The 277,070-nt window shown below is 44.3% G+C and overlaps 7 protein-coding genes across 18 annotated transcripts; 5 read left to right on the plus strand and 2 right to left on the minus strand.

Annotated features, from left to right (window-relative positions):
- The first annotated feature begins 7,345 nt into the window (after positions 1–7,345).
- LOC119435964 (protein YIPF5) lies at positions 7,346–8,298 on the plus strand. Its single transcript, XM_037702675.2, has one exon. It carries the CDS (start codon positions 7,414–7,416, stop codon positions 8,194–8,196), a length of 783 nt encoding a protein of 260 aa, XP_037558603.1. The 5' UTR covers positions 7,346–7,413; the 3' UTR covers positions 8,197–8,298.
- A 2,764-nt stretch (positions 8,299–11,062) lies between these two features.
- LOC119435963 (DNA-dependent metalloprotease SPRTN-like) lies at positions 11,063–45,426 on the minus strand. The gene is made up of 7 exons (XM_037702674.2): positions 45,130–45,426; positions 40,843–41,003; positions 31,679–31,787; positions 26,850–26,894; positions 17,149–17,223; positions 15,516–15,765; positions 11,063–12,695 (listed from the first exon to the last, which is right to left on the minus strand). The coding sequence occupies exons 1-7, from the start codon at positions 45,265–45,267 to the stop codon at positions 11,836–11,838; spliced, it is 1,638 nt and encodes a 545-aa protein (XP_037558602.1). The 5' UTR covers positions 45,268–45,426; the 3' UTR covers positions 11,063–11,835.
- Positions 45,427–45,628: 202 nt separating this feature from the next.
- Positions 45,629–76,598, plus strand: LOC119435965 (leucine-rich repeat protein 1). 4 transcript variants are annotated; one of them, XM_049673050.1, is made up of 9 exons: positions 45,629–45,968; positions 48,087–48,185; positions 54,465–54,656; positions 59,564–59,785; positions 64,470–64,613; positions 65,024–65,182; positions 70,140–70,396; positions 70,604–70,718; positions 76,270–76,598. In XM_049673050.1, the coding sequence occupies exons 1-6, from the start codon at positions 45,777–45,779 to the stop codon at positions 65,117–65,119; spliced, it is 945 nt and encodes a 314-aa protein (XP_049529007.1). In that variant the 5' UTR covers positions 45,629–45,776; the 3' UTR covers positions 65,120–65,182; positions 70,140–70,396; positions 70,604–70,718; positions 76,270–76,598. The 4 variants fall into 4 exon arrangements, with proteins under 4 accessions (XP_049529007.1, XP_049528998.1, XP_049529002.1 ...); XM_049673041.1 differs by lacking the exon at positions 70,604–70,718 and having other exon boundaries at positions 76,270–76,540; XM_049673045.1 differs by lacking the exon at positions 76,270–76,598 and having other exon boundaries at positions 70,604–71,489.
- A 15,330-nt stretch (positions 76,599–91,928) lies between these two features.
- Positions 91,929–146,766, minus strand: LOC119435966 (alanine--glyoxylate aminotransferase 2, mitochondrial-like). 2 transcript variants are annotated; one of them, XM_049673056.1, is made up of 13 exons: positions 146,393–146,766; positions 141,826–141,902; positions 138,800–138,990; positions 134,212–134,335; positions 132,905–132,999; positions 131,448–131,541; positions 129,138–129,332; positions 125,402–125,494; positions 115,241–115,313; positions 111,446–111,594; positions 107,420–107,569; positions 97,597–97,695; positions 91,929–93,901 (listed from the first exon to the last, which is right to left on the minus strand). In XM_049673056.1, exons 1-13 carry the CDS (start codon positions 146,436–146,438, stop codon positions 93,803–93,805), a joined length of 1,485 nt encoding a protein of 494 aa, XP_049529013.1. In that variant the 5' UTR covers positions 146,439–146,766; the 3' UTR covers positions 91,929–93,802. The 2 variants fall into 2 exon arrangements, 1 of the variants encoding a protein (XP_049529013.1); XR_007468477.1 differs by lacking the exon at positions 91,929–93,901 and adding an exon at positions 99,086–99,168.
- A 97-nt stretch (positions 146,767–146,863) lies between these two features.
- Positions 146,864–196,070, plus strand: LOC119435967 (uncharacterized). 8 transcript variants are annotated; one of them, XM_049673090.1, is made up of 10 exons: positions 147,225–147,362; positions 148,436–148,472; positions 152,184–152,374; positions 156,066–156,154; positions 170,249–170,360; positions 178,572–178,634; positions 183,012–183,121; positions 187,072–187,199; positions 190,876–190,948; positions 192,245–196,070. In XM_049673090.1, coding segments are annotated over exons 2-8 (651 nt in total). In that variant the 5' UTR covers positions 147,225–147,362; positions 148,436–148,471; the 3' UTR covers positions 187,157–187,199; positions 190,876–190,948; positions 192,245–196,070. The 8 variants fall into 8 exon arrangements, with proteins under 8 accessions (XP_049529022.1, XP_049529028.1, XP_049529033.1 ...); XM_049673084.1 differs by having other exon boundaries at positions 147,283–147,422; XM_049673065.1 differs by lacking the exon at positions 148,436–148,472 and having other exon boundaries at positions 146,864–147,422.
- Positions 196,071–201,070: 5,000 nt separating this feature from the next.
- LOC119435968 (protein phosphatase 1 regulatory subunit 3C) lies at positions 201,071–224,912 on the plus strand. The gene is made up of 3 exons (XM_037702685.2): positions 201,071–201,651; positions 215,182–215,459; positions 219,871–224,912. Exons 1-3 carry the CDS (start codon positions 201,411–201,413, stop codon positions 220,249–220,251), a joined length of 900 nt encoding a protein of 299 aa, XP_037558613.1. The 5' UTR covers positions 201,071–201,410; the 3' UTR covers positions 220,252–224,912.
- LOC119456042 (uncharacterized) lies at positions 222,904–223,698 on the plus strand. The gene has a single exon (XM_037717671.1). It carries the CDS (start codon positions 222,904–222,906, stop codon positions 223,696–223,698), a length of 795 nt encoding a protein of 264 aa, XP_037573599.1.
- Positions 224,913–277,070: the final 52,158 nt, after the last annotated feature.

Here is a 277,070-nt window from a genome sequence, read left to right on the forward strand (position 1 = left end):
AGACGCATTATAGTGAGCAAGAGAGAGAATAAACTTTTATTATCGAGGTTAAGTGGAGTTTTCTTTCCCAGCGGAATGGGCTAGCGTGGCGTATGTTTCAGTGCGCGTTTATCTTTGTGTTTTCCTTGTGCGAAGGATTTCCTGCGGTCCGCGCGACCGCAGCTAGAAACGCGGCAGGCGTCGCCGTAAAGATGAGTTGAGAACGGACACCATCAGTACGTTCGGTTCACAATCACGGCGACAGATTTCGCGTTTAGCCTTAACAGTGCAGTACTAAGCCGATTTTGGGTTCGTATTTGATTGTCTGGCCCCATGCCTGAAACTTACATTTGACCCATTCGGTGCAGTACGGCCGTTGACGGCCGCATGCTATCTACGCGGATACGCCGCTTCAGGAGGTTATAGGAAGAACATGGCGGCCGACGGAGGCAGATGTCGCTACTCAAAAAAGAGCAGGAAATCTAGGGACCTTATTCCTCCCTTCTGCGAGCTGGCGCGGTGCTGCTCGGATATGTTGTCACCTGAATATAGTGTAAAACGATTTGGAGATGCTTAAATTAGCTTGTTCTGCGAAATGGTTGCTGACGTGCTGTCAGCTCATACAAGATAGCCGGGGAAACACTGTAGTCGTTGGGCTCAACGAAATGTCGCAGTTTTGCCCGAAAGGCGAAGCATTGATAGCGCGATAGCAAAGTGTTGCACTACACGAATTAATTAGTTTCCTAGTTTTATCGGCCGTATAAATTCCAGTGAACATTCGCTTACTAATTATATTAGCAATCACTGTGCCACGCGCGCATAGGCAAACATGAACAGCTCTCAATCGATGTCTGCGAACACTCGCAACGCTGGTGATAGCGCAGAGGGGAGCGTCACACATCTGCTACATCTCCCTTCAACGCGACTCCGAAACTTGAGGTTACGCCACCTCCAGGCACTAGAAGAGCACGCAAAAGACAGCGCACATGCAGCCGCCAGCCGTCTCGATCGGCTCGCTCAATTTTCGCACACGCTGGAGATTACCTCCAAGATAGGGTTCGGGCGGCGCACGGCCGGGCTAGAGAAGGAGACGCCCGCTCACCTGCCCCCCCCCCCCCCCTCCCCACCTGCTCCCTAGCTCGCGCTTGATCACGGTACCGCGCGAACAAGACTAATAGAAAAAAGGGTTTTAATCGCCTTGTGGCTTGTACGGTAAATTGTTATTACTAAGCAACACTATTTTATTCGTGTGCGAAAACCGCGTCTAACTAACAAGGTGGTCGCTTATAGTATATCTAAAAATATACAAGTCCGGAAGTAAATGACTCGTAGCCCTAGCAAATAATAAAGGTTGCGGAAGTCAGTGCATTATGCACGAGCAAGTCCTCTGTGTGGAAATACATGGGCATGTATGTCCTGTGTTCTGGAACCTAGCTGTTAGTTCAGCTGTTAGTGTTATCAGTTCGCGTGGGCTGAATCACTGCCAGTTCCGTGAATCTCTGAAGGACAGAATCTAAGTTCGCGGACCTGGGGCGCTATAACGTAAAATGATTCCAAACTGTTTTGATTCCAATTTCTGCAATCAGCCTCCACGATTGGTGAAAACATTTTCGGGCCATTCCCAACTTCGCCTGTCTGTCACGCGACGTCACGAAAACCGCGATAGCTCCCCATCTGATATAACGTGTACACACTGATTATGCATGATTAAACCGCACAAAAGAAAAATAATAATTCCTAATTCGACCCCTTTTCACCATTAGCCCTCTGCTATTGGTCCAATGTTTTCTGGCTACGCCCACTTCGCCTGTCTGTCACGCGACCTCACAATACCACGAAAACTCACCACGTCAAAGTGACGTGTACGTGAAAAAAAATGCATTAATATGCCGAACAAAACTGAAAATTTTTCTGAATAGCCACAGACTGCCCCGTTCCGAAATGAATAGAAGATGGCTGCCCGCCGATCGCTCAGGCCCTCGCTACTCGCACCTGCCGGTGAGTACGTATTTATTTGCGAGTGATAAACCTTTTTTGCGTGGCAGTAAAACGTTATCGAGCCATTTCCGCACGTATACGACATCGTTCTGCCAACTCTTCCTTGCTGAGGATCCGTTTTAGCGGCATTCTTATCCTTCAGTTGCACGCCGCCGCGATTTTCGACCAGCCACCGCAAGCTAAGTAAGGCGAAGCGGACCAATCGGAGAAGCCGGCACCACCCTCTTCATGCGGTTATCTATCTTCACTGTGCTGGCTCGGCCCCATCGAAACCCTCTCCACTAGAGCGTGCTCCTCGCCTCTTGTCAGTCAATTAGATAAGAATAACCGCTGAGTGTAGATAATGTGCAGACAAAATCGCTTCATTCTATGCAAAAGGTTGTACGTCTCATGACTGGGATATACATTTTCAGTAGATTAGTAATCAATAGGCACCATTCTCAAAATCAATAGGCTCTCAGATAGGTAATAAGGTTCTCTCAAAGATTTGCCGCTGTGCGACCCGCGTCGGTCATGTGTACGCTTGCACCGCCCTCCTTTTGTCGTCGATCCAAGCTCTTGCATGCCTGGTTTCCTTCCGCTCTCCCGGCGTGGCGGTCCCGTCGGGCGTGTCTAGATTTCTCCGGCTCAGCGAGGTGGCGGTAGTCTTCCACGTGAATAATAAAAGTTAGCAACCAAGTACAGGATAATTCAAGCTGTAAATAGACAACGAGGAGTCATCAGAAAGAAAGTGAGAAAAATAGAGACAGTGAATTGGATGCAAAGAATGGAAACAAATAGGACCATGGATATTTACAAGAATGAGAAGAAAGAAATTAGAAGGGAAAATAACACAAAGGGCAGTGCCTTGCTATTTGAGGCTCGAGCCGGTTGCCTAAGGACCAAAACATACCGGAGCAAATATTCGGAACTTATAGATGAGGCATGTGTATGCTGCAGCAAATAACCGGAGACCACTAAACACGTCCTAATGGAATGTGAAGGGGTTCACCCAGTGCGAACAGTATAGGTAACGTACACCTTCCAGAAACGCTTGGGTTTAAAGTGGACGGAAGCATCAAACGCTCAGCAGCCGAGATAAGCAAGAGACGTTTAGAGTATTGGTGAAAAAAAAAAGCGGGGAAGAGTTTAATACGACCTTAGTTGATCTCTTACAGTCATAGGTAGCGGTATGAGGTAGAAATTGAGGGGGAAAAAAGGAATAATGAAATATATACAAAAATGTTAGATAAAAAAAACATGCATAGCATAAGTTAAATCAAGCAGGCTAGGTGACATTTGTCACCGCCCCGTTTCAAAGGGGGTGCATTAGATCATCATCATCAATGAACGCCGCCGATCAAGACCGCCGATCAAAATAAAGGTGCGCGTGCCTTTCTTCGGGATAACCGGCGTCGCCGCTCCGCTCAAGAGTGAGTGAGTGAGTGAGTGAGTGAGTGAGTGAGTGAGTGAGTGAGTGAGTGAGTGAGTGAGTGAGTGAGTGAGTGAGTGAGTGAGTGAACTTTATTGGGTCCACAATAGACGCGAGTAAACTCGACGTCACCTGGCTAGGCCCACTCGGGGACCATCAGGTCAAACCTGATGGCCCTCTCGCGGGCCCTCTGGACTGCCAGGATTTGAGAGGTCTGATCCTGGGCCTTAATAAGCATCATCATTTCCTCTTGGGTGAAAGGGGGACCGGCAGATGCGCCAAGAGAAATAAAATTTGCGCATTCCTTTGATCTAAATTCTGTGTCACCTCTATGTCGTGTGCTAAACTGCTGCGCTAGTACTTAATCTACCTTCACAGCAGTGGAATATTGGCGCGTGCTTTTTTTCTTCTATCCTAATTTTTTTTGCTGAGAATTCTGCTTCACATTTATTTATTGCTGTGATTATGACCTTTTTTATTTTTGTTAATGCAATTTCGTTCATTTTATTTCTGCCTTAATATGTTACAATTTGTATCTGCTCCGATTAGTGCCAGTCTGATAGTACAGTGTACTTTCTAGTACAGTATACTGATAGTACAGTGGTGTCCAGTAGCGCACCCAGGATCTCTGCCAGGAGTGGGGGGGGGGGGGGGAGGTTGTGGTCGGGGGGGGGGGGAGCAAGCACTTTGCATAGTATGCAATCCAACAGCAAATGAAATGCCTATATAATAATTATAACAATAATATGACATCAAGGATTATGACAATGTTTATTTCTTCAGCGTTTTACTCAAGTAATTGAGTAAAAATCGAGTGTGAAAGAAACATGCGAATACACGCAAAGTGCCTGAAGCGGCGAGTTGCGTGGCAATTTTGCGTGTATTCGCGGGCTTCTTTCACGCTTGGAAAAACACTTTTATGTAACATGTATTGAGCAACAGAAAGCTGTATCGGGAGTTTTTCATGTTGCTCTACAATTTTCTCGTTGACACTTTTAATCTATAATATTTGAGAAGTTCATTAATTAATTAGGACTAAATATGTAATTAGGCGGAATGCAAAAAAAATTATCTAGCTGAGTATCTCCAAGCGATGGCAAACAATATTACCTTGGTTCTGTCCAGCTACGTGGTGTTTGCATATTTTTAAATCTTGGTGCATGATAGTTGGGACACCCTATACTAGGCATGATGTGTGTACTACGTTGTAGTCGCGGTGAAGGTAATTTATAGAAAGGCGAATTTCGCCCAGCTAGCGTGAGATTTTCGCGACGCTTGTTTTGAGGCTAAATAATGTGAGACTGCGTTTGCTTGTGCGATGCGTATTTAGGGTTTGTCATGAAAAATCAGGGTTGTGTCAGAACTTGTTCATAATTAAGTACAATGCTTAAAGAGTTATTGAAAGGCCACGAAGCATCTCGTCAAATATCATAGTTATACATGTCCCATTTCTGAAACTTACGTAGTACATGTCTGTACTTCAGATACTAGAGCGGGACTATAGCAGAATCAGTCAAGTGACCTGGCGGAACAGTTCTCGGATAAATGGGCATACGCAATTCAAGGAAGGACATTTTCAAGTATCCATACAAGAGTGCCATTGATTAATTCCCATTTTATGTTTGTCCCAACCACTAACCTACTATTACAGCATTTCACAACAAAGTATTCCAGTTTCTGTTGTGTTTGTATCTAAATAGTTCAATAAAAGTCGAAAAAATCAGGTGTAGTGATAATTTCTCTACAAAGCGCTCGCCTTCTTTATATAGCGCGCTTAAGGACACAAACGTGTGCATGAATTAAATAGTGAATTATACAGGGTGTCCTTTCTTATGTCAAACTATATATATTTTTTAAATTCTTGTTGCAGATACCGGCAATCCGTTTATTCATCTGGGTTGCATTTAACAGGTGGACATTACTTTCTAAATGAGCAGTATAGTGCATAAGTTGCTAATTGACAAAACCGTGCCAATTATTTTATTAATTATTAACTTTAGTGCACATGTTGCAATGGTGAAAATGAGCCCGTTAACATACAGGGCCCATTCAGTTGGAACCAATGTTGTAATTAGTACCATGCAGTTTCAAGGTATACGTCAAAATATGGGGCAAAAATGCCTTGGTGTCATCTGTATTTTCTTGCGGCACTGCGAATATATGCAATGTTCGAGGGTAGTATTCAAGACACCAACTCATTTTACTGACTTAATTTGACTTTGTATGTCTTGAAATTGGTGCTAGTTAAAAAATTGGTTCCCATTGAATATGTCCTGCGCGCTTACGGCATCTAATTTCACCATTACGACATGTACCCTAAAGCGATTAATTAAAAATATAATTAGCGCGACTCTTTCAATTAAATGCTGCTGCACTAGCTTACAAGTTATCCAGAATGTAATGTCTGCAGTTAAGGTAACTCTGCTGAACAAGCGGAATATTTGGTATCTGCAGCAGGGGCCTTAAAAAATCGACATAAGAAAGAAAAAGAAACACTCAGTGCATGTGAGCAAAAAAGGAAAGCCTACACATAAATGCCGGCAATAGCTAGAATGCTGGCCGTGGACAAGCCACGTTGTGACCGTCGTGCGGAAGTCGTCGCCCCATACGGCGGCCAACCATGGCCACAATGAAGTAACTGGCGGCCATGACGTCGGCCTGATGCCGACTGTGGTCGGCAAACAGCTAGATTGGCCACGTGCAACAACCAAGCCCGGCCCGGCTCAGAAGGCCGAGATCGGGCCTTCGGGCGCACGATTTCCTGCCGAGCTCATTTTTTTTTGCTTGGGAACTTGTAACCACTTGCCTCGGTTAGTTCCGCTTTAAAACCTGTGGGGAAAGGCGTACCTTTTAGGGCTTGACGATTTAAACCTATCGAGTAAATTATTAGTAGCTCAGTCGAGGCTGACTTTTTGAACGAAGTTATTCGGCTCAACTGCGCAAGAAAAAAAAAAAAAAAAAAAAAAAACTGTGCCCTCCTGAAATGATTGTGCACACCTGAAGACACATATATATGGCAGTGTTACATTGTTCACAAATAGTTTATACCGCAAAATATAGCGCAATTAAGGCTGCGTGGCTCACATCACAGAGAACAGAAAGAAAACTGACGGTTTTTCAAACGCATAGTCGCGTAGCATTTCTAAGTCTCATTTTAGTAAAATAAGCTTATGTCGAACTTACGCGAGTCGTATTTTTTGGCAAATCCTGAAACGTGAACATTTTGAAGAATAAAATACCGCTATATACGCAGGACAGAGCGCAAGGCTGAAAAAACATAAGTGATCTCTGTCCTGTGTATTGCGCTATTTTATTCTTGACAATGCTGCACCAACTGGCCTACGCTTCAATATTGCAACGTAAACACTATGCAAAAAAAAAAAAAAAAAAAAAAAAAAAAAGTCAACACGAATTCGTGAAAATACCGGAGTTGCGGCATCGAAACACCAGCAAAGGAAAGGGCCCTTTGTAAAGAATGTTGACGCTTACCAGACCACCTCAACGTCCTGTATATATCTGCTCAGTGTAGATGTGACTGTAAATAAGAAAAAAAAAAATAATAATAAATAAAATAAAATAAAAATAGCGTGCTACCTGTAAATATGAACAAGCTTGTTCGCCACAACGGATGTTTAATATTTTAAATTCATACACCCACGGACACTTAGCGACGAAAGCAAAATTTGAATCATTAAAATACATATTTTGTTTCTTCTCAGGAGTTATGCTAGAAGGTGAACGCGAAGCGCGCCAAGTACGCCAAGTGAAACCGAAACTGGCTCGTAAGAACAAGTATAATTATTATCTAGAGTGCTCTGACGGTTGCCATTATTTTTTTACAATGTTTATACCTTAATTCAATGCAAAAAAAAAACATATACGCGCAAGTCGCAATGTCATGCCAGTACTAATTTAACAACACACACGGGACACACGGGTTTGGAGGGTAGTCATTGTGCGCTTCCGGTTCCGGAGTGTGACGCTGTCAACGCTGTCCGCTAGTCAATGTACGCACAGCGGGCATCATGTCAAATTATGGTCAAAACCAGGATTATTATTATGACTGGAATAACCCACCGCCAGTTCAGCAAGGCTACGTTTACGACACAGGTTCCCAACATGACTTCGGAGCTCAGCAGCAGTTTGCGACCTTCGATTACACAGCACCCGGCGGGGGAGTGAACGCAGGCTACGGCGACCCATCGAGCTACGTGGGATCAGGGTCGCCATACACCGGTAGTATCTTGACGCCAGATTCCAGCTTGGGCCCCTACGGAACAGATGACGACTTCGAAAACGAACCGCCGCTGCTAGAAGAGCTGGGCATTAACTTTGACCACATACTGCAGAAGACAGTAGCAGTGCTGAACCCCATGAAGGACCCAGACGCGGCCATACTGCAAGAGTCTGATCTCGCAGGACCTTTAGTCTTTTGCCTGGCGTTTGGAGGATTCCTGCTGCTCACGGGCAAGGTGCACTTTGGCTACATCTATGGAATAGGTGTGCTCGGATGCTTGGCCATGTACTCGCTGCTGAACTTGATGAGTGCATCCGGCATTTCGGTCGGCTGCACGGTTAGTGTGCTAGGCTACTGCTTGCTCCCCATGGTTCTACTGTCGGGCTTGTCTATCCTGTTCTCGCTGAAAGGCAGCCTGGGTACCGCCATCGCGCTCGCAGTCGTCGTTTGGTGCGCGCTGTCTGCGTCCAAGCTGTTCGTTACAGCGCTGAGCATGGTGCATCAGCAACCGCTCGTCCTCTACCCCTGCGCCCTTGTATACGGAGTATTTGCACTGCTCACCATATTCTAGCACGTCTCTCACCCGGTCTCGCGCGTGTCTTTGAGTGAATAAAACGCCTGCGCGCTCCCATCACGGGCCTTAACCTGACTTTTACCAACTGCCAGTGACGTTTGTTGCGTTGAGTGGCATTTGTTTTGAATAGCATCACACAGAACATGCTCTGCCATGCTCACCGTGCCCGATGTTTGTCAGTGTTGCTTGGAATAATATTTCAAGGAACTCTGGCGATGAGGAGCTGTTTTATGTGTAAATATCTGCCAACTAGAGCGAAACAATATCGAAGCTGAAATGTTGAGATGACCATCGAGTGGTCACTGTTCAGCATGTACTTTTTGTCTTCTGGCATGTCTAATGGATTTTTATTTGACCTTTGCTGTGGCGATTGCAAAAATTTAGGAAACTTTTCTGTATGCTCCAGAGCTGTAGCTGGAGTTACTGTATATGCTACCAAAGGTAGCATATACAGTAACTCGAGCTAGAGATGAGCAGCAGCACCCAAAAGCAGTTATTAGTTACACAGTGGCCTTGAAGCTTTTAGCAAAGACACCTGTCCAATGTGAGCATAACTTCTTGCCTAGTCTTAATACTTGACAACGCAAAGAACTGCATACTTCAGACTGCTGGATACTGTCTTGTAGAGAAAATGCTTGAAACAACTACTTGCAACAATTATCGTTATTGGCAGTGCCACGATAAAACACAATATTGTTGTGATCCTTTGCGATTTTCTTAGGCCTAATATGATTTCATTAAACCCTTGGGGGCCGCAACATTTTGATGTGGTTTGTCACTTCATGCATTTAATGTCTGTGCACTTGCAGAAGGAAGTAACTACAATAATTGCCCTTACTGGCCATGCCTACTATATTTAGCAAAAAAAGTAGTCTTGTAATCCCTGGTACAGTTTGTGTTAAATTTAAGCTAGGAAGACCTACTGTTTAAAGTGGAATGCTTTTTGTCAACATTAATATCCAGCTGTGCATTGCCCATTCACTTAATCCTCTTGCTACTGAGCACAATGTGGGGTCATCGATGGAACTGAGCCAAACTTGTCAACAACTCTTGCATCTACATAATACCGAAAAGCATGCCCCATCATATTAGTCCACATCTTTACCAAGAACATCAAACTACTGACTAGCACTAATTTTCTCCCAAATGATGAAACAACTCAATGTTTCCCTTTGATATTCATTAAAACCAACTTTTGCCCACATTAAATATTGTTTTTTTGCAAGTTATGAAATACACTGTTTTTGTGGCTTATTTTTTTTTCTTCACAGACAGATGAAAGAATCTACTTTTTTGCATTATTCCTTAGAAAAACGCCCTAAAGAATGAGTTCAAGCTAGTGGCTACCACTTAATGTTTACACACCAAGAACTTACACAAGCCGTTCCAGTTCTCGCCACTAGGTTGTTAGTACATGTGCTCCTGCATTTTTGTTGTCAAAAAGTGACCACTGTGATTAAAACTCTAACCACTGTGTGCTCAGCAGTGAAGTGGCATAGCTGCTGACCCACAGCAAGTGGCAAGATTCCAACATCCAAACAAGACATTCACAGGATGGAGTGATAAACAGTGGTTGAACAAGGGATCTCACTGGAGCCAAAGTTGGCTCCAAAGACTTCTCTTATTCAAAAACTGTTGAACTTTCCAACATGTAGGTGTAGCCCCTTCACGTGCCTCCATCCAGACTAGCCACCAGAAACGACTAGACAATGACAGCTCATAAACTCGCAGCTGTGAGTGAAAAGGTGATGGCAGGATATCATGGCAATGCAGCAAGGGCTTTTTCAACCGATCACACTGAGCAGCTATTTCACTTTTGTGTCGCCTAACATCTGCCATGATGCCTTGCTATAGTGAGGAATCTGCTGGTCTTTGCATTAGTGCCCTCAAAAACTAAAGCATGAACAAAGCATGCCAGCATAAAAAGTGTTTGCCACAATCACTTATGCTGGCTCAGGCAATTAAATTGAGTAGAAAAATTTCCCCAAAATAGTAGCTAGAGAACACAGCCCCACAACAAGGTGACCCAAGCCAGTTTATTATGTGTAGGGTACTTCGTTTTTGGGTAAAACCTAATAATTCTAGATTTTTGCACCCCAAACAAGTTTGATCGAACTCTGGTTAAACCCGATCTCTCTGTGAAGTTCCGCCCTTTCATAAAACATAATACTAAATGCAGGTGTTACAGAACATAATCCCTACTTGTATGAGCAAGTAGTTAAGATGTATTAAAATTACTAATTATAAATGAGATACGCTTCCTTTTCACTTAAACAAAGAAATGACGAACTTAAGCAGTGAATTCAGCACCTGCCAGCCTTGAGCTAACGAATGCTTGTTGCCCCTTTGTCATGTTTAAGGCCCCCCACCACCTCCAGATTTCACTATGCACCTTATAACGATCCCTTACAATGAAGAAATATACAGCACTCTGAAACTGATGTCAAACAATGCATTAAAAATGACAACTGTTGTGTGTATTAATTTGGTAACATGTGGACTCTACCATCTGTAACTTCTTTTCAAATAGTAAACAACTAATTCCTCCTTGAATTAAAACATGAATAGTAGAGGTAAAAGACTTAACTAATCTTTTCCATCTAATCAATTTGTGACAACTAACAAGCTCACTTCAAGAAGGTTTATATAAGAAGCCACAGTTTCATTCACAGCCAGCTCTCTTGCACAAGACTCATCATAGCCATGCCTGTGGGTAACTGCCAGACTGGTGGTCCCATAGACACAAGTGGAAGATTTTCCATTTTTGTACAAAACGGTACGTGAACTATGGACTCATATTCAGGGCGGCTTACTTCACCACACATAAAAATCTACATCACTCGGCTATGAATAAAAAAGACACTCGCATGGACATGATGTTTTAATTTGCTCTTTGACACAGAACTTGCCAACAGCAGCGGCCAATCAGTCTAACCTGAAGACAACTACTTTGCACAAAATACACATCATGCAGCAATACTAAAATGCTCTATTGCTTTCTATGTGCACACAAGTCAATCACGATATTAAATAAGGCACATATATAGATGACAACTCTTAGCCAGTTCTTCCATGAAGCTCTCAAAGACAACCAGTCAGAATTTATAAAATGCACAATTTAAAATCCAGCAGGCTTAGCTACTCTACATAAAAATATAAACTGAAATAGCAATATACAAATATCTCTTCCATGGAGCTCTTGCCAACAAAACAACCAGTTTATATGACTGCTACTGATACTTGTGTCCACTGGAAGGTGTGTGCTCCGACACATAAATATACAACATTTGTGACCACTCTGACATTCGTATGTACGCTGCACGTACGAATAGAATTTATTAAATGCACAATTTCAAATCCAGCAGGCTAATCTGCATAAAAATATAAAATGAGATAGCACTATACAAAAAACTCTTCCATGGAGCCTCTTGCCGACAAAGCAACCAGTTTACGACTGCCACTGATATTGTGTCCACTGGAATGTGTGCTCTTTGACACATAACTTAAGAGCAGGGGACAATCTAAGATCCATCTGGTTCATCTACTCTGCATAAACATGTAAAGTGAGACAGCACTATGCAATCTGGTTGCAAAACTACAACCCTCCAACTTTCCTCAAAAATGCATGTAAATTAATTAGTGATCTTGAATGAGGCACATATCTAAATGGCGATTGATGTGTTGCTCCTCCATGAAGCTGCCACAGGCAGGGCATTCAACTAATCTCGACTCACTAGGAGTGCTCACATTCGTGGTGGCGCTTGTGTTCAGTGGAGTGTGTAATGGTGATGTGGATATGCTCCGTTCAGTCATCTTTCCAGAGTCTGTTTCTTGCCCTCTCAAAGTATTGTCCGCATTGATTATCGTGCATTCATCGTCAGATTCACTGTCAGAGCTGAGTAGTTCTCTTATGAATTTCATCTTGGCAGCACTGATTCTTCTATTGGTTCGTTTTGTAGGGGATGTTTTTTTACCTAAAAGCTCTTTCAGTGTTGGCTGAATTGAATGAGACAGCTTTGGTGTTCTCATCTTGACTTCTATATCAGCGCCATCTCTGTTCCCTAAATGGCTAGGACTTGACTTTGTAGAACCATCAGCTATTGGTTTATCTACCTGGAAATTTTGTGTCTCCCTGATGGGTGTTCCCAAGACACAGCTGGAAACTGGTAATAAACTTTTATCTTTTGAGGAGAAATTGCCTCTCTCTGCAATCTGAGATATAGAGGAATGACTACCCAGCATGTGGCCTCTGCCACTGAAGGCAACCAGCTGGTTTGATTGGGACTTGACCACTGGTTGAGACAGCGTGTGCACATTGCTAGGTAGCCTTTTCATGATGCCAGGAAAGCTGGAGAGGCGCGGTTCCGACATCTTGGGACGTGCACCTTGGTGAACATGTGTAGCAGGCACAGAAGTTGCAGTTGCCTTGATGCTGTGCTGTGGAACGAATAGAGTCCTGATGTCTGTGCCATCTGCCTTCTTCGATTTCTTTGCCGCTGCACAAAGGAAGCAAAGATATGTTCAAGAGGCCTGTGTAAACAAAGTAAGACTATTTACTTAAGGAGTACTCACATAAATTTTTTATTTATTTTGTTTGACTCATTAGGTAGCTTCCAACTTCACAATGATGGTACAAGGCCTGAGTGATGCTGCAGGTTTGTTGACCAAAACTCCAACACGTCACGAAACTAGGGGGTTTGGTCATGTGATATCAATGACGCATGGGTTGTTGCAGTGGTTGAAAGCTGCAGTAGTGGTCTTGCCAAAAGCTTTATATGGTGGGGTTATCGAAGAGACAAGGTGAGAAGGGTGCTGTGTGTTCTCGAGAGAAGTGACAGCTAGGACCTATGTCAAATGCAGACTAATGCAGAATAAAAGAGGAATGAATAGCTGATGTAGTGCACTCAACTCTTGGCAGCTCAGCTATCGTGTGGCTTGCGATCACTGCACTTGACCCATTAGACTGACTGACTTGAGCATCCGAGGTTTGTGACACCTCCAACCTTTGTGACATAAAAAGCATGCTCATCTATACACCTTATGCCAACAAGCACTGCTTTTGGCACATGTTCTTGACTGGTCACATTAAAGAGGATATAATTAATGACTTGCTGCATGTACGAAGAATTCTGGCAGCATAGTATCACCATACGGAATCAGCAGCTATCTAATCAAGTAAAAAAGCTATACAAAATGTTTGTGTCAGTACCCCTTTAAGAAATGACACTTGGATTTATCAACAATCATTAATGGGTGACTATACCCTGTTTCAGTAGTTCCTCTCAGTATTGTGGAAGTGTGATGACTTGGTTTTCCTAAGTCAACGAGGGGTTGTTTACCCAGGATTGTATTTACACTTGCATGGTTCGAATTATTGTGGCCACCACTGTGACTAATTCGCAGTGGGGAAAAGAAACAACGAAGCCGATTGTTAACAAGACATGAACATATAATTACCCCCACATACTGTCACACACACAAACCAGCTAACCAAGATACTAAGACTAATAGAAATGTTCATGCACTTTCAAATGTTCTCACACAATAAAGAATTATATATAACAGTAAGGTTCGTGACCGGTCACAATTACTTGGCATGTGTCGGTGCAGCTGCACGAGGCGGCGTTGCGACGGCCAGTCAGATGCAGGGCGTCAGTCGCGTGAGGATAAGATGATAAGACGCTACTTGCTTCTTGAGGATCGTCCACAGCTCGGCCAAGGAGTCGCAGGAGGGGAGTAGGAAGGGCTTGCCTTCAGCACCAGGTCACCAGGATCCCCGAACACCAAAGGCAGGACAGAGGCCGGATCGTCGCTGCAGTCATGAAACTCGGGCCTGCAGCCCGACAGCTTCGCTTCTCTGCCCGGCGCTCAAGTCTTGAGACTCAGACCCACAGTCCGACAGCCTCGCTTCTCCGCCCGGTGCTCTTGAAGTCTTGAGACTCGGTCCCACAGTCCAACAGCCTCGCTTCTCCGCCCGGTGCTCTTGAAGTCTTGAGGTTCGGACCCGGAGCCCGACAACCTTGCTTCCACTACTCCGCACACTGGCCTTCCTTCTCTTCGAACCCTGCCTTCCTTCTTCTCTTCTTTTGCTCCCTCTTCCAGCACCCGTGTGTCATCGTGATTGGCTGTTGGTCGAGGTGCCGCGTCAGGCGCGCTCGCGCAGAATACCACCATTCTTTTTTTCTTTTATAGTCACTGGCCGTCCGCCGCACCAGACACGCGCACATAAGTCTTTGTACATGACAGGAAGCTACGAGCGTACTGTGCAACTGCACAGCGAGATCGGCCGTTGAGACAGCAGCGGCTGAAAATTTGCTTCGACACCGAAAATATGTGCGTCATTGAGATACTTTGAGATACAGAGGAGACTGAGGAAGTGGAGGATTCAGAAGGATCCCTCGGCCAGCATATAACATTGCATGAGATGGTGGCCCCACCTCTCAATCCTTTTTGTTACATCCACTTGTACAGGATGCGCTCGCTGACATTTGCAAGTGCAAGTCGTTCTCTTGATTACAGAGTTTGTGCTTCCACCTTTACCGCACTCCTTCTGCACTAACCCAAGCATGTTCAACACCAGCTACTTCATTTCTTTCACGTACAAGAGCAGCTTGGAATGATACAGGACAGGCAAGTCTATGGACACCATTTACGCAAAGGACAGAGAACTACTCAGGAGGGAGCCCTCCGTGGTGCTGTGGCTGTGTCAACTACACATATGAAATTAGCCAGAGTCAAAGCAATTAATTTTGTGTACTTTTTATGAAAATTAATGTCTATAGGACAGTGTTGCATTGATTTCTTTTCTTCTTTGCGCATTATCACTCGAATAAGTGTAGAGCTCTATCTATTTTCAGTATCATAGAGCCTCAACAAATATTTAATTAAAAAGCAAAGCAATATCATGCAAAACATCGCAGCTGCGACCTGCAGAGAAGCTTCCAAGTAAACACCTGCCAACAAGACCACTTGTGAACGGGTTCAAGTATGGCACCACATCTCGCTGCGCAAGAATTTGCACTTGCAGGCATCATAGCTTTAGCTCTGCTGTGAGGGACTACTGAAACAGAGTATAGGCATGAAGGAACAGTTCAGTAACTATTGCACAATGTATTTTAAGTCATAAAGCTAAAACAAGGGCCATGAGCCATCATGCCATAATGTCGGACAGCCTACATGCATCTTCTTTTTGCCACCATCCAAATCCACTGCAACCATGGGCCAAGCAAATGATCTGACACTCAGCAGTGGGACACCATGTCACTGAGGGGTCCAACCATCCACCAATATGCAAATAAAATGTATGACTTGCTAACCATTTCTGTCAGGTAAAACACCATCTTTCCTCTTCCCCTTTGGAGCTTTCGGCTCAGGCTCGCGTATCTTTATAAAGGTGCCACCGCAGGTGCGCTGGTGGTCAGCCCACCATAGGTCCTTGTCAGATGGTGGCCGGTTCATGGTCCGCTTGACGATACCAAAGTAGGGCCTTCGATGCTGGCAGGGGCCATCACAGCGCCACCAGTGAGTACGATAGCTCGCCACCTCCCCATGAAAGTTGTGGTACACCTGGTCAGAAAGGTGCAAACTCAAAATAGGTGAATACATTTTGGCAGCATTTCTGCTGCAAAAAGGTTTTTTATTTATAGATACTGCGATCTAGCAGGGTGGGTATACATAGAAATATGCAGGCATTTTTCAAACACTGGTGAAGAATACATAAAAACATACAAGCGAATATACAAGCAAATAACGCACACAAATTCATAACATTTGCAAGCATTTTTCAAACATTGATAAGGCTGGGTAACAATCACAGAATTAAGATTATTCCAGTCTGTTATTGTCCTAGGAAAAAAAGAATACTTGAAACAGTTATTTCGTGCGTTCAAGGGGGTTATTGATAAAGCGTGCCTTCGTCTCGTGTTATAGCCTGATGAGTAAGTAAAAACTTGGAAGTGTTAACGTTATAATGGCCGTTTACAAGTTGAAAGAGGACCTTTAATCGGCAGATACGGTTGCGCACAGTCACCGGGGGTAATCCACTGCGTCTTACGAGCTCACCAACAGACGCACGGCCGTATGAATTGAAAATAAACCTAACTACCTTATGCTGTACACGTTCCAGTTTTTTAATATTGGTTGAAGTGAATGGGTCCCAAATGATTACGGCATATTCCAACAATGGACGAATGTAGGAATTGTACGCCAATAAACGAACACTAGACGTAGATGATTTTAGTGAACGCCTCAAGAAAAAGTTTACACAAAGAATTTGCAATAACAGTATCTATGTGCTTCGTCCAGGAAAGCTCATTGGCTATCTATAGGCCCAAATAGTTGTACTCTGTTACCTCTAATAGAGATATGTTGTCAACACTATATGCAAATTGAAGAGGTTTTTTTCTTACGTGTGATTCTCATAAAAACAGTTTTTTTCAAAATTAATAGACATTTGCCATTGTTCGCACCAAGCAATGACCTTTGCCAGGTCATTATTTAGACGCACCAGATCATCAACAGAAGGTATCTTTTCATAGAAAATACAGTCATCTGCATAAAGTTTCACGGAAACTGAAAGTTCTGCGACAATGTCATTAATAAATAATAGAAAAAAAGGTTGTTGCAAACACCAGCCTTTTAGACTATATTGTGTCTCTTTCTACAGTCTTTGTTAACTCCTCTGATTCTGGACTGACATTATTGTATCAGAAGAGACTGTAATAAGATAATGCAAGTGACTTGAAGTGTGGACTGTATTTTCATTACAAAATTGGGCCATCCTTAAAATAGGAATATGTGATATTCCTTGAGAGTATCTGCAAAATGTTACTCTATACAGCTAGTGCCAGATCAAAGTGGAGGTGAAAAAGCTGTTACGATGCATTAGGAAATGGTATCTTATTGCTAAGAGTGAGACATTCTTAATTAAAGGTTTACAAACTGGCTCACCGTTATATGTGCTCCACTTGCTTTGTTAATACGTTCCATGTGCTTATGAAATTCAGGTCCGTGAGCATCATGATCCTGCACAAACACAGTGAATAAAAAATGCTCTTACATTCGTTGTTACAAACACAAAAGTGTTACTCAAATTTGTTGCATCAATGCATAATAAACTGTTAGTAAAAGATTAACAAACTTGAGGAACTACAGAGTGATTGGTCCACGCCACTTTAAACGTACCTTAAAGACAGACTGGAGCACACACAAGTTGTGTACTCATGGAAATGCAAGCTTTACACAAACTACAGTAGCATAACATTGTAGGTCGACAATGATTATGCATTTGGATAGAATTTATAATCTTGCATCCAATACACAAATCAACAAAGTTTTCAAGCAGCAGACGGGCACAATGCCATACAGCAATGTGACCCTGCAAGACAGTGCACTTAAATATTTGAACTCATATAGAAGGATACTTTATTTGTAACATTATGCGGGTACAGCGATCCAACGAATAATGTGGTTTTTATTATGTGTCGAAATAAAAACTGCCATATCTAGGCCCCTGCCATTTTTTTGCAGAGAGGTTACGTGGCTAAGTGGACATAACAGGAAAAAAAATTTCAATGATTGTTTCACTAATTAACAAAAAAATGTGCCAAGTAACATTTTAATGACTAACTTCAGGGCACATGTTGCAATTGCAAAATTGAAGCAGAGCAATATGTCATAATGTCACCAGCAAAACATGTACGAAAGAGTGACTATGAATATGTGAAGAAGACAACGATGCCGGTCGGCGAAACGATATGGGAGTGGACACGTGATGTGCGAAGCACGAGAGAAGTTGAAGAAAAAGGAGGCGAAGGCAGATGAGCTGGCATTGTTGACGTGGACGAGGAGCAGGGCAAATGCATCTCCAGCTGTGCTCTAGAGACTGGAAGCGGCAGCTTTGAGAACCATGGACCGGAGAGGGGACGTCCGAGAGTTGGCCGGCGACAGCTCCAGCTCCTGATCCCTGACTACGTCGCCGTGGCTGTGCTCTGCGACCCTGGTCCTGCCTCACGCTGCCGTAACCGGCCACTGTCCATTGCCACAGAGGCAATCGTCTTGCCACTTTAGCGGCACAATGCCCGACTGGCCCAGACAGCGTTCTGTGCCACGGGGGTCTTGGAAAAGGACCGCAACCCCGCTGCTCATAATGAAGGTCAACATCATACGTCACACTGGGTCATACGCCTCACAGAGCACCTGAACCGGACCATCACCGACATTCTTTCGAAGTACGTTACGGCCGACCACCACAACTGGGATCTTCATTTACCTTATGTGACGTTCCATATAATTCATCGCGTCAAGACACTGCTGGCTATTCACCATTCTATTACCTATACGGCCGAGAATCCGCATTGCCCTTGGACACCTTGCTGCAATCTCCCGCACATTCAGCCACTGAATAAGCCCACGACACGATCGCACGCGCCGACCACACGCAGCAGCTCGGCCGCACCCATCTAGAGGCCTCACAGGAGCATCAGAGACGCCTCTATGATTGCCATTATCATGATGTGCACTTTTCTCCGGGTTCTCTGGTGCTTTTCTGGTCACTCATCCGCCGTGTGGGCCTTTTCGAAAAGCTGCTGTCTCGTTACACTGGACCACATCGTGTAGTGCGTCAAGTGACCGATGTCACGTATGAAATCATTCTCGCCGACCCCTCAGCAGCATCGTCAGCTGCAAGTGATGTCGTTCATGTAGCAAGACTAAAGCCACATCATACACCTTTCACCGCGGATGTGTAGCTTAGCACCGGGATGGTGCTTCTACTGCTGGCGGTGATGATACGGAACAGCCGCTACAGTGTGGCTGCACTGAAGAGGAGAAAGACGATGTTCCTGCTTGATATAGCGTCGCCATCTTGGCCTCCGTTGGCTTCCGTGTAAATAAATTGTAAATAGCCTTGGGCATCAGCTACACGGAACAATATCCAGGTGCACTTCTGCCATCGTGGTCGCCGCGACGTTCCGTGTGAAGTCCAAGGGCGATAACATCGACCCCGCGCACCGTATGCTGCATGTGCGAGTGAAAGCGTGCAACGGTGAGCCGCATTGTGCACAAGGGAGGAAAGCAGGAAGACAGCATGGGAGGGAGGGGTGGTGGCTTGTACACTGGTAGCAACTGCGTAGCTTGCGCAGCGGTGTGCGCCCTATCTTGAAAGCAATCTGCAGATGCGATGACTTCAGGGTCGGTTAACTCGCGGTTGGCCTGCTGCTGCTTGCGTTGCTGCTACGTCCTTCTCGCACGGCACTCGGCAACTCAATCACGAGGACCCGCTACCTCCCGCACAACTCGTAGCAACTGCCAGAGGAGATCAACCCAGCGCACTTCGCGTGGCCATAGTAATTAATCCAATTTTGACGACAGTTGTGCCAGAAAAAAAAAAAAAAAAAAACGTATATAAGTCGCACCATTCTATAAGACGCATCGACGAAAAATTCAGAAAACAAATGAACGTGACTTGTGAGAATTTCTCTTGTGTGCATAGGATTTATTCTGTGTAAGTTTACTTACTGTTTATTTGTTTTGGATTTAGAATTGTTTCTTGAGATAACTGTCTTTTAATATCTTTGCATCGTGTCTTTATTCCATTTCTGGAACGCTGAAATCCGTGACAATTTGAAAGCCTGAAGCAGAGCAATAGTGAAGTCATGTCTGCTTAGCAGGAGTCCTAAGACTAGCAGCACTTTTGAGATATACAACCATAAAATATGCTACATAACACATAGTGGGGATGCTTTAGGCCCCTGTCTCTGGTTATATGCCATTTGCTCCATTTGCCTTGGTGAAGTGCCATTGTGGTCTTATTTGGGCTAGCGTATACAGTAGAACCTCGTTCACACATTTTGGAGAAAAAAAAAAAAAAAAACACGCACAAAACAAAACGTACAAACCGAAGCAAAAAAAAAAAAAAAAGGCGCCCGCGGACTCTAACATAGTTGACAGGTATGTCATGCAAAGCGTTGTGCATGCAAAGTACGAGACACCCGTGCACTGAACTGATGTGCACAGAGGCCTGTAACATGCATTGTTGTTTTGACGGCTTCAGCAAGCTCAGGTTTACACTCCTCGAGTTGGGCCTGGTCAGCAGCTTCTTGAGGCAAGGCATTTTTACAGGAAGTCTTGAGGTGCCCACTCAGCGAGAATCCTTGCGGCACGAGACACCGGCGTGTCGAGCGATGCGCTTTGTCGTTTTTATATTGTGTAGTGTTTTAAGATGGCTACAAGAAACCAAAACAAAATAAAGCTGGTGAGGGACGCTAGAATACGATGCCGCCAGAACTAAACATTACACTCACTTCGCTCCCCCTGTAGCAGGGAGCAGCGGTGCATTTGGGTTATCGCTAATTAAATGCGTGCAGTATGCTTCCAACGGCACTATGCCGCTTGCCCTATGATTAAAAAAAAATATGGGGTTTTACGTGACAAAACCATGATCTGATTATGAGGCACGCCGTAGTGAGGGACTCCGGAAATTTGGACCACATCGGGTTCTTTAACGTGCCCCTAAATCTAAGTACAAGGGTGTTTTCGCATTTCGCCCCCATCGAAATGCAGGCGCCATGGCCGGGATACGATCCCGCGACCTGTGGTGTTGAGCTTAGCAGCTCAACACCATAGCCACTGAGCAACCACGGCGGGTTTGCCCTGTAATAGATGAAGATGTTTATTGCAATAGGGTTGGTAGAGATAGCTGTAAAGGTAACACGTGAAGACCTGCAAGATTTGCTGGAACCGGAAGAGGAAACTGAGTGCGTGCTAGCATTTTTATGTGAGATGGGTGGGCAAGTGCTGTGGAGAAGCTGTCATGGCGGGCACCTACTGCTCTCGATTGCGCACTCGCTCCTTTGCTTGTTCACATCGGATCTAGCGGCCGGAAAACGTTTCATACGATCGCAGCTTGGTGATGTACAAACGTTGGTGCCGAAAGATTGCGTTTTCCGGAAACGTATTAACCAGTGAAAATGAAGCGTAAATGTATTGGATAATTTTTTTGTTCTCAATCACGAACATTGCCGCCGCGAAATTGTACAAAACGGGATTTTATGAAGGTTCTCCTGTAGAATACCCCTCGGCCAGCGGCACTGGCACGAAATGGAGCCTACTGCCCATGCATGCGGCTCACATTATGCTGTACGCCACCTGCACAAGAACAGTGATGCTACTGGCCCATGCCATCTCGGAGCAGCTTTTGGAGCAGCCAAAAATGCATTTTTGAGCAGTAAAATTGACTTTTGAAGCAGGTTTATGGAAGCAATTGCAAATTAAATTATATAGAGCTGTTACAGTGGTCAAGCCATGTGAACGCATTAAGTGGTCGCTGGGTCATAAACTCAATCCAAACACTGAAAATGCTCCCCCCCCCCCCCCCTTCCTTCATCACAGCACTTACTATGGACTGCAACGAGACGGTGGTGTCCCAAAATGTGCTTAAAAAGCACTTCAGTGGCTTATAAAAGCACGAAAGCACTTGGATGTGCCATGTGCAGACTTCGGAGGAATTTTGAAAATCTTCAGCATGATCTTGCTGCTATAAATATATCCTTTAAGACTGAGCACTCTGTGAATAAAACGGTATGGTGATAATACAGCAGAGCCTAATGTAATAGGCGCACTCTCCATCTTTACCTCCCTTTACGGAATTGGCAATTCTTAATGGTTTTCAGTGTGGTTTTGTTCTCGCAACATCGTTATCTCCAGATTACAGAAGTCCTCTAAAGTTAATAAGGTATTGGTAATTTTCATAAAACTAATGCTATCTATGCAAATACTAACTGCTTGCATAGGTAGTTTATCTGCTTTGGCAGACAGTTTTTGCAAACAAGTAAAGCCTGCAAATAACAATGATTTCTTTTATTTCACGATTTATGGTATATATGTTTATATTTTATATTAAAAACTTTAATGATAAATTCAGAGACAACTTCATTTTGTTTGCATCTTGAAAACTTTTTAAGCACAATGACAGACAGCAAACAATAGAAACAACAGGACAAGGTGCTTTCTCTCAACTGAAATATTTATAAATAAACCTAATAATTCTTTATATAAATAGATATAATAAATCTTTCAGTTATGAGAGTAAGCTCCTTGTCCTGTTGTTTCTACCATGTACTGTCTACCGTAGCACTTAAAAAGTTTTCAAAATGCAAACCAACCAACTAGCTCGATTGACAATGTAGTGTTGTTTTGTTTGATTCTTCTAGAACGCTTCCGTTCAAAGATAATCATAATCAAATTTGACACTCGGTAGGATAAATTTCCATGCCCCCCCCCCCATTGACGCAGCTTATTGCGGAGAAATATCAGCCGAGAGAGGGCAGTAACACAGCTGCTATAAGGTCAGCCAGGCTGGTGTGCTACACAATCACCTACGTCACATGGTGGGTTCGTCTTTTTTGGTGCCGGGACTTTTGCCTCTGAATGTGAAATTAGCACACCGAGTGTCAAAACTGATGAAAACAGTCGCCAATCAATTTTTAGAATTTCTCGCAAAAACGTCTGAGTAATCGTGCAGGCAGTCCAAAATCACAAACTTTAGCAGTAAAATTAATTTATTGCTTTTTACAACGCTAGTGATATGAAAAATTTACTTAATTTTGCCCTGTGCTGTGCTTCACTACTATACCATCTACTTGAAATACCGTGATGGTCGACACCGCGAGGGTGGTTCGCTTTCGCTCGTCGCGCAGCTTGATGTGTGCATCGCGAAGTGCACATATATGCGCGCGACCTTTGACTTAGCAATGCTGTCAGATTAGGCTGTTATGCACAAATTCAGTTTGGAGCTTTCTGCCTACACGCGAGCTTTCGTCATTCTGTCCAGTGAGCACAAAAACAAACTTTGTGAAAGGGTTCGCGGTAGTTGCCGACAGGTCGCCCATGGACCCAAATCGATGCTTCCAGCCACCAGTTTAGTCCGAGATTTCACGCCCAATCACCAAGGCAGCCTAATGGTCCGAACATATTAGAGGTGACCTCGCCGCGGTGACCTACTGGCTGCCAAATCGACTGGTAGCCTATTTTTGTTATCGCCATACGATGCAGCTAGGCCCAACCAGCGGCGCTTTGTCCTTATCCAATGGCAAAAGTTCTCATTTGGTGCAGAGTCAACTAAATTCTTAGTAGTGGTCGTATGTCATTCTTAAAGCCATGAAATTGTCTCGCCAACAAAAGTGGGAGATAGGCAAAAAATTGAACAGCAGAAAAATTGTTGATGGCCACCCCGTGTGCAACATTGTGCGCGATATGTCCGAAAAATCGAGCAAGACACCATACAGTGTCCGAAATGTTGGTCACTGCTTTACATTGGTCATAGAGGAGTGCAGGGTCTGGCTTGGTGCCAGTGCGATCGCTCGCTGTTGCCTGAAAAGCGACACTGTCTCGTTACCCAAGCAAGCCGCACATGGAAGGTATTGAAAATGGACAACAGCTCATAGAAGAAACAGCAGTACGATGCAGGCTTAATTAGGAGAGAGGCTTACTCGGTCCACTGCGGAGCTAACGCATCCGCTGGTCCACACCATGCCACTTTTGATCGATTGTGCAGAGAAATGGCACTTGAGGACTTGGCTCCATTTTCAACAGCCCGAGCAACCCTTCTGTCGCAGGGTGGGCACAGATTTCTCATATTTCGCTGAAATGCAGCAGGATGTAGCAGCGCTTGCCTCTTGGCGCAGTTTGGCATAATTGGCACCGCAGTAGCATCACTGCAAGTAGTGTCCAAGGAGCAGGCCAATTGCCATGGCATCTCTCCTGTGGCATCCGAGGAGTGTGGGTGCTTTCACCCATCAGATTTACCTTTGGCACTGTAGGCTATCAGACGTTGAGACCCACCTGGTTCTATGCGCACCTAAAAAAGTACCCCCTTTTTAGCAAACCTAGTTTGCCATAGCCTTATGTGTCTGAGCAGACTTCCCGGAAGCTTTCACCCGTGGAGCGCAATTGCCACCCCTGTGTAGTCCTTCACTGTGCCTGTTTTCCCTAAATATCAGGGAATAAACCCCATTGTTGATTCAAGTGCTGGAGTCATCTCTAAACCTTGACAGTGAGCCAATGAACCTGTCATAGTGCCCGTCTGTGTGTGCGTCGCAAAGTGTAGATGAGCTTTGTGTCTAACTCAAAACTTTAACCCTTTAACTGGCGAAGTAAGAATGGCTTAGCCTAGAATTTTTGTCTTGCTTCATTTTTTCTAATGATGCATAAATATATACTAAATAATATAAAAAACCATTTCTACAAAAACCAAGGAGATACCGTTGGTCCATTCTTCAAGCGAAGACAGTGACAACACTTTAGACAACAGTGAGTCCGAAGACGAAGAAAGTGGTGATGAAACAGTCGCCAACTCCCGTGAATGGTGTCGCATAGACGTTACCAATGTGCTGGCGAGACCTCCACGTTTCGAATTCAAAGGCTCACCGGGACTGACTTTCGCGGTGAGCTCTCCCCCACAGCCGCTATAGCTTTTTCAGGCTTACTTCACTGATCAACTCATTGTTGATATTGTAGCTGAGACAAACCGTTGCACATTTCAGTTTTAGAGTGCAGCTCTTAGGCACCCGTTCCTGCAGCAGGTGTCGGCGTCGGTGGCGTAACCGAGCAAACGAGCACAGCGAAAGATGAGAAAGCGAATGTGGAGCGCAGCGGGGGAGGTTGCAGCAGAACCATGAGGCGGAAAGTGGAGGAGGGTATGGCAAAAGGGTGAGAAGAAAAGCATAGTGTGGCGACGATGGCTATGAAATGGCAGCAGAGTAGCGCGTGTCGTCTGGGAGGTCTGTCGGCAGCGGCTGCTGTGAATTGCGCCCACGCATCACCCACACGCTAGCTCTCGCAATCTCCAGATTAGCAAGGCAGTCGCGCCACACTTCGCTCCGTTTGCAAGGTGCCACCCGAGACAGATTGTCCGCGCCTGCCAATATGTAGCGAAATGAAAACCCGTACAGAGCTGCGCTCAAATTACGCATTAGGGAGTGTCGTAATCGTTGGTGAATTTTCTTTGATGTCAGGGAAGCTGGGCAAGCATTCCCACTTCAGAAAAATGGTTTCCAGTTATGCATGAAGAATTGCGTGTCTGTTTTGGACTCTTGATATTGTAGGGCACTGTAGGGAAGCCAAACGAAAGGCTGTACTGGTCGAAAAACCGCCTGATTGAAACTCCAGTACGTACAGTGGAATCTCGTTGATACAATCTTCACGGGAACCGTAAAATAAAGCATATCATCCGAAAATTGTATTGTCCAATGTATTATCCAACCAAATCGTATTATCAGGAAAAGAAAAAAAAAAGTATTATTCCGAAAAACGTATTATGAACAATCGTATCAACGAGATTTCATGGTATTTGGTGAAACAATGCCTGAGAAACAGTTCCAGTTCGTTATGAGAATGATGCACTTTGTTGACAACAGCAGCATCCAGAACTTGGAAGGACACCCTCAACCTCGGCTCCAGACAATCTGGCCACTGTACCAGTAGCCCGTGAAAAATACTGCACGCTGTGTGAGCCTGAGCACGACATGAGTGCCGATGAGAGCTTGTTGCTTTTTAAAGAATGGCTCAATTGGAAGCAGTTCATGAAGCTAAAGAGAACAAGATTTGATATCAAATCTTTCTTGCTCTATGAGTCGCAAAGTGGCTATATTTGGAACTCACTAACATATACAGGAAAAGGCACCGACCTGGAGGCCTCATCATTTCCAACGGAAGGTTGTGGTATAGTAACGAAACTTGTAGTGAAGTTTGCAGAGCCTCTTCTGGACAAAAGCTACTGTATCACTACAGACAACATTTAAACATCCCCAGAACTTATTGACTTCCTGCTCAAGAGATCCACAGATATCTATGGAATGGCAAGAGTAATGCGTAAGGACCTTCCTCCTGGTTTTGCCAAGAACAAGCTGAAGAGAGGCAAAATTCTTGCCTTCTGAAGAGGCAAATGTTTGGCAATACAATGAAGAGACAAAAAGCTGGTTACTGTTTTGTTGATGGTACACAATGCCAAAATAGTGCCATTCTTCGACAAAACGGGGAAACAAACAATTAAGCCTTATGCAATCATGGACACAACCATACGATGGAAGAAGTCGACAGGGCATACCGAATGTTGTCCAGCTACTCGGCCCCGCAAACGAAGAAAAAAAAAAAAAAAAAAAAAAATTTAATACAAGACAATCTTTTACCACTTGTTGGATAAGGTGACATATAATTAGTTTGTCTTGTACCAAAAAGCAGGAAGTAGAGTATCACACTCGAAATACCGCCTGCAACTATGTGACGAAATGTGGCCCAAGCAGGAAAGGCAAGGTGCACTGGTAAATATGCATAAAGAAGGCTAGAACGCTAATATAACATAGCAAGGGGGGGGGGGGGGGGCACCCTTAAGAAAAACAGCACAAATCATGAACTGACTATGGCTTTGACATGGGAAATAGTGACATGCATGGTGCACATAAAACCTGAAGTATGGTACATACAGAGACACAGCAGCATGCATTGATTGAACCCTTTGCAGTAGGAGGCCATGTGCATATGAAGGCAATCAAGCACTGAACAGACAAAAGCAAGTTGTTTAGCAGTGTCTAAATTTTTCAACGCATATCACTAATGTACAAAATAATGAAGGGAAAATGGAAGTGAGAACAGACCTTATTGTTGTGGGTCACAAAGAGGTAGGCATGAATCATTTCATGCTAGAACAGAAAGAAAATGCACATCATTATATGTAACATATCAATATATATAAACTGGTATAAAGTCACTGGCAGATCACATCCATTGACTTGCAAATCCGTTAATCTTACTGCGAAGGGCCTTCGTATGTTAGAAAACACTCCTAACAAGTCCCCTGATGTCACAGACTTTGACAGCATATTAAAGCTAGCTAATTACGTTTTGTAAAGACAGCACTCCATTGCATTAAAAAATATACAAAAACTCAATCTGGTAACTTTTTGAAACATTTTCTTGACAAAAATAAATGACTTAAATTGCAACAATGCTGTGAAATTCACAACGCCAAATTACGTAATCAACATTATGATTTAAGTGCAAAATTCAGACAGGTAAGCTTGGCTTTCTTTTTCGACTGAACAAATGCTAAAAATGGTTCGAAGAGTCTAGCCTACCAGTACAGCATGATTTAGCATATAATTATAATGATGCTCAGTGCAACATCTTGCCCCAAAGAGTGCAATCTATTCACAGCTCGCATGAGCAATATACAGCCTCAGGTTGGACTGCACTATCTAGGACACACCCCATATCACACATAAGCAGTGTGGCATCATTGAACCTTTTGAAAAGGAAAACTTTCCCTGTAAGTCTGTTCATGAGTATAGTTAGTGCAGGACAATATAGTACTACCACCATGAATGCTGCAACAGAAACCTGTTTGTTGTACTGTCACTAGTACTATGGCCGTTTGAAATAGTAATCTTAAAGGGACACTAAAGGCAAATATTAAGTCAAGCTAAAGTGATTGATTAATGCTCAAGAATCTCTAAGGCATAAATATTATGGCAAACAAAGCCTTAGTAATCGAGAAATTGAGGTAATTGCAGGACACGATTAGAGACTCCCTCGGGGCATTCAAGTACTTGCCCGATGACGAAAGCACTCCTCCTTTAAATTCTGTCACTAATACTAAACCACTCGTTATAAAAAACATCATTGTATCGCATTAAAAGACAAAAGAAAACGCTACGTGTCCAGTTCTATTTCATTTTTAGAAAAAGAACTCACTGACATTACCCTTGACAACAACGCGGGCGGTCGAAAGGTTTCGTTTTCGTTCGACTCTGCGCCGCCCGCGCTTTAGCATTTCAGTAGTTTCATTATCATGTAGTGCTGCGCTGGTTTTGCTGGCTTGCGAAACTCGCACAAACTGCAAGTAGCAGAGAATTTTACTTCCATGTGATGTCGCGGCATGCCCGAATGGTCCATGCCACTTCACCAAAAGCAGCTGCAGCGGCGAATTCACCACTGTGTCTTGGCTCGGTTTCTCCATGGCCGCACGTTTGCGTATTTGTCCAACAAACTGTACCGCCGTCTGTCGGGCGCCATTTTACTCACCGACGGCAGCAAACGGTGGTGATGGCGTATGCAATGTCACCACTCCCTAGTTGGGTAGCGGGAGACTTGGAATTGCGATAAAGCCATTAGGACCCTTTAAATGCAATTTTCTTGTAAACTAAGTTTTTCTTGGCACGAAATAGGCGTTGCAAGGTTTCCGGAATGGTATTTAAACAGCCCACGTCAAATTAATATTTGCCTTTAGTGTCCCTTTAAAGGTTAGCTGCAAAGGCAGAAACACAAATAAGCAGCTCACAAAGAAAATTTTCATTATCAGAATACAGAAATAAACAGAAATCAAGTAGCCTACAATGCACTGGAAACACACCTCTAACAATGACACTTCTTACGGCAGCTGCTTATCTCTAACAACATCACCAAGCAAACAAACATATCAAATAAAACTTTTTGCAGCAAACAAAAGAGCAACAGTCAATGAATGAAAAGGGAGAGCAAAGCAAATCTTGAAGCGTCCCTGAAATGCTTCTTAAACTTGGTGAACAAACAAATCCCATGGGTACAGCATGAGCTGTAGACATCCCTTGTGTAGTTCTACACGTTGCACGAAGCCCATTAGCAGAACATGAATTTATATTCCCCCTTTTCAACCTGAAGTCTTCTCCTTATTCATTTTGGAGCTGCCAGTCGGCTGTCTCCTGATGTCAGCTGGCAGCAGACACCAGCCAGTGGATGACTGTTTAGATTACACAGGCATAGAATTTGCTTGACTGTACAGAAAGTCTTTATGAAATGTGCTTCTTCATACTATTATCACTTATATTTCATTGAATAGCGAAGATCACTGATCTGTTTGTCCTGACTGATGCCACGAGCAGCATAATACGGCAATTTGTGCCAGCTGCTAGCTCCTGTCTTCGACTATATTCCCCAGGAGATTTGTAGCGTAGCAGGATTCCCTTTTTGCTGCCACAATCAAAAATGGTGTCCAGCAACAGCTTCAAGGACAGGTCTTGCCTGACACACAAGTTGAAGTGGAAAGGTCAACGGCAACTGCAACAGCTTACTCAGAAGTCATCTGATTTCCAACAAAAACTTTGTTTTTTTTTCTTCTATACTTTCACTTCAACTACCCTTTGCACTTAGACCAAGAATGCTAACATTAAATTGTGTTTTACTTGACTTCACACATCTGCGCATTAATGCTGTCATCCAAACCTGGGTAATCAAAGATGTGTGTCATTAGGAGGGCCAGTCTGTGAGCACCAATGCATGGAAGGGTGCATGCTATAACTCATGGAATGAAGTCAATGGTTCAAAGAAATACTGATACAAAACTTTTAATTATTTGTTAATCATGGTATGAAGCCTCAATTCCTTAAGGTGCAACAAAAACTAATTACAACACATTCTATTGCCATAAATTCAAAATCTGCTTAGAACTGGGCATAATTATAACAGAGCTGAAAACCAAGACAAAAGAAAAAGACTCGCACTAGTCTCTGTCTTTTGTCTTGGTTTTTGGCGCATGTTAAGTGCAGCAAGTCATCAAGACCAAAACAGGCTTCCTAGTTACATCGAACAATCAGTGGTGGAGGACACATGGCGTCACAAACCACTGACAAGAGTCAGCCAGCCCAGTGCAGTGCTTGCAGGCCACACCGTGACTGCGTTGAGAACCTGACAGGATAATAGAGGAGAGAAAGCGATAGGCCACTTGGCATTCCCAGAGAAGCTAAAGCAGAAGACTAGGCATATCCCATGTTGAATGCAAAGAAGCCATGGGTTAAAAAGGAAAAAATTGTTTTGGCAGCACATGCCCAGCTTTCAATGACACCAGTATAATGTGGCCTGTGGACACTGCATTGGGCTGACTAAGGCATGTGTCAGTAGTTGCGATGCCATATGACCACTGCCCCCTATTTCTGTACTGTAACCAGTGGGCCTGTCTGAAGCTTGAAGCCATGCAAAAGATGATACTTGAGGAATTAAGGCCTGATACTAGAATACCTGAATTATGGAGTTCACAGCTATCTAATAAAACGAAAAGCGAGACAAGTTTTTTTGTGTTGATGCTCCTTTACAGTGGTGCCTACGTACACGTTCCGAGAACAAGTCAATTTGGTGTTTATCTTTGTCAAAATTTGTTATTAAATGTTGCGCTTTATAAACAACAAGTCACTCTTGATATTGCAAAGCTTTCTTATGTTTAAGAGAAAGACTCGCTTACAGCTAAAAAATTGAATGCTTAGATAGCACCATATCACCAAACAGCTCAGTAAGTTGAAATATTGTTGTGCCAACCAGTGGCTTTGATTTTTCTTCCTATGCACAGCCATGAACCCAAAGCATGAAACATTACATGGCATTTGATTTCCTTTCATTCCAGTACGCAAATAACTTGACTTGTTTAGCTGTTACCTAGAAGGCAATCAGAACTCATTGCCGATAAAGTGCCTAGCAACTTTTACTTTATACTTTTTATCAATCAGAAAAGTTTTTAAAACTATTACCGTATTTTCCGGTCTATAACTCACACCTTTGTACAAGGAAAAAAAAAAAAAAAACCCTATGTAAGTCGCACCGGTGTATAAGACGCACCTGTTCATTCAGTAAGCGATTTAAAAGAATTACAGTGACGTTTCACTCCATGAACACGGGTTACGTGCAAGTGTATGGGTGCGATATAATTGCAACAGCAATGATACGGACACTCCAGGCGCATTTCAGCCGTCATGGTTGCCGCGATGTTCCTTATGAAGTCCAAGGGCGATAACATCGTCCCCACGCGCCGCATACTGTATGAGCAAGTGAAAGCGTGCGATGGTGAACCGAATCGCGCACAAGGGAGGAAAGCGGAAAGGCAGTGCGGGAGGGAGGAGGGGCAGCTTGTACTCTGGTAGCAACTGCGTAGTTTGCGCAGCGGTGCACACTGTATTTGACAGTGATCTGCAGATGCGACGACTTCGGGGTCGGTTGACTCAAGGTCGGCCTGCCGCCGCTTACGTTGTTGCTCTGTCCTCGCACGGTGCTCGGGAACTCGATCACGAGAAGAACCTGGCACCTCGATAGCGCGCACAGAACCCATAGCAATTAAATCAACCAGTGCGCTTCGCGTGGCCATAACATTGAATCCGATTTTGACGGCAGTTTTTCCGGAAAGGAAAAACTGCCGTCTATAAGACCGCAGTTGAACCCTGCGTCTATAAGATGCAGGGTTCTATAAGACGCACCGACGAAAAATTCAGAAAAAAAAAATGCGTCTTATACACCAGAAAATACGGTATACATTTTTTGTGTGTGCAAAAGCAACTGAGGAAAAATTTTGCACAAAAACCTCGTTTGTATACACTGCTGCCTGTACAAACAAAATATGAAGAAAACTTTTCACAGCAAGCATGTCCTGCTTTAGAAATAAAAAGAAGTTGCAGCAAAAGATACTTACAAGCAGGGTTTCGATGAGGTCCTTCCTTGGCCGCAACTTCAAAAGTGGTTCACTGAGGCGTACAGAACATAGGCCACCTTTTCCCTCGTAGCAGCACAGACCAGCACATCTGAGTCATATATAGAATTCACCTGTCAGTCCATCAGTCAAAATGTAGGAGTTGGTACAAATATATGCGCTGTTCCTACAAGCAATGTGCACTGCAATGAACTTATGTCCCTGCAGCACTGTACACTTGGGAGCTGGACAAGTATTGTGCAAAACCCAGTATCGGTGATTTTTGCAAGGTTTATGCACCCGACATGGACTCTGAGAGTGGTGGCATCTGTGCATGCATTTCAGAGTCCATAGCAGGGAAATATAGTGGACGAGGATCACATTATGTGCATCACACAGAGGAAGTAGTTCTTCATATGGAGATGTCAGCTATGAGTTTGCTGTTGGCGCAGTAGATGAGTTCACTGCTGCAGATATCACTGCAGTCTGCCGATCGTTACAGTACAGATGAAGTATACATTATATGTGAAATTTCTAGTTTCTATCTTCTGGTCTGCTGCAGACTTGAAGATAAGGATTTACAACTGCTGTTTCTTTTATTTTAAATACATAAATGCACTTGCAAGAGGAATGCAAAATCCTGCAAGTCGCACCATAGTTGCTTGCATTGATAATGCATCATGTAGCTGCAGTACACATTTGTCACTACAGCTCTTTCTTGTAGCAGCATGCATATATCAGAAGTATACAATACGTTTACAATGAAAGCTTCCGCACTTAAGATTGAGGCACTAATAACTATGCCACCAGAGTCATTTCAAGTGACATTACAGCCTTAACATCCAAAAGGGTGCTGCTACACAGGCAATTTTAATGGCATTTGAATTAGTCTACTAAGTCGACAGAGTAGCATGGAACTTTGTCAAAACCTTGAAGACGTTCAAGGCAGAACGAAGGCAGAACGATCTTTGTCCGCAATGTGTTGATGCTTATTTACCATAAAGAAGAAACAAAATAAGAGATAATTGTAAATAATTCCCTGCCTTAAGAACAATTAATTCTGTAAAATCAAGAAAGAGCACCACATCCATGCTAGGACAAAAATGCCACATCCTACAACCTCAATGTTGCGAAAAAGTTTCAGGAATCAGTTCCTAGCCCACGAAAAATGCAAATACAAATGCAACAGGTGTAAAATGTTAACATTTCCATGAACATTAAAACTGATGCCACAGTAAAAATAAATGCATTTTTTTTATTCCTTAGGCTATTAATTATTATTGTTATATGGTACAATACTATTAGTGGCAACAGTGGCAACACATATGCTTGGTGGCAAATTATCAAAACATCTCAACGAGTGGTTATTGCCAGCAACAATGACACAATTCTGAAAGTCCAAGAGTGTTTACATGACCATGAATTCAATAGCCATGTACTAAAAGTACCTGTGTGTGACAAATATAGGATGCATAGAGGGCAAGCTATAAATAGTATACTATAAACAAAAGCATTCAATGTATTATTAATGTAGTAAATGCTTTATGACTATCCTTTACAGAAGTGTGTCCTTTTAGTCTCTTTCTTTACCCTGTTTAGTCCCTGTTCTGTCCTGTCCTATCATGTCCTGCCCAGAAATGATACAGATATGACAAATTACCTTCTTGGGGAATCACCTCGTTAGAGAAAAACGTGGACATAGGGACATCAACGTGGGAGAGGGGAAATTATTAAACAGTAAGCTAATATATTTTGAGGTGCCCACAGGATCTGATGCAGAGGATTGTGGATATAAATACAATACAATATTCAATACATGTTTATTTCTCTTTGTGGTACAGTTTAAATACAAAGATCGGACGCCGAGCAATCAAACCACAACCCTCTGCACTATCCGTTACATTCCAGTGTCCTGACCACTTAACCATGCTACCAACACAGTCACTTTTGACAGTCACTTTAGGATACGCTAAAGAGGATGCAGGCGATAGCCTGCACCCTCATGAGACATTCATTAACTTAGTTGACATTCTCATTCGAATGCGTTGTTACATCCTATTATTTCTCCCACCAAAGGTCATGGGTTCGAGTGTCTTAATTACTTCTGCCCTAATTAGCACCAAAGCTCGTGGGTTCGACTCCCACAAAAGAATGTGGGTCCTTAATTAATCATCTCCTAATTAACTGTCTTAAATAATGTTACCTTAATTAACACCAAAGGTCGCGGGTTCGACTTTCACTAAAGGTCATGGGTTCAAATGCCTTAATTAACTGTGGCATAATTAACTTCGCCTTAATTAACACCAACAGTCGTGGGTTCAACTCCCACCAAATGTCAAGGGTTCGAGTGGCTCAATGAACTTCACCTTAACACCAAAGGTTGTGGGTTCGAGTGCCTTAATTAACTCTATCTTAATTAAGGTAGAGTTAATTAAGATGCTCGAACCTACGACCTTTGTTGGTGGCACCATGACTTTTGGTGCCATAACGCCGTATGTGGGATTTTTCACCCCATTAGCCATCTAAGGCTTTCATCTTAATAACCATCTACCATTTCAGCTAACCAGGCGGCTAGCAGATTGCAGGGCAAGGCCGAATTGATTAACTCAAAGCATAGGGACACTGAATTGCAGCTTTGTACTACAGTCCAGGCGGCTACCAATTACTCGCTTTCATGAAACTTCCTCCACCTGGCAGGCTTCTGCAGAACTGATTTTCCATAACACATGTGGTCATTAGAAATATAGGAACACTTGATAACAAATTTCACCCAGTAGGTGCAAGTGGGTTAAAATTCCACTTAACATCATTCCAAAAATTGAAAGAAAAACATTTCGCTTTGAGTTAGTTGTTTTTAACAGAACAATAAACTTCCCTTAATTTGACTGTGGCTATTTCGATTTCTAGGTTAATTCGATCCCGATTCAAGGTCCCGGCCAGCACCCATGCATTTTTATGGGCCTGAACTTTCGTTATTCCGATCCTAAAATTGACCTTCGCCGGACAATTCGAACTTGATAAGGCAGCATGCATGCACATGCCTGACCCTTATGGTGACCCCAATAGCAACCCCTTTACTGGCACAGGGGTGGGACTGCCAAAAGTAATTTTGGAGCAATTTTTGGAGCAAGTAAAATTGTGTTTTGGAGCAGTTTGGAGCAGAGAAAGCATTTTGGAGCAGCTTGGAGCAGAGTAAAATTCATTTTGGAGCAGGCCAATCTGAATTTGGTGAAATAATGGAATATGGATCAAAAAGAGAATAAACCAACACAAAGCGCATAGTAGAATCACACTTTGTAGCTATAGCATACTAGAATATGGAAGAGTGGGTCGAGCACAGGCACGGCGCATGTTTTCCTGTGAAGCCGAAAACATCAGTGGAACTACAACCGAGCAATACATTCCCGCGCCGACTCTCATGATGATCGCGGGAAATGTTCTCAAATTATGCGGTCCAATCAACGCGCTAACATAATTTCTGGGTTACCATATGTCACCGCAGACACAGAGAGCCGCAATCAACCCTGAACCCTGAGCTGGAATAACGTAAATCTAGTACCCCGCCCCGCTGAACCCGCTGCAGCGCGCGCCTCCCTAGTATTTAGTTCTAGTAGTTCTAGTTTGCTTGCGGTGCCTTCAGCCTGCTTTTCGACGGTTTGCGCCTCAGCTAGGGAGCTGAGGCCCACTCAACCGTATTCTAGGACACTCTAAATACAGCCGCCCTGGCCGTTCCGACAGCAGTGACAACAGCCAGGAGTGGCCGCGCGTGCGCCGGCCACTTGCCAGAAGCGCCGAAACGCCCAGTGTTATAAGCGCGAAAATCACGAGAAACTGTGTGCCGGGAGGTGCTGTCGCGTGGTCTGCGGAATGTGGACGGCTGCACTCATTTTAGGAGAACGAATCCGCTCGCTGTTCGCGGGCACTGCCGGAGCACACATGGCGAAGACGTCATGGCACAGCGTGGCGCCATTTCGGTCAATTTTCTGTGTTTGGCGTAGTTTGGCGCAGGAGTCCCACCCCTGCTGGCAGCATATATGTCTTGGCAGAGCGTAGGGGTCAGTGAATGCTTTAACACGAGTCAAAAAAAAATGTCCTGCCGAAAAAGCTATTTTCGGCCTGCCCTAGGAAGATTTTGACACAATAACGGTAGCTCACAATGTCCGATTGCAGGTATTTAACCGATTTTAAAGTGCGCCCCCTTTTTTTTCCCACTGAGCCGGATACTGCATTCGTGGTGTTTGTATGTATTGCCGCATAACATAGCTGCATTGCGGCGAAGCTGTTTTTAGAAAACCGGCCACCACTGTGCAACACATATTACAGCCTCGCCCATTGGTGCGTTTTAGATTTCTACTTTGTTTAGGAGCTTGAATGCTATCTCTTCGTTAGTTTTCCACTTAGGATGTATCGTCAGTGACTACAGCAGACATTCCAGCGTGACTAGAATTAAACAATAGCTATCACTTCCTTCTTTAGACTCGCGCAGAAACATTTCGCTTGTCTGTCTGCTGCACAAAATCATCAACACCAAACATGCCTCTTCATTGCTGCTTCTTAGATATTATCGCTGTTCCCGCCGTTTGCACAACAACCTCAGTTTTCAGCATCTCTACGGTCACACTAACGCATTTAGCACATCTGCCTTGCAACATGCCATTGTATTATGAAATAATCTTCTAGATAATATAGCCAACACTCAAGGTGCTGAAAGCTTTAGGAAACTGCTGGAGGCGCTGTTTCTTCAGCACTATAAATGTATTCTTGGCTAGAACAGCTGTTTATACAGATCCATAACCTTACGAGTCGTCATTAAAAATTGTATAATGTTTGATTTCCATGTACATTTTGTATTTCTTATAACGAAGAGTTGGTCATTCTCAGATGCATAAACTTATGATTCACCCTTAACATTGTAAAAAATTTTTATTTCCGTTTACATTTTGTATCTCTCAGATACAAGAGTTTGTCATTCCTTTTTTCTATTCTATATTGTCTCGATCGCTCTTTGTGGAATCAAAAATATGTACTCCCCCTCCTCACATAATGTTCCCATGTGGAACCTGTGAGATACTTGTATAAATAAATAGAAAGCGAGAGCGCATTTCATTCGGGGGCGTGTAAGAATCAGGCAAACAATGCCAAATGAATCACCAGTGTGTTTTGACTTTTTTTCTGAATCTTGGTCAATTCGACCCGCCAGATAATTTAATCAATTTCGTTGGTCTTGTCGGGGTCAACTTAAGAGAAGTCGACTGTACTAGCTGCCTCATAGGGGTTTTCATCTACAAGTAGATTAAGGCCTGAAATAATTAAAATTCAAGAGCTTTGCATGGGAAGGCTAAATACTAATAGTAACTGAACGAAAAAAAAAAAAAATCAGAACCTATCTGAGCAGCAAGGCACATTTCTTGAAATACGGCAGACAAGTAAAACGACAACAATGCACAAAATGTTAAAGATATTACCCAAAAACCTTATGTGATCCAGCTCTAGCTGTTAAAATAAATAGAAGCTCAGGTAGATGGCAGAAACCGCACAGATAACTATTCATTATAAAGCCTAAGACACTGCACTAAAAGATCATGACCATTTAGCTATGTTAAATATCGAGGCAGGAACACGAGGCTTTAAATAAATGTTTGCCCTTGCATAATATATGGTCAGAATCCAAGTGCGCCTCTTTCCCTATTCTGCAAACAGCGTACTACTAGCATTCAGTGTGCTGTCTCAAAAGGTCAGTCAATGTACAGGCTCGTCCACTCTTAGGATGAACATACAAGCACATGGCTGTGCTTTGCAGAGTGCCTATGCAACCAGTGCACCCATGCATTGAAGAAACGCAGCGCAGGTGTAAAGACGCCTGAAGGCGTGGCTCCATTTTATTCGCGCCAAACCTGCATTGCCTTGAATAGAACTTCAACTTTCAATAGCATACCACTATTGTAGAGAAGCCACGTTTGCGTTTGTGTACCGTACACAAAAGGCCAGAGGTTTCACCACCTTCAGCTTAAAGGGATACGGACACAAAAGTTGGCGGGTGGTTTTTTTGCGTCAGAACAAAAGTTTAACAGTTGAAAATGACGAAAACAACAAGCTGCTTTGAAAAAAAGAACGAGGAACATCTTTTTTTGCAATTTTCTGTTGCACCTTGCCTCCAAGCGGCTGAAATTTGACGTCATAACACCCACCCGCGCGCGCGGCCAAGGTCGGCCGCAGCCATCGCAGTGTTTTCCGGGGGTGTCTTTCCCTTGCAGCGTTTGTTTCACCCCTTTCGGCGAGAAGGTGCGTCAACATTGGATAGGTGCGTAAACTTTGGATACCTGCCTGTCAGCCATCACGCCCAGCCTGGAGACCTCTAAAATATGACTTGACTTGTGCGGACCACATTCGTCGACGATGATTATGTGATCAGCCCGGCTGTGCTGAAAAGCCTCGGCATGCCGCTCAAAAGGCAACACGTAAACCCTGACGCTGGGCCATCGGTCTTCTCATGAAAACGCAAGGCAGAAATGATCAGCGGCGCGTTTGAAAAGAGGAGGCGAAAAGACGTTGCTACTGTTTTCGTTCACTTGCAGCCTTCTTGAGCAGTGTGAGGGCGAGGCTGGGGCGAGATGCCCGAGGCTGGGCACGAAGGCAGTAATGTCTTTAAAAATGTTGGCAAAGCATAGTAAAAGAATACAAGGCTAGTGCGCGCGAGGGTGACTCACGAGATCAGTTCTACATGGCAGCGGGGCAGACACACACACAGCTCTGCTTCTCCACACAGCTGCGGGAAAAACTGGGGATAACGCCAGACAGGTGCTGCCATCTGTTGGGCGGCTGCGAAGTGGACGTGAGAGTCTCGGGGGTACTGATACCTCACAGCAGTTGCTCACGCCGACGGCATATACTACTATTCAGTCATCCACGCAGTGCTGAAGTACCCCGCAGCTTCCTCGCCTGCGCGCGCTCTTGAAACAGCAAGTTTACAGAGGAAATGACAAATAATTCCTGCACAAGTGTCTGATGCAGAGCGATATCTTCGCGCTACGGTTCGCAAAAACCTGACCGGCACTTCCACGGCCGCCTGCTCTTCGTCGCTTGACGTGAGGCTCGTAACCGTAAGCGGTAATGTTCCTTGCCAAGTTGGAATGGTCCTCGTCTTCAGACTTGTACTAATTGCTGGTAGATGCACCAGAACTCGAATCCATGCTCGCGATGGCGGTGTCGGCGTGCTTCGAATGACCGCGGCCGGCCAGCTGGCTATCCGACGAGGGTGTTGTGACGCCACGCCTTCCAACTCCCGCGGGTCGGGCGGCGAGGCGCGCGCTCACAAAAATGCCAAAAATAAGGCCATCGGTTAAAAAATGAGCTAAGTGACTATGTCTTTTCGGTGTAATCACACACTGAGGATTCATTTTCAGCATTTTCGTAAAATTTTCAGATTTTGTGTCCGTATCCCTTTAAGTAACTGCATCGATGCCAGTAACCATTTAGGTCAGGTAGAAACAGTGTGGCCCTTTTCATTATCACAAGCAGTTAGCAAAAGAAGCCAAATCGTTCTCCATTAACAGAGAACATGTTCCTGGTGTCGATGCAGTTCATTCGGCACAGGGTGGGGAATCTGCCGGCTGCCTCCATGTGATGCCTGGCTTTGCTGACAGGGTGACATGCTCATGCAAGCAAAGTTCGCCTAAATGAAATGCAGGCCTGGCACACCTGAACAGTGTAGAAGACGACACGAAGCCATGCCTCTAGGAGTCGCTGCACCACCAAGTGCAACCACACATTCGCTTGTTCACCCTAAGAATGGACCAGTTGGTACAGTTGCCATCATACTTAGCGTGAACGCGCCTTAAGCAGCTTTTTACTTCTCCTGTGGAAGGTGCTGGAGATTTCTGGTTGAGGATTCTTGAATATGTTTTTGCTCCTTACAGCTGGCATTTGTTAAAGTTAGGTCTTTACAGAGGTGTCCTCATTGTTCATGTTAAGTAAAAGAAGGAAGATGAACTTTTTTTAATACAATTAGAATTCTTAGGATACTTCGCATATTTTCAAGTGCGTTTGTGTGTGTCTGTCTCTCTCTTTTCCTACCAACTTGGTTCGCTGGGTAGTTCATGGTCTAATGGTTAGAGCATTGGCCTGCTGTGCTGAGAGAACCAGTTTCAAAACCAACTATCAAACCAACTTGTGATACTGTGTAAGTGCCAATCTTCAAAAAAAAAAAAAAAAAAAGAATCTCTCCATACATATTTAGACAATCTTGTCTGAATATATACGGTTTCCCAGCTAATGTTAGGCAAGCTGTTCAACAAAAATATTGAAATACCACAGTGCAACATACGATTTTAAGACCTACATTGTTCGGTTGTCAGAACACTGACAACCAAACACCATAGGTCCTATAATTGTATCTTGCTCCGTGTTTATTTATTATATATATATATTTTTTTTTTTCGTTGAATGGCTTGGCAAACGTTAGCTGGGACACACGGTATATTCATAGACGCGCGGACTTCACGGTGCCGCCGCTAAATGGCGCAGCGTGTCCAGAGAAAAGTGAGAGAGAGGAGCCCGCCTGCGTACACACCTCATGCATGACGCGTTTCTCCGGTGGCCAATACTGCGATTCGCTACATTGTTTCAATGCTAATAGCAATAACATTCATCTTGAGATCGATTCTGCCATTGGGGTGTTTCGCTAGCCTTCTTTAAATCTGCCATTGTAACACAGTAGTAAGGCTTATCTGTACAGAGAAACAAAGCTGACTACAAACAAGCGAGAAAAGTTTTTTGTGAGCCCAAATGAACACAGTTGGCTGTTGCCCTGCAGCATGCACCTTTTGGATACTTATGCCAGGGTTACCCTGCTTACGCAACAGATAAGAAGCATGTAAACTAGCGTCTGGGCTGCACAGCAATTTCAGCATGTTGTCAACACCGCCTGGCAATATTTTAGAGTAATTTTCTTACGTTTTTAAAATAATTTTTAGCTCAATTGCATTATTTTTGAAAACTAATACTGCCATGGATACTAACAGCTAGGGAACAAAGAGTTCACTTACAATAATTGCATTGTGAGATGCATGCTGCTCTACAGTGTTTTGTAACACGTCAGTCATGTATCTGGTATTATAAAAACATTATAAAGATTAAAAATGCATCTGCATATAAAAATATATGCTCACAAGGTCATGCGTGGACTCCAGCGCACTTCAACGCCATTCAGCTTTCCAAAGAAGAAGGCCTTATTAAATTCAACGAAGAGGCTGTACACATCTGGGTTGGGATCATTGAGTTCCCAAAAGGGATCCACCACTGAGAGGTCACTCCGTGACGAGTAAGACACCTGCAGACACAGAGCAGGCAAGTCAATCTGAGCCCAATACTTCTAATCATGTAACCACAGCACTGGCAGTGTTGCGATGACTACACCACAAGAAGCTAGAGCACGTATGTGCTTTCTGTACTTGAAAAAAAAAGAGAGAGAGAGAGAGAGAGAACATAATAAATTGGGCCTATAAAAAAAAATGTTTTGCCAAGTATGTCCATACACACAAGCAAGTAAAACACATGAACATAAACCAAGACATCTCTTAATTTTGAGATTCTACAGACCCAAAAGGACAATTGCAACCTTCAAGAATAGCATGCTACCATGATGAGCTGCAGTTACACGAGTGTGCCTGCAATGGGCTCCTTGGGACAGCCCATTATTGCATGTATGGACACAGCTATAAAAATTAAATTCTGGGGTTTTACATGACAAAACCACGATATGATTGAGGCACACCATAGACTACAAAGGGTTCTTTAACATGCACCCAATGCATGGCACATGGGTGTTCTTGCATTTCACCTCCATCCAAATGCGGCCGCGGTAGCCGGAAACTGATCCTGCGAGCTCAGGCTTAGCAGCGCAATGCCAAAGCCACGTCACCACGACAGGTGACACAGCTATAGTCTCAGACTAGACAACATTTTCTTGTAAGTAAAACAAGGTTAAGATCTCAGCCTTTAAAACGAATATTCATATTAACCTAACACACAACACCACATGATAGTATCAATAGTTCTATCTTAGTAGCACAGTGATGACAGCACACAAAGGTGCCCTTGTCAAGAGACATAGGTCAGAAAATTTATCCCCAAATTATATTTTTACTGAGAGCTCACTTGAATTCAGCCTAAGAGGAAGCTTTAGCTCGGGGGCTCCTATCTAAATACATGTGAATGAAGAAATAGCTTTTTTCGGCAACCACTGTACCGAGTTTGATGAGGTTGGTTACATTAAAACGAAAAAGCTAAAATCTAGCGATTAGGAAGCAAATTTTTCATTTAGGCCATTAATTTTTTAATAAAAATTGCTGAGAAATGTAAAATTTTAAGTTACTAAACTACAAAGTTTTCAACTCCAACTCAGCAATAAAAATCAATTTGATAATTCTGTAAACTACACCTAATAATATATCTAAAGTGGACAAACTTTATATATTATACACCCTTCTGAAAAATCACACTAATAATTTGTGAGTAGGACTTGCAAAAGCCTTGTAAACATTGTAACAATTTCGCGCAAACTGTAAATGTATATATCAAATTTGTCCACTTTAAATGCAGCTTACAGAACTGCAATATCTGTTCTTGGAGCCGAGTTATGGACTTGTAACTTCGTTCTTCAATTAATTTTTTAACTGATTGATTTTCGGTAATTCTTGTGAAAAATTCCATGCCTTATATCAAAATTTTGTTTCCTACTTAACTTTCTCAAATGCAATAATTTTCAATCAAATTGGCTCAGTGAATGTCTCATAAAAGCATTTCCGCATTTTACATGGATTTCGATAGGGAAATCAGAGTTGGCCCCAAGCTAAAGGTTTCTCTTAACTCATGGACTTTGCTCATGCCCACTCAGCCACGCTTGGGACTTTCACACCCAGAATCGCACCTTTTTGAATTCACTTAACCTCACACCCACATGAGCTCACTAGTACTTGCTCAGACTCATATGTGTCTAAGTTCAAGTAAGTAGACTAAGGAGTCTGCTGACCTATGACAACAGCAAATGAACCATTGGAACCATTCCCTTTCACTGTTTCTTTTATTTCATCATTTACAAAGAAGTTTCCCAGGTCCAGTGCAGTATGCAATACTTGACCAGTCAAGGGCAACCACTTATATATATTAAATATGTTTTTTTTTTCTTGTAGGTTAATCAGCCTGTTAGAAGTTATATTAATTCAGCCCTAGCACACCCACTAAATTGATAGAGACAGGGCAGTGAGCAGTACTAGAAGAGCTACGAAGGCACGCGTGGTGGGTGCAAGTGGCCATAAGTAGACAGAAGTTTGAATAAATATCACTCCTGTGTGCATTACGTCAGTGGAGTAGCTAACAAGCCAGTGATTGTGCTCTGTGCAATGATTCAAACAACCCCACCAATAGTGGCTTCCATATACGATGATGGTTGATGCACATGGTGATGTCATAAGGAGGATGAGATATCTGACACAGAAAAAGGTGAAGAGCGATGCTGCAGCACCCCTTTCATTCAGGTACAGTCACAACACACGGTACATCTAAAGAAGCACATAGACTGAAAATGCTAAGCTACTTGAAAGTTTGTTCAATGCCCTAAAGAAAACAGATGAAGCTTGGGCTTAATTTTTAAAAACACAAATCATGGGCATGCTCACACAAAGAAATTGATTTCAGTATGCTGACAGGCTTGAATAACCCTAGAGTATGGAAAAACTTGAAAATGATGATCATTTAGAACAAACTAGTAACTAGTGGCCATCTCCAGAGACAACAGATTTTTCTCCAGCAGGGCATGGAGACATTGAAACATTCCATCAACCACAGCATGAGGAATAGCACATTAACCAATGCAGTGAAAAGCAGTCAAGTAACTCGGGTTCTCAGTAGCAACGTACAAATTATGATGAAACTAAGTTTCCTCCGTAATGATATATGTGCACAAGGTATAGAAACCAAAGCAACAACGAGCAGGCTGTGTGTAAGACATAACATTTGTACAAATGCCCTTGCATTTTCCAAGAATCCAGCAACGATCCACTCGCTATGGGTGAAACACCTGACAGTTTATTGTCAGGTGTTTATTGACAACTCAACGGCCTTTCAAATGTGCTGTGTAGCAGCGCGACAACTCCTTTGAGTCGCTAGAGTTGTGGCGTTTTGAAGGCTGTCGACTGGAAGGCCTTCCAAACGTGCCCGTGTGACACGGGTATAATTCAGATACCATTCCTAGGGTGCACTCCACTTAAAACTGAAACACTTTCAGAGACTAAAATGCATCATGAATATGGGCATTTGTTCACAAAAAACATAAGCTCTACAACATTCAATAAAACACGCCAAAACCACGATTTGATTATGAGGCACGCTGTAGTGAGGGACTCCGGGTAAATTTTGACCACCTGGGGTTCTTTAACATGCACCCAATGCACAGGCGTTTTTGCATTTCACCCCCATCATGATGCAGCAGCCACGGCCGGGATTCGATCCCGCGCCCTGGGGCTTGTAGCGCAACGCCATAGCCACTACACCACCACGGTGGGTACAACATTCAATAAATTGACTCAGCATGGGGCTTGAGACCTTTACCTGCAAGGACGTGGAATGCAACCAAAACACACATAGGTATTGTGAAGAGCCCTAAATTAAAGTGAAAACAGGACGCCAGACTATACACAAGCTAATGTCACGCTGTTACCAGATAACAGCAAAGTGAACCTGATGAAGGGAATCGAACAGTGCAGAAGAGAGCCTGTCGGCTACACTACGTCCCGTCTTCTGCACTGCTCAATTCCCTTCAGCATGCACCAACCCGGCTCCTCCTGCAACTGACTCCCCTGCACTTGCTGCATTAGGTCTTTCATAGGAAGGCGGATGCACTATATTTTAAGTGTTCTAGGAATAACTAAGATTCGGCTCCACTTCACCACATTTCATCGGACACGGTTTTCATTATGTAAACGGCTACGCGAGAATGAGCAGGCAGGCATACATGTTCTGTCCACGATTTACACCTAACATATAAAACGCCTGTGCTTGACTGTTTGTGTTTTACATGCTAAATATGTTACAAAAACTTTTCCAAGTTCTTATCTGGCACATTTTCGCTTAACACTCAGATCTGACATCCAGCATGCTCTTGGATAACAGATGCGAATAGCCGCTTGTGCATTTTAAATTACTCCATTGCCTGTGACATATGTGCTTCGGAACAAATGAAACATTAGCAAAAGTTATTTTCTGCCAAGCTGTGCGATAGCCAACAACGAAATAAAGTATTATTTTCAAGTTCAGAGTGACTGACATTTGGCGCGCTTCCGACATGGCAAGCAAACCAAACCGTAACCAAGCCTACATGAGCTACATCGATTTTTCAAGCGCTACTTAAGCATATTTATCTTCACATGCTAGACTGTTAGTGATAATATTACTCGTACCACAGATCTTTCCACTGGTTCCTTTGTACTCGGGTGATCCCATTTTTGTAAACTCTCACGATACTCATTGTCTTCATTAATCTGTAGCTGAAGCTCCAAAGCCATACGAAAATCTTCGTCTTCGTCGGCGATGGCCATTGCAGCGTTTGTAGTCAACGTTTGCCGAATATGACGAGAAGGTTTCACGGGCAGTTACATGCTCGCAGCTCGTTCCAACACGTCCCCATTCATTGAGCACCCATCCACAGATAGCACATCGCGCAGCTGACCGCTGACCCAAGATTGGCAACAACCACCAGCGACTGCGAAGTTCGCGCAAACAGTTACTTAAGCCGCAGTGTAGTGCAAGTCAAACGTTTGTAAACAGCTTTTAAGAACAAATGCATTCAATTGATAACAAAAACTAAATTACTCATACATTTTTAAACTATAATTGGTATATTTGAGGACTTAGTTAAACCTACGGTTAAACTACGGCTTATGCGAAACTTGCGCTACGTTGCGCAAAAAAAGGCGCGAGCCTTGCTGCATGTGTGCGCTCTCAGTTGATGCATGGTTCTTCAAGGAGCTCGTGTGCTTAGCAGTGGACAAAAAGTGGTGACTTATTTATCTTACAAAGTTCACTATCCACGCATATTTTGCTAAAGATGAGGTTAGAATGCGAGACAGAAATCTGCTATCGGCTGCTAGAGTACCAGCGTTCTGGAGCAAGATCCAAAAAGAAAGCTGCCTTCACAATTATCACATTGTGTCGCAAGCCAGGAGAAACAAAACAACAGAAACAGAGCATATATTTGCTACTGTGCACTGCAAAAAATCCAGCAGGAACAAAGTATAAGGTAAAGTTGCGCTCAATAATTGTTCATATGTCGTTTTCAGAACGTAGGGCTTCGGAGCACTGCTTTCGTATCATTTTTGTTCATAAAACGAACAAAGTGGGTAGCACAATCGCAGAGAAGACGTACAGAACTGGCACACTATTTTGTTCATTTCTTTGTGGTGATAGTCGCGCGATAGTTTCCCTCACAGGATACGCTGTTTTCCTTCTTAAGTTAGTGTCACTGCTGGCAGTGTCAAAAGTACCTCCGCTTGAACATTTCACGAATAAGGTTACACTTCATTCAGGTAGCGTCGTATTTCTGTAAAGAAAGGTAGGGTGTGCATTGACGTACTATCTTGGACTATCCAGCAGTGTACTTAAGTTCTTTATGAACAACCTATTTGTTTCTTTTTCGATAAAGCATTCATTTAGCGCCATAATATATTGCAGATTAGGGCCGGTATTTTGTAGCGATTCCTTTCTGGTAATAATGCCTTATCGCGCTTTGTCAGTGGTCGAAGCGACGGTCCGCTCGCGTTATCAACGGGATCAGCCGGCTGTGAGCGGTGGATGATAAGACTAGACTAGAATAAGTCATAATGCCTCGCTACAAAATCGCGGCCTAGCTGAACGTTCATGCAAACTCGCTAGAATAAACCTAGCTTTACAACCTTTGATGGTTTCCATATAGTACGTTCATGTGAAATTCTGTTGTGAGAACGTCGTCGTGAAATTGCTAAAATCGTAATGCTTTTGGCACAAAAGTCCTTGCATTGTATGTTCTCTTGCAACAATGTAATATTTGTTCTATTCATCAGTAGTTTAGTGCACAAATCACAGTGGTCACTCTGTCTGCAAAATAAGTGAAAAGTGCATCTTATTGCGAGTATAACTTGCATTAAAATCTACGAAAATGCACAGTATTTCATTTCCTTGTGCTATCTTAAGACACTTCAGAGATGAGGATGGATTACAGAATAAATATGATGAGGCACAATGTTCTGCACTTTAAAGGGTCCATTTGCTCATTCATAATGTTCCATCAATAAATTTCATTAATGTTGCACAAAGAAAAATTAATGTCGCATCCATTCCATTATTTTTCATAAGTTGTATTAAAACACAGCTCATAAAGAAGAAAAATGCACTAACTAGCGCCTTTTGTCACTTCGCTCAAAGCACATTTTACAGTTGAATCCAACTGTAAAGGATTTGTATTTAAAGTTAGTGCTTGAAATTATGAATCAAGAATCTTTTGTTATTTATTTCAATATGGTAGCACTTTGGAAAGTGAGGGTAAGCTGGGATAAAATTCACCTATTATAAATGGAGCTAAATCTATCAAATTTTCTTAGTGATATGCTCATCTGTGAAATCCTCAAGGGTTTGTAAATTTATTGTGAGAACCTAGACTGTTCAAAATCGCTGCTTTGTCTTAAATTGCAGAATTTGCACAGTTCTGGCATGGCGAAGTACATTACTGCCATTTGCTCAACCAGCCTAATAGGTATGGTGGGATGAGTTAACTGTGGCAAATTGAACAGATTATATTGTAGTCTGTGAGAGTCACTGGCCTGATATGCCTGATTAAGAGCAAAGACACAACCAATATGTCACTATTTCGCACAACCATCTTACGCTAACTGCCATCACCACCACCTGATTCATTCACATGTCTTTCCCTTTCTTTCATTGGTAACTCTTGTACAAATGCTCCATTTGTACATGGGTTCTTGCGTTAAAGTCGGCCAGTTATTTTGTATGTTTTCTCTGCAAGTGGAATCGGCAGCAACTCTAGTGGCTTGAGTTATACGTTTTGTTTCAGCCCTGCTGAATGACTGAGAAATGCCAGCTTTATACATTTTGTTGTAGCCCTGTTGAAGAGGTGTGAAATGCCAACTTAGGCTATTATTTGACATAGAGAGACAATTCACTTGCCCTTCATATGAGACCCAGCGTGAAATTTTTCTGTTGGAGCATTTGCAAATTTTTAAGAAGGTGCAGCGTTAACGAATATAGCCTGGCTAATGGTGTATACCTATCATGATTTTATAGTTTGTTGCTTTATCAAGTATTTCTCACGGATTAATTTATAAATTATTTGCTTTATCAACGTATTTTTTTTCTTCACTTGCAGATCTATGGCAATGTTGAGAGGCTCTTCACAAAGTGCGTTACTCAAGGGAAGGCTACTATTCAACTACGAGAACCAAAACACAACTTGATCATTAGTAAGGTAGGTAGAAAGTATAATGACGATTGTTACTTGCATTTCTTGCTCTTTGTATTGCTCCACCAAAATATAAGGGAAGCAAACAACTGTGTACAGCAGTGGCGGCAGCATTTTCACAAAACCGGTCTAGGTTCCAGAACTGTGAGCTCCGCTCCTAGCAGAGGGATGGCAATGTGGCTGCAGCACATGGAATTTGTTTTTACTACAATCAGTTTAATATTCACCTCTTAACTTATGTGCAGAAGCTTTTTTGTTGGGATGTTCAAATAGCAAAATTTTCTAATTGAATTTAATATGAATATTCGAAGATCGTGACCTGTTAATAGAGAATCGAATACTAAATATTTCCAATTTCTTAACAAAGTGAGAGATTGCATGGAGTCCATTGGGAAAAAAAAAAAGAATTATGTTTTTTGATACAGGTAAAGCCGTTTACAACTGGATGTCAGGTCAACTGAGAAGTTTGTACAGGAAAAGCAATTGAAGGGTAATGGTCATACATGGTGCACCAATGGTGTAATGAACTTAAGGAGCAGTACATCACCATATGTGCCTTGTAGACTTGTTTTGAAGAGCTAGATATAATGCTACAACACCACACATTGTTTTAAAGATGCAAACATGGTGGATTGTCCAAATAATAAATTGTGTTGCCTAAATTGAGACAGTAAATTCATAGGCTGCCTAAGGCAAGGCATTCTTATTTAGCAACTGGAAACTATATTGCAGAAGTGTTCGGCTCCATGCATTCAGGAACTGGTGCCTCTGTACAACAACGACTCTCCTGAAGCAAAATCATTCTGAACAGGCCTCACTTGCATTGGTCTCTTTCCTTTGAGACTCCAATAAGCATCATTCCACACCTAGTGTGCCAAACGTGTTTCTCAACTGTCTAAGATTTTCTTTTTAAAAATAATAGCTATATGCTACTCTGCTCACAGTCAATTCCTGATATAGTTTTTCTGAAAATAGTTTTCATGTCACGTGACGTGCTTTCAAAATTTGCTGAAGTAGTGAAACATGGTTCTGCAAGAAAATTAATATAAATGTTATTTTAGTGTGTAATGTTCCACAACTTCGCTTGCTTCACCTACAAATATTCGTCTTCAATATGTAGTGGTGATTATTGGTAACTTCATTCGCAAGAAGTTTCTAAGAGTCCCAAAATTTTACAAAAATTGTTAAGTTGGCCATTTCTTCCTGGCAAAACTACTAACAATTTGTATGTTGTAATTATTTACTTAACTGTCCTAGAGCTGCACTTTACATTAAAAAATTTCTTGCATAAACACATTGAAAGTATTTTCAGAAAGAACAGGACATACTGACAAAATGACAGTTTTGGTACACTTTCAGCCCTGATTTGGGCACAGTGAGGTGGTCCATGTAAAAATATGACACAAAGTGCGTTAGATAGACCTTTTTGTTCACATTCCATTTCTGTCATGTAATTTTGATTTCTGTTTTAAGTGAAAGTAATTTTTTAATTTGGCCCCTGCATCACGCTCGGCATAATTTCATACCAGCTCTGGCTGGTCCGGAGGGCAGAAAGGATGGCGTGGGCCAGCGGTGCCTTGGAATAGGGGCCCGACCATGCGACTTGCCCAATTTTATGGGCAACAAAGTCGTGTGTGAATAAAGTTTTGTTCTTCTTCACCATACAGCACAACAGTTGTGCTTCAGACAGTCAATGCACACACCCTGGGATCACAATGCCATTTCTTCAGCAAGTGAAGGCTCAACTGTGTTGCCTAGTCCCAAGAACCAGTATAAAATTTGTCCACGGTGTAACATATATACTCTTTAGGTGGGGACACTTCTCGACTTGCTTGCTAGACGCGATTGACCAGATAAAGTAGCAAGGTCGCGCGTCTATCGGGGTGGTGACGGCAGCGGATACCTATCGGCGGAACGACGCAACTTCAGTTAGAACGCAGGCGAGAGCGTGCGCCGACAAGGAACGCGCGCATGCCCTCTCCCCGGTGACCTACTTTCGTGCATCACTCAATCATTTCGGATTTCCCGCGAACCGCCGGCTGCTATAACAACGGGAGATTAAACCAATCAAAAGCTTTCCGTGTTGAAGTTGCGTCGTACTGCCGATAGGTATCCGCTGCCGTCACCGGGCCGATCGGCGCGCGCCTTTGCTACTTTATCTGGTTGATCGAGTCTGGCGAGTGTACTCACCTAAAGAGTATATATCATGCACCGTGAATTTTTGTCTTTGCCTTGTGTTCCTTTCGGACCCCTCAGGGCGTGACAGAAGCCTGGAGGCTGGCCGAGAGCTCCCAGAGTTTCCTTTTTTTATCACATCTCATTCTTTTTCTTAAATTCTGATTCACAAGGGGGGCCTGTCTGAGAAACTTCAAAGCTCATACCTGAGTGCCCATGCCCAAAATATCTAGTGCACATGGAGTGTTTATCTTGGATAAAGGAGTAGGGAAGAGGGGAAGCAGTACTGGTGTGATGAAAAGCAGATGGGAAGGTGCTGTGTATGAGAAGGCATGTATAATTTACCTCACAACTGGTGTCTGCCTGTGGTGAGGTAAATTAACTGAAATGTCGAGTTCAAGCCAGCTTTAGAATCATTGTCGAATTCGTCATCATTCTTTGCGTGTAAAATGTGCCCTGCAAGGAGAAGGTCTCTTCCAATGTTTTGAATGAATGAACACAATATAGGGCCATGGATTTTGTAATTTTATTCAAGGAGTTCCAGACTTGAAAAGTCAAATTTTTTCTGTATATAGGGTTTTGGCAGAGTGACTTCTTTACTTTATATTCTTACTTCACTGAGTACGATGTCAATCCAACGAGGACAGTGCACATTAAGCTCAGCTCGGTATGGTGAAGTTTTCCAGTTTCCTTAATAGGAAGGGCTGCACTAAACATGCGTGAAGAAAACGTTTTTTCTTATAGGGGTTTGTGGCTTTTCTTAAAGGGTTAAATTTGCGGCTTGCGCGTTCTTTGTTTCAAAGGTTTCTTATTGCTGCAGGAAGCATGATACACGCTTGAAGATTCATATATTCTCGGTAAATATGGCATTATTTATGTGAACGAATTTTGGTTTGGGTTTCTGGGCGCAGAGTTCGACAGTGACGTCACTGTCTAGGAAGCTTGGTCACGTGTGGCCACAAAGCTGTGACACATGCACTGCTGCATCGTCTGCTCGCACACACGTTCTGTACCAGCGCAGGCAAACAAAACCACGTCGACAGCTGTCATGGCTAGCTGCGGCAGCTCCGCTTCCGACTCTATGTCGGCGTCCGATGCGGCTTACTGCACTCTAGAGTCTAGACTCTCTAGGCTTGCCTGGTGCTGTGGGTCACCGCTCATCGTACGTCACTGTAATGTGGTATGACGTCACTAAAACTTTCGTTACGCTTCCAACACAGTGACGTCGGTGTCAATAGAGTGCCCAAATACTCGGAGAACGAGTATTTAGGCACTCTTTGGAAGCGAATTAAATTATATTTTAAACGTTTGCTGTGTCCAGCACTTCAAGTTAGTGTCCTTGCATACATAGGAAGCCTACAGCAGGCTTTTTATATAATCAATATTTGGTGCCTCAACCCCTTTAACTGTGATGTTCGGCAGCCACAGCACTGTGATGCCTTTGGGAGGTATGACAGAAAGACAAAGCAAAGAAAATATAATGGTTCTTGGGTCAGGGCAACACAGCTGAGCCTCCATGTGCTAAGGAAATTTACCTTACAGTCCCATGCTTTGTGCACCTACTGTCTTAGCCTGACAGTCATGCTGTGTGGTTTAGTGGTAGTACGGAACTATGAATTCTAAAATTCATATCTTGCCTAGAGCAAAAATATAAAATAAGATAAATTTGGAAATGGAATGCTAACAAAGAGGCTTATCTAATGCACTTTGTGTCATATTTTTACGTGGATGACCTCGCTGCACCCGCCACAGTAGCTCAGTGGCTATAGCATTAGGCTGCTGAGAACAAGGTCGCAAGTTTGATTTTGGCCATGGTGGTCGCTTTCTGATGGAGGTGTAATGCAAAAACGCTCATGTACCATGAATCCCAGGTGGTCAAAAATTAATCTGGAGGCCACTAAGGCACGGCCGCTGGATAAAAAAAAGGTGCGGCCTGCCGCGTGCATCGAAAACGGTGTGAGCCACCGCGGCACCACACGTCGGGGGCTGTTGTCTGGCATCGGCATAGCAAATGCGTCAGGAACGCACTTGGAACGCCGTCGCGTGTGCAAGCCGACGGCGCGTTCCATCGCCGATGACTAGCGCCGTTCGGCCCAGCCAAGCGGCCGACAATGCAACTACGGCCGTCACGTTCGCTCTCATTGCAGAGCGCCCGACGCGGCAGGCCGCACCTTTTTCTTTATCCAGCGGCCATGACTAAGGCAGGCCTCATAATCAGATAGTGATTTTGTCACGTAAAACCGCACTGTGAAAATCAAGGCTGAGAGTGGACCAAAACTAATACTATTCCAATATGATTTTTTGTTCTTTTAGAAAATATTTTAATGTACCGGCGCAAGAAAAGTTGATAAATTTATTCGCCTGCTGATGGGTTCTGAAATCAATCGCAGCTTCATTCACAATACTGTGCCTGCTTTGAAGGTGCCCTCAAACGTTGCCGATCTGTCATAGAGGCTGCTGTGAACATGTGAGCCAAATATTACTGCACTGCATGCAGCTGGGAATTTACAATCTGTCAAACACAGCGAAAAGTCCCTTGCTCTCGCTTCCGCAATGTCTTCATGCAGCGTCATCGAAAGCAGCTGGCCCACCAATGCTATTGGCTGATTTCATGATCACAAGAGCATTCTGAGTAATACATAATTGCTAATTTTACGTTAAATAAATGCGAAAATATACATGTCCATGCCTGCCAACTCTCCCGAATTGTCCGGGAGCCTCCCGAATTTTTCTCACATCTCCCGATTGTAGGGACGTGACCTCAAATCTTCCGAAAACTGGCCGCCACATTTTTTTTTTTTTTTTTGGCCTGTAATATAACCATGCGAAAAAGCGGCGCGGGAGCAGTTCGTCACCAGCATGCACCGTGAATCGTGGTAGCGACCGCCGGCACCACCACGAACGCGAGCAGCCGACTAGCGCTGTCATACTGGATTTTCCGGATTGGCTCGTCTCAGGCTGGGTCGAGCGTTTTTAGCAATCATATGACTCTGAGTGGGATAGGCTTCAGTTGACTTTGTCAGGTTGTCGAGTTAATTGCGAATGCCGAACTACTCTTTGTTTCCCTGAGTTCAGTTGGAACGATCGATGGCACTTTCGAAAGCCAAGAATAAGTACACTTGCAAGTATTTATGAGATCATACACAACTGAGTTTTTGTGCTGTGTCACTTCGTGGAATCATGACAAGTATGGACTCTGTACCACGTGCGCCGTTTCGCACGGCGGCAACATTTTGGGGGGGGGAGGGGGTGAACACTTTATTGACCCCCCACCTCCCCTCGCGTGGCGGTCTCCCGAATTTTCATGTTGCGAGGTTGGCAGGTATGCATGTCTGCGATCTCAGAAAGACGGGAAGGTAATTTCATTTTTGCACTGCACGTAGCTGCATCAGCTGCACGTGGCCTCCCAGGTGGCATTTGCGTGCTGCGTAGCATAATCTACCGCGGCCACCACGGGGTGCCTCGACAAGCCCTTTCGTCGCCACAACACTTAACTGATGGCTGGGGCTTTGCCTTTTTGGCTTCTCCGCTGTGTAGCTTCCAGTGCTCGAACGAAGACAAAAAGAGAGAGAAAGCCGGGTATCCAGTGTGATAACTCCACTTATTGTTGAAGGATTCGAAATATTTTTGTGGCATGTGATTTGTGAGGTAATGTCCTTTAATAGCGAGACCATTCTTTGATTAGTTAACTGTGAGGCCATTCTATGATTAGTTAGAAAAGAGCTTTAGGACCCCTTTAAGGTTGGTCTGATGTAATATAATAGTTGTATGAAGCACATATGCTTGGATTAAGAATAAAAAAGAAATGCAAGAACTTGCTAAACATTGCAAACATTTGCGAGAAATCTAATATGCTCTATATCTTGCTTTTCTCAAATATGGCTTTCCATTACCATTAGATACACACCAACAGCACACTTTTCTTTGACTGGTGGCTTTCTGTGTGAAACTGTGTGTGTCAGTTGTTATTAAATTTAGACATAGTGGCACATGTGAACTACCAGAAGTACCACTTCATTTACACAACTTGATGCACTCATATAACGTGCTTTTAAATTATGAGTAGAACAGGACATTTACTTTTTTTTTTTTCTGCCTTTATTGACACAGGCTGATGTTTCAGAGCTGCGCCGGTTCTTGGAGTTAATAAATCTTGCGCACCATGGTAAGGACCTTGATCAATCTGTGTTTTCTGGACCTCCATCAAAAGTCACTCCCACCAAAGAAACCTTAGTTGTACGTCACCGGAGAAACTACCCGTCTGGTGGATTTCCAAAAACACTAAAGACGTTGACAGTAGAGGTAGGTAGGTTGGGATCGATTGTGACTTTTTTTTTTTTGAATAAATATTCATGTAGTAATGACAAGACTGTAGAAGATGTCCCCCATTCCACCCAACTCCCCATTTTTTTCTTTCCTAAAAAGCTGCTTTGACCGTGTCATGAAAAATAAAACTTCAGTAGATCAACTTCCATGAAGTTTGGCCAGCAGTGACCTGTCATGATTATAGTGGACACTGTTTGCAATGTATGGCAAGGAAACCGCTTGATGATGTTAACAAGTATGTTGATTGCACTCGCGCAGTAGTGTATAAGTTTCCCTTGTCGTGTAACAGTGTCTACATTGGGCAGACCGGTAGGTGTATTAACGATCGCTTGCGCGAGCATAATTACAATGCTAACAACAAAATTTCATCAAGCGGTTTCCTTGCCATACATTGCAAATCTTGCGGCTGCAAACCACTACTTGATAGATGCATCATTATAGGACGTAGCCACAATCAAGTGACGCGTGAGATTATTGAGGCTGATGCCATTTTGAAATGTGAAAAGCTGTGCGTAAGCACACCCTCTTTAGCTTTATCAAGCAAGGAACGTGAATTTCTAAGATTATCAACACTGGTTCAATGAACTGCAATCGCATGCTTATATTTAATTTTTTTTTTTTTTTTTTTTTTTTTTTTTTTTTGTGTGTGTGTGTGCTATGTCACGGGTGCTTTGAGCGGGCTATATAATGTGCAATAGGGTCATTGTCATGATTATAGTGGACACTTGACACTCACGGGTGCCACATTTGTTTGTGTGTGTGCCACAAGTAAAGCTTGTTGCTTTAGCAACATATAACACTCTCCTATATCATTTGTTGCATGGGTAGTTTTAAATAACTTGTGCCAAGTCATACAGAAAGCATGTGCATGCTACATGAATGCAAACTTTCTCATTGAGAAATAGTATTTCTTGCAATGAGCCTATGAATGTAAAAAAATAAACTTTCTCATAACTTTCTCAAGGAAGAGCTTTCACAGAGAACCTGTAGAGCATGTTGAGAAATATCCACTTGATTTGTTTCCAAGAAGCTGAAAGTTGTTTAGTTTTTCCAGGCTTTAAGGAAACCACGTGGTGTTGTAAAAAAGTACCGCATGACTAGGTGCTTGCATATAGCGACACTTGATATAGTTTTTGGTTTTTGGATGAACAATCTGTGCTACACACAGGCCAACAAGTATGTACAGGTTATAAGCGAAAATGATAGTTACCATGAAGACAGCCACTAATTTAATCTTGGCTGCATTGCCATCCTCTACCCTCAGCCTCCTCACCCTTTACACAGTCTATCAATAGCAAAAATGCTGACACATACCCAAGTGTTTGCTATACACTTTTCTTGTACCATCACTTCAGCAGGGAAGTCATTTTGGCCCAAACTAGAGGGCCAAGATCACCAATATAAATCATTCACCAGAACTCACAGCCTATTCAGATATCCTATCTGCATGCGGCAGTGATGTTGTTGAAACATGTTTGAGGGCATTGACATCACTATATGCAAGCACTTCTAATAAAGTCCTTTATTTGGTTGGAGTCACTCACTAAGTCATGACTTAGTCATATAGTACTTAGTATTTAGATTTCACACACATACGATCGAAATAAATTAAATGCACACTAGGTTTCTTCATGGAAAGAGATTGTTGGTATGTTGCTCAACACGCTAAAATTTGCAGTAAAGATTCTGCATTTGAATCAATAGTTAGAAAGATAGCAAATTAATCCTTGCTAAATAGCATATTAGGCTCATTTCAAAACATAGCCCGAGTTGCTCATGAACACAATACTATGTGGATTGCATTCACCTAGCATGCACTTGCCTTTTTTTATTTTTTAATATATATATATATATATATATATATATGAGACTTGACACAAGTTGGCAGAAATACAGTAGTGATGTAGGGTACGTCTCGAAATGCCTTCACTACAAATTGCAGTCATTACAGCACAGCCTTCCCAGCATTTTGAACCAATGTCAGTGTTTAAGTAAGTTCTCGCCAAAGCAGCTTTGCATGCATTTTGCACGCATGTGAGTGTGTGACCAGACTGATTATACGTATATAATTTGGCTTAGTTTTATGACATGCCTGGTGACTGTTATATACAACTCCGAATTTCCGAAAATATCAGTTGTGCACATTTTTTACGTGATTTTCTGAGTGGCTTTCCACATGTCTTTCTTCTCCAGTAGAAATTGGAATGAGTTTTTTATTCTTTTGTTTCATAGGTGAATGAAAACTGCTGATTAATGTACTGGGTGTTTCTTCTTTATGCTGCTAAAAATGGTGTTGAAACTTGTATTTTGTATGTATTTTACTTTATTCAAAGTGTTTTCAACGTGCCTTTTAGGGGTCCTCGGCCTTGTCAAGCTGGTTGGAACAGTTTTTAGCTGATGGTGCCTCCAAAAATGTCTTGGTCATCTTTGGAAATAAAGTTCAGTTTAGTTTGGTTAGCTGAATCACTCTGTAGATGCCACTTGTTTAAGTTCTAGCAATGAAAGTAAAAAAAATAACTTGCTGCTGATGGAAGGGAATGCTGCATGACACATTCGGTGTTCTACCAAGCTGTGGTAGTGGCTGTCCTCCAATTTCTTGGTTATTTTTGTGCATGTACTATCGACCAAAAAAGTTTACGGACCAAGGGATCTGACAAAAAGCTGAATATCTCCGCAGCCTCAAAACGCAGCCTGGTATTCTCATTTCCAGCCTCTACTGGTATATGCGAACAGCATTGTGATTTACGGTTTTACAGGCTACTTTTAAAGACTGCTCGGGTATTTAGCGTTTTCTGAGATCCTGTGGTCCGTAAACTTTTTTGGTCGATAGTACATGTGTGTGTAGCCTAGCCTTGTGAATGAACACATTAAAGGCTAAAGTACCAGTATACTTACCTTGGCTACAGGTCTGTTGTCTTTACGTGGTGATTACAGTAGAAATTTAGAGCCTTACAGTTCCCCTACCGTAAAATACCGATTATAGGCCCATGTCACAATAAGCACCCACCCCATACGTTTAACCATTTCAAAAAACAAGCAAAGGACACATCAAGTGCCCACCCACCTATTTTAGGCAAATTAAAAAAAAAATATGCAGACACAGCAAGTGCCCAGTTGTCGGGAGCGGTCGTTGCTTCCTTGAACTTGAAGTGACTGATGCTAGTTATGATGAAGGCTAGGGTGTAATATTGGTTTTTTCTTTTTTCCGCAGTAAACTTCATGTAAATGCTTCCGCAAGGTCTTTCTGTTTTTATGCGTTGGAACGTTAGGCCATGCTTGCAGACGACGGCCATTTGCTAAGTGCACCAAATGGCTGCCATATTGAATTCGCTGATCAGATCAAGCAATCGCCCATCCACCTGTGTACCTGTGTGCCCCTTCTGCATTTTTGCTCTCAGACTTAGCAAGCTTTCTTCCCCACTTTTTCAGCGATAGTTTCATCGGTATTTTGCGGTAATTCATCTTGTCTGGCATTAGTTTCCTGTTTGAGTAATACATTTTTCATTCCGGCAGAGTATTGAATGCAGTTATCTTTGTTAACTGGCAGTGCTTCTAGTATGATTACGAAATCTCCAGGCATGAATTGCCAGCAAAGATAGACAAGAAGGAGGCTGTTTTTCACAGCACCATTGGACGCATATTCAATGCAAAACACATTATTTTGCCTTTTGTTGGTGATATGCACATAAATCAGCACTACTGACTAATCAGTCAATTGATCAAATAAAGGATAATTACTAATTATGTTCCATAATCAGTGCACAAACCTAGTTGCAGCAGTGTTTTGTGACACAGGATCAGTCCTGCAAGGGTTTGAAATATTTTTATCTAAAAATAAAATACTAATTTTTTACTGTTCTGTTAGCTGAACTGACAAATGAAGCTTAATGATGTATATATACCAAGAGAGGTTATAGGAATTGACGAATGGAAAATCTAATGAAAGCTTTGCACATAAGGGATATTAGTACATCCAAACTTCTTCTATGTGCTTTCTCTAGCTTCATTAGGTATCAAAGGGTATTTGTGAATGCTACTATATTGCAGTTTTTACTGATTCTTCGTGTTAATGTAATGCCAAACTGTTAGGTTGATTGAAATGTACTTTCAGCTCTTTCGTGTTTGGTAGATTCACCCTGATATTTACTGATGCATCTTGTTTTGAAGCTCTTCCTTGATTCTGTTGTGGGTTTGATGCCTTCTCGTAGGCATTAAAAGGTAAGTGCCTGTTTACAATATTTGTCTCGGGAGTCAGCAAGGAGCATTCTTGAACGGCAGTGACTGGTTCAGTCAAAGGGAAGTCCTGTCGGTCACATAAGCAGTGCCGAGAAAGAGCTTCAAGTTGAGGTGCATTTATAGATACAGGGGTTAGGTCAGCACATGGTTGAAGTCGTCAAGTGAACCATTCATGCTGAAGCACAATAAAAGTGCAAATTGTGATCTCTATTTATTACTACTCTTGCCTTTCCAATGCCATTTCCATTACACATTCAAATTGTGCCTTCTTTCATCATTTACTCCACTTTCTTTAAACAAAACTTATAAGATTAGTCGCTATATTACTCGCTATATTTACTACGATAGATGACGTCAGCACCAATAAGTTTATAAATTAAGTGAATAATTATCATAAAAGCTTCTCACAAGTGAGTAGAATCATGTCATGATTTTTTTATTTTATTATTTTTTTTTAATGTGCAACATGCACTCTTTAAAATGGGGAAATTGATACTCTGTAGTTGGTATATTTGAGTCCTCTCCTCATGAAAGTTGTGCCTACATTCACGTCTTGGATACTATGAAGCTTTTACTGGCTTTGGGTCATTGTTACTGTATTAGCCTGATCATGCCTATGTAAACACCACCCTGTCTTTCTTCTGCAGGGCTGCCCTTTGGCTCGGCTGGGTCATGATATACTTGCACTGGGCAACCTTTGTAACCTCACATTAGTTGGCAACAGCCTGAAGACACTGCCTCTCCAAATGAGCAATCTGCCCTTGCAAAAGTTGGTTGTTTCACAGAACAACATTGAAAGGTTGCCTCCTGAGCTTTTTGAAGGCCAGCTTCTCAACTCCCTTCGGTACCTTGACATTTCTGAAAACAAGGCAAGGCTATTTGTGAATAATTTTTTTGTGTATTGTTTGACTAACATGAATGACATGTGACCTGTTTCGTTAGAAAGAAAATAAGTGTGTGTCATCTCTTTTACTTGATAGTCAGCACGCTTGTCTAGAGTGCTTGAATGGCTTGTTTTGGGCTGCACAGGTGATGTTTACTGAGATCGCTAGATTTTAGAATAGCTTGCACCTGAAAATGTTACACTGCACTGATGGGACTAGCTTCAATTTTTGTGCTTTGCCTGTTGCTGTGGCTTCCACAGCTGTGATCAGCTTCAATTGCCAATGAAGACGCTACAGAGTTGTAGAACAAAAGCAGAGAAAACACTCCTCAGCATGAGGTACTTTTTGCATCTTACACACATTCTGTGTGCACATTTCTAAACATGAAATTCATCGCAATGATCACATTCATCGTATCCCTGAAACTTTTCACCTTATTTGATTGTGTCAATTCACAACACACTGGACGACAACACTTAAGATCTAGCCATCAGTGACGGTGACAAATGATCAAGCTTTGTGCCAAGAGCAAGCGTGCAGTGCATGCAGAACCGTAGGTTGTCAGAATGGTAATGAAAATGAATGCTCCATGTCAAAGTAGCTTGTGCATAAATTTTTGCGCAGCGCATGCCAAGAGGTGTTATCTCTCAGGGTGTTCAAATATCAGTTTTCTAATTGAATCATATATGAATAGCTGAGAAAAATTTGCTTCGAATATTGAATCGAATATCAAATATTTACGATTTCTAAATAAAGTGAAATATAAAGGTTCTGTGGAGTCTCTATGGCAGCAAAATGCTTATTTACTATGGTGCATTTGATACTGTTAATACACAACTGTGTGTCACGTGAACTGAAAAGCTTGTAAATGAGAAACAGGAAACGCGATCGTATATGGTGCACCATGACAGTGACCCTAATGAAACAAAGGAACAGCACGTCACCAGGTGCATGTAGCAGAGTGTAGTGCTCATTGAAGGGAGCTAAGTGCTATACTACAGCACCACACACTGTTCTTCAGGCAAGGAATCTATACCTGATGAGATGAAAGTAATAAATTGCTTTGGCTAAATCTAGTCAGCAAATTTGTAGGCTGTGTGTAAGGTACGACGTGCTTATTCAGCGACTGCTCATTTAACGATTGTTTAGAGGTGATCTCCTCCATGCGTTTGCTGCGGAACTTGTTCATCAGTGCAACTACCGTGTTTTCTCCTGCAGCTGAATCATTCGGAGGAGCCTCCACTAGCATCTGTCTTTTTTGCTGTAGACTGCAACAACTATTGTCCCTTACAGTATTTCAGCATAACAAATATTCAAAAACCTAAGATAGTGAATTCTCACCCACCGTGGTTGCTTAGTGGCTAAAGCGTTGCGCTGCTAAGCACGAGGTCACGGCATCAAATCCCAGTCGCGACGGCCGCATTTCAATAGGGGAAAATGCAAAAATGCCCGTTTACTGTGCATTGGGTGCACGTTAAGAACCCCAGGTAGTCGAAATTAATCCCGAGTCCCCCACTATGGCGTGCCTGATAATCAGATCGGGGTTTTGTCATGTAAAACCCCACAACTTAATTTAATTGTAGTATTAAATTCTAGAATCAAATACTGTTCATATTCAAAATTTCAACTACGTATTTACGTACCTCTAGTTATCTGCGCTTTTGTTCCCCAACCCCACTATGCCTTCACTGGCTCTTGCAGGCAGCTGCAGCAGCAGAAGCCATAGTGACTGGTTGTGCAAAAAGTTGAAGGCAGTCGCATCAAAGTGGCAGCGTATGCTCAGATGCAAACAGGATGTTATTAGCAGATGTTGAATGTGCAGCCTAAGACGTGCTGTTTCCACGCTCTAAATAAGCATGCTGACAACTGTACTGCAATGTGTACGTGCACAAAAAAATTGCTGGAGCACATGCAATTGTTGGAGCGAGCTATAGTGTGAACTTGACTGTGTTTGAATGCAACGTTTAAACTTTTTGATATTGGCCAAGCTTTGACTCGTAAAAATTACTTGCACAGGTTTGGCTTTATTTGCATTGTGCAATAAATTTCTTTTAAATTAGCAAAAAGTGTTAACAGTTAAGTGCACTTTCCAGCACAACACTTTTGTATTAAAATTTATTTTATTTATTTGCCCTCAAGGCCAAATGGCATGACAAGCACACACACATACACATACTACCAGAACAAATATACATATTGACACAAGACAAAAACCGTCTTTAAATAACGCGCGCAGGTTCGTGCACCCTCGAAGAGGACAGCGGCGTATTAGAAGAACAAAGACGAAGACGTAATGGCACGTGCATTCGCCGCACGCACTGGGAGATATGTGACCGTCGCCAAAAGAGGAGGAAGTGAAGCGTCGCTCGAGGAAAAGAAGGCTTCTTGATCTCCTGCTTGGAACGCTGCAGCTATTTAATTTATTTACTTGCCGGGCACAAGTTCGCCCCAATAAATAGTTATCTCAGAAGACCTTGTATCATTCGTTACAATTCTGGTGGAGGTGCTGGGTATGATTTCCAGCCCCATTCGAGTTGAAGAAAGCAGCCCGGAGCCACGCCAACTCGGACCCAACGAGCTCACGCCTGTCCACCAGCGCACGAGCCGTCGCCTACGTGGTGAGCGACCCGAGTTTTCTCTTTTACCGGAGCCAACTAGAATAGCAGCAGCAGCCAATACCGAAATGACATCCCAGACCGCCTCAACACACGTCGTCGTTGATCAGCCGATGACGCCTAAGCCTTTCCACGGCGACACTTTTGAAGACGCCGAGGACTGGTTAGAAGGCTTTGAGCGTGTGGCGGACTACAATGGATGGAACGAAGACCGGAAGCGCCGCAACGTTTATTTCGCGTTGCAAGACTCTGCACGAACGTGGTTTGAAAACCATGAAGCTGCCCTCCGGTCGTGGGATGACTTCCGACGGGAGCTGTTGGCTACGTATTCGAGCACAGACCGCCGAGAAAGAGCTGAAGCCGCTTTGCAAGCAAGAAGCCTTCTTTTCCTCGAGCGACGCTTCACTTCCTCCTCTTTTGGCGACGGTCACATATCTCCCAGTGCGTGCGGCGAATGCACGTGCCATTACGTCTTCGTCTTTGTTCTTCTAATACGCCGCTGTCCTCTTCGAGGGTGCACGAACCTGCGCGCGTTATTTAAAGACGGTTTTTGTCTTGTGTCAATATGTTAGACTAGTATGTCTATGGTGATTTCATTTCAACTAAAATAAATTATAGAGGAATTGATTTAGTATAGCTGCATAATTGTTTTTTGCCCAGAAGAATGAACTTCAGTATTGCACTTTAAGAGGAAGCTTTAGCTCAGGCCCAACTCTGTTTCCGCCTATTCAAAGACATGTAAAACGCAGAAATGCCTTTCTGAGATAACCCCTGGACCGATTTTAATGAAATTTATTGAACTTGAGCGAGAAAGTTATATTCTAGTGGCTGCTGGAAGCGGAATTTCGATTTTGAGCTTGACTTTTTTTAATGGGATTTTCAAAAATTGGTATGATTGAGAAAAATAGAAGCATGAAGTTTGCAATTTTTGCCAATTTGTGATTTGCTATTTTTGCCAACTTTTATTTGAAAAATTGACAAATAAAACAAACATTCACAACCAACACTCACAAGATTTTAACTTTTTCTTTTGAATGCAACAAACATCATCAGATTTGGTGCAGTGGTTGCAGAAAAAAACAATTTCTCCTTCACCATGTATTTAGATAGGCACCCCCAAGGTAAAGCTTCCTCTTAATTCAGCTTGGTTGAATCCATAATAATTACCATAAGGTTGCTTCAGGTGAGCCAGAGGTCATCTCAAGATTGTCATATGCATAAACAAACTGGCTGGTGAGAGCAACCATGAAGCGGCATGCGTGCTCCTCATCAGTAGCAGCACCTGGAATTGTCCAGTGATGTTACTAGCTGCTCTATACTAACTTAATATACACTAAAAGCAGCCTTCAAAAGCAGCCTTCAAGAGGCCCGTAATGAAGCAATATGCTTTAACATATGAGCCCTATCAGTGTTTACTGTAAAATGCCACAGTGTCACATCCTGCTCAGGAATGATGTGTTTATCTTGCATACTTGTACATTAAGTAATTGTGCAAGAAAGTACATATTAAAATAAAGTTGGAGCTCAATATAACAAATACAGGTCTAACAAATTATCAGGTACCAGGAAGTAAATTTATAAATCAACAAGCCTTGACAGTTTGTTCTTGTTAAATTTGAAATTTTGCTGGCCATGGTTCATATCAATTGGTTTCCTGCTGCATCTATTGCAAAACCAAAAATGCAAGATCTGATGCAATATTGGTTACAGCAATATGAATATTGACTGAGCGGAGCATGACTGCGTGTCTACTTGGCCTCTTCGACGTTTTGCAGCCGAGTTGATAGTGTGTCGCTCACGTCTCGGCAAGACGCGCCTATCAAATGCGAAATCTACGCAGTTCCCTGCAGTATCTCAGAGCTTAAAATCTGAGCGGAGCGTAAGCAGCGCTCTGCTAAAACTGTCTAATGGTGACACGCTTATGAGTGCAGCTGTCTGTATTTGTTTAGTGGTGTTTTCACATGTTAACTAGTACACTCTGCACCATTCTTCAAGCATATAGTTACGTCACACTGAGACATTAAAAGTTCTAACTGGTCTCTTTCTCTCTGCAGCTTACTGTTCTACCAGACACAGTGTGTTGTGCACGAAAGCTAATGACTCTGGTAGTAAAAAGCAATCGTCTCCAAAAGCTCCCACATGGTCTAGGTTTTATGTCCTGCCTCACCGTCCTCGACGTGACAAGTAATGCACTCAGAGTAAGTGCTTTACATGATGCAGTCTTTCTTTGTGCTCCAAACAGCGTACCTTTGAGGAAAGCATTTGGCAATTACGTGCAGCCAAGCAGCTAACCAACTTAGTGGGCATCGAGTCTCAGGGTCATCGGGCAGTGCCATTTTGTGCTATGCTGTCTTGACACTGCTTGCTCAGAACCATGTTTCCCTTGTTTATTTCATCTCAGCATGGAACACTCTACTACTAGTGGGTCATGTTATTATGTGTTAACATGACCCTTGGTGCCACGGTTACCTGTATTTCACTGCTGAAATTTTCACTCGATGAAAAATATCCAGAACATTTAAAATCATGCTGCAATTACCACTGTTTAAAGTAAAAATGCTGGTTCAGCTTGAATGTGAAAATATGGTGCCGTAATGAATGACTGCAGTTGCTGCCATCCAGTCTGCTGATGGGGAGATTGAATTATATCTCAATTTGTGGCAACCCTTTGGACTGGTGCCATGCCCCCAGAGGCTGCTACTAGCCAAGGACCACTACATCTGCTTCAATTGGCAGCTCAAGCTACTGCTGCCTGCGGATACGGGAGGTGGGTTTTTTTTTTTATTTACTTTCCTTCTTTTTCTCTCAATTTTATTTTCCCCAGCTCATGGTTGTACAGCATGGCATGTCTGCCCAACTTATGAAATAACTCTGCACAAATATACCTTGGCACATCGCATGTCAGACTTGTAAAGCGAATAGGCGTGTAGAGTGGAAATTATAATGTGAAGCAGTGGTGCTTGAAGTGTATCAGGAGAAGTTCCATGACAATGGTGTAGTAAGTAGTGCATACAGTTCATGATAGGTCATAATATTGACAAGGCCTTGTAGCATTCCACTGACAGGTTCATAACACTTGCAAATAATTTTCTGCTGCTATTGAAGCTGTGTGTTCCAGTTCTAAATTTTGAATGCTGGTCATGGGTTTCATTGATAAATAAATTGAGACCACTTGTGAAGTAAAGATTGCTCCCTGAAGTAGTCCATGTTGTTTTATGGAAAATGGTTGACTCAGCAAATATTGCACATGGTGCCTTTTTTTAATTGGAAATTTCTCTTCCCTTTCTCACTTGCTGTACACAGTAAACAAACCACAGTAACAGGAATCCTGGCCATAGATGTGTACTTGTCAATGACTAGGAGGAAAGTTTGCATCTTTGGAACTCGTTGCCGTTTCTTGTTTAATTTGGTAATATCAAGGTGTACTATCAAGTTGTAAGGCACAGTGGCCTGGAAAGCTAAAACATGGCGTCTATTGGCTGCTTAAACTTTATTTTGTTCATTTTGCAGACACCGCATGAACAAACATACTGGCTCGTTTCTTTTTTCATTCCTGGCCTCGGAAAAACGAGCTTGTTATATGTACGCCAAAATCTATCATGTCCCCCAAGCTCTAGACTGTCATGGTACAAACTGAGCACTTTTGAAACAAGTGCCAATGGTAAACATCGGGACAGGATTCATCTTGAGGACAAGCACATACTTCAAATTTTAATGCTTATTTTTGGCTGTGCATCTGTTTTGCCTTTTAAACATATGAGCACAAATTAGGAGAATAAGCAATCCAGCAATGCTTTGGTTACACCAATAAAGGCTTATTTTGGGCATCGTTGCTTGAAAATTTCTGTTTTGTTTCAGGCATTGGTGCTTAATAATGTCAAAATCTGACTTATCACGCGTTTTATTTTAGCATGCATTCTGCTTTCGACTTGCATTCCATGCAGCATTGATTGTTCTTACCATTGACAAGCTTGTGGGTGCACAGTCTTCACCACTGATTTTTTGGTTGTCTGGAAGTTGTGTTTGTCCTCCCATTAGTTTCACAGTGTTTGCAATAATTTCTTGATAAACAATGTTTTCCATTTATTGTTGCCCTAAAACATATCGGTACAGGCTGGTACAAATGCTTTGTTGTTTTAGCAGCTAGCCTGCCATACTGAATGGTAAAGTGCCTCTGTGCTTTTATATTCTGTCTGTTCTGAAATTTCATAGTCACAAACAGCTGTCATAGGTGGTCTACCATCCCTGCTCATTTTTCGCAATGTTCCTATGACAATATGCTCTTTCATAGCATGCCAGAGTACTGTCAATGTTAAATCACCCATGTTAGACGATTATTATCTTGTGTAAAATTGGCTCAATATACTAAGTTGCACATTGCATTGTTTTTTCTGCCTATTTCACTACCATTAGGATTGTATGCCGGCTGTCAATTCGTCTGTAAATTGCAGTAAGCCAGACCTACGCTTTTTAGGTACCAGTCACACTGTGAAGACATGCAACAATTACATTTGTTGAACTTTTAGGGCACAAAGACCCACAGAGTCTCTGCCAATATGAGGTCTCCCAAGGGAAACCAACAAAATGTCTACCATGAAAAGCGAGATGACCCTTCTACCTAAAAATACTTTGATGTACGACTAATATTTTCAAGTGACTGACCGCGAAGAGAAAATGTGCCTCATTTGTGTACAAAATAAAATTCCACTCACATTGAGCTACATTTGAATGAAATTCTAGAATTCTAAGCCAAGCACTGCGAAATGCACAACTAAAACGAATACCAAACATTTTTAATCCATAATTTATTGCAGTAAGTAAGAAGACTAATTTGGTGTGTGTAGTTCATGTCTACAAATTGTGAAACCATTTAAGGAATTTAACTAAGTTTATTATTTAGTAATCCCTAAATAGGCTAATAGCAAAAATTATACAGCAGTGTGATGCCCAGCTTCTTGCTTGGATGGAGTGCCGCGAGATTAAGTTTAAATTTTGGTTTAAGTTGTGTTTATTATATTGCAGTTCCTTTACTTGTCTCAAGCTTTCTTGCAGTGCTTGACTCAGTCAGCCTCAGCCTGCTATTACACTCACCTTCATGATTTAGCTAGTGCTTATATGTTGTGGACAAAACTATGAGTTCTTCTCGACGTTTTTCTTTTTGTGAATAAATCACTGTCTTTTGAGGCATATAGTGCTTTCATATTTAATAAAGTGTGTTTTATTCTGCTAATACAAAGTTCTAACTTCGATAAACAATTTACAACTCTCTTAGTTTGATATTCGATTGCTGCTGCATATACGTATTGAACATGGCCTGACTGATCATGTACCACTTAAAACTTTGTGCTGTAAACATTTGGTTAGGTGAAATACATCAATGAACTGTACTGTGATACTCCATGTTCCCAAAAATGTGTAGCATAGCTTTTGAATAGCTGTGTATTATACAGGGTTCTGTGTTGATTTCACGACACAAATCATTGTTCTGTGTTGTTTTGTCCTTCCACCTCTATTTTTCTCTCTCTCTCTTTCTCTTCAGATATTTGTCATGCACATTATTACCTGAAATTAACTGCATTTCTCCAACAAAATTTACAGTGCCTACTTTTGCTTCAACACCTAAACCTATTTTAAAGAGTCACTAAAGTCAAATATTAAGTCAAGCTAAAATGATAGATTAGTGCTTGAGAACATCTGAGGCATCAATATTATCGCAAACAGGAGCTTTAGTAATCAAGAAATTGAGGTAAATGCAGGACTCAATTAGAGACTTCGTCCAATGACAAAGGCACACCTCATTAAAATTCTGTCACTAGTACTCAACCACTCGCAATAAAAAGATTATTGCATAGCATTAAAAGATGAGAGAAAAGGCTACTTGTCCAGTTCTATTTAATTTTTACAAAAAGAACTCATTGACATCAACCTTGACAACAACGTGAGCGGTCGATAGATTTCGTTTTTTCCACTCTGTGCCGCCCGCGCTTTCGCGTTTCAGTAGTTTCGTTATCGTGTAGGGCTGCGCTGGTTTTGCTGGCTCGCGAAAGTCACACACAAACTGCAAGTAGCAGAGAATGCCATGTCCATGTGATGTCGCGGGATTCTTGGACGCTCCATGCCACTTGATCAAGAGCAGCTGCATGAGCAGCTGATCTTTTCTTGGTACCACTTTGGCCGCGCGACTGCGTTTTGCGCAGAAAACCGTAGCGTCATCTGCCGGGCACCGTATTACTCACCGACCGCAGTAAAAGCCGGCCCATGGCGTAAGCTCTGTCACCGCTCCCCGGCTCAGGGGCGGCCAATTTAAATTACATTAAAGGTATGCGGACCCTTCAGACGCAATTTTCTCTTAAACTAAGTCTTTTCTTGGCACGGAACAAGCACTGCGAGGTTTCTGGAATGGTATTTTAACAGTCCACACCGACTTGGTATTTGCCTTTAGTGCCCTTTTAAGCAGCTAGTTTTGGCATTCAAGACACATTGTTTAGTGCCTACAAGATTGTGTTTCTAGTTGCAACTATTGATGAGCTTGTCTACAAATATTGTAGCAACACTTTATTTTGGAACTGGTATGCTAGCATTCTTACCACAGCATGTTGAATGGCTGCAGGGAACATTTAATGAATGGGAATGAAAATTGTGATAGTGATCATTCAACTATGAGCTGGCTATCGTCTTTACCTTTTGCTACTGTAAAGTTTATTATTGGTATATACAGAGCCTCAAATTGTGCGTGCTCTGCTGCAGGTAATATGTTGAGACTTCAGTTTTTGTGCATACTGAACTGCTATAAATCATAACACACAGCTTGCCCGTGGCGTGTCCCACATTTCTAACAATGTTGGTATGTTGAGTGCACATGAGAATAGCTTTTTTGCAGTCGTCAATACTTTTGTTTTCAAAACATTTAAATGATGCCATGTGCACTGCATACACTTTGCAAGATGAATGGCAGATTGACATGACTGTGACAACTTGTACAGCACGCTAGCAGCACCCAACATGAGCAGTGCATTGTGGGCTTAGTGCAGCATGGGCAGCTGCCATTAAATTCTTTCTCATTTTTCGTGGGCAGTGGGAACCAGAAGCTCAAAGCATGCTGCTGGCCCAGCTATGGGAGGCTTGGCACTTTGCCAGGCTACATGTAATACCCCTGTCAGGCGGGCAAATCTAGTGTCTCTTCCAGTGAGGGCACTTCACCATTAACAGACTGCATCATCCTTGGGCTGTCACACTGAAAGGTTTAGTGACACTGGCTGTATGTTTTGTGAACTCTCTTCATTGCATCAAAGTATGTAGTCTCTATTGCAGTGCTTCAAAAATACATTAATTAATATTCATTTGAGAGTCGGAGCTAATTTTAAACCCCTTTTCGTGATTTCAAATGTTATAAGCGTCCCTGTGTTATCTGTTCAGCAGACAGGCTGGTGACGGTTTTGCTTTGGGAGAGGATTTCTGCTTCATTTAAAGGAGATATTAAATGCATGAGATCTTGTGAGGCCTTCAAGGGGTGACATTGTTTTGTTTTGGTACATTTATTATGAACTGTTCTACCCCATCCTATGAAATTGTGCTTAGCTCAACCTGTAGTAAAGCTGAACTGCATAGATATTTGTTCCTTGACCATCAGTGGCTCAGAAAATGGAAGGCAGTGTTATACATTCACAATAATAATATACTATTATGTGCCGGCATGATGTGGCTGTTTGTGGCTGCTTTTACAGGAAAGTGGAGTTGACAGCTGAGGATGTTCCACGATCTCTACTGGAGCTGCTGTGCACTGTTACCCCCTGTTACAGCTGCAAACAATTTGTGATCCCAGCTGCAGCACATAGTGTGATCCTCAAGGTGAAGCTCTCCCGAATGGTTTTACCTTGTGGTGCATTTGTGCGAAGAACTACAACAGACATTGTGGTGCCTGTGGAGGCAATTGTCTGCTCAACCAGGTGCCTCCCCTCAACCAGGTGCCTCCATCAATGAGGTCAGCAGCACATAATGTTCTTTGTCTGGAAACATGAACTGCAGGATCTGCAAAAAAAAAAGAAAATAAATCTAAATATACACATTTTACTAGTTGTATTGTGCGTAAAGTAATTTGTGTTGATTGAAAGGGTTCATACTATGTTTTCAAAGGAGATTCATGGAATGCACATTAAGCAGTATGTTTTCTTTTCTGAACTGTCTACAGAAGACCATGCAAGGAGGCCAAAATGTCCTTGCTCTCACTTTCACATGGATGTGGAGAAGACCTATTATAATGGAACATTAAACAATGCAGAGAGAGCAGAAAGAACACCACAATGGTGATGTTCTTTGTTGTCTAGGTTTGAATGACTGCTTGTTTGTATTTAGTGATCAAAACACCTGTAAAAATATATACAGGATGACAAAAACTGTTGTACCTTTATCATGCATCTGTGCTTAAAAAATGACTTCCACCATAAGCCACATCCCACTTCTGCTTGCAACTCTGCATTGTTATAACTTCAGTATGCAGCTGCAGTGCTTAAAAATGTCAAGAAACCATAGACTCCATTGCCAGTGCTCTATCTAAGCAAAGGAGTCCATAAATTTCGGTATGCTGAGTAAAAGCAGCCAAATGTTCAAGTAGAAAAGTAGTAAGGCACAAGAAATATCTTTGGTCAAAAATGACCGCGTTACTATATTGTTTCATTCATTATGTCGAAAAGAGATTGCTTTTCCATAGAAGGGCGAGACAGTTACAGTGCCTGCCTTCAATTTTCTATTCCTTCTTCCCCTTTTGTATTCTTCAGTGATAAGTTACTAGTAATATTTTGATTTTGTTAATAACAGCAGTTGAAACAACAAAAAAATGTTTGATGTTTTATGTATTAGAAACACATGTTAAAGTCAATGTAATTTTTGGGAGTGTTAAGACATTTGAAACTACAAATAGAAACGGGGTGCTTGCATTTCAACTCAATGCATTTGATTTAAAAATGTGACATTTGACCATTTTGAATATTTGGCTATGATGAAATAAATGAAAGTAGTACTGTTAGAGAAATCCTGTCTGTAAATATGACCATGCACGTGGTGGCATTTTGCAGCTGACTACTTCAAATGGCCACTGTTAAGTTAGCTATAAATTGATGTCTCAGCAATTTCTCTTACGAATGAAAGGTTACCTGCTGTAGGAGTCATTACTGCACTACGGGAGTTTTTACTAAACGAGCTTGTGACCTCTTTCTATGTTTTTTCATAATACTAACCACAAGTGACATAACCAGGGATATTTAATTACCTTGAAATCTAAGGTTTAACGAAAGTTCGTCTGGTTGCGGGTGATCATGACACAGTTCTGTAAACACGCAGACACCAACCACAAAAAAAAAAAAAATGAAGTTTAAAAGAAAAAACATCTTGGCTAGAGTTGAAGCCTTTTTTTTTCTTCAGACTCGAGATTTCATACAACTTCATCGGGTGTATGGCCAACAATTCATCACCACGATTCGTCAGTATACATATTCTTTACATGCCGGGTGGCTTCTTTCAAAAGCCACCTACAGTTTAACTTATCCTGCAAGTGTGAAAACCTTGTCCCTCAGCCGTCCCCTGCCAAGAAGCATTAGACGTAGTGTTGTTGCAAGGGTGGAACGCCAGCTTCTGCAGGAAGAAATTGAGGATTGCAAGGACATGATAAAGGCATTCTAAATGCCCGTCACCGCCTCAAGAGTCCGAGTGTCCAGAGTAATTTGCAAGTGTCTGGCTGCACACAAACTACAAGGCTGCTGTACAGTCCCGCAGATGCTATTTATCGCACATGAACAAGTTTGAAAGACTACATCACAATCGCACTGGTGCGGCCAGAGTCAGGCTTGCCAATACTGTGCACAACCTCTCTTTGCATGATCCAAGCATTGCCGAGCTTGCAGTTCTTGCCCTCGTAACTTCAACTCTAGTCCAACGCAAAATGCAAGGAAGCTTGTTTGCACAGGGGAAAACAGTCAGCCAGATTGACCCTTCATATTACAATGAAGCTAGTGCTCGAGTCATTGGTCTGCTGTCAGTATTTCATCTGATGCAGTTCTCATCTCCACTTTCTGCATACAAACACCAGGCCATTAGAAGCCTCTGCAAGAATCGAAACTTAGTGATCCTTCCGGCTGACAAAGGCAATGCTACTGTGCTACTTGACCATGATGACTATGTGAACAGGACGGAATCCTTGCTGGACGACGCCAACAACAGAAAGAAGATTCTTGCTGAGGTTTTTATATGCTTCCTTCTTGAGCACAAATTCCTCTATTTCTTGCTCTTATGTCACAATGGTGTAGCCCCAGCACTCTAAGGACTCTTAACGATACATAAGCCTGACGTTCTTATGCGCCCTGTTGTTCATTATAGCCTTTCACCTCTGCAGATGCTCTCCAGCTACCTTCACCGAATAGTTGCCTTCTGTAGGCTGCTGTTCGACACATGTAAGCAACTCGTGTAATTTTATTTAAAAAGTAGGTGATGCTTCTCTTGATGACGACATTATAATGTCATTTGAAGTGAAATCACTTTTCACCAGCATCCCAATTGATTTTGCAATGCAAGCGGGTGCCAATGCTCTTGAATGTGATGATTCACTGCTGCAGAGGAGTGCCACTGAAGCAGAAGACCTTCGCAAGCTTTTCAAGTTTTGTCTCGAGAACACCTACTTCGTTTTCATCAGTGCTTTCTAAAGCAACTCCACGGAACCGCAGTGGGAGCCTCGGTGTTTTTTACTACAGCTAACTTGACCATGGAGCATTTGGAGTGGCGTGCACTTGCTACATTCTCTCCTGGGTCAAAATGTTTTCTCCTGTATATCAATGACTGCTTTTGACTAATCTAACGCTCTAATATTTTTCGGTGCATTTAAATTTTATGGAGGAAGCCATCAGTTTCACAACTGTGGAAGAGGAAAACAGACGATTGCCTTTTCTTGATGTCTTAGTAACGCGCAAAGCTGTCTTTTTAGTTATCAGAAGGCTACTCACACAGGCTGCTACCTAAACTGCAGGTCTGTCGATTCTTAGTTTTGCAAGGGCTCCTTTGTTTCTATGCTGATTCATCAAGTGCAAAGGCTTTTGCACGTCGTCAAGCAACCTCGCAGCCTGGTAGACCTGAAGGACCTACTACCAAAGAATAAATTTCCAGGTGTGGTGTACCGAATTCTTTGGGCTGACTACATGAAAGAGACTGGTGACTGCAAGAAGGTTGAAGCAACATTGCTATGATGTCAAAAAGGAAAGGGAAATTCATGAACAAATGCTATCACTGAATTCACTTGCCAGTGAACATGGCCATAATGCTGGGATAATGCACCCATCACCAGCATTGAGCGCAGTCAGATGGCACGCCTTCATGTGGAATCATTACACATTCAAACGACTACGCAGATACTGAATCGCAATGATGGCATCCTGCAAACTGCATTGGTATACTGTCTGCGCCACCTTTTAGTCTTATATTGGCTGTAAAAAAAATTGTGATCAAGGCTCTGATATGAGACAAACTGTTTTTTGTTCTTTTAAACTTCTATTTTTGTGGTCGGTGTCTGTGTTTTTACTCAACTGTGCAATTTAATTACCTTGATTGAGGCCTAGTTTTTTCACTTGCTCACCACATTTCCATCACTAACATTTTGTGTAATGCTGTAGTTATTTTAAAGGAAAGGAACAATTACATTAAATATTTCCTTTGTGTACAAACACTCCAATGTTCTACAGCCATCTAGTCACAGCGACACACATGCACACACACTATATGCATTAAAGGACAATAATCAGATTTAACCCTTTTTCCTCTCCAACGTTTAAAAACACGGAAAGAATACTATGCTATTTAGCACTTCAATATTTGAATCAATCACCATACACACACTCTTAATATTTGTATTAAGCCAGCACCCTCTGCAGTGGCTTAATAGCTGTAGTGTTCTGCTGCGCAGCATGACAAATTCATGAGCTTTATTCCTGGCTATGTCTTGCCTTATTCTCATGGCTCATGGGGACGGAATGCAAAAAGGCTTATGTGCTTAATTCAGAGCCTTCAAGGACAGTGTCCCTCATAGCCCACAGTGCTGCTTTGAGACAAAACTCCGTAAGTTACTAATAGGCCATGCCATAGTTATAATGCTGTTTTTTATTGTGTATGTTTGTTTGACACTTGAAACTAAGCCTTTTTGTAAGCCAGCTAGAAGAGAATTTCATTTTTGCTTCTAGCTGTTGTTTACACAGTAAAACAATAAAACAAGTGCACTTTTTTTTTATGGTTACTATTGAGTTTAAATGGTGCTCATTTTCATAACACTGGTGTTATATGCCATATAACATCGAGGGCTTTGTTGTTTATTGAAATTGTTTATAAGCTTGTTGAAAATTCCTCATGGACCTGCTGTGGTGTCGTAGTGGCTATAGCATTGCGCTGCTAAGTCCGAGGGCACAAGATCAAATCCTGGCCGCCGCAGCCGCATTTCCTAGGGGGTCAAAATTAACCCAGAGTCCCCAACTACGGCATTCCTCATTATGATATCGTGGTTTTGGCATGTAAAACCACAGAATTTAATTATAATATTCCTAATGGAAATGGTTTGGTAAATAGTTCAGTGTACAGTATGGTGAAAACTGACTACTGAGAGTCACTACAAAAGCATTCATTTGCCCACCTTGAAGTATTTGATAGGCACTGGTTTGGGGGGGGGGTCTTCAAGGAGCAGATGATAAATGCACTAAATTTTTTATTTACTCTGTTAATTATCAACACACTTTGCATCAGTCATCCTGCAGAGAATTAGGTCTCTACACCAAAATTTTTCAATTGCTTGTATATTCTGTATAATTAACAGCACTCACATTAGACAAGCTGGACTTTTTTAAATAGACTGTTTATACCACTTCTTTCATAAAGAAGAAAATGCATTTGTTATTTCTGGTTCTTATATAACATGGCCTGTCCTATTACTGCCAAAGTTCAAGCTTTAATTCCACGTAACATTAAACAAAAATGGTTGGTTTAAAAAAAAAAAAGAACAGGTGAAAGTAAAATGATTAATGTGAATTTAGCATCCCAGAGCTGGACTTAGGCTGTGAGGGACACTGTAGTAGTAAGGCCTAGATTATTTTGACCACCTGAGGTGCTTTGTAATGTGCTCGAAAATCATGTTACACAAGCATTTTTGCATTCTGCGCACATCAGAATGTGGCTGTGGTGATCTGGCATCAAACCTGTAGCCTTGTGCTTAAAAGTACACCGCAACTGCCGAGTCACCACAGCCGGTAAGAAAACAAGGTAGCTGCAAGTCTTCTGCAAATAAACAAAAAGAGGTATTAAAGGGTTGTCAACTTGCCGCATAAAGTAATCATCTAGAGCTACTCAGATAGTAAGCTTGTTAATGCTTGTAGAGGCACACTTGAGTCGGTATTGTTCTGTGAAAAGGTAAGGAAAATATTTTACTATGGTATAGTTTGTCTATACCATCTGAGTGGTCTTTCTGTTTTTCTCGCTAGTTTTCCTTGCCTTGTTAAGCTGCATACAGGTGTAAAACGTTTCTTGGTGCGTGCCTGCAATGTTTAACATCACACCTAGGCAGTGCACTTCCATTAAGATTGGCTAGGTTAATTCCCGTGCTTGTTAACAGCTGTGTGCCTGTAATAAGTGTGGTGAATTGGACAGTACAGATGATCAGAAACAGAGCCTGCATTCCGCTGTTGGTTTTGTTTAAATCAAGATGTGCCAAAATTGTACAGAACATGTATCCAAAATTAGCATGTTTCCAGTTGAAGCTTTAAGGTGTGTCTCCTTAAGCTGTTGAATTTATGTAGCGAAATTCACATTGTATTTTCTTTTTCTTTTTTATTTCAGTTTTGCTGCAACAAAGCCTTCATAAATGCTCTAGGTGTTCTACCAGTCTTTGCAAGAACCAAAGCAAGGAAAACAAAAACTGAAAGAAGTTTCATCAGTCATACACACATGTTACAGCCAAAAAATGATAAAATACATAAATGGGATGTAAACTTATCTGTCTCTGTCTCGGTTGTAATCTATTCATGCACACAAGAACACTTCAGGATATGGTAGTGGGAAGTTATGCGAATTTCTTTTAGCGTATAAGGATGGCCATTCTCACTCACCTGCAGTTACAAAAGCCATCTGATGAACATCAGGTGGCTTTTGTAACCAATGTAATGCTGATCACTGCCTAATGGCGGTGTGGTAAAAGAGATGAGTATTAAGCTGGTTTACAAATGGGGCAGGGGGGGGGGGGTAGCTTTGCACACAATTTGTACATTTCATCACAGTGAAATCATGAAGGATGGAATTTGTTTCACAAAGTTGACAGATTCTGTGACAGCCCACACTTTAGTGGGAACTGCTCTCATGACTGTATAATGTCACATTCTGAAAAGCCCCATCTTATTGGGAAATGTGCATATAAATATTTCTTAACGTGACTTCCTGAGGTATGTATTTTAATGCAAGTCATTAGAGTTGCTTGCAGTGAATCACTGCTGTGCTATTCCCCTTGTTTTATCAAGCTAACAAAATTATATGGTTTGTGTGTTCTTCATAAAAAATGTTTACTTGAAACTGACTAATTCACAATTAGTCACTACTTTGTATTGAATGAAGCAGTAAATGAATGGAAGATTTTACAACCAAATACAGCTTGCAATATTTGTACAGGATGTGTAATGAAATTGGCTTTTAGCATTTGAGGTGCTTTCAGGGCCATCAATCAGTGGCAGTTCTAGCATGACATAGTAACTTGTGGCTCAGCTCATATCTGTTGTTGCCGGGCAAGAAGGAAGCTGCTGCATGTTTCGTGGTGGACAAGTTAAATTGATAAGACAGCGTCTTGCTTGGAAGTATGGGCACTTGCCTGCGGTGTGTCAGATGTGACATCACCACGCTTGTTACATTTATTGGCTATGACAACATCTGTTACGGCAGCATGCTTGTGTCATGTCAGAACTACTGACTTATACAAAAAATTTTACCATTTGTATGTGCATCCTTTCTCAAATGTATGTACACATGAACGCCTAAATTCCATGCAACCAAAGTCCCCTCGGGACATCTGCGTCAGCAGGCATTTGGTGTGTTGTGACGCCATGAACCCGAACACATGGGGGTTGGACTCTCCCGCGTCTAGCCGTGCGTGACTTAGCCGTGTCCGGGGAAAAGGGGATCCTGGTGGTTGAGCTGATGCTGGGTGTTTGGACGTTTGTTTCCCTACCATGGGGAAAGTAGGTGTTTTTTGTATGTTACGACAGATGTTTTTTTCTGAACGAACTACTGCGCTCAATATTATAGTAAGTATTATAGTATATAGTAAGGCCAACTCTGGAATATGCAAATATAATTTGGGATCCAAATCAGAAATATCTCATTGACAAGCTTGAGCGTGTTCAGAGAATGGCAGTGAGGTTTGTATTTTCCTGTTACCGAAGAATGCAGTCCGTAACAGAACTTCTTGCACGTGCAGAGCTACCAACTTTGGCTGTTTGCAGAAAAATTGCTAGGCTCAAGTATCTTTACCAGCTCTATCACAATGCATTCAATTTGGATTCTGGCTTATACTTGTGGCCGGCCGGTAGACGGTCATCACGTACTAACCATCCCTTTGCAGTTATGTCCTACGTGCCAAGAGTTGACGTCTATAAATATTCGTTTCTGCCTAAAACAATTATAGAATGGAATAACCTTGACTGACACGTATTTGATAATACTTGTTCATCAGAAACTTTTGAAAAAGAGCTGGAACTGTGCTGTTTTGATTGAATGTACCCTTCCCACCCTGTAACAGCCCGGAAGGGCTAACAGTATTCGAAAATAAATAAAATACATAAACAGAAAGCAAAATGAATGCACTTTTCATGCAATAAAGTTTTATTAACAAGATATATGTCATAAAAAAGATATAAATTGTTAAAATCAAGATTGTGCGATAAAATTGAACAAAGTTTGTAAAGACACGCTTGTATCTACTAAGAAAAAAATGTTACTAAAATTTATTTAGTTATAAGATATACAAAATGAGATTATGATTGTGAGATATACTTTATGAGATATACAAAATGTATTGCTGTCTATTAGGCACTATCTCCGAAAAAATCAAAATTTTTCCTTGAACAGGTATTTCGCTACAAAAATTTAACTGCTAGCACTACAGTTGGGCGTGCCGGGCTGCGGCTGGCAATGTTCCGGGCTGGTTTGCATCGTCGTCGCTTTCAAACTCAAAATCCGACGAAAAGTCAGCGTCCTCTGACTCGCTGCTATTCGATGTATTGATAAGATCAGCCACAGAAGCAGCAGAATTGCGATATCTGCGATCTCGCGAAGCGCGCGCGCTGTTTCCGGAGCCAGACATTTTTGCGTTCTGCTTTGACGATCACCAAACTTCAGAGCGCTGTTAAAAATCACTGCTTGGCGGGAAAAAAACGAACTGCTTAGAAAACAAAAATATAGTTTCTCCTGTTTCACGTCCGATGGCGCAGTATGTCCGTGAGCGGTGCAGAAGGTCTCGAAAGCGGCGTTTGAAACCATCAATAGCGGGCAGCCATTTTTTCATCCTCCTTTGACGATCATGAAATTTCGGAGCACGTTTAATATCACCGCCTCACGGGAAAAAGCGAACTGCTTAGAAAACTAAAATATAGTTCTCCTCCTTCAAGTCCGATAGCGCAGTATGTCTGTGAGCGGTGCAGAAGGTCTCGAAAGCGGTGTTTGAAACCATCGATAGAGGGCTAACCATGCCCAATGGGTGCGGTACGGAAAGAGTTAAGGCCCCTTGGCAGAGGCAACACACCCCTTTGACCTCCGCTTCACGTAGACGATACCTCTGGACTGACCCATCCGAGGGAAATGTAGTTGCCTTCTCTTCTCTTTTATTTACTTCCGTTTTTCCAGACAGCAAGGGTAACCCTGTATGGAACAACCAACCTTGGTTGTGCATATTTGGTTGTAGCAGAACGTACAGTTGGCGTTCGCAGGATCTGTTTCTTACAATTCTTGCGGCGTCCCCTTGTTGGGCTCTATGGTGGGTGGCTGGCGTTACTGCTGAAAACTGCACATATACTTATGGCTAGTTCCTTCCCACCACTCCCTGATCGCCCTCAAAAAAGAGGGTGCACCGAAGAAGTATTTCAGTTTATAGACCCCAAAAAGAGAACTTTCCCTGATATCATTTCCCCTGAAGCTATAGGCCCAGGCTATAAAGCCACAAAGCTGGCCAGTGGTGACTTGCTCCTGGAACTCCGAGACAAGAAACAGTGGGAAAAGCTACAGAATATAGTGTCATTTGGTGCCGTTCCTGTTAGTGTGACCCCGCACCGCACCATGAACACCATCCGCGGTGTCATCTCAGATGATAATTTGATGGAACTGACCGAGGAAGAGCTTTTGGAAGGATGTAAAGAAGAGAATGTGGTTAACGTAAAATGAATTAAAATGAGGCACGATGGAAAAGAGATTCGGACGAAACATAATTGTTACCTATGGCTCAAGTGTGCTACCCAAGACCATTGAGGCTGGGTATGTCAAGATCTGTGTCAGGCCATACGTGCCTAACTCGCTCCAATGTTTCAGGTGCCAAAGATTCGGCCACAGTTGCCAAAACTGTCGAGGCCGACTGACTTGTGCTTAGTGCCCACGAACACACATCTGAGACGTGAAAACAGTGCACACTGTGTGAACTGTGATGGGGAGCACGCTGCATACTCGCTGTCCTGCCCATCATGACAATCAAAGTCAAAGAAAATATATCATTCAAGGAGGCACGGAGGCGGGTATCATACCTGCCAAAGAACACCTTTGCCGAAGTGGCGCGTCGGAGGCAGTGCCACAACGGCTCCGACGCGCCACTTCGGCTTGCAGCAGCTGTCACGCCCACACGCAGTGAGCTGGCGGCAACGCCATCTGCCTCCTTGGCGGCTGCAGCCAGCACTGCTCTGCCATCCCAGGAGAAGGGGCCATCGACCACCGGGCTGGTGGCTTCAACGGTCTCGTCCCTCGAGACGAGGCCTTCCACGCAGTAAACCCGCTCTCAAGAGCGGGTGTCCAGCGCCCCTCAAGAGGAAATGGACACAACTCCCACCCAAATGGCGCAGCCAGCACCTGAAGAGTGGCAAAAATCTCAACTACTCCAAAAAAGAGAAACCCTGCATCATAGAGCCCGAAAAGGGCCCTGTCAGATAACTCTATTTTCTTGAACACACAGCAAAAAATCACTGCCCAAGCACTCTGTACAGATGGTTAACCAGCGAAGCTGAATCGTGCGGCCCCGGTGTTTATCACTGGGTTGATTCCGACGGTTCATTGAAGTATTTCTCAATTATTGGTTACGTCTGTGTTTCTTAATGAGGTTACACACACATTCAGCTGCGACGGAGAGAACAACGTCATTGACGGTATGCCCCTGTCCACCGTTGTCACTTACGTTCGATGTCTCAAGTTTGCGCGGTGGCGTGGTTAGCAGCATTCGCCCGCCATTGCCGCTTGCAATTCTTCGAAATTAAATTGCTTCAAAATTAAATCTATCCATTACGTAAGACAATGAATGGCTCATAAACCCTTAGGCAATGGCTCATACACCCGTAAATGCTGCCTCCCAATTACGACGACAGAAGAGAAGTGAAGTTCTACGCTGGAATGCTGAGCAGCAATGCAGCCAGCTGTGGAAGAAGACGACGATGAATGCGGGAGCAATGGCACGAGTGCGTGCCGAGCACAAGCGCAACCCGAGGGGTGCCAACTTGCCTGCTGCAGATGAAGACGATGCTCGAGCCAATGCTGATGATCATAGTTTTCTGTGGCATGTCAACTAACAGACGCTTTTTTGTTTTGCCTAGCCTTCACTTTAAAAACACTTTTCTTTTTTAATATGGGCACTCAAATAGTTTAATGTAATGTTAGAGGGCTTCTTCACAATCTTGATGACATTAAAGAACTCCTTCGCAGATTTAGTCCCTGGTTGCTGTGTGTTCAAGAAACACACCTCAAGCATACACAAACAAATTTTCTCCGACAATATGCTATTTTTTGTAAACACTGCAATGACACTTGCATCATCCGGCAGTGTGGCTATTACAGTTGATAGAGAAGAAGAAGAAAGAAATCTTTATTCCAGCACAGTGTAATACAATATAGTTGACAGTATCATCTGGATGCTTGGCTACTTTTAGATCCATAGCAGGTGTTGCCTGTCGGGAATGAAAACCCTGTATGCTCCTAGAAGCAGTTGCTGTCCGAAATTGCATCCCTGCACAGAACATACTTTCTTTGGAGGCCGATGAACACTTTGGACGTAGAGTGCTCGTCCTTTCGTCGGACGCCAAGACCGTCGGCGAGCGCCGTCGCACGAAAACAACTGAAGTAAACAATTATCTGGCCGTCGCAACTCACTACTTTTGACCAAACAGGTTAAGAAACAATGAAACTACCCGCGTCACCAAATTCAGACAAACATCGACAAGCAAAACAACACATGTGAGGGGGTCATATTGTAACAGGTGAACTTTACGAGCGCGCCATAGAGGCTTGGGCTAGTCGGTACATACTCGATAGGGGAACAGCGCAAAAAAAACACGACTGACAAGAAGGGAGACACACCAGCGCTGACTGACGACTGAATTCTTTATTCAGAAAGAAACAGAAATATATACCTGAAGAAAAAAAAAAGGAACACTGCGCATGGCCAAAAAAAGAGTGAGACACCGATTAGATTTCCCCCGAATTACTGCGGTTGTTAAGATATATTAGTTCTGCCTCAGACAAGGCCAAAGATGGTGTTCTGGGTAGTTCGCCTGCGAAGAGGCTCGGGAAAACAGTCCACGCGCGCAAAGGAGTCAGAGGCCATCGTCATACCTAGCATCGTGGCGCCGGGTTTACGCCGTCCGTTTGCTGTAACCGATCGGCAGGGCTCAAAGACGTTCGTTGTACGTGCAATTTTGTGCCATTGAAATAATGTATATTTTGACGGTCGGCACGAGTTTCGTTCGTTTTAACCGAAAGTTCGTCTTAAGTGGGGCCGTTATATGTGGGCTCGACTTATATGCTGTCTCAAAATACGAATTTTCGTCTCTCTCGCCTTAGAACTTCTGCAAAGCTATTACTCTGATTCACAATTAGTGTCCTTATTAATAGACTTACGTGAAAGATGTTTAGAATTATCAGCACAGGTTATATATTTTACCTCTCGATCCTGGGAAGAGGCAGCTGACGGACAACTCAAATACGATACTTTCGCCATTCAAATACCTGACATGCATTGATAAAATTCCTAACTGCCTCTGATGTCACCTAAAGACAGCTTCCAGTTTATACGCATAAGTGTACCGAAGTTCCACTGCAAAACGGTCGCAGCAGCAGACGACGCGCGCCGCCTGCGACAAACCTCCGACCACAGTGCCAATTTTGTCGTCATAATGCGGAGAAGCGCTGAACTACTCTTCGTGCCCGGCAGACGGCACGCCTACCCATCTAGCCACCGTAACTACGGCGTGCCTCAGAATGGATCATGGTTTTGGCACGTGATCAGATCATGGTTTTGGCACGTAAAACCCCAAAATATAATTTTTAAAGAAAAAAACACTTTCGTTTACCATACCGTCAGCAAATTCCACTTTGTCCAACAATGTGTTCCTTGGCAATGACCCGCATTTTGATAGCATATCAGTTAACTTTTTTTAATGATGTTTGTTTACTGCATGTTATACACACAACTGATACATAGCACAACCTCTTATCGGAGGCTACTGCTGCAATTGTGGCATTTAGAACACGTGCTTCTCTGCCCTTGCGTACAAGCACCTGGGTGAGGTATTAGTGCTATCTGAATATTCTTACATTTTAATCTTACAATCACTTTGTAACATATATATTTTATGTTTATAGCTCACCTCATATGTCATAGTTTAATCCATATACAGTATATTTTACGCATCTTGCAGCGAATATTTTACTATACATCATTGTACAACCAAGTCACCTCTATACCATTTGTCATTGAATGCACCCCTGAATACATCATGCCATTTCCTGGCGCTCTTTGGCCATTATTTTCCCTTACGCCATTAAAGCGCCATACATCATCAGTTTGCAACCAAAGCAGTAGCGCACCCAGGATCTCTGCCAGGGGGGGTTGACAGTTTGCCAATACCATCTAAACGGCACTAATTTCAATTTCCTCACGGGAAATTGTCAAAAAAATTCACTTTTTGCGAGTGTGCAGACGACTGCGCATCTTCCATCTTTGTTGCAGTATTCAAATGCGCAAAGAAAGAAAAGGGGTTTAACAAAAGTCGGCCTCAGGGGGGGGGGGGGGGTTACAACCCCCGGAACCCCCCCCCCCCCCCGTTGGTGCGCCACTGAACCAAAGATATTCAAAGCTTACTCTAAGCTGTGTTGTGAGCCTTCTATTGCATTCCAGCGGTCAAAAAACCTGGAGGGTGAACAGTTCTCACTCTACACCGCTGGAGTCCCAGAGATATAATGAGATGCATAGTGCACAGCCCAGAGTCAACTTAAGAGGAAGCTTTAGCTTGGGGAGTTTTCTATCTAAATATACGGGAATACAATTTTGATAAGATTTGTTAATGAGATTTGTTACATTTAAAAGAATAAGTTAAAATCTACTAACTGTAGGAAGCAGATTTTTTATTTAGGCCGTCAATTTTTTAATTTAATAGAAACTGTCGAAAATCACAAAATTTCAGAAAATGAAACTATGAAGTTTAGAACTCTGTAACTTAGCAATGAAAAATGATATCAGAATTCTGTATGCTCCATCTACATCTAATACATCTAATAATTTAATAATAATAATACATCTAATACATCTAATACAATTTTGTTCGCTTTAGATGTAATAATACATCTAAAGCGAACAAAAGTTGTATTATTCACCACTGTGAAATATAACACTATTATGTAAGCAGAGCTTCCGAAAAACCTTCATAAACATTGTAACAATTTCACGTCAGCTGTAAATTCATATATCACATTTGCCCAGTTCAGATGCTCTAACAGATGCAGCTTACAGAACTGCGATATCTGTTTTTGGTGCACAGTTACAGATTTGTAAGCTTCGTGCTTCAACTTTATTTATTTTTGAACTTGCCGATTTTTGGCAATTTGTGAAGAAAATTCTAGGCCCTAAATCAAAATTCTGCTTTCTACACTCACTAGACTTAAAATTTCTCCCTGAAATGCAACAAACTTCATTCAAATTGGTCAGTGGGGTTGTCTCATAAAAGCATCTGCGTTTTACACATATTTGAATAGGCGGCATCGGAGTTGGCCTCAAGCTGATTCCTCTTAACTGCATGCCAATTGGGCTCTAGACTTTTGACAAAGGGCACGCATTTATTGCATGCATTGCACAGCTCACATTAAAGGAACGCTAAAGTGAAATTCTATTTTTCATATGTATTGTAGACAATGTAATATAGGTCACTGCATCACAGTTTTTCCATGTAGTTATAGAAAGCAAAAATAAAGCAGGAACACATGGTGACCTGACCACTTCATCACTGCTCACGTGAACTGTTGCACACCACAAGTTAGAAACGTGCATGCAATAAGTTGACACTCTCATTTTTATTGCTACTGCCAAACGTTTTTGCACCCTGGTCCTTAAATGGTGCCATGAATTCACCTGCCAGGATGAGAATTTGAAACCAGGTAATGATAGCCTGGGGACCATAACACAGAGGAATGGGAATGTGCACATTAGTCTGCTTTCATGTGCATTAGAACAAAGTCATTTGTGAGCTGGTGACCTGGTGTCCTTAACAGATCTGCAAAGCCTATCTGCTACCTGGATGAGGTAGCCGCCGCCAGTGCTTCTAATACGCTTGTCTTCCTATTATTAGGATTTGCAGAAATAAAGCGAAAGTATATATGAATAAAAGGCATGCAAGTTCGACAGCAAACCTGTAGACACGTGAAAAGTGCTGTGAACTTGCCTGGCTATAGCATATACTAGGCATTGCCATGCTGCCCAAGCCAAGGTCAGTGTGCAAGATTAAAATGGCCTGCATTCATGACTAAATGACCCCTCACATGATACACTCCTCTCCTACATCTGGGAAACTAGTTCCTATAGCTTCCTCGTTAGCAGGTGCACGTGTGACAATATTTTTACCCTACCCCTTCCAAGTCTTTAAGCCATTCCCTAAATAATAGACATTTTTACTGTTGCTACTACTAATGCAAGTTTAGTTATTATTATTTGCCACCTTGGAGAATGTGCCTCATGTTAGTATATGAAGAAGCATGCTTCAGATAGAGCATTATATTTCTTTTATGCTGGATTTGCTGATGCTGCTCTTGCATTTCTTCAACTTGTCCATGATGACATGTTGGGGTGATGTTTGCAAAAAATGTGGTACGTTGTCCTCGTGCATTTTTGTTCTTGAAACATAGATTTCAACAGCTGTCTACGGTTTATTTAAACACAAGCACAGCTCTGGAGCTATTGAACAAAATGTGCCTTCTTGAAGGTGGTGGCAGGGTGTAGGATATGGGAGGATAGACACTTATCCAATATAACACTAGCTTTATTGTAATAGCATCACAATGCTTTTCAGTCAACATTTAGCACAATGAGTCAATTTTAGACACTTGTGGTAGTAATACATTATAAATGTCTGCACAATTCGATACACAAATGCTTCACAAACATATAGGCAACTTTTACAGGTCAAAAATACAGTTGCCAACAATGCAGCTGCAAGATCACATGGTCAGATTGTCTTCATTACAAAAAAAAGTCCAACCGAGAAGCAATCGTTTTCGGAGCACTGATTCCGACCGCGCTCGACAGCGAATTTTTCCGCGCGGTGTACTTTTACGCGTCGCTACTAGATGGCGAGAGGAGGCGATCGCTGATAAAGCCCCAGGGGCTTTAATCGCGGATTTAATCGTGGGGGTTTACGGCGGATTTCAGATTCGTAGTCGGAAAAACTAGATAAAATATCCCGGTCCCATGTAAGGCTTGTCAAAATCGATCGCGACAAAAAAGTGCAGCCCTTGCACGACATCTATACTTTAGTTATATCGCCCATATGAATTGTAGTAACATTTACTTACTAATTAAAATAACAAGCATCGTGTAATCCATGGACCATGTAAACCTGTAAATATCACACTGGATGACCACGAGCAGTCGCTGTCGCAACGCCGGCAGTGGGGGGCGAACGGTTCGTACAGCCGTGCGACTAACCGCGACTTCGAAAATTAGATTCATCATCATCATCTGCCTGTTTTAGAGCGCTCTACTACTCCAGGTACAAACCCAGAAAACACCTGGTTCCGTAAATCTGACCTTAAAGTACAGCCAAGGTCAAACTGGGAACTAGCCTGCCACTACCGGCGGCTGCTGCGTACGCCGCGTGGTCGCCCTTATCTTGAAAGCGATCTGCGATGTGGACAAAGTGCACGGTCGCGCGGACCTAATCTTCAAAGCGATCTGCGATGTGCACAAAGTGCGTCGAGTGCTGGTAGCTTCGTATATGCGCTGTGCTTTCGATGCTTAGTTCGCGTTGAAGCGAGACGCAGCATGAAGGTAAATTCGCTAGCTGCTGCTGCCGCATCGAGCAGCATCTGTGTGTTTCGTAATGCAGTTGTAGATGCGGTATTTGCTAGCTGACGGCGCCGAGCAGCGTCTGTCCTTTCCCAATGCAAGCAAAACCGTGCTATCGCTCGTCAAACTTGGTCAAACTTGGCTGCTGTGCGCGCTCGTTCCCTTCGTGCATGCTTGGGGTATTGGTGGCTCGAGCCGTACTTATTGAAGGATATGTCGGCTTTTTTTTACTGTCATGCCTGAACGGCAGTTTCTTCTTCAAAACCACGAGTCGTGACAATTTGCGGCGTGGATACCGCAAGCTATGTAGCATTGAAAGGGTCTACTGGTTTTGCAATGCGTATATGTGCAGTGTCTGTCCATAAACTTTGCGCAAAAAGAATGTCTGCAATTGCAACATACAAAGTTGTGTATGATGCTCCGCAAAACACTTAACATTCCCTTAGTGCTTAGCTATGAGAGACATTGCATTTTACAAGGAAGAAAAATCTTGGTATTTTATGTCAATGTTATAAATGAGTGTTAGAAGGAAACTAACTGCACAGCGAATCTTTTATGATGATTCTTATTACTATGGTGAGTTGTTCTAGTCAAATATGGCCACTTTATTAATGCTGTAAAAGGAAGAGTTACGCGCGCATTTTGCATGAACACGTTTGCTAATACTTTCACCATTCTCTGAAACAGGCACCCAGAAAACGCATTGCTCATGGCTGTTAACACGACGACGCATCACGTATAGTATGTATATACTTCATGAATACCATAACAGCAATCACCTGAAAGAAGAGATTCGTGGTTAAGGTCGAGAGCCTATCAATTGCAAGCGAGAAAATGTTTCATAGTGATTCTCAGTTGCATTTATCGACATCATGGCACAGCCCTTACGCAACCAAACCTACCGACTGCCGTTATGGCACGGCACGCATTATTCGCGAAACCCCCCACCCCCATCAGTTCGCTACAACTTCAAATTGAAACCACGAAGTAGTTCTTTAAGCGCCAATTGCAATGACTAAGGTATACTCGAGGCTATACAGCGCAGCTTAGGCTGCGCTGAAGAGGAAAATTCAAACGCCTTCTGCCTCACCATGTCTCAATACTGCGTTGTTTAACTACACAAACTGAGAAATATTCGCTTCGTGAGTGCATAAAAGAGAACCTCACATACCCGCCTCATAGAAAAAACACCACAAGCCTCAAAAGAATTCACTTCATTTTTGACCTCCACCGGGGAATAATGATATCTTCAATAAGCACCATACTGCTAATGAATGAGGCTTCAGCTTCTTTCTAGCTGCAGCCATACGGTCCAAAAGGCATATTTCACTAAAAAATTTGGGCCGAGCAGCCTGTGTCAGTTCGCTAAACAGATTCGTGATGTCCGTTCCCCAAGAGGCAAGCAACAGTAAATTGCACAAGTGAGTTGAACGTGTAGCACACACAGTGAATAAATATTGGTACATGCCTTTGTGTATTCTGCAAATAGTTGTAAGCCGCAATTAGCTTTACTTCAAATTACCTCCACTTGAAATTAACCGGTGAAGAACGGCCTAATTTTGAGAAGCGGTTAAAGGATTAAGTGGTACTGGTTGAATCTAAACTGCACTGTCAGGTCCTCATGTTACTGCCGAGTGTTTCTGTGAAGAAATGAAAAATTAGATATTATACCATGAGCTACTCGTCATAATCAAACACGTTCTAATGGGTTAAAATCAAGGTAAATGTAGCAGTCATATGTAGCAGACATAGTGACATGCTCATTGCACCACAGCAGGTATGGTATCCTAACTGGATTCTTATGTGCTATGTTTATGTGTTTATGCTTTTATTAGTCACATGCTATTTATGCCTTTTTATTAGTCCCTCAATCTACAAAGTCTAGATTCGCGCATGAAAAACATGCAATGGGCTGGTCTGAGCTCCTTCGGCTGGCATTGCAGCGTTGCTCTTGAGAAATAAATAGTCGTCTAGGAAATAAGCTCTTTGAATAAGTTTGCGCGAATGAAGACGTCGTAAAAATGTATTTGAGATGACTGTCATAAGTATACAAGCACAGGGAACAACAGCGAACAAACGGAAACACTGCAGAAGGCGCCCGGACAGTGCCCGAACGGCAGCAGACGACAGGCGCAAGTCCGGGCCCTGACGTCACGCGAAGGGCGCTCGCAGCGCCCCTGTAGGTCGTTCTCGGGGCTAATAGAGGCGCAGAAAGGCAGCCCGAGAAGGAAAACAGCGCGCATGAAGTTAGCAGCCATCCCTGCTCGGCCTTTATTGTTGCACCCACCAATGATTACCAACAATTAGATACGGCACGCGGCACGCACACCGTCATGACTGTGCACGTGCCGCGTGCCGTATCTAATTAGAGACTAGAGGAGGAGAGGCACGCTCTCCTCCCCATGCACAGTTGACCACGTAACCTCCAATTAATTAAAAACCCAAATATTGAGCGCGTGGGAAGATAATGCCTGTCAAGCCGCAATCCTTTTCGGCTCGCTGTTGTGTGCTTTTTCTCACACCCACAGTGTATGGGTCGCTCATTCATATGACTTTTGGACTTAATATCACGGCGACAACGAAAGCGAAAATTTGCCTTGAGTGTCGATACAATTGCTATCGCAACAAAACAAGAAATAGCAAACATGCGTTGAGCTCGCTTCTACCGCAACTGCGTACGGCGCAATGTGCACCGGCTACAAAGACAGCATGAGCACCAACGACAAAGCCAACAGTGGGCACGTCGCTTATAGGTACTTCGCCAGAACCCGTCCGACACTAAAAAGGAAGCGTATTTTCCACCGTGTAAGCACCAGCGAAAACATAACACTAGGCGCGCAGGGAGACAGCGAAGGGTCCAGGCACGCGAAGGGTCCAGTCATCTCGAATTGTCCAAGCTTGAACCCGGAGCAGATTACCTTCAAAACAAAGAGCGTGACCCGCATATGTATGGCAAAGGAAGGAAAAGTAGGAGTTGAGGACCTGTGTGTTCTAGCTGCTAGGTGAAAGAACACTCCACGGCGCTATGAAGAAGGTTCTTCAGCTCACGTGTTCCCATCAGCGAGTGACATGTACCGCCAGAGGTTCTATGAAGTGCTTGACACTGTGCTGTCTTCGTTAAGCAACAGGTATCTTCCGAGATGTGGCAGCATATATCACACATAGAGCAGTTACCCCACGTGTTGGGTAGTAAACTGGACTAAGTCTGGTTAACCTCCCTGCCTTTCTGTCTTCCCTGCCTTTCTGTCTTCCCTTCTCTCTCTCTTGCCATATGGAAGGAAAACGAAGCATATGTAACGAAGTTCTACGGTGACGACCTTGAACCAGGACGCCTGATTTTGCACAGCGATATGCTGATTGACATTGTAGGCCAGCAAAAGCCGGCACCATTGCACACATCTAAGGACCTCATGCACATGTTTACGGACAAGGGCGAACACCCGTGAAACGTTTTGCCAGAAATGGCCAAGCTAAAAAGAAATTACATTGACCATACCAGTCTCGTCGAGAACATCCGAGAGTCCTTTTCTTGTCTTCGGCGACTGAAAATGTGTTTGCGGTCGACGGACTGGACAAGCCCATTTGAACTATCTGGCAATTTTGCACAACCACAAAAAACTCTCCCGCAAAATCAATTTGAATAAGATTGCCAACGACTTCATTTGCAGATCAAATGCTCGAATGAACACTTTTTCACTGATGGTGAAACAATTGCATCAGACAACAAACTGATGTCTTTAATAGGAAAGAGAAATGCGCCAACTTACAAGTCAAAGCAAACCACCTGGCTTAGAAAACAACGCAAAAAGGAACGAAAATGGGGCAGATAACAGCGCAAGCAGGGTGATTGGGTACGCAAAGACGCTTGGTTGTTCTATTTGTAAAGCTCCCTAATCTATGCTGTGCATTTTCCTTAATTTTTATTCGTCATATGCTGTATTAGCTGCTCAACAACGCAATCAATGCTCTTCGTACTTGCTCTCGTGTCCTTTCGCGTTTTTGAGATATTGCTGTCTTATTTATTTATTTATTTATTTATCTGTTAATATGGTTGTTTATTTGTGCACCTGATAATTTATTACTCTATAATCCTATATGAAATCCAGAGACAAAAGTTATAATGCCATGCGTCATGCAAAAGGCACCATTCATCCAAAACTGCCTTGCACACCCTCTAAATAAGTAATTTCTTTGCTTGTATGTGGATTTCTTTCTTTCTTTCTTTCTTCATATATATTTAGATGTAAGCGCTTTTTGCATAAAAGTTCAGTTGAAGTTAGCACTTCTGCTTCGTATTTCTGTGTCCCCATTAACTTTGCGCTACCTGTCACCATAGATTCGTACCAACTAGCTCGATCAAGTTGCCCTTCAAAGGAGATTGAACAATTCAACCTGATTAAATTGTTAATGCTACTTCAGCTAAAGAACTGCTTTGTTTTACCTAGGTGTCACATAAATATTTGCAGTATCAAATTAACACTTTTCATCTCTCTCAACAAAACGCATTCATGATCTTAGAGCTGAAGTCTTACATCATTTTACAGCAGCAGCCAACTTTACAATACAGTAGAGTGGGAGGAACTTTAGACAATTTTTTAAGGGACCAAGAAAGCAATTTTTATTCAATTAAAAAATATAACATGTACACAGGTCTAAAAGAGTGCAAAAATTTCATTCTAAAGTACTGTACAGACAGCTACAATTACAGCGTTCTGTTTTGCCATTTTCAAGGCTCGTGGCTTGCCAAAAATTCAGAGTAACACCATCTCAGTTTTTTTTTTTTTTCTTCGTCAATGATGCCTAATGAGTGCTCACAGATGCAACCATAATACCTGTAACTCATTCGAACTCAATTTTCTCCCCAATGATCGCAGTGTCTGCTTTTTTTTTTTTTTTTTTCTTTGAAGGACATCAATTTAAGAACAGAGCTATATAGTACCATGAGCAAGACAGAACAATGACATTGCAGGGTGTGTGCAGTTGGAGTTCAAGAGACGAAGGGGCATCCTTTATTTATACACATGGGCATATCTTAAAATTAATTTCATAATAAACAAGCTGTATGTAAACTCAAATGAAAGCACACCAAAAAAAAAAAAAAAAACAGTAATCTCTGCAAATTTTGGCCTTCTAAGCTGAGTATAATGCATAACTGTGTAAATACAACAGAAATACAATGTCAGCAATGAAAAAAGTAATGGAGGGAGTGGGGGTACAGAGAGTGTGTAATCGGCCTGAATATCAGCTTTACATATAGTATGTACTGTGCTTGACAGATAACTTTAAACATACTGTGAGTAACTGTTCAAATTTTATTGCAATTCTATTCCGATGTGAAATTTCTAAATAATTCATGGACGCAAAATTTCATGGGATGGCTAGGGTACTACTGGGCATGCTACTGTAAAAACTGTTTGTGCCAGCATTTTGCAGAGGCAATTTTTCATTGACTGTAGGTCCTTTGTGAAGACTATGAAAGCTAGCCTCTGGCAAAAAATAAGTTACCATTATGTTATGTGCCACTTAGCAAAGTGGCTGTCTTTAGATTTTATTAAAATGCAAAAGCAAAACTTGACATTTCTTTTGCTGTATACTATCGCAAAGAAAAATGCCCAGGACATGCTAGCAGTATCTGAACTGCATTGTTGTGCCATCTGCTGGGTTTAAGACTACTCAAGAGCACACGCTTCTCATACTGTGCTTGAGGCCTGCACTTCTGTTGTTCAGCAATGTGGCTCTCGACTTTGAACACAGTGCAAGGTACCACTGAGCAGCAACATGATGACGGGTGCATGCTAGGAAGCCAAGGTATGTCACATTAACTAAAAATTACATTTTGGCATTGTATGTGCCAAAACCACAATCTGATTAGGAGGCATGCTGTAGTGGGGGATTCCGGATTAATTTTGACCACCTGGGTTTCTTTAATATGCACCCAATGCATAGTACACAAGCATTTTTGCATTCCACCGCCATCAGGATGCCGCGGCCAGGAACCAAACTTGTGCTCAGCAGCGCAACGCCATAGCCAGTGGGCCACCTCGACGGGTTGTATGTCACTTTAGTAAAACTGATTCCAAACTTAGCCAAGCCATTAAAATCATTTTGCAGTGAAAGGAATGCTGTAGGCATGCTTCCCTTTACCATGACACTTGAAGTGTCTGTTTGGCAGCACACATGGCTACTCTACCAATGGCCAGCATCTTGACTGTAGCTGGTTGGCATACCAGTGACCATAACATAGTCGTTAGTCACAAGCATCATGTTGCAGTACAGCATGAAAACACAGATATCCACAAAAGAATGCGCACTGTTTCCACTTGCACTTTGGTCATTTCTGGCCCTTGCGCCAAAAAACAATATCCATCAATCAATCCACTTGCACATCCTGGGTATACTCATGTTCACAATTGTGTCATCCCCATAAATTTAAATATGAACTGGAAAAAAAAAATCATCAGAATGCACATTACACTTAATTACACGGGAGCCAGTTTCTAAGCACATCCCCCTTTTTTTATTTCCATTTTGCAAAGTGGCCATAGGTGTTATGGTCTGAAATCTTTCAGTATGAACCGACTAGCCTAGCAACACGTACTACTAAGCATGGTGTAGTCCAAAACATACATTTTGGAGCCTGAGTTAATCCACTGAAGATGCATAGAACCTGGAAATGCAGCAACACATTCTAGTCGCTTTTTGCTTGTTCATGTTTGGATTTGCGCTGACAGTACATGTAAGGTAATGGGTTTTGACACAATACAACCGCCAGCTGTAGAGCAAAAGCACAGATATGAATGACAAAGCATGTCACTGCTCTTGAACACGAGCAATGGCTGTCTTGAGCACTGCTGCCGTGAAGCAAACGTCAGCCTCAGTGATGCACATTGGTGGCTTGATCCTCAACACCTGCATGAAAATCGGAGATCATTACATGTGCATGGGTCACTGCTTATAGCTCTGTAATGCTGCAGAATTCTGCACTGTCAATACACAATCAGTTCATGTTAATTAAAACTTCTCAAGATCACATCTCTGTTTAATTATTGGATGTAAGTGATAGTTGATTTACACACAAAACATATTCTTGTGCTTCCTTCTGTGCAGCTCCAAATAATATCAGGTACATATAAACAAGGGCACTGTGATATATAGCACGTACTCATCATATGCATGGTGGTAATGTGCTTGCACAGAAGAGCTTCTTTATATCAAACCCAGCTAGGCATTTTGAATTATTGCCTATATTTAACAGCAGAAATATTTCCTTGAATATCACAGATCTCATATAAAAGCATATAGCAACATCATGGCCATATACTGAACATCAGCTGACAGGTACAGTATATTTCAAACTATGCAGTGCCATGTCTCCATAAAGTGCTCTTTCTCTCAGCATGCACACCATGCTTATGCTGCCCCCAGTGAACACAGTCAGTTTTAATTCCATGACACTTGTTTCAATGGTGCTCTGCACACATTCAATGGTCTGTCAGATATTTAGGCCTAGTGTTTTGGCCTAAATACGCATGTGTCGCATGTGCATGCTCAGTGTTCTAAAAGCTGTTGTTGAAAATTCTGAGGCCCTTTCGCTTTGAATAATAACTACAGCTGTGTCAGACCTATAACAATAGTCACCGAGTTGCTTCCAGGGTGAGCAACAATTAAACTGTTTGGTCTCGGTTGCTTTCCATTTCCACGAACGAGCTTGAAAAGTTCAGTGGTGATAGCTTCCAGGGGCGATAGAGGGTGGACGTGGGATATATGAGTAGTACTTTCACACCCACACACAGCCGCACTACTCAAAACTGTTGTTTATTGGCCTTCGAGGCAATGATCTGGTAGCTGAATTTTACTGCAATGGCAGCAAATTATCATAGACAGGTGGAGGTTTCAACTGGATGTCATATTAGCATATACTTATGCATCAAATTATCATTACGTGTATCAACTTATTTTGCAATTATTTTTTCATTTGCCACGAGCTCAATCGTAATATGTAGTTGTCACTAGTAGAATGCCATGTCAATAGACAGTTTTAGTTTAGCGTGGTTACCGGAATAGCTGGATCGAAATGCGCATGCGCAGAACGCTAAACGACCCATACTGTTTACCGTACGCACGCTATTTCTCAGAGTTAACGTTACCGTGTTAGCGTGTTTGCGTAGTTCACGTAAAACATGGCGGCAGTCCCGGTCGCCCGCTTCGAACTGAATTTGGCGTTGTTTTTGTAGAATTCACTTCGTTCGTAGCAAATGACTGCATAAACGGCTTTTGCTTAGTCTCATGCCACTTCGACGAGAGAGCGTTATGGCTAATCTTGAGGAATTTTCGAGATCTCTTCTCGTTTCGAACGCGCCTAAGCCTAACGAGAGAAATTTTCTCCGAGATGCGAGCGCCGCCTGTCGGTAAAGTCGGGAGATAGGCGTGGCGACGGCGTATGGCCTCTGAGATCGGAACATTTCGGAGGCTATGGTAGACAGCTTGTACTGCTTGTCTGTTTCGCTGCAGATCGGCGGACATGGCAAGTAAAAATACAACGCGCTCCTGGCTTCCATTGCGCTGCCTCTCACACTTTCCGGACGCACACACACATATCTTAGGTGCCCTATGTATGCGAAATTCAAAGCATAATGGAATAGCGTCCCGCACGTAAACTACGCTATCATGCTATATTAAAACTCTCTTTCTGCAAAGTTCGTTAGCAGAACGGTAATGCTATTTCCCTTAACCCCGCTATTACGCTAACGTTAAACTAAAACTGCCTAATAACATACAAGATTTTAAGGTAAATTTTGAATGCAAGTCATTTATTTATTTATTTTTATTTGGTTGACAATACAATTAAGCTGTGGTATAACCTCGGTACATCCCTGCTGTTGCATTATCCTGGATGGTACATCGTACTTCCCAGTCCTGATGCGAAGGCTATAGACTCCCGACTTTCTGACTTTTAAGCTTTCCTGGCTCTTGCAATTTTGAAATTAACTTTTTGTTTTTCTGTCCCACAGAAAAAAAAAAAAATTGTATCAACGAGGTTCTACTATACCTTGACTATGCAGTGCAGTGTGAATATCTCCTCTTACGGACATTCGGCTGCTGTCATGTTACTTTGGCGCTGGTCTGCCTTGAAACTCAAAGATTAAATTAACCCAGAGCCATGTTAACTGGCTTCAAAATGTATTGAGAGCATAGTGAGTCAATCAAATTATTGACATTTACTTGAATTAACCCAATTTTTTTTAATTATCACAAGTTGACTGTATTGACTTTGCTTTCAATGAGCTTCGCATTCTTGCTTTCGTTTGACGAGACCTAAGTACAGTCTGCAGAAATTTTTAATGTACTCATTCCAGAGACAAACTAAGACTTAAACGAATTCAGCACACCTTTGCTGTTCTTGTCAGCAATAGAGTACATTTGGCTATGCTCCCCCTTAGTCTAAATTCTGACTCTTCACATGTTCATGGATTAGTATTTCGACAAATGTAGCAAGTAATGCGGGCACAAAGCCACCTCACAATACACCTGACAACTAACATGCATGTTTTCAGTGCACATAGTCAATGGACAAAACCTAATGTGTCTGTTTTAGCAGCTTTATTAGTGGAGTTGTTTTAAGAAAGAAATGTTTGGAGGTCGCATGAACCTTTCTTCAAATAGCCTCGTCACCTCACTGGCCTTGAACAGTGTTGTAGACCTCATTATGCCTCGCCGGACTTGCTGATTTTTTACCAACCTCGTGAAGTCCTGGCAAGCACCATTTAGCACTGATCATCAAGCAACAGGTAAAAGCAAAGGAAAGCATAAAGAAAAATTTCTGCACCACCTCTAAAGCTTGGAATTAAATGAACCTGCACATTTCCAGGTATATGTTCTACCTACTAGGCTACATGGTCCTCAAAGCCAGCACAAGTTTCAGTTAATTACTGCCTGCTAGCACTTGCAGCTTTTTGGGGAAAAAATAATTATTGAAAGATACTAGGACAATGTCCAGATGTCATTTGCACTGAGATACATGTAGAGAAAAGTGAAGAACAAGATAACAATGGCAATATCCAGTGGGAACTGGGCCAGCTTAGTAGATGCAAATAATTCACTTGTGGTGTGCACATTGAACCTAACAGTGTAAATTGCACAATGACATCTGACGTTGTGAAGGAGAAACATTAATAACACTGTGCTTCGATGACACCCAAGGAGGCAGGCTTGCATGTAGCATCAGAAAGTAAAAGGCACATAGCTTACAGTGCAAGCACATAGGCAAGAATTGCCTCATGGGAAGCAGCCAAAGGGCCTCACCTTTGAGGACAAAGGAGGAGGAAGCTGAGACACAAAGGGGCCAAGCAGTGCAAAAATGAAAAGACAGCAGCTGTACATGCAATGCCTGACGAGAGCTATGGACGAGGATGCTACAACACAGAACTTGACAACATCACAGAGCTGTATGCATGCTTGAAGAAATGGCATGCTTTATTCTATTTTTATTCTATATTGTTATGGCGGTGGTTCTGTTAAATGTACTATGGTGAGGGGTGTGCAAAAAGGTGCTAAAAGTGGCCATACAATGGACACTATGCAAGTTGTCCCTGTTCCCTACTTACATGCCCATGCTGACCACCCTTGCCAATAAGAAGGCCCATTTCACGGCAGTCCTCAAGGATGGCATTCACTTTGACTGCTGCAAGGGGCACTTTTGTTTCCTGCAAAGCACAGAGAATATTCATTTTTGCCCATATTTTCTGAATCACTAGAAACCTGCACGGAGCACTGAGACATGTCAACAAGAAGACCTCATCACAAATGCACCCAATTCATACATATTTATAAATTATATATACTATCTTCCTGTTACTGCATCAACAGTTGAAGGAGCAACTTCCACTGCACAAAGCAATGCATTAAATATTGTATACGACCTGCTCAAACACAATCACTAGCAAATTAATGTTTTTTTTATAGAATTGTTACCCTACCCCCCCCCCCCCCCAAAAAAAAAAATTAAAAAAATGACACAGGTGCTTATAATGACAAAAAAGACAATGCAGATAAAGCAGTAGTGTGCAAGTGGATTATGTCTCTAAATGATGACTACATGCTACATGACTACATGATCACTGCACAGTAAGTGCAGTGAAAAGGCACTGTTTTGCTTAAAAATCATGTGGCCTAGGTAGCATTTTTACTAAGATACAAAAATACTTTTTAGTGCATTTCTAAATCAAATATATTATAACACACATGGTGATGGTGAAATTACTGCATTTAGTATGCACATTCATCTCAAAAGTCACAGATATTAAAAAAAAAATTTTTAATAAAAGCTTGCACACAGATAGCAATTTTTATTTTTTACACAACTGCCACTAGTTGCTGGAAAAAGCTCAGTGACACTCAACACAACTATTAAAACCACGCAAAGTGCCACATCAGAAACACATGATGTGTAACAGCATCTTTTCCTACTTTCTTGACTCCTAGCCGCTTGTCATAGCCACTGTCTTTCAAAAGTGTCATTTCACTAATTATAACTGCATATTATCCCTATAATCAGTGAAGGTCAAGAATGGAGTAGCAAGTGCCCTTGAAAGGGTACATGTTTACGTGCACCAATGCATCACCTCGCCCTGGTCTCCCTCTCCTCCCTTCTCTGTATCCGTGTCCTTGCTATCAGTTTGGTCAGGCACTTTCTTGCCTTGAAACTCCTCGCCCTGCAGAGGCAGGAGCTTTTTGGTGCTGGGTGAGAAATAGCCATGTCTGTCAAGGGATCGACCAGGTAATTCGGCCTTTCAGGGTACATCTTGTTGATGTCACGCACGCACACAGTGGTTAGATGTGTCGAAAAAGAGCCAATTTCAGGAGGTCAGTAAAATCCCTCTCCTAAACCCCTATTCAAATGTGTGTAATTGCTGTCAGCTGTCTTATTTGTTCAAACACTCGGAGATTTTGGCTGTTTGTGCATGTGGTGCACGACTGCATGCTCATTGTTTTCCTGAACAACTGGGGCATCTCCTCTTTAATTATGCCAGTGGCACCTGTAAGGGAACTATCTCTTGAACCATAGAGATATGAAGGGCAAGGACATCACACCACTTTTTGGGGAGCATCTTCTCTTGCATTCTTGTCTTGTCTACTGACTATAGCACTGGCTATTCAAATAGACCAAAAGCTGATGCCTAAAAATCACACATTTTGCACTGTAAGTATGGTACCCGAAAACAATGACTTCAATGAATTACACTAAAATGCAATACACATACAATAAAATCTTCCTTTACAATACTGGTGAAAGCCCTTCATATGTCAATGACTTATCATTGACATATGCTACCAGGAGTGCACACTGGCACTGATGACAAGGGAAGGCAAAATTCTAGGCTGGCCATCACATTAATTTCACGATCCTCTAATTCAGCATCTTCAAATTATTCTAAAATTTCAGCATAAGTCAAACTTCATCAAATCAAGTTCGCAAATGAAGTCAAATTAAGCTCGCAAAAGAATGAAGCCTAAAGTAATTTATTTATAACTTGTCTTTTAAAGCATTAATAATAGTAAACACTGCCATACGCAGCAAAATAGTTTACGGAATGTATGCATGTACAAGTACATATGTGCATATTGCCACCTGTAGGTAGTGGGTCGAGGGCAAGAGTGGGTCGAGCCCAAGAGAAGAAAGAAGACCGCGCACCCCCTTCTCTGCTCGAGCCAGCCCCGACGGTCGCGTCTTCCGAGAGCCAGCTGCTCTACGGGTTATTAAACCTTCAAGTCCACTTCTAGAGGCTCGTGACAAACTGGTGGAGGTGCGGGGTAAGCGTCCTCACGGATGTTGCAGACCCCTCCAAGGATCCGCGCTACGAATCCAGTGCCTGTCGACACTCCCGTGCATCGGGCCAGCCGCAGGATCAGGGGACTGTCCCCAGAAGTCGTCGACGCTACGGTTCCCACCACATCGACCGGTATGACCAGCGCCTCCCTTCAAACCGCCCCAACCGGTACGGGAAGCACGATGTCGAACCGTTACACACTTGAGAGCCCACGGATCCCAAAGACGTTTCATGGCACAGTGTTCGAAGACGTCGAAGACTGGATGGTCGAATACGAGCGCGTGGCCTCCGTGAACGAATGGAACGACACGGAAAAACTCAGACACGTCTACTTCTACCTGGAGGATGGCGCGCGTACGTGGTTTCAGAACCGCGACGGGCAACTGCCGTCGTGGCGCGAGTTTTGTCGTCAGCTCCTGGAGACCTACACCAGTTCTGATCGCCACGAACGAGCGGAACGAGCGATTCAGGCCCGTGTCCAGTTGCCAAACGAAACTGTGACCACGTACGTCGAAGACATGACGCGCCTCTTCCGACGAGCGGATCCAAGAATGACGGAGAAGAAGTTACGTCATCTGATGCGCGGGGTCAAGGAGCAACTCTTCGCTGGCCTCATACGGAGCCCTCCGAAGACGGTCGCGGAGTTCTTGTCCGAGGCCGTAACCATGGAAAAGATGCTTCTGCATCGCTCGAACTTGTATGAGCGGCAAGCGAACAGCATGTCTGCTGCTGACATTTTCACGGCCATAGGAAGCAACGGCGACTCACTGCGAGAACTCATCCGCTCTGTAGTGCATGAAGAGTTGCAAAAGGCCGCTGTAACACCGCAACCTACGGTAAGCTCCATAGCGAGCATTATCAAGGACGAACTGCACCAGGCGCTTCGTGATACCTTGCCTCCTGCTAACGCTGCGGCAGTACCTCCTGAATACCCCCGTGCGACCTACGCGGAAGCCCTGAAGCGCCCTGCTTCCTCTCCGCCGCTATTCGTTCGTGCTCCTCCTACGGTGTCAGTTCAGTCGGTGCAGCCGATACCGTACTACGACGCTGGGTACACGCCGCCGCCCGTTGTTCATGCCGCTCCATTTGTCCATCGTACGGAGCAAGCGGTTCACTACGTCGACGATAGACGCCCGCCCCCTCGGAAGTCGGATGTTTGGCGCACACCCGATTATCGGCCTCTGTGCTTCCACTGCGGTGAAGCGGACCACTTGTACCGCCAGTGCCCATACCGGCACCTTGGGATTCGCGGCTTTTCCGCATACTCGCCGCCGCCCCGATACGGCCAACGACCCCGGGACATTCAGGAATACCTGTCCCAGCAGCGCTTGCCACCGCCTGCCAGGCGGCAGTCGCGTTCGCCGTCTCCGAGGCGATTTTCACCTCCGCCCCAGCGGTATTCTCCCGAGCGGTCGACCAGTCCCCGCCGGGAAAACTAACTGAGGCGATCTTTGGGGGCGAGGTCGCTGACGGTCGAAGCGCTGAAGACCTCCGACGGACGCAGTTACGGAAAGATACTGACCTGACACCACCTGCAACTGAACGGGACGACCGGCTTTCGCTAGATATACCAGTTACTGTTGACGGTTATGCCGTTAGTGCTTTAGTGGACACCGGCGCAGACTACACGATACTAAGCGGCAAAATAGCAACGCAGCTGAAGAAAGTGATCACGCCCTGGCATAACTCGCAGATTCGGACGGCTGGCGGCCACATCGTTACTCCGCTGGGCGCCTGCACGACTAGAGTTGAGATTCAAGGATCTACATTCGTAGCAAGCTGCCTTGTCTTACGCGAATGCTCCCGCGACGTTATTCTTGGGGTTGACTTCCTGCAGGAGTACGGCGCGATTATCAATCTGCAAGAGCGTCGTATCACTTTCTCTGCCGATCGAGCAATCGACGTGCAAGACGGCCGAAAGCGCGACGACGTACTTCGTGTTTCTGCTGACAGTATAACGCTTCCTCCACGTGCCAGTGTCCTCGTCGACGTCACATGCTGTGGCTTACGCGATGGCGAAGCGGTGGCCGAAAGTAACTTGGAACACCTACTGAAACAAGGTGTTTGTGTGGCTCGCAGTGTTATACAGATTCGTGCTGGTCATTCGCAATTGCTTGTTACCAACTTTAGCTACGAGCACCGACACCTGTTCCGCGGCACTTCGTTAGCGTTTGCAGACGCAATAGCAGACGTTAACAACTGTTTCACGTCAGAAGTAGTGGAGACAGCAGACACGTCTCTGGGCCATCTTGACATCAATTCTGAACTGTCCACCGATAGCCAGACAGCACTGCGCAAGCTCTTGCTTGAATTCAGGACCTGCTTCGCACATTCTTCCAAGGTACGCCAGACTTCCATCACTAAGCACAGGATCATCACATACGAAGACGCACGCCCGATACACCAGCAGCCTTACCGCGTGTCGGCAAGAGAACGCCAAGCCATACGTACGCAAGTCCCGGAGATGCTTGACGATGGCGTCATCGAACCTTCCAACAGCCTGTGGTCATCTCCGGTCGTTCTTGTCAAAAAGAAAGACGGAACGCTGCGCTTCTGTGTCGACTACCGCAAGCTCAACAACGTGACTAAAAAGGACGTGTACCCGCTGCCGCGTATCGACGACTCGTTAGATCGACTACGGCGCGCCCAGTACTTTTCTTCTCTCGATTTAAAAAGCGGGTACTGGCAAATCGAGGTAGACGAACGCGACCGCGAGAAAACAGCCTTTGTGACTCCAGATGGGCTCTATGAATTTCGAGTGCTTCCTTTTGGCTTGTGTTCAGCCCCGGCTACTTTCCAGCGAATGATGGACACTGTCCTTACTGGACTGAAGTGGCAGGCCTGTCTTGTGTACTTGGATGATGTGGTCATCTTCTCTGAAACGTTCGAGCAGCATCTTCACCGCCTACGGAGTGTGCTAGAAGCCATCCGATCGGCAGACCTCAAACTTAAGCCCGAAAAGTGCCACTTTGGTTACGAAGAGCTCAAGTTCCTCGGTCATGTAGTAAGCGCCAAAGGGGTCCGACCCGATCCAGACAAGCTTGCCGCTGTGGCCGCGTTTCCAGCTCCTGCCGATAAGAAGGCCATCCGGCGCTTCCTGGGTTTGTGCGCCTACTATCGCCGGTTTATTAAAGGCTTTTCGAAGATAGCGGAACCCCTGACACGCCTTACAAGAGACGATACGCCATTTGTGTGGCATAATGAGCAACAGGCGGCTTTTGCTGAATTACGACAGCGCCTTCAGTCAGCACCCGTTCTTGCACATTTTGACGATGATGCTGATACTGAGGTGCATACCGACGCCAGTAGCCTTGGCCCAGTGCTCGTCCAGCTTCAAGATGGAGTGGAAAGAGTTATAGCGTATGCCAGCCGCTCCCTGTCCCGTGCCGAGGCGAATTATTCGACTACGGAGAAGGAGTGCCTCGCGGTCGTGTGGGCGATCATCAAGTTTCGCCCCTATCTGTATGGTCGTCCCTTCAAGGTAGTGACGGACCACCATGCCCTCTGTTGGTTGGCAAGCATGCGCGGCCCTTCAGGACGACTGGCACGGTGGAGCTTGCGGCTACAGGAATTTGACATCACCATCGTTTATAAGTCTGGCCGTAAGCATGAAGACGCTGACACGCTGTCCCGCGCACCCATTGATCCTGCCAGTCAGGAAACAGAGGATGATGACGGCTTCCTGGGCGCCATTAGTTCGTCGGACTTGAGCAGACGGCAGCGTGACGACGCTGAGATTCGACCGATCATCGATCATTTAGAGGGTCGCGACACAACCATACCACGCCATCTGTCCCGCTCGCTGACGTCCTTCTGTCTGCGAGATAACGTGCTGTATAAGAAGAATGCTCGTTCGACCAGCCGTGCTTACCTCCTGGTGGTTCCAAGGGACATGCGCGACGACGTCCTCTTCGCTTGCCATGATGAACCGACATCTGGTCATTTAGGCTTTTCACGAACACTCGCTAGAGTAAGCGAAATGTACTATTGGCCCGGGCTTTCGGCAAGCGTCAAACAGTACGTTAAAGGCTGTCGTGAATGCCAGCGCCACAAGACACCATCCGTTAAACCGGCTGGCTTACTTCAGCCAATTGAAGCACCTCACACGCCTTTCGACCAAGTCGGCATGGACATTCTCGGACCGTTTCCTCTTTCTGCCGACGGCAACAAATGGGTGATCGTCGCGACTGATTATTTAACACGCTATGCTGAGACGCAGGCGATCCCACGAGCCACAGCCTCAGAGGTAGCGCACTTCTTCATGCGCCACATCATCTTGCGTCACGGTGCTCCCTCCACTGTAATAACTGACAGAGGGACAGCATTCACAGCGCAGCTTATGGACGAGGTTTTTGAATTGAGCAACACCAGGCATCGCAAGACGACCGCGTACCATCCGCAGACCAACGGACTTACCGAGCGACTGAATAAGACGGTCACAGACATGCTCGCAATGTACATCGACGTTCAACACAAAACATGGGATCGGATCTTGCCTTACGTGACCTTCGCGTATAACACCGCCGTGCAAGAGACGACGCGCTTCACGCCCTTTCGCCTTCTCTACGGTCACGAAGTCCAGACGATGCTGGACGCTATGCTGCCGTGTCAAGACGCTGACCTATTGACAACTGACGCCGAGGAATTTGCAGAGCGTGCTGAGGAAGCCCGGCAGCTCGCGCGGCTGCATATCGGCCAGCAGCAGCAGGCAGACGCACGACACTACAACATCCGCCACAGGGACGTGTCCTACAACCCCGGGGACCAAGTTTGGGTGTGGACCCCCGTTCGCCGTCGTGGTCTCTGTGAAAAACTGCTGAGCCGGTATTTCGGTCCGTATAAAGTGCTCCGCCGCGTCAGTGACGTAAACTACGAAGTTGTTCCGGACACATCATCGCAGACACGGAGTAGGACACAAAGACAACCGAGCTCAGACATTGTTCATGTTGTGCGCATGAAGCCGTACATTGCGCGTCCGCAACTTTTTTTGTTTTCGTTTTTTTGTTCTCTCATTCCCTTCTTTGTTTCTCCTTTTCATTTATCGTTGGGAGATTGCTTCTTCGTTCATTGACTGTGCCGGCGTGACGGCTACTTTTTTTTGTGTACTTTCGCTTTGCCTGCCTTCTTCTTCGTTGTCTTCTACGCCTATTTTTTTAGCATCGAGGCGATGCTTTTGTTTGGAAGGGGGGATATTGCCACCTGTAGGTAGTGGGTCGAGGGCAAGAGTGGGTCGAGCCCAAGAGAAGAAAGAAGACCGCGCGCCCCCTTCTCTGCTCGAGCCAGCCCCAACGGTCGCGTCTTCCGAGAGCCAGCTGCTCTACGGGTTATTAAACCTTCAAGTCCACTTCTAGAGGCTCGTGACAATATATAAGAAAAAAAAAAGAACTGAACACAAGTCTGTCAAGTGATTCCTTATAGAGTTGAAACTCGATTTAATAAAGTGATGACAACGCTCGAATTATTTAGTTAAATCGGGAAGTTCGTAAAATCGAGAAAGGGATTTTCGGTACTTTGAAATCTACCCAAAAGCTACCGCAGCAGTGTATTTGCCGCTAACCCACGCGCAAGCGTGAGTTAGCGTAGGTTAGTGCATAGGTTAGCGCGTACGTGGGTTCGCGCGTAGGATCGCTCGAATTGCTTGTGTGATGTGTGATGCAGGCCAGGTAGATGGTCACGTGAAGCTATGACAGGCTACCAATATGCAAAGACGTGGGTGCAAAGATTGTAACTAGGGCACCGAGATGTTTTAACACGATAGCGTTAGAGCGCACGCTTGAAGAAAAACCCGCCTGTGTCAAAACTAGAAAGAAATGACCGCTTTCTTTACTGAATTATTTCAGGAAAAACTTTGCTAAATTGGGTTTAGTGGCCATTAGTTTCGTTAATTCAACAATGACAATGATGACAACATTGAACCCTATGGGTACCTGCGGGGGAATGGAAATTTCTTTTTTTAAATCAGGAACTTCGTAAAAATGGGTTTCGTTAGATCAAGTTTTAAATGTACTTTAAATGTATTGTCTGGAAATTGTAAGTTATGAAAAATACTGACTTTTTATGAAAGGTGGTTTTCACACAAACTAGAATAAAAAGCTTGAGCAAGGAATGGCACCAACATTAAAGGAGTACTGACACAATATTTCTAGCTTGAGACGTTTGTGTTCTTCAAGTCTTATGTTACAAGGATATGTCCAAGATATGTAACAAGTCTTATGTTATAACGATATATATCGACATGGCATGTTCTGCAGCTCCATGTGGCTTTGTGACAGTTTGCAAGGACTGTTATGTCAACGATTGTTCTCTGCCAGGCTCTGGTTCTTTTTCCTCACTTGTTTGTGATGCTCCTTGAGACTGCCTCCTCATGAGCACCATCATGAAGAGAGGCATTGGATCTGTATTACTGTTACCATGCCAGCCATCTGCCAGCTAGCTATGCACGTTAGCTACGCCATTCTGCTGCTGCCAGATGCATTCGTCATGCGGATTAGCCAGCATGTGCACGACTGGCAGTTGGCCAGAGCAATAACGACAGACAGCCAAAAGCACATTACTACTAGTAGGTTTGTGTGTGATGTGCTTCCAAAACACAACACTTATGTTAAAACATCCACATAAGGAGCCAATGAAAGCATAGAAGAAATAAAGTTTTTTATGAAACTGTATAATTAATTAAAGAAGAAGGCAAATTTACGATCAAGAAAAGGAAAATGAAAGTGGAATGAAAGAAAATTGCCCTTTCATCATTGTACCTGTATTCTGCAGATGTGCCTCGTGCCTTGGCTCGACCTCCTTTCTTTCCTTCAATTTTTTTTCCTTTTACACTTCTCTGTCTTCCTTTCCTGCTCAATTTTCTGTACCTTCCTCTTTCAGACAAGCAGACATTGTGTCCCTTCTAGAGGCAGTTGCCGGCCTGTCTTCAAATCTTTTGTTAATGGGTACATATAGTAATAACAAATAATCTTTGTGGCACTATTTGCCTTGTGGGAGTGCAAGAAGGAAAAACAAGTGATCATTGTATACATTCCTACATGCAGGACTGAAGGGCCTCCTCATCATGCTAAGTGAAATTTTCCATTAAAAGTGTGGAGTTTAATGTCCCGAAACTGCACAGTGGATATTGAGAGACACCGTAGTGGAGGGCTACAGATTAATTTTGACCACCTGGGGTTTTTTAAAGAATGCTGGCTTAAAGCTAAGTACGCGAGCATTTTTGCACTTCATCCTCATCGAAATGTAGGTGCCGCAGCTGTGAATCGAACCTGCATATAACCTTGTGCTCAGCAGCAAAATGCAATAGCCACCGAGACACTGTAGCAGGTTGAAGTTTTCCATCACTGCACTCCTTAAGTTCCGTTCAAAATACATGCACTGCATTAGGACAATGAAAAGATTTTAATAAACAAACTTCATTTTACATTGAGTGTTCACCATACTTGTGTTTTATGACTTCACCTCTACGTGTGATATCTTCCCTTATTCTGACAAAGTATATCTAAGTATATCTTTTCAGTCTGCTACTCTAGCCGAAAGTAATGCTCAGCTGTACAGCACTGACACATGCATAATGTTTTGAATTGTTAAAAGCAGCTGTACTAACCTTGCTCTCCACAAGTTCCACGCCAATCATGAGCCCTTTGCCTCGGACGTCACCGACCACAGTGTATTCTTTCCTTAGTGATTCTAAGGTATGCAGTAGTCGAGTTCCAGTCATACGGCTCTTTTCCATACAGCCATCTTCATCCAAAACCTGTAAGTCAAAGGCAAACTCAAGTGGCTTACAGGCAGCTGTGGAGAGAAAAGTATTTCAGAGTAACATAAAGCACAGGGCTTGCACGTAGCAGCTGTACATCATGTTTATAATTACAGAGAGGTCAAATGTGAAAAAACAAAAGCAGAAAGTATGGCCACAAGTGTGAAGACAGCTGACTTCAAATACAGCTCCCTAAACTTGCTAGCTAGACTACTGGTGAAAGCCCTTCAAGCAAGCTTCACAAATACTTGCTGCATGCAGAGGAAATGGGCAAATGAAGCCAGTCAGTGTCAATCAGTTAATGAAGAATACGAGCCAAGTTCATGCACACACACTAATAGCAATCTGCCCGTTGATGTCTTCTGTGTGAAGTGCACCTTCTCCGTCTATGACACGAATTTTAATGGAAACGTCACCAAAAGATATTGTTGATAATGTCTAGCACATTCCTTTATCATTATCCTCATTACATGGACAACATGAAGACGTGGTGCAAATTTTTATGCAGCGTTATTCCACCTGGTGGTTAAGAGGGTGGCCGAAATTCTGTCATTGGCTGTGTTTGTACTGGTTTTCAATGTGCAGTCCCCTAATGCTTGACTAGGGTGCAGGAATGCTGTATTCAACTCTGCGTCGATCAGCACATTCTACTGGAGGCAATGCTGGTGTGAGACAGCTGTGTTTCTGAGCATGAGCTTCCAAATTGGCAAGCCATGAATACTTGGACATATCACCATGCAGCAATGACAACTGCAGACAAAAGTGATTGGGCATGTACGATCCTTCGTTTTGCTGTCTAGCAACTGCCAAGGCTTCCTTGGCATTGCAAGAGGTCGTAAATAAGCAGGATCTATGTGAAGTAATAAAGAGCAAGACAAGCGAGTAGCGATGTTCTGCCTGTTTAAGAGCACATGCTCAGCAGCGACGAAAACACTCTCTCTTAAACCACTAGCACCTCTTGTAGATACATATTGGACTGCATTGCTTCCATGTCCAGAGAGCTGTGACGGGGTTTACAAAGCAAAGCATCTGTGTCCCCTGCTATATATGGATGAAATATTCCTGGCAGCAAAGCAGTGAAGCATGTCATGCATATGCAATCTTTAGTGCAGGCCCAACTTAAATTTCCTCATTTAAATAATGTGGAGTGAAATGCTCTCATGAGGCAACCCTATTCCAGTAAAATTTGTAGGATTTCAAATAAAATGTCAGATTATATTAACTGAATGTTGTAGAAGCTTAATTTAGGCTTTAAAATATGTTATGAAAAATGAAAAAGAAAAATTATAACACTTTATAACATGCAATGCGACATTTACTGATATAACTCCATAAGAAAGACATTGTCACAATTTCTTAAAATTAATCTCATAAACAGTTGACAGTGGATAAAATAAATGTGCTACATTGCGAGTTACATGAACTTGTTATGCTGTTTAAAAGACAGTAATTGTGAAAATTACTGGTTAGCTAAAGCTTAGTGCTATGCATCAAATTTTTCTGCTTTAACTGCTCTTATCAGATGCAGTTCACAGAACTGACTTGTCCATCTGTCTGTCTGTCCACCTGTTCTTCCCCGATTCGTCCTGTTTTATTTATTATTATTTTCTCACTCATTTTTCTCTGGTGAGTTATGAGCTTGTGAACTTGATGTTTGTATTGAACCTTCTTTTTTTTTTTTCACTTTCCATAAAATAGTTGATGGCTTAAATACAGATTCTGTAACTAGTAATCGAAATTACTCTATGCAACAAACTTCATTCAATTGCATTTCTGTAGGTGCCTCATGAAAGCATTTCTTCATTTCACATATGTATGAAATAGTAAAATTAAAGTTGGGCCCAAGCAAAATTCTTTCTCTAAGCAAATTGTCAGAGGTTAGGTCCTTCTGATCATTACGTGACATATTTAAGTGCTCCCCGTAAAGCATGTAAATTATTATATGGTTTTAAAAATGTGCATCGCTACCGATCGCAATGGCGTCACTCCCCTGAGTTTTCAGCCGCCCCATCACCATCTGCGTAGCAAGTGCGTGACATCAGTAAAGTGAGCTAACCGATTGGCTGCCCATGTTGCGTCATCGATAATTTTTCCAACTTTATGGCGAACAAATGTTGTTCATAATAGTTGAAATGTTAGCTAAGTTGTTTCTATATAAAAAAAAGTTACAGGAAGAGAATACACGACAATTTATCACTACACTCAAGTGCTTCCGGCACACAACAAGTGTTGTCTGCATGTGTTACAACGTGCTCCGCATTGACGCGAGCTGCACAGTTAGTGTTGGTCTCGAGGTTTCTTTTTGCGAGGACCATGAATCGCCCTTATTGCGTTGTGGGCTGCAAATCTAGCAATGGAGACATCTCAAGCTGCAGCATCGTGTCTTTCTGCAAGGCAGCAGGCGAACGGAGTGGCTGCAGTGCATCGGGCTATCATTATCCGATCGGCACCAGGAACTATGCATTTGCAGCCGTCACTTCACACTGGAGGATACTACCACAATAGAGAGCTTTAGCGTGTCCGGCATTCCGGTAAATGCAGGCAGACTAGGCTGGGCGGGGGCACAAACATGACTTAGAGTGGCCTGCGTGCAGGATGCAGCCATCTGGTGGCGCCGAGCTCAACCAGATAAACAAGCTAATATAGCAGTAACTAAGTGTATTCTACTTTGCTGCTTGTTTTCAGCAGCAGTGTAATTGAACACGTTTTTTTAAATGTTTAAAATTTTTACACTTGGTTACAGCAATATTAGCACGGTGTTTGGCTGGCTTAGCTCTGCACCACCAGGTGATCACACCGTGCAGGCCACTCTGGTTTACGCCTCCACCCATCTGTCAAAACATCCAGCTCGCCGGCATTTATCGGAATACTGGACACGCTCAGCCCTGCGACAGAACACTCGCAATGCACGCCGCTGCTTAGATAGCTCTCGCTGGGGATCGACGGCCAGGCAGCTAGCAGAGAGGTTGGACAGGTTTCGCGCGCTGGCTCCAAGACACCGGAAGTAGACGACACGACGTCACATCATGACGCAGAGCCAATGAAGGCAGAGCTTAGCCTCAATTGCTCGGTGAAGGAGTTGAGGAGGAAAAAGCGTGGCTAGGGAGCAAAGTAACTTGTAATTGTCCGTAGCTCTCTTAATACGAGACGCTTCACTTAAATTATGGTGCGATTGTTTAACTGTAGCTGTACCCTATGCGTCTATAAAACTTGTCCGAAACACTTCAGGGATCCTTTAACAACAACTTTTTTCCCCTGTCACTTTAATGCTTGAGCTGTTTTCCAGGAATATCCCACACTTCTCCTACTTGCATTGACAAGCAAGTTACTGGCATTTCTTTCTGTGCCTGAAAACGCAGCATTCACAGCCCCTGTGCTTGCGTTGTAGTGCACATTAAAGAACCCCAGGTGGTCAAAATTAGTCCGGAGCCCTCCACTACGGCGTGCTTCATAATCAGAACTGGTTTTGGCACGTAAAACCCCACAAAGAAAAAGAAGACCTGTTTCACAGAGGCCAATAATTGCATCTCCAGTTCACGAACAAACTGCATGGCACTTAATTCCACCGCCTGTGAAAGTTACAGAGAGTAGCAGCCAGCACCTATGAACCTCAGAATTTGTGTGTTTGGCTCAAACAAAAGATTGATGCTGCATCTGAATTTGGCTCACATTTTTTTTCAATGTTTTAAGATGATGGTGCCATGTCACCAATTGCTATTTTCTATCACTGCTGTTAATACAACACAACTGTTCATACTAAATAATGAACTAGAAGGCCTAGGTCAGCTTTGGGATCAGCTGCTGAAGAGGCCTACAAAAATGTGGCAGTTAAGCTTGAACAGAAATGTAAAAAAGGCCACTTAGGTGACTGACATCAACAACAGCTGACCCAACAGCAGTTGCCACAGGGTTGCCACCAAATGTATTGAAAAAGCTCGCTGCATCCAAGGCTTTGGCAATTTCAGGTGTTGTGACGACTGCAGCTAGTGGAAAGCCATTGCCAATGCCTTTTGCCATGGTCACTGAAACAAATGTACGAAAAATACATTTCGGAGACCTGCACGTAGCAAGCATGTTTAAAAACTGCAGTTTAATAGTTGTTTCAGCTTAAAACATGCTTACAGTGTTGACTAAATGGTTTTAGGCATGTGTTACTACAATTCAAAAATTCGGCCACATGTGTGAACTGTAATTTGTTTTCCCAAAAATGAAAGAAAGGGGAGTTCCATAGAAGAAGTTTTTCCTCAAAACATTTTGAAATTCTAACACCAGATTCATTTCAACACATAATCCCAGTATAAATGGAATCTTAAAAAATTAATGGGATCAGCATTTCTGCATCGCTTAGTTCCAATACATGCTCCTACAGTCAAGCAAGAAATTAGTTTTCATAAAATAGATTTTGAAGCAAGGCGCATGGGTGTGTGCACAAGGAGACAAGAGGAGCAAAGGACCATCTAGGCTACTGAGAAAAAGGCCTTAGTCTGCCCCATAGCTTTTAGTATCCTGTAGAGGATACATATATGACTGTAAAAGGTAAGTAATTTGGAACGATGGCATATGTTGGTGAACTTGAGGGCACAAAACTGAATGCAAGCGATTGTTTTCCATTATGATTGAGCAAATGTTCCAGAATGGCTGCTTCAAAGGTTCTGCAGCTACCTGGTACAGAGGGCACATAAGGTGGTCAAGAAATTGCCAAGAAGAAGAGGGAACTGTACTAATAGGGACCACTGCATACACCTCTGGCAGGATCTCATGCACAGCTCTACTATAGGCAGCCTTCACAAGACATCTCGGCTTCTTTTAGTGGCTCTTGCTTGAGTCCCAAGGACATTTGGATGCAGCGAGTAGGCGCATTCACCTTGGTTCCCCTCAACGGTTCATTGGTTCCCCTCTAGGCAAGAGTTTCTTACAATATCACCTAGAGGAAAAATGCAACTTTTCTAACAGGTGCTGTGCCACTAAGGGAATGGCGAGATGTGGGCATGTGGGGCTTGTCCTGGGTGTTGCTTAGCATAAAACTTGGTAATTTTCACACAAATAATGCTTTCTTAGTACAAAATCATCATATGAAGTCTTGGTTTGCATGTCTAAACAAAAATTTGTCTCCTTCATGAGCCCTCATAGATACAAAAGGTCTCACTGGTTGTTATCTGATAATTATAGCATGCATGGGATATTATCCTTTATTAGCCTTTATTTAGGGGAGCCGAGGCATGGCTGGAGCTCGACCTTGATTTGAAGAAAGATTTGCCAAGGAAGTGGGGAAGAAGTTTGGCTTAAATGACTGCTGAACATAAATCTGTTGCGCTGCACGGTAAATGCAACCTAAAGGCAACTAACCCTTCCTGTTCCTTCTCATGTTGACCTTTTCTTTCTGCACAACATAATTGTGTTTACAAAAAAAAAAAAAGAGCACGCTGGAGGAAGACTAGCACTGATGAATAGGAACCAGGAGCTGATATGTTGCCTTCGCCCTTTGGTTTCAGTTCTGGCTACAGCATGAGGCTAAGAGCACACATATATGCATGTTTCCTTTCACATTGCTCGCAAGAGAACCTTTTCATCACATGTAATGCTAAACAAAACCTTTTTTGAAACAGAATTTCACCAAATCTATAATATTGAAACAGAATTTTACGGCACATACACTAGAAAAAATTGTGTGAGAAAGCTATCGAAGTTAATTTAACACTGCCGGTGATAATAAAAACATGTTTATTCTGAACAATTTGTTTCTTTTATAGTTAATAATAATCACTTACATTTGTTGGAGGGGAAGACATGCATAAATTATACATAATGAAGCAATAGTAGTGCAAAGAAACACAGACAAAGAAGAGGACAAGACACCACGGCTGCTAACTCACAACGGGTTTATTGGGTCTCCCCAGAGAAACAGGGAAAAATAGATATGCACAGTAAGTACAGGTTCTCCATGACAAATAAGAATAAAATTCAAAAAGGCGTGTCTCACTACCAAATAACCAGATCGACGTGTGGCTAATGCACTCTGTGCCTCTTTTCCTAATATGATAAGCTTCCAAAAGTTAACGAGTAGTAGTATCCTTACTTGTGCCCAGAATCTTAAGCTCAATAAACCGTGGTTCACACTTGCAGGCCAGGCAATGCACAGGCAGATGCGAATTGCCTCTATTAAAGATTGACAGTTTGTGCTCCCATGCTCGGTCGTTAGCGCACCTCCCGGTGTGACCTATGTAGGCCTTCCCACACGACAGCGGTATCATATTGTTACGCGAAGGAGAAGTCAATTAGACGAGCAACTATTTACAGATTATATTTACAACAGCGGTTGCAGCGCTGACCAGTTGAATTCACAGAGCGAGCCCAGTTCGTTCTTCCTCCTCTTTTCTCGAGTTATTGCACCCGCGCCCCTCATTCAAACAACCAAATACAACACCCGTGTAACAATATAAATGACGCCAGTAGGGCATTTAACAAACAGCCTAGCGTGCTTCTCCTGGAAATCAAGCCTTCTTTGTTCACCAAGAACGTGCGGGCACAGGCCTGCCAGTTTGCATGGCACCGAAAAAAAACCACAACGACCTTCTTGATGTTGTGGGACATCCCATGTAGGTAGGGGACTACTTTGGCCCTTATCTCTTTTCAGGATGAGGTGGTGGCTGTACGTCTGGAGCCCTTTACCTTATTAGGAGAGTCTCCGAGACACCTTCCAAGACCACGAGCATGGATAGCCTGCTGCAATGAGCTTTGCCAGTTGTTTATCAAAACTGGCCTGCATCATATGTGGACAGGATTTCATAAGCGCGGATTCTAGTCATAGGGTGGCAATTCCTCTCTTAACGAGCTTTGAATGAGCAGAATCGTATAGCATAAGAGCTTTCTGCGACCGTGGGCTATATAACCAATAAGCATGGTCTTACTTAAAAAATATTAAAATGTCTAAAAACTGAACTGAACCATGGGAAGGGGTTCCATGTGTAAAGAGCATGCCATTCCATGGGAGCACAGACTGTCAATCATTAAAAGAGGCAATGCGCATTTGCCTGTGCATTGCCTGGCCTGCAAGTGTGAAAAACAGTTTAGTGAATTGTAAAAGTACTGAAAATTGGGCGAGTTGGTAACTATTCATCTTGAAACTGCAGTGCGCACACAAGAAACAAGGACACAAGGCAAAGGTAACAGACAGGCGCTGTCCTCGTTTCTTGTGTGCGCGCTGCAGTTTCAAGATGAACAGTTTAGTGAGTGTAAGATTCTGCACAGAAGTAAGGATACTACTGCTCGTGAACTTTTGGAAACTTATCATATTAGAGAAAGAGGCACGGACAGCATCAGCGACAAGTCGATCTGGTTATTTGGTAGTGAGATGCGCCTTTTTGAATTTTCTTTTCTTTTCCATGAAGAAACTGTACGCATGCGCTTTACTGTGTATATCTATTTTTCCTGTTTCTTCGGTGCAACCCAATAAACAAGTTGTGAGTTAGCGCCTGTGGTCTCTTGTCCTCTTCTTTGTCCATGTTTCTTTGCGCTACTATGGCTTCAATACTTATCAACCAACTTGCCCAAGAAGTTTTACTGCGTAAAAAATCATACAGTTTAAAAATAAATTATTTGCTATATTAATGCTTCCGTGTGTCTGATTAAAAATTGAAATCAAAGTAATGTTGATCTTTCTACACTTACCAATATCTGGCATTATGCCATGACCTTCGAAGCCCCAGAAGTGGTCACCAGTTCTTCCAAATCCAGTTTGGACCTAGATAAGAACAGAGCAATACAATGTGCCCTATTAGAATGAGAAAAACCCGCTGTGGTGGCTTAGCGGTTACGGTATTGTGCTGTTAAGCATGAGGGTGCGAGAACAAATCCCGGCCACCACGGCCTCATTGCGATGGGGGCGAAATGTAAAAATGCCTGTGTCCCGTGCATTGGGGGCACATTAAAGATCCCCTGGCGGTTAAAATTAATCCAGAGTCCCTTGCTACGGCGTATCTCATAATCAAATCTTGGTTTTGGCACGTAAAATCCCAGCATTCAATTCAATTCAGAATGAGAAAATTAGAATTATAACTTTCAATTCAATTCTTTATTTGCAGACTTAGAACATACAGAAATACCAAAACTGGTTGGACCCATAGCCAAAGGCTAGTTGCGGGTCCAATGAAAAATAAATAAATTATAAGTACAAAATTAAGTAAGATACATCACGTGCATACAACTATCTATCGTACACCTTTAAGTAGCACAAGTGTACAAAGGAAATGCGAAATAGTGAAAAGCATGCTACAGTATTAAACATTTCTAAGTGAATATGTAAAACACTAGTTAACAAGAGGACTGCAGGCAAGTTCCTGCATTATTATGAAGGTTCAAAGCCCATACATTATTAATCTCGAAAAAAAAAACTCTAAACAACAAATTAAGCATGGTATTTTTAGCAGGCTTCAACGATTTACGAACATAAAGGACATCACAATTGTTCACATTGAAAAGGGTTATTCAGGCTAAGCAAGTATTTTTTAAGCACGGACGAAAAATTATTTGCTTTTTTTATTTCTGCTGGTAGTTTATTCCAAATTTCTTACCCTGAAAACTGAAGCAAACGTTCTCCGTAAATATTCCTAGTTGGAAGAAGATTAATATTTCCGTACGTTTGATTTCTAGTCGCTCGACACGATGTGTAAAATGTAGAAATATGAAAAGGCAGGCTGTTTTTAACAATACTGAAAACACACGTGGCAATTTTTAATTCGTGTATCATATCATACGGCAAAACATTCATTCTATTAAACAAAGGCCGACTAGGTTCATCGTAACATAAATGGGTAACTATTCTCGGGGCTCTTTTCTGGAGTTTGCGTACAGGTTCAAGATAAGTTTTGTATGTCGCACCCCATGATTCATTACAGTATGCGATATGGCTATGGATGAGTGCGAAATATAAAATACGCAGAGTGTTATTATTGAGATGATGATGTGCTTGTGAGAGTGCACAGCATCCTGATGCGACCTTTGTGCAAACTGCGCTTATTTGTTCTTGCAAGTGCAGATTGCAATCGAAAGTCACGCCAAGATACTGAAATAATGACTTCGTCTAATGGAAAATTGTTTATTTGTAAATCTAATGATTTATCAGGAAAGATACTGTTACGCGTTCGAAAAACCACATATTTAGTCTTTTTAATGTTAATCATAAGCTTGTTCATTAAAAACCAATCACTTGCTTTCTTCAACTCCTCATTTGCTTTAGTTTCGAGATCACAATTGTTATTGGCTGTTACTACAATACAGGTGTCATCGGCGTACATAGGACTTCACTTGTACTTAAAATAAGTGAGAAGTCGTTAATATATATAGTGAAAATAAAAGTGGCCCAAGGATGGATCCTTGAGGGATTCCAGTGCACATATTCTTAGGTGATGATGTAACAATGTTCATTCTGACCAGCTGCATTCGTTCATGAAGGTAGCTAGTAAGAAGATCCAATGAGCTACCATAATGCTTTAGTTTATGCAAAAGTATGTTGTGATCAACTGTATCAAAGGCTTTTTTTAAGTCCAGGAATATGACACACACAAGTATATTATTTTGCAAAGCTACGTTAATTATTTGAGTTAACGTTAACACTGCTGACGAAGTTGAGTGATTCGGACAAAACCCATGTTGCTGTGGGCACATAACCTGATATTTATCGATAAACTTGTGGAACGTACGGGCTAAAATTTTTTCAAATGTAGTATTAATGGTACTGAGCACGGATATTGGCCTGCAATTGCAACGGTCATTGCGGTCTCCATCTTTGAAGATAAGGACAACCTTAGCCACCTTCAGCTGAGACGGATATTTAGAGCAGTTCAGGGAGTGATTAAACAAGTGGCATAAAACTGGTCCTAATTATATCTATACTCTTTTTAATCATTCGAATAGAAATACCATCTAGTCCGGAGGCCTTAGAGGTTGACATCTTACTGACTGTTTCCATCACGTCTTCAAGTTCAATGGTATGCATAATGAAAGTGTTAAGTACGGGAGTCTGCGAGATAGATATTTCTTCTGAATCACTGAACTTTGCAGCCCGGGATGGATTGATACATGCGAAATATGTGTTGAAGTTCTCTACAACATTTTCATTAATGGTTTCGGGAAGCACAGTTAGCTTACGTTGTTTTCCTATCATTTCATTTACAATTTCCCACAGCTTACTCGTCTTACCAGCGGTCTGTGTAATTAGGTGAGTATAATATGCCCTTTTGCGCGATCGAATCATAGCGACAGATTTATTCCGCTGTACTTTGAATTGCTGTAAGTAGTATAGATTATCTTTGTTATGTCGCCATTTGTCATGCCAGTTTATTTGGCCTTAAGTGTTTGAAGTATCTGCTCTGTCATCCAGGGGCACATCGGTTTATCATGTCAGCCATTTGAAACCTTGCGATTGCTCCTTTCTACAGCAATATTAAGATATGTAATTAGGTTAGTTAATTCAATATCGACATCCTCGTTGTATATTTCACTGTAATTAATGCAAAGAATTTCTTCTCGTAATACCCTGTAATCTATTTTCGTCACAATGTTATTTGTTGTTTGCTTGGTACTTGTTGGAGAATCCAAAGTGGCAAAGATAGATGATCAGAGATTGGCTCTAAGTAAACGCGTCCGGTAAACCTCGTATCTAGATTTGTTAATGCGTGGTCAATTAATGACGTAGATGCCTTAGTTATACGCGTCGGTGACGTAATTAAGTTACGGTAGTTGTAAGACTGCAACAAATAGCTATAGTCACAGTTTGTCATGTTATATGTGTTTAGGTTCATGTCACCTACTATAATCACTGGTTCGTTCTGATGTTTTGACACAGTGCAGAAAATTTATTCCAGCTTATCGAGAAATCATACGAGGCTACCGTTCGGGGGGCGAGAAACTGTACCAATGATGACGTCATAATCAAGCCGAATGAAAAGGGATTCAATTTCATTGCAACTATATGTGGCCACTGCAACTTTACAATACGATACATTATCTTTTACGAACAATGCAATGCCGCCTCCGCGTGAGTGGGAGTCGCGCGCATTTCTTTCTGTTATGTAACCTGGAAGACTGATTATTTCACTTTTTCGCAGCCACGTCTCAGTTGTTGCAATGACACCGAACTGTGTCGAATTATCGAGGGTATAAAGAAAACAATAAACAAATGCTTACTACGTCAACAGCTTTTATTTAGTGAATGAATCAGCAAATCGTGTTCCTATTTTGCACAAGAGCTGTGCGGAAGCTGCAATTCTCGTCACCTCGAGACTCATTATATAACGCTCGCAGCGAGTCCGCAGCGCACGTCTTTATCTGAGACACGCTTTTCACTACCACGCGTACATCCCGATTATTTTGTCGCCCGTGAGCTGGTCACCAACAAATCGTCTGTCCATCGCGATGTTGCCAGTGTGCTTCATCTTCGACAGCTTTGCACTGAATCAAAGCGAAACTACTGTTTGCCGCAACCGCTGACAAAACCGCGGCCGCTATCGACGCGATCATGGACGGCAACCTTGTGTTTCTGAAGGCAGGTGGCCTACGCACGCACGAAACCGCGATCGCTATCGCCGCGATCATGGATGGCGACTATGCAGTTTTGAAGGCACGCGGCAGACGCGCGCACCGAGTCAAAACGAAACTACAGTGTGCCGCAACTGCTGCAGACGAAACTGTTGTGGCTATCGATGCTAGGGAGCGTTGCCCGTAGGCTTTCTAATCGATGCGATCATGGATTGGGACTAGGCACTTATGAATGAAGGCACGCGGCCTACCGCCAACGCGGTGTTATGCGCGGCGATAAAAAGGGCACAACTGCAAGAAGCGTTCTGGCGTTGCTGTCAGACACGTTTCACGTACGATTTCCGCTGACGACAAATGACGATGCGGACGGATGTGACTCCGCCGCTTGGTTTAGGTTGGATGCTAGCGCCGTTTTTGCGCTTTTCATTGCGCATTTGCGATGCTCCCCGCATTTATTTTGTAATCCACCGACGAGTACATCAGCGCGCACGCTATGGGCCCCGATCTACAAACGGGAGAAATGCGCATGGTAGAAGTTACGACCCCCGAGATTTAAGTGCAAAAGCTTAGGCGCGCGGCCAGTTTTTGGAGGCTGGGTGGCTACAAGCTGCCGGCAGATTTATTGCGCAGTTCACGCGTTTCTGTTACGCACTGTGATGGTGCTTTTTGACACTTGGGAATAGGTAATTATGGAGATTCTTTGGATCGAGCGCTCCTCGCATTCGCTGTTTTAGCCACTTGGTGAGCGCGGAACCAGGGAAAATTTATCAGTGGCTCGCGGAACCCCGAGGAGGGGCCTGCGGAACCCCTGGGTTCCGCGGAACCCACTATGAGAACCCGTATACCATTGTGAAGAAGTACGTTGTACAGTTATGAAAAAATACTTAAACTATTTCTGCTAGGTCTTCTTCATGTGTTAGATGCACTACTCTGGAGTTCTCGGATTTACGCATTAGTATTTTTCCCTCAGAAACCCATGCAAATTTCTATCCTTTCTCACGTTTTTGTTGGATGGCTTTTCCAAGCAAGATGTTGTTTTCGGGGCACAAGTGTTCGTTTATGTACACTGGATCGCTATTCTGAAAACCCAGCAAGGCCTGTATTCAGTCGCTTCTATTTAGCTGCCTTCAACAGTTTGTCACGAACAGATCTGGATGTGAATTTCACGACTACATTTGGAGGCGCACTGCCCCTCGATGGGACGCGGTGAGCCACGTTAATGTCACCGTCAGAAAGCTGGACGCACAAGGAATATGCGACTTTTGCGACTGTTCCGAGGACGTCCTCATTTTCAGCCTTCGGTATACCTCTTAATTCAAGAATATTGCGCCTACTGTACTGCTTTAACTCAATAAGCTGCTTTTTCGATTCCTGCAGCTCTTTGTTTAGTCTTAGGTTCTCTTTCTTGCACTCAAGGCCCTGGTTTTTCACTTCGGTGAGCTCAAGTCGAAGGCCTTTTATTTCATTGCGGAATTCTTCAAAACCTTCGTTCATGTACCCGACTGATTGCCTGATGGAAGTGAGCTCAGCTTTCATCGAGTCATTCATCGCATCAATCTTGTTCATCTCCTTTTTTAGGTCATACATTGCTTCAACAAATTTAGAGGTCATCTCAACAAGCACCTTTGATACCTCTTTAATGCTAGCTGGTGCCTTTTCAACCAAGGCCTTAGCAATATCAGACAGAGCGTCAGTCTTGCCAGAAGCCATTTCTGCGGTTAACTAGGCACACTTGCATGCTTCACAACACAATGGAGTGTACGCTACAGAACACACTGTGGTACACCGTAGCAGCAGTGACAGCAAAAATTCAAAAGAGGATAAAAGAGGCAAAATAAAAGTATGCCAACCTGCAATGTGAAGCAGAAACTGTTTAGCAGATGTACAGTCGATGCTGTCAGTGCTGCCAAATGATGTGTCCCCGGAGCATTGCTGTACTTGTAGGCTGTACGTTGGTCACAAGGTCCCGGTGTCCAGTGCCGTCTGAAGGGGAACGATCCGGCTTTGCGCAGCTGCCCTGCTCTGTTGCTCGTCACCTTTATCGTAGGCCAATTCGCCAGCGATACTGATCCGGTGTTCAAACTTTTGTGGGCGGCAAATCTGCAATGTGAAGCAGAAACTGTTTAGCAGATGTACAGTCGATGCTGTCACTGCTGCCAAATGATGTGTCCCCGGAGCATTGCTGTATTTGTAGGCTGCACGTTGGTTACAAGGTCCCGGTGTCCAGCGTCGTCTGAAGGGGAACGATCCGGCTTTGCGCAGCTGCCCTGCTCTGTTGCTCGTCACCTTTATTGTAGGCCAATTCGCCAGCGATACTGATTCGGTGTTCAAACTTTTGTGGGCAGCAAATCTGCAATGTGAAGCAGAAACTGTTTAGCAGATGTACAGTCGATGCTGTCACTGCTGCCAAATGATGTGTCCCCGGAGCATTGCTGTATTTGTAGGCTGTACGTTTGTCACAAGGTCCCGGTGTCCAGCGCCGTCTGAAGGGGAATTATCCGGCTTTGCACAGCTGCCCTGCTCTGTTGCTCGTCACCTTTATCGTAGGCCAATTCGCCAGCGATACTGATCCGGTGTTCAAACTTTTGTGGGCGGCAAATCTGCAATGTGAGCAGAAACTGTCACTGCTGCCAAAAAAAAAAATCGATGACACTACCTGAATGTTGGCACCTTTGCTTGATTTCTTCCGTGACCTGAAGGCCCTAATACATGCTCACTGAACATGCCTTTGAAGGTGAAGTTTGCAAACATTGGCTTTAGCGGCTATAGTCGTTTAGTTGTGGCAAGTGACAAATTTATAAAGTGCATAAATTGAACTACCCTTGCTGTTGGAGATTGCTTTATCTAGATCCATTTAATGGCACAAGAACCTGTACAGGATGTTGCAGAAGCAGAAGGGGGGGAAGCTAAATTGAGGTGCAAATGACAAAGCTTTCCTGGTATGTTTAAGATGCACTTGAAAGTGCAACTGCTTGCAAAGTGTCTTGCCAAAATACAACTGTTGCAATCAGGTAAGCATCATTTTCTGTTTTTGTGGATTCGTTTGGCATAAAGAGAGCTTGGTGTGTGCACCGTAGTTAATGCATTACTCATTCAACCCCTATGCTAGCAGGCAGACTTTGTTCAAATAAAGCTACACTCTTTCATCACTAGCCTATTTCTGTGCTCGGTCCCCAATATTTGTGAAATGCTGTTTGCAAAGTCAAGCAATTTAGGAATGATATATATTCACAATATAATTCCATAATGAGATACTATATTTAGTGAAGCAACAATTTAAGAAGCTAACAAGCACCAAGGTCTATGGACTTCATAAATCAAGCCCTCCACATAGTATGACAAAAGCTTCAGAACTTTCTGAGGTATATACACCAGCAAAAATGCATCACGCCAATGACTTCCGTTGGCTTCTTTGATAGTTACTTCACTCAAACAAGCTTCCACAGTTCCTTGAAAAAATGCAATAAAAATTATTAAAAAGAGTAATAAAAATATAACATTGCCCACACTGCTGTATATATAGGCATCACAGTATCATGCTGTGAGCTCAAAGTGCCTCTAAGAGAAGAGATGCAAACAAAACAGAACAAAAACCACTGACTGATTTTAGTGTTACAAAAGGCTGTTAAAAATTTGGTGATTCCATCATCTCAATGTTGCATTTCTGTGGTTACACAAGAGTAATTTTGTATAGATAAATTGAATACTGATAAAAATAGATGATGCAAAATGAAATATAAATTAACATTTTGGAAATAATTTTGAATAGTTTACGAACAGAATGCAAGTGCAGCCGTGAGGACTCTATCTCAGAATTAATCCAGTCTAATGGCATCAAGACTTTACAGCTCAGAAGGAAATACTTACACCTGAAGTTTTTATACTTACTGTTCAATCATAGACTCGACCTGGACCCTGCCTCCAATATAACTCCATTAACAACATCACAAACCCATCACACTCATCCTCTGGCCATAAATCTGCACTTTGTGAGAACTAACCTGTTCAAGTTTTCCTTGTTTCCCTGAACAATTGCAGAATGAAACAAGCTTCCACATGCAAGTCTTTACTCTTTAGAAACCTTATAACCTGCTATATATTTCTATTTAGATTTTTTTTCCCTTCTCCTGTAATACAATGATGTCATATAAGTATCTGAATATTATGCATTACTACCAGTTTTAGAACTTTTGTTGTACTCCAAACTATTGTATTACTGCTTATAATATTGAACTGTTATTGTGCATGCATTATTCTGGTATTGCCATGCGCCTTCAAAGGGGGCTGACGACGTTTATTGAGAGCAGCTGGGCTCTGGAGAAAAATGGAGGCGAGAACGAACTATCGAGCGGGCGGTTAGCACGTGCACTTCTTTCTTCTTGTGCCTCTGCGCTTGCCCTGTTCCCACTACTACAGGTGACAGTATATTCTGTATTTCTTGCCTCTCCTGCTTGGGCATTTCATGCCTGCAGTATTAAGTAAACAAACAAACAAAAAAACCTTTTGGACAGTTTCCAGATACACTGGCCCACAGATAAATATTTATGTAAACTCAAATGAGAATTGAATATTTAGAAATAATTTTGAATAGTTTATGAATACAATGGAAGCCTCTTGGGTAGTTTTTAAATACATCGGCTTTATAACTCTGGTTCACTGATTTGAAATTCTGCCACGATATAATGGCTATTTGTTCACAATTTGCCTGTCAATCATCCTATGTTCATGTGCGTTTGAAAATTATTTGAAAAAAATAAAAAATTGCAGATAGCCATTGTTCAATTCAAGAACCAAATAGAATATCAGCTACTATTATATTTTCCTTAGTAAAAGTCTATCGAGAGGGGCGGTTAACACGTGCACTTCTTTCTTCTTGTGCCTCTGCGCTTGCCCTGTTCCCACTACTACAGGTGACAGTATATTCTGTATTTCTTGCCTCTCCTGCTTGGGCATTTCATGCCTGCAGTATTAAGTAAACAAACAAACAAAAAAACCTTTTGGACAGTTTCCAGATACACTGGCCCACAGATAAATATTTATGTAAACTCAAATGAGAATTGAATATTTAGAAATAATTTTGAATAGTTTATGAATACAATGGAAGCCTCTTGGGTAGTTTTTAAATACATCGGCTTTATAACTCTGGTTCACTGATTTGAAATTCTGCCACCATATAATGCCTATTTGTTCACAATTTGCCTGTCAATCATCCTATGTTCATGTGTGTTTGAAAATTATTTGAAAAAAATAAAAAATTGCAGATAGCCATTGTTCAATTCAAGAACCAAATAGAATATCAGCTACTATTATATTTTCCTTAGTAAAAGTCACATTTTTTGTTCTAAAATTTTTGTTGGTATGTCTTATACAATGGTGTGACTTTCATATACATAAAATCATGCATGCTGACACTACCAATATGAGCGTTCTTTTTTTTCCCGTGCACACCATACTGCAGAAGCAATGCCAGCAACTTGCGTCCAACGTCTGTAAATGTTATTCAGAGGTTGACAACGATGACCCAGCGATGCTACTGGCCAAAGTAGCTAAACTTTTTAACTGCGTTAGAGGACGAGGCCTTCGATGGCTTTGAGTGAAGTGCAATAATTGTTGGTTTTGGCCATCTAAGAGGAGGATTGGTTGAAGTTTCTTTCTGCTATAATTTGTGGCTCGTAAAAATTTTGTGTACGGAAATTTAGTGCCCTGAAATGGGTAAGTGCGGCATTTTGCAATTAGGTAGTGTACAAGCATGCATAATCGTGTTTCATCTTGCTGACTGAGTTAAAGTAGGTGCGTCTCATACATCACTGCAACCTATATACCCATTTTTTTTTTTTTACTTCCAAAAATTGGGGGGTGCAACTTATACAGAGGTGCGACTTATAGTTTAGAAAATACGATATATACTTTAGGGACCAAATTAAATAGCAGGACATTCAATTTGCTGTTAATTTTTTTTTAATTATTTGCACACTACATACTACTTTTTTTGATGATATTGTATGATTAAGGCTATTCATTTAAAGACTAGCACCTGTTAAGTACAAACACTAGCTTGTGTTTTATAATATCAAGCCTTAACAAAAATGCAAATTAAGGAAAGCAAGAAACCTAAGCTGAAATTTGTTTTATCTAAAATTAGCTCGAAAGTAGTAAAAGCCTACTGCAATGTGGCTAGACCTTACACATTCTTCACTGACATAGGCTATAAGTACATACTACCCAAGTTGAGTACAGTGGCATGCATGAGGACAACTATAATAGGTTACATGGCCATCAGGCAAATATGCTCACCTCATCAGCAACAAAAAGGCCGCCTTTATTCTTGATTAAATTGTAGGCTTTCTTAAGATAGCCTCTTGGATACTGCACAGAGCCTCCGACACCCTGGTGAGCCAGAGAAAGCAAGAAAAGTGAAGCGACAAAACTGAGGGACTGAGTTATTTCACTGTATCTTTTGTTTATCGTAGTTTGAGGATTAGCAGTGATTAGGTGTGTTATATCGCTCACATGTTTCAATCTGGTAGCATTCTACATATCGTCACAGGTCTTCTGCAGTAGGGGTATGTCATCAAGTTTCCCTAGTGGGTGCCACGCTGAGAAAAGGAAAGAGGAGAGACAGTGGGATATCCCCAGAGGAGAGGAGGAGAGGAGTGCTGTGACTGGGTGGAATGAGTGGTAATGTCACCACCAGAGCCACCAAGAGAAATAGAAAGGGCAAGCAAGAGAGTGGAGAGGGCATTCCATAGTGAACAGAGAGGGTAGCAGAGGAGGAGGCTAATGCTAGCGCTGCTGCCGAAAGACATAGCCATAAAGCCGAGTTGGATAGACAACAGCGCACTGTGAAGATACCCGAGCATTGCATAGTCCAGTTTAAAAGCGGTCAGGGTGGTGAAGCACTGATGCAAACAGAATGCTACAAATGAAGAGTGTGCCTTGCTTTGGACACTGTCGGCAGCCAGAAGAACATAAGGATAGCAGCATGAAGGTAAAGAGCAAGCCAAACCCACTCATACTAGTGCATACAGCTCACTCAAGTGCAACATGAGGAGCCCTCCAATTTTTTTTTTCTACGTCAAAAATATGTAAACTGCAACAAATGCCTATCTTTAGGAGCTATAGCTAAACATCAAATATAAGTTTAATGCTTAGCTGTTAGAAGACATGTATTTAGAGATGTTTGCCTTAAGAAAAAACGTTTAAATATGTTCCCATAATTCTGCAGCACTCAGTGACTGGAAAATATGTATCAGTGGACCTAATGCCACCGAGATGTCTGTGTGACATGTGAAAAAGTGTTATGGATGCAACATATTGCAGAACATTTTGCAGCACATTTCACAGATGCAACATCATTATCTAACCAGAAAAAATAATTATGCATGGTGAGTGAAGCAGCTTCCATTTCTTTTGAATTGTGTAAAGGCACTGCAGCGGTACGTAGGTGACTTAATTTTTGCTCACTTACACTAAGGTAAAAAAAAAAGGGGGGGGGGGGGAGGAACGTGTGCTGCAAATTGTAGGGTGCAACGCAACCGACAATCACTAACAGAAGGAAAACATGGAATAAGATACTTAAAGCTGTGCTTTTGTCTGTTTCTGATTGTCTGATTGTTTTTTATTGGCTCACGAGATGCCACCATTGCATATTTTGTACACTGGCACGAAGTTTGATAACAGAAAAACAGTGTACAGCATTATTTACTGCTTGGTAAATATTAACTGTACAGAATCGCATAACAACCCAGCAAAAAAAAACAACAATTGACTCCAATTGGCTTTTCCAATAGGAACCAACTGGGACCAATAGGAACCATTGGAAAATCCTTACTTCCAACTGGTTACGATTGGGTCAGAGGAGAAACCAATTAGAGTTGCCAATTGTAGTGAACTGGACTCAATTGGAACCGATTGGAAAATCCCTAGTTCCAACTGGTTACGGCTGATTCAAAGTGAAACCAATTGAGTCCAACTAGACTTGGTTCCAACCAAGTGGGAAATCATTACCTCCAATGGGTTACGATTGAGTCAGGGATGCAACCAATTGAGTCCAATTAGACTTGCCAGTTTGAACCAGCTAGGCCCACCTTACATTCCCAACTACTAAGTCTAATTGGACTACCAATAGGAATAAACTAGAACGTAGCCAACCATATTTCCAGTGTATGAACCCATTCAAAGCAACTGGAATGAGTTATAGCTATATATGCATGCAGTACTAAGGCTATATATATATATATAGCAAACCTGTTTCTGACAGCTGGAATCCTATTTAGGTTTGCTTTGTGGGGTATATATGTGCATTGGTATTGCCCATTGGTGCAATTGGTCATTCCATCCAATTGGTTTCAAAGCAACTGGTACCAATTCGGTACATTTGGTCACTCCAACAAAAAACAATTGGCCACGTTCCAGCTGATCTAATTGGTCTAATTATGTACTAATTTAGAACTGGAAATTTTCCCATTGGTACCAATTGGAAATTTCCCAATTGGGGTCAATTGCTTTTTTTGACAGGGAATGTTTTGTTGGGAATGTTGGGTGGGAGCAACTATTGTCCCAGCTAAGCTTGCTGGCATAACGCATTACAAAGGTAAGTAAACAAATTATTCCCACTCTGGCGACAGTATTAATTACAATAATTTTTCTGCAATGGCACCTTACGATTTTTCTACATAGTCACTCAGGTTTTTAACATGCACACTTTTGCCATCAATAAACAAGCTTTTGCATTCTCTCCTTAAAAAATGTTTTCTACAAATGTGCAAATCCACGAAAATCTACAAATGCACCATTGCCTTCACCTCATCATCAGACAAGAATCTTCATCCTTCTAGAGCTTCCTTTAAGGAACCAGACAGGTGACAGACAGATGAGGCAACATCAGGGCTATAGTGTGGATGCTCTTGCACCTCAAAACATTATTTTTGGAGAGTGTCGATGTTGTGGGCAGCAGTGCGGGGGCATGCATCATCGTGCAACAACACAATGCTCTTGGACAGCAGTCCTCTGCATCTTGTCCAAAGTTCGGGCTTCTAGCTCTTCTTTGATTACATCACTATAATGGACACTGTTGATTGTTGATCCTTTTTCCTGATAAAGTTCCAGTACTGGCTTTTGAGAATGCTAGAAAACTGTTAGCATCAATTTTCCAGCGGATGACTGACTCTTGATGTGATTGGTGATTGAAGGTGCTTCCATTCCATACTCCATCATTTATTCTCAGGCTCACAGTAGTGAACCCGTTTTATTATTATCAAATAACTGGACACTTATAAGTCCTTCCTTGAACTTCGCTATCTAATCCAACACAGTTGTTTGTGACAGAGCACTGTCTTCCTACTCTGCACAATGTCTCTTACAAATGTCAGCACCAGACACGCCTTCAGGTCAGACAAATAGAATCACTGCACACTATTCTCCTTTGGTGCTGATCATAATTGGGGCAGCCTTAATTTCTTGCATTAAAGTCACTGGAAAAACAGTGATCCCATAGGCAATGACAAGACAATATTATGAACAGAATTTTTTTTAGAGAACAAGAGTGTGGATCGTTTTTGACTCACCTTCATATTCACAAATCTTCACCTTCAGTAGTACAGTCTACACTTACCAGCACCAAGCCTCTTCAGCTAAGCAGGTAAATGGTGGTTATATCATAACAGTGAGCCGCATATAGTAAGGAGTGTTTCTGAAGTTCTTCACTTCCCTTTGAGTGAGAACCGTGCACAAATTGTATGCACCCTAGGCATTGGGTCACAATAATAACTGGAATACAAATGTGTAAGATAAGAATGCAAAACTATCTGCTTACAACTCGCATTATACAGTCAACTTTATAAAACTTCATTATACTAACTTCTGCTTAGTTCAAATAAAGATGTCATCAAACTTCATTAAACCACCCTTGCTGCATCCAGTGGTGCTGTATATAAAACAGTCATATGCAAAAAAATATTAACACCGTTATTGGCATATACCGCACTCATCAACTCAACAAACAAAATTCAGTGAAAAGGTCAGCAAATACCTGTATGCTCTCAGCAAAAAACGCAGCCACCCTCCTCTTGGAGACACACTGCTGCAGTACTTCACTGAGCTGATCGGCATAGTGAGAGGCAGCTTGACATTCTGTGCCACATGAACAGGCGCGGTCTGCCTGGACTGGGGAGTCGCGACACTTGGAGCCACCCCAAACACCTCGATATGGATCAGGATTCATTGCCTAAAGGAAACAATTTTACACTCTGAGCCTAACATTGTTTTGTAAAAAAATGCAACAAACTTTCTGCACTATGCAATATCTTTTTTTTTTTTTTTTCAGATTACATATATCTGTTTGACTAAGTTACTGCTAGTCGTACTCATCAGTAATTTTTCAGGTGATATTTCAGTGACTCATATGGCTTACATAAGCAGGTTAACTTTTGGTATGGCGCAAATAACCAGTATATATAAATGTGACTGCATCCATGAAGATGTGGCCAATAACAAGGAGGTCATGTGAATTACAATACCACCTCTTCAAAGATCAATGCACCTCACGTTAGCAGCACATGCAGTTGTAGCTGTCACTTAGTACTTTGAGTAAATTCATTAACTATACTATACATGTATGATATGCAAAATATGCAACACCTCAGATTTGCACACTCTAGTCTTGTAACAGTGCACTGGTCCCAGTAAAAAAAAAAAAAATATTGACCCCAATTAGCTTTTCCAATAGGCATCAACTGTGACCAATAGGAACCAGTTGGAAAATGCTTACTTCCAACCGGTTACGATTGGATCAGAGGAGAAACCAATTGGAGTTGCCAATTGAAATGAACTGGACTCAATTTGAACTGACTGGAAAATCCCTAGTTCCAACTGGTTATGATTGAGTCAAAGTGCAACCAATTAAGTCCGATTGGACTTGCCAATTGGAATCAACTGGGCCCATTGGGAAATCCTTACCTCCAATTGGTTACGACTGAGTCAGGGATGAAACCAATTGAGTCCAATTGGACTTGCCAGTTTGAACCAGCTAGGCCCACCTTACATTCCCAACTGAGTCTAATTAGACTACCAATAGGAATAAACTACCTAGAACGTAACCAACTGGGAAATCATACTTTCAGTTTATGAACCCATTCAAGGAAACTGGAATGAGTTATAGCTTTATATGCATGCAGTACTAAGGCTACAGCAAACCTGTTTCTGACAGCTGGAATCCTATTTAGGTTTTCTTTGTGGGGTATATATGTGTATTGGTATTGCCCACTCGTGCAATCGGCCATTCTAACTAATTGGTTTCAAACCAATTGGCACCCATTGGGTACAATATGTCACTCCAACAAAAACCAATTGGTCACGTTCCAGTTGGTTCAATTGGTCCAGTTATGTACTAATTTACGATTGGAAATTTTCCAGTTGGTACCAATTGAAAGTTTCCCAATTGGAGTCAATTGCTTTTTTTTGACTGGGGTGTACTATGATGCTGGAATGAAACGCGAACATGAGAAACTATAAGGTACTGTTCCCCTTCCAATTTCACCTGTTTGAATGACACTGGCAGGACTTTTTTATGGATGCTTAGTTTCAGGCAAGAGCATATTTGGTATGAAGTTGTGCCACAGTGACATATTGTAATTTCAAGCAATTACGTGTCAGAGGTGTCCTGATTTGTCTCTCCCTTTTCACATTTCATCCGGCTAAGGTCTGCCTGTACCTACTGTCACAAGTAGCAATAACTAGATACCTTAGATAAAAAAATTATTGCACCTATCCCTGAATAATTTCTTTGTCTTATTTTTTAGTAATAGTGCTCATCAAGACAACCAGTTTCACCTCACTCTTGTATAGCTGATTCTGTTTCACACTAGTGAAGTTCACTTGGAGCAATATAAGTTAAGGGGACACTAAAGGAAAATATTAAGCCCAGCTGGATTAAATGGTTAGGCTTCTGTAGTAACAAATTGATCATTCATAGCAAGAACAGAGCCTTTATAAGTAAGGAAATTACATAAATTTAAAATCGGAGTGGCGCCTGTTGTGGACTATGGCACCTCTCACACGATGTCAGCACTGGCTGATTCACAAAGAGTGGCATATAGGGAGGTCACGTGAAGATTACGTCAGCTCGTCCTTTTGGCACAGGTGGTTCAAATTGAGGAGCTGCAGGGGGCCTTTGGCAGCAATCTTCTACACAAGAAAAAGATAAATATTGGCACATAGAAAACGACGATATATTTCTAGGCAAATAATCTACCAATCTAGCTCGAGTGAATAATTTCCTTTAGTGCACCTTTAACACCCTCCCACGCTCATAAATTACTGAGCTTATTTATTGTGCACTCACATGAAATACGCCAAAGCTGGATGGTATGTGGTGCTTGTAGCTGCCAACACCACACAAGCTGGCACAGTATGGGCTCATTCCATGGTAAGCATTTCTGTACCAACAAAATTACATTGCCATCATTACTAGTCAGCTCCAGAGGGTTTCATACTGGTGCCTTGCTAGAGAAGAAATACATCTGTACACAAATATTCACCTGATCCCTCTGGACAGAATAATTCACACCTACCAATACAAGCTAGCTTTATCTTTATACCTACAACATGCGTAAAAACTATAAAATATACAGCATAAACATAGAAGAATGTTTGAGTACACATTTTTACTAAATTTAAATGCAAGTTTGTAATGTCAACTTCAAAAATTCAAAGCTGAGAAAACATGTGGCACAGAAGCTTCTTTCCAACGTAAACATAGACCACAGTTTGTTGTATTCCATGCCCAAGTTGTGTGCAATGTTTAAGCTCAAGCTTAAAAAAAAGAAAAAGAAAGCTGCATTGTAAGCTTGACATAACAGTGTAGCATCATAATGTGTGCAATACTAAGTAGTAATATTATTGGATAATTTATTTATTTATTCAATTTTATTAATGGCATATCAAACTAAACTTTATGGCCACTAATGAGTTTTAGATAAATGTCCTCTGGGGAAAATCTTCAATCTAGGATAGTTGGAAAATTTTCATAACTGTGATTAGGCACCATGAAATGAAATATGGAGACAGAGGAGAGGTAAAAATGTGAAGACAGGAACATTGTTTTCCTTCCTTTTTTCGTTCTGTGCTTCATTCCTTGGCACTTCAGTGACATGTGTGAACATCTAAAGGGATGTTTGTGGCTCTTTTGACTCTTCAGGAGAAAAGTTAAAGATGAAATTCTATCCGACAGCTACTGACAGTTTGCTCTGCTAAAATAAAGAATGTTTAATTCACATAACACAAGAACTAAGTGTGTTAGGTGCATATATCCTTGGAGGAAGGAAAAGAGTGGCTAGTAATGGTGCCCTTACTTTATCTGTCTCAAGTGCCAATATTCCAACACTAAATAATGAAACAGGCTACATGATTCTAAGCTGCTTTACTTATTTCTGTGTAAATCACTTAGCAGGTTGTCAAATGTGCATGGATTGTCTTGCACAAATACTCTCTTTACCACATCCTTGCTATGAAGTTGCTTGAATTGTGTCAAGAGGGTGAAGAAATGAATGAGCCCACCCAAACGTATGCTCAAGTTGCATAAAAAATTAAAATGGTCACTGCAGCATCTTAAAAGATTTGAAAATTAAAAGCAGGAGAAAAGAAACAACTGAAGGGAAGATAAATAGAATAAAATTTGAAAAATACAAGTTTCACAACTCAATGCACAAAGTATGTTTCCTCAGTGACTGTGTAGCCAGAAATAAAAATGTGACATTTTCAGTTTCATGCAAAGTGCTAAAAATTTGGCAACAGTACTACCTCAGGGCAATAATGTCATATGCTCCTGTGTAAAGCCGTGCCATCATCATAGCCAGATCATTGGCCTCTGAGCCACTGTTAGTGAAGTAGCACACCTAGACAACAAGAGAATGCAATGCACCAAGTGTCATTTATAAATAGCCAAGCCTCATGCAGTCCAACCGCATATTATATACCATAATCAATGGAGAAGCACAAACCATGCGAAGTAACAGAGCTCTGTAATACAACTCTTTTAATAAATGCTAAGAGCTCTCAGGGAAGGCAGGTAAAGGCAAAATGGTAATTAAATCGTCTTTGTATGAGGTCAGACAACAAAATTTCTAGGTCAAGCTCTGATGTTAAATTCTTGGGAACTTTCAGAGCCATGTACAGTTCCAGTAGGTGACCAATCGGCGGCATGGCTAAAAGAAGTTGAAGACAACACTGTTATTTTTATTTTTTTTAATTAACACTGTGAAAGATCCACCACCTTTTACTAAAATACGACATTCCAGAGCTGGAATAGCTCTGAAAAGTCACATTTCAATAAATTTTCATTAGTTTTCTTAGTTTTAATACTTGCTCCCAGCCAGGTAGGCCTCTGCTGAGTGTTTATCTTTAAATTTAGACTCATTACAATATGATCGTAGTAAATAATCTATAGATAATAATGAAGCAATACACACATCCAACACTGCTCATTTGCCCACTTTTATTTATTTATTTATTTACCCTCAAAGCCGAAGGCATTACAAAGGAGAGTGGGAAAAAATACAAACATAAAAACAACAGCAAGATTTAGTGAGTAATAATAACAATGTCAAACAGGCATGTACTTAAACAATCGTGGTTAGTGCCTCGCGAAAATGTTGGTTATTAAGGATCGATGCAATGTCTGTGAGAAGTTGTGATTCAACAGCCTGTTAGTTGTGTTTGCAGCAGCCTTGCTTCATTATAATGCACAAATAAGCTCAACCTTTAGCACTATACAGCAACAAAGATGAAATGCATTTCAAGCCAGTCACTAAAGAAAAGATAACCCTGACTGGGCAACAATTAATCAATACATAATATGATGCTTTAAGAGTGTGATCTCAGAGTGAGAACATACAACAGAACCCTCTATTGTTATGTTTTTCCACAGCAGCTATACATGAACGCAAGAACTTCATTTCATAGGACCAAGCTACAAATATAGCTGCGAAAATGTCAAGTGAACCAATATGTTATTTCTAATAGTTGCTGTTAAAGAATATACTTTGCATATTAGCAATGAATTTCATTCAGTAAAAGCTAGAACACACAATGTGCTAGCGTCATCTCACTTTCAGGTCCCCAGGCATTTTTGCAGCAAGTTTTTCAGCAAACTCGTGCACAGTGGGATAAAGATACACATTAGATGTATGCCAGAGCTTCTTCAGTTGGTTCTCAGCAGCAGCAACTACTTTCCTGCGATTGCAAAGAAGAACAGTAAAATTACTTCCAAAGCAGAAGTTAGGGAGAAATCAACACCAAAAATATTGCGGCATATATAGTTCCAGCAATTTTGGAATTATTTATACAGACACAAAATTAAAACAAAAACTACAAACAGAGCTAGGCTACTCTTAGAAATCGATTTTCTTTCAAAGTCAGCCAGATGTGGTCATCTATATATATATATATATATATATATATATATATATATATATATATATATATATATATTGTGATGTAAAAGAACAGCACCGGGGCTCAGCTGCTTGCGCAAGGAGCGAAGTGGAGGAGGAGGAGGTGGGCAGATAATAGAAACAGCTGGCCCAGGAATGGGTGCTGTCTCTGTGTCTCCTTTATTCCATTACAATGGCGCAGTCGACAGGATGGCAGCATGAGTAGAGTCGGACAGTCCGTCGACCAACGTACTGGCGCATAGCCGGAGATGGTCATGTGAGGCCGCAGTCATTGAGGAGTCGGAGCTTATCGTAGATGTAGTTGGTGACGTCTTCAGTGGGAGCTTGTCCGCGCAATGCCTCCTTTGGTCAGTGCGACCACATACGCATGAACTGGTTATCGTATGTGGATGAGAGCGGGCTGAAGGCACGCACTAAAGCTGCACTAAATTCGGTCCAAGTTTGGTGATTACAGCCATCGTATCGATCAGTAGCGCACCCAGGATCTCTTCCAGGGGGGGGGGGTGAATTTTTGTGTGTTTGGGGGGGAGGACGGAGCAAGAACTTTGCATAATATGCAATTTCCTTGCTTTAGCCAGTGGAATCCAACAGAAAATGACACTAAGGATGAGGATGATGTTTATTTCTTTAGCATTTTACTCAAATTCTTGAAAGAGCTTGATAGGGCCAAGAAGCCGGTCTGCAGAGCAGTCCAGGTGGTCATCCGTTGAAGCTCTTACCGTAACGGTCATGGCAGCAGTGAGTGGTGGCAGTGTTTGAGGAGGTCACTTATGACTGGTGGAGTGGGAGAACTCAGGAAGGTCAGTAATAGCGTGGATAGAGCACCACGCAAACTCGGCCTCACGGGGGGGGGGGGTTAGAACCCCCCCCCCCTCTCATAGGTGCAACACTCGCATCGATGCCATGCTTTGGTGGAATCCCTAAGTCGGCTCTCACCAATCGACATTTTGATGTCATCAGGCCAGGAGTGCCGACGGTCCAGGGAATTGATGGTTTGCAGCCAGAGTGTCGGATTATCCGGAAACCCCAAAAATTCTGGAATTGCTGTGAGAGATGGCCGAGGCAGTGCGGTACGTGCCAAGGCTGTGGCAATGGAGATGTTGGCATTTTCAAAGTACTTGGTCATGGCAGCGATTGCCTGTGTGAATACGGCGAGGTCACTGGAAGCCACATTAAAGGTAGGAGTGATGACCTCTGGCGTCGAGACTGAGGTCGCTTGCGGCGTGGTATGGGAAACAAAGCACAAGGGAGCGTGTACAGCGTCCCTTGGCGCCGAGGTAGTTTCCATATCCATGGCAGTTGAGTTGCTGACCTGCTGTGTTGACGGTTGCAAATAGCATGCTGGCTTGGACAGGAACTGTAGTGAGTTTGGTTGCAGAAGCCCGAGTTGGAGAAGCAGCGGGACGCGGAAGTGTGCGTCTGCTCCGCTGGTCGGCTCGTTGGTCGGCTGCGCCATTGCCTCTATAACTGGCACAAAAACAAACTTGATGTTTGCAGTATGTAATGGTGTACTGTACCTTCGTCAGTGGCAAAAGGACCGCTCGGAAGTATGTTACCTCCTGGCGGTTCCGAAATGCTTTCGCACAAAAATACTGCGAACAATTCATGACACCCCCGAAGGAGGGCACATTGGCCAACGAGCCACGCTCTGCAAGCTACAAGAACGCTTCTGGTGGCTGAAGATGCAAAGCAATGTGCCACTATCCTACCACCACTGCTGGAAACCGCTACATCATTGTAGCTGTGGACTATCGGTCCAAATACGTGGAAGTGACAGTCGTACCATCCCTGGCATCTGCTCATTTAGTCGAGTTTCTGAAACACAGGTTTTAATGGAGGCATGGCTTGCCAAAGAAACTGATATCAGATTGTGCTACAACATTTCGCAGCTGGGAACTACGAAAGTACCTTTCCACGGCAGGATAGAGATTAGATTATGGGGTTTTACGTGCCAAAACCACGATCTAATTATGAGGCACGCCATAGTGGGGGACTCCAGAAATTTAGAACACCTGGGGTTCTTTAACGTGCACCTAAATCTAAGTACACGGGTGTTTTCACATTTCGCCCCCATTGAAATGCGGCCGCCGTGGCCGGGATTCGATCCCGCAACCTCGTGCTCGGCAGCCCAACACCATAGCCACTGAGCAACCACGACGGGTTTCCACGGCAGGGGTGCAGCATCATTACACATCCGCGTTTCAACCAGGCAAACGGCCTTACTGAGTGAACAAAGCAGAGCATTCAGGCAAGACTCCCTTCATATACAAAAGTAGAACAAAAGGAGAGGCCAATTCGGACTTCCACCTTCCGGCAGCTGGCTATGCGGTTAACACAGCGCTGCAGACGTCTACTGGTGTGACGCCGTATGAAATTATTTATGGGAAGCTGCCCCAGCTGAAAGCGGTCCTCAGGCTAGACGCTCCCATTAGCATAACATGCTCTGACAGTCGCACAGTCGCCTGCCAGAAGATCAGAGTTGCGGCAAAGGAAAAAGCCACATAAGCGCAAGAAAAACAGAAGCACTGTTATGACCGCCGCCATCGACCTGCCCCTGCGTACAACATCAGACGAGGTGTGGGTGCGAAGAGGCGGCAACTTTCCAGGCAAGGAGCTACTCGCAAAGTTCGAGGGGCCTTTCACCATTACCAATCGCGTTGGAGATAATACATGGCGTGTTAGCACCTCAGATCCAAGCTTTGTACTCGACCGGCGGAAAAGAAATAACTTCGCAGTGCACGTGTCACGCCTCAAGAAAAGATTACGTCAATTGAACTGAACTGTCGTTTCTTTTTCGTTTGCCAGGTCCGCAGCGTGGCCGAGTGTAATGTGGAAGAATGGCACCGGGGCTCGGGCTGCTTGCGCGAGGAGCGAAGTGGAGGAAGAGGAGGTGGGCAGATAATAGAAACAGCTAGACCAGGAATGGGTGCTGTCTCTGTGTCTCCTTTATTTCATTACAGTATATATATATATATATATATTAGTGATCACAAAGTATATTTATTTTTGTTAACTACATACATCAAAAGGCCTGATGTTCAGAATGGTGCAGCTTCCATGCACTAAAGTCTTTTAAGAATTCAAATGATACCTACTAATGAAATAATTATTTGTTTTGTTCCGAGTAATAAATACTTTAACACATTCACCGTGGCATGGGTGACCGGTATGTCACAGCAGTTATTCCCTCTGTGCAGCTGTAAAAAGGCAAGTCTTTACTGTGGTGCAGAAGCAGCGACGTTGCAAAAAATCAACACTAACAAAAAAATTTTGCTGCTTATGAATGCAATCATGGTGGTACGATCACATTGGAGCTCAAAAAGAATGCACAGGTGCATGACTCACATGTGGGTCACAATTAAGCACCTGGGGAACATGATGTACGTGTGACCCAGTGGTGGGTATAATGATTCACCTCAAAAAGTACTGCCATAGTGAACAGCTGTGTTCAGACTCTACATGTGTATAGCCAAGCATGAATAAATAAAATAATGTCACATTGAACTTCTGTGAACTTGAACTCAGTTAACTTGACCATGTTTGTAAGTAGTGTATACTTTTTGCCCATACTTTTATATGTCAGAAAAGCGCTTTATTTGAAACTTAATATGGCAAACAATGAATAATTAAAACTAGGAGCAACAGCTGATTATTAGATTATGAATTCTACTGGCTGTGCTGAAGCTACCAAAAGGGATAATTCCTGTTCATGTTGCACGGCACACATTACCGACACTTCAGGCACTCCTCCTATTGCATATGCAGAGAAGAAAAAAAAAAAAAGGCATTGGGACTAAGGTACACGTGCACAAGGACTTGGGAAGACAATGCCAAGAAAGGAGGGTCTTCAGAAATATGGCAATGGCACATAGGTGTGGAAATGCCGGAAATGAAGCCAAGAGTTGAATGTGCATGCAAGCCAATGAATGTGCAGTGTACAGTACCCACTTCAGGGCAGAAATGTTCATCATACTCATATTTCAAACTGATTGTTTAATTCAAACGTCAGATAATTCAAAGCCATTTTGCATGCCCTATTGACATCAAATTAGCAGAAGTTGAAAGTATGACATTGCAAATAATTCAAAATAAGGAGCATAGGGCACTTTGTATCATTTGAAGAACACAACAAGAACATGAAATAACATGGTACAACTGGGAAAGAGTGCATTTGAGAATTATAGCTGCTGAGGCCAGAAAGCTTCTTCAAAACTAGAGAAATGATGTTGCTTGTTTCACTCACGGGTGGCAGTGACCAACGCTGACTGTAACAATGCCAGCAAACATGTCAAGGTAGCGTTTCCCCTTGTGATCCCAGAGCCACTGCATGTGGCCTTGTGTGAGCAGCAAGGGTTCCTTGTACAAGAGGTTGCTGCTCAGACTTGGATTCAAGTGGTGCTTTCGCAGGGCCACAATCTCTGTCCATGGTTTTCCCTGAAGAAAGGTAGGTAACAAGTGCAAGAAACCAGAAACAGCATTGTAACACAAAAGAGCAAGCTTCAGATTATAGGGAAGTTGATAGAATGAAAACCCTCTTCTACTGAGCATAACAAAATGTGTTCAAAAAATATGTGGCATTTCATGGAAAGAAAAGAAATTCCATGACATTTCGACATTTTGCACTCAAGTAATTTCTTTTAATGGTTTGACTGAGCAAGATCGGTACCTTGTTTTTGTCATATATTTGATTCTCTACTCTGTCCATGTCTTATAACATTGTTTTCCCCTCATCTTTGTTATAAGGTGTGGGAATTATGAAGGTTCATATTTCCCCGCGTCCTTACGCGCGCCACGGAAGTGAGGAGAGCAGACGCCTTTTTCCCTCTTCCCGTTCGGGGAGCCAAACGGCTTTTCGTGCGGTGGCGCGATCCTCTTGGAAACCGGTTGCAAACGCAGCGGTTTATAGTAACTGCAAGATTCAATGACATGAATGAACACCATGCTCAGCACTCCAGTGAGCATCTGTGCCTTATATCTGACTTTTCTCTATCACCAGCATAAATTATTAGTTACTCGACAATAGCATGTGCCAGGCAGCGTGTTGTTACATAGCACCTCTGAAACAATAAATCACTTCTCTGCATGGGCAGAGCATATTGAAGGACTTTCATACGAAAAAGGTGCTGATGAACTAAAAAGTTTGTGAAGCATTATTTTGAATGCAATTCTCACTTATGCTGTGTGAACAATCAAACCCACTTATAAAATGATCCCACTTAAAATTCACACACTGTTTGTACAAACAAAAACAGAGAGAACATCACAATTGCATGAGCTAAATGTCGCTGTGTCTAAAGTGTAGCTACACTTCTGATTTCACAGTTTTTATTCTTGGCAAAAATAAGCTAACATTTTTCATTGCTTGCCAACTTTTGAAAACATGGTGGAACTTGACAGGCACCCTGTGTTTTGAAAATGTCTAAAAGTGGCGATTATTAGTGGCATAATGAGGGCACTGTTCTTATATACTGGGTGTTTCACCGAACACTTTCAAAAACTCTTAAAGGTTGCCTGTGGCAGATAGCACAATTCTAGTTCATGAGCCGGTCTACTAGAAGAGGCGGACATTACTTGCACAAAAAATTGAGTGCATAATCAACTAATTAACCAAACTTTACCAATTAAGTTTTTAACTAATTACTTTTTAACTAATTACCTTATTGCTATTAACAAATGGTAGCCGTGGAGTTCACAAGGCGGATCCACTTGGAACGAATTCTCAGGATGACACCAGTTTCGAGATATTATTTCCCGAACTTTGCGGAGAAATGCATTGGCGTACCAGTTAAGGGTTCTTTAGAAAATGTCGCTTTTTGCATTGAAGCACACAATTAACTGGAACGCCAATGCATTTCTCCGCAAAGTTCGGGAATTAATATCTCGAAACTGGTGTCATCCTGAGAATAATTTTTTAAGTGGATCGCCTTGCGAACTCCACGGCTACAATTTGTAAATTGCAATATGGGCCCATCAGGCAATCAGTTAAAAACTTAATTAATAAATTTCTGTTAATTAGTCGATTATGCATTTAAATTTTTTGTGCAAGTAATGTCCGCCTCTTCGAGTAGACCAGCTCACTAACTAGAATTGGGCTATCTGCCACAGGCAACCTTAAATAAATTTTGAAAGTATTCGCTGAAACACCCTGTATGTGCTTTTGGTATGCCACAGGAAGCTTAGTGACTGCAAGAGCCTTCCAAAACAGATGTTTTTAGTGAAAATAAAGAAATGGATAATATTGTGCTCATGAATTTCTCATTTTATTGAGATATCAATTATATGGACATTCCAGGCGAATTTTCGCCATTGTTGTCACCATTGCCATGAGGTTCGACATATATTTACGTATATGTATGCTATATGTTTATGCACGGCGTATATGCAAGGTAGCTACTATACTATTCAACAATCAAAGTTGCTCAGACCAGGTCTTACGTTCTTGGCTAAATTATTCCTCAGAATTGTTGAGAATGGCAGCCCCCAAACAAATATCATGAATTCGAAACATAACATTCACAGCACATGGTATTTATCTTAAATCTCCTCAGACAATTATATGACAAAATTGCAAAACAATATCGGTGCTCAAACCTGAAAATGATGTAATTTTACTGGCGCAACTCTTTATGGGAGCGCAGTGGCACCTGTGCAATTCCATTACAGGCCTTACATGACATATTAAAAGCTTTTAAGGGTGCCAGAAATTTTCCCGCACGTGTGTATGTCGTGTCTGCATCAGATGAGCCCCCGTATACTAGTTAGAACACCGTATGAGGAGTTCAAGCGCAACGCTAAACCTTGCTATCGCTGACAGTGCTTAGCCCCTCCGGGTGAAACTGCCAATTTTTTTTCAGTAACCAAATCTATGGCAAAAAGGAGATTTCCATTTCTTAAAGATCACTTTCATGGGGAGTTGTTATTCTGTTGGTCAATTTTTGAAGAGCATGACTTCATGACATGTGCTCCTTCATGTGCAACATGCTTAGCAGGGGACGAGCAAGGAGCAGTCTCTCAAACACTGATACTGCTACCCTGTGTCAGTAGGCTCTTCAGAATATGCTAAGTGTCTGTGAATCACAGTGTTATACACACTGGCTAATGTGGAAAATGAAATGTGCCTTCTAGTTTGTTTTATTGTGCTTGCATTTCATTCCGGCCATGATGGTACCACTGCAGTACACAGAATTAAACACAGGCAATAAGACAAAAGAAAATGGGCGAGCTCATCGAGCCTACAGAAACACATTTGCTCATTTACTGCTCACTAACCTTGTAAGGCTCTGGCTTCTCATCACATGGCGGGATTTCCGGAATAAATGTTGCCATTTGCCGTATGGCTTTAATGCCTGCAACAAAATATGTGCCCTTTATAAAGTAATAATAAGCCGACCCTACAATGCAATGAGGTGTAGTTTGTAAAAGCTTATAAAAGCATCCACTGCAATTGCTTTCATATTAAGACTACAGGATTAAGTGTCATGTTATCAGTACAGGATTTTTCATAGCACAATGCCACAAAAAATACTTATAGTTGCTATTAATTTCGGCTCATTCTATAATTTTAACAAAGATCATAAAATATATGTCGAGACTACTAGCTTAGCTGTCAGGACAGCTTTGCCTCTAATGCCCCATACAATAAACTCCACAGCTTTTGACACGTCTTACAATCTAATGCCATTAATGAACTGTCAAAAGTCAGGAAATATGTATTCGTCGTGTGCAGCTACCTCTTGTAATTTGGGGCACTGAACAGGCTTTAGATCTTTCACTACAAGCTGTTCACATTAACAGATTCACCAAAATATTGTGAAGGTTTATTTCTTTATAAACAAAAATACAATACAGATGCCAGCCATTTATCTTTTTAACTAAACTTGTGGCACTCAGCCACAAGTTTAGCTGTATCACTAGAAGAGAATTAAGGACATCACTTACACGATAGACTGCAATTCATGAACAAAAACATTTAATTGATAACTTTAGGGTGCATGCTACAAATGAAGAATTGAGGGAAGTCCAGTGCTCAAGGCATGTTCATTTAGCAGAACCCTGAGCCTGGCACGAGTCGTGTCAGCCTACATTGTGCAAGAAGAATACTTCATTTTGCCCTGCAATGCATGCTGTAGGCTTTTTGATAATATAATAAATAGAATGCCTATGTGTTGCAGAATACTTTCGGGGATGTGTAACTCAAAACTGAAGCTTATCTTAAGTTTTCTGCTAAATGGAATGGCTTCAGCACTGCTCCACTTCAATTCTACAATTGTAGCATGTGCCTTCATATAAGTAATTAAAAAATTGCTGGAACGTTGTTATTCAGCTAATTACTTCAATTCGCTAAGCATGGCATGTTCATCCCCCCTTCAAGCAGTCCACTTTCAAGGGCCCCTAAACCACTTCCGTAAAATATTTAAAAATCGCTTGCTCCTCTCCGGGATTTTCCAGTTGCTACTCCACACACTGTGATGCCAGCGGGGTCATGCACGTGATGGAGTGAAAGCTGTCGACTGGTCTGTATATAAGGCACATCAGTTTCAATCTGTCTGCTAGCATGACTCTGCCATGCAGTCATACGCCTGCTTTTCCTTGTCATCTAGCTTGCCGGTCGTGCGCCATCAACTGATATCACCTCATGTAGCGTGTTTTGCACTGCGTGTGCAGTGGCAACAGCGTGTATCCAAAGAGCGTGGAGTCCTAATAAGCGGAAGCTGATGGCATTTTGAAACAATAAAAGAGCACCAACGTGGCTTTCGGTACTGACGTAATGTCCACATATCTTCTAGTGAAGTACACGGCGAGGGTTGCGAAGGCAAGAGAAACCGCTCGCTCGCGTTCAAGCTCAGATTGGTCTAGGGCCACTTTAAGAAGTGAAACTGTGCGCTGTTCCATGGGCTTTTTTTAAGCTTCTTTGCGTTTCTGTGTGTCTGTTGGTCAATCTCTTGCCGACTAAGGTGGGCTAATCTCGGACACCGTGTAATAGTAAACTGGACTGGTCCCGGAGGTGGTGTATTCAAAAGTAGGCCGATCCAAAGACTGTGTCATCAAATGTGATGACTTGGTGGGCCGACCCTCACACCAGTGCATGATCTGTGTCCTTACAAGGGCTTTAATGTGGTTAGTAAGGCGCGCGCCAATCCTGCAGGCAGTGCAATCCTCATAATGCTATCACATATTAAGTGGTATTCACATGGGGGACTTCTCCCGAGGGTAATGTAGATTTAGATCCTTGGGATATACTGGCACGTACCCACTCTGGGGGACTGGCCAGATGGATAATGGGCGGGGCCATCTATGACAGCATTTCCGGTAAGCCTCCTCTACCTGCCCGACGAACAACAAGGTTGCGTGCCACCGCCAAGCAGATGCATTTGCGAAGGTTGGGCGCTTCTCCAGCTCCCGAGGCCACGCCGCCTCATGAAAGCGTAACGAAAACGTGGCATAGAGGTCATGTGGTGCGCTCTCCATGCCAAGAAGAGGTGGGTTTCTCCTCGTGTGAATACCACTTTATAGTTGCTCAGCCGTAGCATGACAACCGACCTTATCTGCCTCTTCCCCTGGGTTTAACGTCAGTGTCTCACTGAGCATACATAGCAGGAAATATCCCGCATAGGTATGGTGCAGAGAAGGAATGCACGAAAAACATCTACAGAACAAAGAAGATTTGCAAAGAACGTTTCACAAAATAGACTTAGTCAGAGGCCTCCACAGTTGTGTGGTGAAGGCGAATGATTGATCACGTCTTCATCAGGGTTGTTGAAGCATTAAACATGCATAGCTATGTTTCACACTTCTCTGTACATCCACCCTTGAACACGATGCTTCCTTCAACACTCATAAAACGCCACACTTAACTGCAAGTCATCACTGGATTCATGTTGCATGTCATAAGCCCATATGTGAACTTGTGTTTGCATAGATGAATTAAGGTGCAAACAATTACATAACTTGGAAATAAAATATAACTGCATAAAATATAACTGTGTTTAATTGAAACGATTCAAGAAAGCTTTGTTTAATGTAGATTCCAATAAGTGTGTTGAATATGCTGTAATTCTTTTAAAATATCTCTTTGAAATAAATAAAGTATAGCATAAAAACAAACAAACAAAGATTAGGAAAGATTGGCATAACTTTCATCAGCTAATACAGCATAGACTGCGAATGGCTGCCAGCATCACTAAATAATTCTTTCACTTCATTGCTGATGTATCACTGCCTCGTGCATCATGTCAAGCACATGTGAAGTCCTTAAAAACACGGCACACACGCACGAAAAGATTGGCCACACAGCAAAAAACTAAATAATATGGCAAATTAATGTCAAAATTTGCCAGAACACATACGCACACATAAAAATCAATACAAAGAAAAAGAAGTGGAAAAAATTGCAAAAAAATTAGAACATATATAATCATAAAAGAACATTAAAAAAAATATCACACATTGCAGCATAGACGGCAAGCATAGATTAATTTCTGGAGTGCAGCACAATATGTCCTATTGTTATGGCCTAACTGAACAGCTCGAGATGATGATAAATTGCAAACAGGCATTGAAAATACAAGATGGTGAAGGAGTTTAAAAATTTTTCTGCAACTGAAGGAAATGACAAATTGTTTCTTCTTCATTAAAAACGAAGCAAAGCTTGGAGGTTGAGAAGCAAGACTGGTAAAGGTTAAAATTTGGGGATGGAATTCTACAGCAGAAGCTCATCAATGTCACCTCACAATGTTGTGAAAAGCACTGATCTACATGCTGTGGAAAGTATAAATGCTGCAAAACAACTGAATATAGGAGGACGGACAATCGAGAGCACATGTATTTTAACGACAATAAATACTGAAATGAGAATTTGTCGGAAGACAGAGGAACACGTACGACAAGTTCAAGCAGAGATGAGGCCATAGAATTGATGCACTCATTCATAAAGATATGTCTGTTTGTAAAGGTGCATAACGTGGCAAGGGCTGTGCTGTAACCATCAGTAAAGGAGTCAAGGATCTTGTGTTAGAAGTGAGAGGTGTTTCGGGGTATGTACATGATTGGCACCAAATGAGGCAAATGCAGATTTTAGACGTAATATGCAAGAGCAAGGTTTCAGTTCAGTAAACATATTGGTTATAGTGGAAATAAATTTGCCTAGGTGTTCCAGAGCAGTTTTTCTATACCAGACAGCAACTTGAACGCACCTTGCCATGGCAAAGCTTAGTGCCCATCAAATAGATACTGCATATGGTTGTATCGAAAAAGGAAAGCTGTCACTGCAAACCAGAGCAGTGCATGAGCAGTTTTCTATGCCACACTTGACCGTAGAAATCAGGACATAAATTTCAAAGTAAATTAAAAAAACTAAAAAAAAAAGAAAAGCACACCTCACTATTTAACATGTTAAGGGCTAATCTATGTGAAGTGCTAACATTATTGTTGCTTTTGTTTGGGATTTACTTGTTAAACATGTTGAAACACACGAGTGGTAAATAATGATGAAAAGCTAGTTAGGTTCCTGCCTTTGCAGGTCAAAGCCGTGCTTTCGAAAGCAAATATGCCGCGTATTTGTAACGATTGTTTTCCTTCGGGCCTAATCATCCCTTATCATCGGTTGGTTGCACGGTGATCGACCACAGCGATAACAGCAGCGTGCGAGCCAACCACGAAGGGGAAATAACCGAAAAAGTCGTTTCAAAATTTTGCACCGGTGTGGACATTCGGCGCGCGTGTCCACCGGTGTGGACACGCGCGCGCTTAATCAGTAGTCGTGCACTTGTAACAAGCGCGATATGACTTAGCGACGCGGTGGAAGTTGCAGACATTTAGAAAAAAACAGTACACATACCCCACTGAGGTGTAACTGCACGACGCACGAAACATTTTAGATGCATTTTTCTTGCGAGCGCTGGTTTCACACAGCTGTCGGTGGAAGTGTTGGAAGAACGTGTTCAAAATTGGCAGAAAACCAACGGTTTCTCCACGCATTCGCGCCCTTTCACACACGTGCTCTGTTACAACATCGACTGCGCTATCACACGAAAGTATCCTGCAATTTTCAAGCAGATATATCCATGCATTTATCTTCTTCCTTAACGGAAGGAGTGGAATACGGTTTCAAATGTATCAGCGTGCGGTTAGCACACTTCATAAGTGCCGCAATGAGGAAGGCCGCACATTAAATATTAGCGCGACGTCGAGCCTAGGCCACCCAGGCTTTGCTACCAGCGATAACGAAGCCACGTAGCACGTTTAGTTCGTTCAGCCATCGCATTTTCGCCGTGATGAAAAAAAGAAACGAAATGCAACTTTTGTGAAGTAAAAGTTTATTGCCTTCGTTTTCTTACCACGCATAACCTGCCGTGCCTTGCCAACCTGCCATGCGATCCCACATGTGCATGGTCCCTATGCATTGCCAGGTGATCGTAAAATCGTAACTGATCGTAATCACCTGGCATCGTGGTCACGTGGTATCACCTATAAAGTTCCTCGATGCGCCCGCGTAGGCGAGCGAGCGCATCGAGGCACCCTACTGCCCTACATAGGTGTTCTGTGGCCCTACCATCACTAGGGTGCTAGCCACCCTACCATTACCTCAACTGATAGTGTGGCTTGGGGCATTGCTTGGGGCTTGGCTACATGCATTGGCAACAACGGCAACAGCTGCAATATGGCGGCTCCCAGCGATGATGAATTAGAAGAGCGGGGTGCTACCAGCGCTGATGCCAACCCATTTTCCTTTCAGCGCTTTGTTAATACGCGTAGCACGTCTACATCTGAATACGCTCCAAATGAGCTCGGGGATTTAATTACTTGTGGTCAGTATGTGCTCCAAACTCGTCGGAAATGTCTTGTTGTCGTAGACGATAAGCCAAAAGGTATGCTTATTAGCGCGTTTCCCACCGTAGCTTTACTGCACTAAAAATGTGTTGTTTTTGAGTGACAGCTGTGTAGACACGTTTCAATAGTTTTTATGGATCATACTTTTCGCCTGTCTGCGGTATTAAAGGTTATCTGTAGTCGCAGATTGGCAGGAATGAAATGATTAAGCTGAGCACTCGTGTTATTCGAAGGACCCACCTCTCGCATGCTACTTCGTATTTTTCCTGCCATACGTTATCCTCATAAATTCAGATTTCTGCTTCCTTCAGTTTAGCATCTCTTCAGCGCAGCACTCTCACCTATGACCCATTTCTATTTGAGGGTCTATTTTTCATGTTATTCTTCCACTTCGCCCTATCTAAGTCTTTGGCTGCTGTTTATCCAGAGTATCTGGTGTTTCAAATAATTTTTACTCTTGTTGGAGCTGATTGTGTTTCCTTTTGCCAATGCACGCCTCACCTATTCTCGTTGCGTAACCAGACAAGCTGTCATTTTTTCTTGACCTTTGGCTGCTTTGGCTTCAATGCCTGCGACTTAATTTGACCATACATTGGAGGTAGTCATTCTCAACTCTACCTTTCCTTGTTGCTGCGCCTATCTGTCTACGCGTTCTCATTTTAGCCAATTTGACATTTTTAATGTTATGTAATCAGCATAATATGGATCTCATCTGTGCGCACATGAGATCCAACACAATTGCATTGCTGGTTGTGCAACTGTTTTCTAAACTTACATTTTAATGTGGCTATAGTATCTTACATTGCGCAGAAGCCTTGAAATAGCTTTACAATATTTCTATCTTGCCTAGATTTGGATTTTCCTGGTCAATTAATTCTCTTTTCAGGTCGCCTTATTCATCCACCTTTGAGCCACTGTGCTTGAACTGAGTTGTCCTTCCAAATTTTATATTGTCCCGTGTTAAGTTTTTGCATGGGTGACTTCTCATGTTGCAGAGCATGTATTTCTGTGGATCTGTAAGCCTTTTTTCTCAGGAAATTTCATTTTTCAGTATCTCACCAGATTCCTCAAAAAGGTGACTTTTTGCAGTGAGTGAATTATTATACCTTGTTTGAGTGCATTGGTTGTCTGTTTCATCCAGGTTAAATTCTTAGCTTGCACTGCCTACTGCAATGCAAGGAAATCATGTGGAGTTTGCAGGATCTGAGTAGTGGTTGGTGCCATCTATTATTGTGAAGATGAAACTGCAGGTTATGGGTGAAACAGATGCACCAGGCTTCTATTGCAAATTCTACACCTTCTGGTTGGCATCGCTCTAGGCAACATATTACTCTGGATTTATTCTGGACAAAACGGGCAAGTGATGCCCTTAACTTGATATTGTAATACATCCACTGTGAAATGCCACCTTTGTGCAATATTGAGTCCAGAGGAGCCAGCAGTTTTAGTTGGAACAGTAACTGTACAGTTACTTGACATTCACTCTGGGACATTGTGAGAGTGACATTGTTGACACAGACATCCCCTTTGATCCGGGGGAAGATGGGGAAGTAGGTGGGCATGTTGGACCTTTGAACTGTCATGAATGCCCAAGTTGTTGCTGGTAAAAAGTAGCTTGCCAGAGAAATCCACACTCGGGCAGTCTATGGCAGTCCTGACCTGGAAAAGCAGTGTATCCACATTGGCCTCAAACACATTAGCCTGCACATCAGCCAGGCTCAGTAGCTGCTTGTATGTCATCTTAAATTATACCCCCAGTAAACGTTTTCTGGCCAAATATCCTTCAGTGGCATGGATGGTGGTTGAGCTGTTTGCAGCATTTTCTGGGCTCATCCTGTAGCATAGCTGGAGCCCCAAAGGAGTTTCTACTGAACTAGCTGAACTGGATTGTGGAGACAAAATAACAATGTTTTGTGTCTGTGTCCTTAATTCTATGCTGTATGTTGCACTAAAGTGGAGCCTTGTGTGGGCAGAATTTGTAGGACTGTCCAGGCTCGAGTCCTGGCTGGCAATAGTCGGTACTACAACACACTTCTTTCTGTCACAATGTTGCTGCAGTTGTCCCTCGTACAACACTTGCTGCTGAACTTGCAGCGGTCCTCACAAAGGTCTGATAAGAGTGGAAGGTGTGGTTGTTGTGTCACATGTTTCCATGGTATGACCTTGCAGTTCTCTTGATCTTCAGATTCTTTAGCAGGAATATAATATCATAAATCTGTGCACTCTTAACCTCCAACTTTGAAAGTTTATGGGGATTTATTGCCAGGACAGCCACAAGGTCACATGGCAACAATGGAGAAAGCCTTTTCTCTTTTGTGGTCTCGTAAGCACCCACTGAATGCCTTCATTTCAACTGACCTACACCATGAAGAGTAATACACAGCATTGATTCCAGTTTAAGCTCTTCTGAGGTGCTAGAGAATGTCTCAGTGGCTGGTGTCCTACTGCTGTAACTACATTTTTTTTAATACTTGCTTTCCAGTTGTAGCAACTTTTGCAGGTATCATGCCCCTCAGAAGAAGTAATTGTCTGTCCAGTAATTTTCTGGGTATAAACCTTACAACACGCCCTCATGTTTGGGTACTTTTGACATAGTGCTGGAAGCTGCAAATAGAGCTTTGCGGCTGTGTTTTTGGAGATGGCCACTCTTTTAGTGACTGGCCTCCTGATTCAGAAAAATATCTTTGTGATGTGGAGGAGCTCATCCGATAGACTATTCTATCTGCCCATCTAGAGGGAATAAAATCCAGATTTGAGATATATGCAAGAGGCATTGGTCATGCTGATAGAGCCAAGAAAAGAACTGGCAATGCCACTGCAACAGCTCTTGTTACTCATTCAATTGCAGCTACCGGTATTTCCTCCAATTAACTCTTTGCCAGGCATATTCTGTTGCTGAAAAAGCTAAGCGGTGGGCACATGCTAGACAATATCGGGCCAGTTTCATCTGCACCAAATGTTATTAAGTTGATAGAAATGGTGTTGCATTCCCACATAATGAAGTTTGTGTCCACAATTCATCTATTAGGCCCTGTCATATTAGTTTTGGGCACGGAATGTTTCTGTGGTGGCTCATTCTGACTTTGAGAGTTGGATGAACATTGTGCAATGAAGCAGTAAATGCTGTGCTTAAGCAATCTCGTATACTTCTAAAGCCTGTCCTAGTGTTTAGCTCAAGATCATCGAGGATAGGTTGCTAGTTATTGGCCTTCCTTGGTACCTTGTTGCGTAGTTTTTAAAATTTTTAAGGGATAGGGATTTCTTCTGCTTTCAAAGGAGTGCTTGTAGGGAGAGGAAAAGTTTATGTAGTTGTAAGGGGTCCTTCATGGGCTTGTTTTGTTTAATCTTTTACTTGGCTCCATTCCATTGTGACGTGGCATCATCAGGTATGTTTATGCTGATGACATTGCATTCTTTTTCGTGTGCTGGTATTCAAACCTGGTATGCATAATTACAAGCGTAGTTGGGCACCACTGAAAAATGGTGAAACACGGTTATATAAGCCTCTTTGCAGGTACCAGCAAATGGGCTTGACAAAGTAGTGCCAGTAACTGACCCCAATGTTCTGTGTAAAAAAAGAAATCTACATAAAATCTGAACATATAACGTCAGCTCATGGGTATCTCGGGTATCGTAGGCACACCGATCTTTCATGGAATAGCACATTGTACTCAACGGATTCCTTGACTTGCTTGATTTTCTTTGATTTAGCCGTTGAGTATGTACCACTTGGTCTGTGCCCATTCTTGGCCAATCCTCCAGAATGGGTATGAACCTTTGTGACACAAGAGAGATAGAATCCTTAAATGTAGCTGGATATACATATTACTTTGTGCATACACCTGTCATCCCCATTCTTCTCTCGACAAGCATCATACATCGCCCTTGTTCTTGTGACATCGCTGCATAGATGTCTCACCCTGTGCATCTACCCGATTTGGTACTTGCATTTCGGCATAAATTGTGAGGGGTGTAGTGAATAAACTTAAAAATTCCATGATATTGTGGTTGTAACATTTGTGGTAGATAAACATAAACACTGTATGAGATTAGTTGCATAGCTTGTTGCTACACGTTGCATAGCTTGAACGTGATTGCAATTGTTTGCTTTGCTGTTAATTGTGTTCTCTCAGGAATGTGGAATGGTGCACTAGAATGCCACCACAAATGATTATAGCAATATGCATGAGCAAAGTTTAATAAAGAGAAAATATTGTGAATGGAAGAGCATTTATTTGTAGCAAGCTTTAATTGGGGCTGTATTTTGTAACGATTCCTTTTCCCTCGATTCTATTCTTTATCTGTTGCACAAAGTGACGAATCCTAATGATGATTGCGACGTGGTGTGCAAGCCAATCACATAGAATGAAAAGGATAAAGAAAATAATTCTTACAATACCTTGGCCCTGATTTGTAAAAATAAGGCATTTTACGTTCTGTAAAAGAGGAGTGCTTATTGTCAGTTCCTTTTGCTCATAAAATAATCAAAATGAAAACATTTACTGGAATGGCTTTTGGTAAAGCCCTAATTTCTCTCCAATTATTAGGTAAAATAAGAACACAAATTGTTTACTTCTCAAATTTTGAGATGTGAAGCCCATAAACAAAGCGCCACGCAAATTCTCCAGTGTACTACCAGCCTCGCCAGCTGCAAAAAGTAGTTTTAAAGACTGCACTGCTGCTGTTATGCATGTACCAAGCATACTCATTGCTGCAGTTATTATTGTGATTACTATTATGCTAATGATTAGTTTACCTTTATTATTTTTCATATGCTGTCATTGCCTGAAAAAAAGCAGTGGCACACATAAAACGACCACAGTCTTTGGACATAATTGCACATCTGAGTTCAGTGCCAGCCAGGCGGCCTTCCCCAAGTGATGCAGATGGCAGCTACTCCTCTAGCACTGACCAAGTAAATGTTTCTGAACCTGCCTGGCTTCAAGAACCTCTTGATGCAGGTCTTAAGGCACAGTACCAGATAGACAGGGTGAGTGAGATGTTTTAGTTATCAGTAAATTTTTGTGCTAGTCTTCACACATTATTATGTTAAAGGTAAACCTCTCCCACAAATCTTTTGTTTAGCCACAAGAAACTAGGCAGCAACACTATGAAAAGTTATATGCTGCATTCGCAGCAATTGAAGATGCTTAATAATACCTGAAGTAAACATATGAAAGTACAATTGATAGAGAAATATATGGAAACAACTAACAGTAAGTTGAATCGCAAATACTACAAACTAAGAAATTTCTCAAATGATGCCTGTACATTCTGTGACGAGATTATGTCGGGTGGTAAATTTTCCAATCTGTTGTTGCTCTGGGAAAAAGGAGTACTTGCAATTATTCGTGCATGTTAATACAGGCGTTAAACTGTGCTGGTGATGATACCAAGGACTATTTCTAGGTAACAGTGGTAGCAGGTAAGATGCAGAATTTAGCCAATGCCTTAGCTGGTAAAGAAATTTCAATCTTGCTAGTTTTCTGTGTACTTCAGGAGTGACAATATTATTAGCCCTCATGGGGTTGTTAGGCGATAACCACCTGTTATAACTGTTGTTGATGAAGCAAACTGCAAGCCTTTGAATTTCTTCAAGGTTATTGACACTCTTCTTTTTGTAATGGTTATTAACTAAGGGCGATTAACAATGATGTACATTTATTTTTAACTGGATCCATTTATGTTCCACTATTTAATTAAAATTCCAGGCACCTAGGTTTTAATAAATAATTGTGACTCTTTGTCAAGTGCAGTACAGTCTGCTTTAGCCTAGCCGCTTGTTTTTTGTTTTTATTCCATGGAGTTGCACTATTAGTTGCCCATACAATGTGGCCAGGTATTATAAAATTTAGAATGTGGTGGCTGGATAAACCAGAAAAAAATGTCTGGGAACATTTTACAAAACTTGGTGTAGAACGACACCTAGTGCACCCTAACACAAGAAAGTATAGGTCAGCCAACTATTGCCACCAACAGCCATGTGGCATTTACTTTATGAAGATGCTGTTAGTGTGAATAGAAGTGCTGAAAAGTATTATATGCATGTTTCTAGGTGTCCTGAAAGATCTAAATGTTTCACCCAGATTAAATTTGGAGGGAATAGAAGGCATATTAAGGGCGACATGTGGGTAATATTAAAGAGTGTGTGGGTTAATTATTGGCTTTGGAGAAAATGGCCAAATACTTGTTTCCTCCCTCTTTAAAGGCACGCAATATTTGTCCAAAGTGCATGCAATATTTGTCCTGGGTCCTGGGAAGACTAAATGTTGCCCTGGATTTCAATTTATAGGATATATGGGGACATGCTATTGGTGAAGTGTGTGAAATAATGGACTTTAGAGAGAATTAGCAATACCAGCACTTGAAAGCATTATACAAGCGTTATATGCACGCTTTCTTGGTGTGGGAACAATGTTCCACTGAGTTTTCATCTGGAGGGAAAGAGAGGTATGTTAGGAATGATGGGGTCGCCATGTTTGAAATCTGTAGGTTAATTATGGTTTTGGAGTTAATTGCTAAATGATAAATTTCTCCTTCTTTTGCAGCATTATACAAAGCACATACAATGTTTGTCTGGTGTGCTGGGAGAAAATGGGGCCATGAATTTCAATTTGCATGAGGATGGTGAACATGTTATAGATGATCTGCGTGCAAACTTTATTGCATAGGTTAATTATATGCTTTGTAATAACAACAGCTCCACTGAAGGGTGGGTTGTAATACTGTGAGGTCTCACAGGTCTGCTATGATTTTTTTTTTTTTTCGGTGTACGTATACTGGCTGATTTAAGAGGCTTATGTGAGAAGTAGTTGTAAGAGCATGTTGTAGCACTTTTAACCTACAATCGAAAAGTTTGTCATTCTGTATTTTCACTGAGCTTGATTTTGGTCAGTCGAAAGTTTGATGTGCACACATCCAAAATATAGGACCAAACATTCTTTATTAACCTAGCATGTGGCATTAGCAAACAAGAATGAATGTAAGTGCAACTTAGCCAAGGCTGTATGGGAGTGTCTGATACAGTGGCGAGCTACTTTATTGTCTGATCATTTTTCTCAAGCAATCTTCACATGCACCTCATTGGTGATTGTTACTGTTGAAGGTACACATTAGGGGATGTGTGTAGTAAACACTATTTGAAGTCGTTACTTTAACCCTTTACTTTTTGTAGATGAGCCGAAGTCATCCACATGTTTTGTACACCTGCTACAGTGGATGATAAAAAGGGCCACTTTATCTTACCAAAGGCAGTCTGAGCATGTTCATGCATTTAGTTTACTTTTTCGGTCACAGATAGTGCTGCAAAAAATAGAAATATTGACATAAGCATTTTAAATGTTGGCAACAAGGAAAATGGTTTGATCATCATCGTTGGCTGCCACATGTAATGAATGGCACTTGCCTTAACGAAAGCACCTAAAATGAGCAGTATAGTTCTTTATGACTCAGAAAAGGAAGAAATCTTAAACTTATAGTCTGAAAGTTACAATGGTATTACGAAGCTTCTCCATAGCTTCTCTATCTCATCTCTGAATGTCCCATGAAAGAGACATCTCGCTACACAGACAATGGACACACGCTGATGTAAACAATTTCCTGCCTTCATGTGTCAATCTTTGATGCATTTAGTATCTTGCAAAAAAAAAATATATATACAAATCACTTGTGTTTGAATTGAAGCATTGGCTTCTCGAAATTTATTATGAGAGATATGCCAAAGGGGAAATTCCACATACTCGCTAGGTGCTTCATCACCCGTCACTTCCCAGTATACCTCCCTGCGACACCTAAATGCGAGAAGCCTGCAATGCACTACTTTGTGTTCTCCAAAAGGTAGATCAAAGATGAGAGCAAGAGCAAGAAGAAAGAAACCCAAACACGGCACAAAGTCAGTGGAGTGGCACTCTTTCTAATACCATATGTTTTGAGGTGTACCGCACTGAGTGAGGTTCATCGCAACCCTCACAGTGCAGGGAAGTCGTGTTTGTGATGTTAACTTAGTTCACTGCCATTCGTAAAAACAACTTTAGACAATGTGGTGAAACCAACTTTCTCTCAAACTAAAATAAATTTATTTTTGTGTTCTCCAAAGAAATATATTGTTCTGAATATATTTCTGGCATTTATTTAGTGTACCGATTCCATCAAGCATTTTTAAACATTGGTATCTTGAGTACATAAAAAAAAAATTGGGAGGTAAAGGGTTAAATTTGAGAAGGGTAGAAATTTGGCCTTGTTGGTACGACATACTGCAAGCAAAGTGCAAAAAACAAGGACAGAAGGAAGATGTAACACATGCGCTAACTTTAACTAATGATTTATTTGAAACACTGTGCTAGCATAAATACAAGGGTTAATGTTTTTTTTTTTTTTTGCCTTTTTCCCCTTTATATTATCAGGTTTATTTTGATACACTTTCTTCAATAGTGCAAAGTGTGGTGCATGTGGTATTTATTTGTCAAAGTGGGTTGTTTGTCAAGGTCAAAGAACAAACTTGTTAGTTGGTGCCTGTCATCTCACTTGTTTTACTGTCTTTGAGCACTGTGCTTTATTTCTTAAAAGTGCATCGCTGATTGGACCAAAGTTCTACCCTCCCATAACTATTTGTGTATGGTGCTTCATTGTCTTTTTTATTTATTGGTCCCCCCCCTTCCCCCCCCCCCCCCTTAATTGCCCAGGATTTTACTGAGAGGCTTGAAGAAAAGAACAAACAGTTGCAAAGGCATCTTGAAGAAGCACAGAAGGTCAACAAAGAACAGTCGAAAAGGTAAACATGGTTCTTATTTACCTCGGGGGCTTTATGGCTCTTATGGCTCTCATTTGTGCTATGTGTAACCTAAAGTTTGTGATTGACATAATTTAAAAATTCCAAGTTTTGAGGAATGGCCCTGAAGTGCTTTCTGAATGCAGCAAATAAACCTGCTCAATGACTTCGTCATGCAGTCATAAATAATGAACCACATATGACAATATTACTCCTGTAAGCACAGTAGAAAGTCAACTGCCATTTGAAAGCCTACCACCCTTTCAAGCTCCGTATGCATAATTTTAGTAATTTTGGCAGTGTCATGTATGAATGGCTGTTAACAAGATCTATATTGTCATGAATTGTGTAAATAAAAAAAAGTGGTCGCAGTTTCACCTGAAAGGCGAAGCATCAATTGCGATAGCAAACTTGTAGAGAGCTATACGGAGTAATGATATTAGCTTTATCAGCTGTATAAACTTGGACATGCAGCAGCATTGGCAACACGCAGAACTGTTGTCGACGCCATCGGCGTTTTGCCCGCGTTCGCTCAAAATGCGTGCGGCGTTGGTGACTGTTGCCGGAGCCTGTGATATAAATAGGCACTTGGTGCCGCAGCTAAACGTCGCCTCCCTTCCCTCCCCCTCCCCCACGGCTTCTCGCGCGTCGGAAGAAGGTGCGTTTGCTCTACATATATGGTGATTGTAAAGGAGAAAAGAGACGCCTACTTCTGCAGCCCTTAAGCGAGCACGGCGCGGAACGCGCGTTTGTTCTCCGGCGTGCGTTCACTCCCCGTGAAAGACGCGCCCCTCGCGCCCTTTCACTTGCACATACAGCGTTCGGCGCGCGGCGACGATTTCTTCTCCAAATGACGTCATACGGAACCTCACGGCGACGGCGACGGCTACGGCGACGCCGACGGCAGAAATCTGCTTTTGAGTGTCCATATAATTGCTATCGCAATAAAATGTAAAAATGGGGTCAAAGGTTAAGCAGGGTACGTAAAGCAGGGGAGAAGGTGAATCGAGTGACAATACCGGAGTCACTCACGTAAAACCCGCAGTAGCTGTTTAAGGCATGTAAGGACATAAAAAATAAAGTGCAGTGCGACATGCCGCTGGGTAGAGCATTGCAAGTACTATTTTCTGCTGGTGTAGATGCCACTTTCTGTCATAGTTAGGACAGCAAAATAAAAAGGAAACCCTCTGATGCAGCGATAGGCCAGTTCTAATGGCCTTAAAACTCTACTTGTACAAAATAATTTCAAAGATTCTTGCTCTTGGATATTTATGATGCCATACCTTCTCATACACAACTTTAAATTATGTTTTTGGGCTCTTTTAAAGTCGGTGTCTTTACAGGCATGTTAAAACGCATGGCTTCTATTTATGAATTAACCAGAATAGTTTACCTTTGTTGCAAAGTGCTGAAGTTGCCATGTTTCACTGCTTTAGATCATGTGTTTGTGAAATATATTGCCACAGTTCAGTAATTATAACATGAAGCTAAACATTTCGACAGAATTACCTGTCTGGTTGGGAAAATTGATTAAGACTTAGTGACTCCAAGGTTGGAGTCACTCTCTAAGTCTTAAGTAATTATAACCGTGATGTTAGTCATTGTGAGTAAGAGGACTGACTGTCCGCCATGCTGGCTATTAAGCTATACGGTGTATATTATTTGTAAATATATTTTTATTTATCTCTCTACCTGTAAAAATATTGTTACACAGTACGAAATTAAATGATGTGTAATGATCTTAGTGCAATACATTTGGGGGAGTGGGTTTAATATTTAGCAAGTGTTAATAAGCCAAAAAAGCCTACAGGTACCATGATCATTGCTGTATGTACACTTAAAATAAGTTACATGCAGTTAATAACATATTTTTTCTTTCATGTTCCGTTTCAAAAAGCCTGTGCAGTTGAGCCAAACCTACAGGTCGTATTATGCTATCAGAGAAACAAATTTGTACTTTCAACCGCAAGGGCGTCTGCGTCAGCAGGCATTTGGTGTGTCGCGACACCACGGACCCGAGCACATGGAGGTTGGACCCTCCCGTGTCTAGCCGTGAGCAGCTTAGCTGTGTCTGGGGAAAAGGGCATCCTGGGGGTTGAGCAAATGCTGGGTGTTTGGACCTTTATGATTCCTTGGCGGAGGCAACACACCTCTTTGGCATCTGCTTCACGTAGACGGCACCCTCGGACTCCCAGGGGAAATCGGTAGTTGCCTTCTCGTGTCCTTTTCTCCAACCTTCATCTTTCTCTCTCACTTTCCACCTCTCCTGTCTTCTCTTCAGTTTGTTTTACTTCCAATTTTCCAAACAGCAATAATTAACCTGGTGTAGTTTATCCAACTTTGGGTCTTTTGTATTAGTTTATAGTAGCTATGTACAGCTGGCGTTTGCATTCCCTTCAGGTCTTGTCGCGTCCTCCTTGTTGGGCTCAGTGGTGGGTGGCTGAGATAATCACAAAAATTGAGTAAAAATTTATGGCTTTATGGTCATCTGCCCCCATCCTGCCTGATCACCCTCTTATCAAAAGAGGGCGCACCAAAGAAATGTTGCAGTTTTTTGGCCAGCGCAACGAAAGCTTCCTGCGATTTCAGGTTATTCATAGTGAGAACCCTGAAAAGACCGTCAGAATGATTTCGCCCTTCACTGTTGCCACATCTCTAGCCGATACACTAATTCCAGGCTACAAGGTCATGAAAATGGCCAGTGGCGACCTCCTCCTTGAGGTTTGCAACCAGCACCAGCATGGAAAACTCCATTCTCATAGCATTTGGGGATGTACAATTCACATTGACCCCACACCGATTGATGAACATATCCTGAGGAGTAATTTCTAATGGAGACCTCTTGAACTTGACCGAAAAAGAGCTCCTAGAAGGGCTGGAAAGCACAAAACATGACACAAGTACAACAAATAAAGATTAAACGAGACAACAATGAAATTTCCACGAAGCATCTAATCCTTACATTTGGCTCCAGTACTCTCCCAGAGACCCTTGAAACAGGATATACTAAAATCCAAGTAAGGCCGTACATCCCAAATGCGCGTACATGTTTCAAATGCCAAAGGTTTCGCCATGGCTCACAAAACTGCCGATGTTGACTGACATGCGCAAAATGTGCTGACCATAAACATGCTTCTGACAACTGTACTGGCACACTCCACTGTCCAAACTACGATAGTGACCATTAGCATATTCTCGATCCGGCCCTACGTGGAAAAAGAAAAGACATCATCACACTAAAAGTAAAACAAAACATATCTTTCCAACTTTCCAAGAACTACGGAAGCGTGTTTCCTTCTTTCATACCGCACGGTATGCTGGTGTGGTGCATAAGGGGGCAATGCCACAGCAGACTGCGGCATTGGCCGGGCCCACAAAGGGTGTAGCCGCGGCAGTGCTGCCAGCCCCCCAGGCGGCAGCAGCCAGCGCTGCTGCACCATCTCTGAAAGAGGGCCCATCAACCTCTGGGTTGGTGGCCTCCAAGGCCTTGCTTTTCAAGGCAAGGCCTACCCTGAAAACACCCCGCTTGAGTGAACGGAAGTCCAGCGGCTCCCAGGAGTGGACACAACTCCAAGCCAGATGGCGCAGCCAGTGCCTTGGGAAAAGTGCGATTCTCGCAACCGCTCCAAGAATGACAAACTGCGGATTACGGGGCCTGGAAAGGCTCCGTAAGCCAACTTGACTCCTCTTGATACACAGCATAAAAACATTAACAATATGGATACACAAGTATTACACTGGAACATGAGAAGTCTTATCCACAACCTCGATGACATTAAACTTCTACACAAATGCAATGCAAAGGTGCTGCGTGTTCAGGAGACACATCTAAAATTCAACACAAAGAAACTTCCCCTAGGCATTTTTCGAAAAGACCGCGATGACGCACTCGCCTCGTCGGGTGGTGTTGCAATAATAGTGGACAAAGGTGTTGCTTGTCAGCAGTTACTTCTTCGAACTCCCCTTGAGGCAGTTGCAGGCCGAGCGGTGCTCTTTCAGAAGTTGTTGACCATATGTTCTCTATGCATCCCTCCGAATGATCAACTTTCCAGAGCAGACTTTCTAAGCTTTATCGCTGATCTTCCTGAACCATATATTGTTGAAAATAAAAATGCACATAGCACTCTGTGGGGTGACTCTCGTGACGCGAGAGGATGTTTAATTGAAAACTTCCTCTTCTCCACAGGTGCATGCTTACTAAACAGAAAAGAACCCACATTCTACAGCATGGCAAACAAAACATGCTCATCCATAGATTTAAGTATTGCATCAAGGCCCGCAGGGGCGTCTGCGTAAGCAGGCGTTTGGTGTGTTGCGTCACCACGGACCCGAGCACATGGGGGTTGGACCCTCCCGCGCTTAACCGTGCGCGGCTTAGCCGTGTCCGGGGAAAAGGGGATCCTGGAGGTTGAGCCGAAGCCGGGAGTTTGGACCTTTATGGCCCCCTGGCGGAGGCAACACACCTCTTTGGCCTCGGCTTCACGTAGACGGCACCCCTGGACTGACCCACCCGGGGGAAATCGGTAGTTGCCTTTTCCTGTCTCTCTCTCCCTCCAACCTTCGTCTTTCTCTCTCACTTTCCATCTCTCCTGTCTTCTCTTCACTTCGCTTTACTTCCAATTTTCCAGGCTGCAAGGGTTAACCTGGTGTAGTTTATCCATCCTTGGGTCTATTATATTAGGTTATAGTGGCTATGTACAGCTGACGTCTGCATCTCTTTCGGGTCTTGTAGCGTCCCCTTGTTGGGCTCGGTGGTGGGCGGCTGGCATAGCTACCGAAATCATTGTTACCTTATGGCTTTATCGTCATTCCCCCGACTCCCTGATCGCTCTCACAAACGAGGGCGCACCGAAGATATTTTTCAGTTCAATGGCAGCAAATTGCAAAACTTCCCCAGATTTCATGTTATCCATTCCGATAAACCCGAAAAGACGGTGAGAATGATCTCACCCTTTCTCGTTTCGAAAAGTCTGACCGAAGCTCTTGGAGCAGGCTACAAAGCGTCGAAATTGGCTAGCGGCGACCTCCTTTTGGAACTCTGCGATGTAAAACAGCACGAAAAGCTTCCTAACCTAGTGTCATTTGGGGAGATCCCAGTGACAATATCCCCACACCGAACTATGAACACCAGCCGTGGTGTAGGCTCCGACGATGACCTCATGGAACTGACAGAAGCTGAACTGTTGGAAGGCTGGAGCGAACAAAACGTGATCACTGTTAAACGAATCATGCTAAGACGGGACGGCAAAGAGATCAAAACCAAGCATATAGTACTAACTTTTGGCTCAAGCATCCTGCCTGAGACAATCGAGGCAGGCTATTTAAAGCTACGGGTTAGACCCTATGTACCAAACCCTCTTCGTTGCTTCAAGTGCCAGCGTTTCGGCCACAGTTCCCAGAACTGCCGAGGCCGACATACATGTGCTAAATGTAGTTCCGTAGACCATGCCTCTGAAACATGTGAGAACACTCTACACTGTGTCAATTGTGATGGCGAGCATGCCGCATACTCGCGGTCATGCCCGTCTTGGAAGAAAGAAAAAGAAATAGTCACGATCAAAGTAAAGGAAAACATAACTTTCAAAGAGGCTCGCAGGCGGGTGTCATACCTGCCTAAAGTCAGTTTTGCCGAGGTGGCGCGTCAGGGGGCAGCGCCACCGCGGCACCCGGCGGCTGTCCGGTCCACACAGAGTGAGCCGGCGGTGACGCCATCCGCCCCCTCGGCGGCTGCGGCTAGCGCTGCTCCGCCATCTCAGAACAAGGGACCATCAACCTCCGGGCTGGTGGCCTCCAGGGCCTCGTCCCTCGAGACGAGGCTTTCACGTCAAACGAACCGCTCGCAAGAGCGCGTGTCTAGCGCCCCCCAAGAGGCAATGGACACAACTGGCCAGACGGTGCCACTAGCGCCTAAGGAGCGGCGAGATTCTCTCGACCGCTCCAGAAAAGAAAGATCTCGTGTCACGGCGCCTGCAAAGGGCCCCGCGAGCTAATCTTCATCTCTTAAACACACAGCACAAACACATTTGTCATTATGGAGACACAAATACTACAGTGGAATGTCAGAGGACTTCTTCACAACCTCGACGATATTGCAGAACTCCTACACAAACACAATCCAAAGTTGCTGTGTGTTCAAGAGACGCATCTGAAACCCACAAATACAAACTTTCTTCGTCAATACACCATCTACCGCAAAGACCGTGACGTGGCGAACGCCTCGTCTGGCGGTGTAGCAATAGTTGCCGACAAGTCTGTAGCTTGTCAATATGTCGCCCTTCAGACGCCCCTAGAGGCAGTGTCAGTTCGGGCAATTCTTTTCAGTAAGTTGGTAACCGTATGCACCATTTATATACCCCCGAATCATCATCTCGAGAAAACAGATTTCCATAACCTCATTGATCAGCTTCCCGAACCCTACATACTCGTGGGAGATTTTAATGCTCATAACACGATGTGGGGAGACTCGCGATGCGATACGAGAGGTTGATTCATAGAAAAATTCCTCGTGAACTCCGGTGCATGCCTCTTCAATAAAAAGGAGCCAACCTATTATAACCTTCATCACAATTCATACTCATCAATAGACTTGGCGATTGGTTCTGCTTCCCTTTTTCCCGACTTGGAATGGAGTGTAATCAAAAACCCATTCGGAAGTGACCACTTTCCAATCACACTAAACTTAGTAGCCCAACATAACTCCCTTCCGCATGTCCCTAGGTGGAAACTAGCCTCCGCCGACTGGAAACTTTTTAAAGAATCGACATTTATATCACGAGATTTTATCAGCGAATTTAGCATAGACGACGCAGTAGCGTATTTTACCGCTTTTATCATCGACGCAGCAAACAAGTTCATTCCACAATCAAGCGGTAGCTCATCCAAAAGACGAGTGCCGTGGTGGAATGATGAGTGCAAGGAGGCGCGGAAAAAACAAAATAAAGCGTGGGGCATACTCCGTCGATCCCCAACTGCAGAAAATTTGATGGAATTTAAAAACAAAATCACAGGGAAGGCGAACGCGACGACAAGCTAAAAATGCAAGCTGGGAGAGGTTCCTATCGGGTATTAATTCATTCACACAGGAGGCAAAAGTATGGAATGGGCTCAGGAGGCTTAAGGGACAACAAATTCATCCATTGCCCCTGGTGGATAAAGAAGGAAATAAGTTGGAAGACCAGGCTGACGCTCTTGGTGAACACTTCGAGCGCGTGTCTAGTTTCACCCACTATTCGGAGAGCTTCCTGAAATATAAAGCAATAGAAGAACGTAAGCCTCTGATCCGGAAATGTAGCCCAAATCAACCTTATAACCGTCCTTTTGGTATTGCCGAACTTAAAGCCGCCTTGTCAGCTTGTCAGAGCTCTGCACCGGGTCCGGATAGAATCATGTACGATATGATCAAGCACTTGCACTGCGACACGCAAATCACACTACTCACACTTTTCAATACCATCTGGGCTGCTGGGTATCTTCCATCTAAATGGAAAGAAGCTATTGTCGTCCCAGTTTTGAAGCACGGTAATGATACTTCATTGCTGACCAGCTACCGGCCTATAGCGCTTACGAGCTGCCTTTGCAAGGTTTTTGAGAAAATGATCAATCACCGTCTTGTACATTTCTATGAGTCGAACAAAATGCTTGACCCATTTCAATGTGGCTTTAGGGAAGGCCGATCTACAACCGATCACCTCGTGCGCATCGAAGCAAACATCCGTGATGCATTTGTACACAAGCAGTATTTCTTGTCTATATTTCTTGATATGGCAAAGGCGTATGATACGACATGGCGGTACGGGATCTTACGAGACCTGTCGCACATGGGCATTTGAGGTAATATGCTTAGCACTATAGAAAGCTACCTGTCTAACCGTACCTTTCGAGTCAGAGTTGGTAACGTATTGTCCCGCCCATTTATTCAAGAAACTGGTGTGCCACAAGGGGGCGTGCTTAGTTGCACCCTTTTCATTGTGAAAATGAATTCCCTTCACAAAGTCATTCCATCCTCAATGTTTTATTCAATATATATTGATGATGTGCAGATCGGATTTAAGTCTTGTAACCTTGCAATATGCGAGCGTCAGGTTCAGCTTGGACTGAACAAAGTGTCAAAATGGGCAAATGAAAATGGTTTCAAGCTAAACCCTCTCAAAAGCACATGTATACTTTTCTCTAGAAAGAGAGGCTTAATACGAGATCCAGATATCATGCTGCATGGACAACGCATACCAATCAACACTGAACAGAAATTTTTAGGCATTATACTTGACACAAAACTAACCTTCATTCCTCATATCAAGTACCTCAAAGCTAAGTGCCTGAAAACAATGAACATCCTAAAAATACTGTCACACACAACATGGGGTAGCGACAGAAAATGCCTCATGAACCTCTACAGGAGCCTTGTACGATCGCGGTTAGACTACGGCGCAGTAGTGTATAACTCTGCTACCCCCAGTGCTCTGAAGATGCTGGACCCTGTGCATCATCTTGGTATCCGCCTTGCCACCGGTGCCTTCAGGACAAGCCCTATTCAAAGCCTCTATGTTGAATCGAACGAATGGTCCCTTGATCTACAACGATCATATTCTACTTTTAATTACTTTCTGAAAGTACACACTGATAAAGACCATCCTTGTTATGCTACCATCAGCGATATGACCTCTGCAACACTTTTTCATAACAAGCCTGCAGCAAGAGAGCCACTCTCACTCCGTGTGAGGAGGATGAGCGAAGATATGGGCGTTCCGCTTCTTGAAAATCGCCTAATGGCTCCTGCTAAGCCGTTACCGCCGTGGTTGTGGCAGATCATTGACTGCGACACGTCATTTGTTGAGGTAACCAAGCACGCTCCAGAGGCCCACATTCGTATGCATTTTCGAGAGTTACAATTTAAGTACTCGTGCCCAGAATACTACACAGATGCGTCTAAATCGCATGCCGGCGTGTCTTATGCAGCCGTCGGCCCATCCTATTCGGAGTCAGATGTTCTTCACCATCATACAAGCATCTTTACAGCAGAGGCGTATGCACTATGGTGCGCTGCGAAACAGATCAAGCAGTTAAAACTACATAAGGCGGTCATATATACAGACTCAGTTAAGCGTCGTTAAAACATTGATGTCATGTTGCAAACACAAAAATCCAGTAATTACAGAACTTTTCTCACTCCTATGTACTATTTATGCCTCTGGCCAACATGTAACGGTATGCTGGGTGCCTGGACACAGAGGTATTGAAGGTAACGTGCTAGCAGACCGAATGGCAACTTCCTTAGATACAAAATCTTGCAACCTGTCCATAGCTGTTCCAGTTATAGACCTAAAGCCATATTTGCGGAAAAAACTGAGAACGTACTGGCAACATAAGTGGGACGCTGAAATCCTTAAGCTCCACGTGATTAAGCCACATTTAGGGCACTGGCCATCACTGACCAACTCGAGACGAAGTGATGTCCTATTCTGTCGTCTCAGAATAGGGCACACTTATGGTACACATAGTTTTTTGTTGACTGGCGGTGAACCTCCAATCTGTAGTAGATGTGGGAACACCCTCAGTGTTCAGCATGTCTTCCTGGAATGTCGCGAAGCACAAGCCGAGAGGGAAAAACACTTCCCTTTAGCATATAGGCAGTGTATACCGCTTCACCTGACACTGTTTCTAGGCAGAGAACCGCTTTTCGACATGAAATCTGTTTAGCATTCTTAAGTGACATCCATACGCTCAACGTATTCTGACCAAGAAATTCGTAGCACGGCCTCCTGCGAGAGGCCGCTGTTGCGATGTCAACCCTTGTTTATAGCACATGCCTCAGGTCCCTTGTACTCAAGGTACCTGGTGAGGCTGTTGTGCTACTCGTTGTCAAGCATCACCTTTTCATTTTTAAATACATGTTACCACAACCTTGTTGCACATTTCATACTCATTGCATACGCCACTTCAGTCACTATCATTATTTTACTACCTATATGTTTTACGCTATTTACAGCGACAGTTTTTAGGCCCCTTTACAGCCATGTCACATCTACCATTAGAAACTCATTGCGTGCGTCATAGCAGCTCATCGATTACATTACCACTTGTCATGGCTCTCTTTGGCCATACCTGGCCCTTGCGCCATAAAACACCACACATCATCATCAAGTATTGCATCAAGTACACTCATACCATACCTGGAGTGAGATGTCATTAAGAACCCTTACGGGAGTGACCACATCCCAATCGTTTTAACGTTAACAAAAAATGATGAAACCTCTTTCCATGTTCCCCAGTAGAAAGTTGACTCTGCCGACTGGAAATGATACAGAGAGCTCACGCACCTAACCTGGGATGACTTCCGTACACTTAACATCGATGACGCAGTGGCATACTTCACAGCATTTATTGTGAATGTAGTGTCCATATGCATCCCAGAAATACAAGGATTGCATTTCAAACGACGTGTTCCCTGGTGAAACGATGATTGTAGGGAAGCACAAATAAAGCAAAATAAGGCTTGGGTTCTACCTTTGTGACTCTCCAACCACAGGAAACCTAATGAACTTTAAGAAAATAAAGACTGAAGGTAGAAGAATGTGCCACTGTGCCAAAAGGGAAGGCTGGCAAAGATACATATCAGGCATAAACTCTTACACAGACAAAATAAAAGCCTGGATTAACAAATGAAACGGCCGACAAACTTATCCTCTACCATTAGTAAATACCCAGGGAAATGCTCTTGAAGACCAGGCTGATTTTCTAGGTGCCCACTTCGAGTACGTTTCCAGTTCGGCCCATTACACAGATACATTTCTACGATAGCAGCGGCAAGCACAGCGATTGCCCCTGGATCGGAAAATAACAAAGAATGAATCATATAACCATCCATTTAACATGGCGGAGTTTCAGGCCTCACTGAGTTGTAACAAGTCGGCGCCAGGAAGAGATAGATTAGCTTACGACATGATCAAACACTTGCATCCTGAAACCCACAAAACACTTCTGTTGCTTTTTAACTCCATATTCTATGGTGGCTGCATGGCGGCTGCCTGGAAAGAGGCAATAATTCCCTATTCTCAAAGAGGGCAAAAACCCAACGTCGGCCAGCAGTTATAGGCCTATAGCTCTAACAAGTTGCCTATGCAAACTCTTTGAGAAAATGACTAACCGGCGCCCGATTCATTTTCTTGAAAGCCGCAAAACGCTAGATCCCTTACATTGTGGTTTCAGGGAAGGTAGATCCACAACAGATCACCTTGTCTGCATCGAGACGAATATTCCTGATGCCCTTGGGTATAAATAGTTTTCTTATCGGTATTTATAGATATGGAGAAAGCATACACCACCACTTGGCGTTTTGGAATCATTCGTGATCTGGCCGGAATGGGTGCCCAAGGAAACTTAATGAACAGGATTCAAAATTATATCTCTCGAAGTGCACATTCAGTGCTTGAGTTGGCAACGTCCTATCTTGTCCACTTACACAGGAGACCGGTGTACCACAAGGTGGTGCGCTGAGCTGTACTTTATTTGTTGTAAAAATTAACTCTCTCCATACTGTCATACCGTGTACTATGTTTTATTCTGTGTATGTGGATGATGTCCAAATTGGTTACAAATCTTGTAATCTTGCTATCTGCGAGTGACAGGTACTGCTTGGCCTAAACAAACTGTGTAGGTGGGCGGACGAGAATGGATTTAGACTAAACCCTCAAAAAAGCATGTGCGTCCTAAAGAGGGATACTGCCGGACCCCGTGATAGATCTCAAGGGAGAATGACTATCTGTGAGCCACGAACAAATTTTTAGGCATAATTTTAGACTGCAAGTTAATTTTGTTCTGCACCTGAAGTATCTGAAAACGAAGTGCCTGAAGGCTATGAATTGGCTGAAACTCTTGTCATGCGCGTCATGGGGAAGCGACAGGAGATGCCTCCTTAGCTTATACAAAAGCCTTATACGGTCATGCCTTGACTATGGAGCCATAGTTTATAAGTCGCAACACCTAGTGCTTTAAAAGATGTTAGGCCCCGTTCACCATCTGGGTATCCGGCTTGCTACAGGCGCCTTCAGGACTAGCCCTGTAGAAAGCCTGTATATTGAGTTGTTTGAATGGTCCCGCATCTCCAAAGAACATGTTTAAGTTTATCCTACTCCCTGAAGGTAAAGGCAGATGTAGAACACCCATGCCATTTCACTATAAGCGACATATCCGCTGCCAGGCTTTATCGAAACCGATCGGCTGTGAGGACTTCTTTGTCTCTGTGTTTAGAAGCGTCGGCTGAAGAAACGGGTTAACTACTTCAAGAGAATGTCCTAATGGCTCCCAGTCGGCTTCCACCGCCTTGGGAGTGGCAGATTACCGAGTGTGATGTCTTTTATAGAGATTTCCATATGTGCACCTGAGACATCTGTTCGCACTTCCTCAAACTTCAGGCAAAGTATTCATGTGCAGAATTTTACACGGACGCTCCCAAATCTCTTGTTGGTGTTGTTTATGCAGCTCTGGGACTGACTTTTTCTATGTCTGGTGCACTAAATCCGCATACAAGTATTTTTACAGCGGAAGCATACACAATCCTCTCAGCATTTAAACACATAAAGCTAATGAATGTTCCGAAAGCAGTGGTGTTCACCGACTTATTGAGCGTCGTTAGAGCTCTAATGAGTCCACGAAAACACAAGAATTCAGTTTTTAACTTGTTATGCTTAGCTTCCATGGGAAACCAAGTCATAGTATGCTGGGTACCTGATCATAGAGGCATAAAAGGCAATGTAGCTGCAGACGAAAGTGCCGTGTCAGTAGTTTTTAAATATACAGACACAAACATAGCTATCCCTCCCACAGACCTAAAGCCTTTCTGGCACCATGAGTTGCAGACATATTGGCAAAGGCAGTGGGATACTAAAGTGTTAAATAAGCTACATATGATCAAACCGAGAATAGGAAAATGGATATCCGAGAAAACAACAAGACACAAGGAAGTTCTTCTTTGCAGCTTAATTATGGGACATACCTATGGAACACACTCTTACCTCATTACTGGAAGTGATCCTCCGACATGTGATAGGTGTGGCGACATTATTAGTCCTCCATGTTCTTGTTCAGTGTCCTGAAATAGAATCCCAGCGTAAAAAGTACCTTTATCCTGCATATCGTCAGTACATCCCTCTTCACCCAGCATTCTTTCTGAGCGATGAGCTGCTTTCTTATTTTAAAGTAGTCTCATACAGTAAAAGCTCGTTAATTAACAACTCGTTAATTCGAAATTTTGGATAATTTGAAGTAGCTGCCGTGGTCCATCCAACAATGTATTGAAAGCAATATGTAACGCATCCCGCTAATTTACACTGAAATCTGTATCGCCGCCGATAATTCGAACTCCGCGCCATCGTGGATGGGGAGAGTGCTAGTGTGCAGGAGCAACGTTGGCCATGCAATGTGCTTGGCGCGGCCTACGCTAATCGCGCGCGGCGTAACCGAACGTGCGCTGTGAACTACGATCTCCAATCGTGCCTCAGGCTGCAGTTTTAATTTTTGCATCACGCATTCAACACTTTTTAAATACGAATATATAAGCAACAGCTGCCACTTATTTTATGTCGAAACAAAAGTGCCAGTTAAAATTATCGGTGATCCTATGCATGAAAGAGGATCATGATATCAATTCATGCACTTATGTGCATGGATTATTTATGTTCGTGAAGTTGAATCCTGCATGCAAATGAAATAAGAAAGATTGACGTGTACACAAGAAGGCAAAAAGAAGCATCGACTACGTCAGGCAAACACTGCAGTGTCTTATTCCGCCAGTTTTCGTGTTTATCTCAATAGTATTTCTGTGTGTTACAAGCACTCACACTCAGGGTGTCGCTGATAGTTGCAGATGCACCATGCATGCTCTAATATAGTGTTCTATGGAAAAATATGGCATCAAACTATATCAGCCTGAACAGAGCGTCCCTGGCATCTCCCTTCCTCCCCCCCCCCCCCCCCCTTGCGCCATAAAACCCTATTAATCATCATTTGTGATTGCAAATGTTACCCTCTATACCAGGCGTAGTAACCTTGGAATTCGCAACTTTGGACACAACTTTTAACAATGCTTGGCTGTGGTTGCAGATTGAAGAGCTTGGAGGAACAGCTAGCGCAGCAGCAGGCCAGAGAATGTGAAGAAACCGCTGCTTTGGAAAGGATGGTGCAACAAGTAGAATGCAACCTTAAAGCAGCCCTGGTATGTCTACTGCCATTCGCACCATGCTGAATTTGTCCACTTTTGGTTTCTCATTGCAGCGTCTTGACAATATGTGCGTCCTAGTGTATTTTACAATATAGAAAATGTTCAGCCACTTTCAATTCCTTATAGTACGTAATCCCATAAGATTTTAGCATCCCTTTTGCCAATGCACCAAACACAATTCAGGTCATCATTGTCAAAGCACAGTCCAGTTGACTGTATGTTAGAACCATTTCATTGCTATCCGCATCAATTAAAACATAAACAAGTCAAAAGCAACTGGAATGCATCCTTGTATTTCCAGGTTTGCATGCTTTGGTAACAGTTGCTTAATTCAGGCTCCAAAACATAGGTACATTGAGGACTATGCGTGCTTACTAACTGCATGGTTACAGAGTGCTTGCACATTGAACTCCCATGTAATTATGCGCAAGTGATGTTCTGATCAGTCTTTTCCTGATGCTTGCACTTAATTTTTGCTGTTTGTCTTTTCATGGCAATAACAGAGATGCTATGTTGGCTTGCAAGCATTTTGTTGATAATCGGCAAATTCTAGTTGCATCTGTCTCTGTAATACAGTAGATGCGTGGGAGCACTGATCGTGCTCTTTATCCCTGTGCAATATGTAGGCACTGCATCCTTATGTGCGTACATTTTATATACATTTATATTAGCATTTTATTTCATATATGGATTTTATGTAGTAATTATAGCAATATATATGAGGAGTGCAGTTATAGCAACTGGTTATAGCAATGAATTTGGCTACTGTCCTGAAGGCTTACTACAGCTTACAATGGAAGAATAAAAGAGGTGTAGTAACAGTGCGGGGACTGCCGTGGAGAGAGTGCCACCGCAACTAGCATTCGTTTCTGGCACTCACTGATAGGTGACGCAGGTAATTCAGGGCTTGTCTTGTAGATTGTGCGAATTGGGAAAATGAAAGCATTTGGTCATTTTGCGTGCAATTTTGCAGCGATGTGTTAGGCTTCTAGTGTATAGTGAGGAAAAAGTGCTTTGTTGCCTGTTGGAATGTGGTGTACAAACCTTGAAAAGGAAGTTCTCGCTGTTTTCTATGACAAGATCCGATAATGATTTAAACAATGGAGGCATGCAATCTCCAGAAAGGATCGCATTTTTCAATTGGCGGACTATGTTTGTGAAAGGCATTTAGAGCCCAAATCTGTGCACGAGGTGGACAGCACAGTACATGGACACGTTGTGATGAGCTTGCCATGCCGGGTGATTCTCGCCATGCCGGCTGCTTCCCTCTGCGCCGCAGCCGCAGCGTGCAAGGTCAACACGTGACTAGAAAATAGAGGAAGCATAAAGGAGAAGGGTTTGCTGCCATTTTCTACGCGTGGCTGAGACGTCAGCACGTACACGCATGTTCTGGTGCAACGCAGAATCGGTGACCTTGCCATTTGAGAGAGGGTGAAATCTCCACCGCGTTTTTTGTTTTTTTTTTTTTTGTTTGCGCGCGACATTGAGGGGTTTCTCTTAAGCTCTTACTCTATGGCGGTGCCAGAGCAATGCCGGTCGGAGGCGCCGCTGCGTGATTTGGCGCGCTGCCGAGAGCATTGTCGGTGCGTGGTATGTTTGAATTACCCGCCGCAAATAATTTTGCGTTCGAATTACCGGGCATTTTTGCCCATTGGAATACACATAACTTTGACGGGACCACAGCATCAGTTCGAATAAACCGGAAGTTCGAATTAAGCGTGTTCGAATTAACGAGATTCGACTGTAAATTGAATGCAAACATTCTAGCCACATTCCTCGACTGTCGCATATGCGTGGCGGCTCGGTGCACATGTTTTGCATATGTGCGGGCCTTGAAAATTGTTGCTTTCGTTATAGTGCGGTACCACTTATAGTGCAGATATTCGTGACTCTGGGGATTTACGTTATAAGCGGTCTACACTGTATATGCAGTACCACAAAATAGACCTATACAATGATATGATCCAAATTTCTATTGGACTGGCAGGAAACTAATAAAGAATTGTACTAGACTAATATAAGCTCCTTTCACTAATAATATCTTGTATCATGAAATACAAGAATTTATTGGCCTAATACAAACATGTATTGAAATTTTCACTAGGGGTGTAATTTGAAAATGCCCGTGGGGACGTCAGTGCCACGGGCATTTTGAAGTGCCTTTGAAGTAGTGAAGCTGCGAGAACCTCTGTATTGAATTTCAAGAACAATGAGAGGGTGATGGATTTCAATGTTACAATCCTTCAAAATAAACACTGCTGTGTATAAACCATTGCAAAAAGCGCTTTCTGCTTTGCGGAATCGCACAAATGGCGATCTGCTTATATGTGGCATCTACGTGTTACACTGATGTGTAAGAATGTTTGCCTTCCTCTAATTTGCTGCAATGCCATGTGGCATATTAAAGGGCTCCCCATAGGTATTTGGCTGCATTGAATCAGTGATTCTAGCTTCATTTTATGGTCATAATTATCAGGGTGCAATCTGATGGACTATAAACCGCTGAGCGTAACAGCGTTTGGCTACATAGAACATTTTTATCTTGTTCATTTACATGTGCATACAGTCATGGAAATGTCTTACTTAACACAGAACAGTCTATAACAGGCTTTTGAAAAAGAAAGTGTGAAATTAAGCTTTTAAACTCATTTTACAAGTTATTTTGCTTGCTTGCGCTCTCCTTAAGCTTATACACTAAACTAGCAGGACCCCGCCGGATGGACCACGCTCCCGCGCCATTAGTCATAGAAAACGAGCAAGAGTAGTGAGTCTTCTCTCTCATTTGGAGGCATGTTCATACACCTGTTATATTCTCGCACCATTCTACAACTGTATGGCATCCACCAGGGTGTAGTGATATGCTGTTACAGTGACTGGATTTTCTATTTTGCAGAGTATTACAGTTAAACCTGGATATAACGAAATTGACAAATTCCCGAAAAACTTCGTTATAAAGAGGATTTCGTTATATGCAGGTTCGGCACGAAAATTCGAAAAAGAAACGTTTACCGTATTTACTCGATTCTAACGCGCCCTTGATTGTAACGCGCACCCATTTTCCGTTTTTGTCGAAGCACTCATCCTTGGAATGTCGCACCAGGTACTGGATGCGTGGACACGTGTTGTTTCGCACAAGTGCGAAGCATCGGAAAATAAGAGTGAACGTCACGATGGTGTCGTAGCGTCGTATAGTGTTACAGTAGAACCCCGCTGTTACGTTCCCGGGTGCTGCGTTTTCCCGGCTGTTAGGTCGTTTTTGGCCGGTCCCGGCACAGCTCCCATAGAACCCAATGCATTGGTAACCCCGCTGTTGCGTCGCAACTGTGGGACCGTTCCTGTATCATACGTTGCGAACTTCCACCCCGCACCGGCCCGAGCGGCAATTTTGACTTTTCATGTCGCTTGATTTGGTGGCTTGACGATGGCATTGTCCGCCCAAAGTGCTGGGGGCGACAACTATGACCTATTTTCGGTTTCCGCCAGCAAAAGTATGGCCCTTGAGATCCGTATTTATTGATCAAAAGATGGTGTCTATGACGCGTTGTGGCCATAAAATTGGTTTTGGTTCATAGATGTTCCGTATAAAGTCCAAGGGCAATAACGCACTCGCCGTGCGCTGTATGCTGTATGTGCGAGTGAAAGTGTGCGAGGGGAGCCGACATCCGCGTCTAAATCGTGCGCACCAGAAAGAAAAGCAGGGTGGGAGCGCGCCTTCTTCCGTTGCGCTCGAGGCACCGGCGAGGGGGGAGGGGGAGGGATAGCAGGCGGTGTTGTACTGTACTGTACTCTAGAGCACTGCACGGGCCCGGCCCGCGGGCCGGGCCGGGCCGTCCGAAGCGTTTGTCGGCGGGCTCGGGCCGGGCCCGGGCTTAAAGCCGCGGGCTCGGGTCGGGCTCGGGCTTAAGGCCGCGGGCCCGGGCCGGGCTCGGGCTTGAAGCCACGGGCCCGGGCCAGACTCATTGAAGGGCCTAAGTAGGCCTTCGAACACACGCGACCGTTATGCATTGCATGGTTCAATGCATTCTGTGCCAAGCTGAAATGACACGTGCAAGATGACTGTCATCATCATCATTAGCCTATATTTATGTCCACTGCAGGACGAAGGCCTCTCCCTGCGATCTCCAATTAACCCTGTCTTGCGCTAGCTGATTCCAATTTGCGCCTGCAAATTTCCTAACTTCATCACCCCACCTAGTTTTCTGCCGTCCTGGACTGCGCTTCCCTTCTCTTGGTATCCATTCTGTAGCTCTAATGGTCCATCGGTTATCCATCCTACGCATTACATGGCCTGCCCAGCTCCATTTTTTCCGCTTAATGCCAACTAGAATATCGGTTATCCCTGTTTGTTCTCAGATCCACCCCGCTCTCTTGACTGTATATCTAATCAGATGACTATATCTTATCAAAGAAAACAGTAAAACAGATGAAGTTCTCATTTTTAACAGCGGAGCTGTTTGAGCCGGGCCTAATGTGTCCGCTGAATCCAAAAATGTGGGCCGATCCTGGCAGCAGTGCAGAAAGGGTCCAAGCGCAATAGCACATACACCTGTGAACTAGCGAATCTGAGCCTGCTAAAGTCTAGCTAAGAATGGTGGGGACTAATTGCCTATCAATAAGAAATTGATAGCCAATCAATAGCTAGTCGATAATCGATTAATAATAAATAAATTCCCAAAAATGCTGGGGATGACTTTAGCCTAGCCCAAATACGTGGCCAATACCTTACGATAGCCAATCGACAGTCAATCAATAGCTAATCAATAATGGATGAATATTCAATAAATTCAGATAACTTGGTAGTGCTTAGCCTATCCCAAATACGTGGCCAATATCTTGCAATAGACAATCGATAGCCAATCAATAGCTAATCGATAATCAATCAATAATAAATAAATTCCAGGAAATGCTGGGGATGACTTGGTAGTGCTTAGCCTAGCCCAAAAGCCAGGACTAGCTAGGTGCCCATCATCTCCGCTTTCTCTTTAGCATTGCGCCGCCAGTGCAAGCTACGCTAATTTTTTTCTTTTCCGCAAAAACGAACATTGTTTCCGCGTAAGGAAAAATAAATTATACAAAGAACCACTCCTGAAACCATTTCTATGTTACCGCTTTAGCGATCGCACTATTACCAGTTTCGATACTATGGCATTATTTTAGCGCTAAGGCCAGTTACTTTTGTGCTTCAATGCATAAAACAGTGTTTTCCTCAAAAAGTTAACTGGAACGCCCATGCATTTCGTCGGACACTTTGAAAATTAATATATCAAAACGGTTCAGTCCTGAGAATTGATTCCAAGTGGATACACCTTGCGAACTCAGCGGCTATAATTCGTAGATTGAAAGATGCGCCGTAAAATAATTTAAAAGTTAATTTGCGTAATTATGTTAAATATTCAATTAGGCGTTTTGACCATCCATTAGGCCATCCATGTCAGAATTAGCTTGGAACTACATAAAACAATTAGCATCCTTAGAGCGTCGTCGCATTAATGCGAACACAAGAAATCCTGAGAGATGGTCAATTCCATACTTCAGAACACTCTATAAGCATCAGTCGTTAATACATCACCTACCATTCACATTGAACAGCTACAAAAATGGCGGTAATTTCAGTAAGAAAGAACTCAGCTGAAACTTTGGTCGCTTGTAGTGTATCTGATGTTATTATCATTCTGCCATTGTGTATGGTTCTCAGTATATGGTTCTCAGTCTTACTTACGGTACAATCTGTAAGTAAAAAAAAAAGATTTTTTTTCTTACAGGCCGGGCCTGGTCATGCACACGCGGGCCCTAGCTAAGCTTAGTAATGAACGCCCGGGCCCGGGCCGGGCCCGGGCTCAGTAACACGGGCCCGGGTCGGGCCCGGGCTTGGAACCACGGGCCCGGGCCGGGCCCGGGCTGGTCTCGGTCATGTACGGCCGGGCCGGGCTCGTGCTTTGTATTACGGGCCCGGGCTGGGCTCGGGCCTCGTAAAGCGGGCCCGGGCCGGGCTCTACTGTACTCTGGCATCAACTGCATACTGCGCGGCGGCGTGCGAGCCGTATCTTGAAAGCGATCTGCGTTGGGGCAGAGTCTAGGCAGTGTAGGTGCGTCGGTGGCTCGTAGCTTTGTGCGTGCTGTGTGTTCTCGGCGCTCAGTTTGCGTTGAAGCGATAGACAATAGCACAAAGGTCACTTTGCTCGCTTCTGCAGCGACGCTTTGACACGCCGCCAGCGTTTGACAGCGCGTGTCCGCGTTCATCGAGTGTGATGTGTCACAGCGTGTGCCAGCGCGTCGGCAACATCAACTGGAAAAGGAGAGTGTCGGCTTGGCGGGCTAGGCCAGCTGCAGCAAGCGGCAGGATCAGGTTTGAATGAAGGGAGGGGGAAAGGTCACGCCCACGGCGGCAAGATCGCCGTGTCGAGGCATGCAGGCCCGCCTCGCACACGCTCGCACGCACGCACACGTGCGCTCGCTTTGCATTCCGTCGCAGCGGAGAAGGTGCTTCCGGTTGTTGCTTGCGCAAAAATGACAAAATTTAGGGCGCAATCTCTCGGTTGTCGGCATGGAAAATTCGTTATTTCGAGGGGGTCTCCCGCTGCCACTTCGTTACGTAGAGGTCTCATATACATGTGCTTTTATGGAGTAACGGCGGGGAATAGAAAAACTTTGTTATATCCAGGAATTCGTTACATGGAGGTTCGTTATAAGCAGGTTTAATTGTATAAGAAATGGATTATTATGTATATTACCTTGCCTCTACTAGAGTTGTCTATACTAGATACTTGAATGGCTCTTAGTGTGAAGCATTTTACAAGTTTTGCCAGCCAGATGTCTTGGTCAGTTTAACCAAAGTTTACTGATAACAGAGTGTGAGGTTGTAATGTATATATAATTGTATTATGTCATAGGGCTTTCAGAAAAGAGTTATACATTCAGAACAAGAGGTGTCACTGTTTACCTATCCAAATTCGTTGGTATCAAGTTTGATATTGAAAAAAATCCGAGGACACCTAAGCACTTATGAGCTGTGAATGTGAAAGCGTTAATGTCCAATAGAACGCTGCTGAGCTGCCCTTCTAGTTATGAACTCCTCGCTGGCAAGCGAGTGCGTTGAGGCGCTAGGCGCATTTTGATTTGGCCTTACCGAGGGGCAGTTTGAATGCAGGCGAGAGCTTGCGCAGACAAGGAACACATGGATACCACAGGCTTCTGAGAGCAAGAACGAGGGTGCTGAGCTGTCACGGCGATGCGCTCTCCTCTCATGCAATCCCAGACACGCTACCAGGGCAGCAGGTGTACCCTTTCGCCTGCTCTGCTCCGAGGCACAAATCCAGGCGAGAGCTTGCGCGGACAAGGAACGCACGGATAACATAGGCTTCCGAGAGTAAGAGCGCGGGTGATGTGCTGTCGCCGCAATGCCCTCTCCCCTCATGCAATACCTGACACGCTACCAGTGCAGCAGGTGTGCCCTTTCGCCTGCTTTGCTTCGAGGCACAAATGCAGGCAAGAGCTTGCATGGACAAGGAACACACGGATAACACAGGCTTCCGAGAGCAAGAGCGCGGGTGATGTGCTGTTGCAGCAATGCCCTCTCCCCTCATGCAACACCTTACACGCTACCAGGGCAGCAGGTGTACCCTTTCGCCTGCTCTGTTTGAGGCACAAATGCAAGCGAGAGCTTGCGCAGACAAGGAACGCACGAATAACACAGGCTTCCGAGAGCAAGGGGGCGGGTGATGTGCTGTTGCCGCAATGCCCTCTCCCCTCATGCAATACCTGACACGCTACCAGGGCAGCAGGTGTAGCCTTTTGCCTGCTCTGCTTCGAGGCACAAATGCAGGCGAGAGCTTGCGCTGACAAGGAACGCACGGATAACACAGGCTTCCGAGAGCAAGAGCGCGGGTGATGTGCTGTCTCGGCAATGCCCTCTCCTCTCATGCAATACCTGACACGCTACCAGGGAAGCAGGTGTTTCCTTTCGCCTGCTCTGCTCTGTAGAGGCGCGCTCATGCTGTGGCGTTGCAGCCAATGGGAACTCCGTCGAGGTGCGCTCATGACGTGTCGTCGCAGCCAATGGGAATTTACCTGCCTTTTCTCTGCTACAGATGACAGACGCTGGCTTTTTTGCTCAATGAGCCTTTTGACGCTTTCACAGCAAGAATGATTCACTGCTTAATAACTTTTTGTCGTCATGCTTGTCTTTTTTTTTTTTTTTTTTTCTAGAAGAGGGCATCCACTGCTGAGGAGCTGGCCTACACTCTTAACCAGGAAGTGAAAACACTACAGGTACTTTGATTGTGAAATGCACGATGCAAGGTTTACTGATTTAATTTTATGTTGCAGGTTGAAATGTAATTCATACAAAGTGAGGCTGTTAATGATCTATGCACTTTAAAAACTAATGGTGCAAAATGAATAATTGGGAGTTGATGACCCTTGGTGGCCAGGACCCTGCCATTTGTTTGATTACATAGAGTGCATTTAGCTAAGTGGATGAATCTCATGTAGAACAAAATACAGGTTGTTTTAGTGATGACTGTCTCCAATCATGAAAAAGGATTTGGTACACAGTGATAATGTTTGCTGACTGAAAGTGGCAGTAAAAAATTATGAAATAATTGCCAATGAGTTCTTTTATTTACCAATAGTTATGTAATTAAAATTTTAATTACAATATGCCAACAGATTGAAGTTGCGAAGTTGAAGTCCGTCAGTGCTCAAGATGTCTTCACCTAATAAAAACCAGAAGGCAAACTTATATTTTGAAATAGCTGTCACAAAACTTACAGTGACCTGCATTGGTATTCCATTTTATCATAAAGCCTTTATTAAAGGGGTCCTGAAACACTCTTCTAACTAATCATAGAATGGCCTCACTATTAAAGGATATTGTCTCATGAATCTCATGTCGCAAAAATGTTTCAAATCCTTCAAGTACACTTGAACCTCATTATAACGAGACAGGATATAGCAAAATAATGGATATAACGAAGAAGATGAAATTCCCCTCGAAATCCCCATAGAGGTCCATGTATTTAAAACCCAATTTTAACGCTGGACATGTTATTATCGAAGGCTGCCGACCAATGGTAACAAGCACTTTTTATGACAAGCTTTGTGATTTCGGCCCAGGAGATGAATTCATAAAGCGTTTTGTTCTTTTGTGTGTGTGTGTATGTGTGTATGTAGCCGCGTACGTCTTGGTGCTCTTATGTTTGTTTCGTTAACTTGGTATGCACCAAAATTGCCATAGTATGACACGAGTGTATGACGAACATAAATGATAGGTCATGGCGTGAATATCATGTCATGTAGGCCATGAAACAGCCGCCTAGGTCTTGGTGCTCTCATGGTCGTTTCGTTAACTTGGTATGTACCAAAATTGGCATAGTATGACAAGAGTGTATGACGAACATAAATGATAGGTCATGACATGCATGTCATGAAGGTCATGAAACAGCCGCCTACGTCTTGATGCTCTCATGGTCGTTTCGTTAACTTGGTAGGCTCCCCACACACTGCTTCACATAACATCGATTCCCACAGGCCGTGGGATCTGCCGGCTTTTTTTCACCTGCGCACAAGCCGCAGCTCACTATCGCACTTCTCCACTGACCTCTCTCTCTTGCCTGGCTGTTCGAGCCACACCACGCTGCGTGGCTACGTGCGGCGGTGCAAAAGATTAGTGTATTCACTTCTGCGCTCTGCGCAGGTAGGTGTAGTTGGGCGTGGCCTTCAAGACCTCCCTGGTGAAATCTCGGGGGGGGGTCATGTGCAAGCCTGCTCGAGTGGCACCATTGTGCGCGGCTATGTGCAGCGGTGTGGAAAATTAGTGCATTAACGTCATTCTGTACGGTGCACTGCGCAAGCAGCCGCAGCTGGGCCTGGTCTCGGAGACCTCTCCAGCGCAATCTTGTGGGTCACACCCAGGCTGTGCAATCTTCTCCCTTACCCTGCGGTGCGCCGCGCGGGCTGGCAGCTGGGTGTGGCGTCCGAGATTGCATTGGCATCGGTGCAATCTCGGAGGCCACGAGCTGGCCGAGCCAAGCCGGTGCGGCAAAGTTCGCTTGCCTTCTCGATCACACAGCGAAGCACTGTGTTGTGTGCCATGTGCTGCTCGACCGTGATGATCAAGTGAAAGACCCTCGCAATGGAACAGAAGGCAGCTCTCTAAAGGCTGCCGCGTCAGGTGCCAAGTCGCATGTTGCACACGCCGAATATTCTTTCGTCGTTTTATTCGAATTTCGTCGCATGTGAGGCCATGTAGTGGTCTCGCGGTCTGCAACGTCGTCGTCTTATTTCCATGTGCACCCTATTGACCATATACAGTGGAATATCATTGATACGATTCTGCATAATACGTTTCTCGGGATGATACGCTTTTTGTTTATTTCCCGGCCAGTGACTTATAGGAGCAATATATTTGGGATAGTACGTTTTTCGGATGATATGCTTTATTTTCCAGTTCCCGTGAAGATCGTGTAAACAAGATTCCACTGTATTACAGAAAATGACAATAATGGATATAACGAAGTAACAGATACAGTTAAACCTCAATATAAGAAACTTCAATGTAACGAACTTCAATATATCGAAATTCTTGATATAACCTCTTGCACATAGAACACCATGTATTTAGGACCTCAATATAACTATGTTTATACGCGATTTCAATATAATGAAACCTAACTGCCGCTGTAAAGGAATACCGAGGCAATAAATAGAAACTTCCGCGGACTCGGACGGTCAAATGATTGAATTACAAGCGGCTGCTTGCGAACGCTCTGCTCAAATCGCGCGCTACGCGACAAGAGTGACTGCCGAAGTGGAGCAGCGTCATGTTCCATATTAAGTCCCAGTGCGATAAGATCCTATAACGCCTCGTGCACTGTGTGCTTTAGGTGAGAGGGAAAGCATGCGAGGGTGAGACAAGAAAGACTGCTTCACGAGTGCCGCCTTCCCGCATGAGCAAAGGGAAAGGGGAGGGGAGTGGTAACGCGATCAAGCGCGAGCGAGGGGGCGGGGAGAGAGGGGTAAGTTGGCCCGCATCTAGGACGTGGCTGCGCATGACTGTAAGTGCTGCTGACCACATACGCAGCCGCGCACCCTGCTTTAGAGGTATGAGATGTGTGTGCTAAGAGTGGGCGTGCCGAGACGGCGTGGCATCATGTAAGCTGTATTACCACACGGGTCGAGGACGAGAGACGGACTCTTGGAGCAGACGAAGAGGAGACTAAAAGTTTTATACACTATATACAGATATAGCAGGTAATAGCGTCGCCCACACTGGGGCGATGCTATCATTAAAAGCACCGGCAGCGAGGAGCGAATGTTTCGTCTGCCTCTCAGTTCAACGGACCTCTGAAACTCGAGATTTCGCAATCTCCAATACTAAGTGCGCAGGAAGACAGCTGTTGTGCCACACCGCGTGCCTTCATCGAGGGCGCTTCCCGCACACCCCCCCCCCCCCCCCTTCCACCTCCATTCTTCGGCGACACTATCAGCTGCGGGGACAGAGTGGACGTGAAAGCGTGGCTGGCTTTGCTTAATTTGTACCGCCAATGTGAAGATATCGTCGACGTGGCAGAAAACAGTATAATTCGTCACCTACTCCCAAATTGAACAAAATGAATAGTTTTTTTATTCAAACTTGCTTTCTTCGATTGCCCGATAATTTGGAAAACTTTGCGGCCCTTTTCCATGTAAGAAAAATTTATGTACTTACTTGCATAAAAGGGCAAATTTCAATACAACGAAATTTTGATATAATGGAGCAAATTGCTGATTTTACCGACTTCATTATATCGAGGTTTAACTGTATAACAAAGTAATTTCGGGTCCGTTTTCAACTTCATTATAATGAGGTTCAAGTGTATAATTGGAGTTATCACAATAATTTCTTTCGCTCTCTTTTCGTCTGTGGTAGTGCGCTGGAAGCTACATAGGGGAGAAGCCAAGGGGGCAAAGCCGAGACCAAAATTTAAGTGTCGCGGCAGCAAAAGGGCTCGTCTGGCACCCTGTGGCGGCCGCGGTAGACTACACTACGCAGCATGCCACTGCTATCTCGGAGGCCATGCACAGCAGATGCATCTATGCGCATCTGTCATGCGTAGACCAGCAGTGCAAAGATAAAATTACTTTTATGTATTTCTGAAATCGCAGACATGTACAGGGTGTCCCACGTAACTTGCACCAAACTTTAAACATATGCAAATGCCACGTAGCTGACCCGCCGTGGTTGCTCAGTGGCTATTGTGTTGGGCTGCTGAGCACGAGGTCGCGGGATCGAATCCCGGCCACGGCGGCCGCATTTCGATGGGGGCGAAATGCGAAAACACCCGTGTACTTAGATTTAGGTGCACGTTAAAGAACCTCAGGTGGTCCAAATTTCCGGAGTCCCCCACTACGGCGTGCCTCATAATCAGAACTGGTTTTGGCACGTAAAACCCCATAATTTAATTTAATTAATGCCACGTAGCTAGACAGAACTAAGGTGATGTTGTTTTTGTCGCTTGGAGATACTCGGATTATTTTTTACATTCCGCCTAATTACATAATTACTACTAATTGTTACACACACACACATGCACACACACACACACACATAAAAACTCGTTTAGACTTTTGTTTTTTTTATTCACTAAACACGATTAATCACTCTAGGCTCGCTGCAAGCAGCTGGAGATGCAGCAGAATCAAGACTTGTCAGGAATGACCTCTGACCTGTCATGCAAACTACGGACTGCTGCGGACTCGGCAGAAGGTTCTCTGAGGTTAGTCCAGTGGTGCGTCATGATAAATATAAAGTGTAGAAGCTGATCAAGCCATTTTGCCTTCTGTGCCTTTCTGTTGCTAAGGGTACACATTTTCTCTATTGTAAACTTTGTTCTTGTTTTGATCTGTAGCACGTTATCTGTGCAGAGTCACCCTGGCGAATGTAGCACAGTATACCGTTGAACCGCAATTCAACGAACAGCAATACAATGAAATAAATCTAAACTTTTGTGTTTTATACTTCATTGAATGAGTATTTTACCACTATAACGCAACTAAAGATGCAAGATTCAAGGCAATATTGGTTATTAGAACTGGACACCTGGTGTGGTGGCGCCATCGCGCAGTGCTGCCCTCCAGCCTGGCGTGCCTTTGACTTATGGAGAGTGGTGTAGTGTGGTGTGTTTTTGGCTGTTTGTGCCATGTTGTGCACTTAAATACTGTAGGCCATGCCAGCAGTTCTACCAATAGTGGGAACTTGAAACGCGCCATAATTGGACGCACTTCTGGGGAAAGCTTCTATGACAGTCGAGCGTGGAGCGTTTTCTTCTTTGTGTTGTGTTGCATGCATATGTACCTCGATCTACAGAGTAGAGCCTGGCATATGATCTTGCAGGCTGCTTCACAGCCATAGAAACATAAACATGCTCAAACCAGTGCATTTTTTGTAGCTTTTGCAGGAATTGGGTTCTATTTGCTCTTTAATATGTTGTGCTGTGTGCATAGATAGCCTTCTTTACAATGATGAGATTCATGTATGACATTGCAGGTTATGCTAACTGTCCTGCAAACATGGCAAAAGCACCCAAGTTGGTGTACTTCTACAGAACGCTTTGTGGGAGTGCAGTATAATTATGTCCTGTCTTTACTGTTTCACGTAACAGTAACCAGCTCCACCTTAACAAGGCAGTTACCCATAGCATATTTGGCTGGGCTAATAGCCATGTAAGAGCATCTGCGCCTCTAAATTCCACAGACTTCCATCATGTTACGACCAGCAACAGCAAAATCCATCGTCACCCATGAGGCACGATGCTGTGGTTGTGTGTATTTACTTTTTATTTATTTAATAAATAAAGCAAGTAAGTATGTGTCTGCACTTGAGTTAATCTACACTTATTTTGCAATGAATCAGTTAGACATTTCTACAATAGTACAGAATATAGATCCATTCAATGCTCTCCCCCTACAATACAGCAAGTCATATTTCGCTGTACAAAAATTGCAGTAGAAAAGCGGCATACAAGTCTTTCTTTTTGCTATCGTCTGTCCCTACAAGGCAATAAAACGTCATTCTATAGATTGCCATTGGTGAAGATAGGGTGCACTTAGCTAACTATATTAGAATAATCTAGAAAGCAGTTTGTCTTCTCCTGCTGCGAAACGGCAGTTCCATTGGAGTTAAGCTCAGATTTGAAGTAAAAATGTCGCTTTTTTCAAAGGCAGGAAAAACTGCTGTGCTGACAGTTATTGAACGTAAGGCTATATTGACAAAAGAGCTTAAATTCTCTCGCCCTCTAAAGATGTGCAGCAATGACACATCGTAGCTGACAAGTTGCACAGGACTCATCGCAGTAACCCAGTGGCTATGTCTTTGCGTTGCTGCTTGAACATGAGGTTGCGAGTTTGACCCCAGTGGTGGTGGCTGCATTTCTAAGGGGACAAAATACAAAAACGCTCACGTACCATGCATTGGCTCCATGTTAATGAACCCCAGTTGGTCTAAATTTATTCGGAGTATTCCACTACGGCATCCCTCATAACCCACTCTGCAATTTCAGGACATTAAACGTCGTGATTTAACAAGCTGCACATGCTTTCTTGAAGGAGAGGCGAGGACAGCAACTGCGCATGCACACCGTGCATGCCTTGACATTGTGTTACTGCAAGAATGTCTTTTGTTTTTCACAAATACGCAGATTGCATTACCAGGCATGAATGCAGGGCAGGTGGCGATGACTTTACTCACTTACAGCGGCAACATTTCGCTCTAAGCATCAGGCTTTATGTGTGAAAAAAACTCCCATAAATTCGTAATACATTTTTGTTCTTGCTACCATGCACTCGGAAAATGTGTCCTTGGTCTTAAAGAAACATCTACTTTGACATAATCCTGCAGTTCGAATTGCAGTTTGTGAAGCACTTAAATGATCATGAGTATGGAAAGCAGTGTGAGCAACTGCATCATCTACTAGCACGTCATTCCAGGTTTGGCATTTCTGCCCCCAGCAGTGCTGTTCGCAGTAGTGCTGAGGCAGCATACAGCTGCTGCCTGGTGCCAATCGCAAAGAATCTTCCTTCACTTGGCAGCTAAAAAGTCTGTATTCTGGTAGCAAAAATGTCAAATACTCAGCAAGTGCAACTTGAAACAGCACATTCTGTATGTGTTAGCACATTTTAGCCAATGGCTTGGCTTGGCTGGCTCACAGCAAGCAAGCTAATATTCCAATCCTGTGTGGTCACCCCTATGGCACCATTGCATATTAACGAAGGTGCAAACCACATTTGTAAATTAGCTTTGTTCACATGCCACATATCGGCACTGTAAGCTGCCACTAGGCTGTCAAAATTAACAGGAGACCCTTTGGTTGCCCATCAGAGGCCTCACATATAGGTTTGTGTTTCTTTCATGTCAACCTGATAGCAATATTTTTTCCTAATATCAGCATGGATGCTTATAACAAATATGGGATAAAATGGCAGTATTTTTGTGCTGGGTGCAGCTTCGTTATAATGAGGTTTGACTGTGTGACATTGGATGGCAAGGATGCTTATAACAAATATGGGATAAAACGGTTGTATTTTTGTGCTGGGCGCAGCCTCGTTATAACGAGGTTTGACTGTGGGACATAGGTGAGAAGAAGCACAGGGGACAGGTACGTGCTGGCTTGTAACTCATTTTTAATGGAAAGCAGACAAAATTAAGAATATATTTTGTGATTCCAAGAAAACAGACGGCTAATGACAATGCACGGGTGACCCACTACGTGTACAAAGGAACCAGGATTACAAGCTGTCTAGAAGCACCACCGCTTTATCATATTGTGCTGTGGAAAAGTGGCTAGTAGTAGTAGTGAAAATCTTTTATTGAGGGGATTGCCTCAAGGCCTGTGAGTGGATGGAGTAATACTATTGCCATACTCATTTGTTCACAGCAGGTAGTTCAAACTGGCCTCCCAGATGTAAAAAAGGAGCATGCAATATGAAATGCCGTTCAGCCGTGTCTGTAGGCCGGAAAGGTGACTAATCCTCATTCCTTTATGCACATTCTGGAACACCCACACATAGTCTTTCCTTTTCGTTTTATTTTCTTGTGATTTCTTGCGAGCCATGTGTTGTTGTTCTTATGTCCGCCAAGAAATTCATTGTGAATTTTGTTTGCACTGTTGTCATCTAGGCTTAGTAAGTGAACACCACAAAAGGCAGAAAAAGACTTAAAAGAGGGCAGAACAGCCTTGTCCATCGTTTGTGCTGTTGACTTACTGAGATAAATCGCCAACTAGCCCAGTCAGCCACCTTGCTAAGTCATCTAGTCTCCATAGTAAGGTGATGTAGTGCTGCATGCTTTCCAGTAAGTGTGAGTTGCAAATCAGCAGCTATCTTGCGTGCTTTCTGTCATTGGGCTAAATAGTGCTGCATTTACAACGATGAACATCAACCAACTTGCCCAATTATTAATTTTACTTGGGCATCTGAATTTTAGCCTCATAAACATTACATTATGCATTTTCATTTTTGAATATATTGGCTGTTCCATTTTACAAGTAAATCCTGTGCTATAATCTTGCTTCTGTTTTATTGTTGTCGATAGTAATACTGTTCTTAACATTCCTGTCTTAAGCAGCAAAAATTTAATGGCAAAATGGGACCAGTTATAACACCCATTCATGAAGAAGGGTGGTGTTGAACTTTTTTTTCAACTATTTTAACCATTTCCCTCTCTGCCTAGGTCCCTGCTGGAAGGTGTCAACCATTTGCGACTTTATTCTGAAGTAATTGACAGTTGGACCAAAGTGCATGAAGACGCCTCTTGATAATTGGTTGAAACTAAAAGCGGGCTTCAGAAATTTTATGCAGGTATGGTTTTATAAACAGAGGCATTACTTTTAAGAGCATTCATCATGTGCTGGAGCACCATTTTTTGCCTTTAATCTGCTGAAAGGTGCATGAGATCAAAAATCTTTCCTGTGGAAAGATTTTTGATCTTTCTGATTGATCTTCCTGTGTAAAGATTGATCTTCCTGTGGAAAGAATCGAAGGTACAAGAGACTTGATAAACATATTAACAGTTGTGTTTAAATCTGCCTGACTTGGGGAACAGTTACAGCATGTGCAGAAAAATAGAAAATTGTCTACAGCTTGTCATTTGGTTTCTTTGCTTGTCTTTCTGTTGCTTTCACAACAGAAGTTAGCTAACTTGGGTAAATTAGTGTGTGCGTGCATGTGTGTGTGTGTACATGCGTGTGTATATTGTCATTGTCTTGGGTTTGTGATGGCTGCAATAATTTTGGTTTCATCACAAAGTTTGTAAATTAAAGAGAAAAAGAAAGGACAGGTAAAAGCACACAAGTTTTTGGAAAAAGCAGGCACGATAGTGTACTGAAGGATTTACAGATTAAGATGATGTGCAGGACCATTTCTTTCCAATTCAGTGTTGTTGTTTTTTAATGAACACTTTTGGGTGTTGGTCTTCATTAAAAAAAAAAAAAAAATCTGGAATCAAGGCACAAACAAAAAAAATCAGTAACAGAGATTTAAGGTACAAAAGAAGATGGCATATATACTCTTATATTGTTTAAAAGCTTTGTTGTTCAAATATTTGTAACAGACAAAATTCTGTTGTGAACACCTATGCTAGCTGGGCAAGAAATCGAGACAGGATCACTAGCATGGCAGACTCTAGCTCTAGACCTAGCTCTAGAGATTAAGAACATCTTCTATGTGCTTTGGACTTTATCGCCAGCGCCAGAATCTTCGGTGCCCATCTAGATAGTTTGGAACATGTCTGGCATTTTGTGAAATATTATGTGAGGGAGTTCAGACCTGTAATATTGGAAAAGGAAGTAGAAGTATTCATTGTGCCAGGGAGCTGGTTTTTAGAAAAAGCGCTGTGGCAATTCAGAAGTACTTTTCAGATTGTGAAAACAAAACCATGCTTTTTTAGGCTTTATAAAATTGCATCCACTGTTAAAAAGGCCAAGTCTTTCAACTTGAAACTGCTTTTCTTTTATTTGGCAGGGTGGTAGCAAAATTGCAAATGAAGGGGATTCCTTTGCATGCTATTAATTACAAAAATGAGGTACCTGGAATTATGTTGTAGCTATTTATTTGCAGAATTTTCTATCTGCACTAAATTTTGTTTACCAATTCCACATGCCCAACTCAGAGGCACTAGTTCAGTTTCTGAAGTAACAGAATCCTGGCATATGCATAGCTTTCGGTATGGACATTGAATATTTGTAATACTCTCTGCTTCGTGACGGGTTGTTAAAATGTGTCAAGGAATGTATTAATAAGCAAGTTCATGAATTAATTTTTAGACAAATGTGGTGTGTCTGTGGAGGCTTATCTAGAAATCTTGTCCATGTAATTAAAGTCTATGCTGGTGGGGTGGAAAGACATTGGGTGACTGCATCTTCAAGATCTTTCGTTATGCCACCGTTTACTTGGTTTGCTTTTCTGATACTAATGATTTTGACAAGGTCATTGCATATGTGACTGAGAAATTTCGTGAAAAAAGTGGGGGGATCATTTTCACTCAGGGATTGCCTACACAGAACTCTGTCTATTTTCTAGGTATTACTCTGACTTTCTTCTATGATCATGTGTGTTCATGTTACTGTCCGAGACTATCCAAACCTTTGCTGAACTTTTTCAAGCATTCTGTATTCTAAAATATGGAATAGCTATGTTGTGCCTGAGGTCCCCTCTCAGCATGTCATGTGTTCACAAGATACACATCAGCTTTAATATTCACATGTTTATCTGAAGCAGGTTTCCCTATTGTTGCTGTAGCCACTTTCTCTGAATGCTTGAAAAAGGTGAAAACACTTTCAGTTTGTACAAGGTAGCAGAAAGCACAGAGGGTAAGAAGAATAGGGTCATGGGTGTACCCTTAGTTCGCCCTATGTCATGCAGACTTAGGAAAGTAGGTAGTTGATGGAGGGTCAGTGTTGTATTTACTGCTGGTAATAAGTTAGGAAAGATCTGCAATGCCGTGCAGAGAAAGAAAGTGCGACAGAATTGAAAAATAAGACCTGACAGTTGTAATGCAAGACATTCTAACAAGTTTGTAGAAGGCTGTATCAGAGTAGTTTATAAAGCTACTGGTAGATGTGGTCACTTTTATCTAAGGCAGACAGGTTGTTGCCTCAATCAGAGATCAAATGAGCACAAATAATCGTTCACTGGTGATACGCCATCTATAAACTTTCAGTGCACTTTCGAGAATGTAAATGTATTCCCATTTTTTTATGTAGTGTAGACCTATTCAGTCACAGGAATGAAGAAGTGTGCCTTAAGGTTGAAGCGTGCCTCATTATTCATTGTGGTAGCTCATGTTTAAACCAAGCTTTGATTTTCCTTCACAAAGAATTGTCATGCCTGAACTGATACATGTTGAGAATGCACGCACGTGTCCATAATTGCTGGGTTGGCGCTGCCTTCCCATGCACAGATTTTTTTTTTTTCGTATACTTCTTCTTTTCTGCTATGGTGTGATGTTTCAGTTGATAGCCTGCATTTGTGTTCTCCTTTTCGCTCCTCTTGTGTCTGTTTTCTACACCAAACTTTTCAAACCATGAATCTTTACCAACTTGGCAGTTTTCTGTCATTCTAAAGATGAAGAGGTTGATGTTTAAACATATATCAGTGGTGTTTGGCGCCATTGACCCACCCTAGTCAAGCCCATTACACATAGTGTCAGAAGCAGGATACCAGCATGGAAATGCATGGAACGATGGCTGCTCAAGTCTTGGAAGCAGTCTGAACTCTCCCAGGAAATGTGCAATATACTGGGCATTGTTGTGCCTGGCGGTTAAAGAGGCTTCACCGGCAAACCGGCAGCTTTGAAATGCTGTTGAACCTGTCGACGTTTCTGGACTAACTATGCATACCGGCGAGCGTGCAGCTATGAAAGACCATTCACGCAACATCGTCTTTCAACGCAAAAGAGCTGGCGACGAAGCATGCATCACATCAAGATGATTGACAAGTGGCTATACGTACGTCGCGTGTTCGTCTGAGCTGATGAACGAGTCAGGTTCTGTGAAGGACCCCAAACTGTGAAGGGGTCTTCGGCATTGTATCACCGACAAATGGCTTGCCAAGTGCCTACGCTGACGACTTCAACTTCGTGGGAACAGCGCCGACCCAAGCTTCTCATGAAATTGCATTGCATAGAGGGCGGGTCGAAGCTTGAACACCAGAGGCGGAGACCGGCGGTGGGGTGTGTCACCAGGGGCGGGATGTTGCAGATGGTGTGACAGTCCAATTGGCCAGGATGAAAGACATTGAATTCCTTCAACGAGAGAAAGGGGGGAAATGAACTGATAAAAAGTGGGACTTGAGTGTTGTGTGGACGCTCGGAGATGTAAACGCTCAGACATGCAAAGACGTTAACATGCAGACGGCTCCAAGAATCATGGAGCCCTTCGTATAAAATTCCATGTATACATTTGTATATAAAACTTTTTTTATTTTTTCCATCTATTGGATCATCACTCTGGACCTCTCCTCCTGGTACCTGGCACAGCACCATTCATGGAACCTTCATGGCCGCTCGGAGCCCCGACTACACAACAGCGTTCAGCAGACATGCGGCGATGGTACTTCACCCTTGGTTCAATGGATTAATTGAATGTTTCAACACCACCATCAAAAATTAAAGAATGAGTGGATACTTTTCCCCCCCTTTTGTACTACTCTTTTGTGCATACTCATGTTACTTTTCAGACACGAACTGTGGCTGCCTGCTGACTTTGTTTTCGGCAGGCATTTGAAGAGTTCAGTGACTCTGATCTCTAAAATCGGTTCCAGACTTAATCATAAGGCACTTACATGCTTGGTTGCAACATTTTTTGCCTGGACAGATCTGGTGTGTCAGAGTGCAACAGCCAAGAATTGTTATGACTATGCGGCTAGAGTGCACAACCTGCAGTTGGGTGATTGAGTCTAGCTATTCAACCTGTGACGAAAAAATGGATGCACACCTAAACTCTCGATCATACTGGATGGGACCTTACATTGTGACACAGTGTTTCAATCATGTGCTGTCTTGTATAAAATATGTGGAGAGATGCGAACATCAAGTTGTCCAGATTGACCAGTAGGCTTCCTGTCATGTTTGGTCGGCTTCACTGTTGCTCTGAGGCAATGCCTCATTACACCATAGGGGGTGATGTGGACAGTTGTGCAAACTGGCCAGAAAATGGGTACATAGGACGAAAAGACTGAAATAGTTGACACCAAGGACTGGCCCTATTTAAATTTGCTGCAATACATACTGAACTAGAAATTAAGTTCGCAATTGGAGGGAGGTACAGCAATAAGGATCATGTGGCTTGTTTTGTGTGTCGTGAACTTAAGAGTTTTGCTCTGGTAACGAGTAGTGACGTATATATGTCACTCCAGATGTAGCTTTGTTTGGCCCAGAAAAAAAAATATATAATTGAAACTTGACTGTAGTACAGAGGTAGAGTGCAGCAAACTTTTGTTGGCTGATCGAAAGCACTTTTTAGAAAGTACTGCAAAAAATTTTAAAGATTTTATAATTAAAGCTTTGAGATCCCCTACCTAAACAATATAGATAGATAGATAGATAGATAGATAGATAGATAGATAGATAGATAATAGATAGATAAATAGATAGATAAAAAAGTAGGTAATGTTATTTTCATTTTCTTCTTTGTTTCTTCTGAAAAGTTAATTTCTCACAATATTTAGTAACACTGTTATGATAAGCCTTTAGCCATCCAGAAAATGGAGTGTGCTTGTCTGCATTTGACTTGCCAATGAAGCAAAACATAGCAGCTTCACAATAATTGTCCTAAGGTTTAACCCTGTTTATATTGTGAAATGCTGTACTGATTCAAAGCTTAACTGCTTTAACTACTTTATTGCAGAGATTCCTCTCCGGAAAGGTGGTATGCCAATGAAACCATGCACCTACAGACCACGCCACTTCCTTACTCAGTGCACAGTGGACAGTTTGGTTTATAGGAGGGATACCTCAACAATAATGACGATAGTCCATGTGATCACCTAATAGGACACCATGCCCCTTTTCTGCTGGTCAGAATGAGGAGCTGTGAAACATAGCAGCGTTTTGTGCCCTGATGTTCGATGTCTATGTACATAAGCAGAACAGTTCTATTATGTGGCAGTGCTGAAGTTTGGTTAACCACCTAGCTGTTATGTTGTTTTGTGGTGATAAACATATGTACGGCTGCATACAGGGTGTTGTAGCTAAAATGGGCCAAGCCATGGGAGGGGGGGGGGGGGGGAATCAAGATATTAGGATGGTATCAATGGCATTCTGTAACTCTCATCTTCTGTGACCAAAGGTTTTGTATTATTCCTGATTAAGAAATTATCTGAAAATAGTGCAGTTACAAAATACAGGTCCAATGGCATAAGTTTGGATGCCAAATTGTGCTGTGCATTGAAGACATCATATTCACTAGGTTTAGACCCACTACATTTTACTTTTTTTTTTCTTTTTTCTGCATTTTAAAATTGAGGTGCAAAATACGAGAAAAAAATATAGAAGTGAGTGTGTGCCTGCTTGCTGGCAGGTGTGACGACAACGTCCTCAAAGGCGGATTCAAACAACCAACTCTGCTAAATTGCTGACTTCGCGATCGTGTTAAAGTAACAAGGCATCAATGTATCTATTGGCTGCTGCTAAGAGCAATTAAACTTCTTATTGCTGTCCTAGGCCGGCGTGCACTGCTCTAGCTTACCGTGTCAAGTGGCTATTTCCTCATAGCAGCAACCAGCAGTTACACGAATGCCTTGTCACATTTGCACAGTTGCTGAGCCAGCGATTTAGTAAAGTTAGTGGTTGGAAACATCCTCTGAGTGTGTGGCTGTCACGCACGTGAGGCACACGGGCATGTGCTCGCTTGGCATTTTTTAATGTGATTAGCAATCTTTGGGAACATAAGCCACTTTTTTGGTTTTTCCGTTTGTACCTAACCTCTTTTTTGCCAACTTGGGTCACTCGATACATGCCACTGGGTATGTGCTGCCCTTCCATGACAAAAGATCCTTTAAAATTATGTAATATATGTTGAGACAATCTTGTCTGAATATATAAATTCATCCATGCGTGTCGCGTCGGCATTGCTAGATGCTCAGCGTGTTCAGTGGGAAGCGCCCAGCTCCATACTCGCCTCACTCATGAAATGTTTCGGCATTGGCAATACGGTGTCACTACATTGCTTCAATGCTAATCACAATAACATCGACATTCATCGTGACATGAATCCTGCTGGAATTTTTTATTTTGCACCATAACTTGTGAATGCGGCAAAAAGTAACTAAGAAAAATGTAGCGGATTTGTAACTATTGAATGTGATGTTTTGGAATGCGAAGCACAATTTTTCTAGTGAATGCCATTACACCACAAATGAATAATTTTGTAAATTTTTTTTTGCTATTTGATTAATTAAGGATAACAGAAAAGGTACTGTAGTTGGCAGAAGACAACTGCTGAACTTTTGATCTGATCTTCATTTCTCATATCCCATATTTTTTTTAATAGCTTGGCCCTTGTTAACTGGAACACCTCATATGTATATGTGTCCATATTATTTGTAAATATTGTGCATGCCTGTGCTCCCAGCTGTAACATTTTTTGTCTTTCTGCTGACGACTAGCAGCCACCACATTGGAGCTTTGGCGATCCTACAAGCATCACTGTGAAAACTTGCCACATTTGGCAATTAAACCATAATTGTTCATCAGGTTGCAGGGCCTATATTTGGTTTTAAAAATACCTTCTCTTTATTCTAAGGGAGCAGGACATTATCCTGAATCTAATTATAGCTGCTGCCTAAGTTAATAACAGTTGTGACAATGTATAAAGAAGTTATTCGCACCCTTGGACAGTACATTCAGAATGTTGCTCAACCAACTAGCCCAACTTTGCACTTTTGTAAAGTATTTTTTTATTTATTTGGTCATATCATGTGCGCTTGTGTGGAGCACCCTCAGAAGTAAGGTATTGTAGAATTCTACATTGAAGCTGAACTGTGAAGTTGAACTAAGCAATGCTTGAGAGCGGGCTTGTTTGTACTCCGTCACTATAGTGCATAGGAAAAACAAGGACGAAAGGACGAGCACAGACCATCATTTCATCCTTGTCTTTTACTTCGTGCTTCAAGTTTACTAAAAACGTTGGGCTAGGTGGTTTGCATTTGACATCGGGAACAGTGCAGACGATGGGACATATGTCCCATTTTTCTCTGTTGTTTGTGCTGATCATCTAGTGATACAGTTAAAAGTATAAATAAAACGCACAATCAACAGTGATCTATATTTTGGTTCTGTGCCTGCATTACCCGATTGAAAGCTATCAGGATCATGAGCATCAGGATCATATAGCATTTAGCTATTTAGCAAATAGCTTATGTCAACAAAGTACAATTCTCGAGACACTGCATCTGCATTAAAGGGAGTACTGATGCTTTTTTTCCAGTTTTTAATTAATCTTTCTTTAATAAACCTTTTTGCTGAGTACAGCATGTGTGACAAAATATGCTTTTTTAGTGTGTAGAAAGTATGAGCTAGAATTCTAGTGCTTCTGGGAAGGTCATCAGACATACTCGCAACAGTCCACCAATGATGGCACTTCCCAGGAAGCTTTTATAGCAAAACATAAAAAGTCTTAGTAGCTGTCCATCCAGTAATCATGGTCTGAAACCTCACTTTCTTCTGCACCCAACAAAAATTTATTTATATCGCTATTTATTGTGACCATTTCTAGAGTTCCGATTGCAGCACAACTTTTGTGGGTCAAAAGTGACATTGCAGTGGCCAGAGCTGTTATACCATATTATTGCAACATGCCAGTCAACCTAAAGTGGCGGTTCTCGGGCGATGACATTTTCTGTGCCACCAAATCTGTCTTTCCCTCCTGCCTAACTCAGCGCTTCTTAGTATTACTCATGTGAAAAGTATACATCCACTGTATTGGCCACTGTATCCAAATGTATTATCCCACTCACTCCTCCAGGAACATTGCCTGTAATTTTTAAGTGTTCGTTGTTTTTAAAGAAAGGGCACAAATGTGCACTTGGCTTTCAGGATCACATTGAAGTATTGCGTGTATTGCGTATCCAAAACTCACTACAAAGTTCATGCAAATGATAAAGTCACTGCTGGTTTCAGTGATATTTTTACAATATAATGTGAAGAAATCTGATTTGCTTTTTTAAACTCTGACTGCAAAAATGCTGCACTTTTGTCTAAATCCTGATTGGGCTTATTGCAAATAAAGTTTGAATATTTTTCGCAATGATGTCAGTGATTGTCTTTCTTTCAAAACATAAAAACAAATTAAGAGAATAATTCTTGTCTCAGGGCCTAAAAATTAAATGTATTGATACAATGTGAAATTTCAATACATTCTGCAGCCGTTAAACTGTTGCAGAAGTTGCAAATTCGGGAGATATGCGACACCAGGTATGGAGGTTCCCAGTTATGAAAACCATATGATTGGAAGGGTACTGAAATGGTATCTACATAATGCCTCAGTCACCAAATTTTTGTGCATTGCTATGGACTGGTGCTGTCCAAAATTTGGAGAACACTGTTTTTATGGACATTTTACTTATTCAGCATACAGATATTTTTGTATATGATACTTGTGCATTGGACAGTCCTTGCCATGTCCAGAGCTCTACTGCAGCCTGCAACATGAATGCAATTATAGATTGTGCTCAAGGTTGATTGTACGCAAAGCAGACCATAATTTGTTGTTAGTGAAGATTATCTGTGTTGCAACTAGCAGGAAAGGGTCGTCTAGCTTCTTCACTATGGAGCTTCCCAGGCAAAAGCTTAAGCACATCAATATACAGGTTGAGCAAAGTTCTTTGAGAGGCCACTTGTGCTTTAAGCATAAGTGAAAGATGAGACATGAAAAAAAAGGAAGTGACTTCATAGATAAGATTGTTTTGAAGAAAAGTCCCAAGAGCAAGCTGCAGCATCAGATATAAAAGGATGGCAATGAGCCATCCTTGCAATGAGAATGACTTTGGTCTTTGCCACAACACAAAGATGCCAATGATTGATCCCAGTTTGATGATGATAGGCAGTAGAGGGCTTGACTTCAAAGCTTTGTTGACTGTTCTGTACTTTGTGGTCGAAACATCTGAGCACCAAGGACTGTTGAAGACCTTGTATTATCATAGACCAAGTGGTGGAGTTGACATATCCATGGGAAATGTGCTTTCACATTACCAATATAAGGGCAATGACAGCTGGCCTGGAGAGTTAATGATCGACATTGCCAGCAAATAGTGAATGCCATCAGAGAAGATGAAGACAAAGCTAGGTTAATAATGCAACAATAAACAGATGCAATTACCTTGTCTATGTAGAATCTTCACATGTATTGATCTGTATTACCATGCAACAGAGAATAGGTATGCAATATAATGTTGCTAGTAGAAGTTTATGCTCGTTTTGTAGTAATGTTGCAGAGTACTCTGTACTTCATCGTGAAAGGCATGGAACCTTGTTTGATACGTTTTCAAGTACAAACCATAATGTATAGCAGCAAAGCTGGGGGGGAAGGGGAGGATATTCCGTAAGAGTCCACCTAGTGGACTGTCCATTTCGGCTGCTTATGATTGGCTGGAGCTGAATGAGCGAAAAGAGACGGACGCGCCCAGCTAACTCTCAACTTGTCTTCTTCTTGCTTGTACTGCTCCAGCCATTCAGCAGCAGCAGCTGAAATGAACAATTCACTAGGTGGACTCTTATGGAATAAACCCCCCGGATGACATGCAACTCTTATGAATTATATAAATAGATATTTGCACTCAAGCACTGAATTTCACTGAGTGCTTGAGTGCATTCTTCCATAACAGATTTCTTGCTGTTAATGAATATTAATACCACAGGAGAGGTGTGTTTGGTATGATGAAACCTTTGTTACTGTTATTAGCCATTACTTTAGAGTTACATGTGTCACCAGTTCTGCAGGCTACAAAACAGTTCCTGCTATGTGTCCATCTTTTAAAGTACTTTTCAATATACTAAATGCTTTGAACAGTAGTAGTATCACTGGTTGGGTGCACCGTATGAATAAGATGGAGGAGGAGCACTCCACACACAAGGTGAGAAAGTGCAAACTACCTTCAGACATTTATTTGCCAGTGCTTGAAATCGAGACCCCATCATTGAGGCGTCATTACTGCATTATGAGCAGTAAGTATACCAGCAGCATATATTGAAATGCAAAAAAGAAATACCTGACCAGAATGCCTGTTATGTGTAATTACAAGGAAGAACAACATGCAATAGCTTTGTAGCTGGTTTCTGAGCATGGTGTACATTTTGGCACCTGAATTAAGCCACTGTTACATATGCTGGTAAAACTTGAAATGGAGCAGTTCATTGGAGTAATTTTGGAATTGTTCGTGTTTGAATTTATGCTGATAGTAGTGTAGACGATGTGCCTAGCTCTGTAATGTTCTGCATAATGCACATGCTACATCACTCACTCTCCATTTAAAGTGCACTTAACATTCAACATGAAACCTACCCTATACTATAAAGAGGCCATATATCTGTGACTCTTGTGGCATATTCGAGTGGTCGTTTGAGAGCGCTCTGGCCGTGCCAGAAAAGTGATGAAAAACAACTTTAAAACTGTATTACGATAAAAACCGGGTATGGAAGTGATGATCCTGCTTTGTTATCATCAGATGAACCCGTTTATACAAATGGTAACGCTTAGTAACTGTTTTACATGATCTTTGTACCGCTACAGCGCTCTAACACGACCACCCGAATATGCCTATAAAGTGTCACATTGTCACAATATTATTACTGCATGCAAGGGAGTTGCTCAGCATTAAAAAAAAAAGAAAGAAAGAAATGGTTGGTTTTGGCACCAGCTGTATAATTAATTATTTACATTTGCTGTATTTTTGTAGTAATGTTTATTTTTTTAATGTACAAATAAAATATTCTTATGCGATTTGTAAATTCCTGTTATTTTATAGTCTGTGAAAGGTCAAGAGCGCAGCAACAAATGTTCCTTGAGTAATCAAAAGTAAACATTCGGCAAATATCTGCCTGGTTGGAGACAACTGAATTAAAGAGAAGGAAAAACTCCAACCAAAATTTATTCAAAAAGCCCGACATTTCAGAGCCTGACTGGTTCCAAAACGTCGAGTTCGTAAAATTTTGGTTGGAGTTTTTCCTTCTCTTTAATTCCCTTGAGGAAAACTTGCATACATGCACCAGGAAATTACCCATTCGATTTTGCATATTATTTTTTCAAGCGAAGCCTTCTCGGCAAAACCTCCCAGACTTAGCTGACCGTGGTTGCTGCTGCTGATGCTGTATTTTCAAATAGCTCCCTGAAAGAAAATAAAATAATTGCGTGTGGGATGGTGGAACCAAACTTTGGTCTCAAAGCACAAACCCTATGCTCTAACCATTAGGCCACAAATGGGGGCTTACTTCTCTCGTGCCTGTGCCAAGTAGTAGTTCTCTTAGATGAATGGTGCACACATTGCATCGTATAGCACGTGTTTGCAAAAACTACATGCGCATGCACCAGTTTCCATGTGGCCACAAGCATTAGAATGAAATGAGCAAACAATATATATATAGTCAACCTTGCCATTGTATTTCATGTTGTACTTCTCCCTGCGTAGAGCTATCCTTGCCATTCTTCCCTCAACAGATATTAAACATTGCTTTCGTCCTCTTGACATCACTGCATCAACATCTTATAGTCTGTATTTGCGTGAACTACTGTATGGATTTCAGCATAGCATAACAGTGTAATTCACAAACATAAACATTGCATGCCATTTAATGTTGTGACCTGCGCGGTGCATAAACATAAACACCGTACGAAATTGCACTTTGCATAGGATGGTGGTAAAGACAGTTTTATGCATACCATTTAGTTTTAAGACATTTAATCAACAGCTTCATGAAAGGTGCACTTCACATGGATTCCAACATGCACATTGGATCCTCATTATTATTATCTCTTTCTTTCTTTTTTTTATGCTTGTTAACCACATCCCACTTTCACATTGCTCGAGCAGTGGCATGAACTTCACCATAATAGGGAAGATGGATGCTGTTTCATTTTTGTTTGTGAAGTGCAATGCAAATGACACTCATGCACAGTCATGGCGGCGATGTACACATTGCTTTTTGTGCTCTCAAAGATATGACGAGAGATTTCTTTGGACATGAGGTCAGAATAATCTCTTTTCAATGTCCCTTGTCTTACTGTATTTCTCATCCCCACACCTACTGATCTTGACTGTCTGTGTATACGGTGCATGACTGGCGTCTTCATTATTGCTGAACCACATCCCCCTCTTGTCCCCCCTCTTGTCCCTGCACAAGGGAACTATTTTGTGGGAACCCAAAAAGATGGAGCAGAAACAGTACACTTTTATGGCAGAATCCTCTCCTGCATTCTTGATCTGTTACTGACTTTAAAATGTTCCAAATTGTTATTTTTCACTTGGTTCGAAATGTTTTAATTACTTATGATTCACATAACTTTGAGCACCCGTCATGCACTTGAACATTTGTATGGTATGTGGCAGGGAACATTTCTGGCAACTCAAGCATCATTGTATTCTGCTTGAACTGAAACATCCCTAGTTGTGAGCTTCAATTTGACATTGACTTGGTGCCTTTGGATATGGCAGAAGTTGTGCCTTGACCAAGCCATTGTAATAGTGATTAATCTTAAGAAGGTAAAGGTAGTTGCTGTGAAACATCAGTCAGCTCTGGCTCTGTTAGAAAGAGCCATTTGACCAGGCACTTGTTGGGGACCAGTTTTGTAACATTCATTAAAAGTGACCCATCCTATAGCTCAGTGTTGCATCACAAGTGACATTTAGGGAATTAGTTCACCAAATATCAAAGCTTTTGACTTCAATATTGCTGTAAGTGTAGCATAGACTTTTATTGCACAAAGCTATGCAGTACACTGCTGTCTTCAGATTTGGGAGTGACAGTTCTATAAAATAACTTCCCACTTTATCACTTGTGATGTGCACTTGTTCATAGATGCTAATGTTATGTTTCAGAAAGCTTTTGGAACTCTTGAAGATGAAACTATTTTGTCTTTTCCCCTTTTTTCAGTACATTGAGTGATAAACTTTGTGGCATTGCAATGATAAAAACATATAACTATGCTCCGAATGTTTGAGAAGTTTATGTACAGTTGTTGACTGATCAAGGTGGCTATACTGAACATATTATGGACAAGAACCAATGCTTCAAAGTGACTGTCGACGGTGGCAAAATGAATTCCACACTTCGTTGAAGTGACGGAGTTCGTTTCCATTTGAAAATCTTACACAAGCTTGGGGAAGAAAGTAGCAATGAAAGTTAATTTTCAGGAAAGTGCAACAAGTCGCTTTTGTCGGATTATAGATATATTACCTTGGCTTCCGTGTGTAGTTCGGAAGATGTTTGAAACTGCCGCCTTATTAGGCCGCCGAGATATTAGCACAGTAGCGTACCCGGCCAATTTCATTCTGTACCGAGAACGAGGTAGCCTGACTGGTACTCTCATTTGAACTTTAACGCAAGTTTCTGCGGTTGAATTTTGTAATTATAACTTTCTCTTGCACTAATTTAGATTTTTTTTTTCAGAATTAGTCGTACCATCTGCGGTACTATTCCGTATCAATCCATAGATAATGTCAGGTGGATGGACGTAGTTGTTGGAAAGTGTTGTTGGACCCGAGTCAGCTGGTTCTTTATTCTATGCCCGAGTGGAGTGACGAATGGGTAATGATGTGGGAGCGAAGCGAAGGCATAGCGTGAGCGCTGCACTCGAGGTCACCTATATATAATGAGCTGCACTCAAAGATAAGCTCTCCAGACAAACGGCCCGCGGTGTCAACAGACGTCGTCAGTCGCGTCAGTGTCGCCACGACAGAAGGAGCATGAACTCGCTTATCCGGCTGGATGTTGCGGCATCCCAGCGGCACGAGCAATGAGGGAAAGTGCTGTGCTCGTTTACGGCGTTCGGATCTGGGAGTGCCGGAAGCAGTGTCGCGGCGATGTCGAGGACGTGTGCTTCGCCGTCAGGCGAGCTACGCGAGTTCGCGAATGTCCTTAATGCTGCCGACGCGGACAGTATTTACCTCTACCTGCCCAGAAACCTTTCGTCGTGTCACATGTGCGCTGAGGTTGAAGAGCAGCATTTGGAACACAAGATGAAGCTACTAGCGAGTTTCCTTAGACGAGAGTCATTGGACTCCGGCGATGACGATGTGCTGAGCATGAAACCCATTCCCGCCGGTAAGAGAACGCCGACCTTCATCTTTCCGAACTATATCATTTTGTTGAGCCTTTGCACGCAGTATTCGCGGTTGTCATGGAAGCGAGCTCGGAAACCTGCGCGGAAACCTGCGCGGAACCTTTCCATAGAAAAAAAAAAAAAATATTAATGTTGTTGGTATGACCTCTCTGCTACGCCCCAACAGCCGGGCCATCTGAAGTTCGTAGCGTGTCCAACACCCCAATTTCCCTTGGCGCGCGTGCAGGGTCAGCTGTGAGAGTCTCGTGTCAAGTCAACCGTGCATGCATGGCCACCACTCCGGCCACAAACCGCACATATCTTCTGGTTCTGCTGACCCAGTCGCTGTGAAAGCCAGGTGTTATCGCTTATGAAATGGCATACTTTTGCGTGGATATTTTATTCATATGAAGGAATCCCAAGTCGTCAGAACACCCAGTGTTGAATTTCCGGCTGCAACTACAGCAGCATCCTCCGACGCAGCCTCTCTTGGAGCCCCGAAAATTGAAGCACCGGTGTTTCTCCTTGATGTACAGTCTATGGTAAAGTGCGCAACCCCAGCGCAAGTTCCACTGAAAAAGTTAGAAACCAACAGTTAGTCTACTTGCTGACAACCCATAGCCTAGTCAAATGAAACATAAGGATGGTCCAACAAATGTTTTACACTCAATTCGAGAAGCTAATACACGTCCTAGCTATCCATTCACCAAGTTCAAAATTTTTTTCTTTTTTCTTTTTTTTTATCTTTTAAATTAAGTGAAATTTTCTATGCGATGAAATGTTAGCAGCAAGTTACCTCAAGAAGCTTCCAGTATATTTGTATTGTTCCTAATTAATTAGTTTGTAATGTACAATTAACATTTTAATTAGGATATTTACATCAGATATGTCAGCAGTATGTTTTAGAGCACATTCGAAAACATCAATTCGGTTGCAGCACGCAATCTCTTGCGTGGCTCTGTTTTCCGCATTTAAAAGAAAGCGTGCGAAATATTAAAGGGTCCCTGAATCCCTTTTTATCGAAGTCGAGAAATGCATTTGAAGTATATTACACGCCAAACGCGGTTGTCCTCAGTGAGCTGGAGTGCACTTAGCCAGTGGACTCGTTGCGGCCGCTATCTGTACTACATAGCAGACCGCAGCTACATGCAACTGCAGCGTTTGCTTTGTGCACGATTTGGCTTGAGTACTCCTGTCTCGCTGTGCTAACGTGGTGCGGGACGGCTTTGTCCTGCACCAGCTTGACCGACGCATCCATATCCAACTTGTGCATTTTAAAGTGCTATCAACAAATCGTTACGAAGCGGTGTGCCAAGGCGTCTAACCAGGAGCGGCCAGGAGTGACCGCGCGCTGACAAGCGTTCATGTGGTCTGACCTTAAGTTTCACATGGTTCGAGGCTAGTTGAGTGTTCAAAACTAGTCGAAATTAGCGAGACCCGATGGCTACGACATCGATAAGCTAGTGTTCTAGAAGCTTTTCTAGTGGGCTCACTCGCCCAACGTTCCTATGCTCTCCACTGAAGTGGCCGCTGTTGCCTGCCAATGCGCCCGCTAGAGGTGCTGCAGCAGCTAGCTTCCTCCTGCTGAGGCATGACTTAGTTGTATGCAACAGTACTGAGAAGTGTGAAGGGCACATAACATGGGAGGTAGGGAGCATGCAGTCGACGATAGGATGATAGATTATGGACTAATGTCACATAGGATACATGATAGGCTAATGGTAATGAACATAAATGCATATGGCTCCAGAAGTCTAGGTAGTGATCACAAACGTATTAAGCTGAGTTTTAGAAGAGAAATGAAAGAAGGTAGGAGGCAAGATGAACAACCAGGTGGGATATTTTACTCGGAAAAGCAGCTGGGAATAGCAACCCAACGAACTGAGGAAGTAATTTCAGAGGATACTAAAACAGAATGGACATATGCAAATTCAACAGGGCTATTTGAGCTAGAGCTTGCTAAGGTACGAGTCAGGCCCAAAGGGAACAGAAGACTTAAACCTAAGAGCTGGTGGGATGAGGAGGTTAAGAAGGCCATAGAGAAACGTCAGGAAGCATCCATGGAACACAGATATTCAAAGCAGAGGGGTGAACCAGAAGCTGATGTAGACAGAAAATGGGATAACTTCTTAAACTGTAGAAGGGAAGCATCCCATTTGATCAATGAGAAGATTAGAAGAAAGGGGACCCAATGGTTGTCAGAAGTAAACAAAAAGGATAGAAAAGCAGCGAAGAAATTTTGGAAACATCTCAACTCCTTGAGTAATAAAACTAGCCTAGAGCAGAGGTTTATAGTTGCAGCTCAAGATGTTTGGCTAGAAGGAGATGAAGCAATGGAACATACAAGAACAATGATGACAGAAAAATTTTAAGAATGAAATGTAGCATGTGCTCAATCAGGTGAGGATAGACTGGTTAGTGCAGTGGCTCCACTTGAACAAAGCGAGTGGGAAGGGGCAGAGAAGAGGGTTCCTAGTAGCACGTCGACAGGTCCTGATGGCATCCCAATTATGTTAATAAAGACATTGGGCCCAAAATCTAAGAAAGCATTAAGAGAGGTAGTAAGCAAAATGATAATGGACGGTAAAGCCCCCGAAGGGTGGAGACTAAGCAGGATGAGCATGATATATAAGGAAAAGGGGGACCAATCTGACATAAACAACTACCGTCCCATAACAGTGACGTCGGTGGTTTACAGGGTGGTGATGCAGATTATAAAGGACAGACTGCAGGCATGGGTGGAGAGCGAGGAGGTGCTGGGGGAACTACAAAATGGGTTCCGGAAACAAAGAAGGTTAGAAGATAATCCGTTCTCATTGACACAGTGTATTGAAATAGCAGAAAAGGAACACAGGCCCCTAGGCGCGCATTTCTGGATATTAAAGGAGCCTATGACAGTGTAATCCAAAAGGATTTGTGGGACATACTGGGCACTCTAGATGTGGAAGATGGAGTAAGTAATTTTTTAAAAGATATTTATAAAAGTAACAAGGTGCTTATAAAATGGGAAAAAAAAAGGTATCTGATATAGCAGGGGCTTAGGCAGGGGTGCCCTTTGTCACCTCTGTTGTTCATGCTGTATTTACAAGGATTAGAGAAAAAATTAGAGAGCAGCGGGCTTGGCTTCAACCTTTCTTTTTTCAAGCAAGGAGAATGGATTAAACAGTCATTACCAGGACTGATGTACGCGGATGACATTGTACTTATGGCTGACAGCAAGGAAGACTTGCAGGGATTAATGGACATCTGTGGTAAACAGGGAGATAGCTTAGGTTTGAAGTTTAGTAAAGAAAAATCGACAGTCATGATTTTTAATGATAATCAGGGCAGCGAGCGTAGGATACAGGAGGTTACGCTGGAGGTGGTGGATAAGTATAAATATCTTGGAGTGTGGATAAACAATGGGGCTGAGTACCTAACGGAACATGAAAATTATGTAACGACTAAAGGTAGCAGGAATGCAGCTGTGATGAAAAATAGGGCACTGTGGAATTACAATAGGTGCGAAGTGGTTAGACGGATTTGGAAATGGGTGATGGTCCCTAGTTTGACTTTCGGCAATGCGGTCCTGTGCATGAGATCAGAGGTTAGAGCAAGGTTGGAAATTAAGCAGCGAGGGGTAGGTAGGCTTGCTTTGGGAGCCCACGGAAATACACCAAATCAGGGGGTACAGGGTGACATGGGATGGACGTCATTCGAGGGCAGGGAAGCTAGAATAGAATTTGAACAATAAAGCAAGATAGAATTTGAGGAGCGATTGAGAGAAATGGCGGAAAAGCGGTGGGCAAGGCGAGTTTTCAGTTATTTGTACATGAGGAATGTTGACACAAAATGGAGGAAGCTGACCAGAAAATTGTCAATCAAGTATTTGGACTGCAGGAGGGGTGCGAACCAAGAAACAGCAGTTAAGAAAAAGGTTAAAGTAACAGAGAGGGGTCTGTGGAAAACAGGGATGCATACGAAATCAGCACCGGGAACATACAGAACTTTCAAGCAAGAAATTGCCAAAGAAAATATCTATGACAATTCTAGGGGAAGCTCTTTGTTGTTTGAAGCCAGGACGGGAGTATTGCGGACCTTATAAGATGTACCGAGTCAAGTACCAAGGTATAGACACGTTGTGCGGTGCATGTGGAGAGGAAGAGGAAACGGCTGAACACCTCATACTTTTCTGTAAAGGGCTTAACCCTACAGTGCAAAGCAACAGGGCTGGTTTTTCAAAGCATTGGGGTTTATGGACAGTGGAGGCAAAATAGACTGTAAGCGGGTAGAAATAACCAAACGGAGGTTATGTGATTGGTGGCTAAAATCAAGCCAAGGGGCACCCTCCACAAAGTACAAAATATGTTAATAGTCACGGCTAGGTGGCGTGTGCCACCGCCCGATTTAAAGGGTTCAGCCTCATCCATCCATCCTGAACTCGTCACTATAGTTTCGCTGTCTGGCGTGCGGGTGGTTATTTGTTCTATGCGGCAGTGGCGGTCGGTTGGTTGCGACTTCGTTGCTTGCTGCCGGCTTCATTTCCGTGTAGTGCCTGTCCCTGTGTGTCGCCCACGTTACAAACGTGTGCCCCGGGTTGGCGAAAATGCCTAACCGTCGCCGCAACTATTGTTTCGCGCCCGAGTGCTGTACGGGGTACAGCCGCGTGGAAGGCGCACCGAAGGCATCCTTATTCAATGTTCCGCGAGAACGAAGAAAGCAGTGGGAACGGAACTTTCACTGTGCAGATAAAATATTGGATGAAACATGCGCGGTCTGCGAGCTACATTTCGAGCAGCGATATACAGGGTGGTGTCCCAACTATCATGCACCAAGATTTAAAAATATGCAAATGCCACGTAGCTGGACAGAACCAAGGTAATGCTGCTTGCCGTCGCTTGGAGATACTCAGATTATTTCTTGCATTCCGTCTAATTACATAAGTAGTCTTAATTAGACAACCTCTCAAATATTATAATTAGGCGAAATGTGTCAGAAAACTGTAGAGCAACATGAAAAACATAGCAGGGGCATTCCTCGCGGAAGGCCCCTGCTATCGGAAGGCGCCATCCCCACAAATCTTCCGAACCTGCATGGTTGCAGCGAACACGCGGCTGAACTAACAACGAAGGTGGTCAGTTTCTACCTAACTACTGGGCCGTACTTCTTCGTGAAAGGAGTTAATGCAGAAAAGCGAGGCAACAAGCAGGCAATGAAACCCCGAAAGATGAGACCTCGGCTAAATATGCAACATGGAGGGGGGGGGGGGGGGGGTGAGTGGTCGCGTAGGATGCTGATTTGCTTCTCCATGCTGCGCTGCTACATTTTTGCAAAATGCGCCTGACCAATATGTTGTATTTGTTACTGTAAATAAAGTGTTTATACATGCTCTGAAAAATGCTTGTTTGTTTCGGCCAATTTACTCTTATGCTTTGTATTGTAAGGAAGTGGTCTTGTAAAAGCGAGCGTGCACGAGTGCCGTAGGCAAATCATTTGAGATTGCATATCCATAATTAGTGAATAAATTGGCCTGCGAGCCTATGCGAGCGCTTGGCAAGTTTACTTTCCTACAGCAGCGTAGTGTACCGCGGCAGTTTAACAATCAAACCCGATGCGGTTTTCTTCATCTCCCCTTTTCTTTCCTCATGTTTTAAGTTCCTCTATTCCCTCCCCCTGAAAGAGTAGGCAGGCGTTGTGCCCCTCTCGGTGGCAGTTGTCAGCTTGCTCCCTCCCTATTTCCTTCGTGTCCTTGTGTTATATGTACTCAAACCAAATAATAATAATGACGAAGGTAACGGGTCAACCCTTTGCTCATGATTAGGCGGTGGCACCGACATAGGCAAAAAAAAAAAAAAAAACTTCCCGCGGAAGCGTAAGATTGTAAGAACAAACTAGGCAGACATTCAACATCATCGCGGGAACGACGTGAAATTTTCCCCGAGCCGTCTGCAGTGGTTCGGAGAATCGCACTTTTTTACCTTACAAATACTTGCCCGGTCGGCATTGCAAAAACCGGCAACTTACTTCGAAGTGAAATGGTAAAAGTAACGCCGCCCGCTCGGCAGCTGCCGTGTCCCGGAGGCGCAATTCATTTTCCAAGGCAGCTGTGCCCTAGGACTGAGGCGTCGCCGCACGGGAGAACGTGAACCACCTCGGCGCCTCGGATCTGTTTGTGCCCCGGTGCCTCGGCGGAAGCCGCGGTGTCGGGCGCCGACGCGAAGCGGCGGTCGTTGAGGTTTTGCGGAGCGCAGCGTAGCAACACCCCAAATAAAAAAAATACTGCTCCAGTCGTCAGGTATACACTGCTCTCTCCCTGATAGTGAGATTATATTTGTATCATCAAAACAGTGTTGCGTTTATTTAGGAATAGCATCGATCCCTTAACAGCAGCCACAGTTGTGCCTACAAGTCTGGAAGGTGACAGTGGTCTGCCTTTTACCGTCCTTCGGCTATTCCTGACTGGAGCAGTACTTTTTTTTTCGGGGGGGGGGGGGAGTTTTTGGGGAGCAATATTTTTTTTTTGCCTCGATGCCAGCGCCGCCGACGGCGGCGCTGGCATCGAGGCACCCTAAGGAGGAACCTGTTGCTGCGCCCCCTCTCGGCAGGCAACATGCAGCGCTTCAGCCCACGCCCTCCTCTGAGCCCATTACAAAGCATTTTAGTACACTGTGTAATTCAATGTGTAATTCCTACGCGGGCGACCGCGGCCGAGCGTGAGCAGACGACCGAGTGTCTGCTTCTTCCGGAAGTACGTAATTATTTGCAAACTTCGAAAATAGATTTTCGCTAGCTTCAGTCTGTTTATTAAACTGCGTCAATAAATATGTATACTCAATAACAGTGGAAAGAAGCGCATTGATCCAAACACGCGCCCTTCTTGATTGATGTCTTGGCCAATAGCAGCCGCGCATGGGAATCCGCTTTATTACGAAATAAAGCGTCCAGAAAAGAGTGAGGAGCAGACTTCTGTTGAAAAGAAGCGTTTGAGAGAAAGATTACTTCGCGCTCCGCTTGCGAGCTTCACGCGCCGCACTCATGCAGAACTTTCGCTGAGATGTTGACAGCAGCTTATGCCATCCGCGGACTGTTTTTTCACCAAGCTCGAGGAGTGGTTCAGGGCTCCATTACAGAATCCGGCCTAGCGCCCCGCTTGCGCGCCGCCGTAGTGCTGCTCTCAAACATGATTAGGAAGTGATTAGGACCGAATAGAATAGTGCGAGAAACGTGTATCGAATACTGTTCGAAATAGTTAAAAAATTTATTGCGATAGCAATGATAGGGACACTCCAGGCGAATTTGCGCCGTCGTCGTCGGCGTCACTGTGATGTTCCGTATAAAGTCCCAATGCGATAACATCGCGGCCGCCCGCCGTATGCTGTGGGTGCGAGTTAAAGCTTGCAAGGGTGAGCCGAGAAGGATTGGTGGCTCGATCTCACGTGCATAAGGGAGGAAGGTGGGGAGGAAGCCCGCCGTCTTCCATCGCGTGCAAGGCGGGTAGGGAGGGGGGGGGGGGTTCTACTCGTGCGTGCACTATGGATCTTGAAAGCGATCTGCGTTGGGTACATAGTCTAGGTGCGCCGAGGGTTGATGACTTCGTGTGCGCTGTGTTCTCGCCGCTTAGTTCGCGTTGAAGCGAGAGGCGCAAGCATTTTGACAGCAAGTGTCCGCGGTCATCGAGTGAGATGTGTTCATGCTTGCCCGTGCGCGCGTCACACCATGCTCGTTAATTTAGTTAGCGAGTGTTTACAATACGGCCGATAAAACTACTATCCTTACTTAGTACAGCTGTCAAATAATTTGCTATCATAATCGATACTTCGTCTTTCGGGCGAAACTGCGACATTTTTAGAAAATAAAGAACCATTGACATCCCACTATTAACAGTGTTAGCAAGTTTCTGCCATAGCATTGCACGTTATGATGTGCTGCTCATTAAAAGTTCAAATGAGGCATTCGGAACAAATACGCAGTTTGTTCGCATACCCGGAATTCTTCGCATTGTGCGAACGATCGCGGTTTAGAAGGAAAAATCTGGCTGTCTGTGTAACTTGATAGCTTGCTCCACTTCTCGCCTTTTATGTGGCTGCCTGGATGACATTTATCGCACTTTATGTTAGATTGCGCACACTAGAGGATTTAAACTATCCCTGTTTATGCATTCCGACTATTCGATTCGAAGACCGTTCGAATAGGGTAGGATGTTTTCAGATAAGCATAATCACATGCGGGTCCCGAATGTGTGTGTGTTTTCACTTGAACAAACGATTTATGGCTTACATACAACTTAACCTATGCCAAGTTTTCTATGCTTTCGTACATTTGCACCTGACTTACGTCACGCACGCACACACACTGCTGAACGCGCGGCGAAATGTGTGTAGTCTCTCTTATGTGCCGTTATCTTTAATTTGGCGGCAAAATGAGAAATCGCATCACGTTATCATTTTTACAGTTCTCGCGTGGCATTAAAAACAAAAAAGAATGATAGTCTCAGATATCGCTCTAAATTTTCATAGGATTACCTATTGTCATCGGTTATCTGTTATGCGTAGAATCATGTTGCATTAGTTCGTCCTGAGTGCAAAAGAAAGCAATGAATGTTGATGTTAGGCTGCGGTGTTCGGTCTCCGTGATTTCTCTTCTAATAACGTCGCGCCGTGCAAACGTCATGTTTAACGATGGCTTCTGGTTGTTCCATCAACTAATAAGCAGTCTGCAGGGAAGGAACACGAGTGTTTTTTGTAAGAAATACTAAGGCGTGACTAGCTTTAATTACGGTGGCACTGTGGATATGGCGTTGACCTGGCTTCAACTCCATGCCGCGGCAGCCATATTCCATTGGAGGCGAATGCAAAGACGCCCCCCCCCCCCCCTCCCATATTGATATTTAGGTAAATATCAATATGGGATATTTAGGTAGGGGCAGATGGTATAATATAATCCTGAGCCTTCCACGGCAGCGTTTCTCATAGCCACTTCGTTGCTTTGAAGAGATTTAAACGTTCTGTCAACCACACACACAAAAAAAAGTTTCAACCGCATATAGCAGGCTTCGCTTTTTTTTCTTCTAAACTTGATGCGTGATAGCTGGGACGCCCTGTATATATGCAAGCAAAATTTGGGTCGCCATACAATTAGTGCCAGTGGTTCAAAACAAATAGGTAAAGCTTTATGGCAGATCTTTTTCTCAATACGACGCTCCACTGATTTTACCAAACTACAAAGACCCCTTTTAGTGTTAAAATTATAAAATTATAATCATGCTCTAATAATAATAATAATAATAATAATAATAATAATAATAATAATAATAATAATAATAATAATAATAATAATAATAATAATAATGTATTTTTTGTTTGATGGCATTTCTCGTCCAGCGATCGATTCGGACCAATTGACATATCGAGCCCCCTCACAACCGCATTTAGTTCCAATACGAGTACAAATTCTAACACAAATAGATGACAACAAACCATATAACAGTAATAATTGACAGTGGACCTGACACTACGGTTATCCATCAGCATATGACACTGTATGGACACTAATAAAAATTACCTATCGACTAGTATGGACCCAATGCAAATTCGCATTGACTGATAGGAAAACTGATAAACTAATATAAAATTTACCAGGTAATAAATATCATTTATGTATACATGAAATACAATACATGTATTAGACAATACAAACTTGTATTTTAATTTTCGCTATCGACAGCAGACACAAATGGTTGTACTGTTTTCTTAAGGCGCGACGACTTGTTCGGTTATGATTTCAAGAAATACTGCGCATACATAGAGCTTTTCGCTGTGGACCTCATTCGAAATTGAAGTGAGTTGAATGGGCAGTAGTGCCAGGCCATGCTGAAGGTCTTTTCTAATGTGAACATGAGAGTCGTGCCAAATTCGACCCTCTGGAGTATGGTAGACTCGCGCTGGTAGAAATTGACAGGGTCTTCTTCTTTCTGGGGTTTTACGTGCCAAAACCAGTTCTAATTATGAGGCACGCCGTAGTGGAGGGCTCCGGATTAATTTTGACCACCTGGGGTTCTTTAACGTGCACTACAACGCAAGCACACGGGCGTTTTAGGGGCGAAGCTCCCTAGGGTGTGGGTCTGTCCCTCCTCTGTAGTATGTAGTAGTAGTAGTAGTAGTCGTAGTAGTAGTAGTAGTAGGTAGCCACGTCTACTTTTATGAAAAAAATTCCGAAAGTTGTGTCCGTAGCGCGGAATCGAACCAGGCAACCCTCGCTTCCGAACGCGCGGCGCTAATCACTACGCCACGAAGCGCACATGCATGGACACACGCACCACGATGACAATAAATACCCAACATTAACGAAAGACCACGTTTCTAACGCGTTTGTGCTAGCGCGTTACGGCCCGTGTAAGAAGCTGGTGTAAGACGCTGTGGCCTCTCCGCCTTACCCCCGTATTCATAAACGCTCCTCGACTTGAACTTGACTTGCCACCGCCTTGGGCAGCGCGTTCGAAACGCGTTGAAGGCGGTGGCAAGTCAAGTTCAAGTCGAGGAGCGTTTATGAATACGGGGGTTATACTCTCTCAGCAGTCATGTGATGGCGTCGGCAAACGCGGTGCACGTTCCGGCATGTGTAAACGGTTGCGTAAGACGCTGTGGCCTCTCCCCCTTACTAGAGAGTACTGCACGTTTCTAACGCGTTTGTGCTAGCGTCCCCTTAAGCGGGAGATGGTGCAATTATAATGAAGGGCGCTGTTATAAAATAGGAATGACGTCACATATGGCGCGTGTCATTGGTGGAAGTAAATCGTTCGATTTAGTGCGGCGAGACTCGGCAAATTACACGGAAGATTCACGGTTTACCGATGATTCCCTCCGGAGCTTCGCCCACTCATCATCATTCACCCCGTGGATATGCGGGTTTTTTTTTCTTTCTTTTTTTTTTTTTTTTTTTGCATTTAGCCTCCATCGAAATGCGGCCGCCGCGGCCGGGATTCGATCCCGCGATCTCGTGCTGCAGCGCAACGCATTAGCTGACTAAGCCACCGCGGCGGGTTAGTTGAGAGGGTCGAGGGCCTTCTTCTGGTTGCATGCAAACAAACTCCGATATTACACCTCCTCCCCCCCCCCTCCCGCAAAAAAAAATAATAATAATTAAGCGGAACTTCCCTGAACGGGAACTCTCCAAGATATGCGTAGGCTTATATGGCGGTCGGCGTGATGCGGAATGTGTTATGCGTGGTAATGATGTGTGTCAGGGTTATGCTGATGTAGCTTGTGGTATTTATTTATATATGCGTGAGTAGTACGAGCAGAGAGATGCACATATTTACATTGCCGAACATATACATTCCGCACCGTGCCTACCGCCATATAATGCTATACGCATAACTTCGACAGTTCCCGCTCAGAAAGGTTCCGCTTAATTTGTTTGCGCGATGGCCGGCGGGACATAACCAACGCGTTAATGCCGTCATAGATAGCGCAGGGGGGATGGATGCGCGTGCATGCGTAATTAATGCACGAGTGGCGCATCCTCTCGTTATGCGCCCCCTTTAGCCACCTTCCATCCTCACTGGTCGGCCCCGCAGCGGCGTCTGCGTCAGCAGTGTTTGGATTCGGCGGAGGCAGCACACTCTTTTGGCCTCAGCTTCACGTAGACGGCACTCCCGGACTGACCCATCCGGGGGAAATCGGTTGTTCCCTTTTGTTGTCCTCCCCTCCAACCTTCGCCTTTCTCTCTCATTTTTAATCTTTCCTCCCTTCACATCCTTTTACTTCCGATTTTCCAGGCAGCTAGGCACCTGGTGTAGTTTATCCAACATTGGGTCTAATATATTAGGTTATAGTAGCTATGTACATCTGGCGTCGGCGTTTCCTTCAGGTCTCGTAGCGTCCCTTTGTCGGGCTCGGTGGTATGTAGCTGGCATAAAATTAAAATTATGGTGTTTTACGTGCCAAAACAACGATCTGATAATGAGGCACGACGTAGTGGGGGACTCCGGAGAATTTGGACCACCTGAGATCCTTTAACGTGCACCTAAATCTAAGTACACGGGTGTTTTCGCATTTCGCCCCCATCGAAATGCGGCCGCCGTGGCCGGGATTCGATACCGCGACCTCGTGTTTAGCAGCCCAACACGTGTGGCTGGCATAGCCGCCGAAATTAAGTAAATATTTATGGATTTATCGTCTTTCCTCCATCTGCCTGATCGCCCTCTTACCGAAAGAGGGCGCACCGAAGAAATGGTGCAGTTTTTTTTTTTTTTTTTTTTTTTTGGGGGGGGGGGGGGCAGCGCAAAGAAACCTTTCCATGATTTCACGTTAGTCATAGTGAGAACGCTGAAAAGACCGTCAGAGTGATTTCATCCTTCATTGTTGCCAAATGTTTAACCGATACACTAGGTCCAGGCTACAAGGTCACGGAAATGGCCAGTAGCGACCTCCAGCTTGAGGTTCGCGACCAGCACCAGCTCGTACCATTCGGGGATGTACAATTCACGTTGACCCCACTCCGATCGTTGAACATATCCAAAGGAATAATTTCTAATAGATGAACTTTACCGAAGAAGAGCTCCTAGAGGGCTGGAAAGCACAAAACGTGACACAAGTACAACGAATAAAGAATAAACGAGACAACGATGAAATTTCCACGAAGCAACCAGTCCTTACATTTGGCTCCAGTACTCTCCCAAAGACCCTCGAAACAGGATATACTAAAATCCAAGGCCGTATATCCCAAATGCGCGTTGATGTTTAAAATGGCAAAGCTTTGGCCATGGCTCGCAAAACTGCCGATGTTGACTGACATGCGCAAAATGTGCTGACCATCAACACGCTTCTGACAACTGTACTGGCACACTCCGCTGTCCAAACTGCGATGGTGACCAATAGCATATTCTCGATCCTGCCCTACGTGGAAAAAGAAAAGACGTCATCACACTAAAAGTAAAACAAAACACATATTTCCAATAAGCACGGAAGCGTGTTTCCTTCTTTCATACCGCACGGTATGGTGGTGTGGTGCGTAAGGGGGCAACGCCACAGCAGACTGCGGCATTGGCCAGGACCACAAAGAGTGTGGCCGCGGTGGTGCCGCCAACCCCCCAGGCGACAGCAGCCGGCGCTGCTGCGCCGTCTCTGAAGGAGGGCCCATCGACCTCTGGGTTGGTGGCCTCCAAGGCCTTGCTTTTCAAGGCAAGACCTATATACGCTGAAAACACCCCGCTCGAGTGAACGGAAGTCCAGCGGCTCCCAGGACTTCCGTTCACTCGAGCGGGGTGTATGTTCGAAGTGTGTTAGGAGTGAGCGTCTGGATTGTTTATGACAGCGCTAGAAAGGGCCCGCGGGGTTCTCCTTTGTTGCTTACTTTTTTTGCGTAAATTCCTCCGGTTTCCTGTGGTCACTTTTTTAACAGTGTCGCAGCTGCCGCAAGAATTGAATCAATAATTATCCTTCGGAGTGGGCGAAGCAGAGCACGCTGTGTGACCGTGCGAACTTCCGTGCACGCGGGTGCGATTCGAGACCGAGCTCTTCGCTGGCTCCTTCCTGACTGTGCTTGTCACGCAGCGGTGGGCGGCGCGCTGCGCGGCATCCTGCGCCGGGACACTGCGAAGAAGAGCCCCGCGTGGCCGGAGCGCCGTCGGCGGGGCCGCCTGGTCACGTTCGCCGACTCGCTGGGCCTGGAGCTGGAGCACGTGCGCCGCCTCGTGCACCGCATCCGGACGCCTGCCGCTCCGGCGGCACCGCCGCCGCAGCAGCAGCCGAACGCCGCGCCGGCCGCCCTCGAAGCCGATTTCTCGCCGGCCAGCGGGGACGAGCTGCGGCAACGCATACACCGGGACAAGGTGCGTGGCTGGAACGAGTTGCAAGGAGGTGCGCGCAACCGCGAGGGCGTTGACGACGGGAGCGCGGACGGACGCACACTCGTGACACTGCTGAGCGAAGGCTCATCCGACAGAAAAAGCTGCGGACATCTTATTTCACGTATCACAAGAACGTCAATAAATAAAATAATAATAATAATAATAATAATAATAATAATAATAATAATAATAATAATAATAATAATAATAATAATAATAATTGTTGTCATTAATATTATTATTATTCAGCATAGCACATGACACTGTGCAGAAAGTGATTAGCAAGCCGTTGCAAAGCCAGTGTGTGCAGTTTGTGAAGCACAACCCCCAGCAGATAACTAATCCACACGAAGTTATCCGTTCGAAAGCAATTAGCATCAAAGTGCGTGAGAATTGGCACGAAAGAAAAGACTGGAAATATAATACACGAACGTGAATGAAGATACAAACTCAATATTGCGCGATTATTTACTGAAATTTTAGGAAGCTGCTTCAATTGATTGCATTCTTTGATACGAAAGGGAAAAAAGTCGCCTCGGAAATCGTTTGACACGTGTTGTGTGTGGGGAATATAAAAGAGGCGCTGGCGTTTACCCTATCTTATACGAACCCTCTGTGCAATATAACGCTTCCTTGCAACGTGCGGCCATATTTTCTGAGTCGCTGGCGTCATGCATCACACCACCTAACATGCGCCGTCGTCCGAACGCCTCTGCGCCGACCTATTCTTATATAGCCGCTGACGCCACGTTCTCCCCACGCGCCGCGCCCCCTGCGAGGCCCGCCGTCGCGCACATCGCTACGATCTTTGCTCCCAATGAATTCTGATTGTATGAGGCGCTTTTCAGGACCTGTCCCAGAACGTACAGAAGTCACCTGGTTGTGTGCAAAGTTCAACCTTTATTCGTTTGTCTGCCGCCATCGCTTATACAAGTTGCGAGCACATTTCATGTTATACGGAGCCGCTCGCTGGGCAGTTATGTCAACTTTAATCATCGTGCCTGCTCTTTATAATTAAACAATTTGATTTCTGAAAGCACATTCAGTCACTCCACACTGCACACTATATCTGTGCAAAGTCAACTCGCTACCCCGATTCCTCTGCCTGCATCAAGCGGCCTGAGACTAAGCGAAAGCCGTTTACACAGTCATTTGCTACGAACGAAGTGAATTCTACAAGAACATAGCCAAATTCAGTTCGAAGCGGGCGGCCGGGACCGCCGCCATGTTTTCCGTAAACTACGTAAACCACGCAAAGATGGTAACGTTAAATCTGAGAAATAGCGTACGTACGGCTAAACGGTATGAATCGTTTAGCGTTCTGCGCATGCGCTTTTCGATCCCGCTATTCCGCTAAGGCCGCTATTGGTAAAAACGCTAAACTAAAACTGCCTATTGATGCGAAAGCATCAAATAGTCAATTGAGCAAAAACGCCGGCGTCTGTCGTCTGGAGCAGCGAAACAGCACCTAAATTCCCATTGGCCACGTCACGAGCGTGCCTCGACGGAGCAGAGCGAGCGAAAAGGAACACCTGCTGCCGCAATAGCGCGCCAGGTGTTGCGCGTGTGGGGAGAGCTAGTGCATCGCCGCGACGCCACGTCACCCACGCTCTCGGAAGCCTGTGTTACCCGCGCGTTCCTTGTCCGCGCAAGCTCTCGCCTCCGTTCTAACTGCGCTTCGGTAAGACCAACTCAAAACGCGCCAAGCGTCTCAACGTGCTCGCTTGCCCGCGAGGAGTTCGTAACTCGAAGGACCGCTCAGCGGCGTTCAGTTGGACATTAATGCTTTCGCATTCACAACTCATAAGAAGTGGTTAGGTGTCCTCGCATTTTTTTTCCTTACGATCTTTCGCAGCTTCCGCGTTGGAGAACCTCTGTGGGCAGTTTCACGTTGACGTTTGGCATCGTGGAAGCGACCCCTGGCTTCGATTGTTTATGTTGGAAGTGGAACTTATTTTGTCACTGTATATTAGTAGTATTTAGTTGTTTATTTTACTTTACAGTGATGAAAAGTAAGGAAATTACATGATGACCGCACTGTAACTGTCCAGCTACATCTGCTGACACCTGAACGGCGGTCTGCAGTGCAGGTATAGGTTAAGGTGTTGAGGAAAGTGACGGGGAGAGAGGTAGGAAAATGTTTGCATACTGTACAATGAGATAAAAATAAATAAATAAATAACTAATCAAATAAATGAATATCTGACTCTATTGCTTTCCTCACTCATGGCGGGTTATTATGTTTCTTGCGCCCTTCCGCCCAACACCCTTCTCCTACCTTGCGCGTTTTTTTGTTTCTCGCATCCTCTTATACGGATAGCTGATAAGACAAAATACAGAGTTAGGGCGGATTCCCTTGAGGGCGCACTAGGGGGGAGCCGCCCCGCAACTTGTCTCGCGAATTAATGCACTGAAAAATCGCGGCGCGTCGAGGAAACGCGCAACCAGAGATCTGTGGCGCCTTTCCTCGAGTATAACAAGCCTCCTTAGAATATGACTGACCACCACGTGCCGATTGCGACGACACCAGCTGTTCGCTGTTGAGCCGGAGACTTGTTTCCATTTGGCGCGCAAGTGGCTCGTCTGGAACGGCGCCAGACAAGCGTGTCTGCTGTAGCGCTGTGGGCCCTGTTTGGCGGCTGGCCTGGCTAAGCAGGCGGCTCCCGCGGATATGCGAGGTGCTCGTGCGGTGAGCCGGCAAATTGCGCCGAGGCATTGGAGGCACTTGGCCGCTTCCGCGGAGTTTCAATGGTGCGGTCTGCCTGGCGGATGCGTGCGCGCCGCCATGCACGCCTACTTGAGTGGCACGTTCGGAGGAAAAAAAAAGAAAGAAAAAAAAAAAAAAAAAAAAAAAAAAAACACGAAGTGGCGCCAGACTCCGCGAGGCCGACGGTTGGGAGCACAACTTGGCTCTCTTCCTCGTTGCATTGATGCAAAACAGTGTGGCGTGATTGAGGAGCAGTGACGACGTTTATGTGGCTTGAATGTGCGGACTTCTACGTAATAACTGTTCGTACCTCAACGAAGAGAAAGCGTTACGTTACAAAGTGGCAGATAATTTAGTGAATGATCTGGGCGAAAGAGGAAAGAAAGACAAAAGAAACGTTAAGAAAAGAAATGCTAAAAGCAATTTTAGTAGTGTGCGCAGTACTTAGAAGGACCGTACGGATGGAAACAGCGTCGTCAAGAAGCAAGAAGCGTACTGAAAAGTCCGTTTTTATACACGCGCTTACAATGTACGTTATGTCATTTGTTGTGAGAATATTGCAAGTTCCGAAGCAAATTTACTGAGGAATAAAACCTTGAATAAAGCCAGCGTTCGATACATGCAGGGCGCAAAACGTTTCGAGCCCAAATTCCTGCGCTTACGGACGAAATAATTGACGCAAAATATTTTCGAAAAAATGTCGATGATGCTTGTTTCTGCTATAAATCGATTCAGTAGAAGGGCCTTCCGCGCGATATAAGAGACCGGGATACGGGGAACGTTACGATTAAAAAACAAAATGCAGTAATTGAGAACATAATATGCAGAAAGCACGATATAACTAAGTTAGATTAGTGGTGAAAAAGAATATTGAAATAGGTTAGGTGGACGGTGCAAGAAGGGCCTAATGGGTTGGGAAGTTTCTGTTGCAGTTTGAAGCATTTTCAGTTAAGGGGAGGAGTGTCCATACGCTCCCGCTGCAATGGTTTATCGGTCACAGAGTTTTGCTGCTAGAAACGTGGTTGCAGGTTTGACTCCCGGCTGCGGTGGCCGTATTTTGAAAATACCAAATGTAATATGACCTTATTGTATTGATGTTTAGGCTAACGATTACTCCAGCAGGTCAAAATTTATCCTGAGCTCCCCGCTGCGGCTTCTTGTAGCCGTTAAAAGTATCCAGTACTGGATATCAATGCCAGTACGGTCATCGCACCGTGGCAGAATAAGAAGAGAAAAAAAAAGGGGCGTCTAACATTTAATTTTAACTCCAGAAACATACTTTACAGGCGTCCCTCCACAAATGGTAATGACGCCTTTAAATCTGGCTTCTCCACATTAGGACTTCTTATGGGGAGAAGCCCGCTCCTGCGATTTTTTTACGCATGCCTGTCAACGAGGTCGTTACCCTGACAAGGGCCGGTATTTTGTAGCGATGCCTTTGCATTGCTAATGCCTTTTCGCGCTTTTCGCGCTTGGTCAGTGGTCAGAGCGACGGTCCGCTCACGTTATCATCGGGATGAGCCGGGCGTGAGCGGTGGATGATAAGGCTAGTATAGAATAAAGCATAACGCATCGCTACAAAATACCGGCAAAGGATCAGCATCGTTATGAACGTATAAAAAATAAAGCACACCCCGTCAGCCTGGGAGAGGACACTGCTAACAACTGTCCCTCGATGCGGCGCAGGTGTGCCTGAGCGCGCTGTCCGTGCGCGAGCTGACGCTGCACGGCACGGTGAGCGTGGCCAACTTGACGTACCACAAGCACGTGTTCGTGCGCTACACCGCCAACGGGTGGCAGTCGCACGTGGACTGGCCGGCCTCGTACGTGCCGGGCTCGCTGGCTGACGGCGTGGACCAATTCGAGTTCGCGCTCAGCGTGGCCGACGCGCCGCTGCGCTGCGAGCTGGCCGTCTGCTTCGAGACCGAGGACGGGCGCCGCTTCTGGGACAACAACGGGGGCGCAAACTACCGCTTCCGACGCTGCGGCGGCGGTCGGCCTACAGCCGCGCCGCGGACCGCAGCCGACCACAAGGCGCCGTGCGGAAGCTGGCTCCACTGGATCTGACGCCCCTCCAGATTGCGTGCACGCGAAAGAGATTGAAAAAGCAGGACGCCATACCTCCAGGGTTTCTCTAGCTTTGCCTGTATACGTACGTTTTGCCATTCGCAGAATGCCGGAGAGGACCCGCCGCGGTGGATTATGGAGTTCTGCTGCCGAGCACGAGGTTCGACTTCGGGACGTGGCGGCCGCATTTAGATGGGGGCGAAATGCAAGAACGCTCGTGCACTTGCGTATAGCTGTTTGTTAAAGAACTCCATGTGTTAAAAAATCCCCCCCACCACTGTGGTCTCTCTCATAACCCACTGTGCAGATTCGGGTCGTTAAACCCGTCAATTTAATTTTAATATCGGATACTTCAACGGCAGCTCTAGTGGCGCCATCTTACAATGTTGAGTTCAACCAAGACCGCATAAAGTTATTGCAATGTCAGAATATGCGAAATTAGCCGGTGGCGTAAAGGTGTCTGCGGAAATCGACGTTACTAATCTAGTAACGTTGGCGGAAACATAATCACGAATGCACATAGTGACACTTTTCCTTCGACTATGATGTTTTTTTTTTTTTTTTTTTTTTTTTTACATTAGCGCAACCCAAATTCTGAGTTGGGGGGCTAATGTCAAGAAAACGTCATATGGAATATCAACTCGCCCAAACCGCCACCCTTGTAATCCACCGACAGCAGCTTTGTGGTTCAACAAACAACCACAAGACGTGGGTGTAATCGCTGCCGCGATCATCTATGTCGCCGGTGTTCCGTAAATTGCAATACGTATACTGACAAGCTAAAGCTCTCTATTAGGTAGTTAGTGTAAAGCGATCGCTGAGAGACGAGACGATGGCGGCTACATTTATTTCTGCTCGGTGGCGTACGACGCAGCGGCACGACCGGCCGAAGCGTCCGCTCTCCTCTTCGAAATCCACTTCATTTCCCCCTGTTTTAACTCCGTGCTTGCGCTGGCTACGCTCCAACACGATATCCGCAATGGTGATCTTCGGAGGAAGGTCTGCGGTGATGATAGATGCTGAGTTTTAGCGTGGAGGATACGTACTGACGTATGCGTAAACTGAAATACCGGAGAACGTGAGCAGCAGCGCTAGTGGCGGCACATTGTGACATTTCGTTTAAGCAAAGCGTGGCTGAGCATTCATTGCAGTGGTCGGCACTGTACCAGTTATCCCCTGGCGCAAATGCGCTGACAGCGATGACCCTATAGCGAAGGTATTTTCATGCACTTTTTTTTTTTCGAAGAAAGGAGCCGTGCACAATGCGATAGGTGTTCCTATAGAGCGTCGATCACAATGTCGCAACAAATGTTGCCGCTGGAGCGGCGCCACCCTTACAAGCTATGTCACGTTCCAGCAGGACCTTCTTCCTGTATGTGCGTGCACAAATGTTATACAGCCAACCAGGTTGATTTGGAACTGAATAGTGAATATTCCTATGTGATGGTACGTCACCCTTCTTCCGCTTAAGAAACAAAAGGCACCATTACATATACTCAACATCTATTGTCCTCCCAAGTTCAAAAATGTAGCTTTCGAAGCCCTCTTCAGTCGGGCCCTGAAGGCTGCGGGCAGGGACCCGCTGGTGATCGTGGGTGATTTCAACGCTCACAGCACACTCTGGGGGTACGTGCGTGAAGAGAAGCGCAGGCGCAAGGTGGCGGAACTTGCGTCCACGCTGGGCCTGACTCTTCACACCGACCCTGCACATCCAACGCGCGTTGGTAACTCCATAACTCGGGACACGTGTCCGGGCCTTACCTTCACCAAAAACATTAGACACGCAGAATGGGCCAACACCGAGGAAACCCTCGGCAGTGACCACTGCATACTCGACACCACCGTCCGAACCAAACCATTGGCAAGATCCCACGCCCAAGCCCGCTTACCCGACTAGACAAAATTCCGGCAAAACTACACTAATTCGGCCCTTATCCGCGAACAAGGTTACCACGCGTGGTCACAAGAATTGGTTACACGCCTTCGTTGGACAGAAACTCAAGTTCAACTATCGGAGGCCACGCCGGAGGTGGACAACCACCTCCTGCACCTCTGGGAGGCGTGGCACTGCCTCGTCCGCAGATGGCGCCGCCAAAAACACAATCGGAAGCTTAAAACTCGTATCGCCGAGCTCACCCAACGAGCGGCATGAGTACGCGGCCCAGCTCGCGGACTCGAGTTGGGTAGACCGATGCAACACGGCCGCTAGACAAATGTCTAGCCGGAGCACTTGGGGTCTCTTTCGCGCCTTAATCGACCCGAGTCAAACCAGAGCCGAGACACAAAAACATCTCCAACGGGCTATCCATGGCTTCGACGGAGACACCTCAAAATTAGCATGCAAACTACTTGATCAATACCTCTGTATCCAACATGACCCCCTAGGGCCAGCGTACTCGTATGCAGGTTCCGAGAACGCGGAGCTGGATCAACCGTTCCGGCTCCACGACCTGCTTCAACTAGACCGCGAAATTCTAATCCCGTCGAATACCCCCTGAATGGCAAGGCAGTACTCGCCCTTGATTTGAAAGGCGCTTTTGACAATGTCACACATGACATAATTCTGATGCACCTCTCCGAAACCAACTGTGAACACAACACGTTTCAGTACGTTATAGGCAATTTCTCTCCGACCGGCAATCGTATATCCGGATGCAAGATGAAGAACACGGCCCCTACCAATTAGGCACGAGAGGTACCCCGCAGGGCGCAGCCCTCTCATCTCTACTGTTCAATTTGGCAATGATGAAACTCCCGGCTCAGCTGGAGAGTGTAGAAGGCATACAGCACGCGCTGTTTGCCGACGACGTTACCATCTGGGCTAAACACGGATCGGTAGGAGACATTGAGGCCAACCTGCAGCAAGCGGCGGAGATCGTGGACGCCTACACCCGCCACTGTGGCCTTCAATGCTCCCCTGCCAAATCGGAATTTGTGCACATTCACCCCTCGCCAAAGTGCACTACCAAAATTGAACTGTCCCTAGCTAGCGGACCTATCCCAGAACACGACGAGATCAGAGTACTGGGTCTCTTAATTCATAAACACCGCCGAGTCGACACAACACTGGCCAAACTGCGCAAGGTGGGGGACCAGGTGGGCCGCATGGTCCACCGGGTCTCCAATAAATGCGGGGGGTTACGGTGCAAAAACGCCTTGCGGCTGGCGCACGCATTCGTAACCAGTCGAGTCTTTTACTCAACTCCTTACCTCCACCTTCGCAGGTTGGACGTGAACGCCCTCAAGGTGGTTCTCCGTAAAATTTACAAGCGTGCTCTCGACCTCCCGGTCAACACGTCCAACCAGCGCCTCCTGGGCCTGGGGATGGTCAACACCTTCGCGGAGCTCCGAGAAGCACACTTGATGAACCACTACAAAAGACTCTCAAGGACGCCGTCGGGTCGCCGCCTTCTTGCCCGTACACATCCAACACTAACGGAAGAGTGAGTGCGCATCCCCGAAATTTGGAGATACGCCCTGCACGTACGCCCTCTTCCGGCCAACATGACGCGAGACGACCATAGTGACCGGCGCCTCGCGCGGGCGGAAGCCTTGGCACGCCATTATGGGAACAAAGGAGTATTCTACGTGGAAGCCTCCGGCCCACACCATGGGGGTTGGTACACGACCGCAGTCGTCCACCAAAAGACCGCGGTGAACGACCTTACGTTCAAAGCATAAGACATAACACATGCGGAAGAGGTGGCCATCGCGCTCGCCGCCACAGATCAGGAGTCGTGGGTCATCATCACCGACTCGCGAGGGGCCTGCAGGAACATCGAAAGGGGCTTTATTCCCTATTTTGCGTACCGCATACTTCAAAACAGCGATTATCTCGGCGCCCCCGCGTCCCGCACGATAATATGGACGCCCGCGCACACGGGTCTCGAGGGCAACGAAGCGGCTGGCGCCGCTGCCCGCGCGCTTACTCTCCGGCCATCGCCCTCGCCTCCCCTCGATGCGGACTCCGACCCCAATCCGGCTTTTACCTTTAAGGAAATCACCCAACATCACCAATTCGGCCACGCGATCTGGCTTTTACCTTTAAGGAAATCACCCAACATCACCAATTCGGCCACGCGATCTTTCCTAAGCCCTGTAAGGGCCTCACGAAGGCGGAGGAGCGTTTACTCCTTCGCCTCTATACTAAAACGCTGCTGTGCCCGGCAGTCCTAAAACATTTCGACCCTGCGTGCACAGGGAAGTGTCCCCACTGTGAGGAAACATCGTTGGACATTTTCCACATGGTGTGGGCATGCCAATCCACCCCGCACTTTCCCCATATACCCAACCCTACCCGGGAGAACTGGAGGCGGCCCTGCTCGGCTGCTGCGACCTGGCGAGCCAGAAGGCCTTGGTCGTGCGTGCCCGAGCCGCAGCTATAGCCAATGGGCTCCTGTAATGAGGAGCCCATCTAGTGTTTATAAGGAACGTCCCTTAAGGATCGCTCCACACCCTCCCTGTCAATACTTCGGCCAATAAAGTTTTTCAGTCAGTCAGTCTGTCAGGCGCGGCTGTTGTATACCGGCCTCCCGCTACACGTCTACGCTTGTATGTTTCCGCTATGCTGAAACCTTGTGTTTCTAACTAGGACTGAGAGACGCTGGACCAGAAAGAGAGGACCTTGGGCCATAGCGCTAAACTTACGTGCATCCTCTTGGTCCTCTTGGAAAAAAAAAAAGCAAGAAAGAGGACGCTGGCTTAAGCTGTGTTCAACATGCTCAGTTCCTTCCGGTTTGCTCTTAGGTTGCGCGCATATAGAAGATCGCGCGAAACGTGTAGTGTGCCTTTCATTTTCATGCCTTGCGGCCAGTTAGGTTGTGACGATCTTTCTCTCTCTCTGTCTTTTTATTTTATTGTTATTATCATTATTATTATTTTTTTCATGCTCTGAAATCTTTTCGTGAACGGCTGTGCGCACTTATGGAGGAATGAAAGCTAGGGTTTTCACATTACATTCACATCAGACTTAGTATGACGTACCTTGCGCTGTATTTGTCGGACGCTACATTTTAGAAATTCTTTTCTTCTTTTATATATCACTCGCCGCGGTGGCTTAGCGGCTATGGTGTGGCGCTGCTAAGCACGAGGTTGCGGGTTCGATTCCCGGCCGCGGCTGCTGCATTTCGATGGGGGTGAAATGCAACAACGCTCGTGTACCTAAATTTAGGGGCACGTTAAAGAACCCGGAGTCAGAATTAATCCGGAGTCCCCCACTACGGCGTGCCTCATAATGAGATCGTGGTTTTGGCACGTAAAACACCAGAATTTAATTTTAAGCTTTTTCTTTATTGATGAAACCAAAATGTTGCTATATAGGGTGTTCTTTGTCTGCAGTAAAATGTATGTTTGCTTAGGTGCAAGTACCGCAGTTTACTTTTGTCTAACTTTTTCTTTTGCATTATTATTTTTCTTCTTAAATTCATTTTTAAGAATTTTCTGATTGACTTCAAGTCTAATCACTTCGGTTGTGTGAAGATTTTTATGGTCTTTTTTTTTTCTTTTCTTGTTAAAGAGCGTCATAATAACGGGTATCTGTGAGCAGTGTGTCGGAACGGAACGAAAGCAAAAACGAGAAAGGACGATAGTTTTGACCGGAACGAAAACGTAACCGAAACGTTATTTATTTTTTTGTTCCGGAGTGAAACCGAAATATTTTTTATCGGTTTTCGGTTCAAGGGGAAAGTGGGCAATCCGCAACAGCCAACTTCCGCCAACGTGAGAATTAGCGCGTATAGGGATATAGTGTGAGCGATAGCCGGTCGAGCGCTCCACTAATCTAAGCCTACCGCTCGGTGCACTAGCAGATTGGCATCGTAGCATAAAACCCAGGACTTGCGCGCTGAAGAGCTGATCGTTTCGTTTTCTACGGGTACAACGCGTTGCTACCGAAGCTTTATCGTTCGTCCAATGTTCCTTGAAGTCCGTTTTATCCAAACAGCGGTCTCGCATTTCGGTGAGTACACTCAATGACGTGCCGCTTCTTAGATCACGCTCAGTGCTTTGACTGAGGCACTGAGCATGATCTCATAATTCATAATAACCCGACTAGCGCCAAGCAAGCACGGCCTCACTGAGGACGAGACTAGTGCAAGCTCTCGTCGTCAGCTGCATCACATTCACGCTACCGCATCAAGCCACGCGCAACGCGGTTACAGCGCGCATAGACAAATTGAGAGAAAAATATTGTAAAAATATATTGAGAACCATAATTATTGAGAAAGCTATTCTCAAATTATTGAGAAAAATAAATACTACGTTTGTATCGTTACACTGCTTGAAATGTTTGCATGCGAACCAAAACCGGTATGAATCGTTACGGATCATTTTTTTTTTTTTTTAAGATCCGGAGCAGAACCGGAACGGAACCCTTTTGATTGGAACGAAACTAAAACCAGAACGAAAAACATTTCGTTCCGACACCCTCTCTGTGAGTCCGCATTCACAACATTGTTCGTAAGCAAGAACGGTTCGTAAAAATGGGCTCCAGCCACTCGTGATAACAAAGGCGATAGCGTACGTGCCGCTGAATAACGCAATTCTTAAGAACAAAAAAAAAAAAAAAAAAAAAAAAAAAATCTGAATGAAAAAAATCTGGTTTGTTTGCGGCCTAAAACAACTTTCTGTTGCATAGCCATCGCTAAGTGTAGCTTTTATTTTATAGATGAAAATGTTACTTTGTGCATGCGGTAGACAAAATGGTACCCGTAAACGCCTTCATTGTGATATATTTGAAGGGACTTCACCCGAATCGTTCCTGAAGAAATATATATATATATATATATATATATATATATATATATATATATATATATATATAAACGTTTCTGCATTTTTCCGTAACGTTATATACAGATGCGTCAGTAAAACAGGGAGCATATATCGCATGCAGCGACTGTCTGTCCAGCCGGCCTGTTTCTTTGAACAGCATACTGTTTACACGTAATCAACAAGGAAACTTAGTCTGAGCTTCCGCCTCAAGATCTCGACATGACATATCAGCAAGCCAAAAACTAGCGGGGATATGTACAGCGGTGAGCACTGTTAGGGTGAACACGCGAGCGCGTGGCCGACGGCACTATCAGCGCCGCGTAACAGCCATCGTTGGAAACATTGCACATGCGCAGCATGTGCTTTGCGAAACACTCTTTCCACCGCGCGCATCACGTCATCGATAGGCTTGATCGTCGTCTGCTAGCCGCATTTTTTGTTCGCTGAGCTGATACCTTCTGCATTTCAAGGTCCATCTGGATTGAAGATTGGCGCGTGAAGGAAAAAAGTGAGTGTAAGAGGGATAATTATTAAACTTTTTATTCAAGAAAATTGCACTTTTGCAATTCAAGTTAAACAAGACCATGAGAACAAATATAAAAACATGAGCAAATCTAATAGCGAGTCATGTGACCACTTACAGCAACGACTGCAGCTATTCTGGACGGTAACGAGTCGTAAAGTGATCGAACATATTCCCGATCGGCTTTCAGCCTTTCCCACTCGTTGCTGACTTGCGCCCACAACTGGTCCGAAGTCGCGGAATAAAGGGGCTTCCTTGCCAAAGAAGCTTTCAGACGGCCCCACACGTTTTCTATCACATTCAGGTCCGCTCCTTTCGGAGGCCATTCCAGTAGCTGCATGTGCTGCTCGGCCTGGAACTCCTTGACAGCCCGCGCCGTGTGTATCGGTGACCGGTCCTGTTGGAACAGGTAATCACCGTCTGGGAATAAACTGCTCGCATATGGCAACAGCACACTGTTCAAAATGTTGCAGTATTGTTCCGACGATAAGTGTTCACGTATACGTTGCAGGGGCCCTAAACCATATCTTGAAACAGCACCCCACACGTTCACACTCGATCTCCCACTGGCAGAAACACCTTGCACGTTGTCCGGGTCGTTCCTGCGTGGCATTGTGACGTTAACTAAAACAATTGCTTTTCAAAGCAGGAAGTTTGCCTCACCGTGTGCCTGGTAGTCTCCAAACACGCAATCTTTGGTCTTGTCGCGTCGAAAACGTCGACTCATCCGAAAAGATGACGCGACCCCACTCTTCTGATGTCCATGCTTCGTGCAGCTCAGCGAACTGCCGTCGTGCGTCCTTGTTTGCCGCCGTTAGTAGTGGCTTCTGCGCTGCGACGCGACTGCGAAGGCCCGCAGTACGCAGGCGACGTCGAACAGTGGTGTCCGAAACGTCCAAATCCAAGTCCTCGCGTATTGCTGGGGCTGGCAAGAAAGGGTTACGAACAGCAGCTGCAACTATGAGGGCGTCTTCATCGTCTGTGGTAGCTTTAGGGCGGGGCGCGCGGGGTGCATCCTGAATGCGACCTTCATACTTGGAGGCTTGAATTATCCTGTTCACAGTCTTCAGGGGCCTATTAACTAAAGCGCCAATATACCGCTGGGAATAACCTTTCAGGGAAAGATCGACAATTGAGCGCCGTTCATCATCGGGAACCCTAGCCATAATACGATCTGGCGACAGAATGAACGGCTGCGAAAGATGTTTGGTTGTTTATATACGGCGTTGCATGCACAACAACTTTGAAGGGAACGAATAGACACGCCCCCATAGATATACAAGTTTTTTTGTCTTGTTCTGTTCAAGCACAGATGTTTAAAGAAATCTTAAAATGCAGGATGCATGGGCTTAGAAAACAAAAATGCGGCTAGCAGACGACGAACAAGTGCATTCATGACGTCATGCGCGCGGTGGAACAATTATTTCGCGGAAGGCGTGATGCGCATGCGCAATGTTTGCAGTGATGACCGTAACGGGGCGCTGACAGTGCCGTCGGCCACGCGCTCGCGTGTTCACCCTAACAGTGCTCACCGCTGTACGTCCCTTTTGCATCGTCCAGGTTGGGGTATTTCCTGTTTGAGGATGTCATAGACTCTACATGTTATGCTGCTGTTTTTGTCGTCGTCAGGTTCGAAACAATTATGTGTATCTGATAACGTTGTGATGTATGAACGGACGTCATGTAACCAGAGACCTGTTTCAGAGAGGACATGTGCTGGTTGATTTGGGGTGCACCCGCAATCTGTGCATAATATATTACACATGGTATTAATGTTAAGAGATATATTTTGTGTCTTTATGCCATTTCTTTTTCCCTCTCTCACTGTTTAGAAAATATGCATCGTTTGTCGATGTGACGTGGTTTACTGTGCACCGATTATCCGAGTGTCAGTTTCGTGCGGCCTTGCACAAACAAGCGTTGCCGAAGAGCGTTGGAAGTACTAGTCGGTGATATGTGTCACAGGCAGGGGGAGGAAAATGGGCCATTGCCGACAGCTGCCCGAGTCCAGACATAACGTTTGCGGAGTTGATTATTCTGAGCCTCCTGCTTGCACTTCCGACACTATTTCTGACACGGCGCCCCTTTTATACGTGCAGTAATTTGCCCGCCGATTGGTTGGTACAGGCTCCTTTGTTCCCTTCGAGAAAAGTAAGGTCTTTGGGCAGGTCAGGGGACCCGCCCAAACGCCGACCCCCGCCATTTCTTGTTAGCACGTGGTATGCGCTCTTCCGGTGCCATGACACGGATGCGAAATTCCGTCCAGCAGTGTTGAATTTGCTAGGCTGCTTCGGACGTTTACTGTCGGCAAGATCAAGGGACTGACGTACCCTCAAAGGAATGTTGAGCCCGGTGTTGTTATTGTCGTTGGTATAATTATTGTGCGACTGTGAATGTTATTTGTCCGCTACTACGCAGGTGGGCGATTTAGCTTCCCATTTTTGTTATTCTCTCTGTGATAGCACGAAGTACGTAATTCTCTATAGCCACGTAATAAATTTTCTTGAGCGCGAACAAAGAGAGTCGACGATGGCGGACCGTATATACGGAGGTGTGAGGGAAGGTACAGCATTTTCACATGTTTTCAAAGTCGCTGCACGATTTACGAAAGCTGTCGTCGGGCTCTTTCGCGGAGTTTCTGTAGTACCCTGGCGCTGCGGAGCTCAAAGAGTGTAGAGAGATAACTGCCAACTGCTTATAAAGCTTTGTAGCACAAAGGCTTCGGTAGGGTTCCCAGTGCCCGTCTAGTGGGCTCCTCAGGTCACGTGCGTAACGGCTTTGAAGCTTCTGGAAGACCGTACGTCTGTGCACAACTTGCCCGCTCCGGAGCAGTTGTGCACGTAAGCAAATTTACCCCGCGACCGTTCCCAAACGTTTCTATCGATCCAAAAAGACCTCCTCGCGAGGGTCCTCCACTTCTCCGTCATGCACGGCTCCTTGGGAGTTTCTTGCGCGTCAGGTTGGTCCGATGCTACGAGCTTGTAGACGCAACATTGTGTGTTGCGTCTACAAGCTCGAACGAACAACGAACCACTAGGGAGATTTGAATGCGGAAGTGTTAATGATGTGCACACAGTTTTAGACCACTTTATGCCAAAGTGCACGCGTTACGGTTGCACGTTATATACTGCACGACCTTCGTGTTAGTGTAATGTGTCAGTGCGTGAAAACTGGAAGTGGTTCAGGTGGCGAGTCTAGTCATGGAATTTAGATATGTTTGTGTTGGCGTTGGCTGAAATGTCGATGCATTTTTACCCCGTTGCAGTGACTGCGGAGTATAATGCGGTGCAATACTTGCAATTCTGAAATAATGTGCTTCCAAAGAATGAATAAAGTTTTGTTACTGGCAGTGGTTGGTAGTTCTGTCTTGTTAAAGAACTGGAAACCAAGGAGTGGGTGGAGGAGTGAACGTGGAATGGGAATGACGGTTTATAAAAGACGAGCTCTTACGACGCCGCCTTAAACCGAATCCGTAAGTATACGGCGACGTAGTGGCAGCTCCCATCCTGCGCACCTTCTTCGGGGCGGACCCGAGCCCCCCGTTGGTCGCCGAAAATCTGCGTTGTGTTTCCTGCAGCCTTAAGGGACACTAACGAGAAAAATAGGTTGGGTTGTACTACAGTAAACTATGCTTCTACAATACCAAAGAAGCCGCTCTTATACCACAACAGCTAGGAGGCTCGGCGAGCTAGAAACTTTAGACGGAAAAACGAAAGACGGGCGACGACGCTGCCTTGACTTTCCCGCACCAGCTTGCCGTGCCGTCATGGATTCTGAGGACGTCTGCTGGGGTGCAGTTGATTATTTTATTGTTAAAGGTGGACCAGTGGCGCACTGAGGGGGGGAGGGGGGGGGGTGTTGTACCCCCCACGCGTCCAGCCCCATCAGTCCACCGTGTACCTTCAGTGCTCTGTTCACATCGTCATTACACTTCAGGCGGTGGCTTGAGGTCGAATTTTCCCGATTAACAAAAACACTCTATCACAGTCTTGTTTTTATTCATTCACTCTTAAATTACTTTGAGTAAAACGCTGAAGAAATAAACATCGTCATCATACTTGGTATCATTATTATAATTATTAGGCATTTTATTTGGTGTTGGAACTCTCTGGCTAAAGCAAGGAAATTGCATATTAGGCAAAGTGCTTGCTTCCCCCCCCCCCCCCCCCACTCCTGGCAGAGATCCTGGGTGCACTATTGAGGTGGACTATATTATAAGTTCGAGAACATATAATAATAGCAGCGCCACTACGGAAAATGCGAAAAAAACGCACACACACACACACATTGACATCCGTGACGTCAATACGCCATACTGACGTGCCTGCGCTGCGGTTTCGGCGCGAAATAAAATTTTAAAAATTGCATGTTTGACCTTTAGTTTCTCTTCGATCAATCAGGCTAGCTGTTACCACGGAATTAATGAAAATGGCGTTTGAAAGAAAACTTTCGATTTAAACTTGTTTACTGTTTCCCTTGAGCGAGAGGAACACTGGGTCGCTGTTCGATTCGGATGCGTCCCCGCCCTCCTTCCCGCGTCAGACGGTTACTGTTGTGGTGCGCGGTGCTGCGCAGGTGTTTGGGCTTCTTTCGTCTGCGTAAAACAGGCACCCGGCGTGCATCAGATTCGGGTATGCGCGCCTAGCTCTTCCAGTAATTTACCTGCAATAGGCGGGACTGTGCTATCTTCCACAGGCGATAAAATCTCTCTCTCTCTCTCTCTCTCTCTCTCATATATATATATATATATATATATATATATATATATAAAGGTGGTTCATTAAATACGATTTATTAAGCGGAAGTGAACGTTATTATCAGTGAAGAAATAAGGTGAGTGCCTGCAACACACTATTATTATTATTATTATTATTATTATTATTATTATTATTATTATTATTATTATTATTATTTATTTATTTATTTTTGCTGATTGTACGTTTTGGTCCGTCTTACGAAAATCTCGAAGCGCACTTCCTTACTGAAGATAACACTGCTTGGTAATGTGCAGTCATCAAATATTGAAGTGATTTAATTTCATGGTCGGTACGCTGGATTTCATAACTTTAAAAAACTTGGAGGACGCTTAACCTTCGCATTTAAGAGTGGAACGCGATAGCGTTATTGGACCCCGTTCGCATCGCCTTCTCACTCGCTTGCCATGCTCTTGAGTCACATAAGAACGTAGTTCTCATGACACAACATTCGTTTATTTGTCCACATTACGACTTCCTTTTCATTTGTTTTGACACGTGATGTTCACATTTCCTGTCCTCCAGAATCGCATTTTTATGCCATACAAACGCATCTTAATGTTCAAGTGCAATGAACTATTGCAATCGCCTTTAATTTCCCATAATTACCTCATCGCTCCTCGATCCTATAGTGACGGCACGGTTGAGGTGTCCACTGAAGAGCGAGACGGTTACTTCGCATTTGCTTTCCTCGAAAGGGTGGCGGCGAACGCTATGCATTATTTTCAGGTTTCTGTTATTGCTTCGGACTTTTAATATTTCAGTCTGAGAAGATTTAACATAAAAGGCTTACGCTGTCGGTGTTTTGTTTCACGGCATTTGTTTGTGGGCTCTCACTCTCAAAATTCCGTGGAATAACTTTGTCAAGAATGTAAGACAAGGTATGAGCAACTTTAGTGATAGAAAAACTTAAGTGTCTTATAGAATATATATACGGCAATTTTCGCTTACGAGACGCCAACGCCGGACGCCGACACCGTATTTTCTGCGACACGGTGCCCTTAACGCTGTCGCGTTAATAATGGCAACGCCGGAGCCACGATTTGCGCACGTGCGTATAACTTATAGCCTGATCAATTACAGGAAAAAAAAAAAAAAAACAGCGTTCCCAACACGTTGCAGTATACGTGTAATATTACTGCATGATATTATGTTAAATGGTTACGCCGAAATACACCCGTAATATTATGTGGTAATGAAATTGCCTACAAAAAGAAAAAAAAAGAAAGGAACAGAAAGATGAGTGTTTGTATAAAACGGGATAAACGTACGCTAATATAATAGAATAATATAATAGAAAAAGGAAACGCGGAGCCCGTGCCTCGAGGAAGGGGTGAGGTCGGGCGGTGCACGAGCACGACCCTCTGAAAAAGCGGGTAAGTATTGCGTTACACTCGAGCAACAGCCGCATTCTCGCTCATTCAGGAGGCCCCGACGTCTGGTGCGGATTTCCCGTTTCGGGCCGACGCGGAAGTGGCGGCATGTGGAGGCGCGGCGGGGCGGAGATACGGGAACAGTTTCTCGGGCCGGGCGATCCTTCGGCCTCTTCGCGTGCCAATTCATTGCCGTCTCTTTGCAGGCGCAAGTTGGAATCAGCTAGCGCAAGGCAGGGGTAATTGGGGATCGCGTGGGGACAGCCTTCGTCCTGCAGTGGACATAAATATATAGCCTAATGATGATGATCTTTGCATCCAGGTCGCTAACCGTCGGACTGTCGCCGCAACGTGCTTCGAGGCAAGGATGCCTCATCGCAGTGCGATTGCTCCGCGCTTGGTTTCAGTATTTCAGCTTGAGTAAATGCAGAAGTCTCCAACCCACGTCAAGCGTCGGACCGCATATAGCCTCACGCACGCGACACTGTGGCGTCGCCAAAGGTTTAGGCAACATAGGGTGGATGACGTGCACGGCTGAATGCTCGGCAAGGCCATGCGGGCCGCATTCGAGGCATATTGAGGCGCTTGAGTTACTGGAGTGCTGCCTGACGCAGCTAGCAGCGCGGGATTAAGGGGGGGGGGGGGGGGGGGGGGGGGGGGGGCTAATAAGGAGGCTGCAGTCCAGGGCCTTATCTCCGAGAGCAGGGGAAGAGGGCCCATTTATTTTGACTTGCTTTAGTATTGGAACCACAGATAATGGAACTTCGAGCGACACGTATGAAGCCAGAAAAGCAGAAGGAGACTGGGCCCCCGCCTAATGTAACTTCGTTTAGCCCCATAAGCCAGAGGCTGTTTTCCGAGCTGTCAGATGCCAGGATGGCCAAGCGGAGTCGGCGCGGCACCACGCGACGGTCGCTGCATCTATCTGGGCAGCAACGCCCAATGAGCCTACCTTTTTCAAGCGAAGCTTGTATACGCTAGCCTGCGCCGGCGATGTAACGCTAAAACTCCGGCTCCAGCGATGGATAGCCGGCGCCGGAGTGTGAGTCATTAGGCACGGTGCCAGCTGCGTAGGCGCGCGCTCGCGCCACGTGCGCAGCCAATCAGAGCCGTTTCGCTTCCGCCGGGGAGGAAAAGGGCAGGAAAGGGTTTCGCGCGCGCTGCGCCCGCTTCGTTTTCGTTACAGTGTATTCTAGTACACTGTAGTTTTCGTTCAGTTCAGTCTCGAAAAACCGACGGTACGGCCGCGCATTGTGCGTGTACCCCCGAACAACCGGCAGCTCTGCCGAGCGCCGACGGGAGATCACCCGTGAAAGGGCGCGTCATAGAGAGGCCGATCCTACGGTGCGAGCCGCTCAAGAAAAAAAAAAAGCGTTATATTTATAAGGGAAATTAGAAACTTTTATCAAGACGTTTGCTGCTGTAAACACCAACAACTATAGTTTACTTTGTGAGTTCACTTTATCTGCATTATGTTTTCCGAAAACGCCTGGCTTTGTTTGAACCACTGTTTGGGCCACTTGTGGCGCCGAGAGCATTATGGGAACTATATGAGGGTCACTTTAGGTCATTCTCGATTTTGGAGGCCATGTGCTGCCGTGGCCTCCGAGATTTGCCCACTCCATTGCTGCCCAGATGGATGCAGCGACCGTCGCGTGGCGCCGCGCCGACTCCGCCTGGCCATCCTGGCATCTGACAGCTCAGAAAACGGCCTCTGGCTTATGGGGCTAAACGAAGTTACATTAGGCGGGGGCCCAGTCTCCTCCTGCTTTTCTGGCTTCATACGTGTCGCTCGAAGTTCCATTATCTGTGGTTCCAATACTAAAGCAAGTCAAAATAAATGGACCCTCTTCCCCTGCTCTCGGAGATGAGGCCCTGGACTGCAGCCTCCTAATTAGCCCCCCCCCCCCCCCCCCCCCCCCCTTAATCCCGCGCTGCTAGCTGCGTCAGGCAGCACTCCAGTAACTCAAGCGCCTCAATATGCCTCGAATGCGGCCCGCATGGCCTTGCCGAGCATTCAGCCGTGCACGTCATCCACCCTATGTTGCCTAAACCTTTGGCGACGCCACAGTGTCGCGTGCGTGAGGCTATATGCGGTCCGACGCTTGACGTGGGTTGGAGACTTCTGCATTTACTCAAGCTGAAATACTGAAACCAAGCGCGGAGCAATCGCACTGCGATGAGGCATGCTTGCCTCGAAGCACGTTGCGGCGACAGTCCGACGGTTAGCGACCTGGATGCAAAGATCATCATCATTAGGCTATATATTTATGTCCACTGCAGGACGAAGGCGTCCCCATGCGATCCCCAATTACCCGGCGGCCATTAGGAAATGAAAACACTCGTTAACTGTTAATCAGGTAATTCGGTTAACTTTAATAACTTTCTAATCCTGAAATTTTGGGACATAATTGAATAGCAGAATTGAAGTACTGCCACCAGATAATCACTTGCATCCCCTTCCCCCCCTCCCCCCCCCCCCCTCCCCCCAAAAAAGGAACAGTTTCAGAGCGAAGAGCGTAATGCGGGGCAAGAAGAAAAACAACACAGATTTCTTCAGTCTCTAGAGCCCCTGCAATTTTTTTATTGCTCCTTTTTTTCTTTTCATTCTTCTTGAGATTGATTAGGTAGAGCCATGTCTTAAATTCTGCTATACCAATGTGCCCGTAAGTGCAGCATGAAAGTTAATAAAACTAACCTCATTAGATTATCAACGAGCGTTTCTCTTTAATAGTTGCCACCGAAGCACCCAACGCAACTGTGGGACCTTCAGGAATCATGCAGCTGGCTCAGCCTGCCTTTGTTTCATTAGAACGGTCATGCTAACGAAAACCCGACTGTCGGTTTGTGCACGCGGCACCAATGAAAGAGTGCGCTGGAATGCTCCGCACAGCTGCCCCACAGTCCACGTGTCCGTATAAGCCTGACGCTCGGTGCTCGGCCACGAAACCGACACGTGTCGCGCGTTCCGATAGTCGCGTTACTGGCTACGTTTGTGTTCCATGTGCTGTAAAACTAATGCTAACGCATTACTGTCGCAGGAATTCCATTGATCGCACTTTGTTCTTTTTTTTTTAATTTGGTGCAGTTGAAATGAAGCCTGGGGTGTACTCCAGTAGTGTAGCAGTGCATGGGGTGGGGAAACCGCCCAAGAGGGGAAAGGGAGAGGTGTGGGGGGTACATGATCATTAGCCCAGAGCCCCCATTTTTCTTAATCCGGCCCTGTCTAACAGTCTCCTGCGGTTTGGTGGATGCGGGAAAACTTCTGGTATCAAAACTAAAGCGTGAAGAGAAATTGCAATAAGAGATGCCGAGCGCTTCCCATTACAGTGTTCTCTCAATCATGTTTTAAACAACCAGTCGAAAATAATACTAATGACTGTTAATATCTGCCAGAATTTAAGAACCTAATCTACAACGTTTCAGTTTACCAAGACTATGCGCTAATTATGGATGCCACCCTGAAGCTTACAGGAATAGTGTACTGGAAAAAATAGAATGTCGATGTTAAAAATATTCGCTCTGTGTTTTTGTTTCGCCTCGAGACATGCCAGAACTGCGATGGCGACGCTGGCTTCATTGTTCTCCCCTTTTGATTCACCGCACCACGAATGCCCGTGGTGCGGGGACACGCCAACGTTACCGCACGTCACGTGGATATGCCCAAACAGACCGACACATATAAACTCCACACTACTAAAAACACAAGATTTTAGCAGGCAGTGGGAGGCGCGGCTTGCGGACGAGGACCAGGACAGCCAACTGGCTCTCCTGGACCAAGCCCAGCGAGCCGCTCGTGCCAGTGGAGCCCTGGACTAGGGGCCCCAACCACGGGACCTCAAATTTCATTTTATCCATTAAAGTGTCTCTCTCTCCCCCCTTTTGAAACTGTTACACCTTTTTGTTGCACATATTATTTCAATTTTATTTTGGAGCCTCGTTACTCACGGTACCTAGCTCCTGAAGTTCTGTCGCAATCTTATAGTACAAGCCAACCTAGAAGATAACAAACACGTACAACACCGTCTCGCCCCTTTGCGAGACGATTTCTTCCGTAAATATCTCCATTATCGATACTATACGTCGACAATGCAGGATATCGAGGCTTACGGCGATAATGTTATCAAGTGCGCTGTTCTCTCGCTTTCAGCCTTCTCACTCTCCCCCTCCGTTCCCCAGACCCATTTTGATTACCACAGGCGGATCAGGTGATACGTAGATGGTCTACGTATACTTAGTGGGTGCTCCTCTCTATGCAATTTCTTCATCTGCATGAGCCGCAAATAGTTTCGGTGTTGTGTTTCGTACACCAAGGAACGTCGCTGTTCCTGCAGTTGCGTTACCGATGACGCACAGGGAAGACAAGAAAGAGCGCGCGATGGAGAAACCGCGAGTGAATTGTGCGTGATGCCAGGAAATCAGCTCTGCGTCATCCGCGTTACGTTTGTCAGGCAGACGCACACCTTTGTCCGCCGCTGAAACGGCGTCAACCACTCGAATCGCCAATGTCAACGCCGCAGTGCAGCCTGGTGCGATTGGAGAAAATATACTGTCAAGACATTTTTATTGGACCATATATATATATATATATATATATATATATATATATATATATATATATACTTGAGGATTTAATTTCCCGCTGCGGAGAGTTACATTCGCACTGAAAAAAAAAAGTGTTTGTTGATTGTTGATTCAAAGTTATTTAGTATAGTATACCACAACGGCACTAATATGGGTATTACGCTAAATTTCAGGCGCTTTAAATCGGCATTTCGAGGTATCAAACTCGGCGTATCAAAAATGATACGACCCGCCGCGGTGGCTTAGCGGGTGTTGCGCTGCTAAGCACGAGGTCGCGGGATCGAATCCCCGCATTTCGATGGCGGCGAAATGCAAGAACGCCCGTGTCCCGTGCATTTGGTGCACGTTAAAGATCCCCTGGTGGTCAAAATTAATCCGGAGTCCCCACTACGGCGTGCCTCATAATAAAATCTTGGTTTTGGCTCGTAAAACCTCAGAATTCCATTCCAAAAATGATACGTATAGGCTGTTGCGGTTATAAATATGCGCCACCCCCAAGACATGAACAGGACAAGCGCTATTGTCCTGTTTACGTTCCCTTTGCGTGGTTCGTTTTTATTTGCTCACTTGTTCTTGCTTATAAAGCAGTGCAGTCTGTGCCGTATACGCGTAGGCAGCCCGGCTGCAGAAGCCGCTCCCGACGATGCGTGGGGTTGGCATCGCCGCGATGGCAAGGATACGCGCAGCTGAAATCCGAGCTGAGACGCACGTACAGAGCAGCCGCTTCCCGCTATACCTGACACGGGATGTATACGCGCACAGTTCATCGCATGACTCGCGTTTTGTGCCACTATCCACCATCTTTGTCGGCGTCACTGCTGGCGCTTGACGATATTACACAGAAGGTGTTCGGATTCGTGTAGTATACTGCATGCTTTGGCCAGAAAGAGGGAGTGGAATCCGCTGACTATATTGCATCCAGTGTGTCGGGGTCTGCATAAAAACAAGGAAAAAAACAAAGAAACAAACAAAAAACTTAGTGATGACCTTGCGTCATTCGTACATCTCAGGCCCACAGCACCAGGGAAACTATATGACTGGAACCTGCATTGGCCGCAAATATTAAAACCCCTGAAGGAGAGAGAGGGGAAGTGAGGAAGAGAATAACTTTATTTTACACAAATGGCTCTTTGGTGAATTCTTGCTTGGAACGGCTCGGGCAAGGACTCTTGCAGGAATCCATCGATTGATCCTACCTATGAATCAATCAGCCATCTTTCATGCACTCTTAGAGTCTGAGCACTAGTGCTCAGACTCTAAGAGTGCATGAAAGATAGCTATAAGTGCTTACCACTTGATAGTAGGAGCACTTAAAGTACGAGCTTTAGTTAGAAAAAAAAAATACTGCTATCGGAGTGAGTATGAACAAAGCAAAATATAAATGAAATAAATAAATAAACGGCCCTGAATACCGCTATATACCTTTACTGGCTGTTTGATACCCTAATGAATGAGGGCCCTCATTTTGCTGAGCAGTGCGCTAGAGTGGTTCATATATAAGAATAGTCGCCGGCGATTCGCGCGATAGGGATCTTATTACTGATCATATTGGCTCGAGTTGCGTGCTTGTAAATAATGTATGGCTCTCGCGGTGTACACACAGTCTGCAAGACCCGCCGTGTACAGGCGCTGTGTCGGCGTGTGTAGCGGCGGCACCGACCCGTCGCGCGCAGAGTGATCGAACCGCGGTGCAGTGGGCGGCACCGATCGATCTGTGGGTGGGCGGAACGTGCACTGCAAGCCGAGCTGCCAGACAGTCTTGCCACTCGCCGTCGCCCACTTCTGTCGCGTGAAGGACACGCGTCGGCGCAGAAAGACGAGACAGTGCGGACAGGACGGGCGTCATTGTGGCCTCGTTGTCGTCTCTTTGCACGGCACTGAGTCGCTCCTCCACGATGAACGAATAACTAGCTCTTTGTGCGGCCGCATGCGCGCCGCTCGCGAGTCTCCGACGGCGCTACACATATCGCCTATATAGGGAACTAGAAAATTGAAAGGGTCTCTTATGTATACGTATATATGTTATCCCTAATACGACTTGAAGGTGAAAGCCCAAGTGCCGATGCACAAAAGACGGACACATGACGTACACATAATTCGCTTAGTCGTCCCCCTCAATTCGCTTAGTGTACTTCGCTTAGTCATCCTTCTTAATTCCAAAGATCGAGTGTTCGACTCCCACCCAAGGTCGTGGGTTCGAGTGCCTCTCTATCTTAATTACCTGTCCCTTAGTTAACCTCGCCTTAATTACCACCAAAGGCAGAGGGTTCGACCCTCCGACCAATTAAGGTCGTGGGTTCGTAGCCTTTTTGCACCTTTCGTGTCGTCGACGCGTTTTCGCTCAAGGTTGATTGAATGATGAGACATATAAGGCTTTCGCCCTAATAATGTCATTCAGCCGGCGATGAAATGCGCAGTAAGTGGTGGCGAGCGAACGAAAGCAGACAGGGCGCACCAAGACGGACAGCGCAAAGTGTGCTTACTTGACAAATTAATGGTTTCACTAAAATGACGAACTGGACGAGGTGGTGTGCATTCAATGTTATAGGAAAAGCGCGAACAGACAAAGACGAAAGCGCTCGTTCTGTGTCCTTCTGTCGTCTTTGTCCTTTCGCACGCACTTTTCCTAGGAATTAATAATCAATAATTGAATGGTTAATAAAAGAAAGAATATGTGGCCGTGACCACTGAACGAAGGCCTCTCGCCAATTATACCTGTCTGACGACAACATGCATCCATTCGGTCTGCAAGTTTTCTAATTTCGTAAATACGTCTAGAGTCCTCTGGTGCCCCTCGACTACGTTTCCCTTTCCATTGGCACCTCCCATCCCCGATTCTGTTGCTCTAATACCAGGGGTTCCTTTTTTTTCTTTTCTTTTTTGAGCTGCAGCAAATGTTTAAAAATATCGCATGTGGCTAGTAGCACAATTCTAACCCTTGAACTAAATTACTCGATGAGGCGGACATTCTCGTCGAAATCAAAATGCATTATCGGCGCATTAGCAAACTTTTACGAATTACATTTCTAATTAATTACTTTATGACAGACAGACACAGACAGACGCTCATCGTCTCATGACGAGGAATGATCCTCTTTAATGTTCCATCAGGAAGTATATACAGCCAGAACTGTCACATGACTTCTGTGAGAACTGGATAAAGGAAATGAAAGCACAGCGCTTATGTCAGCGCATGTCAGTAGCACAGGCGCGCACAGTGCGTATCAGGATGACGTCACACTTTACGGACAATTCCACTTTACGAATTGTGGCAGGTGAGTTCGCAAGGCGTATCCACTTGAAACAAATTCGCAGGGTGACACCATGCAGTTTGAAGATGATTTTCAAAGTGTCCGACAAAATACATTGGCGTTCTAATTACTTTCGTGCTTCAATGCATAAAACAGCGTTTTCTTCAAAGAGTGGACAACAGTGCATTTTTACCGCAATCTCGCGGCGCATATCTCGAAACCGGTGCCATTCTTCCTTATAGTTATATAGTATAGTATATATATAGTTCCCTATAGCTACAATTCGTCAGCCTTACGGCGCGGTCCACAGGAACAGCTGTTTTTCGAAATCACAGAGGACATACACCACCTGACAGAGAAAGGACACGAAATAATCTTTCAGTGGCTGCCAAGTCACTGTGGAATCATTGGCAATGAACGTGCCGATCAAGCTGCTCGTTCAGCTCATGAAGAAGACAACCGCCTATCGATCCCGCTGTCTAGGACAGATGCTGCAAGGATGCTCCGCCTACTTGCAAGCCAATGCACCACATTGGAGTGGAATAAACCACATTTTATGCACGCCCGATTCCAAATACACCTTGGATCCAACCTTAAGCCTTCGACTTCCACCAAGACTTCCCCGAAGAGATGCGACCCTTCTGTGTAGGCTATGGTTGGGCGTCGCGTTCACCAATGGCTACGCGTTCCGCATAGGGATGGCCGACAGTGCAGCATGTGATAATTGTGGGGACGCGGAAACGATTCGTCATGTTCTTTGTCAGTGCCCACAATACAGTGTGCAGAGACAATCGCTTTCCGTCGTCCTGAACCAGTTGGACGACCAGCCTTTATCGCAACAAAGAATTCTGCAACATCGACGCGACTCAACATCGCATCAGAAGGCCGTGCAAGCGCTCCTGCGCTTCCTGAAGTCCACTGGCCTGCATGTGTGAACGTCTGTGATCGCAACGCCTCTTCTGTTACCTATGCGTGTGTCTTTTTTTGTATGTTCTTTCTGTTTTTATTGCGATAGCAATTATATGGACACTTCAACCGGATTTCTGCCGTCGCCGTGAGGTTCCGTATAGATTCCAAGGGCGATAAAATCGTCGCCGCGCGCCGTATGCGCGAGCGAAAGCGTGCGCGGGACGCGCGCTATCACGGAGGGCGAACTCCCCCGCGCGCTATCACGGAGAGCGAACGCTCGGCGGAAAGCAAACGCGACCGTCGCGTGGGGGTGTGGGAGGGAGGGAGGCGGGGCGGCGCTGTGCTCCGGTACCAAAGGCGTATCTTGCCACTCAATCTCCCACGCGCAAGCAACAAAGCGGGAAGAGGGGGGGGGAGGCGGGGGGGGGGCAGCTTCTCCTCTGCCAACAACTTCTCCTTTGGAGTTTGCCCGGCGGTGCCCGTCGCCCGCACCGTCTCTTATCTCCACACGGCTCTGACCTTTGTATGCGCTGAGGATTCGCCGCTCAGTTTACGTTGAAGCGACAGACCGCGCGAACCTGCGCTTGCTGCCAGCGTTTTGACAGTCGTTGGCTGCGGTCATTCAGTGTAATCTATTCATGTTTGCTTGTGCACGCTGACACCACGATTGTTAATTCAGTTAGTAGCCAATGTGTCCAAGTTTATGCAGCCGATAAAACTACTATCCCTACTCCGAATAGCTCTCTACTAATTTTGCTATCGCAATCGATGCTTCGCCTTTCGGGCGAAACTGCGACATTTTTTTAACACGAAAGTGTTTTATGCCGGGGTCCACCAAGACTTCACTGACGTATTTCCGTCACGGAAATACGTCATAGAACATAATACAAAGAAAGAAACCAGAAGAAAAAGTTCCACAAACATGCAAAATTTGGAAATCGAACCCACGACCTCTCGGTCCGCGACGATAGATCGCCGAGCGTTTAACCCATTGCGCCACAAACGCATTTGCAGAGAGCTACACAGACGCGCCTTATATATCTAACACTCCTCCGTGTACCCGCGCTCTTGCTCGGGGCGGTGCCGCCGCCTACGAGCAGAAAAGAGAAGTACTGCATTATGACACTAACGCGCACCGACAGTGAACGCTTCGGTGGTCTCAGCACTACGACGCCTCGATGCCAGCATTCGAAGGGACGCTGGCATCAAGAAGCACTACCAACGCCACCTAGGTGGCGTTCACCGTACTCAGCACAGCCCGATTTAAAGGGTTCAGCCTCATCCATCCATCCATCCATCCATCCATCCATCCACAGCGGAGCGTGGCCTCCGCAATTAGCTCTGAAAATGTTTCTGAAGTTGATCGCGGAGGCTGCAATTACGACGCGCTGTACGCGCTGATTTGACTCGGTGACGATTCAGTTACGTGCTTTGTCTTGCGCGTTGTATTAGTGTGTCAGTTACGTGCTTCGTCTTTCGCGTTGTGCTAGCGTGTGCAGCGTAGTGCAGCTTCCATATGCACGACGGTTGCTCATGGTCATCGACGTTGGTAGTCGTGATGGAGGAGACGTGCCACCAGGCGTCAGCGTGGGTGCATCAACGCCTAAGGGCGCTTTAGCCACAAAACACCAATAGACATTATATATCAATGTGCAATAAACATTACACTACTTCTGTGAAGACACGTTTCACTTTCGTGTTCTATACCGATTCCTATATAAGAGGGATCAAACACATTTTTTTTCGCTCTCTCTCCCTTTGCACTCTCTCCAACCCCATTTATCCCCCACCCCAGTGTTGGGTAGCAAACCGGAAACTCACTTCCGGTTAACCTCCCTGCCTTTCCTCTCTCGCTTGCTCTCTCTCTCTTGCAATATGTGCCGTAAGTTAAGTAGTAAAGAGCCCTTCTTAGTGAAATTTTGGTAATTACTCCATTGCGCATTTGCTTGCTCGTGTAAGTAATGTCCGCCTCGAGGGTTAGAATTATGCTATCTGCCACAGGGGCTTTTTTTTTTTTTTTTAATGCGGTGCAGTTAGAAAAAACGCCCTATAGCAGACTAGCGGTGGTAGAATGTTTGAAGAAGGCTTTCTATTGCGGAAATGGCGGGCCAGGTTGGGCTGCGGCAGGATGATCTAGTAAGACAGACACCCTCGCAATGCAGGCCCACGTTCTACGTATTATGCACTGAGAGTGGGCGAAGGATGCGGGGCCACTGATGGGCGCCGCTATCGGCCGGATGCAGACTGCCATGCGCGCACACGCCCCTCTATTTGCCAGTGCGGCCTGCGATCGAGCGAAGGACCTGGGCTAGTATCCACAAACAATTTCGTAAGCCAGAACTGTCAGTGAGTGCAGGTGCCAGCCATACATGTATATATTATGAGCGAAGACGGCCGGACAATGGCCAAGAGTGCTTACGAACGAAAACCTTTGTGAATTTCGGCTCCTGGCAGAAGTGGCATCGGTATCGGCAATGCCGTAGCACGGCGACATTGCGCATGTGCAAAGGGACTCAGGCTCGTCTGCGCGCGATACCGTGGCGCCGCGCCCGCACCACGCCGTACCGAGATGGGGATAGTCACCGTGTACAGAGGATATCACTAAAAGATAAACTTTAATTGTACGGAGCTGCATCTGGTATTACCTTTACTGCCTGCGAACGAAAAATAACCCATCCATCTACACGTTATTACGCAGCGTATGTATTTGTATGTATTTTGCGCGGCTTCTCAAGGTTTACTGGATGTCTGGAAATTCAATGCATATTTTAAATTGGAAATAATTTACAGAGTTGTAAGTCTAATGTGGTGGATTTAATTTTATATTGCCTAACGGTGATGGAAAGCTTTTTTACTCGCCGTGGTGTGGCTTCGGCGTTGCGCTGCTAAGCCCGAGGTCGCGTGTTCAAATCCGGGCCATGGCGGCCGCATTCCGATGGAGGCGAAATGCAAAAAACGCCCTTGTACCGCGCGTTGGGGGCACGTTAAAGAACCCTATAGGTGGTCAAAATTAATCCGGAGTCCTCCGCTACGGCGTGCCTCATAATCATATATATTGGCTTTGGCACGTAAGAGCCCAGCATTTGCTTATTATGATGGGGAAGAAGAAGACGACCGAGGCGTGCAGACGTGCTTCGCATCGGCTCCGTGACTTTTGGAATTTTCCAAGCGCCCAAAATTTCCTGGCGCCGCTGGGATCAGCGGAATATCTTCGTAAACATCAAGGCGACTCAGCGAAACCACACCTTCGGTGAGCCGCAGTTTTTACGACCAACGAGCGCCCCATTCGTTCGGCCACGCCGACAGGAGGGTTAGCCCTAACGCCCAACGCTGGCGTGCGGGAGGCCGGGGACCCACAAGCAGCCGCCGCATCGTCGGTGAGCTGCGGAGGCGACCCAACCCGCAACGCTACGATCGCCCGAAACCCAGGCACCATGGCCCATCAGCCCACCACCACGGAAACTATGGAAATTGCATCGGAGAGTCACCCGACACACCTGCCTGACGAGGCCCTGCACGGGCCGTCTGCGGTTCTCTCTGAGCAGCTCCACCATCAAGAATCCCAGTGGCAAACGGTCGTTTCCCTTCATCGGAAACGCCGCCTGCAAAAACAACAAACCCCGGGTAAGCAGGACCCAGTCGGGCAAACCGCGGCATCGAAAACCCAGGCGTCAGCCACCGACGCGAAACCCAGTTCGCCAGCTACCTGCGAGGAGCGTGGAGCCCGAACACCCATTTCTGAAGACGCGACTGCAAGGAGCAGGCCTCGCCGACGCGCGCCTCCGCTCCCGCGCACCGACATGAAAATCATCATCCGCCCGGCCCCGGGCCTCATACTTCGAAAACTACAGACCCATCAAGTGGCCAGGGCGATCGTCCAAGCCACCGGAGGGGCGCCGACCTGCAAGGGGGACGATTTCATCACCCGCCTGCGACCCGGCTCGAATATCATCATCGTGAGCACCCCTCACGAGGGTACGGCGGCCACCCTCATGAAATTATGAGCCTCACGTTCCACGGACGATCACACCCTGTGAAGGTGTATCTATCAACACCCGAGGACCTGCTTAAAGGTGTCGTACACGGCATCGACGTAGGCACCAGCGAAGAAGAGCTTATGGCGAATCTTCGAGTCCGCACACATGGAGTCCGCATCGTGCGGGCCCGTATGCTTGGTCAATCTCAGACAGCCCTGCTCCACTTTGAGGGACCCCAGGTGCCTAGATTTGTGTACTTCTACGGAGGGGAGATGCCTTGCCGAGACTACCAGCCGACAAGGCAGTTCTGCCCCATCTGCAGAACCACCGGACATCGACCAGACGTCTGCCCCAACCCAACGGTTCGCGCGTGCAATACCTGCAACCACCCTAACCCAGAAGCCGGTCACACTTGTGTTCCGAAGTGCGCCCTGTGCGGAGGGGCCCATCTCACGGCCGCAAAAGACTGCAACAATAAACTAAAGCGCATTCGCCCCCGAGGGAAACCAGCCTCCACCACCGCCCCCAAAACCCAACGACATCCCCGCCCACGGTGGTTCAGCTCCGAGCGGGAAGACTCCGACTCCGACTACTCGGAGTTGTCGATGACCTGCAGATCCCGGTCCGGTTCCAGCCCGAGGTCCAGGTCCCGCTCCTGTTCGCGGCCCCGGCCTCATTTCCGGTCGCCCAGACGGCGATCTCAGTCGACGTCCAAGCAACAGCAGCAGGGTACACCCATCATAGCGGCGCCCAAAGATAAGGGGTCCCAGCAAAACCAACGGAAGACCAAGGCAGCCTCACCCAAGAGGACCAACACCAAAGAACAAGAGGTAAGCTGGGCAGCAGTAGCCTCCCCCTCGTATAAAAAACCACAGACGCCACCGCCCACGAAATTCGAACAGGAACTCGCGAGCATGCGCGCACAGATACAAACACTAACACAAGAAAACAGACAACTCAAACAACAAGTGATACAGCTCACACAAAAACCACAAGAGATGGCACCACACCAGGCCATCATTGACCTAAAAACCAATGTCGATGCCATTCAAACCCAGATGCAAGCCTTCATGGATGCTACGCGCGCCCAGATGGAACAAATAACACAGACTGCCCTACAACGCACAGAGGCAGCAATCAAGCACATGGAAGCCGCTGTAGACAGCAAGCTTAAGGGCCAGCTTCACTCCATAAAACTGCGAAAAACACTACGACAGAACCTCTGCAAAGTCACAACTGCGGCAGGACATAACCGACACCAACACCCATCACCGACCATAACATCACCGACCACAACACCCAACAATGCCTAGACCACACAAGCAAGTCAAAGAAAACTTAGAAATTTGGCAATGGAACTGCCGTGGGTACCGAAGGAAAAAAGGGCTACTGACACAATTGATCGCTCAATCCTCAAAGCCGCCAGGGGTCATAGCCCTACAAGAGCCCGGTACCCGACCAACACTACATGGCTACGAGGAATACCACGCAAGTCAAGACGACAAATGGAAGGTAGCCACACTCGTGGACAAAAACATAACAACTATACAACACACATCTATACACGACGTAGACGTACAACATGTACTCCTAGAATTCGTGTACAAAGGCAATCAGACAAAGAGTGCCTTTGTTCTAAACGTCTACTGCCCCCCCAGCCAAAGGCGGGCAAACATTGACAAACTCTTCAGGGACACTCTCCGCCTTGCCAAAGATCGCCCTCTGGTAATCATGGGCGATTTCAACGCTCAGAACACGCTATGGGGGTATCAGAGGCAGGACTGGAAGGGTCTCCAGCTAGAAACACTAATGGAACAGAGTCACCTCACACTGATCACAGACCCGAACACTCCGACGAGGGAAGGGAACAGCGTAACACGCGACACCACTCCCGACCTCACCTTCATCACACAAACCACGCGAGCCGAATGGCTCAACACACTCGAAAACTTAGGCAGCGATCACTACATACTGAACACAACGCTACAAACCGGACGCCTACGCAGGCAGATCGGCACAGCCAAAATCACTGACTGGCGAAAAATTAGGGAAGCCCAAGAACAGGACACAGACACAATCACGAACCTGGAAGACTGGTGCGACAACCTCCGTCGACAGAAACAACACCATACAAAGGAAATCGCCAGAACGGAAGAGACCCCAGAAGTGGATCCCCACCTACTACACCTGTGGGACGCCAAACGAGGTCTCACCCGCCGTTGGAAAACACAGAAGTACAACAGGAAACTGAAGACACGCATAGCACAAATAACAGCGGAAGCAGAAGAATATGCCATGCAACTCGCCTCGGCGAACTGGTATCGATTCTGCGACTCCTTCGGTGGCACCCTGGGTACCGCCAAAACGTGGCACATACTCAAAGCCATCCTGGACCCCACCAAAACCAAAGGAGAGGGGCACAAGGCCCTGGAGCGGCTACTACACACCTACCCAGGCAGCCAACAAGACCTCATCGACGCCATCAAGAACAAGTGCTATGGAGATCCAGCTCCCACGCAACCATGTACAACACCATACATGGGACAACCCAACCCACTTTTGGACGAACCCATCACAGAAAACGAGGTGAGAGCGGCCATCGCAGCCACCACCCGTAACACAGCGGCGGGCACGGACCGTATCACGAACGCCATGATCAGAAACCTTAGCGACAAGTCCATCTCCGCGCTCACGGCCTTTCTCAACCAACACTGGGAACAAGGTACGGTGCCGGCGATGTGGAAACACGCACGCATAATCATGATACCCAAACCGGGGAAGAAATTGGCAATTGAAAATCTGAGACCAATCTCGCTCACATCCTGCCTCGGCAAGGTGTACGAGAAAATCATACACAAGAGACTACAGGGACACTTAGAAGACAACAAGCACCTGCCAGACACCATGTTTGGTTTCCGCGGAGGCTTGTCCACACAAGACGTTTTACTGCAAATCAAGGAAGAAGTCCTCAGCAACGTTCCCCGCAGCGGCGAACATGCCCTCCTAGCAATCGACATCAAAGGAGCTTTCGACAACGTCAGCCACCAAGGAATCCTAGAAGGGCTCGCCAACACCAACTGCGGTGAGCGAACGTACAAGTACGTTCAGAGCTTCCTAAGCCACCGCACGGCAGAGCTGAAGATTGGGGAGATCCAGACTGCAGTATACCACCCTCCCAACAAGGGCACACCACAAGGAGCAGTCATCTCACCCACGCTCTTCAATGTCGCCATGATCGGCCTCGCAAGAAAACTGCAGGACGTAGAAGGCCTCCGCCACGCCTTCTACGCAGACGACATAACACTCTGGACCACAACAGGGTCCCTTATTGAAAAAGAAGAACGGCTGCAAACTGCAGCTGACCTCATCCAAGAATACGTCAGCCAACGGGGACTACAATGCTCGCCCGAGAAATCTGAACTCATACGAGTCTGGCGAGGCCGGGGTAACCACACAGTCCCCACAGACCCAACACGAAAAATCGAGGTACACCTCAACGGGAGCCTCATACCAGAAACGTCATTGCTCAGGGTGTTGGGCATGTGGCTGCAGTCTAACCAGCGTGCTACACACACCCTTACGCTCCTCAAAACCAGTGTCAAGGCGATATCACGCATGATATCCCGTGTAACATCGAAGAATAGAGGCATGAAGGAAGGGGACACACTCCGACTGGTCAAAAGCCTGGTGGTGAGCAGAATCACATACAGCCTGCCCTACTACCATCTCACACAATCCGAGACGAAACAGGCCGACACGCTCTTGAGGATGGCTTTCAAGACCGCTCTCCGCCTGCCGATGAGTACATCGACTGAGAAATTATTGGCGCTGGGGTTACACAACACCCTCAGCGAACTCACAGAAGCCCTTCACGTCTCACAACAACAGAGACTTGCGCGGACTCACACGGGCCGGCAGGTCCTACAAACTTTGGGCTTCAAAGCCACAACACGAACCCAAGAAACCTGCACGATACCTCGTCACGTCCAGGACAGGTATCACATTGCCCCAATACCACGCAACATGGACCCTAACCTACACTCCGGAAGGAGGAAAGCAAGGGCCCAATACATAGAGAAAACATTCAGGTTCGATACCACGGCCCGTTTTACGGACGCCGCTATGTACGGAACGAATAAAAAGGGCGCAGTGGCAGTGGTATGCGACCGCCGAGGCCACGTCACCTCCAGTGCATCGACCCGCCCCTGCACGATCACGGAAGCGGAAGAACTGGCCATCGCGTTAGCCATCCGCGAAGGTCAACACGCAAAAAAACCACTGACGATCCTCACGGACTCCCAGCAGGCCTGCCGCAACTTCCTACAGGGAAGAATCGCAAGACCTGCGGCACAAGTCCTAGCCCAAATACCTAAGGAGGACACTGACGACAACACCATCATAACCATCATTTGGATACCGGGTCACGCTGCCATCACGGGTAACCTGTATGCCGACAGAGCAGCTCGAGAATTTGCATATAACCGAGCACTCATCACGCCGACTGCAGATGACCCTGACCCAGTTGACCCCGAGTATTCAGCAATCCTGAACTACCACAGAGGGAGTCGCTTGCGATATCCCCCACCCCATCGAATACTAAAGACGGAGGATGCCGCTGCCTGGCGTAGGCTCCAGACAGGCACTTACACGAACCTACACATATTACATCGCCTGCACCCCACAGCCTACAGGGACGAATGCCCGTGGTGTGGGGCCACACCAACCCTATACCACATTACGTGGGAGTGCACGCTACACAACATAGAACACCATGACACGAACACCACGAGGGAGCAATGGGAGGCACTGCTGTCCAGCTCGGCCCTCGACGACCAGCTCAAGCTGATCCAGAGAGCAGAGAAGATGGCAAGAGCCAGCGGAGCCCTGGACTAGGGGCCCCGACCATTAGCGATGCCCCATTGGGGCAAGACAAAACTATATTTGAATTAAAGTTTATCTATCTATCTATCTTATTATGATGGAAAGCTTTTCCGCCGGCCTACAATACACACATATGCTACATCATTGTCTACACTTTCCCGCGACAATTTAGGTATAGACCATGAGTATAGAACGTTTTTGAGGACATCTCGAATTCCTGCCTTCAGCTGGTATACGGAGCCTGCAGTTTGGTCCGATAAACTAATTCCGTCACACCAGCCAGACTAGGAAAAGTCGCGCATGTCAAATCGGGGCTGCAATACTTCGTATAGCGCAAGTCCACCCGAGGTCATTTGCTCAAGCCTTATAAAGCCATAACAGGAAGTTCAGTACTCTGCCCAAAATGGCGTTGTTCAACTCTTATCCTCTGCACTGAAGAAAAATTATCGGTTCCTCGTAATCATGCTAAAGATTACTTTACTAATAATTGCGTATTTTTTATTGTGTAAATTTAGAACTGAAATTGACTTCGTGGACACCTTGTATGCGTATACTATGAATTCTCAAGGAGTGTGGCGCAAAAGGCAAGAAGTTAAGAAGAAGGACAGAATGAGCGCGAATACGCAATTAATTTTATTTCTGGAAAGCGCGAACACATAAACACTGTTTGTATGCGCTGATCAAAATTGTGTGTTCGTGTGCTGCAGTTTGAGGGCATACGTCCACGGAAAACGCCGTGGTGTGGTGTCACGGAAGCTGGCCGGAGTAATCTTTCATCCAGGAGAGAGGTGACGCCCACGCATCGGTGTTCCTTCTAACTCACTATACAAAAGCGAGTTTCAAGTTGTATTGATTTGAATTTGCGAAAGTGTTTTCTTTTTCGCTTTTTTTTTCTAATTTATTTCTTCATTGCTGATATTGCTTGTAACGTTTGCTATGTGGATCTGTACATCCAGAGTTTATATGCGGGCTCTTTCCGAATATTAAATTAGTTGCAAGTTGGCTTTCTTTCCGTCCATTTGCTCTATAGCTGCTCCATTCTTACTCTCTGTGCCACAGGTCTTGACAACTATGCACCAACTCGCCCAAAACAGTGCTTTGCGGCATATACTACCAAATGTAGCTCAGCGCATCTGACCAAAAGGGTGAGGCGTGCGCTTCCTGACAGTCTGCGTGATCGTCGAGCCTGTTCTGCATAGGAAGGAAACGCCGTTGTCACTTCGTCACTTCGCCCAGCTAAGCGATAGAACCACGGACGCTTGGGCGCCGCCGATACTTCGCAAATCAGACGCATCCGACGGGAACGGCGGATATACACAGGCCGCACGTGGCGCGTTTCCTTCCTGCTGCTGGCATCAGAGCCTCCGCATACAGAGGCGAACAGAACCCAGCTGGAGGGGGATCAGTACAATCATGTCGTTGTTAGAATGGCATTCTCCCGTGTGGTCTGGCACTTAGCGTACAACAGCAAAGGAGCGTGCTGCCTCTCACGGGCTCTCCAATGCACACCTGCAAGGCGCGCTATAGCTATATATACCTTCGTGGCACCTTGCTCGCGCCTTGTCAACGGCGCCCCTTAGACCAGGCCCAAATGTCTATCGTTCACAGAAGATTCAAAGGCTTAATTCTTCGAAACCGGCTTCACCTGTTGCTGCTGTGGGTGCAACACGCCTGCAGTTCGGGTGCAAGGTGTTCGCCATTTTGGTCGCTCAGACGTGACGGTGCGGCCTGATTTAAAAAAAAAAAAAAATTATCTTTGACTTTGGCGGGCGCCTATTCACGCAACAGTCAAGCCGCTGGACTTTTGCGGCACAAGAACGTCGTTGGTAATTATTTCTGGCCGGCATCCCTTAGAATTTCGATAGCCGTTGCGGGTGTGACGTTGCGTGCTTCGATCACGCAGCCGTCGAGGCACGGGGTGGCATTGCATTCGACGGCATTCTTGACAAACGTGTGCGCGCGGTGCAGGGCGTTGTCATTTAACAAAGGCCGGCGTGACATCTACTTGCATAATAAAGTGTTTCCATTAGTTGTCAGAAAAAGTCGTCTCGTTGAGGCGTGGCCTTTACCTTTATAACCGTACAATTGCCAAGATTAAAATAACGGTGTTTAAGGCACATATATTCTTGATACTTTAGCATTAGGAGAGTGAAAGTGGGGGAAAAAAAAGCGGTGTGCGAATATTCGAAACTTTCGAGTAACGATTAGAATAGCGTCCTATTCGATTCGGTCTTCGAATCGAATAGCCACTATTCGTAAATGGGAATATTTTTCGAATGCTTTTTGAATATTTCAAAACGTCAACTGCGCCCAAATAAGCATAAAATTGTGCTCCGGCGGCGGCTGCGCATGGCGCGGCTGAGCGGGCCCTATCTTGGTTGCGATCTGCGATGAGTACAAAGTCTAGGTGCGCCGAGGGCTCATAGCTTCGTGTGCGCTGTGTTCTCGCCACTCATAGTTCGCGTTGAATCAAAAGGCAGCACGAAGGTCAATTCGCGCTGCAACCGCTCTTGCTCACGCCAGCGTTTTGACAGCGAGTGTCCGCGCTCATCGAGTGAGATGTGTTTGTTTACCTGTGCGTGCGTGACATCATGCTTGTTAATTTAGTTATAGTAAATGAATGTTTACGATTTTATACGGCCGATGAAACTACTATCCTTACTTCGTATAGCTGTCTACTAATTTGCTATCGCAATCGATACTTCGCCTTTCGGTCAAAATTTCGACTTTTTTTTGTTACGGATATGACTTCCGCGCGTATACAAGAAATGTAACTCATGAGCAAAATTTCGCTTCGTAGTTTCACGTCAAGACTCCTTTAAATTGAGGACTTCCACATCGGTGCCGAGGACTGCCTTTGCTTTCTAATTGTTGTGCCTGAGCACCGGTACCGTATTACTAAAATTCTCACTTTTACAAACTTGAAGCGCAGCATGTTTTCAGAGCTGCGGTCTTCTCAACATGGGTGGCATACGAACAGTGCACAGTGGTTCAATGAATATTCACGATTCAGCGCAATGGATCCAAAAGAACAGAAGAGAGAAAAGGAACACCCATTCAAGCACCTTTTCTCACTTCTGTCTGCGTCCTTTAGCGCTGGTTTCATGACTCATGAAGGTTTGCTGCGAATCATGAAGCCTTAGCAAATGAGCTTTCTGTGTTAACGTCGAATCTTGTATAGCATGGCATTAGACCGGCAAAATTGTTTTACGATTTTACGGCCACGCGGATTCAACCCAAGCGCGCGGCGACATCTGTGCTCGTGGGAAGCACTCCTTTCTCGCGTCGCATGCGGCTTTCACAATTGTCGTCACATGCATTTAGTTGACTGTAGAGACCGTGACGACGGGCACATGGATAGTTCGGTGCATGTGCCACCCACATAATTGTTAACACATACCGATCGTTTCGGTCAGATCGCGTAAAAACAACAGCGATAGATTCGAATCATATAGGTCATGGCTATGTGTATACTATACGGCTTTCGCGAAGATAATCAGTGGCCACAACGGCTGGCTTGAGTGCCGACTTCCCGACAGTTATCTTGCACTCGAGGTGACCCGCTGAAAGCCCAGTGAGTGATAACCCGACTCAACGAAAATAACCTCCGCTTCCGTGTCGAGATCGCAGCCGCGCAAAGGGCTTTCGTTATAACTCGAGCGCGTTCGCGGCAGTGGCTCGTAAAACAATCATTGGGCCACTCGGCTCTTATGGGCGCAGGCGCTATGCCGAAAAAGAAGGGACCCGAGATATAAAAAGTATAAATTATGGGGTGTTACGCGCAAAAAAACGATCTGATTATGAGGCACGCCGTACTTCGGATTAATTTTGACCCCCTGGGGCTCTTTATAACGTGCACCAAATACACGGTGCACAGGTGTTTATTGCATTTAGCCCCCATCGAAATGCGGCATCCGCGGCAGGAATTTGATTCCGCGCCCTCTTGAGGACCCTAAAGAATCAGAGCGCGTATTCACAAAAAGCTCTTACGCTAGAATCATTAATAGCAAATTGCAGCCACCCTTGATGCTGGACATGTTATTAGAGGAGGCTGCCGACCAATTTTAACGCGCACTTTTTATGACAAGCTTTGTGAATTCGGCCCAGGGGGTGAATTCACAAAGCTTTTTGTTCATAAGAACATTTTTTCATTGACCGGCAGAACTTCTCAAATACCCAACGTCGCAATGGGGAACCAGCGCTGGCCAGGAGGCGCTACGGCAGTTCGAGTGTGCAGCTGAAATATGCTGACACCATCCGATAGGGAGGCCCCGAAAATGGTACGACATTTTGGATGATAGCAGACGCGCGCCTGTATCAACGTTTGCTTTCGTTCTATGCATCGAGCTAAGCTCTGGGCATACGGCCATTATATACTTGATGCGCGGTGGAGAAAAGCGCATGCGCTCATACCTTCTAGCACGCCGGTTCCCAATCAGGCCAAAACCTGGACACAAGTATACCTGAAGATGAGCGGTGGAATTGATAACGCGAAATCGCCGCATGTGCTGCTGAAAACTTCTACCACTCGATAGGCTGTGTGTTATGGCGCTGCCTGCAGCCATGCCAAGTTTCAGCGCTGGTTGCCCATACTGGCACCTGTGCGCGCGCGCACGTGTGTGTGTGTCTTTTGCAATTAGGTTCATATTTTTTTTTCTTTTACTTCCGATTTACGTGTTTCCCCCCTTCACTGCGTTGTAAGTGCTATCGCTCCCCCCCCCTCCTCTCCTCCAGCTTCCATGTCGTTTTCTTCCCCTCCCCTTCCTGTCGTTCCACTTCCTCTCCTGATGCCATCAACAATACTCGACGCAATGTGCACGGCTTCTGGAAATGCGCTTGGGTAATTTGGCAATACACCCAGTGCGGCGCTGCGACTAATCGGGCGACAGTGACCGAGTGGTCGCGAGAAGGCTGGCCCTTCCGCGCATAGTGGTCACCGTCATGGTGCCCGGACTCTTGTGTCACGAGTGCGTGTGGATCACTATACCTGGCCGTGCATCACGCGCGCGGCAAGCTTTTCGGACGCAGCCACCGCCTCTCGTCGGGGCTATATTGCCAGCGCCGCGGAGAAACCATTTGCGCAAGCGGCCGCGGTCTGCTCTCTTTGTCAGCGCGCGCAAGTCGTCCTTGGCTTAGTTGGTTTTGCGCTCATGCAGACAGTTTTTAACCCTTGAGGTAACTCGCCGCTGCGCCCAAAATATACAGCGTGGCAGGTACGGCCACCGCCGCCGCGCACATGTATAGACACTAACCACTCGAAAGGGACGGTCTCTTACTTTTGCTTTTCACGTCAATTAGTTAAAATGCTTCTGGCGCAGGACCAATTTCTGCGCCAGGTAAAATGCGCCTTGGCACCGAAAAAACGCAGAAAGGTACTGCTGTGGATATCGCGTGCATGGAAGCTAATGTGCATGGAAAGGGCGAAAGCTGATTGATTGATTTTAACTTCGCATAGCAACGCGTGAACCATGCATGGGAGGGAGACCGCCTGAGGTTCCTTAACGGGTGCTGAAATAAATATGCACAATGTTTAATTTGCATTCCACTCCCACGGGTCGCGGAGGCCGGAAATCGAACCCGTGACCTCTTACCCCGCATCAGAACGCTTTACTGAGCCGTCGTGTCGGATACGAAGCGTCATAGCTCCGTCACTGTCTGTGCTTAACGGAAGAGCCGGCGAGATGACTTTATACGACGGATACTTGTTCGGTTTTTGATAGCGAAACGACAAACAGTGACGCATTTATACGCCCTGTAGACAGAGCTTGTTTATTCAAAAATTAAGGTGGAGTTCACTCCAAAAGAAAATTCTAGGCGGACCATATAAAGAGAGAGAAAGAGAGGAACGGGTATAAAAAATAATAAATAAAAGGTAACCTCTATGGGGGGCTGGGGTGCCTATATACATATATTAGGTCTATTGTTTTTCTCCTCAGGCAAATGTGCCGTATTGGAGGCTTTCCTATGAGCATGCATGCAGGGGGTCCCTCTTGAAAAGATCCAGTCGTTTGATGTGACGACTGAGCTCCGTAAACCAGCAAGGTGCAGATGTCTTGCAGTGCGAGTAGGACACGTCCGGTGGTGCGCTGTTGCTGGCTCACCTGTGTCGCAGGGGCCACATGTCTGCATGTTCCAGGGCTTACGGCCTTCCCGATTTGAGTGCAAATAATATCGAAAGAAGCGGGACAGTTACCTCAACCGCACCTTGTCGTCCGTCTGCGGGGATTGTCCTGCAGTGCAGGCGACAGAGAGCATAGGGAGGTAAATACGCCGTGCTCTTATATGGCTGCTGCGCTCCCAACAGCGTACCGCGGAAAAAGACGTCACAATACCAGAACGGTTAGCGACTTTTGAATGTCGTGGTTACTTTGTATGCTGGTTTTCGGCTTTACGCGCGGAAATACGTTGATAAATTTTACTTGTCTTTAAAAGCTGAACAATTAAATACTTCTAATTGTCATCGGCGATCTGGCTCTGTTAGTTAAAAGTTTATTTCCAGTTCTGCAATTACCATACGTCTGCTAGTAATTGAGGGCGTTTCCGTGCTGGCTTGAAACCTAGTGGCGTGGTGCAGAGTAATGTCATGCTTGGGTGTAAAACGAGGCCCAACTTTGCTGGGTTCCCTTTGTTCGCTATTACTCCTACGCAGGGGCTTGCACGCGAAAAGCGAAAGGCCATCGCGTGGTATGCTCGCGGCATTGGAGCTCGCTGGAGATGAACGGAGGTTGGGAGGGTATCGCTCAACAGCTGACGCTGTCTTTGATATATGCTTACCAAAGGGAGATAAATCTGCGAGAGTAGTTCCCGATGATGTTTGAAATACCACGCCCCCCCCCCCCCCTCCCTTTTATTTTTGTTGAAATGACCTAATGCCTGCTGAAAAGGAACTGACCGAGAATTAACATAAGTAAACATGTGCGCGAACGTTGTGCTGGCGTTCTGCTGCTGAACACGAGGTATGTATAATTAGCAGTTTCGACTCGGGGCTGTGGCTGTCGTATTCCGACGGAAGCGGAGCCGTGTGCTAAGATTTCGGCATGTGCTTTGAATGAATGAATGAATGAATGAATGAATGAATCAGGAGCGTTCTTCCCCGGCGTCTCATGCAGTAAAAGGGCAGGTTGAGGACGTAAAACTCCGCGTGAACTTTGCGCGTACACTTCGAATTTCACCGAGGGGATGGTTATCAACGGGGTGACCCTGAGCGCCCCTGCTCCTTTTGCATGCATCTTGCCTTGTTACATTCAGGAGTGAGACCGATGGTACGCCATTTCATCGTTAGCGCTACGGTGATAAAGCCCACGCGATAGACGCGTGCCAATCTCGCATTCAGTCATGGGTGCCGGTGTTGGCGGAAGGGAGCTCGGTGCGTCACCACGTGTGGTCAATGCCGAGCGTTCGAGTTCCGAGAAGCGCGGGCTCACCGCATGCGGCCAAGGTGTTGTGCCCCCCTGGCTGGCGTCGGCACCTGCCCGAGGAATTCACGCGGTAACGCTCTTGGCAGCGCTGCGCAAATGGGTTCCTCCGGTGGGCTTTCTTTTTCTGCGGCTTTGTTCGCGGACCGAAATAGGCTCCCATTGGCACCAGTGCCGGGTCTCCGCGTATAGAGCGATGGCCTCGACCTTACAGAGGGAGCCATGCCGCCGAATCGCGTGATACTTCTATTAAAAAAGCCCACTGTGCTCCCTTACGTGCCTTTGGAGTGCGGTGCATTGCGGGGATCCTCCGTTCGTGACAGTCGCTGGCAGCTGAGCGCACCGCGTCGGCTCCGTTTCTCGGCCGTCGGTCCCGGCACGGTATACGTGTATACCATGGACACGAAGCCACTATACGCGAGCGCAGTAGCGTGGTAACCGCGCCGCGTGGTCTCGACAACCGCGTCAACCACGTAGCACCTTGTTTGTGACGCAATTCGGCGCCACGTTGCCGCGTCATAAGCGCGGCGTGAGACGATCACGCTGTAATAGCAGCATAAATTACTCCCACGTGGCTGCAGTTTTAAGCGACAGCCACAATTGGAACGTCATTCAGTCGTGACTTCCATAATTGGGCATGAAATGGACGCATCGTTGCCGCGCCGAAAGTGGGTCGGTAATGCGTTCCGTGAGATTGAGAGATATACGCTCTTGTGCTGACACACGTGTGCCTTTCGTAGAAGCTCTTTCGTAGAAGCCCCAGTGCAGGACAGATGCATTTAGGGCCAGCTGCACTCATGCGTTTGTCTGCGCATGCAGTTGTAAAGGTAAGCTGAGAAACTCTCATTCAGATCGGTTAATCCAAAAGCTTTCATTTGCCACGGGGTCACTAACCGATTACAATATGATGGTGTAACCACGGCCGCTGGATAAAAACAAGGTGCGGCCGGTCGCGTGCATCGAAAACGGTGTGATCCGCCGCGGCGCCACACGCCGGGGCTGTTGTCTGGCACCTGCATAGCAAATGGGTCAGGAACGCGCTTGGGACGCCGTCGCGCGTGCAAGCTGACGCGTTCAAACCCCGTCAGCTAGCGCCGTTCGGCCCAGCCAAGCGGCCGACGATGCAACTACGGCCGTCACGTTCGCTCCCATAGCAGCGCGTCCAACGCGGCAGGCCAACCTTTTTTTTTTTTTCTTCTTTTTTTTAAAATTCAGCGGCCGTGGTGTAACAGTTCGAATTTCACAAGCGCCGGTGTCGTCTGTTTCTTTTCTTCCACGCTTACCATTTTTCCGCGCTTTTCAATTTTTCTGCAATGTGCAAAGCGACCACATTTCAGTGACTTGAGACTCTATACGAGAAGTACACGTGGGCTTGCGGAAGAGCGTACGCCTCTCAACCAAAGGAAGTATAGGCTATATTTATAGTCCTTTGTTTTCGGTTTTTATATATCTAAATTTTTATTTCGGGGGGTAGAAATCGGGTATTATTTTTAAAAACAAAAACCGGGGATAAATCGAGGGTATTGCTTTCTAAATGCTCAAAATTCTGGATTTTTTCTGGTATACTTACAAATGATTAACACAAGCAATGTTCTCCTTTTGGACCCAGTCGTTGTGTTTAAAACAAGCGAAATCACTTACAGGAACGTATAATGGCAAAAAGAGCTGCTCGCAAACAAAGTGACGAACTCACCTCCACAAATCCTCGTTGCCAGGCATTATTAATATATTTAACAGGAACCACATTAACGAAACCTACAAATATAGAGAAGCGTTTGACGATCTCTTCTGTACTTTGTTCTCTGCATTTTCTTCAATAAATAAAAGTAGTGGGAAAAGTATCGCGTACGGCCGGGCATGCTTCGGAGGAGGTGTGATGTATATCTTACAAGCCCTTGTCGACGTGCGTTATTATATGCGTTGGGAGCATCAATTCCTGTGTCAATCCTAGACCTGTCGGACATTTCGTCTTTGCCTGTGGTCGTCATGTTTCACCGGTTCCCAATATACACCCTTCCAACAAAATCAATGGAAAACCAACTTGACATATCGGCCACCCTTCTGTGAACGCAACGTAGTTGGGTAAACACCCTCTTAACGCCACATGCAGCTATCGTTCACAATGCAAAGGAACGTCGGAGCTGCGATAAAACACTTCCTAGCGCGCTTTACATGTATGCGACGCGCGGGAAATGTGATGCAATTGCGCCGCCATGCATTGCCGTATTCACTTAAACGCTGCTACTAAAAAAGCAACACGATTTCGTTCACTCTAGACCGGAAGGCGCTGAATATATTATATTTTTACAACTGCCGGGTTTTGCTGAGTGTTAAGATAAAACTTGGCATATAACATGCTCATATATTATTGTCAATATTATTAATGTGATTATCTTAACCACTTCCTCACAAAAAATGGACAGCGTTCATTAGTTTTGGAATACCTGCATTTATTATAACATTCTAAGAAAGGTTGCAAAATTCGAGGAGAAATCGGGTTTGATCCGATTTTCATAAATGTTGCTCGGTGTGCGAAAGTCGGGTATTATCGGGTTTTACCCCAAAACGAAGGACCCTAGCTATATTGCGCCAGGGTACCGCAACAGGAAACCGCCAGAGACATTCTGCTCTTTCTTGGTCGACGTGCCACCGGTTCTATACTTCAGATTACAGCACACTGTATATAAACGCGCGAAAAAAAGAAAGCGCGCGACAAATACTAATGGATTTCCTTGCATTATTTTGGGACGCGCTTAGGACAAAGTGGCACGAGTGTTGACGTGGCGCGCTTGCCGTATGCGGCCGCTCCAGCCTAAGCAGCAGGCTCCGAGCCAGACTTGCATTTCAAGTTTCGCTTGTCTTATTACTATCGTCCCAAAGTGGCTGGCCATTTATTTGCGAGAAGAGGAACGAGGAAAAGAGAAAAATAGGTCTAGGAAACTATTTTTAAGCGACCGACCCAGAAGTGGCAGAAAGGCGAACGTGCAGAAATCACCGCCACCAAGCAACACCCTTTAAACCCGGCGGTCTCGCAAGATTCGTGGTCGAGGAGAAAGGCGGCCGCTGCGCGCAACACCCTGCTTCCTCTCTTCTGCCTCGTGATGCACGCCAGCTCTCGGTCGCAGTTATCCGACACGTTTAGCGAACGGCTCAGCTCTATAACTATAACCAGAGTCCTTTGATAAAGCATTAAAGCACTCTGGTATATATAACCGTAGCGAGGATCAGTCAGACTGCTATTGCAAAGGCATCGGTGCGCTGACGGAGGGGGGGGGGGGGGGGTGGGGGGGAGCAGAAATTTGCAGCAGAGGAACGCACTATTTTCTTTTTTTTTTTCCCCTCAGCCGAATGGTATATTGTATACTCGCGCCGCGAGACTTTACGCAAAAGCCGGCGTGGCGGCTGATCTATATGAACACACCACACCGGGACGATAATATGAACACACACACCGGGATCCATATCTATATATATGAACACACCGCTGTACCCAACGGTGGCGCGGGCCATATAGCCTTAGGTCACAAATGAAAAGTGAAACAAGTTTTTACTATATATGGCAGAAAACGCAATATAATTTTATATATGCTTGGAATAATCTTTGGTGATAATCATGGCAGACCGGTGCCGACAGAAAGGTGGCCACCGCATATATGTATATAAGCCGCGCCAGCGCAACCCACATTTGTCGCGCCATGTCCATGGCGTGGCAGAGGAGAAACAGCAATACGAATTGGCGTATTAACCGGCGTACGACAGTCGCATCCAGCAAGGTTAAAACGGGTTCGAATATTCGTAGCAGCCACATTTTAGATGCGTGTCACTTCGAGTGTATACATTCGTCGTCTATGATGAAGATCGAAATTTATTTCAGCACTCCGCGGCGGACGCCTTCCGGCGCGATGCTGGGACGAGATTGGGATATATCTTCTCGTTTTTTTCGGCTGGTGGACTTCAGTCATCACAGCCCTGATAAGGGCAAGATTAATTCGGTTTGCTCGGTGCCGCCGCGGTCACCTTCAAAAAGTCGGCGACTGTATACGCATATACACGCCCATCCTGTTAACTGCGTTGCCGCGCGATGCTCACGGTGGTTGAAAGGGTCTCAAGGCGAGCTCGTTGGTATACATTCATGGTGTAGAAATATAGCGCTAAAAACACGGACAGAAGGAAGAACACAGGACGAACGCTGTCCTGTGTTCTTCCTTCTGTCCGTGTTTTTAGCGCTATATTTCTACACTCACGGTGGTACTTAACTGCGGTAGCTGTGGCATAGTAGAGCCACATGTTGAAACATGTTGAAGAAGCGAAGCGAAGCCTAACCCACGACGTGAAGCGTATGTATTATAGTGTTCTAGAATAGGGGTAGTGGGCTCAGATGACGGCTCCGCTTGAGGCCCTTGATGTCGCCTCCGAGAGATGGCGCTACAAACATTCTCACCTGAAACGTTTTGCAGTCTGGCGCGTACGCTATGCGGGTTATTTCACTGCATAGCGTAAATCTAAAGGAGTTCTTGCTATCTGTATTACCGGAAAGGCGTCAATTCGCATTTTGTGCTATATATATAACTTTGTAAGCCATGTAAGCCATATTAAATTAGTTGTAAGCCATGTTAAATTAGTTGCAAAATTAGAGGCTACGATCGGCGATGGTCAGGTCACTGCATGGACAAAAAACTTCTTATCGCATCGAACACAGCATGTTATTTTAGATAGCACCCCTTCCAGGTCTGTAGCTGTCACCTCCGGTGTTCCCCAAGGATCAGTGTTGGGCCCATTGCTATTTTTGATCTTTATTAACGACATTACTGCTAACATTGAATGTGACATTAAGCTCTTCGCTGATGATTGTATTATTTATAAAGAAATTGTCAGTTACGAAGACCACTTATTATTAAACAGAGCACTCGAATTGGTGTCCAATTGGTGTCCAATTGGTGTAAAGAATGGCAAATGTCAATCAACACCACTAAATCTGTATGCATGTCCTTTACAACAAAAAAGAAGCCCTCAGAATTTTCTTACGCTCTCGGTGGCACTTGCCTGAACAAAGTAAATAACCACAAATACCTAGGTTTGACATTCACTTCTGCCCTTTCATGGAACTTATATATTGATAATATTACCTCAGTCGCATTACGCAAGCTTTTGTTTCTTAGACGATGTTTACTCCTTGCACCGAAGCACACCAGACTACTAGCTTATACAACGTTTGTTCGCTCCGTTTTAGAATACGCTAACATCATCTGGTTTCCGCACACATCAACTAACATATCAAAACTAGAAAAAGTACAAAGAAAAGCTGTGAGATTCATCTTTAACAAATACAGGCCCTATGACTCCCCTACAAACCTCTTAGCTGATGCAGGCCTTAAAACACTATCTGTTAGGGCCAGACAAGCCCGCTTAAAATTCATCTACAAACTAATGCACGGCAGTTATAAGATAGACCGAGCCAAGTACGTTACTTTGTCTACATCACGTCTATCACGAAATAAGCACCCATTTACACTAAACCAGTACAGTGTTCGTAATGACACGTTCAAGTTTTCACTTTTTCCTCGTGCGATCAAAGAATGGAATCTCCTCAACTCAGACATAGTTTCCTCTCCGTCACTTTCATCGTTCATCAACCAACTAGAGACATCAAACACAGAAGACGCCATTTAACACACCCACACATATTCACTGTAATGCGTGTTCCTATACGCGTGGAAATTCTGCATTTCAAGCCCCAAACTGGTCACTACTGCGCTTTTATCTGTTAGCTGTATAAATTCTCTAATCTTACAAGGGTCATATGTTCGCTATTTTTATATAAATTCTAGTAATACCATAATTGTTACTCAGTGATATTGTTATACTAACCAAAAGTGTTGTATTTCACATCGTCATTGGTGTTTTTCTTTTCCCTTTTCTTTTTTTACTGTACCATGTAGTAGGACCTGTTTGTTTCTCTTGTAAACTGTCTAATACAATGCCCACCTGCTTTGGTCTCACTGAGACTAGCAGTATCGCAAATAAAAAAAAAAAAAAAAAATAAACTTTACCATTGTGACTGCGACGGCTCGGGCGGCGTTATCGATGGCCTCGCGAGTGCATGAATTTGGGCGCTGGTTCTCCACCGCAGTGGGCAGCTTGCGGTAGTTTGTAGCAGTTACTGTGACGATAATGTGAGCGCGATGATTCGTTTTATATACATCTAGTACCAGTTATCACCGTGTAATCGTCCACTGCGGTCCACTAAGGCCAGCGTCGAGCTAGCGCCGCTCTCATTAGCAGTGGACCGTTGCCCAAGCTGACCGTACTTGGTCAAGTTGGGGACAGTTTTCTTGCGTCATAAATGCATATACACGACGTGTGGGTACACATCGCCGGAAAGAAAAATACGGCGCACATATTAATGAAACATTATTTTCATTAAAATATCGAACAAGCTTATTTCTAATTGTAGACAACAATTCGAGCAATGGACTTCAGCGAGCAGGCGGCATTGTTCTTTGAACGCATAAAATTGCTTTTATTTTCGAATGCACTTTCAAGTTCGTACATTTTATTAGGAACAGCATTGAAACAAAAGCGATGTACAATATTGTTGCAGCAGTGAAAAATAAGCAAAATCAGCCCAACCGAAGAATACTCAAAGAACTGCACAGATTCCAAAAATATTACAAATCTCACTTAGTGCACGCAGGAAATATTTCTTTTTACAACAATAAGAATGTTTACAAAATAAAACAAACCATTTTTTTTCCTGACAGAGCACACAGTAGATACGTTCCTTTCCCACTGTTGTCTCCTTTCTTCGACGCTGAAAAGAGATGGCTTCGGCGAGTCTTTCACTCGACTATAGCCTGTCCGGCACCCTGGTGCAAAACAGTAATTACGCCGGCGACTAGGCATAGTTCCTTAGCGCACCGTAGAGAGAGAGAGAGAGAGAGAGAGAAATGAACTTTATTAAAGCACTGGCGGAGGTAGCAGGGTGCCTCGCAGGGCCCTCTTGCTACCCGACTATATATGTGCAGTCATCGAGTTACGTCTCGACGCTTACGCCGGGGGACCCAACGTCCTCCACGAGGCTGTCGCCCCTGGGTCCCGTCGGGTGCGTCCCTGCGCGTTATAGTAGAACGAGCACAAAGTATGTCCGAGGACGTTGCAGAGACAAGTCGACGAACGTTGTACTTTACAAAAACAATCAAAATCAAGTCGATTCGCGTCCTCGTGTGCAGGCTGCAGCAAGCGAATGGCAGTGACGCGATCGAGCGCACGCGCTGGCACGGGTCTTCAGGTGGAACTAGCTCCAGCGCCCCTAGCGGCCTCCGGCTCCGGCGACATGCGCGGCTTCAGCCGGAAGCGTGCGCCGCATAGGGCAGAGCGCACACTACCCAATATTCTAGTACACTGTAGTATGTATATACAGGAAAGCAAAAACCCCGGTTGTACAGAGGTGCAGAAAACAAGATGGCAGCGTCGGCGCACGGCCTATATACTATATAGATGAGGACTAGGATTGACGCGAAGTGCTAGGGAGCCTGACGCGACACGGCTCCCCTTATTGCACAGTGCTGCACGGGCTCTGGCTGAGCCGGAAGCCCACGCCTGACACTGCGGTCTCCTTTGTCTCGAGCTCGAGACGTGCCCAGATCGAAGTGCACGCTAGCTGCCACGTCCGATGCGCAGGCGGAACTGGGTATACAACGCTCCACTTTAGACGGACAGTGATGCGCAGAGTGTTCGCGCGCCATTCAGAATAAGTGATACGCGGCGCTCGAAGCACCGCGAATCTTACTGCTCGCAATACTGCCAAGGTGTCGCTGTCTCTATACTTCCCACCTGGAGAGAGAATGCAAAATATATCGCTACAGCTCCCCGTTCACTGTAACTGTCTGTTGCGCCCGGCCGTCTGTGGTTAGAAAGCAAGATCACTTTTATTTGTCGCACCTTGTGGAGGACTGCGTGACAGAGGAAGAGAGAGGAGTGCGCTGGTACTGAGGTTCTGAGCAAGAAAAAGCGCGCGCTGTGACCAAAATTAGTGAGCAAAAAGCCACGATCGAGCTTCTTGCTCTGCTTCATGAGAGATCTGACACTCCGGTGCGGTCAACTAAAAGTAGTTTATCCTGTCTTATGTGGGATGACGGGTGTTCAGTGATATGACTATACAGAATGCGAGAATTCGCCTTGAAGAGAGCATTGCGTAATCAGCGTCTAAATAATTCGCCATTTCGGCGAATGTGCGATGATCGCTTGTGCAGCTCCCCCTGCAGACCCGTCGCTTGTGAATCGTTGAATCGTGCCATTTATTTTGTTCCCGTTGCCCCATACAGAGCGGCACAATCCTACAGCGGCGGAAAGGCCAAGCAATTTCCCTGTTTTCATTTTACGTTTCGAAAGTATTTCGTCCTTTATTCCCATTTAGTTTTCGCTCGGTATATATAGCGGGACGCTTCAGCAAGCCGCAAGAATGGCTTTGGGAAACTTCAGCTCAGGGCCTGACGCACATGATCACCGATGACCTGGCACCATGTTAGTATGCGAAATCATCACATCATCCGTAAGGACACGTTATTTCAGAGGCAGAAGTGTCGGGCACTATACGGAGGGATCATTTTTAAGTTCTATGGAATTTTTTTTTAATATCGCCTGTTGCAAATGACATAATTCTAGTCCTTGAGCTGGATTGTTCACAGAGGCAGACGTTACTGGAACGAAAAAAAACTAAGTACATTTTCAAATAATTCACAAAACTTTACTAATTAACTTCTCGATTAATTGCTTTACGGCACATGTTGAAATTTACGAATTGTAGCCGGTCAGTTTGTCAGGCTTATCCACTTGGAAAAAATTTCCAGAATGACACCAGTTTGAAGATATGCACCATCAAACTCGCCGCAAAAAATGCACTGTTGTTCCACTTACTTTTTAAACAGAGCGCTCTTTTATGCATTGAAGCACACGAGTAACGTACTGGAACGCTCATGTATTTCGTCCCACACGTTTGGAAATATCTCGAAACAGGTGTCATCCTAGAAACTCATTTCAAGTCGACGCGTCTTGCAAGCTCACCGGCTACAATTCGTTAATTGCAGTACGTACTATAAAGTAATTAATTATGAAGTTAATTATTCAATTTTCGTTAATTAGTTGAATACGTGTTTTGATCTATCGATGTCCGTCTGTTCCAATACTCCAGGTCAAGGACAAGAATTATGCTAACTGCCACAGGCGATATTTAAAAATTCCGTAAAACTTAAAAACGATGTGGAACCAAGCCTGTGTTGTCATGCGGCGTCTTTCGCGTCTGAGCCGTAGGGTGCCATCATCATCAGAACGATGGCAGCGCACCGCCAGCACGAATTATTCGAGAAAAAAAAACTGCATTCACTACTGACATCCTTTGAAACAGTTCTGATAAACCTAATGTAGCTATATTTCAATATCTTCCAATTTTAGGGACTCCCGCAGGCCGTGTGCTGGAGCGACACCTTATCAGGCGGTGATATCGATTGCGCCCGGTCGCAGACCGAGGAAGTTGAGCGAATAAGATCGTACAACAGCCATTGCCGTAAAAAATATAGTGACTAAGTATCTGTTGTTTTCAAGCCTACTGTGTTTTGAGCAAACGACAGCATGCACGGCAAGTAAGGATCTTGATTTTGTAAGGCAACTATAGCCAGCCCGGTTAAAGAAACGTCTTCGTTCAAAGGAAATTATTCCGCGGCCCGTTGATATGAATGAATGAAAAATCATTTGAACAGGGGATGAAATTTTGCCTTAATTATAGGGAAGCAGCAGGGTTTCATAAAGCTGGATCCTATGCGACGACCGAATTACGAGAGAGAGCAGCGCATCGCGGACTCGCTGCAGCAATATATATACGTTCTCGAAGGTCGTTTGCACTTTAGTATAAACTCATGAGTATCGACGCCTCGTTGAATTAAACCGAGCTGCATGGACGGGTTGCAACGTCGACCCCTTCATATATTTCTGTTCCTCCTTAACGGCCGTTCATACGGGTAGCTTTCCACGCCGAAGATGATCGTTGCAATACAACCTCCGGCGGCGGATCTTGGTACTGATGGTATCGCTATACTCGGCCAAGTTAAATATTTAACATGAGTAGCCTGACCTGTTAGTCTGTGTAAATTACTTTGTTATATGCGCATGGATCCCAATAAGATTGAAACTTGCCAAATTAATGTCGTTGTTTCAATAGCATTTGGTGCGCTATAGTGTGGACCTCGAGAGATGCATATATACAACTCGCTCGACACCAGACTGCAGTATGCGTCGCTCAACCGAACAGCCCTATAGTCTTTTCTAAACCACACGACATGTGTATAAAACACATGAATTTGCTAGACTGCGTACAAGGAGATGACTTGTACAAATATCTTATAGCATGGATTGACAAGTTCTTAGTTGGCAGAACATTTTATTGCCCTTTCTTCGGATAGAGGCAGTCGAGGGACGTTCTTCAAGGAGCGGTTAATTGTTTCTCCCGCAGAATTTTATGTCTCTCTTATAGTTTCTTATAACATACCAGCCACGGTGGCTCCGTAGCTATGGCGTTGCGCTGCTGAGCACGGGGTTAAGTGTTCGATTCCGGACGCGGCGGCTGCATATTCCCGATGGGGGAGGAATGATAAAACGCACATGAACCGTGCATTAGCTGCACGTTAATCTGGAGCCCTCCACTGCGTCATTATTTTTTTACCATGGTCGCGAAGACATGCATATCGCTTGTGCTGATAGCACAGCGTATTCTACATTTGCTAGTGACATTTTCACTTTTACAGCGAAGCTGTATACCTCTGCCAGCCAAGGAAATTTTCGTGTCGTTGGCGTAAGCAAAAAACGCCAGGCTAAAAATTGAATACAAACAGCATATCTCCTTTGAAATCAGGCATACAGCTCAACACTCGTTTTCAAAAGAAAAACCACAAAACAAGCATCAAAACCACATGATGGATGATAAGGCGCGTGTGAACAATGGGAACACCCTCCGACGTATTCCGGTAAAGATTAGGTTTGCAGCTGCTTCAAAAGGGGTTGACGTCATTCAAACCCCTCGTGTGAAGTGCAAACCGTATAATGTATGCTAATGACGTCTGCGAATAATGCGAAGCACGTTCCTTCTCCCGCGTGTGCTTCCCGGTAAATATTACGGTTGCGTAAGCTACTCCGAGTGGAGAAGTACCGAACAGCATAGAAATCACGTAGTGACGTCACCGCGGTCTAGCAACTCATTCAGTTCATTTCAGGTACCATGGGTAGACCACGGAAAGTAAAGACGCCAGAAGAACAGCGTGAATATAATGTCGTTGTGAAGTAATAAAGGGTGTGGTTAAGTACATTTCACTTGTCTCTGGTTTCACTCTTCGTAGAGCCCCGTGTATGAATTCAAGTGACGTCACAATGGGTAATCGTTGTGGGTGTCGTTTACAGCTTCGCTGTCCAACCACCTTCACAGCGTGGATTGGAGCCACAGTTCTTTATCACTCCTTGAAGACATCCATATGTGTTACTGAAGACTAGTCGTCCATTTATTAATGCCTTACAAGTGCTTCCCTCTACATTTACGTTTTTCTCCTTTCAGTCACGCGCGTGTAGGTTATTTTCGTATGAACACACCAAAAGTTGACACCGTTAGATATCTGACGTGCGCTTCAAGATGGTTTTCTTATGAGTGGCGCGCACACATCCAGTATACTTGCAGGAATGCGTAGTACACAGGCTCGGCCGCAGTTGACCGGCGTTGCGAAGAGGCTCGCTTTTGATTACTGACACATACGTTCCGCCCCGTCTTAAGATAGGAAATTATATATACTTATGGCACATGATGCCACTCTGCAGTAAATATATATATATATATATATATATATATATATATATATATATATATTAGGGAGCAATATTTTATTGCTAGTATCCCGTGTCAGGAAGATAATTTTAATGTAACTACATGCGTAATCATGCGAAAAAGTATTTTATAATACTTTAAGCTCGAAGTTTTTTTCTTTAAAATGTGTAACATTTGCCTCGCACTCCAATAAGTCATAACTCACTAACGAATAGGTATATCACATAACGTTTTGGCATTTATGTAGGTTTACCACTGTGCTGTGCAAATAACTATAGAAGAAAGGTATCTGATAAATGTGTGGGCCATTATCATTAAAAGACCGAACAAGGACACACACACAAAAACTGGATTTCCGCAAGGCTATGTTTTGCGATAACAGGTCATATTATAAAAAAAAATTATCAGTGAATTTTAATAATTCTAGATCTTTGCATGCCTAATATGTAAGAAATCAGCTTGAAATGTTTCAAGACTAAATCTTGATTGAGTGAAACATCAATGTTGGCGTAACCGAAAAAGAAACAAATTTGCATTTTGAGATAAACAAGAACGAAGATTATCGGTTGCAATTACACACACAAAAAAAAAGGAATATGCTAGAGGGATAAAATGTGATAGACTTTAGTAGCAGGGCGTTGTGGTGCGTCTATTATATGTATATTTGCAGGCATTAAGACCAGTGGCGTAGCCAGGAATTTTCTTCGGGGAGGGGGCACGCACTTGACCGTGGGGTGGGGAGGGGGACAGGCGTGTGTTGTCGCTAACAATATATGCAAGCAAACGCGTCTAGTTATTGTGGCGTCCCTTGTGAGAATTTAAGACTAATTTATAACAGAATAAGGTGCTTTTGAAAATGCATTATTGGAGATCTGAGCAAAAGATAATAGTAAGTTGGCATTTCACTAATGTAAAACAAATTTGTTATAACGCGAAACCGAAGCTTCCAACTTTCGGTTTCACACAGCGCGGCGAAGTGCTACGAATTATTCTGTTTGAACGGCGTAACGTAGGAGCCTCATTCTGTTCTGCAATTGATAGAGGACTGCACGAAGTGGTCACACACGCACACACACACACACACACAAATGAAATTAGAGATGCCAGTTTTAAAAGATCATTTGTGTTTCAAGAGTGGCATGCTTTATCCTACAAAGCCCCGGAAGCGGGACCCCCCCCCCCCTCTCTTTTTTTTCAGTTAGTGATATTTGATGCGAAATAAACAGGCATTAAAAAAAGATGCTGCTGAGTCAACTGCGTGCCAACCGAGCAGGCTACTGTACACCAGCTGCGTCAAACACGTCGCATAAAGCTGCACAGCCATAGCTGTGTTCCAGATTGTCACGTCGCGCCCATGCATCTGTCGCGTTGGCCAATATCGTGCTTGCAGCTGAGTGCCCCGAAAGCGAGAAACGTGCACTGAAGGCGTCGTCAGCGCACTTTCCTCGCTTTCTTTAGCGACGCGCGCCTTACGTGACACCATGCCCACCTGCCTGCGATCAACCATATAGTTTTCGTCCCCTCTAAATGAAAAAAAAAAAGAAAAAAAATTTCCCGGTGTACAAGTCAAGTAAATACGACCAAGTCTTAAAAAAGCGAAAGAATAAAGGGCTTCAACTATCGCCGAGAAGGTGCTAGGGTTTGCGTATGGTTTGTTTATTTTTCTTTCATAACTTTTCTCTCTCTTTTTTATTTATCTCTTTCTCTCTCTCGCTCTCTCTCTTTGTTTTATTTGGGGGGAGGGGGCTGCTGTGGTATCACATTCATACCCTTCCTATTGTTTTCGTGCAACCGCTTATTCGTCGCTCGAGAATTAATGAACACATTTCAACCAACAAAAATATCACGCAAGATTGAACAAACAGAATGGAACACATAAGGGCGGGGTAACAAAAGCACCCAGATTAACAACTCAAACTTGTATACACGTCGCAGACAAAAAGTAACCGATTACGATTAAAAGTACTTCTTTCAAAAAATATGCTTGATTACAGTCATCAATTACCGCCCCACGAAAGTAACCGAGCAATTAGTGAAAAGTAATCGATTACTTTAACGTTACTTTCCTCCCGACTTTTAATAACATTGAGCAAATACAGTAAATAGAACGAGCTGGTCTGGCTTCCAATGCATCCTCTGCAGGCATTCACACGTTGTTTATCTTCACTAAGAATTGGTCTTGAAAATTTTCTTCGGTAATCTTCCCTCGTTTCCTTGTGAAGATATCTGAAGCGACACTAAAAACTCGCTTGATGTGTGTGCGCTGCAGAGAAGGGCTGCATTGTAGCGTACGAATATACCTTGTTCACAAGATTGTGGTTAATTCCGCGATATGCTCAGACCTGGGTCTTCTCTGAAACTCAACGCATCATTGTTACTGGGTCTTGGGGAAGGCGCTCCCGATAGAGCCAGTGAAAAACTGAAAAATCGTCCATGTAGATGGTTCTCTGGCATCAGTGTCCGAAGTGACCATCGCCTCTTCGATTAGCCGGCCTCCTCCCAGCTCCCTTCGCTTGTTAGCGATTCAGAGTTAAACGACTAATTGTAATGGACCACAGCAAACGCTCACGTTCCTTGAGAAGGTGGCCAATTAAATCTACATAGTAATTTAATATACAGCTGTATATTATTCAGTATAATTTGTTCTTGGGCGAGTTGTTTAACATTTGATGAAGCCAATTTTTTATGGGGGGGGGGGGGGGGCGCCGAAACGTCAATCTGTTGTTTTTGTGTTCTTCAGTTGGCGAGTGTACGTGTATACAGCCTTGATGAAGCCATTGTATGCGCAAATTATTCAGCCCTGAAAATACTGTTCCGATGTTACAGTGGCGAAAAATAAAAGAAGATGTATACGGAGTCACGCATATATCAAGCAGGGAAATATCTGTGTTTAATGGTCAAGAACTTCTGTGTATACATCAGAGAAGTCATTGCGAAGACTAAGCGAAGAAGAATTGAGTAGCAGCTCTTACCGCCTATGAAGGCTGCTTAAAAGCGCTTCTAGAAAGACAGGGAAAGAGAGAAACTTATTCAAATTTAGAGGAGGCTTAAGCTTCGCTTTTAAGAGTGGAACGCGACAGCATTCAAAGATCCCTGACTGCTTCTCACGCTTCCCGACAACTGCAGCTTAAGCAACCGTAATGGTTACCGGGAAACACTGGCGGCGAACGAAGGCAAGCTTTCTGGTAGAAACGCGGCCTCTTGCTTGGGGCGATCCCGGAGATATTGCACAGTCGCGCAAAAAAAAAAATGCATAATTTTCATGTTTCCGTTTTTGTTTCGTACTTTTAATATTTCAGTCTGAGAAAAGAGAGAGAGAGAAAAGTCATAAGGGAAAGGCAGTCTGAGAAGATTTAACATAAAATGCATGCGCTGTGGGTGTTTTGTTTCATGACATTTGTTTGTGGATTGTCATTCTCAAAATTCCCAGGATAGCTTGCCAAAAATGCAAGACAAGGTATGAGCAACATTAATGGTAGAATGGTGTGGCATACCTAAATATATTCGGAGGGCCTGCGTGGTTTGGGATGATTTTCTCCGCCACCCGCCGACATCACACGCCGGTTGCCGACGCCGGATTTTCTGCGACACGGGGCCCTTAACGCTATCGCGTTAAAAGAGAAAAGCTCAGTGGTCCGACTTCCAAGAAGGGTGTGAAACTCTGCAAGCCTGCCATGCTCAGATGATCGAGGCGTAGCTGCCTGCAGGACACGGTAGTTCCCCGCTAAATTTAAGTGCTCAAAGCTGCGTCCCCTGCTATAGCTTGGTTCGTCAGAAATGTAACTGGTTACATGTAATTGGCTACTGCAAAATGTGATTGAATTACAGTGAGCGTTACCGAGTAAACAAAGTTGTCGTTAAGTTACAAAATTGCCAAAATACGTAATTGAATGCAAGTAATTATTCACATGTAATTCGTTATGTGCGAGTCTGCAGCAAATTGACTGTTAGCTGAAGAAGTGAAAAAAGCGCCAGGGACCTGGTAAAATCAAGCAACGAACATAAAAAAAAAGAATTCGCGCAGAAACTCCACTGGAGTTAATTGTCTAAGTATGCGTAAGCGTATCAATCAAACAAACAGATTGTGCACTTTCCTTGGAAATATGATTTGATCACTTCCCTCTGTAGCTTATTAGCTGCGTTGGACAAAAAGAAAAAAAAAAAAGATGTATTCTTGAAGTTTGGCCGAGCAGTCACTCTTCCTACAATTGAAGTACGCGTTTCCTCCATACTTATTGCGCATGGCGAAACCATGCTCGCGCGTCCTGTACTTGTAGCAGCGACCATTCTGTGAATTGTTTGGCGTGACCTTACATCTGTAGAAAGCCTAAGAAAGCCAAAGAAAGCCAAAATCGTGGAGGTGTCGTTGCTGCTCGCCCCCCTCCTTGCCTTCTTTTAGACATTAAACACCGGATGCAGCGGTTCAGTGGCGTTACCCCCCCCCCCCCCCCCCCCCCCCGATTCTCCAGCCTCTCTTCCCTTCCAAGCCACCACTACCGAGCACTCTTGGACGCCTATATGTCAGGAAAGCGACCTGAACTCTCCTTCACGAGCTCGCGCTGCCGTGCTATTTAAAGGCTGAAGGCCGGCCTGGTGCCATCTACGTAGTAGCCATTCGTTGACCAATCCCAGAGTATTGGTAACTTATTCCAGTCATGTTGGGAGCCGCTTTTTAATGATTGTGATATAATAAAGTGAAGTAGGAGAGATCCGCTGATCGCACTGTAAAATACTAACGTTATGATGACGCTTGAACGACGGGCAGTGAAGACGAATAAAAGAAAAAGAAAGAGAAAAAAAAAGATAAGAAAGGGTAGCGTAGGAAAAGACATGTATACTTAGAAAGGAAGCACCGTTTCGCCGACCTGGTTTGGATTTGGCCCTTTTTATCTCTGCTCATTTTTTATCCTTGTCTTTTTTCTTTGGTTCGGAAAAAAAAACGGGGGGGGGGGGCAGCTACTGCTGTTGGATGCGGTAATATATATATATATATATATATATATATATATATATATATATATATATATATATATATATATATATATATTGTAATGAACGGAGACAGAGACACAGCACCCGTTCACTGGGCCGGCTGTTCTATTCCCTCCTCGTCGTCTTTCTCTTCCAGAGCCCGCCTTGCGAGCGCTCGCGGTTCACTTCGTCTTTACACTCGGCCACGCTGCAACTGAGTTAACGGCGCGCTTGCAACAAAGAAACTTGTCCAGGGTGTGAGGTGGTCGTTGGTGAGCCATCCAGCGCCCAACCAGCTTCTCTGGTGGGCCGGCTGTTGTAGATGTAGATGTAGAGCCTTGGAGTTACTGGCACATACCCACTCTGGGGGATTGGCCAAGAACCGGGTAGTTTGAAATAACAATCAGAAAGGAGATGTATAAAACAATACAAACATAAATGTGGGAATATATACGCATCTGAGAATGAATTATTAGAATATATCAAATGACTTGAATAGAATAAAGGAATAAATGATGACCAAAAAAAAAAGAAGTAGACAGCTAGTCATCGCCGGCTGTTCTATTCCCTCCTCGTCGTCTTTCTCTTCCAGAGCCCGCCTTGCGAGCGCTCGCGGCCAAGTTCACTTCGTCTTTACTATATATATATATATATATATATATATATATATATATATATATATATTAAGACGTCTCTGTTGGCACGACGTTTATTCGGCCCGAGTACTCGGGAGCGAACCAGCAAAGGCACACACCCGATGATGATGATCACACATAACTGAAGATGAGGATCGAGCAACGTAGAATGATGATGATAATATACAGATGAAGAAGACGTGCGTAATAAACGCCCACACTAATTTCCCCCCCCACGTGGAAGCTGCCAAGAACGCCGCGTGAAGAGTTTCATGCGGGAGACAACGACCTCGGTGCTGCGACAACGGCGGTCTGTTGCGGCGACAACAGGAGTCACGCGATAATGTCTGCTCCAGGACTATGTAGGGCCCAATGAATCGCGGCTGGAACTTGTCGCACAAACCAGGCGTGCGAAGGGGCGTCAATAGTAGTATTTCCTCACCAGGTCGGAAAGACACAACGCGATGGAAAGTGTCGTAAATGATCTTCCGGTCTTGTTGTCTGGCTGCTGTGTTTACGCGAGCACGCTGGCGGCACTGGGCGAGTCGTGAAACGAATTCTTCGCTAGACGATGCAGAGGGGTTGACAGGAAAATTGAAGAAAGAAACGTCTAGAAGGGAAGTAGGCGACCGTCCGTATAAACTAGGTAAAATGGCGAGTAGCCGGTGGTACGCTGAACGGCCGTGTTGTAGGCGAAAGTGACGAATGGTAGAAGCTTGTCCCAATTCTTGTGATCAGGCTGAATATATACGGCGATCATGTCGGCAAGCGTGCGATGAAATCGCTCTGTCAAACCGTTAGTTTGTGGATGGTAACTCGACGCTGTTTTGTGGGTGGTACCAGAGGCACGCAGGACTTCGTTTAAAAGTTGCGAAAGAAAGACCTTTCCACGGTCGCTTAGCAGTACCTGAGGAT

Source organism: Dermacentor silvarum, chromosome 1, assembly GCF_013339745.2.
Source record: "Dermacentor silvarum isolate Dsil-2018 chromosome 1, BIME_Dsil_1.4, whole genome shotgun sequence".
NCBI classification, from domain to species: domain Eukaryota; kingdom Metazoa; phylum Arthropoda; class Arachnida; order Ixodida; family Ixodidae; genus Dermacentor; species Dermacentor silvarum.

What these genes read in the sequence shown, in the direction of transcription:
- LOC119435964 (XM_037702675.2), top strand. Translation starts at nt 7,414, where the DNA reads ATGTCAAATTATGGTCAAAACCAGGATTATTATTATGACTGGAATAAC.
- LOC119435963 (XM_037702674.2), bottom strand. Translation starts at nt 45,267, where the DNA reads ATGGCCATCGCCGACGAAGACGAAGATTTTCGTATGGCTTTGGAGCTT. An exon ending in TGGAGTCCACGCATGACCTT is followed by an intron (nt 31,788 to 40,842) that starts GTGAGCATATAT and finishes TATATGACTCAG; the next exon opens with ATGTGCTGGTCTGTGCTGCT. An exon ending in TGTTTTACCTGACAGAAATG is followed by an intron (nt 12,696 to 15,515) that starts GTTAGCAAGTCA and finishes TCCTTTGTGCAG; the next exon opens with CGGCAAAGAAATCGAAGAAG.
- LOC119435965 (XM_049673050.1), top strand. Translation starts at nt 45,777, where the DNA reads ATGAGGTTAGAATGCGAGACAGAAATCTGCTATCGGCTGCTAGAGTAC. An exon ending in CAGCAGGAACAAAGTATAAG is followed by an intron (nt 45,969 to 48,086) that starts GTAAAGTTGCGC and finishes CTTCACTTGCAG; the next exon opens with ATCTATGGCAATGTTGAGAG. An exon ending in TTGACATTTCTGAAAACAAG is followed by an intron (nt 59,786 to 64,469) that starts GCAAGGCTATTT and finishes TTCTCTCTGCAG; the next exon opens with CTTACTGTTCTACCAGACAC.
- LOC119435966 (XM_049673056.1), bottom strand. Translation starts at nt 146,438, where the DNA reads ATGCATCTAAAATGTTTCGTGCGTCGTGCAGTTACACCTCAGTGGG. An exon ending in TTTTTGCTGAGAGCATACAG is followed by an intron (nt 125,495 to 129,137) that starts GTATTTGCTGAC and finishes CTGGCTCACCAG; the next exon opens with GGTGTCGGAGGCTCTGTGCA. An exon ending in GCCTTTTTGTTGCTGATGAG is followed by an intron (nt 115,314 to 125,401) that starts GTGAGCATATTT and finishes GTTCTTATCTAG; the next exon opens with GTCCAAACTGGATTTGGAAG.
- LOC119435967 (XM_049673059.1), top strand. Translation starts at nt 147,215, where the DNA reads ATGGCGGCTCCCAGCGATGATGAATTAGAAGAGCGGGGTGCTACCAGC. An exon ending in CGTAGACGATAAGCCAAAAG is followed by an intron (nt 147,423 to 152,180) that starts GTATGCTTATTA and finishes CCTGAAAAAAAG; the next exon opens with CAGTGGCACACATAAAACGA. An exon ending in GCAACCTTAAAGCAGCCCTG is followed by an intron (nt 170,361 to 178,571) that starts GTATGTCTACTG and finishes TTTTTTTTCTAG; the next exon opens with AAGAGGGCATCCACTGCTGA.
- LOC119435968 (XM_037702685.2), top strand. Translation starts at nt 201,411, where the DNA reads ATGTCGAGGACGTGTGCTTCGCCGTCAGGCGAGCTACGCGAGTTCGCG. An exon ending in CATGAAACCCATTCCCGCCG is followed by an intron (nt 201,652 to 215,181) that starts GTAAGAGAACGC and finishes CTTGTCACGCAG; the next exon opens with CGGTGGGCGGCGCGCTGCGC. An exon ending in AACGCATACACCGGGACAAG is followed by an intron (nt 215,460 to 219,870) that starts GTGCGTGGCTGG and finishes GATGCGGCGCAG; the next exon opens with GTGTGCCTGAGCGCGCTGTC.
- LOC119456042 (XM_037717671.1), top strand. Translation starts at nt 222,904, where the DNA reads ATGCAAGATGAAGAACACGGCCCCTACCAATTAGGCACGAGAGGTACC.